At 38.8% G+C, this 288,358-nt stretch overlaps 5 protein-coding genes across 6 annotated transcripts; 2 read left to right on the plus strand and 3 right to left on the minus strand.

The window, feature by feature from the left end:
- Positions 1 to 2,005: 2,005 nt before the first annotated feature.
- Dync2li1 (dynein cytoplasmic 2 light intermediate chain 1) lies at positions 2,006 to 30,873 on the plus strand. Of its 2 annotated transcripts, XM_026385743.2 has the most exons (13): positions 2,006 to 2,096; positions 3,936 to 4,053; positions 8,085 to 8,119; positions 10,959 to 11,028; positions 13,820 to 13,908; positions 17,758 to 17,944; positions 19,032 to 19,100; positions 19,684 to 19,761; positions 22,262 to 22,338; positions 22,902 to 22,972; positions 25,596 to 25,693; positions 26,120 to 26,212; positions 30,639 to 30,873. In XM_026385743.2, exons 1-13 carry the CDS (start codon positions 2,089 to 2,091, stop codon positions 30,699 to 30,701), a joined length of 1,056 nt encoding a protein of 351 aa, XP_026241528.1. In that variant the 5' UTR covers positions 2,006 to 2,088; the 3' UTR covers positions 30,702 to 30,873. The 2 variants fall into 2 exon arrangements, with proteins under 2 accessions (XP_026241528.1, XP_026241529.1); XM_026385744.2 differs by lacking the exon at positions 19,032 to 19,100.
- A 2,875-nt stretch (positions 30,874 to 33,748) lies between these two features.
- Positions 33,749 to 57,728, minus strand: Abcg5 (ATP binding cassette subfamily G member 5). The gene is made up of 13 exons (XM_026385758.2): positions 57,517 to 57,728; positions 56,744 to 56,865; positions 52,002 to 52,138; positions 51,836 to 51,934; positions 49,277 to 49,409; positions 47,690 to 47,829; positions 46,789 to 46,918; positions 46,135 to 46,348; positions 45,829 to 46,034; positions 44,764 to 44,902; positions 39,172 to 39,357; positions 35,007 to 35,119; positions 33,749 to 34,028 (listed from the first exon to the last, which is right to left on the minus strand). Exons 1-13 carry the CDS (start codon positions 57,660 to 57,662, stop codon positions 33,835 to 33,837), a joined length of 1,959 nt encoding a protein of 652 aa, XP_026241543.1. The 5' UTR covers positions 57,663 to 57,728; the 3' UTR covers positions 33,749 to 33,834.
- A 299-nt stretch (positions 57,729 to 58,027) lies between these two features.
- Abcg8 (ATP binding cassette subfamily G member 8) lies at positions 58,028 to 76,880 on the plus strand. Its single transcript, XM_026385749.2, has 13 exons — positions 58,028 to 58,104; positions 63,948 to 64,049; positions 65,981 to 66,137; positions 69,096 to 69,334; positions 69,841 to 69,973; positions 70,072 to 70,341; positions 72,677 to 72,839; positions 72,924 to 73,007; positions 73,962 to 74,161; positions 74,627 to 74,703; positions 75,254 to 75,521; positions 76,458 to 76,585; positions 76,673 to 76,880. The coding sequence occupies exons 1-13, from the start codon at positions 58,042 to 58,044 to the stop codon at positions 76,808 to 76,810; spliced, it is 2,022 nt and encodes a 673-aa protein (XP_026241534.1). The 5' UTR covers positions 58,028 to 58,041; the 3' UTR covers positions 76,811 to 76,880.
- Positions 76,881 to 83,320: 6,440 nt separating this feature from the next.
- On the minus strand, positions 83,321 to 191,500 carry Lrpprc (leucine rich pentatricopeptide repeat containing). Its single transcript, XM_026385701.2, has 38 exons — positions 191,314 to 191,500; positions 178,500 to 178,699; positions 177,391 to 177,513; positions 173,526 to 173,647; positions 173,370 to 173,428; positions 172,595 to 172,681; positions 171,866 to 171,992; positions 171,448 to 171,592; positions 170,853 to 170,998; positions 170,505 to 170,610; positions 170,315 to 170,422; positions 164,234 to 164,352; positions 161,569 to 161,662; positions 158,564 to 158,630; positions 141,129 to 141,156; positions 139,437 to 139,494; positions 138,252 to 138,358; positions 137,964 to 138,041; positions 137,590 to 137,634; positions 137,121 to 137,234; positions 135,760 to 135,890; positions 134,995 to 135,080; positions 133,365 to 133,572; positions 124,544 to 124,668; positions 123,807 to 123,913; positions 114,189 to 114,257; positions 113,331 to 113,421; positions 107,294 to 107,436; positions 107,097 to 107,208; positions 104,046 to 104,172; positions 98,680 to 98,768; positions 94,474 to 94,675; positions 92,416 to 92,555; positions 92,180 to 92,295; positions 89,685 to 89,759; positions 87,269 to 87,353; positions 85,535 to 85,677; positions 83,321 to 84,799 (listed from the first exon to the last, which is right to left on the minus strand). The coding sequence occupies exons 1-38, from the start codon at positions 191,454 to 191,456 to the stop codon at positions 84,743 to 84,745; spliced, it is 4,182 nt and encodes a 1,393-aa protein (XP_026241486.2). The 5' UTR covers positions 191,457 to 191,500; the 3' UTR covers positions 83,321 to 84,742.
- Positions 191,501 to 245,260: 53,760 nt separating this feature from the next.
- LOC144249653 (zinc finger protein 706) lies at positions 245,261 to 246,003 on the minus strand. The gene has a single exon (XM_077791768.1). The coding sequence runs from the start codon at positions 245,810 to 245,812 to the stop codon at positions 245,582 to 245,584; it is 231 nt and encodes a 76-aa protein (XP_077647894.1). The 5' UTR covers positions 245,813 to 246,003; the 3' UTR covers positions 245,261 to 245,581.
- Between the last annotated feature and the right edge of the window lie 42,355 nt (positions 246,004 to 288,358).

Consider the following 288,358-nt stretch of genomic DNA (forward strand, 5'->3'; position numbering starts at 1 on the left):
GGGGTAAGTCAAGAGAATACAAATGGAAGACATGATTTACAGTAGAAGGGGTAGAGAGAGAAAAGGGGAGGGGAGGGGAGGGGAGGGGAGGGGGGATAGTAGACAATAGGACAGACAGCAGAATACATCAGACACTAGAAAGGCAATATGTCAATCAATGGAAGGGTAACTGATGTGATACAGCAATTTGTATACGGGGTAAAAGCGGGAGTTCATAATCCACTTGAATCAAACCGTGTAATATGATGTATTAAGAACTATGTAATGTTATGAACGACCAATAAAAAAATAAATAAATAAATAAATAAATAAATTGATATTATGAAAAACTTGTATATGCAACTATATTGCACTTACAGAAGATATATTTCATCAGAGTATATATCTATTGATGTGATAACAAAATTTTTGTGTAATGTTTCTCTATGATTTTTTTGTTTTATTTACTAAAATAAATATGTGATTCATGTTTACTAGCTATTCTGGGGTAGACTCATTTCTTCCTCTTCATTTTTTCTGTGTGCTATTTTTTCCCCAAAAAAGGATTATACAACTTTGAAAACAAATGGGGAAATGTAAAAACTCTGTTAATTTCCCACCTATCCTTAATAGCCTCCACATGGTCTGCTAAACACCGGAAAACATCCTTCACGCAGCTGCAAAAAAGTTATCTCATTGAAATTAAGGTGGGGGTGAGGGGGCTGGGGTTGTGGCTCAGCAGTAGAACATTCACCTAGCACATGTGAGGCCCTGCGTTCAATCCAGGGCCAGGTATTGTGTCCAAATACAACTAAATATATATATATATATATTTATAAAGAAATTAAGGTCTCAACACGGCACACTCTTTTTTAAAATCTTATTTGCCTTCTCATAACCAACATGGTAAAATCCAGAATGGCAAGATCCTTCACAGTAGCCATGTGATAATGACAAGAACATATATTTATCTTATTTTTTAAAACTCATAATCTTTCCCTGCTTAAAGTATCAGAAATTGAGATTCAGAAAAATCAAGTAATTTTCCCATTATGGCAATATGGTAACTTAGCTAGTATGGCTGAGTCAGGAGTCGAATCTAGGTCCATCTTACTTCAAGCTTATGTTCTTGGACATCACACCTTAGAAACAGCCAAAATATAGAGGGTTGGAGCAAAAGTATCTCCTTCAAATATTTAGGACATCTTGGCAAGACAGCCTGGGTCAAATTCAACATTCAAACAACAGATCAAATACTATCAGGGACATGAACAACAACTCCTTCAGGCATAATTAGCCACTTTTGTTCTCATATAATTTTTCTGTACCTCTAATACAGAGCCTACATCATTTGCTTCCTTGGGTTATAATTATAATGAGCTCTGTATAACTTTCTGGAGGGTCAGGATGTTGTCTTACTCTATTTTCCTTATCTGTAGCACAGGGCCTGCGTGTAGTAACAATCCAATGTTTATTATTGATCTGGAGATTCCTGGAGCTCTATGAAAAGACCACTAAGTTCAAACAAAAATAATCTCCATTTACAAAGTAAATGATATATGTAGGAGAAGCCCATGCTTAACTCATTAAATGCTATTGCATAAAATATGATAGAACATTCTGAAAGTTGGAAAACGTTAAAAATCACACGCCTTTAAGGCTTAAATATTCTTTGTTTCTACTAAATTACTAAAAAAAATAGCTCAAGATATTGTTTCACTCTATTCCCAAATCATGTCTATTGGGGACAGAAAAGTAAAAACTAAGAGCAGAGAACCCTGAGATACAGTCGGCAATCAATAGATACTTAAAAAAAAAAAAAAGCAACATTTCGTGCCCAGAAACCATAGGTTTTAGGTGCTAGATTTGTAACCACTGTCACCGCATCTTCTATCACCCCAGGGATCCATGCCAAAAGTGAGGGTTGAAAATGAGCGCCGAGAACTACATTTCCCATGATGCTTCATTTTCTTATGCAATCGCGGACTCGACGTCGCTCCCATGGCAACTCCGGAGCCTTCACACCCAGACTTGTCGCGAAGCCGGCCACCAACCGAGTTGTAGGTTGGGCCCCAGGAGGAGCGCGCGACTTTTGGCGGCCCAGCCACGATGCCCAGGTATTCCCGTAACCCTGCCTGCGCCCGGCCTGCGATCCCCTCGAGAACCTCTCCTCTTTCCTAGCCCAATCTGGAAGGGGCGGGGAGGGAGAGGCCGCTCAGGGTGTATTTGGGGAGAGTCCACCTGGACCTGCTGGTTGGGGATTGTGGGTCTGTCCTGTTTGCCACCTGGATCTGATGGTTAGGGGCCCATAGGAACTATCCTCGAGCAGACGATTCTGCCGCAAACCGGTAGAATAGAGATGTTGAGTGATCAACTCCATCCATTTGCTGATTCAATTAGTGTCTGTGGGCCAGGTACTGTTCCAGGTGCCGGGTGGGCTGCGGTGAACCAGACCGCCCAGGCTCCTCGCCAGCCCCCTCCCCCTTCTGGTGCCAGGGCTCCCAACCACAGAGCCAATGGGAGACTTGCAAGGCACTGGGGAAAGTGTAACATCGCTTTGGGGTTGGAGGTGGGGGAAAGGTGTGAAAAGTTGATGGCCTGTAAAATGCATTTGAGCCCTTTGTGTCCATTTAATCCACCGATATTCAAGACCTGAACCTCTCTGAACAATTTACAAGGACCTCCGGACAGAGATCGCCCTGAATAAATCTTTTTCATACTTTTTGGATCAGCGGTGGGATCTCTGTTGAGTTTATGAATTTAGGGTGAAAAAAAAAAAGGTCAGTGTTCCATCACTGGTCACAGTTATAAAGCTATGATTACAGCTATATGTTTCTACAGGTGACTATTTCTCTCTCTGCTGGCACCTGGAAAACAGATAATCATGATTTGGAAGAATGGTGTGGGACTGGGGAGCAGACAGGCCGAGACCGACTTCCCGGAGGCTTCATCTGTATATGAATTTTAGAGCAAACATGTAGGGACTCCTGTTTTTGACTTTTTGTATTCTTGTTTTGGCTCCTTCTTTATTCCTGGTTCTAGGTTAGTAATTATTAAAAGCTCTCAAAAAATTTAAATTTTTTTTATAGACCATACCCTAAATGAAATGAATGATCACATTGTAACAATCATGACAACCCTATAATAGTTGGCTATTTTTTTTTTTTTTTTACATTTTAGAAATGAAGAAACATACTTGAGCTTAAGGAAGCTTGCATATATTAGGTGCTTAATAAATATTTGTTTAATTAATAAAGAAATGAAGGATGTAGAGACTAGGGAATATGCCCAAATTCACATACAGAGAAAGCTGCAGATTCAGGAGCCATCAGGTTTTGTCTGTGTTTTTTAGTTCAATATAGTTCTGCATTTTCACTTGGACTTAAAAAGAAAAAAAAAAAAGATACAATCCTATTTAGAGTTTTATATAAAGAGGAATGAAAAAAATGGTTTTCAAAATGTTTACAATTTTAGGTGAATTTTTCCCTTCCATCTTTATACTTTCACATTTAAAAAAAGAAATTTGGGGTCAAAAACATAATTACAAATACAAAAAGAAATGTTTCAGGGAGCAAAGATTATTAAGCACGCTGGTTTTGCGTGCTTCCCATATTCCTAGATGACTTATGTGTTTTGTGATTCCCAAGTTGTATCTTTCCAAAAGTCCTCATACCTTTATGTGTGTCTGAGAAACTTTCACATGACAGCCTTTTACCTTGCTGGGAAGCTCTAAAGTAAGAAAACTTCAAAGCCTGGTGATAAAGGTTCTGCCTATCAATTTCAGTATTAGTTCAAAGGAAAAAAAATTACAAATCTGACTAATCCTCAGATTAGTTACCAAGTTATTCTCTCCAGAAAAAAAAGTTTTTTTCTTTTATAAATCTTACTGAAATAAAATTTCCCTGAGTGGAATAAATAATTAAAATGATCTGTTTGTTTCTCTGCTTCTCATCTAGTGAGACTCTCTGGGAAATTGCAAAAGCTGAAGTAGAAAAAAGAGGAAGTAATGGAAGTGAAGGCGATGGAGTTGAAATTGGAGAAAAATCTGTTTTCTTCATTGGCAGTAAAAATGGGGTAATGCTTTAAATCTTTTTCCAGTCATTGAGATGATTTAACCACTAGTGGCAATATTTATCTTAATTCTTTAATAGAAATGAATATAGTTTCACTGAGTAGCACACCTGTAATCTCAGCAACTCAGGAGACCGAGGCAGGAGGATCACAAGTTTGAGGCCAGCATCAGCAATTTATTGAGACCCTGTCTCACAATAAAAAATAAAAAAAGGTCTGGGGATGTGACTCAGTGGTTAAGGGCCCATGGGTTTAATCCCTTGTAACAAAAAAGGGGGAAAAAAAGTAGAGATTTTTCACCTCCCTAACCAGATGACAAATGTGGTTTAGAAAGCACTTATTACTAGAAAGCACTTATTATTAATCTAGGAAAAGTTATAACAGTAAACAAAACTTTTGAAAGAGATTTTGAACTAATTTTTTTTTTTGTAATTTAAAAATGTTCAGATCTTCTATCTCAATTGAATATAAAGTCCAGGATTCATTTAAATATCTAAGCATATAAATCAATAAGTCATTAATTTCATAATATTCATATTTGGATTCAGTTACAGCTTTTAGAAATCACTTTTCAGGAATAATTTAATTGTAGCAATGATGTTTATCAAAGATTTTTTTTTTTGAAAATCTGGGACAAATAAGGCAGTAATTCTGTTGGACCACTGATTTGTGGGCGAGACCCCCTCCCACTCTCTGTCAAATTTCTTAGCCAAGTATATGGAAACATTTGGAAGTAACCACTTAGAGCGGGAAGAGATGCATCATGTTCTCACACAGCTTTGCTTGACACACAGAATTCCCACCTGGGAGGCAGAATGGCTGGTGACACTGTCCAAAATGGGTCAAGGCTTGCCAGACCCAAGATGCTAAAATTCAAGTATCATCATAGCTGGTGTCTTTTTGGAGTTCACCTTACTGTTCAATTCCTGTGCTTCATGCTTTCAACTTAAGGGCATTGACAAATGGAAAGCTTTCTGAAACTAAACTCTGCAAGGCTCTATGTTCGGTACCTCTCTCATTTCCATCTGTATCTCAGAAGGCCCTCCTTGCACAACCAGATACCCCTCATGTGGGGATATTATCTACACAGATTATATCTGTTGGGGGAAATACTTATATAACCATAAAAGGTATTAGTGCTGGATGCAATGGTGCAAACTTATAATATCAGCTACTCACGAAGGTGGGCAACTTAGTGAGACTCTGTCTCAAAATAAAAAGGGCTAAAGATGTGGCTCAGTGGTAGAGTGCTTACCTAACATGTGTGAGGCCCTGAGTTGAATCTCTAGTACTGAAAAAGAAAAGATAATGTTGCCAGTGATGAAAGAAAATAATATGATCTGAAAAAAGTACGTAAATTTTTTATATGATGATCTCAACTATATGAATATGCAAAGATAGAAATTAGAAATATGGATAGTAAAATTTTAATTGTATTTTCATTTTGGTTTTTTAAATTTGTACTTTCCAAAATTTTCATATTTGGCTCACTTTTTTTTATCAGAACTTAATTCTTTAACATAAAATTATCATAGGAATCATTTGTTTTTAAATTTTAATCCAATGTAGTATATGAGCCACATTTCTAATATATGAGCATTTCATTTCATGAACCTACAATTGATAATATATAACATCATAGAGTGATTTTCATAATGAATATAATAGTTGTAACAACTTCCTACATTTTATCCTGCTCCCATATAAGTATGTGCATACATTAATTTACATAAATGGTAACATAACCAGTACTAGTCTTATGCTTACAAATAAATTTTTATTACAAAGAAAAATGTCTGCATAAAGAAGCTACTTCTCTATCCTTGAAGATGGTACTACTCTAGGATACAAATGCTCACACACAAAATGACCCTTCTCTTGGCCTCTACTAATCACTCTCTCTAATAGTTCTCAACTTCTTTGTGTTGTTTGTGAAGTCACCCTCCTTTTTTTTTTTAACGTACAGTTTGTACAATAGCTATGAACAAAGAAACATGATTTAAAAATTTTTTAATTGTTAATAGATCTTATTTATTTATATGTGGTGCTGAGAATCAAACCCAGTGCCTCACACTTGCCAGGCAAGTGTGCTATTGCTGAGCCCCAGCCCCAGCCCCAGCCCCTGAAACCACATTTCTTTTGATTATTAGAAATACGTGGCATAGACAAGCTGTTTTGTTTCTTTTCGTTAATGTAAATTAAAACTGTTTTGTTTTTGAAGATGTGGGAACTCCCTTGAGATATCTTTAAAAAGTACCTGATTCTGTGTTTTATGCAGAGTATTAATTTATTTTGAAAGATTAAAAAAAAGTAAGAAATTAATGCTTCTTTTGTTTGGCCAATAGTGGTCTCCCATTACCAAAGAAGGCAACAGCCTCGCTGCTGCCTTCTATGGATCCTTCCAATCTTGTATGCATCCATTCAGTAGGGCACTCAGTGAGCACCTTTTATGTGCTAGGTATCTTGCTCGGCACTGTGGATACAGGAGTGAATGAAAGATATTTTCTTTCTTTTTTATTAATATTTATTTTTATAGTTGTAGGTGGACACAATACCTTTATTTCATTTTTATGTGGTACTGAGGATCAAAACCAGTGCCTCACGCATGCTAGGCGAGCGCTCTACCACTGAGCCACAACCCCAGCCCAAAGTACATTTTCTACTGTGAAGGAACTTGGGTACTAAATACTTGCATAGCAATGACAATACCAGGAGACAAATGCTATGGTGAAAAACAAGAAGTACATTACATTTTAGGTAATGTAGTCTTCAATTATTTAAAAATTTAAAAATAAACTACATATGATACATGTTCAGTATAGGAAAATTAGGAAATTCTGATTTTCTTTAAAAAATAAATTACCTGCAAATTCATCAGCTAGGAACAATCATTATTAACACAGTTATGTCCTTCTAAATTTATTTATTTGTGTTTATTTCTCTCAATATGTGTGTGTATATCTCTTCCCACATATTGGGAAAAGATTTTTAACTGAAAACAGGGTCATGTTGATTTATTATGCGTGCCTTACCATGTAGGTATATTTCTACATTGTCATTGCTAATAGCTGCATATTTTCCCAGTATGTGAATTACCATAGTCAATTTAGGCAGTCCCCTATTTTGGGACATCTAAGTTGTCCTAGCTTTATAGTTGAGTATAATACCAGTCAATAAATACCTTTACATACATAAATACCTTTACACACACATATACATATACATATATATATATGTATATGTATATATATAGTGGGTTTTTGGAAATCCATGGTATTCCAGACTATTTTCCTTGGCACCCAGGGTTTCCTCAGCAGAGCTTTCCCTGCTGTACCTTTTTTGTCTGTTTTCTTACAAAGGATCATTTGTTTAAAAAAAAAAAATTCTTACTATACACACACACACACACACATACACACACACACACACAGATTCAAACCACTGAGCTGGTCTCTGGATAAGATTAAGGTTAAGTTTCATGGTTAGTGGCAAAGATTGGCCAGCACTTATATTTCCTGACTCCTAAAAAGAATTTAAAATAAGTACATCCTTTAGAATTAGAACAAACAAAGTGTTCTAACCCAGTGTCTGAATTGCCTACTTAGAACATATTTGCAACATGTCCTTTATTTGTATGTTATCTTTTTTTTAATTTCCACTTCAACAATTGGAATGAAAACATTTTAGAAGACACTAATCATCAGCTTAACCAGTAATTAGCATTGTTGAGTAGAGAGAAAATTTAAGACAGCTGCCAAGTTGACCACTAAAGTGAGGTATGATTTGCTAATATTTGTCATCTGTGGGGCTTTGTAATTATAATAATAGCAGTGTAGTTACACTGTGATGGAAAGTTGACAGTTAACTTTTTCTACTTATCAAACTATAGAACAATTCTGAAAGTTTCTAGTTTCCAGGTAATTTATCATTCAAGTGATTTAAAAAAAAGCTATTTTGAGCTGCAATTATGAATACTAATAAAATTTTACATATGGATGACATTAATACAGTATTCTTTCTTTTTGAATTTCCAGGGGAAGACTACTATTATTCTAAGGTGTCTTGACAGGTAAGTGTTATGTTAACCTTTAGACTACATTTATGCTTATTCTAGTTGTACAAGGCAAGTTCAGTTCTAACTTTATACAGAAGGAGAATGATTTTGAAACCCAAACAAAATATTTTTTTGGGGGGGGTACCAGAGATTAAACTCAAGGGCACTCAATCACTGAACCACCGCAGCCCTATTTTGTATTTTATTTAGAGACAGGGTTCACTGAGTTGCTTAGTGACTTGCTGTTGCTGAGGCTGGCTTTGAACTTGTGATCCTCCTGTCTCAACTTCCTGAGCTGCTGGGATTACAAGCTTGTGCTACCACGCCAGTACAAAATATTTAATTATTAATGCGTTCTCAGTATAACTTATAAGAGCCCCTTTAGGGATACAAATGATGACAAGCCAAAAAATATACTATTGATACTAAATTTTCCTATTTGAGGGAGAAATGTTATCATAATTACCCAGCCTACAATAGTACTTACATTCTTTTTGGCTATGCAGCTTTGGTATTGAAATTATTTTTACTGTACTTAATAAATGATTATTTGAACAATAATTGTAATCTCTGAGTTTCTCAGGGATACTTTTTTAATATTTTTATTGATTATTTTTAGTTATATATGAAAATAGAATCCTTTTTTCCTTTTTTTTGTTCTAATTAGTTGTACATGACAGCAGAATGCATTTTGACACATTGTACACAAATGAGCACAACTTCTGGTTCCATTTGTCATAGTTAGAAAAGCATGGAATATATCTTGTTCTAATTCAGTCCTCAGTACCTCTCCTCCCTTTCCTCTCCTTCCATCTCCTGTTTGCTTCCCTCCATTGATCTTTCTGCCATTTACCAAGAGTTATTTTTTAAGTTAATTACTTGTGGATGTTTATGATAGTGAAATTCACTGTGGTATCTTCATATATATACATAGGAATGTTATGTCAGTTTCATTCCACTGTCTTTCCTTATCCCATCTCTCCTCCTTTCCTTTTATTCCCCTTTGTCTACTTCATAAATTGGGGTGGGTGGTAAAAAAGAAGCTCAGGAATAAATTTTGAAACACAATTTTGGTTCTTAAACTACACATTTTTTCCAATTATTTTATATCCTTCCTAACCTCTTATACTGTAGAAACATGTCATCAGATTGAGATTGGGGATTCAGAGTGGTAGAATTGCAGGAAATTGATATGGAGAACCTCCCTATCAATTTTAGAAGATATTTTTCTATTCCTTTCAATCTAATGTATGTTTTTTCCTAACTCTCAAAAAAAAACATCAAAAGAGATGGGATTTGGTCTTTAGGATCAAGAAACATCATGTGTTTGAAAAATATTATAAATACAAATAGTAGAATCCTGTCTTCAGATAAATCCTTTCACCAGCAAAATTGTTTCTTAGAAGAAGCTGTTCAGACTCACACCTATGTCATCATACAAAGTCCAGGAATCGTGATTCTCCTTAGGTCACATTCCTAGATGTTTTTCATAGTAAATAAATCATCTGATACACATTAGTGAAATATTATAAACTACTACATTGAATTGAAAAACATTAATTTCAATTCCTTGATATAAAAAGGACAATTTTCCAGCTGGGCACTGTGGCACATACCTGTAGTCCCAGTGGCTTAGGAGGATCCGAGAGTTCAAAGCCAGCCTCAGCAACTTATCAAGGCACTTAGCAACTAAGTGAGACCCTGTCTCTAAATAAAATATAAAAAGGGCTGGGGATGTGGCCCAGTGGTTAAGCACCCATGGGTTCAATCCTCAGTACCAAAAAAAGAAAAAAGACAATTTTCCAAATTGTAGGTTGAATATCAGATTTTATAAATTTTGTCTTAAAAGCAGCATTTTTACTTCATGAAAGGAGATTTCTGCCAGGAAATATAACCAAATATAAAGATATAGATGGGTAAAATTAAAATATTTAGTAAATATACAAATCACAAATTTAAAAATTGGATGTTTTTGTTGTTGTTCTCTAAACTAAAAATATATTTTTTATCAATATTGTTCAACCTTGAAAAGGAAAGAAATCCTGCCACATGCTACAACATGGATGAACCTTAAGAACATTTTGCTAAGTGAAATAAGCTAGTCACCTAAACACAAAAACTATCTGATGTTCACTTACATGTGGTATCTAGAGTAGTCAAACTCAGAGAAACAGAAAATAGAATGGTGGTTACCAGGGACTCAGGGAGTGAAAATGAGAATTGTTGATTTCTGGGTACGCAGTTTCAGGTTTGCAAGAGGAGAAGTTCTGGAGATTGGTTGTACAACAATATGAATATAATTTATATTATTGACTCTTCACTTAAAAATGGTAAAGATTATTAATTTTATTTTATACATTTTAACTACAATAAAAACCAAATAAATAAAATAATACCATAAATGGCTTATTAGGCAATATAAACTATAATGTAGTTTATCAAATAATATTTTCCAAATCATTTGTTAATATTCATTAAATTGATAGTGACTAGATCCTTTGTTCCCCACACCAAAGCAGTACTTCCTACTTGGCCTAGACATGAAGAGCTTGTGCCCCAACATGACCATTGACACTGTCAGCCCCATTGCCTACTCCACGTATCTCAACAGGGGCTGCCACACATTCAGATGTCATTTTTCACCTCTGCAGCTGCCACTTAAATCCACTAAGATGATTTTTGAAAGACTTCTTTATTTCTTATATAAATTTGATTAATTTCTACCTCAATGGTGTTATTCAAGGTAACTACTTATGAAGTCTTTTAGGAGGAACCATAAATGAATTGGGTAAGATGATAGCATAAGAAACTAATGCCATCCATTATGGTAATACCATCTGCCTTCATTATGTAGGGATGAGCCAGCAAAACCAACCTTAGCTTTGGAATATACGTATGGAAGAAGAGCAAAAGGACATAACACAGTGAGTATTTTTTAAAGTGACATCACTGTGCCATTGGTGGGGAGGAAGAAATGATGCCAACTTGGTTTTATCTTTTCTATCTACAATAAGTAAACATTCCTATTTGTATGTGTCCTGGCTATGTACTGTTAAACTTCAAATGTACTTCAGCTGCTATGAAGCTGGTCCAAACTGAAAATATTTTAGCCTTCTCATTTGTTATGTGTTAAAATGCTAAAATAAAATTTCTTTGCAACTTTATTGTACAGTTCTTTGGCCTACTTGTATTGATGTGTCAATGTGACTTTTTCTTTCTTTGCCTCTCTTTTTTTCTCTCTCTCTACATATGGGGAATTGAACCCAGGGGTGCTTTACCACTGAGCTACTTTCTGGCCCTTTCTTTTTTTACTCTGAGTCAGAGTCTCAAATTACTGATTCTGGCTTCTAACCTTTGATCCTCCTACCTCAGTCTCCTGGGGAGCTGGGATTACAAATGTGCTCCTCCATGCCTGGCAAGTTTTTCTGTTTTTCAAATGAGAATAATATTTTGAGTATAAAAATATGCCAAATGATGGGTATGACCCATGAATTATTCATGAAATATACTCTTCAAAAATATAAATTATTAGCATTCAAAAACAAATACAGGGTGGGGAATGTAGTTCAATGATAGAGAACTTACCTGGTATGCTGGGTTCAATCCTCAGCACCACAAAAAAAAAAAAAAAAACCAAACAAAAAAACAAAAACAACTTGGCAGTACTATAAGTACTGTATAATACCTAATTAATTGTATTGCTATTTTTCACTTCTTTTAAGTGTCTCTTCAGAGGAATGTTACAAACTTATTCAGGATAGAGGGAGAGCTTATAATAATATGTGTTTTGGGGGGAAATTCCTAAGTAGAATCTCTTTTGGAGTTCTCTCATGAAAAGGGGTCACGACTTAAATAAAGTTTGGTCTATGGAAGAAAAATCTAGAACAGGGTCCCACTATTCCCTTCACAAAACTGGATCTAGTCCAAATATTTGCTCATTAGACAAAGCACAAAGAATCAGAATTGTCTGCTATTGCTTCCTGGATCCACCAACAAAAGTTGACTATTAAAACTGAAATTAAAAAGAAAAGGGAAAGTAATCTATTGAGATGCAGGAAGACTTGGTTTTTGTGATTCATATGAATTCTAACATGAATGATAAGCCTAGAAATATAATTATCCTTTTCATTGGAAACATTGAAACCACTTTCATAAGCTTAACTTTTGAGAAGGGTTCTAAAAACTTCCTTCATCAAAATTGTGCATCCATGGGCTGGGGATGTGGCTCAAGTGGTAGCGCGCTCGCCTGGCATGCGTGCGGCCCGGGTTCAATCCTCAGCACCACATACAAACAAAGATGTTGTGTCAGCTGAAAACTAAAAAATAAATATTAAAAAGTCTCTCTGTCTCTCTCTCTCTTTAAAAAAAATAAATAAATAAAAATAAACAAAATTGTGCATCGAAGGAGATTTTCCAATGATAAATGATTTTCTCCACAAACTTTAATGATTCAAATATCAACACAGTAAGACAACTTTAGAGATTATGAATTGAGAATTTATCAAAATGCAAAATAATATATATTCATCTAAAACTTGCTTTATTGACCATCTACTCTTCATGGTAGCAGATATGTAAAAACCCATAGGATTCTTTTTCACTCCCCCCCCCCTCTAAACTTTGTACCATAGTGTGGGACATTTCTATTTTTATTGTGAAAGCGTCATGTCTTTCTCAGATTTAATATTCCTTAAGAATTCTAAACAGATGCTCTTTGCTCCTTAAACAGTTTTGATGGCCTGAAGACTCCTCAACTTCAAGGCAGAAATGGAGGTACCATTAGCTAGCAGTCTAGGAAGGTGCTTATATAGTGGAAAGTCTTATTTTCAAATTAGTTGGTTGCCCAGCCCTGTCAATCCCCTGCTAGTTTAAGAGTCCTATGAAAAGCAGAAAAGCTAGACCCTCATCTGGTCCTGCCATCTGTAATTGCTGTCATCAATGGCACTTGTCAGATTCCCCGTGGAAATCAGGCCTAGCCTCTGCTGATGCTTTTGCTCAGGTCATCTTCATGGGCAGGCAAAACAGCCATGTGTCTGTCCCTTTTCCTCAAGTCTTATCTGTATGTGTAATTCATTTTGTGAGATTCTGTCTTCCTAATGAGGATATTTCCTATTCAGCTATTTTATTTCTATCTGGAATACCAAATACATTCAACTGGTTAATTTTATTTAAAATTTAAGTGTATGTTACATGTGATATTTGCAAAATTGGAGCAGCAAGTATGTCTTCTATTAGGGTATTACCAGAACTGGCATTTATGTACACATAGACAACTTGTTCTTACTGTTTCACCTTTCTTCTTTGAATTTTTTTTTTTTTTTTTGTACTGGGGATTGAACTCAGGGGCACTTGATCATTGAGCCACATCCCCAGACCTATTTTGTATTTTATTTAGAGATAGGGTCTTACTGAGTGGCTTAGTGCCTTGTTGTTGCTGAGGTTGGCTTTGAATTTCAATCCTCCTGCCCCAGCCTCCTGAGCCACAGGGATTACAGGTGTGTGCCACTTCACCCGCTCATCTTTGTTCTTTAGATAGAAGCTTTGGTGCATTTTGAGGGATGGAATAGAGAAAGGAGAGAGTTTCGATTGCCAAGAAAGGGTTGATTGAGGACTGCAATATTTTCTATTTGTAATTAATACTTGTAGGTGCTAATGAAGTATAAGAAGCACTTAATATTCAAGAAATAAAAAACTTTATTCAAAATTTTTTTTCAGCCAAAAGATATTGCTCACTTTTGGGAACTAGGTGGAGGAACCTCTTTATTGGACTTAATCAGCATACCAATCACAAGTGACACCTTACGGTAAGCAAGCCAGCTCCAAGAAGTGTTGTGAACACACAGTAGTGTCCACAGCATGAATGTGAGTAGGCTTTTGTGAGTCATGATTTTGGGGGACACTTTTATTTTGGTAAAGGTTTATGCCTACTTTCTCTTTATGTACTTGAACTGTAATGCTTCCAAAAAAGGTTTTGAAAGAAACAAGGCCCTGGCCTGCGCTGGAGTGAGATGGCTGGCATCCCCACTGGTGCTGTATTTTGCAAGCCTGTTACCAACAACAACAAAAATATGTCAAATAATACTTGGACAATGCGTTCATTTGCAAAAATAAATTTGAAAAGCTTAATTCTTTTCATTATTCATCTCAAAGTGAGTTAATTCAGCTCTGAGCTTTTTCTTCCACTGGTAGTATAAGTGTATCCACTGGTAGTATAAGTGTATCCTGAATGTAACTTGTAACATTGTTGAGCCTCATCTAAAGGAAGACTATTGCAGGAGAAAGTCTCTCTGCTTGCTGACCTTAAAGAACTAGAATCTAGGGGAAAACCTCAAAACTCTTGGTGGTGTTTTCCTGACAATGACTCCCACATGTTGGCCAAATCAGATGTGGAAAATTGTGACATTGCTCACAATGTTCCTGGGAACTGATCTTAGCCAAGAGAAACACATTTTAAAAAAATCTGAAATATCTTATTCTTGTCAGAGATTAACACAAACCATTACTGCTGCCTGGACCAGATACAAAGGGCTTGGAAAGTATTTGTTCCATTTCAGGCATTAAGAGCCTTAGAGTATGGAATTATTTTTTATTAACAGGACAATTGTTTTTCCAGAGCAGCTGGATACAGATAATGTTGACTTTATTTGCCCAGTGATATTTTTCTTTTAGTGAAATATAATTTACTTTCTGTTGCTTATTACAAAAGGTAATATATACACATATAGAAAACCTAGAGAAATACTGAAAGATACAAAGTAAGAAAACCCAGAATTGCATTGAAAATAACCACTGTTAACATGGTGAGCTATGTCTTCCAGTCTTTTCAGTGTTTGTAAATTTATGTGCGATGCTGAGAATAGAACCCAGTGACTCACACATGCTAGGCAAGCACTCTACCAGGGAGCCACAGCCCCAGCTCCTAACTACATTGTTTTTCATTTGCCTTTCTTTCACAGAGTTAGGCAGAGCTTCCAGGGAATTAGGAAAGTTCCTGGAGGCTAAGAAGATGTGGTGAGGGTGGGAAGGGGCTGAACCAACCCAAGTTGCCATTTTGCCTGGCAGAGGTTGAAAGGATGGAAACAAAGAGGCCTTCCTCTGTGTTGTCAGTTGGCTTGGTTCTGGCCCCAACTTGTTAAATCACCTCCCCTTCTCTAGACCCGAGACCCTTTCCTGATGGGCTTGTGGAAATTCTGGGTTCTACAGGAAATGAAGTCATTCCACAGCTTCTTTATAACCTCACTTTGTGAGATCTCAACCTTCCTTTCCCTGGAACTCTAGGGCAGCTGGAACCCATTTTAGGAGAGAGAAAGGGTCAGGGTTATATTGAATAGAGGGAAAGGGAATCATAGGCCTGGAACCAAAGTGGGTTGCTTAATGGTCAAAGAATTCATAGAAAACATGTCACTCTTAATGTAGTTGCTAATCTCAGAGCATTGTTTGACTGGAATTAGTTTGACACATGATTTCTTTTTATTGGACAGAGCCCAGCAACTTGAGAAAATAATATATTGCCAAATGCTATTAGATACTGTTTATCTTTGAAATAACTGCTCATATAATTATAAATGTATTGAACATTTCCACAGACTTCAGATAATTTATAATAGAACATTTCCTGTGGTCTGATTCCCTTGTTTTTGTTGTTGTTGTTTAAATTTTAGCTGCCATCTGCTATGAAATAGGTTAAAAGTAACATAAGTATTTCCAAAGTAGTGGAAACAAGAATTTTAATCTTGGAAAAAATCGAGCAATCCATTTACCTTTTTTTGTAACAAAGTTATTTTTAATTTAAAAAAAATAGCATATGTTTATGTTATATACATTTTACTATAATAAAAAGTGAACTATAGCCAATATTTTTTTCAAATATAACCATACTAAAACCCTGAAAATAAAATTAGTTTTTTACTACTAAAAACTGTGTTTTTTATAGTATTTTATCATCACACAAAACTGTTTGTGAGCTTATTAAATTGACATAAAAATGATTGGCTGGACAGTATAATAACAGTGATTTTATAGAAAAATTTGATAATTGATGTCTAAGAGACTACTTTCTGAGTTTAGAACAACTGCACAGAATATAGTTATTGTTTTGCACAAATTACATAAAATAACTGGTTTGCTTGACCTAAGCAAAAATAACTAAGTAACATATAATTTCTTGCTATGACTCCTAGAAGAAAGTTAGCCATATTGATCAAGAATATGCCTGCATACTTATTATGAGCATTTTCTAAAATACTCCTAGGTTTATGTATGTTTGGTTTTTAATGTGACAAAATATTCATAACATAAAATTTACATTTTAGTCATTTTAGGTGTATAATTTGGTCATATTATGTTTGTTCACATTGTTGTGCAGCCATCACCACCATCCATCTCTAGACATTTTCATCAACCCAAACTGAAGCTCTCTATCTATTAAACAATAGCTCCCTATTTTCCCCTCCTCCAATCCTTGCAAGCATCATTCTACTTTCTATGATTCATTCATATTGTATAGCCTGTGTCAGAATTCCTTCCTATTAAAGATTGACTATTATACCATTATAGGTATATACTGCATTTTTTTATCTATTTGTTTAACTTGTTCACTGGAAAATTATAGCAATTTAATAAAACCTCAGTAAGAACAAAACAAGGAAGAAGATTTCTTATGTCTTCTTGTTAGACATCTGCTGTGATTGTTATGGCATATTACACCACAGACCTTTGGGTTGTTTCTAGTATGTGACAATTGTGGATGATGTTGCTGTGAACATTGGTATCCAAATATTTGTCCAAATTCTAGCTTCCAGTATTTGGATATATACCCAGATGAAATTGCTGAATCATATGCTAATTCTGTTTAATTTTTTGAGGTGCTGCCATTGCTGTTTTCCACATAAGCTACACCATTATATATTCCCACCAGCAATGCACAAGAGCTCCAGTTTTTCTATATCCTCAGCAATACTTATTATGTTGAGGTTTCTGTATTCTCATTGTGGTTTGGGTTTACATTTTCCTAATAATTAATGATATTGAATATCTTTTCAGGTGCTTATTGGCCCATTTTTTAAGTGTGTGTTTTTTGGTTTATTAGTTTAGATTTATATTTCATGGGCATGATAGAATACAAATGCATGTAGTGATGGTGGTGGTCTATCTTTCAGAGAGGCAGAATGGTATAGCAGGAAGACATGTAATTTTATATCTATGAATTCATGCCTCAGACTTCAGATCCATAAATGGACATAGTAATGTCTTCTAGAAAGGATTGTTGAAAAGATTAAATAAATTGGGTGTTTCCTAGCAAGGCCCATCAATGAATCTATTTCCTTCTTCTTCACCACTCTTAGTCATGTTTTTGCATTCCTTCTTTGGAGCACACAGTAAAATCTGATCTAAACGTGGCATTGTTGGGTTCAATTGCTGGAAGCATCTCTATTTGTACTTCATGCCACTACCAATTTAACACTGAAATATCATTAGAGAAAAGCATTGGAATTCAGAAGACTAAAACTCATATTTTTTTTGTCTTAGAATAATGCTATTTTTTTCTTCAGCTATAGTATTGTTATTCTTATATAATTTTCAGTACACTAGGATTTCAAATGGTCATTATTTTGAGTCTTTTTTTTTTTTTAAGGATGTTTTTCTTTCTTTAGGACATTTTCTATTGTTCTTGTTTTGGATCTTTCAAAGCCAAATGACCTTTGGCCCACTATGGAAAATCTGCTGAAAGCCACAAAAAGCCATGTTGATAAAGTGATAATGAAATTGGGAAAGACAAATTCTAAAGCAGCTTCTGAACTGAGGCAGAAAATGTGGAGTAATATGCCAAAGGACCATCCAGTGAGTTGCTGTGGGTTTATTCCTGGAATCCTAAGTCCCATAACATAGTGAAGATAGCATCACAAACAACTTCTTTAGATTTTTATGCATGACTTGAAATTCATTTGATGTAAATGAACTTGTTCACTGGAAAATTATAGCAATTTAATAAAACCTCAGTTAGAGCAAAACAAGGAAGAAGATTTCTTATGTCTTCTTGTTAGACATCTGCTGTGATTGTTATGGCATATTACACCAGTCAAAAGAAATAGAGTTTTAAAGTAGTAGTTTGATATTGATTTTATAATCTCTGTAAAGTGAAGATAAAAAACAGACTGTGCAAAAGTCACCTGGCAAAGACTAGGTGAAGCTTTCAATTTAAGCAAAAAGTAGAGTTACAACAGTTTTCATCATCACTCTATACATTTACTTAGTGTCTGTCACATATTCAGTATCTTTTGATCATCTGACAACTAATTTAATCACAAAGTTGCTATGATGGTAATACGGATTCTCCAAATACAATTCTAAGTATCATCATCTAGAAAACTAGAAGCAGCATTTTCTATTGCTCAGAGTTTATATGCCTGTTTCTTACACAGACAGTATTGGAACAAAACAAATCCGTGCAGTATAAACGCTATTGCAACAGTCAATACAAAATAGAAAAAAATTCCTAAAGATGATGTGTTGCATAAGAAAACAAAAGGGCAGAACATACAGGGGCTGAGGGTGTTGCTCAGCAGTAGAGTGCTCGCCTAGCATGTGCAAAGCCCTGGGTTCAATCCTCAGCACCACATAAAAATGAATAAATAAAATAAAGGTATTATGTTCAACTACAACTAAAAAATAAAAAATAAAAAATTTTAAAAGTGCAGAACATGCAAAAGAATAAATATCATAGTACTTAAGGAAATTGCTGTTTCTCATTTAATTCTTAAGAAATACAGCTTAGTAAGTGAAGATAATATTGGAACAGATTCTATAGCAAGCAAAATGAACATCTATGAAGAAACTGAAAATGGTATTCTTTTGGAAGTCAATAGAAATTTCTGAGCACATAGCAAGTAATATTTATAATGAATTAATCAAATGCATTTATTAACAGGATCGTGAATTAATTGACCCATTTCCAATACCTCTGGTCATAATTGGAAGTAAATATGATATTTTTCAGGTAATCTCTCCCAATTCCAACTGTTTGTTGTACACTCAGAGCTGTGCTTGCTTAATGGGGGAGAGGGAAAAATAATGATGAAATTTTAAAAAAATAGCTCTGGGAGGGGTAGTTTAAGGAGTCATACATCTTAAAGATTTTGGAAAAGAAAATGTAGTTAGAACAGAGAAAATAAATATAGTGGCTAGAATGGGGACACGAAAGATTTTAAAAAATGAGTCTTCAACCCACTGAGGGATAGGACTACTTTCCAACTTTTAAATTAAAGGAAGTAGAAAATTAGTTTCTTCTTATCTGTGCTTGTCAGAGAATCCTTAGGGTATTCTGCACTATAAAATGTGTGCTTATATCTGAATTCTATTGAGCTAAGTGTTTAAACAAAGAACAGATCTGATAACTGTAGCTCTAGAAGGCTGCAGCTGATAGAAACAAATATGAAGGTGAGGAATCCTACCCCCGAGGGTGGATTTTAAAAAAAAAGAAAGAAAGAATCTACCTCTGATTTAATAATTTGCTCTTCCTGTTACAGATATTTAGTTCTCTCAACTTATTTTTTTTCCTTTTTAATAAATGATTTTTATAGGATTTTGACTCTGAGAAGAGAAAAGTAATATGCAAGACACTTCGATTTGTTGCACATTATTATGGAGCATCATTAATGGTTTGTATATTTCCTACCCTTTGGGCTTGAATGGTGTGTACCCAATTTGGAAAAATTAGCACCTTGATGCACAGCTATGAACAATAAACACTTTGCCTAAGATACTTCGTCCCCTCCCTTCCTGTTTCTACTGCCAAAGACCTCTACATACAGAGTGTTGGGTAGTGTGAGAACACACTCTGCTGTATGGCCTCCCCTCTGTATGAAGCAATAGTTCTAAATTGCTTATAGCCACAAATCTCAATAAGTTTTAAGAGATAAATTGGCTATGTGTTTATTCATTTTTTAGTTTCCATTAAGAATTAGAGTCTCTATGCCCTTTAAAAAAAATTAGCAATGTTATTTTTTGAGTTAAAAAAAAAAGTGCTGTTTGTTGTAGAAGTTAAAAACATGAACTCTGAAATCATCTAATGTTACCTGGGTTCAAATCTCAGGGTGACCGTTTACTAGTCATGTACTTTTAGGTAAGTCACTTAATTTCACTTAAGCCTCACTTTCCTCTGGGGTAAAATGGATAAAAATGTACCTTTTTCATAGAATTCTTGTGAGTATTAACAGAGGGAATACACATGCAATATTTAGCACAAGGCCTGGAACAAAGTATTACTCAATTAAGTATTGGTTGTTGTAATTACTGTTATCATTATCTTCCATGGCACAATCAAATTTTGCTGGAAATCTTTTAAAGAAAAGGTCTAGTTGGGGATGTGGCTTGATGGCAGAGCACTTGCCTAACACATCTCTCTTCCCTTCAAATCAAAGTTTTCAGAGCAACTTAGACTGTTATGACTGAGAATATATATTTTATTATATTTTATATATATATATATATATATATGTACAATAGACTTTAAATTTTAATTTTTCAGAACATTCCAAATATGTTTTATTAGATGTTTTCTTAAAATCACCTAATGTTTGAACAGTATTTATTTGAATTGTATTTATTGTATTTGCTTATTTATTAAGTTGAACAGTATTTGCTTATATCTTAATTGACGGATTAATTTGGAAATGTTTATTACTATTTAGAAAAAAATCAGTATAGACAGTTTACTCAAAATATGATAGAACTTTCTAATACTTCCATTATCTAAAAATGAAATGAATTGCTTTGGGAAATAATGAGGCTGTTTTAGATAAGGTGATTGATTTAGCAGCTGAAGGAGTTGAGTTAAACTTTTAATGTTCTCCAAATCCTAATCTCTATGAAACATATTTATGGTTGAGTTTATTCCTCTCCCATAGAATAAATAATGTAATTAGTATTGTATTGATTATAACATAATAAAAATAAATATATTCCAATTAAAGTTAATGATTCAATTAAAGTTTTCTCTTTATGTATATATTTTAATATTTTTAGTTGTAGATGGACACAATACATTTATTTTATTTATTTTTATGTGGTGGTGAGGATTGAACCCAGTGCCTCACATGTACTAGCACTCCACCACTGAGCTGCAACCCCAGCCCCAATAGTTTTAAACACTTATTAGAAGCATTAAAATTATTCCAGAGCTTTCTTTAAAATAAATATATCAAATCTTATACATTTGTAATACTTTCCTTGGAATCCTTATACTTATTCCAGAATGAAGGTTATCTTATAGAATTACTAGTAAAAACTAGAAAAGTCATGTCTTTGTTTCATAATTATATTTCATTGCAGTTTAAGGTTGTTTCCCCTTTAAGGTTGTTTTCTACTTCTCTGCATCTTAGTCATTCTGGTTTGGCCAGAATGACATTCTGAATGACTTGGTATCTTTTAAAATGAAAAGATTTGTAAGGTAAACATATGTCCTGATTTTCACCCGTGTGAGAGTTTAATTATTAATAGTATCTATCCCCTTTAATCCTCCAAAAATATTTTCGTGTAGTTATCCTGGTTATATACCAGGTTATATACTTACTTGTTCATTTGGGCAATGCTCTCTCTTATCAGTGACTAGATATAAAACTTGACACCAATGAGAATATTTAGTAGTTTATTTTTCAGGCTCCAAAGGCAATTCAGAAGAGAAGTTTAAAAATCATTTTAGTGAGCTTCAGTGTCATTGGACCGGTCTGCAGCTCCCATGGTGACTGTTTTGAAGGTGGCAATATGCCCTTCTATGTGAAAGTTATTTTTTATATATACCTCTTGTTTTCTAACCAACACAAATGCATGTTGGTAATTTTTCTTCTAGACCATAATAAGAATATGTGCACACACAGAGACATACATTTTAAAAAGTCTTTGACAATAATAGTGATCCATTTGAGTAGCTAAAATGATTAGTGAATTAACACAAGTCCTTTCCACACCATGTACTCATGAAGTTCGAAGAATGAGTTAAAGTGATCAAGATTTCTTTATTCAAATTTTGTTTTGCCCAGTCATATATGTTTGTTGGGCCAATAATTATTTCTGTACTTCTTCAAAGGTTTATTTATTTTATCTTTTTTTGTGATTGAAAGGCAGAGCCTATCATTTATTCTTCTGGATTTTTTTTTTAAGTTTACCAGTAAATCAGAAGCTCTGTTACTAAAAATACGTGGAGTTATCAACCAGTTGGCATTTGGCATTGATAAAAGGTACTGTTAAGGTGTTTCTTATATTTCTTGTTTTATTTGGTATTATTGCCATATCTGATTATTATTCTCTCTTTTTTTCCTTGACTGGCAAAGTTCCCTGAATAACAGCTCTTAAAGGGACAATTTCATATCATTTCCTGCTTCTTACATTGATTAACTGTTTCTCAAATTGTACAACTAAATATTTGTTTGAAACTAGAATAAGTTGATACTATTACACTTTTTGTTCTCTTTCCCCCTAATTTAGTAGCCCTCCCTTTGTTATTACTCTTACATTAACTTGAAATAGAATTGAAACTTTTAGTGTGTTTCTTTCTTAGCTTTGCCATTTCTCTTGGTTTTGATTTTGGTGGTAATGGGTCTGTCATTTCTTTCCCTTTAAAAGTTTTATTCATGCTATACTTTAATTTTTGAAATTTATTAATTTGATACTTACTTGTTCATTTGGGCAATGCTCTCTCTCATCAGTGACTAGATATAAAACATGACTCTGATGTTTACAGTAGAGTGTGGCAGTATATTTGATTGCTAAACTAAATTAGAATCTTTTCTTCTCTCTGTAGTAAATCAATATGTGTGGATCAGAATAAACCACTGTTTATCACAGCAGGATTGGATTCTTTATGTCAAATAGGTTGGTGAACTTATTAAGATTATTCAATCTTTTTTTAATTACTTATTGATTTTATCCTACACCATGTGTACTTCATCTCCAATGTACCGCCATGTCTGGTTTCATTATCATTATGGTTATTTTGTATGTGTTTATTCTGTAAATACAATGTTGATGCACCATGTAGCACATTGACATATTTGTGGTAGAAGGAATGTCACTATATAAGAGGCTGATTTCTAATCTTTATTCCATTCAAAAAAAGAAAAGAAAAAGAAACAAAGAAACACACACACACACACACACACACACATACATTTTTTTCCCCTAAGTGATATCCTGATCTTTTACATTTTAGCTTCTTGAGTTTAGAAAAAACCATAAGTATAGGATGGCCAGGAAATTCAAAGCTACATGTTCTAAGTAATGAGCAAATAAGAGATTGAAGGGATTGTACCAATTAGTTGTGTCTTAATTTTTCATCATAAAAATAGGTTGCCTTATCTAAAAGCCATATTTCCTAAACTCAGAGATTCCATAGTCTTTTACAAAAAAAGGAACTTGAAGAGTTTTTATATCAAGCCCCTTATCTTTAAACAAAAGCTGTTTTCTCCGAAAATCTTCGAGCCTTGCAATTCTTTATACTTTGGAGGTGGCATGGTTTGATTTTAACATACTAATGGACACTAGTTCTCTCTTATAATTCCCGTCTTCCATGACCTGTACAAGTGAAGATGAGTTGACTTCAAATGTAGAGATCTTTGTAATGAGATTATAAACTGAATTGGAATGAAAAGAATAAAGGTGGTTTTGCCCTACAAGCAGTCATGGAGACTGATTTTTATAATTATAATTAATGCCAATTTTAGTAGTACTGAGGATCACTGTGTGTATTGACAGTAGATAATGCTGCTATCTAGACAGCTGATGAAATATTTTTGCCCATGTAAACATTGGAGATCTGAAAGGGGTTGATAATTATTGAAGTTTTTAACCAAGGAGCTTAGACCTCATCAGACTAAAAACTCTTACTCAATGAAAGGCCATGGAAGAGATGGAAAGACATGCTACAATCTTGGAGAAAATATTTTTGAACCACTTATCTGCCAAAGGACTACTATTTTGACTATTTTTGATATAGAGAACTCAGTTTTTAAAAATCCAAGTAGAAAATGAGTAAAGAAAACCAGGCATGGTGGCACACAGGAGGATCACAAGTTTGAGACCAGCCTCAGCAACTGTCTCAAAATTTAAAAAATTAGAAAGGGATAGGGATGGGGCTCAGTGGTAAAGCACTTCTGGGTTCAATCCCCAATACCAAAAAAGAACAAAAGAGGGGGTGAGGGGTAAAAGACATGAGCAGACATTTCACTGAAGAGGACATAAAAAGGTGTTTAATATCACTAGTTGGGAAAATGCAAGTTGAAACCACTTACTAAAACTGCTAAAATTAAAAATAGTGATACTACCAAATACTGGTGAGAATACCAAAAACTGATCGCTCACACAAGGCAGGTAGAAATATAAAATAGTAGGCCCTCTGAAAACTTCAAATATATACTATAAGGTTCAGAAATTGCACTAGTGGACATTTTTCCCAGAGTTATGTTCATGAAAAAATGTATGTGTTCCTAGCAGCTCTATCTGTAAAACTAGCCCCAAACTAGAATTAACCCAGAAGTTCTCAGTAAAAGCCTATCAGGGAGGCTTATATACAATGTTACAATTCTACAAAAATTTTGAAATGAAAAAGTTTTAGTGGTTAGATTGGTAGTTGTCCTAGGGTAGAAAAAGGACTGTGGGTGGAGAAGTCAGGGGAGGGCTTGGGAAAGAGTTGAGCATGCCTATAAAATTATGACACAGGGTTCCTTGAGGTAGTAGAAATATTCAGTGTCTGAACTGTGGACCTGATGATAAAATAGTGTAGAATTTAATAAACACACACATACACACAGAGAGAGAAGAGTACAAGTAAAATCTGGAAAAGCTGAATAAGATCAATATATCCTACCAAAGTGGTAAGGAGGTCTTGGAAGATCAACAGTTTGGGTAAACATAATGATGAAGACATAGAATTTTAAAAACTCAGGTTATAGATAGAAAACTGCTAGGACATAGCAGCAAATTTTATAATTTTTCAAATTAAATTATACAAGCAATATATAAATGCATTCTCCTCATAATAAAGCTAAAATAGTATATATAATACATAAGGATCAAGTTTGTTATATATTTCCAGAGTTTCTATGCATTCACATATATGTGGATATGACATGGAAAAAACTGTTTTACAAGAGAGAAAGAAAGAGAGATGGGGAAGAAAGGAAGGAGGAACGAAGGAAGGAAGAAAGGAAGGAAGGAAGGAAGGAAGGAAGGAAGGAAGGAAGGAAGGAAGGAAAGAAGGAAAGAAAGAGAAGAAGGATTTGGTGTATTTGGGTATGGGTATAGGGAGTATAGAAAATGAAAACTGCAGCTTACTCATCACTTCTCGCCTCCTCTTCTTATAGTAGAATCTTCCAGTGGCTTGTTGGACTGGGTAGGAGTAAATTTTATTGATGACTATATTAGAGAGTTGGGAAATGAGTGATCTAAAATTTATATTTTTATGAGATGCAGTCATTTGGAGTAAAGTTTTCAATTTCAGGGTCTCCTCCTGTTTCTGATAATGACATTGGAAAGCTTCATGCCCATTCACCAATGGAACTGTGGGAAAAGGTGTATGAAAAGCTCTTTCCACCAAAGGTATTTATTTATAATTTTTTTAAAGCAAGAATTTTTAGCACTATTCAACAGTTACAGGAAATATTACTATTTCCTATAACTTACTATGATAACTTTGTTTTTATCTCTCATGCTCAAAAATTGAGTGAACATTTATTTTTAAAAATCTATTGTAAATAAGGCTCTGTGGAGGTTGAAATATGAGTCAGACATGGGATCTTCTCTGTTTTCAAACAGAGATCTTTAGCTGTTAGAGCAGAGAACAACAGCATCTGAAAGGGGAAAGAGACAAGACAACCTGGAGGACTTTCAAATGGGCCTCAAATGATGATGAAAACTTGACTTAGAATGGCTTCAATGTCAGGATGAGGGTTGGAGCTTGGTTTGTTAGATGGTAGCCATTAAGGAGTCATGGGTGTGAAATGATTTGGAGAATTGTAATTTCAGAGTATCTACACACTAAAAGATATCAAGGACCCAGCACGAGATCCTCAGTATGCTGAAAGTGAAGTTGATGAGATGAGAATCCAGAAGGATCAGGTATTTATTATCCTAAAGATTTACTTAATTTCCTTTCATTTTTTTTACAGAATCTGGAATGCCTTGGGAATTCCTTATTTTTTTTCAGTGTATTTACCTGTCATCTTTTTTTACTTTCAATATTATTTAAATATTACATCTGCACTGTAGGAAAAAATCCTGATATGCATAAAGAAGTAGTTTAAAAATCACCTGTCATTCCACCACCCAGAGATGACTTAATGTTCATGTATCTTTTTTCAGTTTTCTGATTTTTTTAATGTTAAAGATGGGTAGTGATTCTTACCTGGTTGCTGAGAAACTTTCATAATATTCTTTATCATGTGATTATCTGAAAGGTTTTGTTTTTCATTAGGACATTCAGACATACCTATACTTTGCTAGTACTAGAAAAATTATCTTGTCCAGTTAAGGACTTTAGTCTGAAAGTACATATACATTCCTGACAGAACATAGTATCTATGCTTAAATTTAGAGGCTGCCATTCCATATATGCCTACATAGTCCGTTTTTAAAAAATTTTTTTTTACTTGGTGATGGGCCTTTATTTTATTCATTTATTTATATGTGGTGTTGAGAATTGAACCTAGTGCCTCATACATGCTAGACACGCGCTCTACCACTGAGCCCCAGCCCCAGCCCTTCATAGTCCCATTTTTTTAAATTTTATTTTTGCCTTTATACATGTACTTTGGGGGTTTTTTGCATTACAATTCTTATTACACATATATACCACAATTTTTCATGTCTCTGTTTATATATATAAAGTATGTTGACACCAATTTGAGTCTTCATACATGTACTTTGGATAATGATGTCCATCACATGCACCGCCCTTGCTAATCCCCTGCCCCTTCCCTTTTCCTCCCACCCCTCTGCCCTATCTAGAATTCATCTAATCCTCCATGCTCCCCATCCCTACCCCACTAAGAGTCAGCCTCCTTATATCAGAGAAAACATTCAGCATTTGTTTTTTGGGGATTGGCTAACTTCACTGAGCATCATCTTCTCCAATGCCATCCATTTACATAGTCCCATTGTAATATACAAGTCTGATGTAAGAAAACAAGAGTTGGTAAGTTACCAAGACTAAATAATACATTTAGACTTTTCTCAGATCTCCCCTTAGTTTGATAAAAATCAGACACTGCAGAGTCAGCAAGCACTCTAAATTGAAAGCCCTGACAGCCTGTGTGACTCAGGCAGTGACACTGTTGCAAAGGTAACTTGAAGGCAGCTGTCTGCTGGGAGCTGTGACCTGGGTATTTTTCATAGTACTCTATTTTCACCATAAGGAGTCATAGAAAAGTAAGCAAAAACTTAATTTAAAAGTAGTCTGGAAGACTTTTGAAAATGATGTCATGACTATTTAGAAGGTTTTGTAGCTATAGCAAGGTGAGAAGCATTTGGAGAGACTGTAAAATGACCTCACATAACCCTTGTTATGTATCCTGTTATAACCCTTGTTATTACCCTTATATATGTACCCTGGCTGTAGAGATCTGTTGGACGTCAACCCTGGATTAATATTTAGGAGTCAATGATTAACTTCCATTATTGATGAGTATCTCTTTATATTGCATAGTGACCACATTTATTTTGTTAACCTGCGTAGGTATTATTCAAGGACGAGGTTACTTCTGAGCATTGTGAGTGTTCCCGTTGAAAGCTATCTTCCCTAAGGGAACTGAGAGGCAACCCGGCGGTGCGGGTATCATTCTTCACTTGACTCTGGTACCTCACTGCTATTAGATCAATAATTGCTATAATCTACTTAAAAAATATCCATTAGCTAGATTTTTTAAGCCAACCTGAAAAGTAATAATAATTTTTTGCCTCTTAGCCAATTTCATTCTTGTTTTGGCAGATGAATTGATTTCATCTTGCACACAGGATTTACATTCCTTAATAAATTTATGCATTTGTTTTAAAAATACTGTAGTGATTACTATTTAATGCTTTCATTATTTAATTGATATCTAAAATTTGACATTCTGATGTCCAGAATTTTAAATTTTAATACTATTTCATGTGCTTTCAAAGGACTTACAGGACCATAAGTTGTTTCCAATTGTGTGCTGATATACACAGCTGACTTAAGACAATTCTCTAAAGATTAATTTTGGCAGATTCCTATCGATTTCCCTCTAGACATTTAAATATACACTTTCATTTTTATGTAGGCAGTATGGAGTCACTGCTAGTTTTATTGATACAGCCTATAGAAGAAATCGTCCACATTTGGTGAAAGTCTAGCCAATTGTCTATTGCTCTTTCTTCATATTTCCTTTGGTCTTTTAATATGATTATTGCTACATAAAATTTTTCAGTGAAAGTAGCATTATACTCGTTAGATTTTTTTTGATTTGACATTCAGAGCAATGATATTCATTTAAAAGGAAAAAAATGATTTACCTACTTTTAAATTTTAAATACCCATTGTGTTCCAGAATTACATAAAAGTGTATCCCAGCTTTGAAGATACCTGTTAATCAGTCTAGTCTGTGTATTTTGTGCCTGTGTACCTTTAATCCAAACAGTTGCTTCTGATTCTTTTTCTTCTTGGGATGAGGATGGCGCTGTATTTCATTAAAATATAATGAAATGACCCATGAGTGAGGACTGGCCCTAGCCTGCAGGAGACCAGATATTATCCTCCTCTTGATACTCCCCCATACCTATGCCCTATTATTAATGGTCTAAATAATTATCAGAAATATAATCAAAATTATTTTCATGGCCTCTAAGTTTTTGCAGTGAAATTAGACTATATCATTTCTAGGATGGAGAGGCACACTCATGACTTCCATTCAGTTTCTCCAACACTCAAGCCTCCAAAAAAGCCCCAAGTCCTGTTGAATCATTAGGCAAAAAAGATGTATCCATATCCTACCCCCAAATAATCTGCCAGTGGAGAGGAGATGTCCCGTGGCGGTATTCCTTAATATCTCATTATTGTAAGTCTCTATAATAAAGTATTTCTTTTATGATTGCTGTCCAGAATCTGTCTTGCCCTTGTCCCTACAGATGCATGGAGATCCTCCTGACCTGTGAAACCAGTCCTCACAGGTCAGATTGTAGGAAAACCCCTTTTATCTTTTCTGCAGACCAAGGCTCTCTCTTGATTCTATCTCTGAGGTCTGTCTTTTGCCACTTTTCACATGGGCACAAGAAAACACTTCAGTATTTTTTTAGTTTTTAAAATCCCTCTAGTTTCAAAGCATTCGTGATTTTAGGGGATATGAATATGGAAAGCATTTGCTGAACCTTTCTATCCCTTTTATATATTTTTGTTTAAATTAAAAAAGAGTGGGGGGGGGGCAGGCACAGTGGTGCAGTCTGTAATCCCAGCAACTCAGGAGGCTGAGGCAGGAGGATTGCAAATTTGAGACCAGCCTCAGCAGCTAAGTGAGGCCTTCAGCAACTTAATGAGACCCTATCTCAAAATAAAAAATAAAAAGTGCTAAGGATGAAGCTTAGTTTATGGTATATCACCTCTGGTTCAATTCTCAATACAAAAACAAACAAAATAAATACATACATACATACATACATAGGAGATAGCACATGGAAGTATCCTGCCTTCTCCCTAGCTATTTGCTGTTATCAGGTGACATATGTCCACCATTGTTTTTGCTGGCTGCTTAGGAAGCCATGTGTGAATGAACACTTGAGTGTTTAATCCTTCTTTACTGGGGGAAATCTAAATTGTTTCTATTGGTGTGCTGAGATATATAAGCAATGAGACACACGCTCCCAGCATCTTGGCAGGCTGAGGTAGGAGGATTGTGAGTTCAAAGCCAGCCTCAGAAGCATAGCAAGGCTCTAAGAAACTTAGTGAGACCCTGCCCCTAAATAAAATATAAAAAGGGCTGGGGATATGGCTCAGTGGTTGAGTGCTCCTGGGTTCAACCCCCAGTACCAAAAAAATTTAAATTTAAATTAAAAAAAAATAATCAATGAGCATTCTTCCATTTATATCCTTGTATACCTCTCTATAATTCTGTATGGTAAATTTCTAAAAGTAGAATCACTGGTTCAAAGATTATATACATCTTAAATATTAATATTTTGCTAACTTCAACTTCAGCTTTGAACAGCAAATTAAAATGATATCAATATTTAAAGTATGACAGATGCTACATTTTATTAGTTAAAAGACAATTTGTATGATATATGAAATATATAATTTTGTATGAAACTTTAATAAATTCATTTCTGTTTAGATTAGACAGAAACTCTGAAGACTATTTCTAGAAAATTAATCTTTAGTATAATCACTTATAAAATAATTATCAACAAGCTTTGAGATTGATAATGCTAGAAAGAACACATTGTTATATCTAAAAATGCTAAGGCAACTTTAATATGTCTACTTGAATTTATAAAATTGATTTTTCTTAAAAATAATACATTTTTGTTTTAGGAACTGGAACAATACAAGAGAAGCTCTTCAAAGTCTTGGAAACAAATTGATCTTGATTCTTGACTTAATTCAACTATTGTGTATTTATTTCTTCTTTCCCAAATCCAAGTAAGATTATTAAATATTGTGTCAATATGTGACAAAAGTTAAGTGTGTAATTTGTTAGAAGAAAAGCTGGATTTCTTGTTCTCTTGCAACTCTCTGGATATTCTAAAATATTTTCAAAGGGGAAAAAATTGTGTGACTACATAAAATATATTTTTGAAAAATAAAAGAATCTTTTATTATCTACCTCTAACGTGTAAGTAGTATAGACCTAAGTAAGCATGTATACATATCTGCTTATGTTTTTAGGAAAGCAAAAGTATTTGGTCTTAAAAATAAGTTCAAGTGCCCATGTTGGATACCTGGTATATTCAGCTGTAGCTGGTTTTACCCTCAAGAGTGAAGAACTATTTAAAATGGATACTCCTGGGTCCTCACATCAAGAGATCCTGAATCAATTGTCTGGAATGGAACATTTTAAATCAGCATTCCTCTGTGAGACTGACTCATTTATTTAAATATCACTTTTTGCAGAACAGGCAAATTTAGGGGGGATAACCTATCAATAAGTAAACCAAAACTTCATTTGTTGGGGATAACCAGGATCATGTCCAAGGTAGTATAACCTTTAAGAAGCCTTCCCAGTTCTGTGAATTTGTGTGCTTGCTAGCCAACTTTAATTTTAAGAATATTTGCTATCATTAATCAGGAAGTTATTCTTATTGCTCCATTTCCACATACAAAACACATTGACTCTAATGTGCCCTGCATCCACCTTCAAAAAAGCACATTTACCAGCTCCAAGAACACTCAGACTGACCAGTGGCATCTGAGTAGATATCTGATTACTGCCAACCAATAGGACTTCACAAACTATTTGCAGCACACATAGTTCTGACACTCCTAAGAACAGGATTTTTAGCATGTTTCTAAAGAATCTCAGGTTTTTTTTTAGTTAATACATAACAGTAGAATATATTTTGACATATATTATACATATATGGAGTACAACTTCCCATTCTTCTGGTTGTACATGATGCAGAATTACATTGGTCATGTAATCATATATGAACATAGGAAAGTAATGTCCTATTCAAGGAATCTCAGTCTTTTTTAAATATTTTTTTAGTTGTCAATGGACTTTACTTTGTTTATTAATATGCGGTGCTGAGAATCGGAACCCAGCGCCTCACACGCTTGAGGCAAGCACTCTACCACTGAGCCACAATCCCAGCCCAAAGAATCTCAGTCTTAAGAACAGTTAGATTCCCTGCCTGTTTGCAGTCGAGAAAGAGCTCCCTTTAAATTCACAGTGAACAATATGATCTCAGAAATATCACTGACTTGGTGGGAAGAAAAATCCTATTCCCCAATAGTAATAGGAATTTTTATTATATAATTTGATTATCTTACATATTACTGTCCATTTTTTACTTTAGACACAAACTGTCATATGTTGAAAGCCATTGTGTTTTCCTACGATGCTATCACTAACATTTAATAGCTTGAAGTCACGTGTGATGTCAATTTTCCTAATGTTTCTGAGCAGAATGAAACTCATCTGCATATGAATAGCAGAAAATGTTTCCACTTACCTTGTACACCCATATCTTTAGTAAGTTGAAATCAGTGATTTCAAAAGAGATTCCTGTGGGACTCTCTTTGAACTACTTTAATAGATTATCATCTCCAGAATTGTCTATAACTGATATGACATATATAATCTGTAAGGCATTATGTAACTATTATACCATAATCATTGGTGTCAAAGACCTTTTATAAAAATTGACAATACTATTCTGGTAATTTACCGGTGTCTCCAGATCCTTAAATACCATTCTAAGCAGGAGAATTTTACTGTGGTTTCCTTAATGAAATGATCTTTCCTACTATAACATGAGCCATTTCAAGTGCTATAATTTATCATTCTTTATAAGTTAGGTTACAGTAACTGAACAAGTTCATGTGCTTTCTAGGATATTCTTGCTCCAAGTTTCCATGGTAACATTGAGATAGTTTCAGACTTGTATGTCAATTACTTGAAGATCGATCAGAAAGATGAAAAATCATTTAGTAAAGAATCCATATTTAGGGCTGGTGCTGTAGCTCAGTGATAGAGCGCCTGCCTTGCACGAGTGAGGCACTGGGTTTGATTCTCAGCACCACATAAAAATAAATAAAGATATTGTGTACATCTACAACTAAAAAAATTTTTTAAAGAATCCATATTTAATTGTATCCATAACTTCATCCCTGCTCACATGTAATATAGGTGTCTGTGTTTGTATTCATCAACATTCTTTCTCTTTATCATTCAAGAACATGAATCCCTAATGTATAATCCTGTTCTTCTGGCTGAAAATGTCAGATGAGCATTTTTATACATGGATTTTAAATAATAGCTCATCTCCAACCTTAAAGAGGTCATTTGTCAGTGCCTACACCTATCTAGTAACTTTTAATTTTATAAGTAAACTAGACTGAAAGCAAAAAATAGCAAACTCATATTTTAAAACATCACCAGAGGTTTGTCTGGTATGTGGCATTCACTATTCAGCCCCTTCCTGCAATTTTAAATGTGAAAAAAAATCACTGGGTGCTCTGAATAGTGGTATTCACTGTCCATCTGTCCAACATCCTCTCAATGTGATCTGGGCACCCCAGACCTCTCATGTGGACAAGAGCAAATGACAGCTAAAGCTTCTTACCCAATTCTGCAGGATCTTTTGCTCCAATTAAACCCATAAGTCTTTTTTACCTACTCTTTAGTCAGTGATAATTCAAATGTTTTGTTCTTACTTAATTCTTTATCATATACACATCATTTTTAATTGGCTTTTTTTGTGTGTCTAGAACAAAGGAAGCAAATAGTCACACTAGTCTCCCATAAGTTTATGAATTGTATTTACATTCTTGGACCAGCTCAGTCACTATTTCCAAATACCACATCCCCACAAGTTGGAATAGCAAAGGACTTTGAACCATTTCCATTGCACTCAAGTCCTGTGTGGATCCAAGAGGCACAAATGGAGTCTTCATGGTTAAAAGATTGAAAACGTTCTAGTGAAAAAGAAATACATGGCATTCTTATTCCAGTCAAAGCAGTTGTCACATCTAGACTGAAGTCCCATCTTCCCAGCAACGTTCTTTACTATCTGCTAATGAAATAGTCCCGTATTTTAAAGACAATTATTCCTAGGATGACAAGAACTGGGATAAATGAATATAAAATGACAAAGTTTTTTGTGAATCGGGCTGTTGCACCTGGGCATGTTCTCTCGATGAATTGAATTCCTTGAGTGATGGTACATAGTGGATGATACATCATAGAAGCATTTAAGCTGCCTACCAAGAAAAAGATTGACAATGTCAGATATGGTATATTTCAGGTTATTTAATCAACAAGTGTTTACCTACTACTCACAAAGAGCTTAGCGCTCTGCTGAGTACCCTTCTTCATAAAAGATTCATCTTAGAGAGCCTGGAATGCACAATTAGATGCAGCAAATGTGAAAGTTCTGGGCCTCGGCTTCATTTGAAGATGGAGATGGATTTGTGTCCATTGGGGGTATAGATTCATTACCATATTCCACATAAAAACTATGATCACCCTACACCAAATATCCTAAAGTTACTGACCTTGTCACCTAATTTGAAACAAACCACTAAGTTCTACTATGCTCTTTAGTTGTCTTCAGAGTGACCCTCAGATTTCCAGTGGTCATAAGGACCTTGTTATGTTCCCATTGCTCTCTTGTGGGACTGGGGAATCAACTTTTGCCATAAAAAATGGCTTTACTCAGTTATATACTGTGTACATTTTGGGGAACAAAAAGCCACTTCAGAGCCTATCTAAAATATACTAGTGTTTACTTCAATGTACATAAGATCTGTTGCTTTCTAAAAGCATCAGGTGATTGGCAGGAGACTAACTTGACCACTGCCTTTTTTTTGGTGTGGGAGGGCTACTGGAGATGGAACCCAGGGATGCTTAACCACTAAGCCACATCCCCAACCCTTTTTATTTTTTTTATTTTGGGGTGGGGTCTTGCTAAGTTGCTCAGGGCCTCACTAAGTTGCTGTAGCTGGCCTTGAACTTGTGCTCCTCCTGCCTCAGCCTCCCAAGTCACTGGGATTACAGGATGAGCTACCATGGGTGGCCTATTTTATTTTAAATTTTAAAGAAAATTTTGGACTTTATTTCAAAACCAGGTTTTAAATCAATTTACTATAAAATATAACATTTATTAGAAAATGTTTCCCTCAGAAAATTGCTTCCTCAGAGTAATATGTAAAAATAATATCCCAAAATAGATTACTTACCACAAGTGAAATTCAGGCCATAGAACTCATTTACTACAAGAATCTCAGAGCAAAATTTTTGAAATGTAAAATAACTGAAGATTTTAAAAGGAATAGGCATTTCTTCTGTGTTTCTTAAGAAAAGGAAAAGAGACATATTCAGTAGGCTCTGGTAAATAGTTTTACTAAACAAAAAGAAAGGCAATCCTTATTTTATGCTTTCTTACTTAATTTTCCATCTCTATTATAAAAATTATGCTCACTACAAAAATCTTCAAATACTGCTGAAAATATAAAGAAATATTACCCAGAAATGACCATTGTTAACATTTTGGTGAAAAAATATTATATATATGCATATATAAACATACTTACATACGTATACATATCTATGTATATATAAAATTTTATACTATTTTATAAAATTTTACACAAATGGAATTAGATGCCTCATGCTCTTTTTTGACTTTTCCTCCCAAACATGTGTCTCAGACATCCTTCCAAGTCAGTCAATGGAGCACTTAGTCATTTTCAATCAAGCTGTGTGGTACAGTATTCCTCTTAGGATCAGTGTCTCATTTCTGGGGTAGGCAGCATTGATAGAAACACACTCTAAAACGAGACCCCAAGGGAGAAAGGATGAAGAGAGCAAGCAGACATTCGTTTCGAGAAGGAATTCTGTCTCCTCTCCAGTCTATTTCAGGAAGAACTTCATGCTGATACTGGCTTTCTTGGTCCACTATGTAGTTTCTTATAAGGAACTAGTTCCAAGTGCTTTAGGAATTTAAAAAAAAAAATGTCCTATCTTAAAGAATTCACAAGAGACACAGACCATGCATCCTTCAGACAAAAAGTGCTCAGTAGTGAGCAACTTGTGTCAAGAAAGTCTAAAAACCAGGCACTCCAGGGCCATAGTATTCTTATATTTGGATTTTATGGTTTCACCTAATCTCACATGACCCCCAAACTCCATGACTGAGTTATTGGCAGTTTTCTTAGGCACAAAATGAATGAACCACATTGAGAGGCTTTTCATTGAAAAGGATAGGTGGGAATTTGGGAAGGACTTAGAGGAAGAAAAGGGACATTCACAGAAGACAGAAATGGTCTGGACACAGGCCTGTCAAAGTTGCATTTGGGACTGAATGTCGGATCTGAAAGGCTACACAGAGGATTTCAAGTGGGAGCAGTGAGAGGTGAGTTAGAAAGACAGCTGGAAACAAGTGTGGGAGACCTGAAACGAGTTGACATTGCTTGACCTTAAGAAAGGTCATATTGAAATCATTATTTTGAGGAAAATTAATGTGGCACCAGCAAATGAGATGGACCAGAATAAGAGCAGATTGAGGACAGCAAGAAAGGGAACAGGCTATAGCAGAAGTTCAAGTATCAGACATCTGGAATAGGATGATAGCCACGAGAGGTCGGCTGCCTGACTGGCTGCCCCTTCAAGGCAAGAACCGTGTCCCGCCTCCTCCTCCTGTACTACGTGGGATGAAACACGAATGCTCCACATGCCTGTGACTTGACATCAGAAAAGAAAACCACGTGAGTTGATGATTGATCCAGTGTGCGGACAGTCTGAGAATCATGCATGCAGTCATTCAGTTCAACAAGTAATTTTTGCAAACCTAATGGGTTCAAGGCCAAGGGCTGACACCTGAGAAAGAATGAGACACAGTTGCTGCCCTTAAGTGGTTGACAATCTATTAAAAGAAAGGCTGAGGCACTAGGTGGCATGCAAAGGGCACTGGGAGAAAACTCAAGAGCTGTCAGAGTGCTCCTTTAGTCATGGGAAGGTGGGACTGGCTTTGTGCATGTGGCAGAGACAGATGGGCGGGTGAGAGGCACAGAGGAGAAGCAGGCCGTTACAGAAACCCTTGTGCTTTCAAGAGGGAGGAAGCACAGGTCCAAATTGATTGACATGAGACTATCCACGATATGTAGCTCATAGGAAGGAAGTGTGCATATTTCCCATGTTACAAAAAGTCTGATCTCGTTTTTATTAAAAGATGTTATTATAGTCTAGCAAGATATGCAACAAAATTGAACTCTAGTGGTAGTACTTCGGGGTTCTTATTCCTTCCTCATGCAGTTCTAGAGTGTATGTGTTTTTTGCCCTAAAGAATTCACATTATATAAGTAGAAGGAAGAACAAAGCTATTTCCATTCGTGTTTGAGGGAAGAGGGAGCCAGAAGTACAAATGCTACAGGCAGTTTAGTCAGGAAAGATGCACACCTGAGGGACAGACAGAAATGTAGTGACTGGAGCTTAAAGTGGCCTCTAGGAGTGGAGTTTTAATTCTGTGATGGAAGTGGAATCTGCTTGAACCCTTGGGATGTGAAGATTTTGGAAAGAACCCCAAAGCATCTAGTAATGTTGGTCACTGCCTTCCTCTCAGGAGCAATTGATCCCTTTTTCCTAAAACCACACAAATGAAACACTGCTAGATGGGCACTCTAATGATCCACATAATATAAAAGAGCTTAGGTCTGCACCTTGCCAGCTTGATTCTATAACCTTGTGGTGATTTGATTTGTGCATTTTTCACAGAAGCTATCAATCCATTTAAACAACAGAGACAAATACAATGAATTGTAAATTTTTAAAAAAAAATCCTTTCTGATTGAATTCAGGGGCACTCAACCAGTGAGCCACATGCCCAGCCCTATTTTGTATTTTATTTAGAGACAGGGTCTCACTGAGTTGCTTAGTGCCTCGCCCTTGCTGAGGCTGGCTTTGAACTCGTGATCTTCCTGCTTCCGCCTCTTGGGCCACTGGGATTATAGGTGTGCATCACTGCACCCAGCCTCATTTTGCTTTATAGTATCTCTCTTTTTCTATAACTTGGAATAGCTCACAATGTGTTCTCGTGTTGATAAACTTATTTACTCCTTGTGATCTCTTAAGGTGGGCAGGGCCCAGATAAGTATCTCCATTTTATAAATAAGGAAACTAATTTAGATAGGAAAGTGACTTGTTCATAGTCATGGGACAGCTAAAGCATTAGAAGAAGTTTCAGAGTCCTAGGGCAGCACTCTCTCCAGGGGCCACGGGCATCATGGGTGTCTTCAAGGTGGTAGGACTTGAACTAAGTCAAGCTTGAACTTAGTTTCCTTACCCAAATTTCTCTTGAGAATTAAACAACTACATAAAGAAAGGAAATTATGTATAATAGATGCTCAGTAGGTTTTTTGTTATTTGATTTTTAAAAATTTTTTTTGGTTGTTGATGGACTGTTATTTATTCATTTATTTATATGTGATGCTGAGAAATGAACCCAGTGCCTCACACATGGGAGGCAAGTGCACTACTACTGAGCCACAACCCAGCCCTTGTTATTTGATTTTTAAGCCAAAAGAAACAAAGCCCTCTTTACATTTCCTGGGAGCCCACAGTTTACTTCCTAGATCCCACTCATCACCTGCCTGGAATCATTTTTACCCTTTTAAAATGTTCTATCCTTTCCTCTGATTCTTTTTAAAACTTTCTCTCTCTCTCTCTCTCTCTCTCTCTCTCTCTCTCTCTCTCTGTCTCTCTCTCTCTCTGTAGGTGTGTGTGTGTATGTCTGTGTGTGTGTGCACACGCACATGTAGTCTTGGTTATAAAATGATGCTTGTCCATTATAGAATATTTTAAAAATATGAAGAAGAATTTAAATACCACCCAGACATAATAACTATAAACATTTGGTGTACATCTTTTAAGTCTTAATTCTTTGGGGGGCTATCTTTTATCCTGTAGGCTCTTTTCTTATCTGACTATTCTTAATTCCCCCCAAAAAACTAGGATTTGGAAACTGGACTAGAGACCCAGCAGGACCAGGTCAGAAGTGAACTAATACACACACCATTTAGCCTATTGTATGGGCTGTGAGTTTTTCTGGAACATCCAGGTGGGTTTTCTTCTCTCATTTTCATGGCTTATTATATATGAATCATATCAATAGAACACTTATCTTGTCATTTCCTGATTCCCAATAAAAAGACATTTCATTGAACACCTGGTGAAAAGCTCAAGGTCTAAGGCAATAACGATAAGCAAGCAATATAAATAACACCACACTATAAAGTAATATCTTTAGCAAGTATCCATAGCTCTTCTCTGGGGTTCCTACACAACAATCATTATCAAGTGCTCATTAGTAACATACCAAGCTAAGTCCTTTGAATCATTATATCTTACCTGAGGAATCCAGATCCAACTAGCACCCCGGCAATGCTGAGCAGAGCTACTACACTGTTGGCGATATTGGGGTTTTGGATCATACCAAGTACAACCAGAGTCAGAAATTCACCAATTAAATGGGGAGCCAAGAGAGCAGCAGAGAAATATCCAAATCTGGCAACCTCAGGGTATAAGCCCAGCGTCCTAGAAAACACAAGTTCTTTAGTTTCCTCTCCAAGCACTCTCATTTAAGAAAAATACCATGTTTGCCTTCTATGAATAATCCTGGGTGGGAGGAATCAGCAGGGCAAGCCCAGCTCCCCTCTCTAAGGCCTTTGGGAAGAACCAATATTTGAGACCGTTTATTACCAAGTGGGTTCTGTTCAACTCAAAGTCAGTCGGCCTCAGCTCTCATGGGAAAATATTAAACTACTTAGACCCGTTAGCTGTCATAAGTAGGGCTGGTGAACTCCCAGGTCTATTCATAAATAACTGTGTTACTACCTATACTACAAGCGACCCTATATCCATACCCTTTTCTCTTATGTTCCTTTTACCAAATTATATCTTACAGGGAGACAGCATGCTTTAATGACCATAGACTTAGTTGCTCTTTATTGCATTTGTACAGTGGAGAAAGAAATTGGCATTTCTGATCCCCACCCACCCTCAAGACCATCCACTCTGCCTCTTGTACAAATCATTGTCTATGCTATCGATTCCCTTCCCCAGTGTAGTCTTTCTTGCATCTGTTTTTTTCTTTTATAATTTTGCCATAGTGTCTCACTAAGTGGTCACCCAGGCTGGCTCGAACTCTGAATCCTCCTGCTTTAGCCTCCGGAGTAGCTGGGATTAGGGTCATGTGCCACTACACCTGGCTTGTCTTGTGACTTTTAAAACATTCACCTTTGGTGATTTGTCGCATCTGGACAAGGGTCGTTCTTTCCCTTCCTATTGCTTTAATTTTCCTCAAGGTCTTTAATCTCCTCGATGAGTCATCAGCATAACCAGGTTGTCTCCTAATTAGCTGATCTCCTTTCAGACGGAACTGGGTCATTTGGCATGTCTTAGACTTAGCTACTACTCAAAACTGTCTCACTTCCAAGATTTAGATTCCAAAACACCCTCTCTTATCATGGCCTCTGCCTCCCATTTCCCCAGCCCTCACTCCCTCGGGGCCTTGCTGCCTTCTATCATCCTTTGAAGGATTAATCCTCACCTCTGGGAACCCTGCTTGTCATTTAAGCTACTAAAGTGTGTGGAACACAGTATATTGCTGTACTAATTGAAGCCACTCTGCCCTTTTGCTTCAACTGGCTCCTGAACCCGTAAGTTCCTCCTAGCATCTTGGATTCCAATGGCATGTCACATCATGCTGACATGAACCCCTACTTTAGCCCCCTCCTCTATTTCTTTTCCAGTGCTCACCTCCCATTTTATGAATTTCTTATTTTCTCTCTCTCTCTCTCTCTCTCTCTCTCTCTCTCTCTCTCTCTCTCTCTCTCTCTTTCTCTCTCTCTCCCCCCCCCCTCCTCTATCCATCTCCATCTCTTTCAAGTGTGGCCCTATCTCCTGGTATCATGATTCCATGTTATTTGGTTCTCCTGCCCTACCTTGGTCTACTCTGAAAACTTGATCTATAGCTTAGCAAATTTTATCTGTATTTAAATCCACTTACAATCTGATTTTTGTTGTGTGTTTGTTTGCAGTGCTGGGGGCCGAGGTCAGGGCCTTGGGCATGCGGGGAAATGCTCTATCACTGAACTTCACCTCCAGCCCCCTTGTTTTCTATGATCCTATTTGCCACATCCTAAGCAACCATTCTTTGAGTCTGATAATCATTTAGCAGCTCCCTGTTCCCCTTCACCAAGCTCCCCCAGACAACATCTGCCTCCTCCGTCTTGCCCCTTCTTCCCCTGTAAACCTGACTTGCATCCCCGCTGCTCTACTGAGGCTCTCTTCTGGAAGATTGCAGTGAACTCCTCCTCTTATGCTTCACCTCACATAACTTCTGTCACACCAGAAGGGTTGGCCACACCCCCTAGAAGTCCTCTTCCCCCTCTGCTCCCCAGTGCTGCTTCTCCCTCTGCCTCCCTGACCACCCCTTCGCCTCCTTCGTCGACTTGCTCTTCTCTTCCCAGTCTGCCCCTGTTTTAAGGTTTTACACTCAGACTGCTTCCTCCCTTCTCTCTGTACTGTCACGGGTCTTTACTCTTGTTTCTCCTACTTTTTCTCAGTACTTCATCTTAACCCAGACCAATGTGTTCAAAAAACCAAAACCATTCTCTCTCCTGGAAACTTTAGTAAGGATGCTTCATCCTCCCATCCTCTCCTGACCCAAGCATCATCTATGATTTTTCTTTATTCCAAAAAATTCATTCCATATCTGAATCCATTTGATTCTACTTTCCCAGAATCTCAAAGTGATTTCCCCTTGCAGGGCATGGTGACGCACGCCTGTGATCCCAGCAGCTCAGGAGGCTGAGGCAGGAGGATCGGGAGTTCAAAGCCAGCCAGCCTCAGCAACTTAGCAAGGCCCTAAGCAACTTAGTGAGACCCTATCTCTGAATAAAAAATAAAAAAGGCTGGGGATATTGCTCAGTGGTTAAGCACCCCTGGGTTCAATCCCCAATCCCCTCACCCAAAAAAAGGTTTTCCCTTTCTCTTGCCACAATTACTCCTCATTTTGGGGCTTGTCTTTCCCATAGACATTTGCAAAGGCTCCTTACTGGGCCATCCAACAACTCTGTCCTAACTCCAGTCTGCTGTCAAAGTGACTCACTGTCCAGAACCCAACACAGAGGGGACACTTCCTGATGCAAAATCCTCTTCCATGTCCCATTATCAACTATGTGCCAGCCCTTAGTCTCGCAGTCAGTGCCTCTCCTAGCAGCCACCAGGGTTTTGTCTCAGTTTCTTCTACTCCTCCAATTCTTCATTTCCCACTGCACTTTGAACCATTTCTCTGAAAAGATCTTATCTGTGTTGCTTCTGAACCTGTGTACTTGCTTTCTCCACCTGGAACGCCCTTGCTCCCTCTCAGGTTCTCCCCCCAAACCCTCTGAGTTCTTCTCCAAAACTTTCAAGAATTCCTCTCCCCTGGATCCCTTCTTCCCACCCAGAAGATGGACTCCTATTGTCCTCTAATATTAACTGTGGATGTGAGATGGGGAACACATCCCATCAGTGTCTCAATTTCCTCGTCTACAAACAGGGACAAGTCCAGGACCACCTCACAGGACAGCTGCAAGGATTACGTGAATTAATGCATTTAAAGCTCACAGCGTCTCACATAAAGTAAAGTGCTCAATATGTATTAGCTGCTGTCGTTGTTATATCTCAGTGAAGCATTTGTGGTCTTTTATAAGACTAATTTTCATTTCCTTGAATCAAAGTCATCTAGAGATTTGTTCATGTCCACAGTTCATTATCTGAAATGCTTTAAGGCCAGATTGTGGGATTTTTTTTTCTTTCAGCACTGAGAATTGAACCCAGGGGCATTTTGTCACTGAGTTACATCCCACTTCTTTTTATTATTTATTTTGAGACAGGGTTTTGCTAAATTTCTGAGGCTGGCCTCAAATTTTCAATCCTCCTGCCTCAGCCTCCTGAATGGCTGGGAATGTACTTATGTACCACCACATATGACCAGATGTGTTTTTGAATGTGGAAATTTACTAATTCTAGAAAGATAGACCATACTTGCTGCAATGGAATCTGAAAACACATCTGTAATAAAGCCCATGAATATTTCTGCTAAGCAGAAATTGGAACGAGTCTCAAGAGCCCCTTGCTGGTTTCATTCAGTGAGTTCAGGTCATATCATGCTGCTAAAGAGTTACAAAAACACTCTTGGCTCCCAGAGATGTTTTGATTATAGAATCTTTGCAAACTTGATGTTTACTCCTCTTTGAATCTCCTCTAGCACCAACCCTGTGCCTGCAATTGGTAGGCATTCAATAAATATCCCTGTCATTTAAATGAAGTATTTGCTACATGGCTACCTATACTAGAAATGATTCTGCATTTTAATGTCTGACCAATATAGTCGTGAACTAGCTGATTGCACAGAACCTGGTTTTAAATTATCCTGTTTTCTCAAGTCCTACAGTATAAATTATTTCTCAGGGTCAGGATCACAAATACTGTATGGTTTTCAAAATCAATGCTTGGTAAATTTTAAAGTTCACATGAATTACTTGGAAGTTCTCATAAATACAGAATCCAATTCAGTAATTCTGGGCCTATGATTAAGCATTTGAAACAATCACATAACAGTGACACTGGTCCATGAACCATTATGAGTAATAAAATTCTAAATTAACAAATCTTCAGTTTTCACTTAGCCTTGTTTTACTAAAAATTTGTCAACTTTAAATACTTTGCCTTGGAGGGGCTGGGGTTGTAGCTCAGTGGTAGAGAGCTTGCCTAAACATGTGTTAGGCACTGGGTTCAATTCTCAGTACCACATATAAATCAATATAATAAAGGTACATCAACAACTAAAAATATATATTTAAAAAAAAACACAAAACTTTGCCTTAGAGCTGGGCATGGTAGCATGTGCCTATAATCCCAGAGGCTTGGGAGGCTGAGGCAGGAGGATCAAGAGTTCAAAGCCGACCTCAGCAATGGTGAGGCTCTTAGCAACTCAGTGAGATGCTGTCTCTAAATAAAATACAAAACAGGACTGGGGAGGAGGCTCAGTGGTTGAGTGCCCCTGAGTTCAATCCCTGGTAAGAAACAAAACAAAACCCTAGCCGTGGGCTGGGGTTGTGGCTCACTGGTGGAGCAGTTGCCTAGCATGTGTGAGGCTCTGGGTTCAATTCTCAGCACCACATATAAATAAATACATAAATAAATAAAATAGAGACTTTGCCTTGAGAGAACATGGAACATGCACTTTTCTGAATTCATGGACCCTGAACAGATGGGACTGTGGTTTGCATCATAAGCCAGAGATTCAGCGTGTTCTGTGTGTCGGAATGTGGAGGTCTCATCAGGGCCAGCAAGGTTCCTGCCATTGCTCTGGGTGGATTGTCCACTCTCGTCTTGACAGAGGGCAAGTGGCCTTGCCTCTGTCATTCTCCAGAGTAAAACCAACTTCTAAGAGCCATCCATCGAAACCCAACAGCATCGATGCCTCATGGTTTCCGATGCTGTCACTCCTACTCCTCCAGCCCTCTCAGCCCACCCAGAGTGTGACACCAGGGCCATGAGCGAAGTCTCAGGCAGAGCTGCCCAGACTTAGTTGCTGGTGAACAGTAGCCACCGTGGCTATTCCTGAGCCTCATCTGGGTCCCAGCTCCTTGAAAGCCCTCTTCCTAGCTCAAGTCCTGCAGGGCACATGGGGCATACTCTTCTGGAACATGTGGTCTTCGTGATTTGCTTTCTGGTCCCATGCAGCCTGTGGCTCTGTGATTTCATTTACAATGAAATAAATATCCTGAAGGACAGGGCCTTGCTCTGGGCACTGAGGGGCAAAGTGCCGCTCTTCCGCAGCTGAGAACATGGGGTCAGGCACCCGGAGCTCTCTCACCCACTGGCCCTCTGTGACTCCTTGGCAGGCCTGGCCCAGATGAACTGAATGTCTCCCAAAAACCTTCTTACCAGTAGCTCACGCTGGAGAACAGCAAGGTGGCCATGATGCTGAAGGGAAGGACATGTAGCACATAGGCCAGTAGCATCTGCCATTTCTGGTATAGGCCGTCTTGGCTCTCCTGGTCACTGACGGTTCGAAGCACGGGAACTGGCATGCAAGGCAGGGTCCAGAACAGTCAGTCACACAGAGCTGAGGGAGGGAGGGCTAGCCCAAGGCTAGCTTGAGATCTGTCAAGGCTGGTTGGTGAGGACCAGCTGGGAACACTCCCCAGTCATAGAAGGAAGGGACCTGCCATCCACAGAACAATAAATACTCCCCACCCCAAAAGTCCACACTCAACCTAAACTGCGATATGGTTGCACAAGAAAATGTAATTATTTTTCTTTAAAGCAGAAGGTTGTCACCAATTCAGAAAAGCACATGTAAAAGGGGCATGAATGAATGATTTGAGGCACATTGTCCTTTTCTTGTGTAGGATGTTGGTCCCCATAGCAGCCTCCATCCTACATTAACTCTCAGAGGACCTGAAAACTCTGGTAAATGCAGAAACTTCTCATTGCCCCTCATGCCCATCTCTAGGACCCACTCTGCAAAAGCAATATCCTTCCTTCTTATTCTCTGAACATAGAGTTATGTTCTGGAACTCCCTCTAACATCCATTTTCCTGCATAAACTATAACATCAGGCAGCTAGAAGTTGCTTCTGGATTCCCACTGAGCTTGAAAATTAGGTGAGGGCTATTCCAAATTAGGTCCCAAATTAGCTAAAATGAGCTGTGCATCCTAAAAGACCAAGATGAGATACCAGGAATGATCCCAAACTCTACACCACCAACACCTCATAACTTCATGTTTCCCTGGATCCTTAGAAACTCACAGAGATCAACCTGGTGAGTTAATACACACTGAGGTGTTAGTAACTCAATAGCGATCTTTCCTCAGAGAGAAATCCTGGAAAGAGCCAGGTTTAGCTCAAAGAAGTCCCCTTATAACGGTGAACTTGGGCAAGGTGACTGATGGAGCAGGGAGACGTTTAGACATTTAGACGTTTACCTCCTGGTCACTAGCACTTACACAGAGTCACAGCATTGAGCATGCCAGTGTATGGGGTGGCACCCAGAAACTGGTAAAGGAGACCCACGCGGTCCTGGACAGCACCCTTGAGCATTTCATTCTGAACCCGCAGAAGGAAGAAAATGAGGAACAAGCCCATGATCAGATTCTGAACGAGACGCATAATCACTGCTTGCTTATTTCTCAGTAAGTTTCTCGTCACTCTCCTGAAAACCAAACAACCCCATTTTAATACCTTTTCTTTCATTATTGGTGAATGTCCAAACACCTAAAATGGGTCTTGCTTACATTCCCAAAATTCCTTACCTCAAGAGAACCCACAGTTTAGAGAGAGCTCCAGGAGGATCTTTGGTTTTGAAAGGAATCATTGGTAAAGTTTTCAGGTGTTTTGTTCTTTCAATATTCTCCAAAGTTTTGTGGTAGATGTCCGATTCTTTGTAGGCAGATTCAAGCATCTGGACTCTCTTGTAGGTTTCTATTTCCCGTTCCTTGCTTTGGGTATCCACTGATGTCAGGTCCACTACATTTTTCCCCCAAAGATAGAACTCATGTCTTTTTAAATGCATATACAATGGATGATAATAATATCTTCTCATTGATTTGGATATTATTCATCCCATCAGAATCAAACCTGTCATTAATGACCACTTATAAAATCAGAATATTTTAAAGCTCATAAAAATCCCACTGAGACTTCCTAGGAGAATTCAGAAGAATAGAGATTCATTTTTCTCTTGACAAAGTAGGAGTATAGCAACTTATTTGGGAAAGATTTCCCCATATCATTCTGATAGGTCCATGATGATTAATGGACCCTCTGAATTAATTCTTTGAAAAGTGAAAATCACCAACAAAAAAGTAAAACCAAACCCCTCTAGAGCTTGTGTCATCCTGGCAGAAATCTGAGATGAGAAAGTTCAGAAAATAATTCACTATGGGGAATGTGAAAGAAAAACTTACTATAGAAGTCAAAGGGGTTAGAATGTTCAGGACAAGGGTAACCACAGCCATTGAAGAAATCAAGCATTTCCACCGGTGTACCACAGAAAACCAACTCTCCGTAGGTCAGGATGGCAATTTTGTCGAAGTGCTGATCAGACAACAGATGATGTTAGTGTGTGGTCAGGTCCATGTCCTTATGGGAAATATATTTCCAAGCAGTTAGTCAGTCCTTTGATTACCTTAATCAGTATCCTTAATGGGTCCATTGGAGACACTTGGAGTGCATCCCTAAACTTGCCAGCTGGGTTACCTCTGTGGATCATGCTGTATCCCATCCTGAGCCCCAGCATCACATCTGGGGTAGAGAAGAGCTACCAGGCCTGGGTTTAAGTTCCAGCCATGCCACTGAGAGTGACCTTGGGCAACCTGGGATGTTTTATTTGTTTGTTGTTTGTGTTTGAAATATCGGATCCTCATCTATACAAAGCAAATAATAGCTAACTAAATCGATACTGGGAGGATCGAGTGAAACTTTTCTTTAAAGGAAATCTGTGAGATTCAATGGAAAAAACACAGTCTTTGAAACCGTCTCAACCATGAACGCCAATCCCAGCTTTTTACTGTGTAACATTGCTCAATTTTGAGTCATTGCTAAGTTTTGCTCTTTTCCTCTGTATGGTGGGTGGATATCCTGATGCGGACCTCAGAGGATTATTTTACTAAATAAACAAGCCAGTGTGCAGAAAGTATCTGGAATGTGGCAGATGCCAAAAAAAGCAAGTTCCCATCCTTTGCTCTTCCCAAATCAGGATTTGGCTCCAGTTGCTCAAATACACATCATAACCTGCCCCTCCATTCCCAACTCAACACACCATGCACCCACCCTTGAGTTGAGAGAACAAGAGACATGACCCTTTACCTGGAAGAGCTCAGAGCGGGGCTGGTGGATGGTGAGGATCACGATGCGGTCCCTGCGTGCCAGCTCTGCTAGGAGGATGACAATCTGATTTGCAGTCAGGCAGTCCAGGCCTGTGGTTGGCTCATCAAACATCATGATCTCTGCCAGCAAAGAAGGACAGACATCTGAGCCTCTGCCTAGGCCAGGTTCTGGGCTTAAATCTCAGAATTTGGACCAGTCCTTTACTGAAACGTTGTACCCCATCTAAACAGTGCTCGCTGAGAAGTGGCTGCATGCAAACTGGCTTTTAGCCCAAGCCCAGGAGAAAGACCTGACCTAGGAGAGCCCAGCTCCCAGCTCTGGAGCATATTTGGGGTTAAGAGAACCACATCAGGCCTCTTACTTGGTGCCATGTTCTCTTTGAGCTCCATCCAGGGGACTCTGACAAGAAACAAGGCTGGCAGGCAAGTGTCAAGATGTTTTGAAAAAGTTGAGAGGAGACTGGCCAAAAAGACACAATCCCACTTCATGTCTGAAGCTTCTTCCAGCACTAACAGGGTCTTTGCACAGCAAAGAAATCTGACTTATGGAACGAGGTCTGAGGTGGGCCAGATATTTGGTTTCTGAAGAGGGTTTAACCATAGGTTATTTCTGCCCCCAAAGTGACAAGGGCTCTTAAGAGCATCTCTCTTCTTTGCCTTCTAGTGACCAAATACCACCAGAAGAACAGGCAGACTTGATCTACCACGGTGTAAAGAAAGTACCTAGATGCCATGTGTCCACTTGCAGGTACACATGAGTGGGAAAGTTTGCCCAAGTGGGGAAAGTGACCAAACCAGGCAGGGGGAAGCACTTCCCTGTGGCATGCACAGTTTTCAGCACATCACTTAAATTCCTACTTTGGTTCCTGACATTTCATAAACTCCACTACTACTACCAGAACTCATTGGCCTTCCCCAGTAGACACTGTGTTAGAAAGAAATAAGGATGGACCAGGAGGGCTCTACTCATGGAAGGTACTAACGGAACACTAAAACGCACATGCAATGCTTCTGAGTCTAAGAGATGTTTTGTTCAGATGTTCCTCGATTTATGATGGGTTACATTCCAAAACCCATGGTAAAGTGAAAATCATAAGTCAAAAGTGCATCAAATACACCTAACCTACAGAACAAAACAGCACACTTAGCGCCACTGTAGAGTGTCAGTCATTTCTTCTTGTGACCGCGTGGCTGAATGGGAGTCATGGCTCACTGCCTCAGTCCAGCATCATGAGAGAATATGGTACCATGTATCACAAGCCCAGGAAAAGATCAAGATTCAAAAACTGAAGTGTGGTTTCCACTGAGTGTGTATTGCTTCCACACCAGCCCAAAGTTGAAAAATCATAACTTAAACCTTCATAAGTTGGGAACTGTCTATAGTTGGATGGTGGAATAGCATCTGGAAATGAACTACATATAGTAATTCCAAAAACGTTTGGAAACTGTCAGTGATTTCAGTTCTACACAAACCCCTCCCTAAATGAGGAATGGGAAGAAAGGGTCTCATGTGTCTGCAGACACATGGGGAGGCCCAGGCACTCCTGCTGGCCCACGTTGCACTTACTGGGGTCCTGGAGAAGCTGGGCTGCAATGGAGACCCGACGGCGCTCACCACTGGAAATACCCCCAAAATTATAGTTGCCGATCAGTCGGTCTGCGACATGACTCAGGCTCAACTCTGCCATGACTGCCTCCACCTGCAGGAGACACAAAGCCCAGGGTGTTGCCTGTGACTTCGACTTCAGTTCATGGGCTAGAAAAGGCTCAAGAGAGGCAACAGCCCTCTAGATTCCATGGGCTGCTTTCAAATTCACCACTGGGGAAATCAAACCAGTTATAGTAAAATCCAATTTGGCTTAAATCACAACATTATACATGTGTCAGATTTAAATAAATAATCTGAATATATTTTTAAAGTCCCTAAAGCAATGAAAAATGTTTATATTGCTTTAGGGAAATTGACCATGAAACAACAGATATTTCACCAAACTCCTCTTCAAATGTCAGTCAGTTTAGCCCTTTCAGAAAAATCTCTCCACGGTATAGTTAAAATATAGTTTGTTTTTGTGTTTGAATTTTGAAACTTTATCATAATAAATGTTATATATATATATATATATATATATATATATATATATATTTAGAGAGAGAGTGAGAGAGGAGAGAGAGAGAGAGAGAGAATTTTTTAATATTTTTATTTTTTAGTTTTCGGCGGACACAACATCTTTGTTTGTATGTGGTGCTGAGGATCGAACCCGAGCCGCACGCATGCCAGGCGAGCGCGCTACCGCTTGAGCCACATCCCCAGCCCCTTTTATATATTTTAAACAATCAAATTTGATTTGAACTGAACCCAGTTTCCCCTGTGTAACCCAAATAAATCCTAGAGTCTCGAGTGGTCCAATCTCAGTGTGATTTTGCATCAAAAGAATATAATCTAGCTACCAAAAGTAATTAAAAATAATTCCAATCTTTACTTGAATCTCTTTAAGGACTTTAAAGGGGAACCAATTTATAATCTACAGCCATACTTCTTAAAAACTCCCTCTCTTCAATCTGCTTAAACTCAGCAGCTCCCTGAACCCCCCTTGCCTTTCTCCACATTCTCAACTCCCCAAAAATTGCTACTTCTATTCCTCCCTTTACTGATTGCCCCCTTTTGCATGAGGCCCTGAGAAACCATATAAGAGGCTGAGAATATATATATGTTTATGAGTTTGTTGTCTTTGGTCCTTAATGAGATTGTATCATTTATATGATGCAAAAAGAAACAAACACATGGAGTTGAAAAACAACCAAAATATACTAGATTGAAGTGAAAAGATGATTTATGGAATAAAATTCCAGAGGAATTTGCACCAGACGTGCACGGGCTAAATTTGGTGTCATCTTCTGAGACCACAAAGGGACTCAAGGAACATGCTGGAGCTAGAGGGCCTGGGTTCCAGTCCCAAATCTGCCATCCCCTGTTGTCTGATCTTAACTTGTTGGTGTCACTTTGTGGTTCTGCAAGAGGGAGATAATACCTCCCACAGAGGTTGATATCAGAAGGGAAAGAGATATTGTATGTGAACATACAAGCCCTGCTGAATGCTTGCCAGAAACGAGAGTCAAGTATAATCTGGTAAAACAGCAAGAGCCTTGCAATGCTTCAGAGCACACTAAGGCAACCTAAAGTCCAGGCAGGAGACAGGGTCAGGCATTGCTCTGTGAGGTCCTTCTTGCAGGCCAAGCCCCTCTCTAAGGCGCCTCTAGAGTGAAAGCTATGCCCCAGAGTTCTCTAGGAGTTTCAAATGGAAGTATGCTGTTTACTCACCAATGGCCTGGTAACAAAAAGTCCATTTCCAGGGAGCTGTGCCTCTTTGAAGGTGGCACATCAACCTGTCATTGTTCCCTGCATTCTCCCAGGCCTTACAGTCCAGACAGAACTCAACAATGCTTCCAGGTAAGGTCCTGGTGCACTTACCTGCAGCTACTTCCAAAATGGGTGCATTTAAGAACCAGATTGGAATCTAAAAGAGTTAGCAATTCAATAGTTTCATTCTTCATTAACTTAATCCAGTTTGGATGAAGCCTATTCAAGCAAGGTCCCTTAAAAAGCAAGTTGAAAAATCTTGGTGGGGAAATAACACATCCATTCAAACACAGACCTAGCAGAACAGCATGGTCCAACAGAAAAGCCAAAGCAAACCACATACAGAGTGGGAATATTTTAAAAGCCAAATTAAAAAAAAATCACCAGGTGAAATGAATTTTAATAATAATATTCTTTACAGCCAAAACAGTAATTCACTCTCTCATAATTATTTCTTAAAATTCTGAATGAGAGCATTCACATTCTGTTTTTTTTTTTTTCAGACGGAGGGTCTGAAATCCAGCGGTTTATTTTACACTTAGAGCAGGTCTAGGTTTGGATCGATCGAATTTCAGGTGTTCAAAAGGGACACGTGCCTGTCACCTTGATGGCGCAGGTGAGGCACAGAATCAGGGGCGAAAGCAAAGGGAAGGAAGGGACAAGCAAAGAGGCCGAGGGAAGAAGGTTGCCCAGCCCCGGGGGCTTGATGGTCTTTCGGGAGTGTGGCCCCGGGAGCAGCTGTAGCCAGCGCCACAAGGCTCCACGCACCTTCCTGTGGAAGAAGTCTCCAGAGCCGCTCCGGATGGCCAGCATCGCTGTGTAGTGCAGCGTCTCTCGCACCGTGAGGCTGCTCAGAAAAGTGTCGCTCTGCAGGAGAGAGGGACGTCAGCGATGCGCAAGCCCGTGGCACCGGGCGGGGTTGGGGCGCGCCCACCTGCTGCACGTAGGAGAAGCAGTCCTGGAACTGGTCCTGACGCAGCGAGCGGCCGTTCACACACACGTCCCCAAGGAGGGTCCCCGTGAGCCGCAGCCTCCCGGATATGGCATCCAGCAGCGTGGTTTTCCCCGAACCTGGAGGCGACAAGAGAAGACCCCCCGTGACGGTAACCGCAGGAGAGGAACTTCCTGAGACCCCCCAGTGGAGGCGTGGCCCCTCCATAGGGACCTGGGTCACACTCTCACCATCCAGATGAGTCTGGGTTTTCCCCCAGGGGACTCTCACCCGGTTCAGATCTGGAGGTGCTTTGTCTACAAATTTGCTTTTCAAGCTGTTTTGGTTGAAAAGGAAAATACAGGCAATGTTTGGCTCCTAGGACATCTGGATTTTTTTTTGTGGTCCCCTGGGATCTTCTGGTTACACCTGAGTGGAGGTGGCATTGCCTTGCTGACAAAGTATGGTCTGAGGACCAGCACCCTGCACATCCCCTGGGAGCTTGATAGAAAGGCAGAATTTCAGGCCCCACCCTAGACTTGCTGAACTTAATTCTGCTTTGTAACAAGATCTCTGGATGAATTAGAGTTTGAGAAACACCAGGTTAGCTAGTGCTTTGGTGAAACCCAGTTGACCTCAGGCTGCACCCAAAGCCTTGAGCATAGCTAGCTATTGCCAGTAAGAACATTCTTGCAGAGTTGTTAGGAACTAACTGCCTGGGTTAGAGGCACCTGAAGGAGGGTTTATCTGGTGGTTGATTGGTTTTTTCTAGGTTAGAGATTAGGAGACACCTTAGGATAAGAAACCTGCTGGCCCCTCGCAGTCATTCTAGATACTAGCTTAGCATGCGCACACAGAGTTCCTAGAGTCAGAACAGGTTTCACCAGGCCTTGCCTACCCAAGGCTGCAAAGAAGTTAAACTTAATTATGGAGTACATAGGCAGGAGGTTCTGAACTGTGAGAAGACAGAAGAGAATCCTCCTGAGGAAGTTCAAAGCTCAACAAGCTCCTGCAGAGCCCTCTTCTTTCCTAACTCATGACTGACAAGGCTCAGAATCAGCCCCATCAACCATGCTGGTCCTCAGACCACACCTTGTCAGCAAGGCTCTAGGCAATGCCACCTACATTCAGGCATAACCGGAAGATCCCAGGGGACCACAAAAAGAAATCCAGATGTCTTAGGAGCCAAAGATTTCCTGTATTTTCCTTTTCAACCCCAAACAGTTTGAGCTGCAGCCCCAGCTTAGGAGAAGAGCCCCTGCATTGTCTGGACTGATCCTTGACCTCTTCTAACCAGAACCTCCATGGCCTTACATTTCTAGGATTTAATCTCAACTCTCACAGAACCACTCTATTAAGACTGGCCTCCCCCAGGACAGGAGGGCTACTTTCTTATTGCTGAATCCTACAGATACTTCGCTCTGTGTGTTATTTGGCATTTGCTACTGTTGCTTGCCTTTCCTTCAAGACCTGCCCCATAACCTCTTCCATCCCACCAGCCGCATCAATGTCTATAGCAGACAATTCACAATAGCTGAACTGTGGAACCAACCTAGATGCCCTTCAGTAGATGAATGGATAAAGAAACTGTGGTACATACACACAGTGGAACATTACTCAACATTAAAAGAGAATAAAATCATGGCATTTGCAGGTCTGTGGATGGAGCTGGAGAATATCATGCTAAGTGAAGTTAGCCAATTCCCAAAAACCGAATGCTTAATGTTTTCTCTGATATAAGGAGGCTGACTCATAATGGGGATTAGGGGGAGCATGGGAGGAATAGATGAACTCTAGATAGGGCAAAGGGGAGGGAGAACAAGGGAGGGGGAATGGGGCTAGAAAAGGCAGTGGAATGAGATGGACATCATTACTCTAAGTACATGTATGAAGACACAGATGGTGTGACTCTATGTTGTATACAACCAGAGATATGAAAAATTGTGCTATATAGAGTATTATGAATTGAAATGCATTGTGCTGTCATATATAACAAATTAGAATAAATTTTTAAAAATTTAAAACAGAATAAATAAATAAAAATTTGATAGTATTGCTTGGGATAAGATAGCGATGAAATCGTCATTTTATTAAACACTATAAGTACTTTATAGACTTAATTTATATATTTGTTTGTTTAACAAATATTTATTAAGCCCCTATTATGTGACTGACCCTGTTCCAGGCCTTAAGGACACAGCAGGAAAAAGACACAAAGTCCCTGCATTAGTGGAATTTGCATTCTACTTTGCATTCATGTTCACGATTAGGGATAGGTAGTCATAAAACCATGATTAGGTATAACATCAGAAATCAGTTCCCATCACCTATCAAGAGCCCCATCCTTTATCCTGCTGAGGTGTGTCCAGAGCTTGACACTGGCCTGTGGGACATGCTTCTGAGAAGGGCACTGTGTACCGCTCTTAATAATTCCACACAAGGAATGCAACAAGTCACAAATTATTATAAAGATAACCCAATTTTTTTTTCTTTTTAAAATAGCACATTACATTTATCAAAAGGAATTTTAGAATGAGCTTGAAATGGTTTAAGAAATGGAAATTAGAGTTGATAGGAAATCTCAGAAAAGCATAATAGCTTTAATTAGGGCTATGGTCTAATTGTTTCAAGTGTTGAAGTCTTTACCCCCAAAGTGATGGTATTAGAAAGTGAGTTGTATTAGGAGGTGGTATTGGGAGAGTAGGTTGGGAGAAGAAGTTCTAATGATTGGGACTTATGCCCTTACAAAAAGAGGCTCAGGACAGAACCCTCCCTCCTTCCACCTTGAGAGGTTAGGGTGAGAAGATGGTTGGTTTCAGCCCTCACCAGGTATCACATCAGTCAGCCTTTTGATCCTAGATTTCCCAGCATTTAGGACTGTGAAAAAATAAAATCCTGTTGCTTATAAGCCACCCAGTATATGGTATTTTGTTACAATAGCCCAAATGAACTAAGTCAGTGAATTCTTTTTCATTTTGTCTTAACATACTACTATTGCCATTCAGCTGAACACCTGCTTTGGCCGTGAATGGTCATGGATTTAACTCCCTGGATGTAAAGCTATCTTAGTCCATTTTCTGTTGTTATAGCAAAATGCCTGAGGCTGAATAGTTGGTAAAGAAAAGAAGTTTATTTAACACATAGTTTTGCTGACTTAAACTTCAAAATTGAGTGACTCCCTGCTTGGCTCTGGTGATAGACTTCTGGCTACATCACAACATGATAAATGGCACCATAGCAGGATAACATATAAGAGGGAGAGATTGCATGGTGAGACAGGAAGCCAGAGGAATTCAGGGACCAAGCTTGCTCTTTTTATAACAACTTGTTCTGACAGGAACAGGCGAAGTCTTACAAGAACTACATTCCTCGCTTCTGAGGGCCATGCCTCCATCTTCCACTAGGCCCCACTGCTTAGGGGTTCCGGCACCTCCCAGCAGTATGAACCTTCAGGAGGACACACTCAAACCAAAATCAACAGTACTACGCCTGGTTTTCACCATAGACTTACATTTCCTTTCTCTATTATAGTGTTATGCAAATGGAGAAGTGTAATAAATGGCAATGATTTGCAAGCAGTTTCTTCTGTGAAGTCAATTTGTCAGATCCTAAACCTTAAGATATGTGACAAGCACGGGGTGAGGGGGTGCAGTGGCACATGCCTGTAATCCAGCTGTTCTGGAGGCTGAGGCAGGAGGATCACGAGTTCAAGGCCAGTGAGACCCTATCTCTAAATAAAATACACAATAGGGCTGGGGATGTGGCTTAGTGGTTGAGTGCCCCTGAGTTCAATCCTCTATTACCCCCCACCAAAAAAAAAAGATAGGTAACAGCCCAGCCCAGCCCAGGGGACACTGTGCTGTCTATAGGACCAATACTCCCATCCCAGCTGTGGGAAGATGATCCTGAGGATTCACAGCTGTGACCCTCATAGGGAATCACCTGAGCCACAAGGAGCTGCCTATCAAAGGTTATACCCTCCCAGGACAGTCACTGCAGGACTCAAAAGCAAACCTAGAATTCAGGCTCCAGTGTAGTTGCCCCATGGGGAATGGGCATGCAATCTGTCATGTTTAATTCCTTATAAAAGATCAGAAGCAAATATGTATTATGGTAAGATTTACCGAGGCCTGGTTTCAATTCCTGAACATTTATATTCTTCTCTATTCCTGACTGCATGTCTAAAGTACATCATAATGAAATAGGGCTTTTGAGATCGGGGATGGAGGTTAAATGGGCATTTTTGTGCCTATTTAATTCCTTTTCTATCTCCAGGCAGGATCTAGAAAGAGGAAATTGTGTTTACTGAGCATCCCCATATGCCAGCTACTGTGATGGGGACTTTGTATACTTGGAAATATGAATTCACTTAAAGGGCTAGGGATGTGAATCAGTGGTAGAGCACTTGCCTGGCTGGCATGAGGCCCTGGGTTTGATCCCTAGCCCTGCCCTGCCCCCCCCCCCGCGCAAAAAAAAAAAAAAATGAAAGAGAAGGAAAAAAAAAACAGGATTCAGATTCACTTACATGTTAGGCAGAACTTTATAACTCTTTCAAGAGCTTTTTCAAAATTTGACATTGGTACCAAGTTCCATTCACAGTGAGACATGTCATTAGGTTTCATTCTGATAACAAACTTGTGACCTTCTTGCTGTAACTTACTCACTTCTTCAGTGTGGTACTTAAATCAAACCAAAGCCTTGGCAGAGTCCCTCTTGAGAATCAGGACACTCTTTCCCGTGCTTACCTGAGGCCCCTAGGATGCACATGATCTGCCCACTCTCAATGTACAAGGAGACATCTTTGAGGATCTGCCTGTTCCACCGCTGCCAGCCAGATGTGAAGTTCCACCAGGGCCCCACTCGATTGCTTTAAAGAAAACCCCACAGGGGCAAAGGCAGCATGGGTCCTAGAAGGAGCCAGACCAGATCCCCGGGCACTGATCCCAGCTCTGCCCCACCCCACTTGTCTCTGAGCAAGCTCCTGTTTTATCCTCTGGGTCCTCCTCTGCAAACCCTGGAGGGATCCTGACTGCAAGCTGGCTACCACCCTGGAAGGCACCCGCCCAGCAGCTGCTCTGAGTGACAGTTCTCTCTGGCTGCTTGCGAGGTGGTGAACAGGACAGTGTTCATTCCTTAAGCTGACCCTGTCTTCCTTCTCCAGGCTTCATTCCGCCTGGTGCTCCCGGCACCCCGACTCCTCACACCCTCTGTGTCCACACAGGGCAGGCGGTAGCCAGGATGGGGAAGGGGTGTGGGCGATGAGAATGGGTAAAGGGCAGTGGCAAGAGACAGAGCACTTTTTTTTTTTTTTTTTTTATGTCCAGGCCTTGCCCTGGACAGGAGAAGGGACCATTCACTTTTGTTCCTCATCTTCCAGTGGCACTGCTACCGGCTCTCTTCCAACCCGATCTACTGAAGAGGCAGCCCATAGCCCCCAGGTACACCCCCAGCCTGTTAGTCAGGACAGGCAACAGAGCAGGTGAAAGACCAGGCCACCTGCCTGCAGGTGCTGCCTTACCTGATGCTATAGGAGACGTGGAGGACGCCCAGGCTGTTCCGAGGCTCCGAGGCAGCAGCAGCACCCTCCTCGAGGGAGCCCTGGGAACCTCTGTTTACTTGGGGTCCTGAGTCCCCCTCTGGGGTCAGAAAGGGGAACTCACTCATGGCCAACCGGCAGCAAAAACAGTTGAATTTTCTGGTGGCCTGACCCTTCCTGAAGTGGTTTCAGCTGAGGAGCCAGTGGCAGAGTGCCCTGCCTGCTCTTTGCCCGGTCCTAGAGTCCCTCATGAAGCAGCAGGACAGGAACTTGGCGACGGATGCCATTATCTGATGTACCTTTAGCCACAGCGTTCTTATCTTGACAGTGGGCAGAACACACCGTGTTGGTGGGAGGGTTTTCCAGAGGAACGCTGGGAGAGAGACTGGCCCAGAGGAGGACCGAGTGGCCCTGCTCTAGGAAACAAAGACAGAAAGCTCTGGCCCAGCAGGCAGCGGCCAAGACCCAAAGGAGTTGCACTGAAGGGGCACAGACCTCGCGGGCCCCATGGCTGAGAAGGCCACAGAGGAGACAGGGCTGTGGAAAGAGGCCTCTCCCCAGGATGCCTCGGTGAGTGACCGGCATCACCTCTGTCGGTGGGAGGGGAGGAACTGGACCTTTCTTTGCTCCTTCAGGAGCTTGGAACAAGCCGAATGAGAATGTAGCAGCAGGACTCTGTTTCTGGATGTCAGAGGGTGGTGGGGAGCAGATCTGTAGGCCTGGAGGCCTCTGAGATCACTTCTGGCCCTAAGGCATGCTCCTAGAGGAAAATGAGGTCCTTATGTGGGACTTGGGCTGATTTCGCCTTTTCCAAAATCAAGACTCCACTGCAGAAATGTGCTCATACATACCAGGAACTCTCCGGGTGTCTGCTTTGTTCACGCAGCTGTCAGGTCAAGAATCTCAATGGCAATAAAGTGACAGATGACAGGTGACTTTTGTGGGAACATCAGGTTTATGCTCAAATCATGCAGGCAAATGTAAGATCTGGGAATGAATTGGAAGGACCAGACATCGTCCAAGGGACCTTCCTCTCTCCTTTTAACAGAGAAATGTTTACTTGGTAAATGGCCTTTGAGTGGAGAGAGTAGGCGGGATTTGTAGCAGGAGGCTACATTGGAAGAAAGAAGGGAAGCTGGTCCCACCTCTGCTTGACCCTGCCCCACATTTCTGTCAGTCCGGGTGCCCAGAGGAGGACTGAGGTGGCCCCGCTCTCAGAAACAGAAAGCTCTGGCCCAGCACCCAGCAGCTAAGACCCAAAGGATTTGCATTGAAGGGGCAGGAAGCCACGGGCACCTGGACTGCCCAGCCAAGCCGACGGAGCCCACTTTTCCTACCAGTTTTTCAACCACAGCATTGACCAGTTCTGCTCTCTGAGTTCCTTTGGGGCCAGCCCCTGTGGGGAAATGACCCCTACCAGCCAGGGCAGCAATAGTTACCTCCTGAACAGGACATAAATTCAGGGGTGGTTTTAAGGATATCTTCTACCCTAAAGGTCACCACCACAGATTGAGAGGCAGAACTCCACATGCAAAAAAAATGCATACAGGCCCTTCCGCTGACAATTTCCTTTTCTTCAATTCTGTTACTCTAGGTACCATGCCAAGGTCTGCCCCGCCCACCCCTCCTTTTTTTTGTGTGTGTGTGTGTGTGTGTGCAGTGCAGGGGATAGAATCCAGGGGCTCCAGCATGCCGGTAAAATGCTGCATCACTGAGCTATAACCCCAACCCCTACCCCTAACATTTGTGGGGCCTGGAACAAAAGGATGGGGACCACATATTCTATGTCTAGGAAAAGCTATCAGTCAAGCCGGGCACAGAGTCGCACACCTGTAATCCCAGCAGCTTTGGAGGCTGAGGCAGGAGAATGGCAAACTCAAGGCTAGCCTCAGCAATTTAGAGAGGACCTAAGCAACTTAACAAGACCCTGTGTCAAATTAGAATATAAAAAGGGCTGGGGGCGGGGCTGGGATTGTGGCTCAGCTGTAGAGCACTCGCCTAGCATGGACAGGGCCTGGGTTCGATCCTCAATACCACATAAAAAATAAAGGTATCGTGTTGTGTCCATCTACACCTAAAAAAAATAGATTAAAAAAATACTTAAAAAAGGGGGGGCTGGGGATGTGGCTTAGTTGTTAAGCATCCCTGGGTTCAATCCCTGGCTTAAAAAAAAAAAAAAAAAGCTATCCATCAAGCTAAGTACTATTAAATAAAATAGTTTGATCCCCTTACTTTGACATACCTTCCTTACAACCTGAAAGGTCAGGGTGTTACCAAAAGTTTGGTGCTTGTCTCCAGTGCCAATCCAATAACAAGGACACATTTTGACAAAAAGGAAAAAAAGAAGGTTTATTGCTAGCAAAGGAGAAACACAGGGGACTCCTGTCACAGAAGCTGTGATTCTGCCCATCAGCAGAAACAGGGGGCTTTTAAAGAGAGAGTCAAAAGCTACATCCCACATGTTCTCTGTTGGAGAACAGACAGTCATTTCTGAGATCTTCTGGTGCCATCCCCAAAGTCTGGATTACTTCCTTCCTATGGGGGTGTGTACTCAGGGAAAGAAAACTCTGCTTACGTGGGGAAGAAAGGTAATCTTGTTTCCCCTGAGATTAGGGAGGAGCAGGGAGAGAGGAAGAGAAAGAAACATGTCCATTTTAAAGATCAGATGCAGTGGCAGAGAAGCAAGGGCTACATTCAAAGCACAAAGTGGGCCACTGTTACAAGGGTTTCTCAGAGGAGCGGCTAGGATGTGGTGGCATAGGGAGCTGGCTTTTAGCCCAAGCCACGATCTGTCTTCTTCTCTGCCCACCCCTAGCTCCATCCCACTCTATCACCAACTCCTCCAGCCCTGTGATCACCCCAGCCTCACATTCCATCCATGTCCCCCACAGACAGATGTCCCTCTGGCTTGGGGGGATCACTTGGTGCTACTGTCATTGTTCCTGAAGAAGGACCTCGGAACCAGTGAATGCAGGCCCTGGGGATGGGACTGAGGCAGGTTGCACAGGGACATCTGGTGTCAAGTACCTGGAATGACAGGTGCCCATGGCACACCCAGTCCCCACGTCAGGAGCAAGAGCAGGGCCAGGGAAGGACAAGAGAGGCCTGGGCTCCAGGCACAGCTGTGCGAGATCTGGTCTTAATGTTTCAATAAAGGCCTAGGACTGTCCCCGCAGCCAGGAACAAACCCTGCATGTCCCCATCAGCCACAAGTAAGCCCTCACTCAGCGTGTCACCCCTGCAGACGCCACTCCTGAACCAGAACTGTGCTCCGCGCTGAGCTTCCTTCCTGTCTCTGCTTCTGACTCAGGAATTTGATCAGAATTTGATACAAGGAGAAATTACAATGTAGCCCAGCAGGTGCTGAGCTGGTTACCTACAAATAAACCTGCTTTTGCTTTTTTGGGTGTCACCTGTCAGAAATTCAAGTGATGTTCTGACAGTCGTACTGATTAAGATGTCAGCTGAATAGATATTTAAGTATTTGAAAAATACAGAGAGTTTGTCAAAACCTCAGGAATAGTCTAACAAATCCTTCCTGGGAGCCAAGGAAAATATTTTAAAAGAGAACAGAAGACATCTTCAACCCAGGCGCCAATTTTCTTCCAAAAGCAGAGCTGCCTACGTGGCTCCGGGCAGGCACAGTCCCTCCATGACCTCAGGGCTGGGGGCCACTGGCACCTTTGACTTCATCTGTCCTCCCTCTTGCTTCCTCTTTCCCTGGGCCCCAGGGCCCTCTCCTCAAATCATAGCATGCTGGACTTGAGGTCACCTCCCACCCATTGCTCCAGACTCCAAAAGTCTGGCTTTGTGTCATCAGCAGCTCCTCTGTCCCTAAATCCAACCTGGGGAGCTTTGGGCCTGCAGAAGCAATTTCTGAGTTAATTTATATCTGATGCCAATTAACTAATAACCCTCCTGTTTGAAAAAAAAAAGATAATAGGGTGCACATTAGCCCAGATGAGTCCTTCAGCAGTTGATACATGTTCTGATAGTTAACACAAGAAACTGGAGCAACTGGGCAGGGTGGTGACAGTGGGAGTGGCCAGAGAAGGCAAGCACAGAGTCAATTGGCCAGGAGTCCAGCTGTTTCCTGAACCTCCTTTCTTCTTTCCTCCCACTCCCCTCACCCCTACATATGTGTGTGTGTATTTTTTTGTGGGGGGAGGCACTGGGGATTGAACCCCGGGTGTGCTTTACCACTGAGCTATATCCCCAGAACTTTTCACTTTTTATTTTGAGACAGTATCTTCCTTAATTTGCTAAGGATTTCACTAAATTGCTGAGGCTGGCCTTCAACTTGTGATCCTCCTGTCTCAGCCCCCAGAGGAGCTGGGATCATAGGCTTATGCCACAGCACTCCCCCTCCCTCCTGCTTTGAAGCATGGGCTGCAGGGGGGGAAGGTGGGGGTTCTACTCCTAGCCTTGGTCTCTCCATTTGAAAACATATTGTGAAATATTTCAAACATCCGTTTACTCAGGGAACTCCTACTCACCCACCGCTGATTTCCAAGCTAAACCCCACTCCATTACCCTTCTCCCCTATATCTGTCCTGGTTCCTCAAATATAACCCCTCTCCTGAGTGAGGTGTCTTATATTTCCCATGTTTTTACTGGGTAATTTTTTGTGCGTGGGGGGGGTACCAGGGATTGAACTCAGGGCACTCAACTACCGAGCCACATCCCCAGCTCTATTTTATATTTTAGTTAGAGACAGGGTCTCACTGAGTTGCTTAGCACCTCAATTTTCCTGAGGCTGGCTTTGAACTTGCCCTCTCCTGCTTCAACCTTCTGAGTTGCTGCGATCACAGGTATGTGCCACTGTGCCCAGCTTTACTGGGTGATTTTTTAAAAAATATTTTTTAGTTGTCGATGGATCTTTTATTTGTTTGTTTATATTCGGTGTTGGAGGAGGAATCCAGGGCCTCACATATGCCCAAGCAAGTGCTCTACCGCTGAGCCACAACTCCAGCCCTTTACAGGGTAATTTTGATCATAGTTCAACCCTTAAGCCATGTAAGTAGCTTTGGTCCGCTGTTTTAATACTCTCATGGGACTCTGAGGGCTGCTCATAGGACACCTGCCACCTGTACTAATCCCCCCACTTCCATTGGTCTGGAGTGTCCTTTTCCAGGACCTCCTACCTCCACTAGAGTAATTTGACAAAGTCATTGTCATATTTTTTGGGCCTGAGGCACGTGTGGATGTTGTGTTCGAGGTGAAGACGCACCTAGACCAGAAACTTGAGGTCAGCCTGCCTCTAGGTCTGACCGTCTTTCTCCATCCTAACACTTGACTTACTAAGCTTACTAAAATCTAAGCTTCTCAGAGATGCTCTTTTCACTGTCACTTCCCAAGTTCCAAGCCTGAAGTGGATTGGGGACTCCCAGGTGAGGATCTATCGTGTGTTTTGTTGAAGGAACGTGTCAGTGAGAGAAGGGCAGCTCTGAGGGCCAAAGCTCGCGGGAGCTTGTTAATGAGTCCACACTTAATCCTGCTCCAGTGAAGCAGAAGGAGAGCGCAGGGCACTAGGAGATGCCCCGCCAGACCCAGGGTTCCCCAGCTCCCAGCTCAGGTCGTGCTACTCGGCTGTCTCCAGTTGGGAGTCTGGGCGTCATTCATCAGGCGCTGCATGGATTTGAGCCCACATAGGCCTGAAGTTGAGGTTCTGTTAGACCAGGACGCAAGAAAAGGCCACTGACTCCAATTAAAATCAAATTAAAGCAAGCTTATTATTTCGACGGGCCGGGCTGCCTCTCCCTCCCAAAACGGCGGGAACAAGACAGCAGCCCCAGCTTTCCTGCAGCCCAGCTTTATAGCCCAGAAAGTTACACAAAAGGGGTGTTACAGATAACAGAACTCTGACGAGCATAAACTGATGGTAGTTTACATTTTTTGCTGGCCCCAACATCAGAATTTATGAGGACCATTAGAGCCTCAGAGAGGGTCGTTGTCTGGCCAGGGAAGGCCAAGATTTGTGAGGCGTCACTAAAGTTTCAGAGAGGGCTGCTATCTGGTCAGAGAGCCAGGCATGGGTGAGTTCAAGGCACGGGCAGGCATTCCAAGCAGGTTCAGAATTTGCAGTAATTTATAGTAAAGCCGAAATTATCTTTTCATGGCTTTGTGGCAAGATGGCTCCCAATTTTAAGAAAAGATCAGGTTGGGTCTATCAGTTCTTTGGTGGTAAAGGCCATCCTGGGAGAACCCCAAGCTCCTCCTGAAGGAAGAAGATGTGCAAGACTTCATCAAGACTCCTGTTCTCTGGGGTTCCACCTGCACAAACCCATCTCCTGCCAATGTGGACCCTCAACCTCATTGACAGCCGCTGCTGTCACCTCTCAGGTCACCTTCTGTCTTCTCCTACATCCTCTGCAGTCTCTGAAGGAGTCCCTCCCCTTCATGTCTCCCAGCAGGGCCTCCAGGACAGCTTGTTCTCCTCTGAAAGTGACAATAGCCTGTACTTTACCTACAGTGGCCAGTCCAACACCCTGGAAGTCAGAGACCTCACCTACCAGGTATGGGCACAGTGTGCCTGGGTTGGAGGGAGGAGGAGTGACAGGGAAGCCACAGAATTCCCCAAGTGGAAGGGAAGGGTGAGCCGGTCCTGCAGGCTCTCTTCTCCCAAGGACAGAGTCCAGTCTATGCTGATGCCTCACCTGTGGGGTGTGAGCACCAGGGAGACTTCTCATTCATCACCTACACATGGAACTGGAAATGAGGGGCATGAAGAAGGTTGGAGCCTGTTGTAAAAAAAAAAAAAAAAAAAAAAAAAGTATATGCATGGGGGCGGGGGGAGGGCTGGGATTGTGGTAGAGCGCTTGCCTAGCATGTGTGAGGCCCTGAGTTTGATCCTTAGCACTACATAAAAATAAATAAAAATTAAGGCATTGTGTCCATCCTTAGAATATATATATATATTTTAAAAAATGCATCTGGGGCTCTATACCACTGGGCCGCACTCCAGCCCTTCTTATTATTTACTTAGAGACAGAGTCTCAATAAGTTACCCAGATTGGCCTCAAATTTACCAATCCTTCTGCCTCAGCCTCCTGAGTATCTGGGATTACAGGCATACATCACCATGCCTGGCTCTGGATGGCTCTCTCTCTCACTCCCTCTCTCTCATTAAATTGTGTGTGTGTGTGTGTGTGTGTGTGTGTGTGTGTGTGTGTATCTTACTTTACCACAGAGCTACATCTCAGTCCTTTTTATTTTTAATTTTTTATATTTCGAGATAGGGTTTCACTAAGTTGCTGAGGGTATTGCTAATTAGTGATCCTCTTGTCTCAGCTTCCTGAATTGCTGGGATTACAGGCATAAGCCACCATGTCTGGCTGCAAGTCTTTTTTAACTTTAAATTTTGAAATAAATTTAGACTTTTGAAAAAGTTACAAAAATAATTTGGCATTCCCATGTTCCTTTTGTCCAGCTTCTCTAATGTTAAACTCTTGCATATGTCAGTGTAATTATCAAAACTAAGAAATTCAGCTGGGTGCAGTGGCACACGTCTGTAATCCTGTGACTCAGGAAGCGGAGGTAGGAGGATCATAAGTTCCAGGCAAGCCCCAGCAAATTCGGGAGGCAAGATGCTGTCTCAAAAAATTAAAAAGTTTGGGGATGTAGTTCAGTGATAGAGTTCAATCCCCATTACCAGAAAATTAAAAATTTAAAAACAAGAAATTCACAATGTGCAATGCTATTTAGTATATTATATATTTATTCAGATTTCATCTATCTATCTATCATCCCTATATATCTATTTATGTATACTTTTTGGTAAAATATACGGTCCCAAGAGCTAATAAAATAACCAGAATAACCAGAATGCAAAGAGGTTCTAAGGAATGTCTTGGTCAGAATCAAGGGCCCCTTTTCCCCCACTTCCCCAGGACAGACCACATGTTTCCCAGATGGAACATGGTGAATCTCAGAGATGGGAGTCTGGCTTCTTGTGAGCATGAATTGAGACAAGTTAATGAACCACACCATAACCTTTCTCTGCTCTGCCACTTATTAACTGTGTTACCTTGAGCAAGTTACTTAACTGCTCTGAGACTCATCTGTAAAACAGAGATTATTATAGAACATATGCTATAGGTTTTCAATGAAGATTGAAATAAATCATGGATATAAAATGGTTAACAAATGTCCTGAACACAGTATCATTTTGTTGTTGTTGTTGTTCTGTTCTGCTATTGCACATGCTTTCCTGTCTCCTTATCCTTGGACTTGGAAGTAGCTGTTTGGGTTCTCAGTATGGTGGGTTCTGCCTCTATTTTTGGCAGACCCTGGGTCAGGGGGTACCTCAGGTCTGTTGTGTATCAGCAGGGGGGAAGGGGGTGCCCTGGGAACAGGGGCAAAAGAAGGGACAGGGGAGCTGAACAGAGTCTACTGAAGCCCTCTAAGCTATTTGGCTTTTTGAGGAACCTTCTGATGTCTCCCACAGGTGGACATGGCCTCCCAGGTGCCTTGGTTCAAGCAGTTGGCTCAGTTCAAAATACCTTGGTTGTCTCACGGCAGCCAAGACTCCCGTGAGCTGGGCATCCAGAACCTGAGCTTCAAAGTCAGAAGTGGGCAGATGCTGGCCATCATAGGGAGCTCAGGTACCACGGAAAGCAAACTGTTGGGCAGTGGTTTCTCTCTCCTGGGACGCAGAATGGACCTTCAGACAGAGAGATGCTTCTCATAAAACCCTTTGCTAGTACCTCCTCTTATTAGCTCTTATTAGATGGTTGCTACTACTATGAATGACGAATGTGCCTCTGGTCTACCTGGAGCTGCAGCCATAGCGTCAGTCTTTAGTTAGCACCTGCATTGAAAGAGGATGATCAGGAAGCTTCAGAACATCAAGTTCTCTTCAGAGACTCCTCCAGCCACAGGACACTCGCTCGGGTCATTAACCCCATAGTCCGACTCAGGTCATGGTCAGACCATGACTAGGCAGAGTCCTGCCAAACTCTCCCCCTCCAAAGTCATAGCCAACTGCAACCTTTTGCAGAGAACTGGACTCTTGGATGGCTTCAAATAGACACCTCTCAAGGCTAAATTAGTAAATTATATATTTTATATTATAGAGCATCAGAGCGGCAAGGGGACTTGGACTCTCCTCCTTACCAGCTTTGAAGCATTTTGAGAGAAAGATTTTCAAATTATCTAGTATTCAATACTTCTAGGGTACTTTCTCTCTCTCTCTCTCTCTCTCTCTCTCTCTCTCTCTCTCTCTCTCTCTCACACACACACACACACACACACACACACACACACCCATTTCCCTTAATTTGATTGATGTGGACACTAAATCCAAAGGACACACAAACTAGAACTTAAACTTGGTCCCCTGATTCTCAGATCCAGGTGTTTCTTCCAGGGACACCTTACACAGTATAGAGAGAACACTTTATACCTTTTAATTAATCATTTCCAGAGGTAGAGATTACTCAACGTTTTGAACATCTACCCCAAACTTTTACACTTCTCTGATAGAGAAGTTCTGTTTATTGTCTAACCAAAGATCAAATGAGTTACTATGTGCAAATGTACTTTGTAACTAAAACAACATGCACAATCATTAAGCCCCTCCTCCTCTGGCTCTGTCCCTACAATTCAGACCTAACCAAGAAAAAAAGCACTATTTTGATTTTTAACTTCCGATAGTTTTTCTTGTTGTTATCTGCTTTTTCTTCTTAAACTGAGCATGTAGGGGGCTCTCAGGCCCTTCTGTGGAATCATCCTGGTGAATACATGGCACATACGACTCTAGCTCAGAGTCTACCTGATTTGTGATTGAGAAAAGGGAAGTTCAGAGAGGCGGAGCAGGAATTACATTGAGTAATATCTAGGTCTTTTGACTGCAGGTTCAACATTGTTTGGCTTCAGGTTTACTTGGCGGAAATTATTAAAATGATTTCTTAGAAAGGTTTATCCATTGTATTACCTGTGACTTTTAAGATACACGCATACATACAAATGCCGGCCATAATTTTTAAAAAATTATATATCAGCTCCAGGCATTTAGCTTCTATAGAATCAGCAATGCCAAAAGTCTTCCGATTCATAAATTTGCTGGTGGGGAGATGCCAGCCATTTTACAAGGGTCTTGAGGGCCCATGAATGTTTTCTCTGGGTTCAGAGAGGGCCTCCCCAATGTACCAGGCACCCTCCTTTGAAAAAACTGCCTACGCCTCCAACAAAGTTCTGCATAGGAAATGTGGTCGCCCTGTTCTCTTGCTGGGAATCCATGGTCCCTGTCCTCACTGGCAAAGTCCCCTGCTCTCCCAGAGCCAGCAGCTGATGTCTGAGGCTGAGCAGGGAGCAGGACTGAGGCCCCTCTCTTTGCTTCCTCCTCTGGCTATTTTGCTCCACCCAAATTCTCAGGGATCCTGAATGAGGTGCACACAGGGGGTAGGGTGCAGGACCCTTCCACTCAAAGTGCCTGGACAGTAAGCAGGAAGATGACATGGGGAAGCCTCCTAGTTTATAAATTTTTCATTGAGTGTCTTGGGGCTGCCTGCAGACAACCCATGGCACATGGCAAGGAAAACTTGTCACATGTTTTCTATTGCCACTTTCCTTGTTTGAAAACAACTTGGAAAACTTGCTCTCCAGGAGGGATGTACTTAAGGAAACCAAAACCCACCTGGGGCAGACTGGACAGAGCTCTCTCCCAGTTGGGGCTAAACAGCATTCAGTATAAACAGCTGTTAAAGAAAGAGCCACATCAAATGTTTTTGGAAATTAGATCCAACCTGATGCTCACTTCCCTAAACCAATGGTAGTCTTCTTTTCTTTCTTTTTAGTTGTAGATGGACACAATACCTTTATCTTATTTATTTATTTTTATGTGGCACTGAGGATGGAACCCAGGGCCTCACACATGCCAGGCGTGAGCCACAACCCCAGCCCCCAATAGTAGTTTTTTGTCATTCAGATGTGGATGGTGTTAACTTGAGCTCAGGGGTCTTTTTTTTTCTTTTTCTTTTTAGGAGTAAAATACACCACTGATAGAAATAAGAGAGAAGGGTATAGATATATTCAGAAGGGTAGAGATACACTATGCTTTAAAATTATTTCCACCTCTATTACTTTTCCACTTTCTTCCTTATGTTTCAAAATAAGTTCTGATTTTGCATTTTTAAAAGATGCCCTATGAATATTCCAAGTTAGTTCTTCCCACAAAGCCAGCTTCTGACCTAAATGACAATGAATGGTGAAATCTTGCTGGCATGTTTGTCAGCCAGGAGTGGTTCCGCTTCACAGTGCAATTAACCCCAGCCTTGCTTGGGTTGGAAGAGCATTGATTGGCAGTGGAAAGTGACAAACATTCCAGGCATGAGCAGGACTCCAGCCTTCTCCTGTCATGCAGCCCCTGGCTGACCTGGCCAAACCCCTGGGATAAATGTGTCTTGACCTCAAGGGTGCCCCAAGTTGACTGCAGAAAACAGGTCCAACCCAGGTCTAGGAGCAGTGCCACCTTCCCTGGAATTTGGCTACTTCTGTGAGAACAGAGCTGCCAATGGCCCCTGTAGAAGCTCTGTCCTCGGGGATGTCTGGTTGCTTTGCAGGCTGTGGAAGAGTCTCATTGCTGGATGTGATTACCGGCCGTCACCACGGTGGCAAGATGAAGTCAGGCAGTATCTGGATCAACAGGCAGCCCAGCACCCCTCAGGTCGTGAGGAAGTGCGTGGCCCACGTGCGCCAGCATGACCAGCTGCTGCCCAACCTGACGGTCCGAGAGACCCTGGCCTTCGTTGCCCAGATGCGCCTGCCTAGAAGCTTCTCGCAGGCTCAGCGTGACAAAAGGGTAACTAACTGACCCCAGTAGTGACCTCTGGGGTCAGAAAAGACACATATTCTGCCCCTTCCCCACCCTCCTGGGCCTGCCTCGGGACCCAGCCCAGGTGGAGTTTGAGCAGTACAGCTCACCTTCCACCTGCAGGAAAGAGGCCATATGGTCACTCCCCCGCCCCCATCATTCAGTAGTTCTTTAGGACCTCCAGAAGCCATCTCAGCCCCAGTGAGTCCCCTTCACACTCATCCAACGGATGATTTGTGTATGTTTTCTGGTCCTCTGTGGGCAGTCAGCCCAACTGTCAGTCCCTATGTTCCCAACACAGGGCGATGCTCCCTCTGGGTGAGCCTCCGAGGACAGGGGACAGGACGGGGGCAGGGACACAGCAACAGAGAAATGAAGAGCTGCAAATGAAGGGCTCCCTCACTTTAACACCTGGGCGGAGGAGCAAGTGTCTCTACACTTTGGGTCCTAACGGGTGCAGCCCTTGGGGGGCTCAGGCTGCGCTCCGCCTGCAGGTGGAGGACGTGATCGCGGAGCTGCGGCTGCGCCAGTGCGCCAACACCCGCGTGGGCAACGCGTACGTGCGCGGGGTGTCGGGGGGCGAGCGGAGGCGAGTCAGCATCGGGGTGCAGCTGCTGTGGAACCCAGGTAAGGGCCGGGCACGGGGGGGAGGGGGGGCTGAGTCGGCTGCTCGGCCTGGCTCGGGCCAGCGCGGTCACCAGGCTCCTTGCTCTGTCATTGGGAAGGAATCCTCATCCTGGACGAACCCACCTCCGGGCTCGACAGCTTCACCGCCCACAACCTGGTGAAAACCTTGTCCCGTCTGGCCAAGGGCAACAGGCTGGTGCTCATCTCCCTCCACCAGCCTCGCTCGGACATCTTCAAGCTGTTTGACCTGGTCCTCCTGATGACGTCGGGCACCACCATCTACCTCGGAGCCGCCCAGCACATGGTCCAGTATTTCACGGCCATCGGCTACCCCTGTCCCCGCTACAGCAACCCTGCCGACTTCTATGGTGAGGTAGCAATGCCAGTGAATCCTGACCTGGTGCACAGGACCCTCCCCACCCAGACTCTTCATCTCTTATTGAAAAGATGCAAGAAAAAATTCTCAAACATCAGGAAAGGACGAAGGAGTGGGTGGTGGGCAGAGCCAGGTGGAAGATTTTGGTCAGTTTGCCAAGGATCAGATGCTAGAAAGAGGACGTGAAAAAAGGGATCCTCTCACAAATAGCCACCCTTCTGTGCAGGACAGATTGGGATGTACAGAACCTCTGCTGGCCAGAGGGGATAGAATCCAAAGGGTTTGGATGATTTCTACAGTTGTGGTCTTTATTCAGACTCTGTTAAGGAAACAGGCTATTTAAGATCCACAAGCCACCAGGGAATCTTAAGAGTGTGCCCTCATGTCCCCACAGAAGCAGGGAGCCTGCAGGTTAAGTGGGGTGGAGGGGTCCAGGGAAGAGCTAGCTCAGGGCCTCGCTGTTGGCCTTGGCCACTGAACCTCTAGTTTTGAAAATGGCTCTTTCAGCCTCAGACTGCTGTTCTCCGGGGTCCTGAGCACACAATATTACACATTTGTCAAATATGTGATGAGTTTATGTATTCCTGGGGACCAGTGGCTTTTTCAGGTGCCTGACCTGAAAGCACCCCTCAAGAGCACTGAGAACTGGCATGGCTGCTGGACAGGAGGCATAGTTATGCCAGGGTCAGGGGATGCAGCAGCTGTGGCTGGTCTCCGAGGTCACCTGGAGCTTCAGGTTCTTCCCGGGATGGCAAAGTGTAGAAAGGAGTTCACCAATAAGTCTGACCACCTGACGGACCATATCTTCAAAGGCATACACAAAAGGGCCCAGATTGCCAAGCTCCAGAGGGTCTCCTGTTTGGCCTTCACATCCCTGCCAGGCCAAGGTCATCTCCATCTTTGCAGATGGGAAGACTGGAGCAGAAAGAGCTCAGCCCCTTTTCTGCTAGGGCACAGCTGTAAGGTCCAGAACACTGATGTGCCCAGTCCCAGGCCTGGACTCTAGTCCTGCTACCCAGGTTCTCCTCCCAGCATCCTGGCTACCTTCCATCCTTCCCCCAGGAAGACAGGCCACTCTTCCTGGCCCCTACTCCTTGCCTCTGCATTTGTGGCCTTGATGACCTCACACAGAGGTCACCCTCCCTTCCAGTGCTCAGGTGCCATTCTGACTTCCTGCCAGTGTATCATCCTCTAGCCAGCCATCCTCAGATAAGAGGGCAGAGGGCACCTGCCAACCTGGTCACTGGGGGTAATTTGATGTAACCTTGGTCACAGGTTACCGGAAGTTAAATGCCCATAGCAGATTGGAAAACTCTTTTGTATCATGATTTGGGAGAAGTAGGAGTGGGGGCCCTCACCAGTATGGAGTATGGGAGCCACGTAGGGTGGGAGGGTGCCCAGTGTTTTGAGCTATCGCCCTGTGCTAAGGGAACAAACAGATGGTGTTTATAAGGCCCCTCTTAGACGTGGTCCTGTCTCAGATGTGTAATGTACACAGGAGGAGGGAAAAGAGAGAGGTGACAGAGACTTCCAGCCACACGAAGGCTCTGAAGACAGAATGGTAGGGGAGCAAGGGTGTGCTTGGGTCTGGAACCAGGAGGGTGTTGAAGGCCCTGCTATGACGGGTGGGGTTTCCTTTCCTGGCATTGCAGGGGCACTGGAGGTTAAGGCAGAGCACTGTGAGAGGAGGGCGGTGGCATGGGACTGCCAGGCCTGGTTCAGGGCAGCAACCCTTGGGACCTAGAGGTGGCTGTCCTCTTGGCCTCTCTCCAGCTGGTGGGCGGACTCCTTTCCCTGGGGTCAAAGGAGATGACCAAAGGCAGTGCTCTCTGTAGCAAGGGCTGGTCCCTTGCACCCTCCTAGCAAACACGTTCCTCCCTTGGGCAAGCTGCTTGGGAAGCCAAATGATTGATTAACAGGGAGAGAGTGACCTTCCAGGAGCCTGAGTACCCAGCTAGCTCATGACCAGCCCTCCTTCTCCCAGTGGGCTCAGGCATACCTTGAAGGCTGAGCCCTCATTACCAGTTTCCTGGCAGCTGGATTGGGAGCCAGGGCATAACTGTGGTGCAGACTTTGGCTCCTGGGATGTCCCCAGAATGAGCCTGGGTGGTGGGACTGGGGCCAGTGCCGCTGTTGTTGACCACTTCCTGGTCCATGTGTTTCCCCGGAGGCCTTTGCAAAGGTGGTTAGGCCTTGCAGGAGGAGAGACCAGCCATGGGGATCTTTCTGACTTCCTCTGCTCTGACCATCACTTTGTGGTTCCCACTCAGATAGTGGAGAACTTGTCTTGGAGCCTCTATCCATGGCCCTGTGTCCTCTGCTTACAGTGGACTTGACCAGCATCAACAGATGCAGCAGAGAGCAGGAAATGGCCACCCGGGAGAAGGCTCAGTCACTTGCAGCCCTGTTTCTAGAAAAAGTGCGTGGCTTTGATGGCTTCCTGTGGAAAGCAGAGACAAAGGAGCTGGATGTGGGCACCTGTGCAGCCAGGTACAGTGGGCCAGCATCTTGGAGTGGTAAGTTCCCTGTGGCGGGTCCCAGTCCCTGACCCAGCCACATACTGTCTTCCAACAGCCAGACCCTCCTGCAAGACTCTGGCTACCTCTCAATTCCCACTGAGCAGCCTGGGGCAGTGCAGCAGTTTGCTACCCTGATCCGGTAACTCTCTTTCATTTGTCGCCAAAGTCTCTGAGTAGCAAATTAAGCCTTTTCTACCTAATGTGAATTTGGGGCTTCGGGTGGAGCTCAGTGGTAGAGCACTTGCCTAGCACGTACAGAGTCCTGGATTTGATCCCATTCCCGCCCAAGAAAGGGAATTTGAAGGAGGAAGCAAGAGGTAGAACTCTTTGAAAAACAGCCTCCTCAGGCCCAGAACCAGCCCTCGGGCCATGAGAGACATCTGTTAAAATTCCTTCAAAAAAATTAAAATTTGTTAAACAAAATTAAAATAATCTTACTGGCCTGGTAATGCTAGAAATAGCATAGTGGTCATTTGGGGAAAATTCAAACACTACCAGAAAATCTGTACTGGAAATAGAAGAGTCCCTGTCACATCAGCCCAGGCTCACGTACTCTGCATGTGTCATGCTAATCGTTTCCATATACACAAACATTTCAATACACAAGTCAGATCTGCATATTGCTCCGTGGCCAGCTGTTTTTCTCACTTAGCACTTCTGACCCTCACCTCCGTAGCCTCTCTACCATGTTCAACGTAGCCATTCTTCATTTATTTGTCCAGTCCCTACTGATGGTCAGATTATTTTTTTTTTCTGCAACGCTCTCTACAATTAATGCTATGGCAGACTTGCCAACTAAGACTTGCCCATCTATTTTTATGGACCTAATTGATTTTCCCCTCCACAAATTATTTATAAGTAAAATTGTCAGACTGCTAATAAAAGCCACGATCATTTACTTAGTACTTACAATGGGGACATATACTCTCATCATTTTTTCTGATTTAGTCCTCATAGGAACTCTGTAAGGTGGGTGTCACTATCCCCATTTTACAGATGACAAAAAATGAGGCTTCCAGAGGTTATAGAACATTCCCAAGGTCACCCCACAACTATGTTTTCCCCTTGATACCATTTCTTTTGTTTTCTTAAGTCGTCAGATTTCCAATGACTTCCGCGACCTGCCGACCCTCTTCATTCATGGGGTGGAGGCCTGTCTGATGTCCCTAATTATAGGGTTCCTCTACTACGGCCATGGGGACATCAAGCTCTCCTTTATGGACACGGCAGCCCTCTTGTTCATGATCGGAGCACTCATCCCTTTCAACGTCATTCTGGATGTCATCTCTAAATGTGAGTGTCACCTGCTGTCCTGAGCAGACCAGGAAGCAGGCAGACATGGGCATCAGCCACTCTCTGAGCTAGTCCAAGACTGAACTCTGTGCTCTTCCGAGCTCCTGGAGACAACGGGCTTTGCAGAATAATCGCATCATGATTGTGGAATAAAAGAGAATTGCTTTAAAAGTATGCAAATTAATATGAGTGTGCAAACGAAAGCAAACTACCAGTGTCTTAGCCGTGGCGATCCTAACAGGATTTATACTTGAGAGTGGCTTGCAAGCCACAGAACCACAACCCCTAAAGAGCCTCCCCAAACCCGTGAATCAGGGCGGCTTTACTGTGTCTGTTTTTTAAAAACAAACAAACAGAAAAGGTAGGAGCTACAACTACTTTTAGTGGTATTAACAGAGATGCAAAATCACACACACTGTCGGTTGCCTTCACCATTTCAATCTTTTCTTCCCTGCCCCCCTTTAGGTCACTCAGAGAGGGCAATGCTGTACCATGAACTGGACGACGGACTGTACACAGCTGGTCCATATTTCTTTGCCAAGGTAACTGCAGGGGGAGGGAACAGCGTGCACTGTGCAGTCATTGCTGGGAGGTTTTGCTGAGCCCAGGAGGGTGTGTTGTCTATGATGGTAGATACCACATCCCCCATGTGAATTTCAGAGCCGTGCGTGTGTGTGTGTGTGTGTGTGTGTTTGGTAGTACTGGGAATTGAACTCAGGGACACTCTTGAACTTGTGATCCTCCTGCCTCAGCCTCCTGAGCTGCTGGGATTACAGGCATGAACCTCCAAGTCCCATGACTTGATAATTTTTAAATATTCACTAGAAGGTCAGGATCAGGAATAAGACTTTTCTGGTCAGCATGAACCCTAAAAGGGAAGAAGTGGGAAACACCTAGCACGTTTGAGCTCTCCAGAACCTCAGATTAGGTCACGGAGGTGTTTCCAGGAAGAGGAGGTTCAGAGAGATTATGTGACTCTACCAAGGCCACACAGCTGCTAGATCTGGGAAGGGAAGGATGGGGGACTTGAAACCAGGTCTTAGGAGAACAGAGGCATTGTCCCCATGTCCTTGCAAGGGCTGTCCTTTGCAGGTCCTGGGGGAGCTACCAGAGCACTGTGCCTACGTCATCATCTATGGGATGCCCATCTACTGGCTGGCCAACCTGCGGCCCGGCCTGGAGCGCTTCCTGCTGTACTTCCTGCTGGTGTGGCTGGTGGTCTTCTGCTGCAGGGCCATGGCCCTGGCCGCTGCTGCCATGCTGCCTACTTTTCACATGTCCTCCTTCTTCTGCAACGCTCTCTACAACTCCTTCTACCTCACCGGGGGCTTCATGATCAACCTGGACAACCTGTGGATAGGTGAGGCCTGCTCCCCGTGCCTGGTCCAGCACCCGCAGGCCCCGTGTGGCCTGCCTTCATGTGGAGATGGAAAACCATCGCTCAGGTCCCACCGAGGCTGGCCCTCTGGAAGCAGATGCCTTTGCCAGCAGCCTGCAGGCCATGAGAATGATTAGAGGACACAGGAGACACTTCCTCATAGCCCCCAGCAGACATCCAGAAGTCACCCCAGTCCCCTCCCTCTCCACATTTGCAGTGAGCCAGCTCACATCCACCCTCCTAAATCTTTCTGAAATGTCCCCTTGGCTCTCTCCCCAGCCCTAGCCCCCATCATTGGACCCTGGGTCACTGCAACAGTCCAGTCTCTGTGACGTGGGTCCTTCTCAGTGCTCACCCATGTAGAGGGCTTTCTAGGGGACACATTCACGACCCTACTTTCCTTAAAGCGTCGCAGGCTACTGGCTCCCAGCTACCTCTCCAGCTCTTGACAGCACACGCACCCTCCCACCTCTGAACCTGTCCTGCCCCTGAGTGGGGGCCATCCCTACCTTCCGTGGTCTCCTGAAGCCCAGTAGGGATCAGTGTCCTCCCTCCCATAGCGTGACACTCCACAGGGTCAGAGCCACGCAGCCATCTCTACTGTAGAGGTGCCAAGTGCTCTGTGAACTGAGTATGTACAGGACACCTCGTTCAGTGACTCTCTAGAATTGTTATGAACCCAACCCATGGGTGACCCTGCAGCCTCTCAGGACCCTCAGCCCCCATCCAGGTTCCCCACTGCCTCCTGCCCCTTGGCCTTCATGTCCCCTCTCACCTCCTTGCTCCTCAGAGTGTTGACTTCCCCTGGGCCAGACCCGGCCCAGCCCTGCCTTAGACAGGAACACGGTGCAGAGAGCAGGTGGCACCTGGAACAGGGGGCTGGGACCGTGTGAATAACCTGGCTCTTGCTGTTCTCAGCACCCTCGTGGATCGCCAAGGTGTCCTTCCTCCGGTGGTGTTTCGCAGGGCTGATGCAGGTTCAGTTTAATGGATTCCCTTATACCGCACAGATAGGCAACGTCACCTTCTCGGTCCCAGGAGAGACGGTAAGTGACAAAGGCCGTGGATTCTAAATGAACGGACAACCAACTAGACATCTTCTTAATGAGCTTCCCGAATGTCTGTGTGTCCAGATCGTCAGTGCCATGGACCTGAACTCACACCCGCTCTACGCCATCTACCTCATCCTCGTCGGCATCAGCGGGGGCTTCCTGTTCCTGTACTACCTTTCCTTAAGGTTCATCAAACAGAAGTCAAGCCAAGACTGGTGATTCATAGCGGGGCACAGGGTGCACACCTGTAATCCCAGCGACAAGGGAGTCTTCAGCTGGAGATGAAAGGTTTGAGGCCAGCCTTAACAATTTAGCAAGATGCCCAGCAACTGAGTAAGATCCTGGCTCAAAATTAAAAAAAAAAAAAAAAAAAAAAAAAAAAAAGGAAAAGAAAAAGGAACAGAGATGCAGCTCAGTGGTAAAATGCCCCTGAGTTCAATTCCCAGTACCAACCCCCACCCTGAAAAAATTGGTAATTCATACCTAGAAGCCTGCCTGCTGATGGGAAATCTTTGACAACACTCCCTCCAAAGGAGCCCCTTCCCAGCTAATAATGATGGACATGCTCAGCTACATCCAGCCCATGGCTGCAGTGGCACAGGTCAGCCACAGGATGGCAGTAGAATAAAGACAGTTGAAAGGAATTTCTGATCACTGGCCAGAGTTTGTGATAGTTGGGAGCGAGAAAACCAGGAGTTGGTGGCACCCACAATGTTGCTAATTTATTTCTTTTGGATAAGTCTTTACATAGACAACTCACTTTGGATTGAGAGCAAATTAGGCAAGAATTGGGTAGCTGGGCTATGCAGGAATTGCTAGAACCCAAAGGGTACAGTAACATAATATTTTGCAAAATGTCTTGGTGCATCTTCCAGTGTCTCCATAGCTCTATGTTCAGTAACTCTCAATATGGGAAGTGAGCTAGAACTTTCCATAGAAATGCCATTTCTTTCTGTGTGGAGTCATGGACTCCAAAGCCAAAATGAACAATTGAAGATGTATTGAGCATCTACTCGGTAGCAGAGGTATGGTACAAAATGCTTTATGTTGATGCCACCATTCACTCTCAGAACAACTCTCTGAGGTAAGTGGTATCCCATTTTATAGGTGAGGACATTGAGATACAGACACCCTCAGTTTGCCAGGGTTACATAACTTTAATGCAGCAGAGGCCTGTGGGAGTCAGAAAAGCCTTTGAGGCTTTTAAGAGTTAGCAGAAGGTGAGGCCGGAGCCACTGTAAGGCTTGGAAGTCCGGGAAACTTCCAGAAGAGGTTAACAGAGATTGTATCGGCTCAGCGGTGCCTCAGACTTACATCTCGCCGGTCTTGGCTCATCTCAGGAGCATCCTTGAACCTTTCACAGTGACCAGACCCAGGTCATATGTTGCATGCCTGAGTACTGAGGACTGTCTGGTCCAAAACAGGTACACAGGAGTGATTGTTCCCGATGGAAAAGTGATTGGAACCAAAATAAACAGTAAGGTGAGTGTTTGGGAGGCAAAGAGCAAATGTCCACAGATGCCCTAGGTTCTTGCTACTTCAAGTGTGGTCCATGGCACCTCCTGGGAGCTGGTTGGACAGGCAGAACCTCAGGCCCCCCAGACACCCTGCGACAGATGCCACATTTTCAGAAGATTGCCTTGGGGATTCGAACGCATATTCAAGTTTGAGAAGCAGTACCTTAACACTGTCGTTTTAGAATCTGCCCCCACACTCAGGGAATTTACACAGTTACACTGCTACCAGCCAACCCCACTCAAAAGTCACTAAATGTTGACAGTGTCCTTGCTTCATGGCAAACGGTGTCCTTCATCCAGATCAAGTTTGAATCCAGAGATGTCTCTTTTGCTCCCTTCAGATGCTGAACAGTCCCTCAACTTGCCTGACCTTGACACTCAATGATTTTAGAGGATCTCTCTCAACTTGGGTTCACCTGATGTGTTTTCATGACTAAATCCAGGCTCTACCTACATTTTGGGCAGGAATGTCACAGAAAGTGGCACGTGGTTTCCATTTGTCCCACCTTGATAGTGCGCACTTGGATCACTTGATTGAAGGGGTGTTTGCCAGGTTTCTCCACAGTCAAGCGACTATTTTCTCTCCTTTTGGAATTAGTAACCGTTTTGTAGGGAGATACTAGAAAGCTGTGTAAATTGCCTGTTCTGCAACAACTTTCCATTTATTTATTTATATTGCTACTCATGTAGACTTGTGGTTTTCTATTTTATTCAATGAATTGTGACACTTTACCATCACTAATTTTTTTTTTTTTTTTTGTACTGGGGATTGACCAGAGGCACTTAACTGCTGACCCACATCCCCAGCCCTTTTTTGTATTTTATTTTGAAACAGGGTTTCACTAAGTTGCTTAGGGCCTTCCTAAGTTGCTGAGGCTGGTTTTGAACTTTCGATCCTCCTGCCTCAGCCTCCTGAGCCCCTGGAATTACAGCGTGTACCACTGCGCCCAGCTACTATCACTAATTTGGATGCTCTAATTGTCCCTGATTTGACTAGTAAAAGCCCCTTCAAGTTGGCTTCAGCATCCTTCTGACATGTCCCCGTCATTCTCTGACAACTTTGTGACACCAGAGAGTGTTTCAGGCTCATCTTGTGTTTCCCACCCAAGCCCTGAAATAGAATATTTCCTAAAGAATCTTGATCCTTTTACTGGACAGTGGTAGTTAGAAGCCAAGATCTGAGAAGTCTGCTCACTGCTCTTGGGTATCGATGCTCCCAAGCCTCTCAATGGACATTTAGGGAATCAGTGTGTGCGTGCTCACCTGTACACACAGACTCACTGTGTATATGACTTTATGTCAATCACATCCGGTTCCAGCCCAGCACCAGCCGGTTCCAGTTTCCTCCCTTTTCCTGTTCGTAACACTCTCCTCCAGTTGTGAGGAGGCTGGCTTCCTTCTCATGACTCCATCACTTACTAATCCCCTGTATGTCACCAATCTCCCGTCAACACCTTCCCTTGTGTGGATGTCCTCCTTACCCTGCTGAGGGTGACAGGCTGTCCCTGAATCTGCACAGCTGCCCTCTTCCACCTGCTCTGGCCCACCGAGGTTCCCCTGCTTCTCATTGTGGTCACCTCAGGAGGAAGAGGACGTCAGTAGCTTTATAGTTCCCTGGTGATTCTAGCATGCAGTGAGGGTTGGCAGCTGCTGAGGTATACCATGTTGAATTGCCACTCAGCTTGCAAATGGCTTTAACCACTTGGTGGGCTTTGCTCTGCTGGGATACAGGGGATAACAGCAAAGGGGCAAAGGCAGGAGAAATGCCCAAAACAGTGCCATTTCTTTGGGTTCCTTCTAGAGTTTCTTCCACCGTGGCTGCCCAGGCTGAGGCTTTAACAAAGTCCAGCATTGACTACATCCACCCTGTTCTGATGCCTCGGGTCTGTTTCCTTTGAAACGCACAAGGGCATGTGAGGCCCAGGAAAAGGAAAACCAGGGTTCAGTGAACCCCTTCCTGCTTTGCAAGGGGTAGTATTGACTTATCTGTTATTCTCAAAAGCCTGGGTCCCAGGCTTCCCTGACAAGAGTCAGATGATAAATATTTTAGGCTTTGAGGGTCAGATAGCCTGTGTCATGATTGTATTATTCTGCTGTTACGGTTAGAAAGCAGCCCCAGACAATAGTAAATATGGCTGGTGTGGCTGTGTTCCAATAAAATACTACTTATAAAGACGGCAGCTTGCTGGATTTGGCCTGAGGCTGTGGTTTGCAGACCCTTGATCAAAAGGTAAAGGTTTTGAAATTTGCATTTTAAGCTCTCCAATTTCAAGTTATGCTATTGACAGGGGAATTTTAATTAAACCAAAAATAATTACCTGTGTTGACTCAAATATTTCTTGATGTGATTTTTAAAGAACTGCTCTTGTTCCTGAAAGATTATTTAAGGCATAATCTTGCCCAGGGTTAAGCCAGTGATAAATCTTGCATTTGCTTTTTTTTCCCCCTCTCCTATTTTTCAACTCTTTTTTGATCTCAGATTAAACAGCTCACAGCAATGTCGTCGAAATCTATGTCAAATCCAAGTGTACCAAGACTCAAATTGGTCACTTAGCAGAGGAGCTTGGCACAGCCTCAGGTGCCATTTTCCTCTGGGCAGACTTGCCATGAGGCCCAGAGCATCCAAGGGACTCTGAAGAAGTGAGGGAGGTGCCGGGAAATAGATGGAGCTTTTCCCTGATGACATGTGCTTATTTGGAAAGTACATCCAGTGCTTAATGCCCTCATATTGCAAGTAGGCTCAACTAGATAATTCGAATCTTAAGTCACCAGTCATTTATATTTGATTGGCTCTTCAATTAAAGTGGCCTGGATAGAGGCTGAAGGCAGCTTAGAATGTGTAGGCCTATCCCTGGCACCGCGGGGTGAGCCTGGGTGTGGAGCAGTAGCCTGTGTCTGTGTCACCTGGTCCCTGCCTGAGGCAGTTCGAACAGGGGAGGCAGGCAGGTAGATGGAGCACAGCCCGTTTTCTGCTGGGAGCTGGAAACAGCAGCAGTGTGGTGTTAGCAGCTAATAATTAAAACAATAATGTTAGCAGCAGGTTGAGATTTTTAAACACTAACTCAATAACACTTCTCTGCTTGCTAGGTAACGGTGCTCACATTTATATTTGTCTTTCTGTAAAAAAGTATTCTTGCTTTCCCAAGCTGCTAAAAAGCTTTACTGCTCCTTGCTAACAGGAAGGCTCTATTTCTGTTAATTCCACCATTGCAGAATCCTTGCACTGTGCTTGGGCTCAGAATGAGGTGCTTTGACTTTGGTCACACAGTTGAGAGGCCCCCTCCTCTCAAAAGGAGGGGGGCCAAGATGATTAATCAGCTTATAAAAGGTTTATTTTGGTTGTTTCACATGATTATTTGGCCCTGTTGAAAATGTCAACATGTAGTTGACGAAAGGTGAGATCTGAGTCCTTTGCGGAGACAGGCACGAGGGAAGAAGCCCTGTGATACACACAAACCAGGTCTCCAGAAGCATGTGACTTGGCAAAGAGAAACACGTGGCTTTGGGCACACTGATGTATTCATCAGCGCCAGGCTCTGTGGAAACTGGTAGGTCTGCAGAGCTCATGTTCTGGGAGAGAAAAATAGAACGAAGAGAATTTCAGCAAGTGCATGCCCAGAGGCCAGGTCAGGGAAGAAACTCCTGCAGAGAACTAAGGATGGATCCATCCCAGCAGTCAGCCATTGTCCAAACAAACGTGTGGGGGTAGTAGGAAGTCTGGAGTTGGTTAAACGCTTTCACTTTATGTGGATCTGATATTTCCTTTCTTTATGCAAAAAAGGAAAAGATAAGTGCCTATTTTGGATTTGCTAATGCAGCCATTTCCTTTATTTGTACTAAGGCTGCATAATGTGGGCTTTGTAAAGTCTTTGGGACTGAAAGCAGGATACATTTCTAATGGAAACACTCCTGTGCGTGATTGTACAACAGCAAAGCAATAAATTACCGTGATTTTGTACCCCCTGCTGCTATTAGGTCCACCAGATTTGAGGAATGTGGCTTTCCCTCACAGAAATTCTGCAAATATTGTTTTTTTCAGAAAGACAAATATTAAAACTGTGCTCAAAGACATGAGAAAAAGTGTGCAGAGTACACTCATTCAGACAAGAAATAAATGGAACCAGAAAGAATAATTTGCAATATAAAAAAGCATAATAATTGACTGGAATCGTAAAGTTGACAATTATGCCAGGCACTGAGTATTGGGTTAAATGGAAGAAAACATCCTTACAGTGCAAGATATCCAGAAACTGGGCACACTTGTATTTATGCAATAGACGTTTTTTTATGGAATATTCTTACACTTTAGATTCCAATTTGACTGTTAACTGGATTTTTAACTGAATTTAAATGGCAAGCCTTCAGTTTCTCATAGAAAGTAAATAATTTTTTAATTTTCACACTGGGTCTCACTATTGCCCAGGCTGGTCTCAAACTTGTGGGCTCATGTGATCTTTCCACCTCTGCCTCTGGAGTAGCAGGGACCCATAGGCTTGTGTCACCATGCCTGGCTAGTAAATGTAAAAAGTACCTAGCCATGAAATTTCCTGCTGAGAGTCTGCAAATTCACTTCTTTAAGCCCATTTTCTCACCATGAAAATCAGGCAAGAGGGGCTAGGTGCTCAGTGTCATCCACATAGAGGCCACAAGTCAGTCTGTGCAAAGTCTGAGCATACACAGAGCATGGGATGAAGAACCAGTTCTCAGAGAGTTCACAATCTAGAAGGGGACCTGTGTGATACATGTTCTGCTCAAATGGCCATCAGAGCCCCAGAGAGGGAACAGTTAAAATGCTAGCTAAGGACAAGGGGCTGGAGAAGGCAGCAGAGGTGATCTTGCTAGAGACCCCGGTGGGCATTCCTGAAAAGGCTGAAGGTGCTGAAGACCCTCGGTGTGGAGTGGATCTCCACCATCTATGAAAATGTGAGATGCTCTACACTTTGCACAAGACTATCTCCTAAGTCTTGCCATTTTTGTTTCTCAGAGATCTCAAATGTCTGCAAGCCCTTAAAAGAGACAGGCAGTGACTTTGCTGATTCTGCACAGAGCAACTACAAGCCACTCATCTAGGAAATTCTGGCCATAACAAGTCACCATACAACTTTTAATTTCAAATTTTAAGGCTGAAGTCCTCTGAAATGGTTAAACAGTTATGCAGCTATTGATAACATAAAAATAAAGCAGTTCACAGATAGTTGGAATACCCTTTATTCAAAGCAATTCACATTTAAATTATATTAGTTTCCAATAGTTGAACATATAATTATATACAAAATACTATACTTCCTAAAAATTTACAATGACATGTTTACTTTTCAGAATTAGCTGTTTTCTTATAATTTGAGAGAAAATTGTGCTGCTATAATTGGCCTATTTATTTCAATGTAGCTATGAGATATTTAGAAAGCACTCATAAGACCAGGAGGACATATAATTACTACACTTACATCATATCTGAATTTTACTCACTTCATACAAATGAGATTATAGTTCACATCCCCAAAGACAACTCTGAAGTCCCAAGGTTATGTCTTACTTGGAGACACAGTTTAATGCATATCAGTAACACTTAGCTCAAATACTTTGGGGGTAGCATGACTGCAAAAAGTAACACCTGTTTTAGTGGAGTCATCCTAGGGACAAGTGCTCAGAGTGAGGCTCTGGCCAAATCAAACAATTCCATGTGCAGAGGAAACCCCAGGCTGGGACCTAGCACTGACCAAGACTTCTACTTAGGTCTCACTTATGTTAGTACTGCTAAACTTTCTTGACACTGCCTATCTTAAGTGTTTTTTTTTTTTTTTTTTAAAGTAACTACTCACAATGTAGTTCTCATGTCCTCACAAGGAAGAGACCTGACATGGGGATAAATTTGATTAGACCAAGATTTTACTTTTTCACATTATTTACAGCACATGAGCTAAATAATGAGCCTGGTGAAGGGTTCAGCTTGTACTGACAAAGTCCTGAAACCAAAACAAAAACAAATGCATAGCTCTACTTCATGAAAAATCATGTGCAAGACCCAATATTAGGGGCTTTTATGAATAGAAGCTCATAGAAATCACTGTGGGACATGGCAAGAAAGTATGACAAGTAGCCACCAGGCACTGGCAGACAGAATCCTGACCAAGAACAATCGAGGGTCTCTGCTTCTCACTGAGCAATGGCAAATTCAAGATTTGATGACTCGACTTAACATATAAATAAGCTATTGTTATATACTAGAATTTTAAGCATTAAGAGGCTCACTGAGCATTTTATTCAAATCTTTCAGATAAATACTAATAAACAAGACTTCAATAAAAGAATAATATTTTTATGAAAATAATAAATTTAATAGAGCGGAGTAACTGGAGTCAAATGAGAAAAGATCCCTGAAAAATTATGACTTCATACCCAAGAAGCCTTAAAAGAAAATAGATTTATATTGTACACCGAAAATTAAAAAGGACTAGCAACAAAGTGTACTCAGTTATTGTCAATAAGGTGCTGACCATCATACATTACAATAAAAGATACATAAACAAAGTAATTTTTCATTTATTTATTTTTTCCTGTCAAGTACATCTTAAAAATAACATTTAGACACAGGATCACAAATACACACAAAACAAAGCAGTGACTGTTCATTTCATGAAGGGGTTTCCTTTGATTCCTTTAGCTGCTTTATATAAAATTCAAAGCTTTCCTGTTACGGAGAAAAAAAGGGAGAAGAATTACTGACAAAGTTAACAGCAAGAACTGATGGTACTGAACTTGAGAGTCACAAGCACTGCCTTTGTGGTGGCCAAGACTGCCCAGCCCATGGTCATCAGGCCTATGGCCAACTGGTCTCTGAAGCTTTGGTGCATCTTCCTTTTTTATTAAAAGATAAGTTCAGAGTTAAAGTCAGCACCAGGAGCCTCTGCATGCACAGGCCTATGTCTGCAGGTATTTATTTATACCTGGGCAGGGAGGGTTAAAGTGTTTAAAATAAATATAGTGAGGTGACTTTCAGTTCAATGATCTCACAAAATGGAATTCTGTATATGTAGAAATAGAGAAAACCAAATTTACTAAATAAAAAAAATAAAAAACTTAAAAGAAACTTATAACAGTGGCAATAACAGGCCTGGCTAATGAAATACTAGCCATTAAATTCTACTTTAAATACAAATGATGAGAGAACTGCCCAGGAACATATGATAAGCCCAGGCCACAGGGAAGGTCTGGGCAGATCTCTACCTAAACCTCAGAGCCAGAGGGCTTTGCACCGACCCCCACCAAAGCCATTGCTCATTCCCTGGAGCCCTCCCTCAGGGGTTCTTCACAGAGAACTAATCCTCATGTAAAGTATTCAACATTTTTTTTTTTTAAACACATTCTTATGAGGCATACATAAATCTGTAGAGGTATTTTCTCCCCTTAATTAAGAAATACTCACAGGGGGCTCAGTGAAAGGGACAGGTTCTCCAGCATGCTTCAGCAAAACCGCATAACGTTTTAGAAACAGATCATTCAACTTTATGTTCTTTGCAGTCAAACGTTCATAGAGTGCTTTAGCTGATGCAACATCTTTGTCCAAGACTAACCAAGTTAAAGGAAAAAAAAAAAGTTGTTAGTCATAGGTAAAAAGTGTTCCCTTTGCACCAGAACACTCTGCCACTGGGGATTCTGGGATCCCTCTATCAAATGAACACCTTCAGCAGGTTGCCACCTGCTATTCCCACCAACTCCGAGCTTCCTCACTGCTCTTCCCCTACTCTGCCAGCAATGCTCACTGTGAAGAAGGAAAAGGACAAACGTGAACTTATTTAAAGGCCTTTAGAATAACATTAATGGTATCAGGTGCTTTGGTTATTACACTATTCTGAAGACCCGAGATAATTAAAATGGCCACAGATTGTAAGTTCTCAATTATAAATAGGATGTGAAAAGTGTTTTGATCAATCCATGGCTCTCCCAAAAGAGAATGAGGATAAACGGCTCCCCAGCACTCAATTGGACCAGATCCTCTAAGTTTGGATGAAGTCAATTTCCTCCATGTAAATCCCTCCTGTGTAAATCCCCTGTTTCCTCTCCAAAGGCCCATGTCCTTTCCCTACTGCTGACAGAGCTCCAGCTCCTCTCTAGGAAGCTGCTTAAAGAAAACTAGTGTTTTCCTTTCCTTTGCCTGTTTAGATGTGTCCATCTACAACTAAAAAAATATATAGATTAATTTAGTAGTAACAAATAAAACTGTTTCATACATTTGACACTATTTCATGTTAATTTCTGGAAATTCAAGGTTTGTGATTATAGCTCTATTTTGAAACATAGCATGTTCCCTCATAAGGATGGAAAAACAAGAGAACCCAGTTTACTAATTCAGCTTGTTGGTTCGGTTGCCCTGACAAAAAGAAAGTCAACAAAGCAATTCTTTCTTTATTCCAAGTCTCCAATGAACAAACCAGTAGGTGGCAGATGAAAAGGTAATCATGATTTAGAAATGCTAACATTTATCTTCATTAGCGAGGGAACCTTAGACTGGTTCCCGTTCACATGATTATCTGGCAACAAGGGAACAATCTGGTTAAAAGACTGAAATTTCAACCAGGACTTCAGGTAAACCTCGGGCTGCTGTTTAGCTAAGGGGTCTGTTACTTCAAAAGAACAGGTAGGCAGGTGGAGGGGTACTAAAGGAGCAAGAAGACAATGCAAGAGACTGTCTCAAATTTAGACCTCCTCATGCTCCCTTTCCAGGTGTAGGGATCAGGGGAGACTGACCTGTTTCTAATATGTAAGTACAAGTGAATTTCCAGGTCTCTCCAGGAACCTGGGATCTAACTCAATATATGTGGGCTGCTCTGAACATGCTGATACTCTGTTAAAGTTATATGAATAGTTTCATATTCTTACAGTTTAAAAACATAGGGGCTGGGTTGTGGCTCAGTGGTAGAGCACATGCCTATCATGTGCGAGGCGCTGGATTCAATCCTCAGCACCACATAAAAATAAATAAAAATGAAGGTATAGTGTCCATCTACAACTAAAAAATATATATATATTAAAAAAATTCCAGAGCTAGCAAATGACTTATATCATCAGTAATTACCTGATTTCTAGGAGTACTGCCTTTGAGCTGAAGACTTATTTACTATGCTACAAATATTAAAATTATATGATTAGATTTTATTACCATAGCTTTTCATGGTAGAAGAGTATGCTTCCTCCTTTTCACTTAATTCAGGAATCAATTCTAATAAAGACGTCAGAACTGGTGCCTATGAAATTAAATACAGGTAACATTATCACAAATTCAAAAGAACAGTGTAATCAGTAGGACCACTGATATATCAATACTGTATCAGAAAATCTATACAATAATTACAACAAAACTTCTGACTCAATTTAATGGACTATTTCCCCTTCTATCTCAACATTTGATGTTGATTTGATAATTTACAGCCAAAACAAACCATCATTTTTCAAAAGTTAATGGAATTCCACTTACACTTTTATATTTTCTAAAATATCTAAATATAATATTATCTATCTCAATGTAATATTTTTAACATCTGAAGACTGTTTATTAACTGTATCAAAAAGTTATAAGATCTCAAGTGTGGAAGAGATAACAGCTGTAACTTTGATGAAATGTGAAGAATTTAGTCAAATCTTCTGAAGTTTTCTCCACTGCTACATGAAGAGAACACTACTGGGGTCTCACTGGAATTTTTATTTGATCCGATGGAGGAGAATGTAGCCTCAACTAAATATTATTTATTTCCTGTAGAAAATCCAGACCTGCCCCACCCCAAAGAAAAGCCAACTACTAGCACTTCTAGATGCACTCCAATGCTGCTGACTTTACATAAGTTTATGCCCTGTTTCCACCTTACCAGAGGTTAAATTGGATTAACCATTCTACTTCAAACAGATGGACAGTGTAACTGGTTGGCATTTAGATTTTCTGATACAGTATTCCTTTTGCATGTTTTTTTAGTCAATCCACACCTAGACCTGCATTTCTTCTGGGCTTCTTAATTTGGCCCAGTCCCACATGTGGACTAACAAGTGCTTTTTAGATTCTTACACTTTTTCTTATTGCTGTTTTGTGGTGCTGGGGATTAAACCCAGGGCCTTGTGTGCGCCAAGTATGTGCTCTACTACTGAGACACACCCTCAGCCCAGATTTTTATACTTTTTTAATAACAAATTTTAAAAGTTTGAAAGGAATTTCTTTAAAAGGAAAAGAGGGGCATAACTAAATATTTTCTATAATTTGTTTATGGTATATAAATACATGAGCCAGAGTTAAAAAGTGAAATTAAATGAAGTTTTTAAAAAGTGTGTGTACTTGGGGAAAGTGTGTAGAAAAGAAGGAAAACTAGGGGGCTGGGGCTGTAGCTCAGGGGCAGAGCACTTGCCTAGCATGTGAGTGGTACTGGGTTCGATCCTCAGCACCACATAAGAATGAAACAAATAAAATAAAGGCATTAGTCCATCTACAAAATAAATAAATAAATAAATAAATAATTTAAAAACAGAAGGAAAACTAGACCTCCTCGTCTAGCTTTGAAACACCAACAAATACCAAAATAAACTAAGAATGGGGCTCGTGGTACTCAACACATTTTTAGATGCAAATTTTAAAAACTAGACTTTTATTTTATTTTCCCTTTAACATTAAAAATATAATTGAGGGGCTGGGGTTGTGGCTCAGTAGTAGAGTATTTGCCTAGCACATGTGAGGCACTAGGTTCTACCCTCAGCATCACATAAAAATAAATTAAAATAAAGGTATTGTGTCCATTTTTTTTTTTTAAATAAATTTTGAGGGCTGAAGTTGTGGCTCAGTAGTAGAGTGTTTGCCTAGCATGTGTGAGGCCCCGGGTTCAATCCTCAGCACCACATAAAAATAAATAAAAATAAAGGCATTGTGGCCAACTACATACATACATAAACAAATAAATAAATAAATTTTGAGCCAGGTGTGGTGGTGATCACCTCTAATCCCAGGGGCTCAGAGGCTGAGGTTTGTGTTAAGCACCCCTGGGTTCAATCCCTGGTACCCTCCCTGCCCCCGCAAAAAAAGTATTTTGATTCTGTAACACTTACACACACCCCTTTCACAGTGTAAATAAGGTAACTACCAAAGGGAACATTAATTTGGGAGACCACATGAATTTTAAAGCCAATGGCACATGGACCTGGTAGTTTATACCTGATAAATGGTCAGGAGAGCCACCTGATACAGGCACTGCTGACGTCAGCCTCACTTGGCAGTGCTTCTGCATTATTAAATGTACCAAGGAGACCTAAGCAATACAATTTTTATCTTCCATTCCTAACAGTCCTTTCTTGAGCTCTCCATGCACAACTACAAGAACAAAGAATTCACTGCATGAACTTGTTTTTCATTTCCAGCACAACTAAGGAGTCAGGACCAACTCTGTATCGACATCCTAAAGAATTAGTAAATACAGGCAGGGAAAGTCTTCAGTCTTGAAGATATTTTTAGGTAAGATCCTGAACCAACAAGCTTTTATGTTAAACTATGAGGAAGACTGTCTTACAGCATCACTGATTTGTTAACAAGTAAATCACAGTACCTTTCCTGGTTTCTGAGAACTCCTGATACAGAATAGTGACAAAATTGAGGTTTGTTCAGCAATTGCTCCACATCTCTGAAAATTAAAACATTATTCAGTAAGTGCAGGTTTTTGATAAACAAGCAGATCAAGGTGAATATTTCCAATTAAGAAAGTTCACAATAATACAGTAGTATATCATTACCACGAGGAAGGCCTCATAGTTGACCATTTTTTTTTTAAGGTGAGAAAAAAGAAAACAAGTGCAAGTTATGCCAAGCTTTGGCGAAAGCTGTCCTTGGCACTGGAAGTATAAAGTTTGTTTAAAAAGAAAAGGGAAAAATTAAACTAATGCTTCAACAACCACAGAACAAGGTTTAGGACTGCAAAGAAAGAGGAAAAAAAGAAACACTATTCCTCTCCAATTATACTGCCAAGCATTCACAAGTGAGCTAGGGATCATAAGGTTAATTATACATTTAATAAGGTGTCAGGGAGATAACTGCTCGTTTCTTTATAAAAATTAAAATGTACAAAGCAAGTTCTCTTTAAAGTATAATTACCTACACTTACGCATACAAAAGGACTGATTTCAATCTCTCTATTTTATAAAAGGCTTTCATTGCAATAGACAGCCAGTGCTTGAAAAAGAGACAAAAGTTAAACTCAAAAAAAAAGTTTATATGACAGACCAGATAAATCAAGTGTCTATCCAATCTTAGATGCTATAGTCAAATCAAATATGGCAAGACAATATTTTAGTTTACACTCATCATAGATGTCATTCTTTTAAGTTTCTCAAAGCACATTGCTCTTCCAAAGCTTTAAAACACTGTCAATATTAAAACGAATAGTATAAAAAGAACTTTTGGGGACACATGGAACATTTACATTATACACCAATGTTTTCGACATCTGTGAATAAAGTGTTCTTCGCTAAAGCACGAATACTCTTTTATTGTTTGACAAGCAGGTAAAGGAAGGGTAAGGGCTTATCATCTGGAACCTCAGTCTATTGAGGGGATGCCAATGAAGACGCTGCTGCCACATCAACACTCAGCCATTTCAGGAGCCCCTGCCAGGTGAGGCTGCCGAGGGTAAAGGGAACTCTGAGGGCAGCAGGCCACAGCCTGGCTGTCTCTAGCCCTGTCGACTGTGGCCTCTGTAAAGGGACATGAAGGTTATAGCTCAGAATAAGATGGCAGAGGAGGTACCAAGTGCCATTTTCTAACACAATCACAAGAATGTGTTAAGTTGAAGGAATACCATCACTTTGATTAGATATTTATGAAGTAGGTGTTTAGATACATAAACATGAAGACAAAGCATAGAGTATATTCCTTTCAAGATAGACCTTTAAACACTAATTGCAGCACGCTAAAATAATGAGAAGATTCTTTATAAAATCCCTACCTATCATAAATTGCCTTTTCAAAAAAAAGGGGGGCGAGAGTAAAAGAGCCAAACCAAGCTAATCAGAATTCCTCTCTGTTCAGAAACAAAAGCAAAAGCCCTAGAGGCAGCACCAATTTCATTTTTTTATTCAACTGTTAAACTGGAGAAAAATTTTTGCAGGCATTTCTTTTCAAAATGGCTTGGCTGTACTGTCAGGCTAGATGGACTTTAAAGATCAAAACTGGAGCTTCAAGCAAATGGGTACAGTTTTTACCTTCTCTATCTCCGACTTAAGATATCTTGCAGCTGGTAACAATGTAAGTGAATATAATACTATTTACTATCAGAAATTGGTTCCAGGCCTCAATCTGACACAGGGAGTCTACACAAACACAGCCGCTGGCGGGATCACGGTGGCTGTTTGACTGCCACCTGCTGGGAAGGGCTCCCCAGCGGTGCCTGTTTGTGTACACTGCCAGTGGCAGCTCTGATCACCCACAGTTCTGTCGCACTTGGCGCAGCTTTATATTTAGTGCAGTTAAAGTGGCATGAATGCAGTTGTCTCCTTCCCTGAAGATTGCTAATTTAACTGAGAGTGTGGGCCACAGAGACCTGCATTTGTCATTTAATGTGTCTGTGACACACAAGTGAATAGAAAGCAAATTCAACTCTTAATAAACCTTGAATAAGGCACTAAGAATGTTTGAGTATTCAAGTGAGAAGCTGTACTTGAAAAGCAAACATTTCCTACTTTTTGTTTGCAAACTGTGTTGCCATGGTGATGCACAGTATTTAGAGCATTAGAGAAATTAAAATGAGAGATCAAAGGAATGGACGTTTTGCATCACCTATCTGCACAGAAACATTTGTCTTTAAATAATTTCAGCAAAACCCATCTTTCCCATCCCAAACCTTCTTTTAATTATACGGATATTCCTAGTTTTCAAATCAGCAACCTACAACCTACGATCCACCTCCTTGTCATGCAACCTTGATTCACAATGAATTCAAATGTTTTAGCAGCACCACAGTTTGTTTCCAGTATTCCTCCATACACACATCTAGTGACTTCAGTTCACTTCTCACAAGCTGCAAGCCTCACCGGCTCCATGAGTCATTACCTGTAGGAGAGCTCTGGCGTCATCCACCTTGCCCGAACCCATGAGCTGAAGGAAAAGATCGGTGACAGGTTTATAAACTGCAAACTGATTGGCCAATCTCTCTGCCATGATGCTTACTGGAAAACAGGTAAGAAAAATCTTGTTAAAACAGGGGTATGACTCATCCAAAGATATTTGGTCCAGTTTTACTGGAGAAAAAGTGCTTCTGAATTCGTTCACAAAAACAACCAACTTACACTTTTCAACTGCTGGTTCTATCTGCTCCTCTATTACCTTTCTGAATAAATATGCCAAGCCAAAGTACTGAGGTTCTATGGTTTGATTCCCTGAAGTAAGCATATTTTCAATGTTTTCTATGGCAACATCTATGTTATTGCTGTAAAAGGAAGCAAAACAAATTGAAAAGAAACATTTGCTTTTGTATTAATATTGCAGTCAGTATCAGCACAAGAACTTACTTTTAGATCAGCTCATGCAAACACTTTAGGAAACAAAAGGAAATACATTTACAATTAAACAGATTTCATAAACCACATGCAAGTTAAATTCAATCATGATTTGATACCAAAGGCAATCACCGAGAGGTTCATGCTGTAGTAGTTACATATTTTACTTCACAGTAGTTAAAAAATAGTCGCTTATTTTAAAATTCTGCTCTAGAGACAAGATCAACTATAGAAGAATTAATTAGGATAACTTTCTTAAATATTTGATTTTATAGCTCTTTGGCTGTATAATGAAAATTTAAGTTTAACTGCTCTAATTTTCACTTTATAACCCACAACTGGTCACTACTATATGAGGTAAAGACAATATATGGCATCTCAAGATTTTTAAAGATGCTGACCATGTCTTCAAAAGGTATATTTTCATATCTATAAATTTCCTATTCTTGAGCACTATACATTTGGAAAATACTAAAATTCTTAGAAAAAAAATTAACTATATGGTCTTATTAAGCAAATTATGAGAAAATATACGCTATTTTTGTGGTTAAGGTGGTCTACATTTGATAATTTTATGATAAGGCACTTCAAATAATCAATCTTATGTTGAAATTAATACTTTAAAAAATAGAACTTGGGGGCTGGGGTTGTAGCTCAGTGGCAGAGCATTTGCCTTGCATGTGTGAGGCACTGGATTTGATCCTAAGCACCATATAAAAATAAACAAAGACATTCTGTTCACCTACAACTACAAAAATTAAAAATATATATATATATAACTTGGGTTGGGGTATAGCTCAGTTGGTAGGGTGCTTGCCTTGTGTGCACAAGGACCCAGCACCACAAACAAACAAAAAAACACCTCACTGACTAAAAACAAATATCCTGTTACAATATATTTGTCTCATAGGTTCCAGTTAATAGTGTCTAAAAATATAATCTCTGTATTTTATAAAACTGTTTATATGGTAACTTTAAAAAAATTCATCCAACTGTTCCTTGAATAATTTCCTTGATCTTCTAACTTAATAAAATACAACTGTTTTTGCTCAAAGAAATGGGGAAGGAAAAACTCCAGCAAAAACATATATTTTAACATCACATGTTATGAAATGTACATAAGGTTAACTACTAAAGAACATTTTCCCCAAAAGGCAGTAAGAATGTCAATTCCATAATTATCCCTATGAATCTTTAATTTGAACAAAGTACTTTGCTAGTTAGGTCAATTAAAAAAAAAGTCCTTACATAATTCTATAGTGGTAATTCTCATCAAGGACTCTCGAGATGGTGGTAAGAGAATCATATCTAAGTACTTCCCCTTCTTGTGGGTGTGTGTCTTGAAGGGGTGGATAGGTGAAGAGTATAGAAATGATTTTTTTTTCTCTTTTTAGTGTTGGAGATGGAACACAAGGCCTTGTGCACACTAAGCGCCTAGTCCACCCCTGAGGTGCACCTCCAGCTCTAGAAATATATATTTCTAACAAGCTTGCTGGGTCTTGTTTCACAATATGCTAGCAGAGTATCACTCTCAAGCATTGTTGACAAATGAATGAAGTCATTTTCACTTGTGTAAAGAAGTGTTTTGACAACAAGAGGCCTGGCATGCACATCTATATAAAATTAGAAAAGTTAGCAGCTGTAGAGTAAATTTTATGAATCTGATAACTGTTGTTTATTCTTAGTTTTAATTTAAAGATAAAACACTTTTTTTCAATATATGATTATTTATAATAGGAAATAATCAGCAACAATAATCAGCACTGAAATTTCCAATATGGTTTCCAAAGGTCTAAAAAAGTTCTTAAAGGCAGTAGAGATAATTCAAGAAAGTTTGAAAGTACTTACTTCTTTATTTGTGCCAGAGCAATGTTATTGATGAAAACCATGTTGGAGAGTCCAATTGAGTCAAGTCCATTTACCATCTTCTGAATTGCTTCTATGCTTTGTATGTCACCCTTCAAGGCAAATGCCTGGATAAGGCGGGTCACTGACAATCTAGAAGGAATCTGCTTCAAATCCAAGGCTGTTTTCAGAGTTGTTAGAGCAGCTAAAATATAAGGGCAGAGGATGCAATTTTCTTATATGATCCATATTGACTTAAATGTACTTTGAAAATATGAGCACCAAATGGCTATATACAAAAAGCTATGAATAATTTATTCTAGATTACAGAAAGTATTAATACTTCATGAGAAATCTTAAATAAAAAAAAAAAAACTAATTTGACTATCCGTAAAGTAGTAGAGACCAGAGAAATTTCTTCTTTATGTCATGGAACACAATTGTTATTGACAATGTGAATTTTATCCATTCAGGGATAAAATTTTACATCTCATTCCAAGGAAATTGACAAGTTTAGAAAAGTACAAATAAGGAAAATTTTTAAAAATTAAAGAGTTTCCAAAAATATGTAATTTCTACCTAAATTCATATATTTCAGATTTTATTAACTCAAAGATTACATTATTATCAAAAACATTTAATATCCCAAAGATGCTTCCTTGAAAATGAGTTTTTCTGTTTCAAACAAGATCAACCTCATAGGAACAGTCAAACTTTCACATTAATAGATTTCTTTTATATGATTAGACACCTGTGGATATTTTCTTACATTCAGTTTTCAAATAAAACAAAGCTCATTCAAGTCTTATGGCTACAACCAATGGTTTTTTTTTTTTAATACAGAGAATCACAATTACAAGTACTTGATGATGAATAAATATGAAAAATCCTTCTAATTTACTGACTCATGTGCAAGTGTTGTGAAGTTCAGGTATTAAATAAAGTGATAACTGAAAGGAGATGCAATAGCAGCATAACAACCACCCTACCAAAGAAAACTTCACGGCTTTATAGCAATTACAGCAATGCAACCTAGACAAAACCAAGCTCTCAAAGCAGCTCTCTGAATAAGAACAGCTTATCTTTCACAGAGGAATGGGAAAGGGTAATAATTAAACAGTCTATTAAAAAAATACAGTAAAAGACATGATGAGTTTAGTATTTATTACTGAATATACTATTATACCAAATTTAGAAATAATTTTAATCAGTGACTCTGAAATAGGGAAAGGGGAAAATAGGTAATTTAAAAATCATATGCAATATAGGAAACAAAAATGTTTTTATATTATTAAAAATATAAATTACAGAAAATAAGCTTAATGTTACCTTGTTAACTGGTGGTCTACAGATAATCAAGTTCAAGTATTCTTTTTTTTAAAAAAAAAAAATTTATTTATTTCTTGTAGTTGTACACAATCACTTTATTTTATTTATTTATTTTTACGTGGTGGCTGAGGATCAAACCAGGGACTGAACCCGGGACCTTGCATGTGCAAGGCAAGCGCTCTACCACTGAGCCACATCCCCAGCCCCTCTTTTTTTCCTTTAGTACTGGAGATTGAACCCAAGACCTCATGCACTCTAGGCAAGCACTCTTACCACTGAGCGACATTTCCAGCCCAAGTATTCTTAGTACCTAAGTATATTGTAAGTTAGGGAGGTTCTTAACACCAGTGGATCAAAATAAAAACAATAATAAGATTAATGATAGTGACTATGGTAACTCAAAATTATTGAGCATTTATTATGATAGCTGAGCATTTACTGCATACTAGGCACAATACTAAGAAACTACACTCACAACTACCTTTATGAGGCAAGTACCAACTTTACATATGAGCTGCTGAAGCAGAAAATTGAAACACTTTCCCAAGGTCAAAGTGATTTCACTTGATACCAACTTGAGTCTAACCACCCCAGATGCTGAACCTATGGATACATGAGTAGAGAGGTGAGCAGAATAGATCATTTTGTGTTTATTCAAAGGGAGCATGAGACCTCATGACCTAAATCTCATTCCCACATAGAACTGTAGAGCAAATGACTTAAAAAAGACACCAAAAATGATATCCACCCACATTCCTACCCCCAAGACTTTTCTCACTATTATTCAATTCCATCATTTACTCACTCACTAGTAATACTCAATAAATTGTAAAGATGCCATGATATCAGTTTTTAATATTCTACAAGCATTATTAGCTTATAAAATTATAGTAGGATTTGTCTTTTTTATTATTATTATTTTTTTTATTACTGCCTTAGATTGGGTTTATTTAAAAAAAACCTGAAAGAGAGAAAGGCAGAAGAACAGAAGGGGTCTTTAAAACTTGGGGGCTTTCACTGATAATGGAGCAAAATGTAGAGATAGAAACAAGGCCAACATGATTCCCCATCCTTGCCAATGATCATTTTACTCCAACAAGTGGTTAGTGTATGGTCAGGCTGGGAGTCAGGGCTGGGGGTGGGGGTTGCATTGGGTGGAGGATGTTCTCTTCTCAGATATCCTCCATTTGAGTTGAACAGCTGGGAAGAATATATGAGAAATTATACCATGCACTTTCCATAGTTTTCATGGGGCACCTAACATATTAATAAAAGATAGCAGTCAAGTTAGGGGCTGTGGTTGTGGCTCAGTGGTAGAGCGCTTGCCTTGCATGTGCGAGACCCTGGGTTCGATCCTCAGCACCACATAAGAATAAATAAGTGAAATAAAGGTATTGTTTCCAACTACAACTAAAAAATAAATATTTAAAACAACAACAACAACAAAAGGATAGCAATCAAGTTAAACTTGGGTCAGATTCAACCCCCAAATGAATCTCTGAAATTAAAATTAATAGGTGGTTTGTTTAAGGTTTGGGATGCAGCTCAGTTATAGAGCACTTGCCTACAATATTACGTGTGAGGCCCTGTGTTTAATCCTTAGTACTGTAATACAAACACACAAAAAAAGTTTTATCCTTCATTCCTATAGAAAAGTAGCTATTTACAACAATGAGCTTATTTATATGGGGAACAATTTTCATTTTTCAATGTATTTAAGTTGTTAATCCAAAATTTTAACAATAAGCCCTACTCTACTCAATTACAATTTAAGGCTGTCCAAAAAGACTATGTTGATGGGGGCCCTGCCTGTGGAATGCTAGGGTGGAAATTCTGCAAAGGGAGAAATCACCACTTACATATTCAGTGCTAATCAACTAGGGAAATGGCTAAAGACCAGCATGTTTGTGTATTACAAGCAATGCCAACTTTCAGAGATGCAAAATATTTTATAAACATGCAAGCCAGGAAGAACACTGCTATTACAGACTAGGGAAGAAACCTGTAACATTTAATAAGAACTTTTTACCCCAATCTTAAAAGATCTCCTATGTGAGTTTTGTTCTATTAGTAAAATTGTAATATTACTGTATTGACTAAAATTCAAATGTGAAACTTAATGTGAAAAGCTACTTACCTAAATTTAAGAGAGTCATCACTGTCCCACTTGGAAGCTCATTCATAAGCCCTCCACATCCAAATCCAGCTCAATGCAAACCATCTACCAAACCACCAGCCCCCAAGCCAACCCTCCCCAAAATCATCTCCACGTCTCTCGTGTTACCCTTTTAATATTCATTTATAAATTCTAAACTTCAAACAAATACCATATTTTATTGCTGTTGATATTATGAACTATTAAAAAAGTGTTAGATTAAGTTTTAAAAATCAATATTATAATCATTTAGTGCACAATCCCACAAATTTAACACTCAATTTAACTCATTTGCTATCTCACACACAACCAACACAATACGCAAGAAACAACTGCTGGGAATTGTTTCAGACACCCGAAAGTATGTTAATTTCCAAAGCAAAATGACTTGTGCTGTGAATTTTAACGCACTTGAAAGCCTGTACTTTCTCTCGTTCTGGAACACAAATTTTGCATGTCTGAAGAGCTGTGATTCATCTTAAGAAAACCCATCTTGTGTTAAATGGAATGGAAACTGGACTAAGTGGTCAAATGACAAGTACATTCATATTCAAGCTGTATTATAAATGCATGTACAGTAATTTACGTCTCTCAGCTACCACAAAAGGCTCTTGATAAGCAGGTAATTTGCTAAATGGACTCCTTTATCCAAGTATTCGAAGGGCGTTACAAGAAAAATCTGCAGAGGCATTAATGTGACGTAAAGGTCAAGCATTGTGACATACCTTTCAAATAATCCCGCCTAACTTGCGTTATGATGAGGAGGCTGTTGGCAGCATCGTTCAGTGCGAAGCCCTTGATGTGGGTCTCAGCGCTAAAAGAAGCAGACATTTAGAAAGGAATTACTGACATGCTTCTGATACGATAATAAATGGTTGAGCACCAAGGTGAAATTATAAAAACTACTGTTCGTATGTTAAAAATATTGCTGCAAAATATCGACCTGGAGACAGCTTTTGTGTTATCCTGTCAATGGTTATAGAAGGATAATTTTTTTTTGCATTCTGACAGATGACAAAGTTGGAAATGAGCAACAAAAGAAACAAAGTACAAGATTTTTTTTAAACAATCGGTTCAGATTCTTGAATGCTGACATATTAGATGACTAAAATAACTGCATGCCCTGCATTGTTCCGCTGTATTCTAAGCTGGATACTTTTTCCTACATTCACCATAATTATAAAATGTAAAACTATTCTTCCTGCAACAAAAATGAACATTTATTTTCAGCACTGTATATTTTAAACATAAACTACAGCATATTACTAACCAACACCATATCATTTGGTTGATTAATTTTCAAATTTCTGTCATCTAGATACATAGAGTTCTTAAAGCTTTTAAACATACTGCAGAACCAAAACCGTATAAATTTAAATTAAAATTTTCACACAACAACCCAGTTTTAGACTTCAAGCAGAACCCTAACTTTTTAAAACTCAAGAGTTAAAAACTCAATGAAGCATACAGGATTAAAAAAACAAAAAGACAAACCCCCCAAAAAACATAAATGACATCTATCTCTGGGTGTCTTTAATGCCTGGGGTTCATCACAGAATTAGGAAATCACCACAGGTCAAGGGGGCAAAAGCAATTGCTGCCATTTGCCTTACCAAGCTCAATGGTGACCTCGCTCCCAGCCCTGCACAGAAGCCTTGAGCTGAGCAGACTGTGAGGAAAGCGGGGTCACTGCTAAATTATTCTCACCAATCTTAATAAAATCCTCCCCAAACACCAAAATGCACCCATCCCCTCAGTCCCCTGTAGCCTCTGAGGTTCACCCTTGAGGTCCCTGGATGCAGGATTTTCTTATCCCCCAACCAATCCTCTTAAATCCCGCCAAAGCACCCATTGCTCAGTTTGACTTTTTCCCTTTGTCCCATCTGTCAAAGCTCCTAAATCAACAACTCATGCATGAGACTATAAATTATGTGAAATAAAGGATTTACTTCCTCAATCTGTGGCATGATTAAATAAAAATTAGCTCACTCCTTATGCCAATATTATTACATATATTATACCATATTTCCTTAAGAATATTCCCTAAGGTTCTAAAACCATGAGGTAACAAAACTTCTTTTAACTGATGGATGTGAAATACACTTTGAGGGTGTGAAAACCTCAAAACATGTAACATTCTTTTTTAATAATCTCTTCCTATCTTGGGAAGCTGCCTTTTCATTATAAATATGAAAGTAGAGCTAAGGATTAGAAAGAAAAATTCCCATGAGAGGAACTGACCAATTTCAACCAAAATATGTTCCAAACTGGTAAAAGGAGAAAAACTACAAAAAGTTACTGATAGAGATCTCTGCACTGTACTCTTCCATACAATAAAAGAAATTTGATCATAATTCTGATTTTTTCCCCTAGAAACCAAATTTTCTGTGATGATGGGAAATATTCCTCATCTGTGCTACACAATACAGTTCGCCACTCACATGTGGCTGTACAGGACACTATGACAGAGGAACAGAAATAATAAAACCTAATTAACTTTAAATAACTTAAATTTAAACACCACTCTATATGGCTAGTGGCTACTGAACTGGACTGCACAGAATCACAGACTTTTTTTTTTTTTTAAGAACTACCACAATAAAGAGGGAGAAACTGCAGAGGGAAGGGTATCAAGTTATAATCAACTGCAAAAATTAATCTATCACAGAAAGTATTTCACATTAGATATTTCAAAGCAATGAAAATGGATTGTGCTTATATATAGGACATTACTCAGTGATTGTAATTTATATTACTCTGGATAACGAAAACTGGCTAATCCAGTAAAAATCATCAGTGATAAAATAGCATTATTTCCAGAAAGAATGAAATAGGAAGCTAGCAGGGACAAGAGAAAATTAAGAGCAATTCTCAAAAGATAAAGCAGGGCTGTTGTTACATGATTCTCAAATTCCCTAAGATTACCATTTAGTATTATCAGAGATTTAAAATAATTTATATCCCTTACAGCTCTCTGAATAAGCAGTTTTCCTTCCTTCCTTGAAACAATTCACTCTCATAAAATTTTTGAAACATGAGAAACTAAATAGAAGAAAGCTGGTTTTTAAAAAAATTTTCAAGGCAGCTATTACTGTTACTTTTGAGATGTTCCATTACTTGTTGGGAAGGTTAAATGACCTTGCCAATAAAACTGAAGAAATCTCATTAGAAGTCAAGTGCATCTGTAACACATTAAGAGTCAGCGAAGGAATTATCAAAACAAAGATGGCAGGAAAACTATTGCTCTTGAGATTGAACAAGTAGCATTATGTAGATAATTATCATGGATTGCTGTTCAGGGATTGAGAGCAAGACTGGCAGAATAATACTAGGGGGCACTGCCCCTTGCTACAGTAGCTCATATTGTTGCCAATATTACAATATAGTTGCCTATAAAAAAACAATTCCTTTTTACTCTGACTATTGATACTGAGCTGGAAGGGAAAGAGATGGTCCTAGTCTAGCATTGGCAATGAACTAGGACATGACTCCAGAGATGTTATATGACAGACTCTAGTAACATAATTAGCTGGAACTTGAACTTTTGCTTCTGAATCCCCAGTCCAAGGTTATTTTCAAAAGTTCCAAATGTATTCAAATGAAGTTATAATTCAACATCAATATAACACTTTATTGGTTTAAGGTCCAAGTTGATCTGAAGCTTTAGATCTTGGACTCAGAGCTACATGGAGAAGGAAGCTATAAATAATGGTGGTGTGAAGACAGCTAAAATAAAAGTGTTTTCAATTGTACAGAAAGTCTCACTTCTATGTGGAATCTAAATAGTCAAACTCAAAGAGCAAAGAATAGAATGGCAGTTGGTAGGGGCTGGAAGGAGGGGAAATGGAGAGAAGATGGTTAAAGGGTACAAAAGCTGGTCACGTGAGGTAAGTTCTGGAACTCTACACACATTGCCTACAGCTAACAATACTGTATGATAAACTTTAAATTGTTAACAGGGTAGATTTTATACACAACACCCCCCCAATAACAATAACAACAAAGGAGGGAGGAGATGAATATACTTATGGCCTTGATGGTGATGAGGTTTTATGAGAATATACTTATTCCCAAACACACTCAGGTATATACATTAAACATATACATCTTTTTATATGTCAGTTATATTCTAATATCTTTATGAAAACTTAGAAAGAAAGAGAAGGAAAGAAGATAAGCCTGTATTTTATAGATTGTGAATATAAAGGTTATACTTATAACTATCTTATAAAAGTCAGTGTCTTTCAAACTTATTATGTCAAGATTCATAGTAGGACTATAGAAAGAAATGATGTTTTATACTACATTGCAGTACACTGCTATACAGCATGCTATATACATGCCCATAAAACTGAAATCAACATTTCACAAAATTCTATCTTCGCTAAATGAAGTGCTTTGATATTTTCCAGTCTATTTCATTTAAAAAAAAAAAATGCTGATTCTGTCCCACTAGATTTCATGAGCCACTAACTGATTGCAATTGCAGTCTGGAAAATATTCTAGGATCCTGAATGAGCACCCACCCTAAGAGGCAAGAATACGTTTAAATCTCTGTTTTCCAATCTCATCTTATGAATATGTTTTAAGTATATTCTATAATATACTTACATGTGATATGTTACTACAACTATTAAGGGTGTGTAACCAAAATGTTAGAGACACATGATTCCTGAATCACCCAGGGAGCTTAGTAAAATGCACATTCCTATGCCTTAACACCCTAACAGTTGCCCACCTTTGTGGTGGGATGTGGGTAATCTTTTTATGCTGCCAGAGTAAGGGCCACTGTTCCAGAACAAATCCAAAAAGAACGAAAAAAAAATTTTTTTTAGTTGTATTTTTAGGACCATTCTCAGCACTAAACGGTTTTGTTTTATCTCCTCACTTTAATACCTAATTCTCAACACAAAAAGCTCCTTTCTTTTTTCTATCTTTCCAAATCACCACTGTTTCAGAACACCTTTTATTATGGGATAGTTTTATAGTAATTTTTTGAGAAAAGTAACTTTAAAAGATAGTCCTCCCAACCCCTTGCTTTCAGTGGTTATAGATGACAGGATACATTTTTTGAAATGTACCAAAACACAAACCCTAGGAATAGACCTACCAAGCTTAACTTTAACAACACTGAAATTAACACTAGGTTTCCTAGTGACTCGAAAGAATGGCAAGCATCAATTTTCTATTCAGAATTCTATATTCCAAAAGTGCTATGACTTAAAAAATTTTGTAGGTAAAAATTGGTTGAGAGTTTACTTCAGAATCTCTAAATGGTATATTAGGGAAAAGTTCTCTTTTCCATTGAAAATAAACTACTGACCCATCAACATGCTTATGTTTCAAGGCAGGTGATTTTCAATTCCTCCCTTCTAGACTGTTTTTTTATTTATTAATCAAAGTTTTCAAGATAGTAACTTGGGGATAAGATAACATCCATTAGTTACCAGATACACCAGTAAGAAACCTTTCTTCTTATTTTGATTAGCAGAGTATTTTCATCTAGGGGATTAGCCCAAGAGACAAAACCACTGCTAGCACCAAAGAGATTTTTCTTTCAAAAATCCAAAACCAAACCAAAAAACCCATTACTGGTAATGGCATAGAAAATGTTTTGAGAACCTATATTTTCTTTCAGTTTCTCTAAGTTATTTAATGTAAAACTTATTGTTTGGAAGAAAACCAAGGCTCAAAGATGGCTCAAAGTTTCCCCCAAATCAAGGTGCTTTCAAGTAACATTCAAACCCTCATCTTTCAAGCCCTTTGTATCTTCATTACAACAGGCTGCTCTTATTACAGAAAAAAAAAAAAATCTATGCAATTAGTTGCTGAACAAGAAAAAAAATTACTTTTATGTACATGGATGTCTAAAATGAGCTGTGGGCATACAAAGAAAATAAAATGTACTATGTGTGGGTAATAATGGTTACATTTTTTATGGGATAAAAAAAACATACAATGGAGTTAGCATTTCTTACGATCTTTATGGGTAACTAAGGCTAAATAAGCAATTGCTACTAAACCATGTAAAAACAATCTTAATTGTAGCCAATATTTTTTAAAGCAAAAGGTTTAACAGAGTGATACTTACAAATCTTTAACTTGCATTGCTTGTGGAAAACTATCCTTTGACAACAGTAATTGTATTAGTTTGTTGTAAGTTTCACTGCTAAATACAATGTTTTGCCTTTGTGCTTTCAGGAAGATATTATATGCATCTATGAGAGAAAAAAAATAAGATGACATTATTCTGAATTGGCAAAAAGGAAGAGGAAAACCAAAGTCCTAAGCCCATATATTTCTTTTAAAATACTTATCTACCATTATAATTCTATAGAGATACATGCTGATGGCACAAGCAGATATCATCATTCTTCAAATCTTTTAAAGCCAAATTTCAATTTTGGAAACACATATTGGTTTTCTTTTAAAACTAGTTTTTCATACTAGCTTTCTTCAGTCAATAAATTATGTTCTTGCCAATAAAAATGAGAAATAGCTCTCCTGAATTTGCCAAAAGATGATACGAGTTTCAAAATAAACTGCAAAATGTGTATTAAAGTCCAAATAAACCAGAGGTATAATTTAGATTGAGGGGAGCAAAAGATTCATTTTAAAGCAATCTTTAATCTATAAGTGGGTGGTTACAATGGTTAACATTTCAGCACAATAGCATTAAAGTGAATATAGCCTATAATTCTAAAATTAGGAGATCAAATTATTTGGCTACGACAGGACTTATACAAAAACATACAATTTTCAAATATACAGATATCTAACGAGTAAACTAGGCAACATTTGTTTGACTGATTAACAGTTTTATTTCACTTGTTCACAATAACTGTCAGTGAATGAAAAGATGTTACCAAAAGAGAAGTAACTACACTTTTCAGTCACTTACTTTTCTGAAATAAAATTGCCTGGCTATAAACAGCCAACTGAAACTACAATCCATTCCCTTGTGTATATAAACATATCACAATAGAGGGAGAGCATAACTCAACTATCAGGTACGGCCTTCTATGCACATAAGGCTCAACATAAAGACACAGAGAACATGGAATCGAGGAATGGATAAGATGCTAATGCTCAGAAGAACATTCTATGCTATCTGAGGTTTCTAAACAGGCAAAAACTATAATGCTTTTATGTACAAGCCGGGAGCATGTGCATTATTTCCTTAACTAAACTGAAGTGGCAGTGTCAAAAACTTACTTCTCTCTTCATGCTAAACTGGAAGGAAAAAAAGGGAAACCAGGGATGACAATATTTCTATGTGCATCTTAACTAAGGAGAACAATTTGGGTGAGTGAAAGTAACTGTGGTACAAGTTAATAAAATTTTAAGCAAGCCTTCCAAAGAATAACCCTTGTTGCCATTCAATTACCAACTGCTTTATACTTGTATGTGCTAGGGCACTGGCAAAAGTAGAAAGCAAAAACGCACAGATAAGCAAGAAGGAATTCTACCATTATCACAACTTTGCTACTGGTAATGACAATCACAATATACCCTTAAGAACTTTCAGAAAAATACTAATATGAATATTCCACTTTCAAAGCATTTATATCTTGCTAAGCATTCAAACCCTGATACTTTAAAAAAGTATTTAGAACCTCTGAATTAATAGAATAAAATTAGTTGATGAATAACTGCATTATGTTAACTAGTTTTATGTATTCACTTAAAAACATTTTTTTAAAGGCTATATATGAACGTTTCAGACTCTCATTTTAGTCAGATCAAAATTTCACCAGAATATTTACATAGTACTGACTGACAATTTTATATTTAGCTTTAATAGACACATGGTATAACAGTCAAGAATGCATAGACTGAGTAAGAAGCAAAGGAAAAAAATTCAAGGAATAAAAATGTTTTACTTTGGATAACAGATATTCTCTAGATGATTAGTTTATTCTTACTTCAGAAAGTTTATGCCAGTGTCACTAAATTTCTAGTTAAGGAAACTAAGTAGGGCTATGAATTTCTAAATTGAGTGTTTTCTACTGAATAGAGTCCCAAGCTGTCAATACTAAAATGAAACAAACAAACCCCAAATCTGCTATATTTATTTTCTTGAGTACCACAAAACATACTTGAATTCTACCCCAAAATTGACGAAATTAAAACATTCCATGGGAAGAAATTAATAAAAATAAGAATATTATATAATTTGGAAAGGATATAAAGAAGTCTAAATGAATAGAGATGTCTTCAGGAAAGTTTACTAATAGAAAAAGGGGGGAAATAACAAGTAAAAGGACTTTAACCTTCAGAGATTGCTTGATCACTTCAACACATGCTAATATGGAAGTTAAGGCTTTAGTTATGTTTTCGTTTTCACATAAAAATCATATTTGTCCTCCCAAATTGTGACCATGTTATTTTCAAAGTGTAGTCAGGTACCACATGACAACATTTTTGTCGACAACACTGCACAGCCTAGGAACACTGACGACATCTTTAGTTTGGGTGAGTACACTCATGATGTCTGCACAAGGATGAAACCAACCAAGACCACATTTCTCAAAACATGTCCATGTTAGGGACACATGATTATAATCATTGATAAAAATGTACATTGACAACAGTTTTTATTAAGAAAAAGTCAAACCTATAGAAAAGTATAAAGAACGGAATCATGAACTGCATTACCTACATTTAATAATTATTAATGTTTGGCCAGATTTGCTTTCTTTGTTCTTTAAGGCTTAAAAACGATTACAGAATTCTTTGTTTTTTTTTAAATCCCTCAATACTTCATGTGAATCTCAAGAACACTGCCTAAAAAGTATAATAACATTATCATATCTAATAAAAATAAGAGCAATTCGTGAGTATTACCCACTACTCAATCAATACTTAAATTCTCCTAGGGCTGGGGTGTGGCTCAGTGACAGAGCTCCTGCTTACCTTGAGCAAGACCCTGGATTTGACCCTCAGCAATACGGAAAAAAAAGCAAAACAAAAAATACTCCATAAAAAAACAAAAACAAAAACAAACCTTAAGTTCTCCCAATTGTGTCCAAATGAGAAAAATAATATATAAAAGTTCTATCCCTGTCCTAGACTACCTCTAGCTCACTGGGCTTAGATGCCATGCTGTTAGTAGAAACAAGATTGCAGTGGTTATGTTTACCTCTGTTCCTCTTCAATCGGCAGGAGTTCAACAAATCTTTCTCTATATTAGTTTCCACAGGTGAGGGTGATGAAGAATTAGTCAGGGAATGTTTATCATCTTCATACCACATCTTTAAAACAAAATTATTCGGTAAAACAAAAACCGTAACTACAGTTATCTTTTTGGTATAAAAGCTGATGCTAAAAGCAAATTACCTCAGGAACATCAAATGGAACTTCCTGGTTACTGTTTTTAAGGATTTCTGCTAATAATCTTAATGTCTTCTCACGAGGAATAATGTTTTCTTCTTGCATTTTATTCCAGGCAGCATCAGCTCTTTGCCAGTCACCATTTGCTTCTGTAGAATTTGATTAAACAGAAAATAATAAAGATCTTAAACAGAATTCATGAAAATCTTCAGAACTTGTTCTGAATTTATTCCAAATACTGCCTTTACGGAGACGAACCAAAAGTGATTGTGGACCAAAAGCAAGGACTTTTTTCTGTAAACATTTCTGAACCTTTTGAATTACAAATCACTAAAACAATCTTACCTGTTGAAAAATAAAAAGATCCCTTGTTTTTATTAAAGACTGAAAATTATGTTGATAAAAAGTTTGTTTTTAAAGTAATTGAGGAATTGACCATTGCCAAAATCCATATCAGAAACAAGTAATAATTCAACCATGCCCTTTGGTGTTTATAAATATAGTAAACACATGTTCAATATCTAGTTCACAATTGTGGATCTGAAATGACTGAAAGCATTCAAATGAATGACTTTGCTTTACAAATGACAAATCTATAAACCCTTTTTACTTAGCTGAGACAAACTGTCGCCTCTTCTGTTGCCATGAAGGATCTCTGATAGCGTGTGATGTTTTCTTAGATATCTTATCTCAATAGGTAATGCAATCAAGACTAGATATTTTTAAAAATAATTTTATTTTATTTATTTATTTTTATGTGGTGCTGAGGATCGAACCCAGGGCCTCACAAGTGCTAGGCGAGCACTCTACCACTGAGCCACAACCCCAGCCCCAAGACTAGACAAGAAGTCTGTTGGAAAGGACATACACAAATTCTTTCACACTGAAAAACATGGTTCCTCTTAGGTGGTGACCCAGTTTTCACAAACAGCAAAATCAAAAGAAATATAGATGTTTTAGATGTCATTTTAAAAAGCTTTTCTGACAGGGACCAGCTTGATAAAGGGGTTTGCTCTGGAACACAAACACTTCAGAAAACATGAATATATGTGATCCATAGTCTATTAGAGGAATTATTAAAAAATACCAAAACAAATAAAAATTTCCTAGGACCCCCCCACCTTCGGGATAAAAAACAGAAAAATCCTAAGCTTTTTGATAACTAATGACTCCTAGAAATAAAAAATTCTGAGAAAAAGCAAAATATACTTAGATTACATTAGAAATCAGAAATCAGCAATAAAGAAAAGGTAAAAATATGAGTAGGAAAATTTCCCTGGGTCATACGTAAACTGCAAACTACATTTTTCTAAGTATCATTCCCCATAAAATAAAGATTCCAGGTCTGGAGATGGGAATTATGAAACAAAAGCCTGGACAGTGAAAGAACTATCAAAGACTAATACGGTATGCATCAGACAACATAGGAACCAGTGGAAGGGGTTCCCACTGTCCAAAAACGACATAATTTGAAGACTAAAAAGAATAATGACTATACTGGGTGTGATGGAGCACACTTTAATTCTAGTAACTCTGGAGGTTAAGACAGGAAGATCACAAGTTTAAGGCTAGTCTGGGCAACTTAGGGTTGAGTGCCCCTGGGATCATTCCCCAGTACATTCGAGGCGAGAGGGAGGTAATGACAAAAACACAGATGTATATATTTTAAAAATCCATGAATTCATTAAAAAAAAAATCACTTGTCAACTTTGGTTGTTTTAAGGACATCTGTACATAAGTTAGTAATTAATAGAAGAATAAGCAAGTATTTGTCCATTCTTATGAATTTATTTCATATCATTAAGTAAAAGAAGTCAATGTTGGATATAAAAAATGTAAAATGCAAAACAATCTCAATGTAAAATAATTAACATAATAGATGCATATGTAAGTAAATATATGAATATAAATTAAATGTAGAGAGAGGGAACTGGAAGGATGGACAATTGACAAAAGTTACCTCTGAGGCAGGGAGTTTGGAGCTGCAAGTGAACACAATGGCATTTTCACTGTTAGCTAATATATTATTATATTGTTTCAATCTTTAATACTTATGAACACATTCATTTTACTAGTGTAATAATAGAGGGGGAAAAAGACTGCCCAGTGTGAAAATAAATGTCAATGGCTATACATATTTGAAGAAATAACATAAAAATAACTCTGAGGTAGAATAAATGCTGAGGTCATACATTTTCAAAAAATAGATTTAAAGATATTTTGGGGGGTGGTGGGGGAGTGTGGTACCAGGGATTGAACTCAGGACACTCAACCCAGCCCCATTTTGTATTTTATTTAGAGATAGGGTCTCACTGAGTTGCTTAGCACCTCACAATTGCTGAGGCTGGCTTTGAACTTGCAATCTTCTTGCCTTAGCCTCCAGAAACAGTGGAATTACAGGTATGCACCACTGCACCCAGCAGATTTAAAGAATTCTTAAAGCAAAGTGTTAAGGCAGCTGTATTTTTGAATGGAGTACTTTATGTATACAAAGAATAAACTCATATTTATTTTGTATATGCAAAGAATAAATTAAAGAACTTAGATCATAAGAAAATGTTAAAGACTGACATAGTTTCGTGAGTTGTTAGCTGTGTAAATGACTGAGCTCTATCTTGTTTTGTGCATGTTTCTGTAATAGGTAGTAGTTCACAACAAAATCGAGTGTGTATACAAAAATAGTACAAAAGGCACTATTTAAAATAGTACATGGCTGGGGATATAGCTTAGTTGGTAGAGTGCTTGCCTCACATGCATAAGGCCCTGAGTTCAATCCCCAGCACCCACTGCAAAAAAAAAAAAAAAAAAAAAAAAAAAAGGTACAAAAGGCACTATTTTAAAATAAAGGAAAGTGGCTTTTCAACAAATACTCCCAAGTCCCAAGGACAGGGGAAGAAGCTCAGTGGACAGTGCTTGCCTAGCATGCATGAGGCCCTGGATTTGATCTTCAATATCAGAAAAGAAAAAGAAAAACAAATACTTCAAGTAATTGACACAACCCCTTTCAGAGGCTAAAATCATAACATGAAAAAGAACAGCCTATAAAAAATTTTTGTAGGTCAAACAAATTATTTTTTTAGGAAAATATTAATTTTTCAAGTATAATAATATATTTCATATATTATTCCATACCATGTATAGCTTTTCTAATATACTGTGTCCACGTAACAATATTTAGGTTGTAATCCAAGTCAGAGGGCGAAACAAATAAGGGGCTACAAAAGAGGAGTTTGCTTTTTCTTCAGAAAGAAAAGGATAAGGGCTATTACAACCAGATAATCTATTTATGGCAATACAGAAAGTGGGAAGCATAAAAACAGAGTTGAAAAGTATACTTCCCAGTAAGGTTTCCTAAAACAGATTCCCGATGAGCTCCTTTAACCACTGGCTCGTATTCAGAGCAAGAAAAAACTGGAGGCACGTATCTAACAGAACAGATAGGAGGAATCAAGGAGAAGAAAATGATTTGATAACTCAGAGACTGCCTATTCCTCGAGGGAATTTTCTTTTTTCTTTGTTTTGTTTGTTTTAGCAACAATTAAAGCTCAACTGAGTAAAAAATTTGTATGTGTGGTCTGCCGCCCCTGGGCCTGCCCAGGACTCCTGCCTCACCTCACATTCTCACACCCCACTTTCCCAGGGGAGCACTAACTTTATATCTTCAGGGTTGTTACATCTGAATATAAAAATCAGTATATTGGATTTTTTAAAAAAGTTTGCATAAATTACAAATTTAAGCATAAGATAATTCTTTAAAATGAAACAGAAATGGGTGGAAAAGTGAATTAGCATCCTAAGAGTCTAAAAAAAAAGCTTTTTATTTTGCACATTCACCTATGTTACTTATATCATCATTGAAGCCAAAGTTTTAAGAATTACAATGTAAAGTGTGTGCTTCGAATCAACCAAAAATTGTAATGTTCATTTTAAAGTAAGTCATATTTTATTTAAATCATCAAGAAGTAAGATAAAGCTTCCAATGATAAAAAGGGACGGTAAAACTCCCAAATGTGTATAGTGGTATTATATGAGGGCAATATTTGGTAAAAGAAGTCAAAATTTTCAGAAATCACATTCACTTCTTACCCTTAAGTGTATATACTAAGAATTTAGCCATACAGAAACAATTAAGGGTATAAACAATGATATAAACACATAGATGAATAATGTGCAACATGGAAAACTGAAATTTATTCACATGCCAAGCAAAAGGGGACTGATTGACTAAGTTCTAGCATATCTATTCAGTATATTAGTCGTTTGTAGATGATTAATAAAAATGCTTATAAAATATAACTGAGTAAAAAATATCATTTTAGGGGCTGGAGATATGGCTCAAGTAGTAGCACACTCGCCTGGCATGTGTGAGGCACTAGGTTCGATCCTCAGCACCACATAAGAATAAAATATTGAGTCTACCTAAAAAGCTAAAAAATAAATATTTAAAAAAATATCATTTTAAAGAAACCATTTTGGCAGCTGGGCATGGTGGTGCATGCTTGTAATCTCAGTGGCTCAGGAGGCTCAGACAGGAAGATCGTGAGTTCAAAGCCAGCCTTGGCAAAAGTAGGGCGCTATGCAACTCAGTATCTGCAAAATACGCCTGGGGATGTGGCTCAGGGGCCAAGTGCCCCTGAATTCAATCCCTGGTATCCTCCCTGCCGCAAAAAAAAAAAAAAAAAAAAAAAAAAATTACACATTAAGTGTGTAAATAGATATGCATCTTTCTGCAAAAGGATCTACACACATGAATATGTTGATGAGTACTAAAGTGAGTGACTGATACATCTACTTCAGGATTTAAATGAAAAGAAGGATTAGTTTCACCTCAAAATGTCCCATTAAGCCAGGTATGGTGGTATATACTTGTAACCCCAGGGATTCAGAAGGCCTAGGCCAGAGAATTGCAAGTTTGAGACCAGCCTCAGCAACTTGGCAAGATCCTGTCTCAAAATAAAAAAATTAATATAAAAAGGGCTGGGGATATAGCTCAGTGGTAAAGCACCCTGGGTTTAATTCCTGGTACCAAAAACCAAAATTCTATGGTTCTGATGAAGATTTTATTTTCTCTTCTATTTCAATTTAAAGATCTTACTTGGCTTTTATCTCCCATGATAAAACCGGGCAAACCCTCATCGTATAAAATAGAATAAGTATTAGGCTGAGCAGAGGAGTTTAACTTTATAGACAAAAGAGGGCTGAAGGAAAAAATAAAAAGTAGAATGGTTGTTTCAAAACTTCTTTTCTTGTAAATCTGAAGTAGAGGGGACCTTCTTATCATATGTCAGCTAAAACTGGCCTGTTTGGGGATTTGGCTATCATCTTTTTCTCAGGTCTCCTGAGTTCTGGAAAGGTTGGATTTGGTTGTGTAGACCTCCAGCACGAGTAACTACATTTTGATTTGGTCTGTTGGGCCTGGTGCAAAAGCAGCTCAGTCCAAACCAATGGTCTCCTATAAATTCTATTTAAAAGGTGAAAAACACTAAAAAAGAAGTAGTATCAGTTTAAAAATCAACATTGAAGGTACCATTTAACCCTGATCACACATTCCTAGTGGTATCTTGGCTACATCATGTTTCTTGGTTCCTTTTTGTGAGGACACTCTCATTTTAAAGAATGAAAAAAATACCAAAAGAAGCCCTCTTCTTTTTTATACCTTAACTTCAGTCTCCCATTACATAAAGAGAGAAGGTTGGGTGGGAAGGGAATTAGGCCAGTTGGGCATGGGTGAGTTTGGTAAGTCCTTAACAGCATGGAACATGAGTCACCCACAGTTCTGGGCTCTAGGAACACAAGAAAAGAACAACTGAGGATGAAGATTTTACCTTTTCATTAGTCCAGTATCAATGTCAGAAATTATAGAGATTACACAATATCCAATAATACAATGTGACATACTATGAAAAAGCTCAACATAGCCTCTGTTGAAAACTCCATATTTGTCAATCCCTGGAGTTTCCTCAAAGCTTGATACTTCCCCTTCCTGCCAATGCCTTCAACATACTAAATAACTGAAAACACGAGAAACAGTGAAATCACTTACTGTATAGTTTTAGCAGATTGAAGTACATCTGGTCTCTATCGCACTCAAATAGCTTTTGTGTCAGCTCCACTAATTTTTCCAGAGCTTCAACCTTAAAAATAAGATTAACAGGTAGATTTATATTGGGCAAAAGATGTATTTTACAGTTGACAGAGAGCAGTTAAATAATCCAAATTAGCTTTACGCATGGGGCAGATTAACTTCACTTAAAAAACTAAAGGGTTGAGTACAACCACAAGAATGTATTTAATGTCACTGAATTGTACAGTTAAAAATGGTTAAAACAATGTTGTTATATTTATATTTTACCACAATTTAAAAAAAATTTTTTTCTTTAAAGTTAAAGGGCTATTGGACCCTCTGGAGTCAAGAACACAAAATAAGAGAATTTTCATCAAGGTACATTTTAGAGAATTAAAGATGTCTGGGGCAGAGAACAGGGTATAGAGAATTCAAGCATATTGTGAGTTAATGAAAATATTCCTCTATCCACACATTACACTCCTGTGGCTTTTACTTGGTACAATGTGAACAGATACTTGCACTGCGGGGGTAAGGAAAGCAGAAATCCCATTGCGTTCTATTAGGTAACTTCTCCAATCACTAAGGACTAAAGCAGGTTAAATTGCCAGGTAAAGTCAGCCTGCTCAAAGCAACTGAGACAAAGCAAATTAAAATCTTCAAGGCCCAGGTTAACTGCAGAAACAAATGAGCTATCACTTATTTGAAGAATAACCAAGTTAATAACACTTCCACAACGCTCTATTGCTGGAAATCCCCAAACGGTCATATGACATGTAATACATATGCTTTCTTCTCAGTTTTAAGTAGTTCAGATATCAGAAATTAAAGACAAACCTGATTACTAGTGATACATCTATCACAAAACCACTGAAGTCTTGTAGGTCGAGCTCTAATGCCTGGTGTCTGAAAAATAAAATAATCATATCACACAGGTAAGCTTTAGTTAAATATTATATTTTTCCTCAAAGAGAGTATACTAAAATAAACCTATAAATGTAATTCCACAGTTATTAAAGACCTACAATAAGGATTAAAACAGAGCATAAAATGTGACCTATATTTAACTTGTATCTAAAAGATTCAGGTTATTTGAAAATGCTGGTTTGCTGGTCAATATTCATTCCATAAATCTTTAATAAAGAAAATGGTTATACTTTTCTTTAGTTCAAAAAGAATTGATGGCCAGGTGCAGTGGTGCAGGCTTGTAATCCCAGTGGCTCAGGAGGCTGAGACAGGAGAACCCCAAGTTCAAAGCCAGCCTCAGCAAAAGTGAGGTGCTAAGCAACTCAGTGAGACCCTGACTCTAAATAAAATACAAAACAGGGCTGGGGATGTGGCTCAGTAGTTGAGTGTCCCAGTATCTCCACCCAAAAAAAGAAGTGATGAAATAATTTACCCCGATATATATCAAATTAAACATAAATGTGCATCATGTTCTTGGTTGTCCTCTCTCCCTCTCTCTGACTCTCCCTCTCTCCCCTCAGCACACACTTCAAAAGAGAACTCAACAAATTCAGGAGACAAAAATTATTAACCCATTGCATGGACTTATTAACAATTGTCACAGTAACAAACCAATAGCTTTCAGTTTTAAAAGAAACATTCTTATGAAGTTATGAAGTTTACAGTGGTAAAAAAGTACTCTAACAATTACAAAAAAAAAAAAAAGCTACCTAACATGTAAAACTAAATGTTTAAGGAGCAAAGTACTTAAAATTAGTTTGCAGTCTTAATTTGCTTCAAAAATTTAAACATGTGTTATATCCTCAATTACAAATTATTTAGTCAATAACTCTTGGCTTCAGGAATTTATTTCACAATGTTGTATTATGGATAAAAAGAAAAACTATGTCAACATAATTCCCAGGATTTGTCCTTCTGCCTCTAGTATTTTCAGCATCTCTTAGAAGGTTTCACCATTAAACACTGCATTTCCATCACAACGCTATGATAAGACAACCACAAACTCATCAGCATTGGCTGCTCTACTCTAGAGGAGGGACCTTTCTTGCTTTCTCTACTTGGCTTTGTTGCTGTAACCAGGTATCCCTGATCTCTTACTCATAAGTCTTCATAATTCTATTATTATTTAAAGAGAGAGATCTCGCCATGTTACCTAGGCTGCCCTTGAACTCCTAAGCTCAAGTGATTCTCCTATCTCAACCTCCTGAGTAGCTGGGACTTCACACATGTGCCAACATGACTGGCTTCCCATTATTTTTTGAAATTTTTTAGTTGTAGATGAACACTATTTATTTATTTATTTACTTACTTGCTTATTTATTTATTAATATGTGGTGCTGAGGATTGAACCCAGGGCCTCACATATGCTAGGCAAGCACTCTACCACTGAGCCACAACACTAACCTGTTTCCCATTATTTTTAATTTTACAAAATAACATTATACAATGTTAAATTAAAAACTGAGGCAGAACTAACATCTTACAGCTTTGGCAGAAAGATGGGAAAATGAATACAGTATAAGTTGGGTTAAGTGTTCTCATTCTATTGGTGCAAATATCCACATTCTGGGATATAAAAAAAAATGATAAATTAACCATTGAAATATATTCTTAAATATCATTAATATCATATTCAGACACAATTTCTATTCAAGACTTTCCTCACATCTGTTTTGCTTCACATGCATTACAAAATGAAAATGAAACCAACATCAATGTATACAAAAAGCCCTTGAAAAACTAGCAAATAATCCTCTTTAGAACACGGCAAAATGCAAGGGCTACATTCACTTACAACTTTCAATATCAGTTCTGATCCAAATGCCAAAGATCTAAATAGCACAACTTGTCAAGGTAAACTTTTCCTGTTTGTGGCTGATTAATCTGCCTGTCACCAGCAGGACAGCTGACTTATACAGCAGATCTTCCTATGTTTCATTTTGAAATTGAGAACTGTTTTCACATATAAATCTCAATCCTCAAAAGAACATCTAGGTCAGATTAACTAAATCTCCTAGGCTGCTGTAATAGTCAACATTTCTGGCTTATCTCTTTATTTTTTTTATTATTATTTTTTTTATTGGTTGTTCAAAACATTACAAAGCTCATGACTCTGGCTTATCTCTTAACATCTTATTGAATTTTAAACACTCCAAGTTGAAAGCAGAAATAGAAAATGTAATAAAAACATGGAGAAGAGAAGAACAGAATTCTAATTGGGATGTGAAATATAACATCAAAAGCCAGTCAATGTTAATTAAAACAATGAACTCACTTATATAATTCTGTCTGTATTTTGCTACATAAAATTTATTTAATACATAGAGAAGATAAATAATTATTATAATAGAAAAAACTGGCATGTTTGTTTGTACCGGAGTTACTGTGCTTCAAACCACATCTCTGCATTTACTGATCAGCACAAAAAAGTAACCTATTATACTAGTTTCATTACATTATTCTGATTTAAATCTGCTGGTATCATAACAAGCTTCTATGTAGATCAGTAAAAACAGATTATCAAACAATTATTACTTTTAAAGTAAAAAGAAATGAAGAATTTTTTTCCCACTGTACTTCAATCTATCTCAAGAAAGATCATCTTAAATGTGACTGAAAATTTTCACCTACTTTGAGTTTTCTTGATCATATAATTTAAGTGAAAAATGGAAAACAATAACAAAATTCCCACTCTAGCCTCATGTCCTGCAGAGTAAGAAGAAAAAATCATGCACAGGTTTTCCAAGAGCAAACACAAGAATCCAGCTCAACTATTTGCCAAGATAGGTAAGAAAGAGCAAAGAAAGAGAGGTATCATAGCACTTACTATGCATTTTAGCAATTATACCTCTCTCTAAAATCTTCAGTACAGATTTGAACATCATGTCTAATAAGGAGGAAAATATGGCTGATGGAGTCAAGGAAACAGTGCATCATAAACTAAACATGATTCGTTTCCCTGGGTATTACAGAGGAGACAGTAAACTAACTCATGGGATAGGGATTTGAATTCCCATGAGAAATGACACAACTTGAAATTCTGAAAGTCAGGGTAGGAAAAACTAGCTCTAATCTCTACTCTGTACTCTCTACATATGGGATCCATCCTGGCCTATTAAGGAAGGCAAATTGGGATAAAAGCCCTGAATTTGGTAGAGTGAAGAACAAAGAGGAGAGTAACAAAGATTGGGAAACCATTAGAATACCACCTTTTGGTCTTTTTTTTTTTTTAATTTTTTTTTGTTGTTGATTGACCTTTATTTATTTACTTATATGTGGTACTGAAAATCGAACCCACTGCCTCACACATGCTAGGCAAGCACTCTACCAACTGAGCCACAACCTCAGCCCCCAACTTTTGGTCTTAACCCAAAAGCCATGAACAGAGAGTATTTCCTCCACTGAGAAGACTGCAAATTTACTCTGGCTACAGGGTGGAAGTGGGGAGAAAATTAGATGAGACAGAAAGTTTAACATGAAAAAGAAGAAAGGTAAGTTGTTTTGATAGTTCAGATACTGAAATATTGGGAGGTCATGGAGGTAGGGATGAAACAGGAGAAATGACAGAAAATGGGAAATCAGGGCCTGATTTCAAACTCCACAGCACTACTAATAAAGAAGCTCCACAGCCCATATTTGGTCCTTAAAGCTTTGCCCTAGTTACTTCTGAAAGTAGTTCTGTGAGGCTAATATAAAGATGTACATTAAAACTATTTGTGAAGCATAAAAGAATTACCATTATTAGTTATACTGTTCACCTGGTAATTTAGGTTTGAGCCCCAGGGGAAGAGTTTGCATTAAGAAATGCTGGTTACATTTAAAGCAGGATCTTTCTCATCTCTGGACTACACTGATAACTAGCAGTGCCTGGCATATGACAGGCATTCAGTAAGAGATAAATTAAGTGACATATTTCCTTAAAGATGCCTTTGATACAGTTATTTAACATTTCATACTATTATTTAACTTTGTATCTTATGTACATCATAAGATACAAAAAAATTTAATGTCCAGTCTTTAATACAAACTGAAATACTCAATAAGTGTTACTTTATCTTAAATAGTCAGCAACATTCCCTTCCTGGGAGGTGACTAAAGTACTTTAAAATACAATTAAAGTACTGAAGTTATTTTTGTTTGTTTACAGAGAAATGTAATTTTATTTTACCAGAGTTTCTAGCAAAAGGAGAGTTTGACTAACAACTCAAATTTTTTCTCCTGTGAACCACAAAGGAGGCCTCACATCCAAAGACATTAGTATTTCTGTCTTTATCTATCAGGCACTTTGAAAATGGTAGGGGCAGCTGACCCAGTCCTGAGAAATGATCTAAAGTAAATAATCTGAAAACCAAGTATAACTGTAGTTAATAAAGATATGAATCATGATTATTTCTAATTACAATGAAAATTTTCCTCAAAGAAGAAAGGGACAAATAAACATTATTTCATTTATAGTGGATGATGTGACCATTAAAAATAATGATTAGTCAGGTGCGGTGGCACACGCCTATTAATACCAGCTGCTCCGGAGACTTAGGAAGGAGGATCACAAGTTCAAAGCCAGCCTCAGCAAAAGCGAGGTGCTAAGCAACTCAGTGAGACTCTGTGTCTAAATAAAATACAAAATAGGACTAGGATGTGGCTCAGTGGTTGAGAGTGCGGAGTTCAATCCCCATACCGTCCTCCCACCCCCCAAAAATGAGAGGAGTTATGACATTAGAGGAGTTCACTGGAGGGGAATTGAGAAGCAGTGTTGACAAGTGAAGAAAGTATTAGGTAAGATACATGATTCAACTCATTTCAACTATATATAAACTGTGGTGCTGGGGATTGAAACTAGGGCCTCAATCATATTAGCCAAGTGAATTATGCATTGAATAAAAGAATAGAAAAACCACAAAAAACACTAAATGAGCAATGGCATTAACAATCAGTCTTTATACTTGACATATTTTAAATAATAAGATGTATAATTCTACTTGTTTCCATGGGGGTGGTGTGTGTGTAAAAAATGATCATAATTGGAGAGCTATAGAATATATTTAATAAACTGTATCTGATATACTCATATAAGTTTATAAAACTCATTTGTAAACATTTCCTCAATGGCATACATAATGAATTCCAGAATGTGCCATAAGAATGCTGGAAAGAACTAGATAGTTCCCAGAAGATGAGTCTGCAGAAGAGACAAAAGGGTTGACTTCGGGGCTGGGGCCATAGTTCAGTGGCAAAGCATTTGCCTAACATGTGTGAGGCACTGGGTTCGATCCTCAGCATCACACAAAAATAAACCAACAAAATAAAGGTATTCTGTCCATCTACAACTACCAAAAAAAAAAAAAAAAAGGAAACAATGTTATATATGCCATATAGAGCTGGGTGTGGTTGTGCATGCCTGTAATCCAGGCAACTCAGGAGATTGAGGCAGGAAGATCATGTTTGAGGTCAGACTCAGCAACCTAAGCGGAACTGTAAAAGTAATAATAATAAAATTTAAAAAGAAAAATGAAGGGAATCAAACTTACATTTGTTAAATGTTTAATAATGTACTAGACAATTCCACTAAGTGACATCCCCATCCCTTTTTTTTTTTATTCTCAGACAGGATCTAATTAAGTTGCTTAGACTCTTTACTAATTTGATGAGGCTGGCCTTGAATCTGAGATCCTCCTGCCTTAGCCTCCCACATTACTAGGATTTAAGGTATGTGCCACTGTACCTAGCCCAATTAATCTTGTAGTTCTCCTTCCAAAGAGCATTACCTTGGAAAAACATAGACTGAAATAGATCTTTTCTACAACACTTTATTTTATAGCAACTATTGCTTTGTGTGTGTGGTACTGGGGATTGAACCTAGGGCCTCAATCATCCTAGCCAAGTGCTCTGCCACTGAGCTCTATTCCTAGCATACAACTACTGCCTTTTGGTCAAAAGGGAGGAGGGTTTACTGGGGATTGAACCCAGGTGTACTTAATCACTGATTAAGTACCAACCCTTTATTAAATAAATATTTTATTTTGAATCAGAGTCTCCCTAGTTGGCTTGGGGCCTTGCTAAATTGCTAAGGCTGGCTTTGAACCCGTGATCCTCCTGCCTTAGCCTCGAGACCCACTGAGATTACAGATGTGTGCCACCACACCTGGCATACACTGAATTTTATAATTTATTTTTTAAGGATGGTCTTTTAAGTAGCCAATATGACATGATCAATAATTATGTGTTAAAGTAAGGGAGGGCGAAAGAGAGGAATGAACAGAAAGAGGGAAGGAAAAAAAGAGGGAGAGAGGAAATGGTCAAACTGGGAAGCAGCTCAAATGCTAAACTGCCTTATTGTTAAAGAATTGCATTCAGGAAGTTTCAAGTGAAATCTGCCAATGCCTCATCTCAATCTTCATGATAGAAGAGGCTATACTGGATCTGAATCAGAGCTTAGTTTGTCTTATGCCTCTATTAATTCACCCCACCTTCTGTTCACTAAGGTGACTGTACTTCAATTACTACATATCATTTGGGATGACTAAGTAAAGAATCTTAATGAGAAGTTGTACTCCATTTGTGTAAAATATATCAAAATGCATTCCACTGTAAAAAACAAACACACAAGAATCTTAAAACCTTCTACAACCACTGTCCTAACTCAGATCTTTATTAATCTCATTGCCAAAAGCCCCCATTAATCTAGATGATAACGTTCTGATGGTATAAAAAAATTTAACACTGCTTAGAGTCCACTGTTTTCTGAATTAACTCTAATTTCCTTATTCTAATATTGAAGAGTCTCTAAAATCTTCAAACTATCTTTCCAAGATATTTCTCAACAAATCTTATACCCAGAATGAGTGAACTGGAGACCCCCCTTTTCTACTTCTTCTCTTTAACTCTAACATGCTTCTCATCCCCATTAAAAGCATGAATGTTAAAGAACTAACCATATCCACCAAAACCCATTTCCTATAGAAGTCTTCCCTACTTCCTACACAGGGAATAAGTTCCTTTCATGAACTCTCAGAACTATATATACTTCTCAGTCCTACATGGCAGTTATCTTTATATACTAAAGGAGTTTATACAAGGAGTTACATATTAGCTACTTGAGAGTTGATCTGGGTTTAACCCGATTTGTTTTCTTCTCTTACTTTTTCCTTTTGGAAGAAAATAATAATTTTTCTAAATGTAAAAGTAAATATGCCCATTGTGGAAAACTCAGAAAATACAGAATACGTATTTTAAAATTAGCTATTTCCACTCTTCTATAATAATCTATGTGTAGAAACAAAATGTTAAATTTATTATCTATAATACATGATATGTAAATATATATGTGTATATATGTATACACACACACACAAACTCATTCTGAAAACAAAACAGGTCCTATGAATCTAAACACAGAAATCATTTAATGTATGCATTTTTAGGTCTGGCTTATCTCATTACCCATAGTGCTTCAAATACAAAAAAGCTTTGGAAAATTCAACTGCACAGAAATCTACCCATTGATAAGACCCTATTACTTTTGGAGGAATGATAAGAATGTTACTCAATACTTACAGAATTCTTTCGTATTGCTTCTACAGTCTGAGGTCATTAATTTTCATTACATTTTATATTTTCAATAATCCTTAGACAACTTTATATCTTGAATTTTAATGGCAAAAAAGCAAATTCCCACCTTAATTCATCCTCAATGAATCATTATTTAAAATCCCAGAAAAAACCTTTCAGGATATTCTAATATATTACACATCTTGCTATATTATCTTTGGTTATTACAGTGGGTCTGTACAGTTATTCTTCATCCTTTAAACAATTTTGTACAATCCACTATGAAAATTCTGTTGTCAGTAGACAGTTATTCCAAAATGATGCATACTAGCAAAGCTCTAAAGTAATTAAGAGACAGTCTTCTGACGATTTGTGTGAAAGCACGTACTTTAGGCTAAGGAAAATTATGTGGGGAAAAGAAGACAACACAATCCCCACCTTCAAGGGGCAAAGAGAATTAATATTATTGATCACTTACCATAATCCAGGAAACATGCATGCTGCTTTACATACATTATGTGATTGAATCTTAAAGACATATATATATATACCCTTTTACAGATGAGGAAGCTTAGAAAGGTTTAGTAACTTGTCCATTATCATGCAAGCAAGTAGATGGTAAAAGGAGGACTACTCCAATGCCTGTGGCTTTTTCTATTATATCTTGCTTATTACACTGAGAAAGGAACATACTTTCCTCCTGCAGAAATCTTTCATTGCTATTATCTGAAAACCCAAGCTCCATTTCTACTCTGATCAGTGACCTACTAATACTAAGACCACGCATACAGTGCGGTAAATCAACAAGCAGACAACTACTCTCATTTTTAGATTCACTGCATACTTGCAATGGAAGAATTTATGCCATTTTCTAGAAAACACAAATGAACTACTAAAGAAGCACTAAGACACTGACAGATGGGCAGATCTGAATCATAAGACAGAGAAAGAGAAGTTCTGAATTAATTTTACAGTCTTCTTTTTCCACATTAGACTTTTCTCTTCTTCGAAAAACATTAAGAGAAACATTAAGAGAAAACTGGATTGTAAGCCTATACTCCGAGTTTCAGGATAAGGAGTCATTCATATACACAAGGAGGCCAAATACCACCTTTGTGTCCTGCCTACCATGGACATTTCTGGAAAAGGACATGGAGTAAAAGCAAAGTATGATTTCAAAGAAATGTGATTACTTTTGTAGTTGTAAGTGAACAGTTTTAATATCATAAAGTTAATTTTTCTTAAAGCAATGGGTCTACCTTCTGTAGAATGCTTTATTTTCTTACTGGACAAAGACTTGTTTAATGGTGAAATTAATCACAATTTGGATGGACTTTATGGTTGCCCTTTGCCTTATCAATTCCAGTAACAAAAATTTCAGTAAAGCCTAGATAAAATATACTAATCCTAAATAGGCCAGGTTTGTCACCTACCATTTCCCATAAGCTGCTTACCATAGCGAGGAAAGAAAAAGAAAATTTAAATTAAATGCCAAACAGTTGCAGACAGCACTTGTTTGGCTGATTAACTTGTAGACAAGCATTACAAATAAATCTGAGCATGGTCTGCAGCAAATTAAATTCTACTGCTTTTAAGAACAAAGAATTCTTTGGCAAAGAGGATTAGCAACTTTACACCCAGGAATGCCAGTTTAATTTAATTGTTCCACAATCCAAGATTTAATATGCAAATATCATTTTGATATATAATAGTGAATTTAACAAAGTGAGGAAACAAATTCAATATACAACCAGACTGCCTTTTCTGAACTGTAATTATATACAATAAGGAAGCTGGCCGATTCCCCCCCACCCCATTATTGGCACTGAATTCTATTAACATGAATCAGAACAAGTGTAATTAAAGGTTAAAAATTTTAAATGTATTCTAATTAAGAGTCTAAATAGCTGTACAATTAGAATACTGTAGTTAAAATCACACCTCAATGATCTTCTTGGCCTCTTTGTAATTTCCTGTTTGTAGGAATGCAAAGAAGAGATCATAGAGCATCGTCATTTCACCTTGTTCTTGGCTCACAAAGTCCATTGCTAGATAGGAGGAAAGAAAAAAAAATGTATTAGAAGAAAAAAATTAAAACACAATATCATATGAAGATCTGGATAAATTTTTAAAAACCTTTATCTTAAAAACAAGTATAAGGGGCTGGGCTGTAGCTCAGTGGAAGACTGCTTGCCTCTCATGTGGAAGGCACTGGGTTCGATCCTCAGCACCACATAAAAATAAAATAAAGGTACTGTGTCCATCTACAACTTAGGAAAAAAAAAAGAATATCAAGAATAACTTCAAGAACATAGCTTTACCAACCAATTTTCTGTCATATTCCTTATCTAAAAGTATTCATATATAACATCAAGTACCTAAGACTAACTTCAAAGAGAAATGGTGAGGATAAGGTTAAAGAAAAATCTTCATAAAGGCAGACTGCCAAGAAGTCGAGCACAATAAATAATAGGGGATAATTTTTCTAAAAGAAACATTTATCGAAAATCAAGGGACATTTACAATATTTAAAATCTACCTGATACATTTCTTTTCAATTCTGAAATGCCACAAAGCATCTCTGAATGTGCTTGTCTTCTGTTAAATTTTCTCTTCACGTTCAAATTAAGCAAGCAAGAAAAAAAATCCAACTACACTAATATGTTTAGGAAACTTACCTTTCTGGATTAGATCTGTCTCGCCTTTCTCTATGAGTTTACATAAGACATCATGAATCCTTGGTAATATTTTATACTTTTCATAGCAGTCAATGGTAGCCTGAAGAGCAGCATTCAAGTCATCCCTTGGGGGGGGGGGGATTAAAATAAATAAATAAGGTATATTGAAATTCAGTTTAGCTCTCAATAAGTTTAGAGATGCACAGAGATCAATCAAAATGTAAACTACACTATTTTCCTTACTTTACCTTTTATTACTTTTATTATTTATTTCCTTGCTTTACCTTTTATTATTATGCTTAAAGGTACTTAGGAAGAAAGAAAGGTCAAAATAGACGGAAGGCATTCTCTGATTTTAATATAAATAAAATTTGACTATATGTAATAAGTTGTCATAAGAATATATTATTTCTCAAAACAAGGACAACTGTCAAATATTTTTCTCAACTACTACTTAAAGGCTTTTATGGCCTTTGATAAACTGCAGATTTAGAAAACTTTATTAAGTGCCCATAGGTACCAAGGAATTTTTAAGCACTTTTCAACTTTATCATAATATTTTTCATACTGCCACATTATCAGACGAGTAGGAAATAGCCTCAGATTCATGTATACAGGAACTTATTGCTAAAACTAGAATACAGTTGTGAATCAGTGAATTCTAGAAGAATTCTAAATATTTTTTCCTTAGAGATTAAACCTTTAAAAATTATTTCCAGGGCTGGGGATGTGGCTCAAGCGGTAGCGCGCTTGCCTGGGTTCGATCCTCAGCACCACATACAAACAAAGATGTTGTGTCCGCCGAAAACTAAAAAATAAATATTAAAAAATCTCTCTCTCTCTCAAAAAAAATTATTTCCAGTTATAAAGTCAAAGTATTTGTTTTACATGGCAATAAATTAAAATAAAGTTATTTTCATTTCAGTCAGTTTCTTATCAAGAATGTAGAAATATATTTTGTGGGTGCTTAAAAAGTATCGTCTTTCCTTTCAAAGAAAAATGGCAGCTTGAGAAATATGTGAGACCTTAGACGAGCTATAGATATTATAGAATCCAATTCTACTTGCCACCTTCTTTATTTTTAAAGAGATGAAGAAACTAAGGCAGTTAGAGGTTGACTTATTTGCCTAAAGCAACTAAGTAAACAGAGGAAAGTATTGGTGGCAGGTCTTTGGACTTCTACTTTCAGTTCAAAGCATCTCATTGCACATGAAAAGCACTGCTGTCTGCATAATCTACTAAGGTGTTACAATCTGGTATAAGAAATTAAAGATTTTTTTAAAAATAGAGTATGTAATAGATTTAAAAAGAAGCATGGTCAGAAAGAGAGAGACAAAGTATAACTAGTGAAATTAACAGTATCTTTGTAGAGAATATAAATTTCTCTTACATTCACATCAGTTTTCACAAAAAAGTCTTTCCAAATTTCCTATTATAGCCTGTCCATTATGCAAATGTTACGTTGCCCTAGATCAGATTACTATTTTATCTAGATTAAGATTTTAAGCTGTACTAAAAAAGTAAAATAGAATGAAGAAGTGTTAATTTCAGTACAATAATACTGACACAGTGAAAATGAGCCAATCCTGATGGAACTCTACCTTATCCCCTTCCTAAGCCCTGTTTACAGTGCATCTTCTGGCACCCCACAGAGTCATTTGAATTTTTGTCATTTGGGGTGAAGACTAAATTACAGGTTAATTTCAAAACTGAAAGTAGATGCTGCAGGCTAGATTACTGTCATACAAGAGAAATGCTATAGTAGCTACCACATATGATATAAAGCTTTATATAATCAGTATTTTCCCTTGTTCAGACACAGGTTCAGTTATTGCCTTTCTACAATTCCACTGAGTGGAAAACTACTAAAGCATTTTTAAGAGTACAACTAATACATATTGATGTTTGTTTTGTTTTAAACTGGCAAGATTTGCTTTTTCAGATCAATCCCCAAACTAGAATGGTATTGTCTCACTTTTATTTGCCCTACATTAGGTCAAACCTATCAATAAATGAATGAATAATTGTTCTGTCAATCAAAGCGACATGTTAATGTCTCTGGTCTCCAAATATATCCTTCAGAAGATTACACATTCTCTGAACAATAACAGACAAAAATAGCAAAATGGAAATAATCCATACATTTGTTAGTAATTTTAAGTACCAATGTTACTGCTCTTAAGATTGCCAATAAAATCAATTAGACATCTATAGTGGACACTTCATACAAAGTGTACTGAAGACAGAAATGAAATAAATGACTAATTGGTTCTTTTCTGTCTCCATTAAACTGCATTCTGACTTGTGGGTGGATCATGCCACTTTAAAAAGATAAAAATGTATATTTCTTCCATACTTTGTCATCATTTGCCTTGCCTATAAAAGCTTGAAAACTCGGTGCTGGAAATAAAAAATGTGAAAAACGCGGGGCTGGAGCTGCAGTTCAGTGGTAAAGTGCTTGCCTCACATGTGTGAGGCACTGGGTTTGATCCTCAGCACTACGTAAAAATAAATAAATACAGATATTGTGTCCATTTATAACTAAAAAAAGTATTTTAAAAAAAATGTGAAAAGCATCTAAAATTAGCATTGCCATGAACAGAGTTGTATATTCATAGGACTTTGGATGTGGATCTCAACCCATAAGTATTACATATGGCTCAGACTCCTAGAAGTGGTGATAAAAAACAGGTTATCACAAAAATGGCCGGGTTCCCCTCCCAAGGGTCTGTGGATCTGTGTTGATTAGGATCATCTATTCACATGTTTCACACCAGCAGATAAAATCATGTGAAAATACAACTTTTATAATACAGAATGAAATCATAAAGAGTTGCAACATAGCAAAAGGAAAATGTAGAAACTGCTTCTCGGCCAAAATGTGGGACAACACATTTCCAATCGATATACTTCTAACTTCTGCGACTCAATGTGATTTATGATTTTCTTTGTACACTTTGTATAACAGAAATGATTTTAAATTCTTCTCAAAAATAACAATAATCCTTGAAAACATCCTGTCGATATATTAATTCTACATTCAAAATTTGATTCTGTGCTTATTTCAATATAAACACATAATTTCTAAGTTTTATATCCAGGTTTTTAAAAGTCCATTCCTGAAAAAAATTTTAGTCACTGTTTTTCACAAACCTCAAAGAATACAAAAAGAAAATCAATTCTATAACATACTGCTATCTCTAAAATAAAAATCTATATCATTTTTAAATACCACCCCCCCCAAATTTCAATGAACTACACAATTTTCATGAATAAAACTATATATGCAAATAAAAAACAATTATTTAGGGGCTGGGGTTGTGGCTCAGCGATAGAGCGCTCACCTAGTACGTGTGAGGCCCTGGGCTCGATCCTCAGCACCACATAAAAATAAAGATATTGTGTTCAACTACAACTAAAAAATAAATATTAAAAAAAATTAAAACAACAAAAACCCCAATCATTTAAAAAGTAATTCATATGTATATATATGTATGCATTTGTATTACTAGAGATTAAACCCAGAGCCTTGCACATGTTAGGCAAGCATTCTACCACTAAGCTATGTCTACAGCCCCTTTATCAATTTTATTTTGAGATTCGGTCTCGCCAAGTTGTCCAGGCTGGCATCAAATTTATAATCTTCCTGCCACAGCCTTTGTCTACAGGCCTACACCACCACACCTGGCTTTTAAAAAAGCAGTATTTTTATTGATGCAAATTAAAAATGTAAGCTTTGTCAAAATTTTGTGAGCCTATAAAATAAAGGCAAACTTGGGGGAAAAGATAATTTTGTAATTCTAAATTTTTAAAAAATACACATATTTATGGGAAAGCGGCAGACCACTAAGTAATTGGAAAACTTAAAAGAGAGTTACATTATGGGGCTGAGGTTGTGGCTCAGTGGTAGAGCATTTGCCTAGCATGAGTGATGCCCTGGATTCAAACTTCAGCACCACATAAAAATAAATAATAAATACAAATTTAAAAAATATTCTGTTTCTATTAAAAAAAAAAAGAGTTACATTTATTATCTTGAATGGGTTTACTTGGACCATATCAAAATTCATTCTAGAACCAATCGTTCATTTAAAAAAATATGACTGTATACAAAACTCATTTTTATATTATTACATAAAAGAAAATACAAAAGGCAAGTTCAAAGTTTATATGTCAAATCTAATATTACTTCTTGTTTTAATCTTTAAAATGAAATTAAAATATGCTATAATTATCAACAACAGAAAAGCAAATACAAGGCAGGATGCAGGCATCTAATGATTATAAAAATAGTTTCTTCAAGAGAGTAGAATGAATTTGACATTATTACTTTATGTGTATATATAATGACATGACAAGTGAAATTCTATATCATGTATAACCAAAAAACAAAAGAGAAGTTATACTCCATTTATGTATGATGTATCCAAATGCATTCTACGATCATGCTTAACTAATTAGAACAAATAAAAAATAATAAATATTTCCTTCAAGGTAGCAAAAAAAAAGCCCTCCTAACTCAAATAAATTCTTTAATAGATACAACTGTAAAATCATCCATGTGTTCTATACGATCTTGAATTATTAAAAGCAGAATGACCTGTGACAACTGTTTATATTCACCTATCGATAGTTCTCAACTTAGTTTCTTTACTTACACATGGGAAGTAACTTTTCAATCCAGAGCACATATTTAATTTAAACAACAAAAAAAGATGACAAATATTATTTTTAATTGGAACAAAGTGCTTCAACATTACACATAAAGTGTTATCGAAGTGGCAATTGACCTAAAGGCCTTACTGACTGAAAAGCTCTCAAATCTGAAATCAATAGAGAAAAGTGGAGCCGGGGGTGGGAAAGTTTTTAAGAAGAAATGAAAAACAAACTCATCATCCTAAAAACAAACTATTCTATAAATCTTCAGCAGATTTTAATATGGGGAGAAATCAACTCAAGAGAAACCATCATCTTCATAAAAATTATTCTGTTAAGAGAATCTGTCCTTAAATAGCTAAATGTTTTTTCTGTTCATCATCTATAAATGAGGAATCTTCAAGGAGACTGGTGTTGCAATTACAACTAATCCTCCCCAAAAAATTAACTGTGTTGAAGGCTTTGTAATTTCCCTAGGTACAATTTAGCTGTCACTTACTTTAAAATTTACTCAAACATGCGTTCCGAACAGCACTAACTTCACATGTCAAGTGCTTTCCAGCCAATTGAGTCTAAACTGGAAGTCGGTGTTAAACAACTGAATGATTAGACAAGATAGCTCATTTCCCTGCTCTTTTGTTCAGAATAAAATGCCACATTTACATTATCAGGCTCAACAGGATTTTCTGACAGAGGGAGAAAAAACCCCACTGCACACTGTCCGTACTAAGCACATGAAGCCTGTCATTTACCAATCATCCTTCAAAAAGCAATAGCCATGAATGTAACTTAATTACGACCCAATGATCCTTGACGAAAAATCATCTTATCACTGTCCTGTCCCCCCAGGGCAAATGAAACACTTTTTGTCCTTTGGCACTGATGATGCTAAATTCTTAATTGCAATAATGGAGTAAAAGAGTCAAACCTCCTTAATTTCCTTCAGCACATAAAGAGTTTTACTCTAGAAGACAAGCATTCCCATAAATAATAAAAGTATCCAGTACAAATGAAGATACTAAAATTGAAGGGGAGTGTGTATGACAGAATAACTAGCATTTTAAAAAGTGCATTTCCCATTTATGTAACATATCAAAGTGTTACAATGACTTTCGAAACTTATATTGTTACAGGTTCATTTTAGTGAAAATTGTGACATTTATGAAAAACTCAAGATTAATTCGCCAAGAGGTCTGGAAGGATTAGGTATACAAAATCCATGATGCACTTAAATTAAATGCATATGTGCAGATGTAGACTATAGCACAAATCAGCACATACACAAAAAAGTCCTTAATGGAAAGCAGAAATTAAAGCTGCTTTGATCATCTGCGCTAATATAATCCAGTTAAACAGCTTCAGATATTTTTCATATTCAACGAAACCAAAATGGATCAGCTATAAAACAAGTGAATCTGAAACAGCATCATACAAATTTCTCTGCTTAAAAATCTAATGGACCAGATTTTATTAATTGTTTTTCCTTTACCGTAACATGAAGACTAATCAAAAGCTCTTTTAACCTATTATAAAGCATTTCTTTTTACTGCATATGGATGATCCCTGTCATCTCCCTGAATCAGGCATGATTTTAATAAAAGAAATAAATTTTAAAATAAAATAGTTACAAAAGAAAATTTTAAAATCATATTCATTTGGACTACATATAGACAATGGCCTACAGATTGTAGTGTAATATAATAGAAGCACACAAACATTTGTTTAAAAAATTTATTTTCTGTTTAATACAAACTTTTCTATCATGTTATAAAAGTGTTATTGTTTTAGATTTCCCTTGCCAAATGAATAAAAACTAAATGCATTATTTCCAAGTCCACAAAGCATTATCCAAGGACACAAACTGATATGGTATCATTTCCTCTGTGTTTTACCCAGTGTTGGAAGTCGGTTCAAAATTAAGATCCACGGAGTCTGAATTATTATCTAAGGAACTCAATCTCAGATTTCCTTCAGAATCATAATATGACACTGATATCCTCTTTAGAGTCTTCTGCAATGACATGCCAAAAAGATGCTTGATTTTGAATGAAATCATGAAGGTTTTTAAATGATATTCTGAAATGTTTTTCATAATTTTATCACAAGTTTGAATAAATAAGGCTCACTACCCAGATGAGCTCATACCTGCTGGGGTCAATTACATGGTATTACTAAAGACTGAACATATTTAATCAAATCAAATACATGGGGCCTTTTTGGCAGGTTGGTGTAGTTAATCCTAGTACTTGTCATGATTCTGAATTAATTAGCTATCTTCCATCAGTTAGACAAAACAGAATTGAACAAAAGTTTCAAAGTCAGTGTTTCATTCTAGCATTTTCCCTGACAATAGTGCTACTACTCCTTTCTGAAATTTTATAAATATTAAATTTCCTTTATATCCTTTTTATTCTCATGACTCTAAAACAGCTGACATAATCTTTTTATTATGATAGATGAAACTGAAAGAACATGTCGGGGAGACTGCTTCTGCAAAGTAAAGATAGCAAAAGAAAAAAGTAAAAACTCAGTGTAAATAAAAATAGAAGATAATAATTTCTACAAGTTTCTGAAAGTATTAAGACACCATGAAGGAAAAGATAAAAATTTAGATTGTTGGTCCAATTAACAAAGACAGCCAAATTTGACTGAGACATACAAACACCTAACTGTTCTAAATGATCAGAAGCACAGAGCATGCTCCAGGTTACCATCTGAATTCTATGCTGTTTTCATTTTCCCTTGGGTAAGCTCTTCTTGGTTCATGAGCCCCATCTGCAGACCTCTTTTGGAAAACTTTCACATCTCTACTGTCTTCAAAGTATTTCTATTTGTAAGATACTTTCCTAACATGGACTCGTTTTCTTTGTTAATTATTATATTTTTACCCAGTAGTGTAGGAGGGCCTAATTCTTCTGGGCACTGGGCCCATTTCGTTCAAATCCCTGTGCAGAGTTCCACACGCAATTTGCAGAGATGGGTCTTTTAAACAATTGAAAAAAATTCCAGTAGGAAGCATATTAATTATAGGATTTCTATATAAAGTTGGCTGTGAATATGAGAACTCAATAATGCAGTAATTATTTGAATCACTATTTCTTTAAAAGAATGTAATGCTGAGATTGTGGAGGTTAAGATTTGGCCAATCACCCAACTTGATAACTGTTTATGACTAGCTGGCAAAAGAATTAGTTTGGATGTGTGTGCACATGCATGGGTTCAAGCTTATCAATATTCACATTTCCTAACGAGCTATTTAAAATAATTTTTTATTCTTTATTTAAAATTCAATACCAAATTATTCACATCCAGTTAATTATACCCCATTTTAAATAAATAAAAACTACCAGATATTTTGGGGGAAGATGAGAAATGTTAAAATATAAATTTCATTTTTTTCCTGGCATTGATAAGACATCATCCATACTAAAATCAGAAAATCCTAATCACAGAATAAGCAGATTACTAACTGCAATAAGCCATGCAAAAGATGACAAAGAGGTAAGATTTAAGAAATTAAAAAGCAAAAGTAAAAGAAGGTAATGAGGTATGCTTAAGCATCTTATTAAAATGTTTCACTCATTATAAAAGAGTAGAATTGATTTTACGATTTGCATTGAAGATAATATTTTAAACTGGGTACAAACAAGAATATTTCAAATGTAAAATTTTCAAACTCAGTAAATCTTTCCCTATCAACAAAATTCATCTTCCCACAAGGCAGAAACATCTCCAACATTTATCAAAACTAGAATAACTGTATGTGATTAAAATACTATATGGAGACCAGGAGTACTGCATAGGTATTTCTATGTTTATTACCTGAAGGAGAGTTATGATACATGATTAAAAACCTCAGAGGACCTTTCTTTCTTATATCTATTGATAATCAGTATTTATTAGACTCAAAAATTTGATTCAATTTCATGTAATATTATCACATGCTCCTAGGGAAAAAAAATACCAGATACCACTTCATTGAGAAGCCACAGAGCCACAGGGCTGCTGCTGATTTTAAAGGTCATCTAAACCATCTTAGTACCCTTATTCTTTGGCAAATGACCCAGAAGGCTTCCACATCAACGTACTTACAAAGTATAATCCCAAAATGATTAGATTCATTCTTTTAATGCCAACATTAAAATTCAAAATTCAATTAACTTACTTTTCCAGGTGTACAGTGACCAATGGGAAACTTATGTTGGTAGATGGTTTTGCTAACCCTAGAGTGACGATGGCTTCATGCAGCTGTTTTACTGTTTCAATTTCACCTCTTAAAGCAGCACCATTTAGGATGTGGAAAAAGGACAAGACTGTTGCATCTTTGATAAGAACATCCTTCTCTTTCATCTCCTTTAGAATGTTAATAGCATCTACAATGAAGTAACACAAAAGACCCTTAGGTAATTTCATGTAGGGAAAACAAACTGCTATTAAAACAGCATTTCAAGCCCAGCAGGAATGTAAATTCTAGTGTATAATGCCGATTTCAAGTTAATTACTACTTGCATTTCTAAACGAGACTACAATTATAAATCCACAATAGCATGGTTTTATCATTTCCCTGCAACTTTGACTACAAATTATAGATAGGGACTGTGTGCCCACTCGGCACCACATAACCCTGTACAGTCTGCCCTATAGCTGTAAGATCCTCCTAAATGGATGCTTTTATCGTTCAGAGCTAACATCTGCTAAATCACACCATTGTTTCTTCAGCAGATGGCTTGTCAGGAGGCCAGATAATAAAGATGTGTTTACACTGTATATACAGCCAGACTAATGGTCTGATACCGATAGGGCCTGTTTGCTATGTCGATACTAATTAGCCAAGCAGAGCCAATGAAAGCTTTCCAAAAGACTGCATGTTAATACATTAGATTCATTAAGCTTCATTAGAAAGGCAGAAACAAACATTTTAGGATATGGAATAAGTGCATTTTCATAACGTTGTTCTTAATTATTACACAGACAAATGTTTTGACCACTTTACAAAAAGTGATTTCAAAAAAGCAGGCTAATCTTTATAAAGAGTTTTCTGTGTGAGAAAGGATTCCCAGGAAAAATTTCAATGTTCAAATCATATTTTCTCCGTACACTGTTTCCTATGACAAAATCAAAACAATCATTTCTAAAAATAAAAGGAAGTGAGGAAGGCTAAAAAAGAAGTTTCAAAATAAAGCCAAATTCAGAAAGTTAAGAAACAAGTAAATAGTAAGAACATATTACCAAGTGTCATTTAATTATATTAGATTTAGCATTACCTCAACAATGAGAAAATTAGGAGTATGCAAATCAACAATATAATTAGCTACACCTTTCTCTTGAAATTCTAAATAGAAACTTCAACTGAAATAAACATTTTGCTAATATGATTAAAAGTTCAGCTAAAAACAAGTGCAAAATTCAGTGTTTTATATATCATATTATGTTTATAGGTTTTATGTTCAGCCTTCAGATCTTCTTAAGCAAAAACAAAGCCATTAGTGCAGGCATATAAGCAAATTGTGCCATAAGTCATGATCTTCAAACTCAATCCAAACAGCAATGCTAATAAAAACTAGCTGCAGAAATGCAAAAAGCACTGAGCTGTGCAAATGTAAATGACAAGCTTGCCAATCCATTAAAACTAATGGCCTACACTGTCCATGTGGCTCTGGTTGGATTCACATGCAAATTTGTATGCAAAGTGTTCCAGCACTTTGCAGGACATGATATACCATTAATATCAATTCACATGTTATGCCACAGGCAAATACTTGCATCCCATCTTTCCTTTATGTGGGGAGACTTACCTTGGAGCTTGCCATGCTTTCCCAATACTTTTACAAGGCCTACATACTTGTTGGTGTCAAGGACAGCAGATGGATCTAAACGGTCACTATGAAATAAAACCAGTTATATTATGTTAGAAGACAACTAATGACAAAAAGGACTGAAATTCCTATGACTTCCAAAAGCCCATCAGGTCTAAATTCTTATTAACATTGGTGCCTATACTTCAGTTAGGATTTATTTTTGAAGCCATATATCAATTAATATGTAAATTATAGTCAGTGACTTCAGAAGTAAAAATCGTAACACTACACATACATATAGCATCACTCCACCTGCAAATGATACTACTGAAGACACTTTTGCTTTATGGTACTTCCCATAATTCTAACCTTCACTGTGAACACTGAAATACCTCAAATGACAAATTTTTATTTGCTAAATCTATCAGGATGGGGATTAAAAAATATCCCTGAGAAATGGACAGAATTTTGTTTATAGTGCAGTATAGAAAGGGAAATGTTATCAAGCCTCACAAAACAGTTACTATCACCAATAGTATATCCAATGGGAAAAAACCTTGGCTTTAAAGACTAGGCTGTTTTATTGTTGTACTTAAGACACCTTGCTGAAACAAGAGCCTTATGCTATGAAATTTCAAAAATACTGACAACAAAAGAATTTCTTTGAACTACTTAAGGCAGTAATATTCAATCTAGGTGACTCATCAAGGGTGGTATATCGGCATAAACGCTGATGAGTTGTTTCATTGCCAGGGTACTCACAATTCTTGCTTCAAGTTCAGTGCATCTTCTGCATTATCATGTCTACAGCACAAATTTATTAAAGCTGCATAGCCACCAACAGCCATGTCTGATTCATATTTTGCTTTCAATTCAAGGGCTTTTTGCATATTCTAAAATAAAGAATTGAAGTTAAAAAAAAGAAGAAATTAATATAAAAATAAAAAGTCACATTTTTAGTTACAGTTTTTAGAAAAAGTTTACAGTACTTTAAAAATAAACTGTTTCGGGGGGAATAGGGAGGACAGCAGAATACAACTGACACTAGGATTGCTGTATGTATACACATGGATGTATAACCAATGTGATCCTGCAATCTGTACATGTAGAAAAGTGAGAATTCATACCCTATTTGAATCAAATGTATGATATGTCAAGATCATTGTATTGTCTTGAGCAACTAATAAAATTTTTAAAAAAATAGGATTTCAAAAAAAAATTAAAAATAAATAAATAAATAAAAATAAACTGTTTCATGTTATCAACTTGGCCCTGCCCCCTTGGTATTTTTATTCACCTTTTAAAAGGCAGGCAGGCCAGATGTATATGTAGGGTAATTCCAACAAATGCAAATTTGGATTTTTTATTGTAAAATAGCCCACTATTAATGCCAAATTTGATGTTTTAGCTTTTGTACTGTACTATTTAGAGAAGACTTCCAGATTAAATACTTCCTAAATCAGCCCCTAATCATAGTCCAATTTCTAGATGCAGAAATATGTACCAATAAAAAGTTTCTCACTCTAGTTTAGTACCAAAGAAATAACAGTACCATGTTATAATCTCAGTTATGATATTTTTTTCTAAAACCATAGGCTTGCTAAACTAGAACCTGAAAAAAGTCTAGTGATATCCCTCAAATTGCAGACACACACTAAAATGAACACGAAGTACAGCTGGACGCCCACTGAAAAAAAGGCAAGAGACCCTTTATCTCGGAGAGAGCTTTTTTCCAGCAGGAAAATGGAATTTCAATCCCTGCATTAACAACCTAGTAATATTTGACTTGCAAATGACTACTGCATGTATCAGTTGCTTGACAATCTAGATATAAGAGACCGGAGCCATGGCTTGAAAGGACATTTGGCATGTATGATAAACCTATCACGGCTGTTACTATCATTCACTTTGTAGATTATTGTAAACAAACTACAGCAACCTGAAAACATGCCATTCAAGGTGTAGCTGAAATTAGTTAACCTTTCATTTAATTGCATTGTTCACAAGCATGACATATAATAATCAATTGTAAAAATCATAAATATTATGTTCAGTTTTGCTTATTATGAACAATAATTTTTTTTACCCTAATAGCATATTTGAAATGTTTAAACAAATGTTACCTCTTCTGAACAAAGCATTAATATCAGTTGCTTTAGGACATCTCCTATAGGTTGATTTTTAGCTTTTAGATTTTCAAGTGTAGACTCCAAATCAGATGGTGTAAGTTGCTGAGACTACAGGAAAAAAAAAAAAAAAAGAAAGAAGGAAGAAAAATTTACTACAAAAAGAAAATTTGACCCTTGTCACCCTACCCTTTAAATTGACTTTCCTTTATGTTATAAATGCTCATAGTGATATTTACCTGGGGATCAATGGATGGACTCTAGGGGTAATGAATCTTGCAAGACTATTTGCAAATTTCCTAGGTCTGTTGATTTTTCAGAGATGACAAATAGGTTTTGCCAAATTCTTACACATATACAAAATGATGAAAATATTAAGAAACATTGGTTTTATAAGGGTGCAGTCTAGAATGCTTGTTAAATGCAGTTATTATAACACGTAGAACCCGCTCAAAAACCTACTTACTTTACGAGAGTCTATCTTCTTTCTTTCAACCATCATATTAACATCCTAAATTGGGATTTAAGTTAGCACAAAATTAGAAGACACAAGTAAAATTAAATTAGCAAATGTCCAAAGAAAAATCTGAAAGTCCCACTTCATTTTAATGCTACCTGTCTACCTTTCCAACATTTTACAGCAATTCTGTTCATACTATACTGACCATTACAATTAAGGTTTTAAATGTATTCTTCAATATATAAATAGTTTTTACCAACAATCAATGAAAAAGCTTTGTTTTAATGACTGCCAATGAAACTTTTCTTTTTTGTCAAAAGCATCGTATTTTTAAAAAAAATTTAACAGGTTTTTATATATAAATTAAGCATTTCACACACCTTAATCAATTCAGGAACATGGTAGCTATCCAGTAGATTTCGAATGCCTCTGTAGATACTTTCAGGAATTTTTATATTCTGTGCAAAGGAAAGGGAGGGGGGGAAACCTGAGTTTTAGACAACTAAACTGAAATTTGTCTAACAGAAATTATCTCAGACATAATTTAAGTCTCCAACTCTTGCATGTCATTGAGAAGTGGTCTGGTTGTACTTAAAAGCAGCAATTTCAAATCTAATAGATACATGTCAGGCAGGACAGGCATTATATAGCAAAAAATGAAATGGTACCATCTCCTTCAGCTGATGGAAGTATTGTCTCAAACGCTCCTCCTTGGCCTGTACCTCTGAGTCACTCATGCTGTCAATCAAGTTATAAAGAAAATAGCCAACAGCTTCTGTGGAAAAAAACAAGAGAAAGCATTCCACTAAAATTACCGAGACTGTCATGTTATCAAGATTAATTTATAAGAAATCATTTTGGTGTGAGATGTCACCCTGATGAGAGGCTCTGAAATGGCAACAATGATCACTGAGGCATAGAGATTATGTGGTTTGGGAGCACATATCTAACTGGTGAGTGAAAGGAATATTAATTATTTTCAGACCGAGTGACAGCTTTTCAGTACTGAATCTTACTTCAATCTATTTTTTTCCACTATTCTGTGACAGAAGTGGTCCTGCCCAAGGCCTTACCCCTCTCTTGTCCAAATCACAAGTAGTAAAAATAAATAAATGTCTTCACACTTTTCTACACTAATTTTTTTGTGGATAATATTTAGGGAAACACATAAAATTACAAAGGATTATACATGTTGAGTATAGAAAGTTAAATAATTTTAATAAGCAGATATAGTAATCCTGTGGAGAGCTGCCTATTAGCCAATGAAAAACCAAGATTAACAAAGATGTTTTGTAACAACAGTAATTTTCCTATGCATTCAAGCATAAAATGTACAGGGCCATGTGCTAATGCCTAGAATAGGAAATTTGAACTTTTAAGAAAGGTAGCTTCTTATAGAAAAGTATATATTATAAGCTTCCTTAAATGACAAATGAAAATCATTAAATGACAAAATAATCTTTTATATAATAAATTATATTTAAGTGGAAAAAATCCACAAGACCTTTTTCCTACTTTGTTTAAAATTAGCCATACCTGCAAAACATTAAAGTCACATAAATATTAAGAATCTCTGATTTTTTTAAGCTTATGCCGCAGACACTGTAAGAAGCATTTCCTTGTTGCATGAAAAGAAAGTATCCCAAGCCTGCCTTCTAAAAATAATTATTATAAAACCAAACACCTCACAGATCTCAAAATGCTGTGGTTATCAATATAAAGATGTGTAACCAAATGTTTTCAAATTTCACTTTGCAAAAGAAAAGTGTTCCCTGCTATAATCCTTCTAGTCCATTATTACACAGAAGAATGAATTTGTGGATAAGTTACAATCATCGAAATTGAAACGCTACCCGTTGGTCCTGGAGGCTCCTGGCAATAACGTCCATCCTTGTACAACAATTCTGTTATCTGGTAAGACAGAAAATTCGTGCATTGCAGCAAGAGACGCAAACAAGAACAAATACAATTTGAAATTGAATTCTTGAAATAATACAACCTCTCCCCAGTAAGGTATTATTCTATATTGTAGTAATCCAACACTACCCCCACCCACCAAGGAGATTGTTTTGTTTTTAAATAATAGGTTTGTCTTCTAAAAATAAAAATAAACCCATGATGAAGGAAAGCAGCAATGTTTTATGAAATGTCACAAGGAGAGGCTACAAAGTGATTTGTCTATATATCATTTTAAATTGTTATAAACAGTAATTTATAGGAATTATGAACCAATATTCTCATCATTTTGATTTTGATGAGGACACTAACTGGGATTAGTGTCCTCCTTTTAAGTTTTATAGAAATAAAAAGTAACATATGCTGGACCAGTAACTAACTTAAATTTTTAATTGTTCCATGACATTTTCTCATTCATTTTAATGGCACTAAAACAAAAGAGGTCAAAAGTTTTAACTTGTTTGTTCTTAAGTATTCTTATCAATTAATTCACATATACTAAAAGACACACACACTTATTTTTCAACATTAAATCTACCAACCAAAAGAAATTTCTAATTTCAAAATTCCAAATAACATATTTTATAATCAAAATTATTACACAACCTATGATGCCAACTTATAACTTTGAAAAGGGTATTTAACCTATGATGCCAACTTATAACTTTGAAAAGGGTATTGAGGCTGAAGACAGAAAAGAACTATATACTAGTTGTCCAAATGACATGTGTGAAGAATTCTAATGTATTTTATGCATATTCAACAGCTGAGCTTATATGCTATTAAAGCACATGTATTTTAAGTGTTTACAGGCCCAAACTGTACTGCTACTATTGTTTACTTATTAATCTGAAAAAATCAGGCAAAATGATCACACGCCTCTATACAAACCATGCTATAGTTAATGTTAATTCAAAAGGTAGTTAATGTAGGAATAAGAATTGTGCAAAAGAAAAACAAAATAATCTTCACCTACCAACTGTCCTTTAATCAACACACATACACAGAAAATAATAAATTCTACCAGAAACTTTTGCCATACTTACAGTAACATTTAATGCCAATTTGAACAAAAACACACTTAATGAATACACCAATGAAAATATCTCTAGTCAAAACAGTATCATTTCTAATTTGACAATTCAAGTAATACCAGAAATAGAATTGGGAATTTCAATTAATAACATGCCTTCTGATTTTATTAAGCTGAAAATCTTTTATGCAATTCACTATAATTATGCTTCCTGCATAAAATCAGTTAATTTCTTAAAAAGGCTGATGTTGGTTTGCATACCATTCGTATACAGAAACATACACAAATATACATACTTACATACAGAAAGAAAATTAATTATTAAACCTATAAGGTCAAATACTTTTGGAAAGGTTGAAAATCTTAAGGACTCTTAGGACTAAGTCAAAGACTACTTCCATAAAAAGCTTCCTGCTGTTTTAAAACTAACATTTTCAAGATTTTAAATCCATTAATTTTAACAGTATAACAGAAATGTGTGAAGCAATTAAAATTTTTGCTCTTACTGGCTATTTATATATATCACCTTGTGATTTGAATGATTAGGCATACTTACCTTGCTCCAAAGATCTATATTCATAGACCTGCAGAGGGCAGCAAAGGATTAAAAATAAACCCAGAGGTTTAAAAAACATTTTAAGTTAAAATGCATTGCCAATTATATTATGTAATATGTAAAATCAAAACTTTATATAAACAAGTAAATAAATGTTTGCAAAATCAAGTTGAATCATTAGAACAAGCAATTTGGAAAGGATGACCCTCACCCACTTTGAATCCTCAAAATAAAAAAATTGGTTTGGGTAAGAATCATTAAAAGAACCACCCCTAAATCTGGGGTGCAAGTTTAATGAAGCAGCATATTTGTATGACCTCAAAGGGTCTGCCCAGAGACTGTCTGTAACTTATAATGAGAAAAATAGCTAACTACATAATGGAGAAATGAAACACCTTGAATGAGTGATCAATTAAAACTAACATAACTAATGAGATACTGATGGACACTGTGTGCCTTTAGATGTAATTCCCTAAAAGACAGAATATCACTACAGTTGGGAGTTACAGAATCTGAAGATAATCAAGGGGGAACACGAGGAACATTCTATAAAATAATTGGCCTAAATTCTCAAAAAATGTTAATGTCATAAAAGACAAAGGATGAACTGCTACAGATTAGAGAAAATTAAAAAGAAATGACAACTAATATCCATCCTTGAACTGAATTCTGTATAGAAAAGAAGGAAATTCTAAAAAAGACATAATGATAAAATTGAAGGGCTGGAGTTATGGCTCAGTGGTAGAGTGCTTGCCTAGCATGCATGAGGTACTGAGTTTGATCCTCAGCACCATATTAAAACTAAAAAATAAATTAAAAAAAAAACTGAACATGAACAACATTAGCTAAAAAATATCTCAGTAATGTTAAGGTTCCTGAATTTATTAACTATTGAGGTTGTGTAAGAGAATAGCCTTGCTCTGTAGGATTATGTACTGATATATTGAAAAGGTAAAGGGCCATGATATATATAATTTAAGCTCAAATAATTCAGGAAAAATACATTTTCCCCCCTGCAAACTGGTACCCAGATGGAGGCAGTAAATAATGATAATGTGTCAAAATACTAGAAGTTGGTGAATGTAGTATAGATGAGATCCCTGTACTATGCCTGAAAATTTCAAATTATTTCAAAGAAAGTTATAAAAAATGGTTGACACAAATTTTGTCTACTTAAATGAAAAAAACATTATAAAACAACTTAACAAACACTAGTCTTACATCATTTCTAAGCTTTGTACCCTTGATGTCTGGAGTCCTTTTCATGTTTAATGAAAACTTTAAGAAAACTAATTACATATTCATGGCAATTTTATAATATAAACACACACAACAAAAAAGCATAGGCCTTTTTAGACTTAAAGTTAGGTGCAGTTTGGGGTGGATCTAATTTTGATATAGTGAGTTAACAGAATATTTATTTATTTATTATTTTGATATAGTGAGTTAACAGAATATTTATTTATTTATTTATTTATGGTGCCGGAGACTGAACTTGGGGCACTTGATCACTGAGCCACATCCCAGCCTTATTTTGTATTTTATTTAGATACAGAGTGAGTTGTTTAGTGCCTACTAAGTTGCTGTGACTGGCTTTTAACTCAATCCTCCTGCCTCAGTCTCCAGAGCCACTGGGATTACAGGCATGTGCCACTGCACCTAGCAGAACACTTATTTTTATTCTAAAAAGATATTCAGAATGAACTACTGTACGTGCAACAACTTAGATAGATTTAGGGTCACTATGCTGAGTGAAAAGACAAAGGACATACTAGAAATCCATTTAAGAGAACAAATCAGTGGTTGCTACAGGTTAAGGATGGGGGAGGATAAATGATTATTAAGGGGCAGCACCAGGGGGATATATGTGGTGATGGAATAATTCTGTATTTTACAGTGATGGTTACATAAATATACATGTGAAAAAATGCCTAACTATGTACACAAGTTGTATCAATGTCAAATTCCTAGTTTTGATGATGTTCTAGTTTTGTGGGACATAAACACTGGGGGGAAAGGAGGTCGAGGGTACACAGGCATTCTAATTCCTGTCTTTGCAAGTTCCTATAATCTATATTTCAAAATATAAAATTACTTATTAACTAAACAGCTTAACAGCACCTCTGGAATCTGCTTCCTATAATCATCTCTTCTGAAACACATTAGAAAAACTTTGAAAAAGAAAATCTAGAAGTGAAAAAAAAGAGCTTATGAAGTAAAAAATATCAGCAGAGTTTAACATAGTATTTATTTTGATTTGGGGAACAAAAATCTCTTGAGAAATCTGTTAAGAGAAGGAATGATAAATTAACCTAAAAATCATATCTTTAGGTTGTATTGGAAAATAATCTCTCAACTGTTACAAAAGAGTTTTCATCTAAGCCACCCATCAATTACAGAGCAGAATCCTCTTACTACTTATCATTTCTGTATCCAAAAAGAGTAAGTTGGTTTTTTTCCAAACAAGTGAGAAAAAAAAGTGAGGCTTCAAGATATTATGAAGATAAAATATTGTACAGTAAAGGGTAAGATATAGTAAAGGCTACAAATAGCTTGAATTCTAAGGAATTCCCTGCCCCACATGCTAAGCAAGCACAGTACCATTGAATTATATCTCCAGCCCAAAGAATCTTAACCTAAGGATGCTTACTACAATTAACAAATAGGGGGAAAGTAGGGAAAAATCAAAGAGTTTGCTAGAGTGAGAAGCTGATGCCCCCCAAATGCACAGTATTTGTTGCAAGACTTCACCTCTGCTGTATCTTGAGCCCCTTTGGGAATCTGATGAATTCTCACATACTGTTAATTTTGTCATGAGTGATGATAATATGAAGTTAAAATATTTAATTTAAAATAAATTGTGAGATATATTCTGGATGTATGGGTGGAATGACCAGAGTTCCAATAATTATTTTTTAAAGTCCAAGGGAAATAAAGGCAGGGAAGAAGGAAATAAATAGATAAAAGAGATTGCCAAAATCTTAACTGTTAAAGCTGAGTGATAGGTACAGAGATATATATATAGTGTGTATATATATATATATATATATATATATATATATATATATATATACATACCATATCTAAATTTTGCACTTCTGTTCCAACTCTCAACTCTCATAAGCTGGTCTTCCTTAATCAATTATTTCATCAAAATACCAACTTATTATCAAATTTTAATTTAAAAGATAATTACTCTCAAATCTGGATGAAGTACCTACAGAAAGCTCAGACAAACTTTCAAAATTATACACATATCTACCAGTTTCATGGTGAATAATACATTTAAAACAAAAACCAAAAACAAAAATATCCAGAATCATTCAAAATCAAGCTTTTTTAAAAGAATAATTAATCAATCTACCTAAGAATAGTAAAAACTTCCCCAATTCAACGCAATCTCACTTTTGAGCCCACGATCCACTGAAACTACTCATGCTAAAATTACCAGTAATCTCAATTCAAAATTCAAAACTTTTTAGTCTTCTTTGACTTTTAAGTATGGAGACTTGTTGTTGACCACTATTTGCTAGTGCTCCTCGTTCCCCCTAGTACTACTTAATCTCATTTAGAAATTATCCTTTCTTACCTCCTTAAAAGCAAGCCTTGATTTACCTATTATCCAGCATTCCTGGGGCTGTAGCTCAGTGGCAGAGCATTTGCCTAGAGTGTGTTAGGCACTGGTTTCTATCCTCAGCACCACATAAAAATAAAAAAATAAAATAAAGGAATTCTGTCCATCTACAACTACAAAAAAAATTTAAAAAATTTAAAACAGCAAGCCTCTATACCAGATTCTACATGTATTACATTTTTTCATTTTTAAGATAATCTTGCATGTAGTTATTTAAACTCCTGTATAACAGAAAATGAAACAGAAAAATATTTTCACTTGGAAGTTCAATAGGCACCTCAATCAATCTCACATATAGTTAATTATCTCTGAATATTGCCTGTTCCCCCATTTACCCATACTTGCACCTTTCTCCCCTTCTGAATACATGTCAATCTTATCTTCATCATGTAAGCCTTTCAATGGCTTAAAGCCATGAATCAGGCTCCAAACCTTCTAATTTAGAAGGAGGTCCTTTTGAGGAATCCTAAAGCTACCATCCTAACTTTACTTCTTGTCATTATTTCATGGCTTCCTAAGTTGAGAACAGATGCACTATTCTCTCAGTCTTAATGCCTGTGCCTGAAATGCCCTTCCTATCCACTGTACAAATTCTTATTTATCTTTCAGTACTCATCTCAGGAACTTCTCGGTACATCTTGCTCTGGCCCATCCATTCCCCAACCTTCACAGAAAGAGATAGTACCTTTTCCTCTAAACAGTCATTAATAACCATGACTAGTTTGTAGTTGCTTTCTTTCTGGTCTCCAACTGTGAACAATCTGGGGGAAAGTGCCAGGGATTAGCATTTAGTACATACTGATACTTAATTCTATTTGTCCTTGATTTACCTATTATCCAGCATTCCTAGTCCATGGTCCACGTTTATAAGCACTAATTTTTTTCAGCATATACAAACTCATTAAGAACTCTTTTAAGAACTTTCTGTTTAAACTTATTTACTGTTCACAACATCTCTGTTTTAAGGGCAATTATCAGAACCCCTATAAAGATGAAGGAACTGAGGTACAAAGTACTTAGTTTTAAAATGTATCCAGGGGTTTTCTGAATTAACTGGGGATACCAGATTGGCAGTTTGCATTTAAATTTCTCCTTCCCTATGCCCCTATGCCCTACTTAGATAAAAAGAGCTTTTTTTTTTCTTTCAATGACACATAAAATAAATGGGAGATACAGATGACTAGAAATAAATATTATATACATTAAAAGTAGTAACCAATTTAGCAGTAAAGAGAATGTTAATTCCCAAGACAGCAGTAAGAAAATCTGGATCGAAACCAATTTATACTATGGAATCTTCAAAAGGGTCAGGTTCTGCATTCCTAAGGCAAAAGGAAAGGATTAAAGCAAGACAACTCCTAGGTCATCTCCCTGAACTCCACATTGGGATACTGCTCCTCTCTGACCACAGCAGAAATCTAAGGATTCTTCTTCAGAGCATAAAACAAAGACCCTGGAAAATTCCAAGTTCAGAAACAATATGCATTAAAAGCTAATCCTTGGCTCTCCCTCATACAACATCCTGAAGACATTTCATTACAATGCCCAAACCTAAGAGGAAAGATAACATGAACACTAAAATCTCAACAGTCACTCAGCTAATCCTGGAGGGAAGTCATCAAGCCCCATTAACACACTCAGAGCTTCTCATCACTTTTTAAATTTCCTACTCAAATATACTAAAGACATTTGGGGAAAAAAATACAAATAAGAACTTGGAGAACAGAAAATAAGCATGGTGAGGAAAGGCATCCAAAAAACTATCACCAATATCCTGTGAGAAAGAAAAGCTTATTATCTATGAAACAGTAAGATGCTATTTTAGGAAAGGACTTCAAGAGATTTCAGAAATAAAAAATGAGAGCAGAAATGAAAAATTCAATGAAAGAAGTAAAAGAAAGAATCACAGAAAGTTGAAACATAGAAACCAAAGCAAACAAATCCAAACCACACCAAACCAATATTAAAACCAACACAAGCTGAGCACAGTGGTGTACACCTGTAATCCCAGTGGCTCAGGAGGCTGAGATAGGAGGATCATGAATTCAAAGCCAGCCTCAGAAAAAGCGAGGTGCTAAGCAACTCAGAGAGACCCTGTCATTAAATTTAAAAAATACAACATAGGGCTGGGGATATGGCTCAGTAGTCAAGTACCCCTGAGTTCAATCCCTGGTATAAAGAGAAAAAAGGCAAGAAAAAGCCCCAGTCCAATAGTTCCAGAAAGAGAAGATTTTAAAAAACAAAACAAAGCAAACAAACAAAAACAACTGAGAACTGAAGAATACAAATGTCTGGATTAAAAGCACCCACTGGGTATATCCAGCACAACAGATAATAATAAATAAGCACAAAATATATAAGATCACTTTATAGTGAAATATCAGAAGATGAATGGTAGAGGGAAAAAAAGCCTTCTATAAGAGTTTAGAGGGCTGGGGATGTGGCTCAAGCGGTAGCGCGCTCGCCTGGAATGCGTGCGGCCCGGGTTGGATCCTCAGTTGGATACCAACAAAGATGTGTCCGCCGGGAACTAAAAAATAAACATTAAAAATTTTAAAAAAAAAATGTTTAAAAAAAAAAAAAGAGTTTAGAGAATTCAAGAGATGATTCTAGAAATTTCTAAACAACTAATTACAAAGTGAAGAGTCCTCAAGTTTCCAGAGATAAAAATTAAAATGGATATAAATTCCTTAATTGTCAAATGTAAAAATACTAGTACTAAGGGAAAGATTCTACAAACTTCCAGAGGAAATTCTACAAAAATAAATTTCAATACTGTAAAGACAGATGATAGTGGACCAATGCCTAAAAAACTCTAAAAGCAAATTATTTCCAACCTAGAATTCTATACACAGGCAAATTATCAACCATGTCTGAGGCTACAATACAGACATTAACGATCTCAAAACACTTACCCTACATATGCTTTTCTCAAGGGGCTCCCAAAAGATGTCCTCCACTCAAAGGAGAGTAACCCACACCCTGTTCCTCACAAAAGACAAGTCTAAAATACGGAAAGTAAAGATTCAACCTGCACCAAAACAAAGAGAATCTCCTGGGTCAAAGTGAAGGAAGCACCCAGGTAAAAAGATAACTAGATGTACAGATTGTGGACCACTGCCCCTGTCACTGCATCTTCCTTTTAACATAAGATAACCACATTTCTTTTTAAGCCTGAGACAATGTTTTGACTATGTACTGATAAAATACTTCCTTTCCCCTTTTTGCTTTGTTGTGTAGATCAGCTAAAGGCATTCATTTCTCCCAGGGAAGTGTTTTACTCTAACCTACTTCTAAAAGTCAAAAAAAGGCCACAATGAGCTTAGATATAGCACACACTTGAGGAATAAATATTTCTGCTAGATATCTAGTATGGCCACAAACTTCCTGAACACAAGGAATCCCACGCTTCTCAAGACTCACCCATACCTTCCCCACTGTCTTCCCTGAAAGGGGCTTTTGTAAACTTTTAGAAATATTGAAGTCAGATCCTAATCCAGAGATTCTGTTCAGATTACATTCTGGAAGACTTTCTAATAATAGCAGTGTTACTTCTTATTGCCAGGTTTCTCTTTACTTCTTGGTTTCTCACAATTAATCAAATCACAATTAATCATATATTATTTGGGGATATATAATAGTGGCACAATTATACTGAAAAGCAAGAGAATGATCCTGTTATGGGCCAGGCTATATGGGCAATGACCAAACAGACTTCATTTTACTCTGAGATTCCATGTCATATAAAAAATCCTCTCCCATGGGAACACCTGGCCTCTGTACCTATTAATAGTTGCTTAGCATAACACGTTTGGCCACACAAAATGGCAAATCTTATACAATGTAAAATTGTTCTCTCTTTGGTTCCCATTTTTCTTGGACAATGTACCCTATCAGAGATTGTCTACCATTCTTTAACTCGTACCCAACAAGGATCATTTGGACCTATTTCCATTCTTCTTTTGATTATGGAAAGTCCCGTGGGAAACACCGAATGTAACCAGAATGAAAATATGTTTCTGGGTATTGTATTGTCTTTCTAACTGCTCAATTCAGCTTCTGTACCCATTTGCCTGCAGCTACGTCAACCTGGATGTGTTTTTTGCCTTTAAATACCTTGAAATGCTCAGGCTAGGGTCTGTTACTTGCAGAGACAGTTTGGGTCCTACAGGGAGCAATCACCAGCTGGCTAATAAAAAAGACTCTCCAATTTGGACAAAGCTGGGATTTGATGTGTTTTCTGAGTGGTCTGCCTCATAACAATTCCACCCAAGACAGGGCAGCAGGGATCACCAGGGAAAGCATCATGGGACTGAGGAGTGGCACACTGAGGCTTTTAAAGTACCACTGACATTCTATTTCCTAATCTCAGTGGTGAGTAACAGGCATTTGCGTTCTTTTCCCTAATGTACATTTCAGCTTTACATACTCCTCTGAATGTACAATATAATTCACAATAAAAAATTAAAAAGTAAGATTTCCAAGGTCTTACAACTAATAAAACAGTAGAGATGTCCTAAGCTCAGGTAATTTGGCTATGAACCTTGGCATTTGTTTTGTGATAAATTAACAAATTAGATTTTGCTAGCCCCTCTGCCCACAACAAGAAGTTTATATAAAGTTGACACATAAAGAGACACATAAAGGAACTACTAATTTAAAAAATGCATCAACAAAACATCATATAAACTATTTTTCTTTCCACTGTACATATAGAAAACAGAGACTAGGGCTGTGGGTTTGGCTCAGCCCTCTTCCTTTGGGGCTAGAACTAGCTCTCCCTGTCTCATTTCTTTGTAAAGAGAGAACATGTCAACTTATTGATTTTCTCCAAGAAACTCAGGGAATAGACTTCTCTCACCTCAGAGTGGGCCTTCGGATGCTATGAAAGGAAGAAATTTTTGTATCAGAAATGATTATTAGAAAATCTTTAATCTGAGCTAGTGTAACACATTATGTAAGAAGTACCATTCATTAAAACTTGCTGGAGGATTTAAAAAAAAAAAAAAAAAGAGTACCTTAAAATCTGGCAGTAAAGTTTGAACTCAGGGGCACCCAACCACTAAGCCACATCCCTAGCCAAATTTTGTATTTTACTTAGAGAAAGGGTCTCACTGAGTTGCTTAGTGCCTCCCCATTGTTGAAGCTGGCTTTGAACTCTCGATCCTCCTGTGCCGCTGGGATTGTAGGCATGTGCCACAAGCACCTAGCTGCCAGGAAACTTGAGCACTTCAGTGGAGCTAATGTCTGATCCTACAAATTTTAGAATCAGAAACCTGGTTTTCAATCAATATATGGAAGGCAGCAGTACTTGGTACTGTCCCCCACTTAGCAAGTTCAGGCTATTGCCTTCGGGTCAGAAAATTTCTACCACATGACTCTTCATATATCCCCAGGTTAATTCTGAAATACTTGTCTTTTAGATATGTTATCTTCCCAACCAAGTTTTAAACTAGCCTCAGAGTCAATTTGTCTCTTAGAAGAGACTTAATACTTTAGCTGTTGAAAGTGCACACTTTTCCATTTGAACTTTGTTAAACTAGTGCGATTGTTAGGAGGAACGAAAAATTGTATTTATTTTAAAATTTCAAGTTCTAGCATTTGACATGAGAATTCACTAACTTATCAGTCAGATCTAAATACTCTTTAAAATGCCCTAATATATAGACTGATTTTTTTGAAAAAAAGGTTTAAAAGAAAAAAATTCCCTAGTAATCTTGAATAACCTCACTCTAAGCAGTATTAAATTTGAATAGTTTTGACTGATGACTTTGCCTATGTATGCTAAAAGATAACTTATAAAATGGAAAACTCCAGAAAGGTATTACACTTGACTGATCTTTAATTACCATTTCCTGAGCTTATCAATACACAGAAATACCAGCTTTCCACTTAAACTACTCTCAAAAGATATAAAGAAAAGCATGTTTCCATAAATATTATGGGATAGCCTAAAAAATAAACCTGAAGCAAATCAGGCTGCAGATTGCTAGACACTACTGTCCTCATGGCACTGAACTACTAGGCAGGTCTTATTAAAAGACAGATAATACTCTAAACATTGCATTCCAATTCTAATTACATCCATGTAAATTATGGGTAACTTTTGATTAACTTATTTTTGGCAGGGAATCACTTTTGGTGAATTAATCTACCTCTCTTTTTTTAATATTTATTTTTACTTGGTGCTGAGGACTGAACCCAGTGCCTCACATATGCTAGGCAAGAGCTCTACCACTGAGCCACAACCCCAGCCCCTCTTTTGTTCAATCTCTTATGTGCTCATGAGCCTAAGAGTTACAGGTAACTTAACATGGACTCTATTGGCAATGACACAGTTGACCTGGGATTCACTGCCACTCTGTGCTCAGTTTTTTCCCAGTCACCTAGGCAATTCTTAAGTGTTACGAGTATAATGGGACCCTGACAAACACAACAGGTGACTGTAACAATGACTGCACTGAATGTACTGGTGAAGGGATTTATAAAAATATATAACATTTGATTTGACATCACATGAAAGAATGGCTTGGCTACATTAATTCTAAGATAAAGGATTCTAATTACATCAGTTATGTTTTGAATTTTTTGTAGTTTTGGGGTTGGGAGGGAAAGAAAGAAATCACCTCATGTCTTAAATGCTTCCAATTATGTACATATTATTATGAATAATGCCAAGTCACCATAACCTAAAATTTTACTATAAGAAAAACTGCTTAACAAAATAAAGTTTTAGAGCGTACATATTTATTTCTAGAAGGGATTAATTAAACTTATTTTCACTAAGATTATGGCAAGAACAAAGAAGGATTTGCAACTGCCCAAACACTAAGCAGGCCTTTTGTTAAATATATTTAAATTTTTATTAATATGTGGCTATTTGCCAAGAATCAAGTAAGCATTTAAGATGCTAACAAATAGGGAAATAACCAAAAGAGGATTTAAATGAGGATAGAAGCAAAGCACTTAGCTTGGTGCGGTTTACAAATAAAGTAATCTATTTTCCAGTATTTTCAACATATCTATTCAAATAAAAATAATCTCAAAGAACACATAAATTCAGCAATGTAGTATTTAATTCAATGACTTTAAAACACCAAGATTCTCACAGCTTCCAGTCTCCCCTTCTCCCCTATAATGCTATTAAAAACTCTTTTCTTGAAGATAATCAGATAAAAATCTTTTATAAAAAGATAATAATCTTTTCAAAATTCTAAAGTGAACACCCTCTTTCTTTAGCCCTCTCCTACATCTCTGTAGTTTACAACACTAACTACAATTTCCTTTTGTAAAATTTCTGTAATTAAAATTTCCTTTCTTCACTGGCTCCTTCCAGTTACCCTGGATTTTATCATAGCTTTCCTTCCCAACTCTCTACAACACGATTTAAAAAAAAACAAAAAAAACCCACAGAAACAAACATACAAACAAAAAACTCAAAATCACCTATTTCACCCACGATACAGGATAAACATCCCTAATACACAGTATCTTACAAACTGGTAAGAAAAAGCATATGATCTAGTAGAAAATTTAGACAAAGGATTTTTATAGTATTTCAAGAAGAGGAAATCCACATGGCCAGTAAGCAGATAACATGTTTCAACTCTGCTTAACAGTTAAGACAATACAAAGTATCTTATACAATAAGATATCATTTCTCATACATCAGTTAGGTCAAAATTAAAAAGCACTATAATGTTCAGTACCTCCAAGGATGCAGGGAAATGGATACTCTCATATTCTGCAGTGAAATTGCTAATATAATCTAATACAATTTCTTTTTAAAGTAATATGTCAGTAACTAATAAAGACTATGTATACCCTTTGAAATAGAAAGTCAGTTTCTCTCTCTCTCTTTCTCTCTCTCTTTGGGGAGTACTGGGGATTTATCCTACTAATGTTTTACCACTGAGTGACATACTCAGGTCTTTTTATTTTTTTTTTGTTTTGAAACACAGTTTCAATAAGTTGCTGAGGCTGGCTTCGAACTCTCAATCCTCCAGCCTCAGTCTCCCAAGTTGCTGGGATTACAGTCATACACCATCATACCCAATGAAAGTTTCTTTTTAAAATTCTAGCCATTAAGCGGGGGAAAAAATATGTGCATATAGAAACACATACACAAACACAAACAGATATGTGCACTTAATATCTACTGCAGCACTTTGGGTTTTTTTGGCAATGGTAAACATTAAAAACAGTATGAGTCCATCAATAGGGAAATTATTGAAAAACAACAGTATAATTTTACTGGGGTATACTATGTATCTTCTGCAGGCATTAAATGAAGATTGAAGAGTAGTATATAAAGTGTAATACCACTTTTATTTTTATAAAAAACATAAAACCTCAAATATTTTCTCTAGATGCCTGTTTACAGAGACAAACATGGAAGAATACTTAATTTTTCTTTGTTTGTTTTACTTTGGTTTCTACAACAAAGGCTTTTATAGGGGCAAGGGAATACTTCAAGAACCCTTTTGGATTTAAGAATCACTGTTCCTTGGGCTGGGGATGTGGCTCAAGCAGTAGCACGCTCGCCTGGCATGCGTGCGATCCTCAGTACCCATACAAACAAAGATGTTGTGTCCACCAAAAACTAAAAAATAAATATTAAAAATTCTCTCTCTCTAAAAAAAAAAAAAAAGAATCACTGTTCCACCCTGTTTCCCTCAATACCTTCAATCACTCCCTCACTGGTGATACCCAAATCCAATTCTCATCTCCACCAAATAGCATTATATAGAAAACATAAGGTTATCCCAAAACTGATACAGTCAAAGTAAGCTACTCCTCCTTCTCCATCCTGGTTAATGTTCTCCTTATCACCAACTTCTAATATCATCATGGCCTGTAAACTTAACTTCCACAGTTTCTTATACATCCCCTTATTATTTCCACTGCCAAAGTCCTAGTTGAGTTCTAACATCTGTGCAGAAATGACTAAATATTACAGGTTCAAGAGTGCTCTCCGTAGAAAGGTCTATTTGCAAGACTGGCCTTTGGCTGGCATATGGGAACTTAGATTCCAGGAGACTTCCCCACCATTCACTAAGTATTAAAGAGTGGCTACTGTGCCTGACTTGTTTAGACTGAACACCTACTTTCCTTCCAGAAATCTGGAATTTTGGTATATGCTAAGTGGAGGTACTTAATGACTGACCCAATAAAAACCTGGGATTTCTAGGCTCCAATAAGCTTCCCTCATAGACATTTCATATATGTTAAAACAACTTATTCCTGGAAGAATTAAGCATGTCCTAAGTGACTCCACTGGGAGAGGAATCTTGGAAACTTGTATCTGGTTTCTTTTTAGTCTTTGCCCCATGTGTCTTTTCCCTTGTTGATTCTGCTTTGTGTCCTATAATAAATCTCAAAAATGAGTATGACTATAAGCCGAATATTTGGTGAATCCTGTGGGCACACCTACCCTACGGAATCACTATACATGATGGTGATCTTGGAGATTTCTGTCATGTCATCTCCACTTCTCTGCAATGATGCAATACAGCAGGGAATACATTTGTCTCCTACCTCAAACAAGTACAAAGCCAGAAACAATGGTTTCAGACATTGGACAACAGGCAGAGGAAAAAGTGACATCTGAAGGAAGAGAAACATGCATGGTAAATGCCAAAACTACCCCAGCTCTTTGTCTGGGAAGTTTCTAGGCCCCAATTCAATAAGAAAAAACACAGAATCCAATGGGTTTCCTGAGATGAGAATCCAGAAGTCAAGACAGTCAGAATTCATGGGTTAGAGAACCTCAGAGAGGTCAACCTGAACAGAGCATCCTCTGGAAATCTGGAAAAAGCTGACTTATTCTTTAGCTGAGAACTTATATGCACATTTGTGGGAGGAAACACTCAAGCCTAGTGAACTACCTCTGACGCACTCACACACTCCCAATGAGAGCGCCAGAATGATTTCCAGAATTCACACAAAGCTCTCAGAATAGTTCATACTCCCAAAAACCTCAACATAAATAGCCCATCAGGAAGAATACCCAGGATATTGCCTCACACCAGTTTAATGGAAATAATCCTAGACCAAAAAGGCTGCTCTGGTCCTGCCTAACAAAGTATAAAAGCAAGCAACAGAGAACTGTTTCCAAGCAACTTAACTAAGAACAAAGCTCAAAAATTTTTAAAGGGATATAAGAAAATCCAGCATCCACCAGTGTGAAATTAACAATGCCTGGCATCCAATAAAAAATACAAAACAGAAAAGTATGACCTGCAATCAATAATGAGGGAAAATTAATCAAATGAAATAGATCCAGAAAAGACTCAGGTAACAGAATTCATAGACAAAGACATCAAAACATTTATCATTAATATTATTAGTATATTCAAGAAGAAAAAGCCTAAACATGTTAGAGTCATGAAAGACATTAAAAAATCCAAAATGAATGTCTAGAGATGAAAAAGACAGTGTCTGAGGTTGAAATGTCTTCTCTAAGTAGGCTCCACACCACACATTAGCCTACTTTCTTCAGCATAAAGTGTAATCCAAATAGATGCCACAAAAATCTGTCATAAAATCTAAAAAAAAAAAAAAGATATTTATGTTCTATTCAGAACCTTTAATTACTCCACCTTACAATGTCTTAGGTTGCCTAATTCTCAGCATACAATGAGAAGCAGCAAAATTTTAAGTGTGCGCAGGCTACTGAAGGTTAAGTATACTTCAGGTTATCAAGGGCACACACAGACACCCACAATTACAAGACAGACATGATACTGTTAAACAGTAGAATAAGGGAAGATACAGCAACCAAAAATATTTACTACAGGAGCAGGTAGGTGTATGGATTTTAATGAGCAGGCCACTAAAACCTCAATGACTGATCTAGGTAAACAACAAAATATACCCTTCAGGTTTTGGCTTTTTGTCCATCACACTGGGTCAACTTATAATATAAGTACTTTGAGAAGTCTAAGATCTGTGAATTAAAATAAATGCCATTCAAACTGACTTAAAAGTATAAGGTTAATAAAGTTAAAAGAAATACCCACCCAGGACATAGAAGTGAAAAACTCTTTCAAGTCTTCAAGGAAAGTTGTATGAAATTTTTATTACATCTTATTTCATAATACATTATGAACTTTTATTTTAAAGAAATATTGCTCTGCTAGCATTTTTATTCACTTGATTATAATTCTATACTTTTCAAAATTTAATTTTAAAGGCACAGACCTTATCCTTTTTATAAACATAAGACTATCACTGAAAAGAGTAGAACTGCATTGACTAAAGAAAGAGCAGCAACACAGAATCTCAACTACTTGTTTGACCTCTTGACTACTATGGAGGTCAAAAGTCATTAACATTATAAATACAGAATGAAAGGCAAAATTAGAAATTCATCCTTTCAGCAGCCACCAAAGTTGACAACTGATTCAATGAAGATACACTGTCCCCAAGTAATACCCCACAGATTTCTTAGTAATTACAAAGGAGATGATGTTCCTTTATGAGGGGCGGATGTGGCGATTATCAAATTAACCAAGTGCTACAACCCTGAGTGCACCCCAAAGGCCATATGTTAAAGGTACCACTGATCCCCAGAGTGGTGCTTCTGGGAGGTGGTAGAATCTTTTTTTAAGAGAGAGGAAGGGGGGGGGAAAGAGAGAGAGAGAGAGAGAATGAATTTATTTATTTATTTATTTTAGTTCTCGGCGGACACAACATCTTTGTTTGTATGTGGTGCTGAGGATTGAACCCGGGCCACAGGCATGCCAGGCCAGCGCGCTACCGCTTGAGCCACATCCCCAGCCCATGGGAGGTGGTAGAATCTTTAGAAGGAGGAGCTTGGTGAGAAGTCCTGAGGTCACTGGAGGAATGCCCTTAATGGAGCATGCCCTCAAAGTGCACTATGGGATTTCAGCCCCTTCCTCTTTCCCTTTTGCTTTCTGGTCATGAGGTGAGTGGTTTTGCTCTACCGCACACTCCCATCATGATGTACTGCTTTTGCCATATGCCCAAAGCAATGGGGACAATCAATTATGGACTGCAACCTCCACAACCATAAGCCAAAATAAACCTTTTTCTTTTTGAGTTAATTATCTCAGATATTTTGATATAGGGATAATAAAAACTGACAAACACACCAAAATGATCCAACTTAGTTGATGGCATCAATGGATACCTGATATTAATTCCCTGAGGTGATACAATGAGAAGTACCCATAACCTATGCAATCTTGATAAAAATATTTAATCTGAGACTCATCATGAGAAGAAAAAAATATCAAACAACACAAATAGAAAATATAAGAGAGGGTAGCTAGCCTAGGCTCTTCAAAAATAGGTTAGTGTCATTAAAAGGGTGGGAGGGGAACAAGGGAATTATTCTGAATTTAGAGAATAAAAAGAAACTGCAATCAAATAAAATGCATGAATGTAACTGAATCCTCAGTCTAAAAGTAAAATACCTATAAAAGCAATTTTTAAAACGGGGAAAATCCAAACATGGACCATGTATATTAGATGATGATATAGAAATGCTAATATTTTAGGATACTGATATTATTGTATAGATTATACCTTATTGTTAAGGGATGTTTGCTGAGAGATCCATTAACATTGTAGTCTGGCAAAAAAGAAAAATTTTTTTTGTGTGTGTGTGTGTATGTGTGTAGAATAAGACCATCTGAGAGAGAAAGCAAGTAAATGTGGCATAAGATCAATAATCTGTGAATATAGATAAAAGGCATGTAGGTGATTCATTTACTGTTCTTTACAAACAACAAAATTGGAAGATGCTATAGTTTGGATAAGGTTTGTATTTAGCCCCCAAAGGTTCATGTGTTGGAGCTTGGTCAATAGTGTGGCAATATTAAGAGGTAAGGTTAATGAGAGGTCCTTATGTAACTAGGGACATGCCCTCTGAAGAGATTATAGCTCTCTCTTTAGAGCTCTTGCCAGAGCAAGTTAAATGAGGGAAGCCAATAGCAGAATTGCTGTCTTCCTGTTGTGTGAAGTGCCTTCCCTCCTATACTCACTCCCATGATGACATAATCTTCCATGATGTTCAAAGCCAAGAGAAGCCTCACCAAAGAGCTGAACCAAATCTAGCATTATTATGCCTTTGAGTCTCCAGAACTATGAGCTAAATAAACTTTCCTTTATAAAGTTAGCCTGCTTCAGATATCTCATTGTAATAATAGAAAACAAACCAATATGGAAGGGAAAGATCATTAACATTATTTGAATACATAGACCACACTTAATAAAAGTCACCTTGTAATTAAATAATAAACCGAATATCCATGCAAATTCGCTATAACTTCAACTTGCTTTTTCCAACTAGCATTTTCTGGAAACAGGATTTTTCACCAAAGCTCTATTTCTTGAAAAATATGATATAAGAGGATGATGTTCCTTTATGAGGGGCAAATGTGGCGATTATCACATTAACCAAGTGCTACAACCTTGAGTGCACCCCAAAGGCCATATGTCAAAGGTACCACTGATCCCCAGAGTGGTGCTTCTGGGAGGTGGTATGGCTCAGCGGTAGAGCACTTGCCTCAAAATCCTCAGCACCACATAAAAAATAAATAAGAAAAGATATTGTGTCCATCAAAAAAAAAAAAAAAAAAACATGATATAAGAGACTGCATAAATTCAATTCAACTACTTGAATAATAGAACAGATAGGTTGTTTCAGATAGTAAGATCTGTTGTTTCTTGAATCTTACTATCTGTTGTTTCAGATAGTAAGATTCAATAGATCAAAAGAACAAGAGACATAAGTACATACTCAGACAAAGAACATTTAAGTTGATCATCTTACCTCCTAAAGCCTAGAATCAGGCTACCTCTCAAAGAATTAAATGAAAAAGGCTCTGTATTTGATTCCACTGCAAAAGAAAATAATCATCAATAAATCTCAGGTCAAAAAACAATAAAAAAATCATGAGTTACCAACTTATGCACACGCGTGTGTGAGAGATACTGGGGATTGATCCCAGGGATGTTCTACTATTGAAATCCCCAGTCCTTTTTATTTTTTATTTTGAGACGGATTCTTGCTAAGTTTCCAGGGCTGTCTTTGAACTTGCAATCTACTTGCCTTAGCCTCCTGAGTAGCTGGGATTACAATACTTTTACTTTCAACTGGGAAATTTTATTTAAAAAATTTTTAAGTGTTTTTATATCAAATTATTTAGATAATATGGTAACAAATATGTACAATATAAACTATTTTTTAAAGCATCTTATTTCATTTTCATAAGTATGTACAATTAATGAATTTATAACTATTCCTTTGCATAAATGGTAATTACTAATGTATAAGCATTCTCAAATCACTCTGACACACATCTGAGGCTGAATGTTACTGGATACTGTCACACTATGGAAAGAGACTGAAATGACTTTTGTCCTTTAAACAGAAAAAGGTCAAGTTCTTTTCAGAGTAATGTTGGGTTCTCTTGAACCATTCATACTTCTCATTCCATTTTCTTCCATGATTAATAACTGCACTGACACAAGAGTCATAAAAAAATAGGTCTTTACCTCTATTATGTAATTGATTTATACTGATTTTCACCTTTCTGAGCATTTATTTGCTTATTCCATTTGGCATTTAACAGTCAATAATTCATCTCAATGCTGACATCATAAGCCTGATTTGCTTAGAATCAGGCCCTGTACTAATTCTTCATACGAGTTTTGCCATAACTAGCAAGAAATCACTATTGGCTCTCCTGAATTATTTTTCCCAGCAATTATACTATCATGTTTTAAGTAACTGATTTAATAATTTTCTATAAATGTAATGTGGCTTCTAAATAATTCAAGGTTAGTGGAATGAAAGAAGAATTCAAAGTAAAGACAAATTCTGGAGATAATAAATATTGTTTATGTGACTCTTAGTATTATCTGATTTAATTTTTTTAAAAACTCATGGGAAGAAACAGTAATTTTAAAAATTTATTTTGGCTCACTTACATATAAATAAAACCATCCCAGATCAACTATTATATCCCTTGAACAAAAACCCTATGGCTATGGTTTCATAGCATTTGAAAATCTAAAAATCTTTAAAATGAGCTGTACTTAGGTACTCAAGGAATTTTAAAGTGGATACAATCACAGGCCTCTCAGTAACCTTTAATTTTGCTTGATCAAGTTAATTTGCCATTCCTATATTCCTATAGATATGAAAGGGAAGATATATCCTAGTCTCCCACAAACTTGATCAAGAAAATCCATCTATCCTATCTAATATCTGATATTCCTTGTGATGTAGTAGCTAATAGTTCATATCATAGAGCAGCCAATGAAAATAAATCCAAGGTGAAGGGAGGGTACTTAAAAAGTTAACTCATATATTATATCTTTAGCCTTCTAGTGGCTGGCATTGTTCTTTTTCAAATTTAATAAACAACCTCTTAAAAATGTTTTTCAGACTATTCAAAATAGTATTTCATACAGTATTGTGAAGTTTTTTGCCTTATAAAGGTGGTCAGAAACATCTCAGAAAGCTGGAAGGCTGCTGACACAAGGTATCTAGTTTCATTAGCAACAAAGAAAGTCTGAAAAATCAGGAGGCTGACAATAAAGTGGAAACGATGGTATGACAAAAGGAAAAGGCAGCTCTCAAGTATGCACCTTATGAGCTAGATTCCTCCACTAATGTTTCTCTGTTTTTATCTTGTCAGCATAGAAAAATCTATATATTATATAGAGTGGAAGGCAAAATCAATATGCTCACATAGCAGCAAGTATTACACAACCTTTGACTCAAATAACTATTACTTTAACTATCTGATATAAAGAAATAGGCTTGTACTATTTGAAGATAATTGTAACTTTGGAAAATGAAAATATGACAACTGGACATGTTGCCTTTCCCTTATACTATTAACTACTGTTCATTAATGAACTTTTTATTTTATTTTATTTTAGCAGTAATGAACTATTTTAAATGATACATACGCAGCACATACACACCTAATAATCTGGTTTCTAAAAAGCTTCCACCTATACAATTTGAATATACATTAATCAAATCTAGCTAGTGGGAGCTAGAAATTATTGTTTGTGTGTTGGTTTTAAATGATGTTATTTTCCACAAGTTCTGAAATATGTCTAGTAACATCATGGATATGTTTAAAAATGAAGAAATTAAGATAAGTTTTTTTTTAATTAATAAAAATAAAATATGGTATGGGGAAAAAATAGTTAAAGTCAGAAAATCTTGCTTTTGACTCAAAGCACTACTACTACCTTGGGCAATTCATGTAACCTCACTGTGCCTTTTTCCATCTATCATTTGAGGCAATTTTATTAAGAAGTGACGGGCAGTAAAGCATCCTAGCAGTTTTAAATGTACAGTAAACATTTGCAGTGTTTTTGTTAAGAAAACCTAGGACATATCTTCACATAACTTAAAGATCATGATAGATGCAAATGTGAAAAATACTTTCAGAAACTGTCTCAACTGATTTTCACAACAGCCCCCATAGAGTAGATAAGTAGTACCATTCCAATTTAAGGAAAGTAAAGCAAAGACAGGTTGACATCTTCTAGGTCACATACCAGCTGCTGAATTAAAAGTAGGACCTGAGTCTTAAGGGTTCCCAGTCTAACCTCCACTCTAATACCATCTCCAAGCTCCTTCCAACTTTAAAAATTAATTCCAAATTATTCACAAGTTCAATCACAAACTGATTTATCAGTCTGACTTTAATATAAAAGCTTTCTTGCTTGCACTGCATGAGCTACCTGCATGCCCTCAACTGTAACTGAAATTGATACCTGTCAAATTTACTGCTAAAGCTGCATACTTACAAAATGATAAAATGTAGTCCAAGTTCCCATTTACAGCTTCACTTTTCAATTCAGCTTGAGAAAACGTACTACTTTCAGGTAGACATTCATTTTTCTAGGGATAAAGCATGTATCAGCAATAATATGCCTCAGTTAACAATATTTTAAACACATCATTCAAATTTCCTACATTCTGAATATTGCTTTTTATCACCATATTCTGATAATATAGCTTTTAAAAATGATCTTGTAGAACAATATAGAGATCAAATGAATTTTAGCAAAAGTTCTGTAGTAGAGTTCCAACATTTTAAGTTGAATGCTTAACTTAAATATCAGTTACACATAGAGTTTTCTTTCTAGGAAGACTTTACTATTGAAAACTAATATTCTCTCACTCAGGACAAAACAAAAATTCAATGCATAGAACTAAATGATATTTTGGGACATATCATGACATAAAGATTAAACATATTTAGCTGGGCATGGTGGCATGCACCTGTAAACCTAGCAGCCTGGGAGGCTGAGAAAGGAGCATCATCAAGTTCAACGCCAGCCTCAGCAATTTTGCAAGGCCCTAAACAACTTAGCAAGATACTGTCTCAAAATAAAAATTAAAAAGGGCTGAGGGTGTGGTTTAGCACTCCTGGGTTCAATCCCCAGTACCAAAAGGGGGAAAAAAAAATTAAACATATTTAACTCCAAGTAGTTCTTCACTTGGTGCAATATTATTTATTTAACAATTTAAGTATAGGAACAAAATCGAGCTCAAATAAACTTATAGAATCATTTTACAATAGCACAAGATCAAAAACCATCTGAATAATAAATAATAGACAATGAATAAAAATAAATTGATATATCCATACAGGAAAATAGTATATAGGCATAAAAAAAATTGTGAAATTACGGTATGAAATGGAAAAAAATAGTTTGCTGGATAATATGAATAATATAATCTAATTTTTGCTAAGAGATTTCTAAAGCATACTCATATGTAAAAGAATACATATGTCGACTGCATGACCAATATGATTCTGCAACATGTACACTCAGAAAAATGAGAAATTATATCCCATCTGATTCAAATGTATGATATTTCAAGGTCATTGTACCGTCATGTGTAACTAATTAAAAAAAAAAAAAAGGATACATATATCAAGCAAAAGGAACAGTGGATGAGTCGTGTAGTTTTATCAATTAATAGCATTTTATATTTTAATCAATGACTGTGTATTATATAATTTTTTAAAAATGATATATATATTTGTTAATGATTAACTAATGATACAATACCATCAGCAATAGCAATACCATCAGCCCTACTAACCATTTAACAGAACTTATTTCTGAGCCAAAAATACTTAACACTGAAATTTCAGTAAGGAAGGAAAAAGAGTTAAAATGAGAATAAATATAAGCAAATTTAGGAGAAACTTCAAAATCATACCTCCCTAAAATACCAACAAAGCACAGGCACAGTGGTACATGCCTGTAAACTTGAGAGGCTAAAGTGGAAGGGCTGCTTAAGCTCAGAAGTTCTAGACCAGCTTGGGTAACATAGCAAGACCTCATCTCAAAAAAAAAAAAAAAAAAAAAGAAAGAAAGAAAAAGAAAATGGAATCTTGGGTTATATTTCTTTCCTTCTTTCTTTTTGGTACCAGGGATCAAAATCAGGGTGCTTAACCACTGAGCCACATCCCCAGCCCCTTTTTATTTTTTAATTTTGAGACAGAATCTCACTAAGTAACTGAAGGCCTCACTAAGTTGCTAAAGCTGGCTTTGACTTGTAATCCTCCTGCTTCAGCCTCTTGAGTCACTGGGATTACAGCCATGCACTACCATGCCAGGCTTGGGTTATATGTCTGCAAAGAAAGAAAACATTTAGGGAAATGTTTTAAAATTATTTTAACAGTAAAATACCTATGGCATAGGCTAAAAATACTCTGCTAAGAAATTAGGAGGAAAGGTAAAGACACTCAAGATATAAACACTAACATTTAGAGGACTGTAATTATGTAATTATTTCTAGGAAAGGAAGGAACACTGCAACATTATTAGAAAAATCAAGGCATTATGTGAATAACTGCCTAGGTTACAGATTTTTTGAACAAAATACTTTCTATTAAGTACTTGCTGCTCTGCCATGCTGTTCCTAATTGTATAGCACTTTGTTTTCAAAGTGAAAAATGCAATCCTTGCACTGTCCAAGTCAATTTCTTCAAGCGCCCCTTTATCAATGCCTTGCCTATTCTGGTGGAGATAAGAAGTACACAGCAGAAAAATAATGTTTTGAAGTCAAACAAAGATTATTACAAGAAAAAAACACAAGACTGATAAATATATTATGGATGCATTTATGAAAATTCATATAGAAATGAAGAAAGATTCAAAAACTGAAAATTATAATTGCATTTTAGGCTGGGACTGAGGAGTGAATATTGTTTTATTTTAACTTTTGCTGATAATGGCATATTGTCTTTACCAAAAAAACAAAAATGCTGCTTTGCCTTTCTAAGTTAAACCACTATATATACTAGCTAATATTTTTAGAAAGCTTTAAAAAATTATTCACATGACCACTTTTAGTTCCTAGCTCAATTATGTCTTCTTTTGGTGACTATCAAATATTAAGGTGGAAAGACATTCTTCTCAATTACCCAATTAAAACTACACTTGTACTCACCTGTAAAACAGCACGTACTGACTTTATACTATCAAAGGCTGGAAACACATAATTTACATATGTCTCCTGATCAGGATTTATTCCCATTTCATGCATTCCTTTGAGGACATCAATTATACCTGAAAGATAAAATACAGAAGCACAGAGATGAACCTGGAAGAAATTAACAAAATGTCAGAAAGTTCAGTTCAATTATTTTCTGAATCATAATGCAGGGAAATTACTTAGCATTTTGTTTGTCTAAAAGAGAAAGCTGAAAAGCTAGGAAACTGGGAGGTATATGATGATAAATTTTAAAAATTCTTTTTTCATCTCACTCTATTAAGTTAGTAGCGAGTGCTAAGAAAATATCCTTAAAATTATGAGTATTAGAAAACTTAAAACCATTAAACAACATGCCTAACATTTCTAGCACCCCAACAGAATGGATCATAAAACATCATTGCTATCATGCAGGATGATGGACTCACACAATAAAACATTTGCAATGGGAAGGGCTTGGGGAATGGAATAAGGGGACCTGTCAAACAGAAAACCAGTTTCAAAAAGTGTTTTTGATTAAGCATTTAAGTAAAAAGTACTCTAATTGTTACCATCCCCTGACTTCATATTTTATAATATAAAAATAAAAAATGAATAGAGAACAAATGATCTAATGAATTATTGTCTTACCATATTTAAAACCTATTCAAAGCACTGGTTATGTAGCTTAGTGGAAGAGTACGTTCATCACATGCGCAAGCCCCTGGGTTTGATGCCCAGCGCCACAAAAACAAAACAAAACAAGGACTAATTTAAAAATCTAGTGAAATATTCCTTTCCATTCCCCACTCACAAAAATATGTTTTAATAACTTCTTAAAAGATCATTCCATATTTTCCAAGCTACAGTTAGCTTCAAATAGTACAAACTGATTTCTTTATATCAGATTCAATTAATTCTATAAAACTAATAACAGTTTAATAAAAAGGACATATTTGTTTACCTTTTTAAAACTTACTACTTTAGTTGCATTACTTTCATATTATTAAAACTTCTCCTAAAAGTTTTTGTTTCTGAAATACAATGTCCCCTACAGAAAAATTACATATCTAAAAAATTTTATTATATAATGTGCTCTAGTACAAATGATTATAAGTTCCCACTGAGTACAGAAAGATACAGGTAAGTTTAACTACATTATGAAACATCTTCACATTTGTTTAGATAAGATTCAGATTACAGATCAGAGTATTTTAACTTTTGAAGAGTTTTATACTCATATAAAAAGTAGAAACAGCCCAATGAAACAGAATAGAGAGCCCAAATATAAGCTTACACATACACAGTCAACTAATTTTTGACAAAGACACCAAGAATGCACAATGAGGAAAGAATAGTTTTAGAATAGTGCTGGAAAAATTGGATATCTACAGGCAAAAGGATGAAACTGGACATTTACCTGATGGTATACACAAAAATCAATTCAAAATGGATGAAGGAATGTTAGTAACAATTACCAAACCATCAATAATGACCAATAATCAAAGATTAAAACTGTAAAACTCTTAGAAGAAAACTCTGGTCTTGGCAATGATTTTTTCTCTGGATTTGACACCAAAGCACAGGTAACAAAGGTAAAACTCAATAAGTGAGACTGCAACAAACTAAAAAATTTCAGGATGCCAAAGAAAGCAATCGACAAAATGAAAAGATAGCTACAGAATGAGAGAAAATATTTGCAAACCACTTATCTGTATATATGTCAATATCTATAGCCATATCTATGTGTATCGCTATCTATCTATCTACGTTTCTACATATTCAGGTCCTTTGCCCATTTTTCAACTGGGTTGTCTCTTTTTTTGCCATTTAGTAATATGAGATATATACATAGACATATATATTTACTACTATATATATAGAGAGATACTACTATACATATATATGTATACTATAAGTAGATCTCGTACTACTGAATGGCAAAACCCAGACAACCCAATTAAAAAATGGGCAAAGGACCTGAATATAGATTTTTTTCGAAAGAAAGCATAAAATGGCCAACAGGTTTATGAAAAAATGTTCAACATCACTGAATATCAGGAAAATACAAATCTAAACTATGATATCACCTCACACCTATGAGAATGACTATTACCAGGCTGGGGTACAGCTCAGTGATAAAGTGTCTGCCTAGCGTGTGCGAAGCCCTGGGTTTCATTCCCTATACTGAAAAAACAAAACCAAATAAAAAAACCCAGAATGACCATAAAAGGTAAAAGATAACAAACGCTAGTAAGGATGTGCAGGAAAGGGAACCTTAGTACACTGATGGTAGGGATATAAGCTGATTTGGACATTATGGAAATCAGAATGGAAGTTCCCCAAAAGCTCAATAATAGAAGTACCACATGTCCCAGCAATCCTGCTTCTACATAAATTTACAAAGGAAATAAAAACAGTATCTTGAAGAGATGTCTGCATGCCATGTTCACTGCAGCAATACTCACAGTAGCCAAGATGTGGGAACAATATTCTGTTGACAAATGAATGGATAAAGTACAAATAAGTACACGACCAAAGGAACTCCATATCATATACAACCACGTAATGGGATCCTAACTGGAACAAGTTACACTTTATTCTACTTATATATAGTATGTCAAAATATATATCTAGAAAGAACAAGTAAAAAAGAAAGAAAGAAAATGTGGTGTAATAATCTGGCTGGGGTTGTGGCTCAGTAGTAGAACACTCACCTAGCACTTGCAAAGCCCTGGGTTCAATCCTTAGCACACATAAAAATAAATAAAATAAAGGTATTGTGTCTAACTACAACTAAAAAAAAAAATTTTTTTAAATGACTAGGGATGAAGCTCAGTAGCAAAGTACCCCAGTTCAATCCACAGTACAAAAATAATGTAATAAAAGATGATTGAGCTGAGCTGATATATCTATACAAAGAATGTAACTCCCTCCTTAAAACAAAGAAAGATAAAAATAATCTAACATTAAGTCAGAGGATTTCTCAGAGGCTGAGGCAGAAGGATTATGAATTCAAACCCAGCTTAGCAACTTAGCAAGACCCTAAGCAATTCAGCAAGACCCTGTCACTAACAAAATATAAAAAGGGGTGGGGATGTGGCTCAGTGGTTAAGCACCCCTGCATTCAATCCCTGGTACCAATAAATAAACAAGAGGATTCCAAACCTCTAGGAACTTAGTAATTTAACCTAAGATAAATAATCTAAGAAAATTATTGCAATGTACCATGAGTAAAGTTTCCATTCAAGAAGTCTAATAAGAATTAAAATAGTTGAACCATTCTGGGAAAGAGAGGGTTCACTTGAACAACTTCTAGTGACTACAACTGCCTGCTTCGTGGGATTTTTACCTCTTCCCAATGCACTCACTTTATTAGGAGGTAAAGTCTTACTTTTTTGAAAATAAGTTACCTGCATTCTGACACTTCATTCAACTGGCTTTAGGTTTTCTGATCACCCCTTCCTTATATATTTTCCCCTCTTCATGTTCTTATTTTTATGTTTTTCAACTATCCCAAAGGCTGTACATCCCTATTCATTCTGGGCATTTCCTCTCACATAGGCAAGATGCTGAAAATGTTATCACTCTAAGTGGTGACTTTTCCATTTATGTCACAATGAAAAATACTAGTAAGATGAGCCATGAGGAAGTCATTTTAAGAATCTTTCTTATGGCACATTCCTGCAATCCCAGTTACTGAGGAGGCTGAGGCAGTAAGATCACAAATTCAAGTTTAAGGCTACATTTAACTTAGCAAGACCCTGTCTTAAAATAAAAACCCCCAGTATAACACACACACACACACACACACACACACACAAAGAATCTTATGGTGATTGCTACATTCGCAACCAGAATATTTGATCAGAAATTTGATCATCCTACTATTGAAAATGCTTTCTTTGATTTCTTGAAGGGTTTTTATTTATTCATTATAAAAGACTCCCACATATTCTCCATCACTAAAGCCATTATCTTCTTCTTTTATTTCTATGAGTACATATGTATATGACTTTCACTAGACAAAGATCAAGTTCCTTACATCAATAAGAATGTTACTTTTTTCTACAGAAACCATATCAAATACATATAGCCATTTCCCTGTTAAATGAAAGAAATGAAAGAAAACTATAGAATAGAAAACTATAGAATAGAATGATCTTCCAGGACTTCCTACAAAGAAGAAAAAAATGGAACTATAAAACAATTAACAACCTCTTATATTCTTAATTCATTATCTATCAATGAAGCATAAGCATCAGTATATTTCCACATAAAATTTTTATTGAGTAAAATATGCCACCTCTTTTTAAAATGTCCTTAATAAGGGCTGAGGGTACATCTCAGTGGTGGAGTGCTTGCCTAACATGCACAAGGCCCTGGGTTCAATCCATAACATCACACACACACAAAAGTCCTTAATGTAAAAATTGGTACCCAATTTCTAAAAGATGACTAAGAATTTTTATAAAAGAAATACATTATAATATTTACAAATGTCTAAAACAGAGGCATTATTATATAAAAAGAATACTTGAATAAGACAGAAATCCTCCATTCTAATCCCCATATTATTGACAGCTAGATGGAAAACCTAAGGTCAGTCACTGAATCCCCTCTGTGGCTCTCAGTTCCTTCCTTAATACAATATGAGCTTTCAAAAAGGCACCTTTGAAATCTAAATTCTGCAATTCTATGAAAAGATGGATTCAAGATAAAGCCCATTTTCTACTAGTTCAACTCACTATAACTGTAGAAATAAATTACCTAAATTCTTTTATGTTTACTAAGTAGCTATAATGTCATAACCAATTCAAATCTAGATACCCTGTTATGATTAGAAAAGCAAATTTACCTGATAAACACACTTCAACGGGGTATCAAAATTATTTTCATACCTGTGTAAAGGTAAATAATACATGCCTAAAGAGTCTGATGCAATGATGTAAACTTTCTGTGGTTTAAAGATACTGGGTTAAAGGTTACCTCTTGTAACTTTCAAAACTGAAGAATAGACAAAGAGTTAATCAACTAGCATATTGTTTTCACAAAGATTTTTCTGAAAAGGATTTAGAGACTTTTATAGCCAGAAACAATTAGGGAATACTTGTTTCACTATTTCCTTTAAACCAGAAGACGGCTATATATTTAAAATAAAATTGCAATATGAAAGTCTGCTAAAAGCACTTTTTTTGTTGTTTGTGCATTTTGTTTGTCACCCAATGTCACACTAACAACTCTGCATCTCATTCCAAAGCACATTATACTGTGAGATAAAATGAAAAAGACCATTTTTTGTTTCCCCAAGGGGGAAGTACTTCTGTTAAAAGCATCTTTTTATAAGACTACTCTTTCTGAATTACCAATAATGCAAACCAAAGAATTAGATACTGTACTCTAAAATTTAATATTTGTTCAATTCTTATTCATATCCTATAGACATCCCATGTGTGCAAGGGAAAAGTATGCTAAATGCTTAAACGTACTTAAGTACCTGAAAGATTGAACATTTCTGTCCTTCAATCAGCAGGCTGTCAGGTCACAAGTACTCATTTTGCAATGAAAGTTTTCTTGCCTTTTCTATTATTGTAATCAAGCTCAGCTGAGAAGAAAAAGACTGGTCCACAAAGAAAATGGTGCACTTCTTGTTTTCATAAACCTGATTATGTATAACTTTATAAAAGGATAGACAAACTACTTTCAAACACTAAAGATTTAAAAAAAAAAAAACTTAATGAAATGTTAAAAATCAAAATGAGATGAACTAAAAAATGAAATTAAGATGAAAGAAATCTTATGTTTGTTTTTTAGTTTGTTTGTTTGTTTTTATGGTGCTGGGAATTGAACTCAGAGTCTTATGCATGTGAGGCAAGCACTCTACCAACTGAGCTATATCCCCAGCCCTATGTTTGTTTATTTTAATGCTCAGAGACAGTCACTATGATTTAACATAATTCTATTTCCTCCACAAGATCTAACATTGAGGAATATTCAAGTATGCTTTCCCAAAGAACTGAATTAGATGTGGGTACAAATCAGTAAAAGACAAAATTTAACCTTGAACATTTTTCTTCTTCTGATGTCCAGCTAGCAATGGCCAGAAATAGTGAGCTCTGACAGGAAAACCTTCTTCTTTCATGGCCTTCATTAAAGCTTTTACCAAATCTGAAAGACATACCATAAAACATCACCAATCTACCTCAGCAAAACCTGCTGGTGTTGGTTTTAACTAAAAATAGTAGAATACCTGTTTTATTGGCTAGTAAAGCACAATGGAGTGTGAACTGCAAAGGAGACATATGCATCCTGGCTTCCTTTAACTTCTTGCAGTAGTTGGTTAGCTTCTCTGCTGGCTAGAAAAAAGTAAGTCACCACATCACTAGGTTGGCAAATAACCCACCTCTGGACATTCTGCAAATATTCTACCACTTTGAGGATGAAAAATTTGAACCTCTCATCCTCTTTCTACCCCAAAATCTTGCAAGACAAAAACAAGGTTTTTATTACATTTACAATTAGTCTAATTTCATAAACCTTCTATTTTAAAGAATATTACTACCAGTAATACCATCTACAAAGTAAAAAGACAAGATACCGTATCCATAGTCACACAGTGACGTAAAAAGAAACTGCCAAAGTCATTTGGGCTTTCTTCTCTTGATATAGGGCATGCTAATAAAATCTGAAATGCTGTATCTTCCAGCTTTTCAGTGACTAAAAGCAAAATGATGTTCATTGCATCTGGGAAGAAAACAAAGATATCTTTTGTTACTAAACTGAATGATATTTTCACCCTACAACAAGTACTAAAGACAAAATTAGGAATTCCAAACATCAAAAGGATATGTCTGCCTAATAAATAAACATTTCCAAATAAAAACATCTCCATGTAGTCATTAACTCGTGTTTATTAACTTATTAAGCTTTTTAAAAAGTCCTATGATCACTTACCACAATCTATTGTTAGAGAATGCCCTTTCCAACATGTAAGAAATAGCAATTCAGGTTTATATAAAAATAATGTAGGGGGTGGGGTTGTGGTCAGTGGTAAAGTGCATGCCTACCATGTGTGAGGCACTGGGATCCATCCTCAGCACCACATACCAATAAATAAAAATAAATAAATACAGGTACATCAACAACTAAAAAGTATTTTAAAAAAACAATGTAAATAAAAATGTTTATATTACCTGGAATATATCTTCTTTCATAGGTAATTTTTTCCAAAATTTCTGAGACATACTGAGGATATCCAGCTTTACTGAAGCTCAAGATAATTTGCAATAAATCACGGTCCATAAGGTAAACTTCAGACTTATCCACCTTCTCCAGAGTCTACAAACAGTTCCAGAAATTAGAACAAGTTAGAAATCAGAGTTTTAAATTTAAGTAAATTAAAATACCAAGATTCAATAAATTAGGAACAAAGTTTTGGGACTTCTTTAATAAAGCAGGAAATACTCTATTTGAACAATTGTTATATATATAATCAAGATATCAAACTAAGAATTTTTCTTAAATACTGCTCTCTTCAAGGAGACATCTTTAAAAATAGTGCTACAACCTCCTTGCACACATGATGTTCATGTTTATTTACGTGAGTCATACCTGCTTAACATGGTCAATGTCACCCTTCTCAGCATATGCATTCAGTAATGCTAAGAATGTGTCTGGACCAGGTTCAATTCCAGCATCTTTCATCACAGTGAGAATATTTTCTGCATTCTCCATATCTCTAAAAGTTAATTTAAAGAAAATAAAACAGATTACTATAATATTTCCAAATACAATTATTCAATCTAAAATATATTACCTATGATTATTACAATAAGTTTAAATACTATTTGAAATTGTGATATTGAAAAAGAACAAATGCATGTTAAACTAGTTCTACATTTCTAAAATAACAAAGATCATAAACATTAAGAAATTTTTTCAGGTAATTCCTCCCTCTCAAAAACCAAATTATGTAATAATTACATAAACATTAAATAATGTAGCCTCTCACAGTTAGTATGACTTGCATTCAATTTACCTCTTAATAATAACATTTAATAAATTACTCATAAAAATAAAAAAAATTTTTTCCAGGAGAAAAAAAAAAAATTCTCCAGAGCAACTACTAAACTTTACAAATTTAATTACTCCAGAGTTTTAAAACTGAATATTTTCAAATAATGTTTAAAACAAATTATAAGAGCAATTTTTAAAAATGTAATAAGCACTAATTCTACAGATTTTTTCTGAAGATATAAACATGTTCTATGAATTTTCTACAGTTTTTTTTTTAATAATTTAAACACTGAATAAGAATGAAAATCTTGAGATGAACATTACCCGGCTCTTGCATGCCCTGTAACAAGAGCACTGAACACTGCCTCTGTGACTGGAAGATCCTTAGTTTTCATAAATCCAAGAATCTTGCTGCAATAAGAGAAATGAAGACACTCCTTGATTGCCAAAAACCACTTTTTACATGTATAAATTAGGCGTTCAGTTATTTTCAATATAACACCACATGTTTACTTATAAAGTGAAATCTGACCCCCTTTCATGAAATTCTAATCCCTAAAGTATCAATAATCTTGAAGTACTCGTGTTGTAATTTTCTGAAAATCTGATTGTTTGTTCTACATTATTAATTAACCTTTAAAATTTAATAAGACATTTAGTTAAAAATAAAATTGTATTTCAAATTCCCTTTATTTCCCAAGCCTTCAATACAAAAGTGGCAAAATTTTACCTAAGCAGTAATATTTTACAACTGATTTTATAAGAATCAGTGGGATTCCTAGTTTTATAAGTGAACACTGTTAAAAACTAAGAACATTTCTCTAAGAAAAAAAAAGTAAAGACACCTTTATATCTCAATAATTTTATACTTGTGCTCTAAAACAACATATTTGTAATTAAAACAGATTATTCATCTTGTCCTCTTATACAATTTTACATTTTATCTAAGTCATATTACCAAAATGTGTAATATTAAAATATTTCTGAAATAACTATCCTTATTAAGAAAAGATTGTAAGAGAAAATAAAATGAACATACTCCAGGTTTACAAAATTTATAAATTGGTTTGCATAAACCTACATTTATAGAGATCCATACCTGGCACCTTCAATATCTCCTACATTACAATAAGCAGCAATCAGCCTCTGGTATGTCACCTGTCAATGAAATGGGCTGGTGAATTTTTTTCCCCTGGGCAAAAGAAATCAAAAAAGTTGGTATGGCCAATCAATATTTACCATAATAACTACCTACTCGATTTGGCTGAATGTTTGCTTCCTCCATTTTTGCCAAGAAATCAGTAGGTGAGAATTTATATTCATTTTGAAGATAAACTTTAAGTAAAGCATTGTAGTGACTCACATCATACACAGTGCCTACAAAGAAAATTTAAATGAAATTTTTAATTATGACTTAACAATTTAGAAAAGCATTTAAAATCACATCCTTGTCACAATGGAAATCATGTGTACCCAAATTTAACAATTAAAAAAAAAGGTAAAATTAACACTGGCATTTCACTCAGATAATATTAACACTTAACCCATCTATACAGATATCTTGTGAGAACATAGCAAGGTAAGCCAATAAGACATAATTACTGAATTGCTATACAGTTATAAGTAACTGCCTATTCAGATATTAAAAGGTCTATTACTTATGAAGCACAGTATCATCTTCCTGTTAGAAAATGCTAACAATACCTATTTATTTATTTATTTAGATATAAGAGATTGAACCCAGGTTTACTTCTACCACTGAACCATATACCCAGCCCTTTTTATTGAGAGACAGGGTCTCCCTAAGCTAACTAGCCTGGCAGTGAACTTACAATCCTTCTGCCTCAGTCTCCCAAGTTGCTCGACTACACATGGGCACCATCACACTTGGCCAACAATACCTCTATATTTAAAAATAACTTGAAGGGCTGGGGTTGTGGATCAGCAGTACAGCGCTTGCCTAGCACGTGAGAGGCACTGGGTTCAATCTTCAGCACCACATAAAAATAAATAAAAATAAAGGCATAAAATAAATAAATAAATAAAAGTAACTTGAAACCTTTTCTATATAAAGCAGTTATTGATAGACTACAACTGTAATTCTTTTATACAGATAAATGTACTGGCAATTTTTCTTATTTCTTTACTAGGCCACTAAAAGCCTTTGTTTGAAGGAACTACTCCATCCCTTATTGCTGAATATCATTTTTAGTCAACTTGCCTTATTTACCTGTATTCCAATGCCCTTCTTTGGCTTCTCTCTTTGTCTGTACTGCCTAGGACCATGTCAATTAGGGCTACCATTCAGCCTTACCCTCTCCATTCATGACTTCATAGTCATCCCATCGATTTAGGCTAACATGTTTCACTAAATTTTCATGAATTAAATTCCATACCCTTATTCAACTGCTAGTGGTCTCAGTCTGTGGTCATTATCTGATGTCAGTTCATGAGATTCTAGGCAGCTGAGAGCTGAGACCTATTACTTTCAGGAGGAAAGGGAGGGTGTTGAACCTAAGGACTTTCTACCACTGAAGTACATGCTCAGCCCTTTTTGTTATTTTGAGACAGGGTCTCAGTATCTACCAAGGGAATCTAGAAATACCTAAAATTTACTAAAATCTCAAAATTTAGGGATATAAGCCTGAAATATCCTACCTTAGCAACCAAAGGTTATATATAACAGCATTGCTTCCAATATTTTACCTCACATCCTTGTACCTTAAATAATATCTCACAACTTTGGCTCTGCTGTCCATTAAGATGTTAATGACTATCATGTAAGGGACCTTTTATATTCTAGAATATTAATCTTCAGAAATTTTAGAATAATAATAATAATAATCTTTTTGGCAAATATTTCGCACTTCAGCCCATTTTTAATTACATGACTTACTGACAAACAGAAAAAAAGAAAATTTCAGTATGTTGCTCAAACCTAAGGCTTGATTTATACTAGGCAAGCAATCTATCACTGAGCTATATACCCATCCCTAGAAATTTCCAATATTTATAGCCAATTCTTTCTTTTTAGTTGTAGTTGGACACAATACCTTTATTTTATTTGTTTATTTTTTTATGTGGTGCCAGGATCAAACCCAGTGCTTTATACATGCTAGGCAAGCGCTCTACCACTGAACCACAACCCTGGCCCAAAACTGGGGCAAGTCAAAACTGTAATAAGATTTTATCTCACACCAGTCAGAATGGCAATTATTAAGAACACAAATAATTATAAATGTTGGTGTGGATCTGAGGAAAAAGGTACACTCATACATGGGTTAATGGGACTGCAAATTAGTACAACTCCTCTGGAAAGCAGTATAGAGATTCCTTGAAAGGCAAGAAATGGAATCACCATACTAGCAAACCAGCTATCCCACTCCCATTTATCTAACAGAACTAAAATCAGCGGACTATCGTGATACAGGTACATCAATATTTTTAGCAGCATAATTCGCAATCACCAAGTTGTGGAATCAGTCCAGATGCCCATCAGTAGATGAGTGGATTAAGAAAATGTGATATATATACACGATGAAATTGTGAAATCTGATGGTAAATGGATGGATATGGAGAACGACATATTAGGTGAAATAAGCCAGATTGAGAAAATTTATCACTTTTCTGCTGTTTTTTTGTTTTTGTTTTGAGTACTAGGGTTTCAACCCAGGACCTTTTTCAACTTTGGGTGCTTCTGGGATTACAGATGTGTGCCACCATGCCTAGTTATTCTGTTGCTTTTATACTGACAAAAATCCTTTTCCATACTGAAATCCAACATTTATACATACTCTTTAGACTTTTAAAAAATGAACTTGTCACCAATCTGAATTCAAGAGGAAGCCAAAACTGTGATGTAAGGATCTGTCTTTATTCTACAGTTTTTTTCTACATTTTGAAGACTAGTCCCAGTATTTTACATATTTGTGGTACCACTTAATTGGATCCTCTATCAATCTTATTTTGAAACTAGAAAAGTTACAGATTCTCAAACATTTACTATGTCAAATTAATTATTTTAAGGATTCCACAAAGAATCATACCATGTAAAAAATAATCATTTCTAGTAGTATTGCACATTCTATTGTATTATGCATAACAGCTGATGGTTTTAGATTCTAATATGCTTAAGAAGCATCCTTCTAGATTTAAAATTTTTTTAAAAACAGAAATGTATATTAAATTTTAAAAGCCAGTCTTTTAAATTTGGTCTTATAAGTTATTCTTTGAATATATGCTATATTCATATGGCTTAAAATTGAAAGGATATAAGAAAGGACAGAGTAAAAATTGTATCTAGGGCTGGGGATGTGGCTTAGTGGTTAAGCACCCCTGAGTGCAATCCTCAGTACCAAAAAAAAAAAAAAAAAAATTGTATCTAATGTTTATCATCCTTCCAGAAATATTTTAATATTGTATGCATATTCATGTAAGGAAAAAACACTATTTCAAAGTAGTATTTTATACTATATATTGTTCTGAATCTTAATTTTTATTTATAATCTAGAGAACACATCCCTCATTAGTATTCAAACACAACCTTCATTTTTTAAAGATTTGCACAGTATTCTATCATAGACTTTCCATAATTTATTCATTCAATCCCCAGTGAACAGTATTAGCATTAATTCCAATTTCCTGCTATTACAAACTAAAATGAATACTCTTTTATACATGTAAGTACATCTGCACCAAAATTCTAACAAATGTAACTGCTTGATCAAATTGTATGTCCAGTTATAACTTTGATAGGCTAAATTCCTTTTTTTGTTTTGTTTTGTTTTAGTTCTCGGCGGACACAACATCTTTGTTGGTATGCGGTGCTGAGGATCGAACCCAGGCCTCATGCATGCCAGGCGGGCGCGCTACCGCTTGAGCCACATCCCCAGCCCCAAATTCCTATTTTATTCTTACCAAAGTTGAAATATTTGTTATGAAAAATCACTATATTCTTAATGCCCCTAGATGTCACTATAACTCACCAAATAAAACATTACCAAAAAATCATGAATCAAGTAGGCCTTCCATAAAATTATAGCATTTATATAAAGAAACACATTCTTATTGGGGGGGGGGGGGGACCTGTAACACACATCCTGTTATTCAACTAATCATACCCAGTGTCTGAAGTTTGTCCCATATCCTATGAGCAAATTCTGTTCTCTCTGCAAGATTCAATTCAGGCAAGAGAGAACCACAGCTGCGCAACAGAAGCAAGGCTTGATTACCACCTGGGCTACCTATGGAAGAAAAATTGACAATGTTTAATAGTGCCAACATAATGTAGATAAATATCAAAATTTAAACTGAAATTTATAAATGTTTGGCTCAAAGATAATATTGTAGTACCCAAATATTAGAAAAAGCATATCCTAATCCACAATGCTACTAAAAATCACAAGTTAAAATTTTTTAATATTAGTCCACTTTAAGAAATGTAAAAAACTTATACATTTAAGAAATCTATAAAATCTATGTAATGTGTGACTCTAAAAACACAGAACCTAAGGTTACATTTCTCAGTATCTTATGATAATGTTACAACGCTCAAGAATATTAGAATATTGAACCCAATTAAAACTCAAGAATATCCAATAGTTTTATAATTGGTTAACAATAATATAAATTTCCTCCTCCCTATGTATAGAACCTTTATCTACATGTACCTGAATGCTGACTTTAAGACAAAAGACAAAAATAAACCACCTATTTTATAATTCCATTTATATGAAATATCCAGAAGAGACAAAACTACAGGGACAGAAAATAGATTAATGGTTAACTAGAGTTGGAAGGGATTGTGGGGTGGGTGGGGACTGATGGTAAGGATTGTAGGGGTTTCTTTTAAGGGTGACAAAAATGTTCTAAAAATGACTGTAGTGGCAGTTGAACAATTCTGAATAATTTAGAAGTAACAATGATGGTTTTTTAATACAGATGAATGTAGTTATAATTGATACTTCTCATCATAAGAGTTTATAGTTAAACTTTTTTTTTAATTTAATTTTATTTATTTTTGTATGTGGTGCTGAGGATCGAACCCAGTGCCTCACACATGCGAGGCAAGCGCTCGGCCTCTGAGCCACAATCCCAGCCCTATTCATTTATTTTTATGTGGTGCTGAGTATTGAACCCAGGGTCTCATACATGCTAGACAAGTGCTTTACCCTGAGTCACAACCCTGCCCCAAAGGCTCAACTTTCTAAGCAGAAAAAATCTGAAATACCTGAATGACATGTGCTATCAAAGACTTTTTGCAGAAGTCCCTTTGGAATGCGGCCAGTTCTTCGGACAGAATTATCCAGTCTCATTAGAGCCCAATCAAATTGATTAGCATTCCTTCTAGAAGAAGAAGTAGGCTCCTCTTGAAGATCATTCTTTTTTTCAGCAACAATGGCATAAAGCCTCACTTGGCTTAGTAGTTTTCTATAAAATGAAACATAATTAGGAATAAACTAAGTCAACTGCTATCTATATAGATCATCTTTCTGAGCAAAACTTACATAAAGTTACTAATTAGTTAATAAATACCTTAAATCACATAATAATATTCAGAGAAGTATGCATCGATAGGAAAGTTTAAGTTTTGTTTTAGATAAAATCTCTCTCTCTCACACACACACACATACACAGACACACAAATTATATACACAGTGTATCTTCTGAGCAATGGAGAGTACCTTGATAACATTCAACATAAAATCATTTTGGCCAGGCACGGTAGCCCACTCCTGTAACCCCAGGGGCTCAGGAGGCTGAGGCAGGACAATCACAAGTTCAAAGCCAGCCTCAGCAAAAGTGAGACTCTAAGCAACTCAGTGTGAGATCCTGTCTCTAAATAAAATACAGAATAAGACTGGGGATATGGCTCAGTGGTCGAGTCCCCTGAGTTCAATACCTGATACTCCCCCCAAAATAATAATAATAATTTCAAATAGTTTTAAAAGGTAATAATATGGTGTGTTTTAAATCGTGGTTAAAAAAAGGAAAATGAATTATACTACAAAGTTCTTCTTGCCTCTATAAGTGAGACAATATATCTAAAATATATCCAAATTCTTAAAACTACTTTCAAATGTTTTTGGGGTTATGTATTTAAAATGTAAATAGCAAGCTTATTTTATTTGGAATAAAAAGTTAATTTCTAGGCAGTTTCTTTATAGGATTATTCAGGTCAAAATCCTTTCTCAGCAGTCTAAAGAAATTTGAAACATCAATTTTTATCTGTCAAAAAGTTAGTTGTGTAGTTCCCTAATTATTTGAAACAACTAACCATTAAAAAATAAACAAAAACTATGCAGGCTGGGGTTGTAGCTCAGTGGTAGAACATTTGCCTCACATGTGTGGGGCCCTGGGTTTGATCCTCAGCACCACATAAATAAATAAAAAGAAAGATATTGTGTCCATTTACAACTAAAATAAATAAATAAATAAATGATTTTTTAAAACTATGCTTCCCATTTTAAACTTCAATAATTTTAGAAAAGTCAGAAGAGAAAGAAAAATGCTTAAAAATTAGCTAAGGTCATAGTAATACACAGGTATTTATAAAAAGGAAGCAATCTTTAAACAGTTCAGTATTTTAATAATACAGAGACTAACATGTAACCAAATGATCTAAAATATGAGATCAGAGGTATTTCACTCCATGGCAATATAGTCTGCACTTGATCCACAAATATCAGACTTAAGAAAATAATCCTTATGTATCCCAAAGTCCTGATGTAAACACTTGAATTTAAAGGCTTTCTCTGCATTCAAATATCTACCATTTTAAACTAACAACACCTGTAATTCTTGAAAATGTATACACTTACTCCACAAATATCTTAATTATAGCAGTCAATAAGTATAACCAAGTATTACATACTAAGTATATAATTAATAAGCAAAATGTAAAAAATATTTATTAATTCAGAAAATGCCTCCAGGATGATAATCACATTTTTCTAGCATGTGCACATTTCTACCATAGTCAGTGGTAAGTTTAAAAGTAAACTGCAGGGCTGGGGTTGTGGCTCAGTGCAGAGTGCTTGCCTTGCACATGTGAGAAACTGGGTTCGATCCTCAGCACCACATAAAAATAAAGATATAAAAAAAAAAAAAAACTGCAGGGGTTAGGGGTATAACTCAGTGGTATAGTACATCTGCTTTGCATACATGAGGCCCTGGGTTTGATCACCAGCACCCAAGAAAAATAAAGCTATTGCTTTCCTACCTTATGCTATTAACCTAGAAAACCAGTCCCAAATGGAACGATTATGTAGGTGAAGTTACACTAAAGAAAACTATACCAGAGGTTCCATCGTAAGATGATATAATTCCACTTATATAAATAAATAAATCGGAAATCAATGGGAAAAACTGGGACATCAACCAAAAAGACTACCTTTTCTTTTCCTTTATTCTTCCTCTTTTTTCCTAGCAGTTCTGGGAGTTGCCCATGCTAGGCAAGCACTCCAGCAAGTTACATCCCCAGCTCACAATGTCTTATCTTTATAAACTTAATGATCAGCACATTGTAGATAATTAATAGATGAATGTCTATTAAATGAGCTGAATTAACTAAGTGTGGCACTACCAACATACCGTATAACATATTTATTTGTCCCTTACTTCCCAAAGGTTGCCTTAGCCACTTATTTGTTCCTGTATCAAGTGTTACTGAACTATGCCCTTATTGGTGTCAAGCAAACAGTAACAATTATTTTAAATCCCCCATAACAATGTGTCAAGTTCAGGCAAGAGTGAAAAGCTAATTAACACAGAAATTTCAAAATGGCAGTGAAGTACTCTTGCCAGTTTTTCACACAACTCAATCTGATAACTGGTAAAGGCACAAACAAGATTCAGGGATAAAACAGATGTGTAGAAACCAGTAAATCATTATGAACACTCTCAAGCTCATTTTCCTTACTAAAAAGTCAAGAGAATTATACATTTAAACAAATAATTCTCCAGTGCTTTCTACATTAATTATACAGCCCAGAATTCATTGACTCAGTCATTTAGTAGCACTGGGGATTGAACCCAGGCCATTGAGCATACTAAGCAAGTGCTTGACCTTTGTAATACAACTTGAGGGAAATGAGAACTTCACTGACCTGAGCAAGGGGTATATTGTAATGGAAGGAAAGAAACAGGGGTTAATAAAAGTGGCTCCACACTAAGGGCATGCTTAAATTGGAGCACACTGTCTCCAGATTCTAACAACCAAAACTGATGTAACTACATAAGAGAAAATTATTTTATCATCTCAACCAACTATCATAGTAGTTCATTCACATTTTTTAGTTAAACACCTCAGGTTCCCTCCTGAAACTCTGGCACTCACCACTAATATTCAGGTTACACATGATTTCCTCTGGTAACATCTGGCATTTTAAATGGCTATTTTTCTGGGGGCCTGTTTGTTTTACGAAAATGATAGTGGTGGTAATGGTTTTATTTTTTGCAGTATGGTGATTAATTAAACCCATGGCCTTGCACATTCTAGGCAAGCATTCTACCACTGAGGTACATTATCAACCCAGTGGTTTTTACTTTTACTCTTTAATACCAACTTTATATGCAAGTGTCCATATTTCAAATATATATTTCATATATATTTATATGTACGTATGGACCAGATTATTATAGAGACTTCCACAGAATTCCCATTTTAAGCTTATACCATTTCTTAAAAGCAATATATGGTTTACATGAAAACTGTGCAAAAAGTACAGTTCCCATATTCCTTCTTTCCTTACCAGTTTCCCCTCTAATGTCTAATGTTAGTGTCCTATATTTGTTACAAACAACCAAGTAATATTGGTACATTATTATTAACCAAGGTCCATAGCTTACACTAGGGTTCATTGTGTACAAATCCATAGGGTGAAAAATACATGTATCCATCATTATGCCATACACGATATTTCACTGCCCTAATGACCTGTGCTCCACCTAGTCTTGCCTTCCACCTTCCTTCTGAACCCATGGCAAGAACTGATTTTCTCATGTGTCTGTAGCTTTGTCTTTTCCAGGCTGTCATACAGTTACAAAATAAAGTACACAGCCTTTTCTAGTAGTGTTCACTTACTGTTCCTACATATCTTTTCATGGTATCAAAGCTCATTTCTTTTTATTGTTGCCTCATATTACACTATGTGGATATATACAATTTGTACCTCCAACTACTGAAAGACCTCTTGGTTGCTTCCAACTTTTGGCAATTACAAATAAAGCTAAATAAACATTTGTGTGCTGTTTTCTGTGAGGACATAAATTTTTAACTCATTTGGATAAACTAATCTGGATAAACCTATGTTTCTAAGTTTGTAAGAAACTGCCAGACTATCTGCCCTAATAGCTGTGCCACTCTGCATTCCTATCAGCAATGTACAAAAAGAGTTCCTGTTTTTCTATATCCTCACCAGCATTTGATATTTTCAGAATTTTGGATTTTAATCATAATAGGTATAGCATCTCTATCTCATCGTCATTTTGATTTACAACTCTCTATGACACATGGTGTTGAGCATTTTCAGATGATTATTTGATACCTCTGTGTCTTCTCTAATGATGCATCTATTCAGATTTTCTGGCTTTTTTGTCTGTTTCCCTTGTGGTGCGAGGATTCAAACCTAGGGTCTCACATATGCTAGGCAAGCACTCTACCACTGAGCCATATCTCCAGTTCCTCTGCCCATTTTTTTTAATTGGGTCATAAATTTTCTTATTGAATTTTTAGATTTCTTTGTATGTTTTTATACTGTTTATTTATTAAATAAAATTTTTAGTAAAGCATTAGCATTTCTTCAATATATACCAAATTAACCATACCAGTTCATAAGACACTGCTCTCCTTGTTTTTCTCTTCTTCACTGACATTATGAGCCATTTTAGTGTCACTCAGGAGTTTAAAAGAAATACAGATATGTTTTTCATGTGTTTAATACATGCTAGATACTAGAAAATTTTTACTATAACCCTCATTTTACAGATGAGAAAACTGAAGCAACTTGCCCAAAAAGTCACAGTAATATCTCACTAATAACAGGATGACAGGGCCAGGATCTGTACTTGGGCAGTCTTCATTCTGAAATGAGCCCAATGTGGTAGAGCATTAAGGAAACTAATCTGGCTGCAAAGAAGAGTTCACACTGGAGAGTAATAAAACTTAAACCTACTCAGGGAAGGTAAGAATAGATCATGGAAAGCCTACAATGGCCGACAAGTAAGAATTTGGATTTTATGGCATGTTTGTAAAATATAAGACTTATTTCCATAGAGCAATTCTCTTGGTTTATTTTGTTGCACCATTCTATAGACAATGGAGATCTCAAATGCACATCTTATGTTCTGACCAATCCCTAATTTAACTATTCCCCTCGAGTTTTCTTTAACCTATTAATATGGTGAATTATACCAACTGATGTTGAACCAGCCTGCATACCTGACCACTTGGTCCTAGCAGATACTTCTTTTATACACTGCTGGATACACCTGAGTTTTAACATGTCAAAAGTTCAAAAAGATGATGACTCCTCCTAAAAGTGGTTGATACTCCTTTGAATTCCTCCACTGCTACCAACTATACCACTACTCTGCTATTCCCTCAAATTCAAAATCTAAGGGTATGCCCTGTAATCCCAGAGTCTCAGGAGGATGAGGCTGGAGGATCAACCTTAGCAATTTAGGGAGGCCTTAAGCAACTCAGTGAGACCCTATCTCTTAACTAAAAAATATAAAGGGGGCTAGGGATGTGGCTCAGTGGTTAAGCACCCCTGGGTTTAATCCCTGGTATGAAAAAAAATAATAATCTAAGGATAATTATCTAACTGCTCAATCTCTCTCACCTTCTTCACATACCATTTGCTGAGTCCCTGAATATTTCTTTCTTAGGCCTTTGATGAAACCAGAACACACAGATTTTTTGCAATAAAACCTTCATTAGTTTCTCAGGCTTCAGCTTCTCTCCACAAAATTGCCAAATCAGTATTCCCAAAGCCGTCTTTCTTCACGTCATCCTTCCTTTAAGATCCTATAATTGTTGATTCCTTTAATCACAATGGACCTAAGTTCCTTCATTTATTAAACAAAATATTGAGCACCTTTCTCTGTAGAAGGCACTATGCTAGGATTTCTGTTTAGCTAGTGAATATATCTGATAATAATTAAGCTTTTTATAAATATACCAATCGTGGAAAGAGCTATGAAGAAAATTAATAAGTAATAAAAGACTAACAGTGAGGCTCTACTTTAGATAAATGTTTAAGGATGGTGATATTTAAAGGTCTGGGCTCAGGATGAAAAGGAATGGCTACCCATCTAGAAGGGGATGAGTGTTCTAGATAGAGGTAGAGTAGTCAATAGGCCAAGTAAGCAAACAACAGATGGCATCAGAGATGAGGCAGGACAGAAAAGACAGGGCTGGATCATGGATTTTTGAAGGTAAGCAATTGGGTTTTTTTTATCCTAGGTAGATCTTATTCAAAGAAGTGAATCCTAGCCGATTCTGTTGAAGGTTTATAAACGGGAGTTATGATATGATCCAGTTCTGTTTTGAGGGAAAAACATTAAACTGTCTACCTGCTGGGAGGAACCACCAGAATGATTAAATAGACACCATTTAGGGAAAAAAATGAGGCTGTTGTTCCAATCCACCAAGCAATTCCAAATCCTTATGTTCTACTGGGAAAAACTGCCCCAGACACCCAATGGTATACAGTCCTTTGATAAAACAGATACTATTGCAGTAGTCTAGGTGGGAAAACAACTGAAGCTTAACCCAGAGTGGGCAGTGCAGAAGGGAAAGAAACATATTCCCAAGGCCCCTACCTGACTTAAATACAAACTCCAGACAACAGTCTCACCAATACAACTTATTAATTCTCAATTCCCACACAATGGAAGAAAATTTCATGTAAAAGTGCCCTAAGTACTTAACCCTCTGTATACATCCCACTGGATTATGTACCATTTTTTATGAATACTTAATAAGTATAATCTTACAAACAAGAGGCTTCAAGGCATAGTGAAAACACCACAGCTTTAGGAACACAGGCTTAAGCCCCATGTTGTGGCCTGCCTTTAGGCTCTGCTAACTGTAAAATGTGTGACTTTGACCAAGTTACTGCAATTTTCTCCACTTTGGTTTGAATGAAGGTTTACTCCTCCAAAACAGTTGATGAAATTTAATCGCCAGTGTAACAGTATTAAGAAGTGGGGGGCTGGGATTGTGGCTTAGCAGTAGAGCGCTCATCTAGAACGGGCGGGACCCGGGTTGCATCCGCACCACAAAAAAATAAAGGCATTGTGTTGTGTCCATCTACAATGAGAGAGAGAGAGAGAGAGAGAGAGAGAGAGAGAGAGAGAGAAGGAAGGGAGGCAGGGAGGGTGGGAGGGAGGGTCTTTAAGAGGTCATTCATGGGTGGTTCAATGCCTTTTGAAAGGGGATTTCAGAAATGGATCCTCTTTCTTTTTTGCCTCCCACCATGAGATGATGCAGTCCTGGTCTTCTCAGCCTCCAGAACTGAGAAACAAAATTCTCTTCATTGTAAATTACCCAGTATTTTGTTACAACAGTATTTTGTTAAGCCTATAATCTAGGGGATAAAAACAGTATTTACTTTACAAGGCTATTACTTGTGAAGATTAAATGAGATGATGCCATGCTTCCCAATATAAACATTTCTGCTAGGTAAGATGACTTACCATAGCATTGAGACTAAGTTGTTCATTGGTTTAATTATCTTTAAACATAATTTTTTAAAAATCCCTATTACATCAAGTCTTTATTTTACTATCATTTTTGCTTGAGATATAATTAAATTTAAAAAATGTTAGTTTAAACCTACCTAAGGCCAACAGAAAAAACATTAAGTATAAGTAACAGTTCAAAAGTACTCAGATTTGGCAAAAAATCTAAAGGCAGTATACAAATGCCTGAAGTTTGAGCAACACTAAGAAAGTGTAAACAAAGGACCTAGCAAAGTACAAATAACAAATATTAACTAAGTGTTTATGAAAGCATTTTCTTCTTTTTTAAATGAATTAGCAGAGATCACAAGACTTATTTTAAAAGGCTTGTTCAAATCCAAGCTGTGCTATGTGACTCTGGGAAATATACTAGGTCTTTCTAAGCTCTGATTCTTCATTTGAATAAAAATGTCTACCTTAAGGGTGGGGATTTAGCTTAATGGTGTAGTGCTCGCCTAGCATGTGTGAGACCATGAGCTTAATACCCAGCATCACAAAGCAACAAAGTCTACCTTGTGAAGATCACATTAGGAAAAAAAAATAGATGTTTAAATTAACAAAGCAGTGCTCAATAAATAATAGCTCTTATTATAACAGAAGGTACTCAATAGATTTCTATTGTCTGGGTTTTTGTTTTGCTTTTTTTTTTTTTTTAATCTTATAAAGCTTAGTCACAATGAACTTTCTCCCTGCAGTACCAACATTGTTCCTAACTGTCCACTCCCAACATCTAGCTATCCTGTAATCTACGTAAACTTTATCAAGACCTGTATCAAAATCCTCCAATGGGTTTTAATCCTCCAATGGTTCTAACCATCAACCAGTCAACCAACCTGTTTGGGCTTCAAGGAATCAACCGGTCTTTGTCCTATCAGCCTCCTCCATGCTGCACAGAATAAAAGTACAGCTCAATATTTTCATGGGCTTCTCTACCCTTGGAATACTGCACATCCTTAATCATGTGACCCTAAAACTCAAGTAGTCCCCTACCACAAAACAAATGTGATTACTCTTTTCTTTGAAATACCACAGCACTATATTCCCCTCTTGGGGACAGCATACATCTAATAGGTATAAATGTGTTTGTCATAGTCTTCTGTAATTCACAGACATTGAGCGGAGGTGAATCTGTCAGACTTCACAAGACCAAAGGATTCAGATAGACTCTTAATACATTAAAATTTTTCCAAACCGAGAGGTAAACAAAGGAAAGTTTCTTTTTTTTCCAACTTTATAAGTAGAAATCACACCATTCTATCACAAAGTCATATGTAATTTTCACCTCTGGGTCAATCATCAGTCTAAATCCACTCCAAACAGATTTAGCTCACACTATATCTTTCCTGTGAAGTACACAAGCATTATTCTAAAATTTCTCACAAGAAAAATGTGAGAAAACAAGAGTATTTACTCCCCCCCCCTTCTCACAGAGAATAAGGTAAGAGCTGGAAGAAAGCATTTGTTAAAAAAAAAAGAAAAGGGCATCAGGTACAGTTAACCTGTAATCCCAGCAACTCAGGAGGATAAGGCAGGAGGTTCCCAAATTAGAGGTCAGCCTCAGCAACTCAAGAGAGGTCGTAGTAACTTAGCAAGACTGTCTCAAATAAAAAATAAAAAAAGGACTGAGGCACCCTAGGTTCAATCCACAGTACAAAAAAAAAAGTGCTAAAGTACTAAAATAAGGAATGAAGAGCAAGACCAAAGCAAAAACAGAGGTACACTCTTTCTGGTTTGAAAATAGATTAATAAATTTTAATAATTTCACTTTTTTTTTTTTCATTTTTCTCTGTCCTTCTGAGACAGGACATACCTAAAAATCAAGATTAGTATGAATTTGTGCAAGCACATGTAATAATATGAATGGGTTAAGAACCCTTTAATCTTCTTTGTATCTCACAATATTCCTTTACCAACATCTAAGATGTTCATTGTTTACTCAACAAATACTTGACACCTACTACAAGCCACAAAGTTAGACAGAGACAAAAGGAATCAGACCCTGCCTTTGAGGAATAAGAGCCAGATCTGAAATATTGGTAGTTACACATACAATAATGTTAATGAATGTTCTGGTTATACTTTGAAAACAGAAGTCTTCCCATATTCTAGGGACACATAAGTGGTGAGGCTCCCAGAGGCATCTCTAGCTTAGAAATACCTATGCTAGCTTCTGGATCTGATACTGAAACCATAAGATGACACAACAGGGCTTAATTATAAATAGGAAAATGACATGATCAAGTTACCTGGGACAGGGGCTGGGGTTGTGGCTCAGTGGTGGAGCACTTGCCTTGCACGCTTGAGGCACTGAGTTCAATACTCAGCACCACATAAAAATAAATAAACAAACAAAATAAAGGTAAAGTTACCAGGAACACTAGGGAATGATAATGGGGTTGGAGGAAGTAGTGATTTGTTCCAAAGTAGATCTCAGAATTTAATCATTCATGCAATAAATAAACGAAGGGGAATTAGATGGGAAGGAGAAGTCAAGAACAAAGATATCCAGGTTCTTTCGGGAAAGAGAAAAGACAACATTCACAAAAACAGGGAACACAGGAGGAAGTGATTTGGGAGGAAAGGTGAGTCCAGATTCAGATGTTTTAGATTTGAAGGACTTGTCATCCAACCAGGCAGAGGTACCTAGCAGACAGTTCACATCCAAGAGGAGAAACAAGGCTACCACCAGAAAGGTAGGCAAGAGCTAATAATAATAATACTTTTACCCTAAAAATAAAAAAAGGTCACCCCCAGAGAAGGAAAAAGTGACAGAACATAAAGGACCAAAGGTAAAACCCTTAAGGACACAAGCATTCAATGAACATAGAAAGAAAGCAATAAGAAAAAAATCCCACAGAAAAGAAAATCAAAAGTGACATCAATGCCAGGGTAAGGCTCTCATGAAGAGAAAACTAGAAAACAGAATAGTAAGTCAGAGATTAAAGACTAAAAAGTGGATTTGGTAATTAAGATGCCCTTTGCAAAGATTAAAAATAAAATGAACATACATTTTACACATACTTAATAAAGGATATGTACTATATCAATGGCTCTCTTTGGATGACAGAAGTAAGGGTGATTTTTGATTTATTCTCCCACCACACACCTTACAACTGTTCCTCAAAAAACATGAGTTTTACAATTTAAAGAAGTTTCAACAAAAAAATTACTAACAACACAATGATGTCCTATGCCAGTGACTACAGTGGGTAGAAGACTGAGAAGCGAGAAAAGGAAGGAGACTAGAGAATGGACAGGAAAGAGACTGGAAAGCTTCTAGAGTAATAATCCTGTGAAACGTTTTGTTTCCAATTGGAAACAATCTGGTCTTGCTGACAAGCTCTGGAGTGCCAGACTGTATAGAAAGAATGTTCAGAATCCAGGAAACAGCAAATACTTCTCTGTTGCCTGCTCTGATCTGAACATATCGGCCAAAGACAAAATCCTGCTCTCAGGCAGCTTGCCTTCTACGAAGGAAACAGAGAACAATAAATACTAACATCAGATAAGTGAAATATGCCAGGGATAAAACTAAAATAGGATAATGTAGATTTTTTAGGTTGATGTCAAAGTAGACCTTCTCTGAGAAAACATTTAAGTGAATCCAAAACAAGAAAGTAGCATTGCCAGTAGTGGGGAAAGGCCTAGTTACCTCTACAGAAAAAAAAAAAAAAAAAAAAAAAACTTAGGCTCAGACATTTTAGGTAGGACATCTAAGATTATACAGCAAGGAAACAGCCCAGGTCTGATGAGCACCCTGACCAAAAACCTTTCTACTACATTACCTTTTTAGTCAGCTTCCCTCAAATGCAAGGGTCAAGGTGAAAAATGACAATGACACTCCTCTGGCCTCACAGGGATGGAAAGACTAGAGAAAAATAAGAGTAATTGGCACAAGTTTCCCAAAAGAAACTCTGAAAACGAAGAGATGTCATTCTATGAAGGCAAGGCATGATTTCTGAAGGTTAACTGTTCAAGCCCAATACAAAAAGCACTAGTTTCCAAAGATTTATGAGTAAGTCACATGATCATAAAACAGGCCTGGGAGTATAGCTCAGTTGGTAAAGTGCTTGCCTCAGATGCATAAGGCCCAAAGTTCAATCCCCAACACCACAAAAATAAATAAATAAATAAGCAAGGATTTCCTTCTTTTAGTTTTATGTAGAGATCAGCTGGCTGGTGCAAAAAGGTCCACATAATCATTGTCATTATATAACACTTACTATATGTCAGGCCCTTTATTAAATGCTTTATATAATCCCATGCAATACTCTAACAACACTCTTACCGCTTCCATCTTACAGCTAACAAAACTGAGGTCTGGAGATGGTAAGTGATTTGTCCAATGGCATAATGCAAATAAACTGAGGAGCCTGCAGTCCAGACTTCCTCCTCCACACCCTCCCATTCCATATCATTAGCTCTCAGTCTTTATGCGAACTCTCAAAGTACCTTTATGAACTCTTCCACCATCATTTCTCTCCAATGTTAAACTTAAACCTCCTTTCCAGGTAACTAGACTATTACTCAATTTAACACGTTCATCAATCTCCCTTATCCCCTCCTGGCAAATTGATACCAAACTTTTCTCCCTAAAATCTCAATCTAGGAGGGCATTTAATCACACATGTATCACCCACCCAATTTTCAACGTGCCTTTATTTCGCCGGATCCTAATAGAGTACTTTGCATGTGTTCACTCACTCATTCAATGTCAGATTCCACTGTGACAATTCCCAACCCACCTTCCTAAATATGGAAGAAAAATTCCATTTAAGAAAACGCAGGCAAAAGCCCAAAAGGATCATAATCAGATATCCAGCTCTAAACTATCCCTGAGTCATCCAAAACTCCCAACCCATCTCCCCCGCCAAAAAAAAAAGACTAAAGTTTTCGGGTCCTAAATACTACACGGTTACTAATCACCAACACTGAACCCACGTGGGACAGCACCCAAGCATGCCAATCCTAAAGAGGGAAACACCACCCGACCCCCACAACAGCCTTCAAAGGCCCCCTCAGCTTCACCGGCCCTGAGCAGCCAAAGGGGAGAAGAGACCCAGTCCCGAAGCAGAGAGGGCAGCAACAAGCCGGAAGCTAGCCTTGCCCATGGCCATGACCTTCTGGAGACGTACGACCCCGTCACTAGAAAACCCTGGAGGAGCGAGTGGTCCAAAAGCCCCAGGAAGCTAGGTCGTGGGGCAGCTAGGAGCCTGGACAGGTTAAAGTCGGGCCCAGCTCCGGCAAGCGCAGACGACCCCGCGGAGCCTGGCTGGAGGCAGAACCCGCGCACTCACCCCTCAAAAAGCCGGGCGCGAGCGGCGGGCAGACAGGGGGCGGCGTGCGGCCGACCGGGGCCTCCCGCGAGGAGACGCAGGGAGAGCGGGAGGGACGACCCGGCACCCAAAAGCCAGCGGGCAGGTCTCAAAAGGGCTGCCATGGGTCGGCAGTTCTCTCTGCAGGATGCACGTTCAGCCAGAAGGACAGGAGGAGCACGTGATGGCGGGGTCACCCGGCGCGGGAGAGACCAAAGGCCAGGCGCGCCAAGTGTAGGGGAATGAAGGGGTTGTTTTAGATTGAAAGATAGAAAAACCTATTTCTCAGAGGTCCAGGGAGTTTCGTCCAATAGTTTGTTAAACAAAATTGCTTGATTTATTATTTAAGGCATTTTCGTTTCCATCCTACTCCACTTATCTCAGCACATTCAGTCACTCCACCCCTGCGCTTCTCAGTTGGTAGAGTCCGCAGGAGGTCGACTCCTCCCAGGTCAGCGCAGGGAATTGCGGGGGGCCAACTGGAAAGTACCCGGAGACTCTTGAGAAGAGCCGACTATGAAGATCCCGGAGTGTGGGACAATTCTGTTTCTCCAATGGGGACGTTGTGAGTGACGCTCAGCGATTCTGCCTTCACGCCGCGGTTGCTGCCGCTCTGATAGGACCTGCCTTAGCTTCAAAAACGCGGAACAGAGAAAGCGTTGAGGACCTTTGCCCTGTGCTGTGGGCCCCGAAGGTTAAATATAATGTGAATTGTATTATCGAGCCCTGGGGACAAAGTAAAGGAATGTGCAGATCTAACCCTAAGTGTTCTACACAGTGCCGTCTTTTATGAAATGAATGGGTTCTAACAAATATCATCTAGTTTTAAAGCTGGAGTTGAACTCATTTTCTTTCCCTCCTCTTCACTCTTACCCCACCTCACCTTTCCATAAATGCACCTGTGTAGGAGGTGTCTGCAAGGAGGAGTCTGAGCCCCAAGCCTGGAGCAAGTTAAATATGTAACTTCCTTCACAGGGCTTGTAGATTGGAAGGGTTCCCTGTGCACATCCGGGAAGCTGGAAACAGGCTTCCACTCCCTCTTCATCTACTTGCCTCCTGACCATCCACCCAGTGAAAGCTCATATACTTCCTCCGGAATTCCCACTGTAATTTTCCATTTGACTCTCTGTCCCAACTCCTTGAGAAAAGGGACTGTGATCTCTTACTGTAGTCAAAGTACCTGCCCAATGCAAGGTCTTGCACAGTAGGTTGCATTCAATATTTATTGAATTGATGGGTACTTGGAAATTACAGACCCTTTGAAAAATGAGGGAGCTGATATCTACCCCCAGAAAAAAGTTAAGTAGTTAATACTTCTGAGCATCAGAATATAATTTACTTATTCTCTCATTCCGCAATTATTTAGTGAACACATATTCTGTGACAGGCACTGTTTGAGATCCTGGGGATACAACACAAAACAAAACAGACCAAGTCTTGATTCTAATGAAACTCATCCCAAAGTTGAGTTTGAGAAGGCACATAAGAACTGTGATTTAAAATAAATAAGAGTGGAAGGATTGAGGGTGCATTAGATGGGAAAGATCAGGCCAAAAACCTCTTTAAAGAGTTACCATCTGAACAAAGTCCTGAAGGAAGATAGGGAGGAAGCCAAAAGGATTTTCTGGAGCACAGAATTAAGAATTCTCTAGTGTTAGAGAACAGCAAAAAATCAAGTCCTGATGCAAAACAAGTGTAGTCTGTTTGAAGAGCGGAAAGGAGAACTGTGTGGATGAAAGAAAGGAATGAGTAGGGGGGAAACATGGAGGTCAGAGAGGTAGTTGGGAGCCAGATCATGCTGGACTTTAAAGACAGACTTCAGAACTTATGTTCAGAATGAAATGAACATTGTGAAGTTTGGTGTTTTCTGTGGTATGAATCCATTTGCGTTTTTTAAAGGGTTGCTCTGTTTGAGGAGGAGATTTAGGGCGGAAAGGGAAAATAAAAGAAGATCAGAGAGGAAGTTCTTTCGATAATTCAGACTAAGGATGATAGTGACTTGGATTAGGGAATGACAGTTGAGATGAGAGACCAGGTCAGAACCAAAAGAATCTACTTATGGATTGGCTATGATGTATAAATCAAGAATGACTCCAAAAGTTTTGTCCTAACAATAAAAGGATGGAAACTGCACTGATTTAAGTGGGGAAGACTCAGGGAGAAGCAGATTTAAAAGATGACATCCAGGGGGCTGGGGTTGTGACTCAGGGGCAAGAGTGCTTGCCTAGCATGTGTAAGGCACTGGGTTCAATTCTCAATACCACATATAAATAAATAAAACAAATGTCTATTGACAACTCAAAAAATAAAAAAATAAAAAAAACATGAAGTCCAGATGTGAAATTCGAGTAGGGTGTTGTCTAGAGGACATACAAGTCTGGCATTAAGGGGGAAAGTCAGAGCTAGAGATCCATTGAGTACTATATCCTGTCTCTAAGATTTGTAGCTACAGAATTGGATGAAAGCATCTAGGAAGAAAATGTAGTCAAGAGATGAGGTTCAAGGACTGAGGTTTGTGATGTTTCGATATTAGAGGATGTGTAGATGAAAATCTTACAAAGAAAACATAAAGAACAGCTAGAGGAAGAAGAGAACAAAGGGCCCCCAATAACTAAGAGAAGGAAGTACTTCAACCAACTAGGGAATTAACCATGTAAAATGTTGCTATTATCCCCAGGCTTGGTGGTGCGCACCTATAATCTTGGTGGCTCTGGAGGCTGAGGCAGGAGGATCGCAAATTCAAAGCCAGCCTCAGCAACTTAGCAAGACCCTGTCTCTAAATAAAATTTTTAAAAAGGGCTAGGAGTGTGGCTCAGTGATTCAATTTGCCCCTTGTTTCAGTCTCTGGTACCAAAAAGTAAAAAATAAAAAATAAAATGCTGCTGTTAGGTCTGGGTAAAATGAACACTCAACATTGACACAGGGTTTGGCAACTCTGAGGTTTCCTAGTGATCATAAAAAGAACCATTTTCATGACTTGTTGAGTCAAAAGATTGTTTGAAGTGAATTTAAAAATATGTAGAAGAAGGGAAAGTGGAGACTGAATATAGACAAAACTTTTGTAGACTGTATTTTGAAGGAAGGCACACAGAAATGGGATATTATCTAAAAGGAGGACGACAACATGAGTGACTTATTTATGTTTGGTGTAAATGGGAATCATCTGCGTGTGACTATTTCATTTAAATTTTAAAAAATTAAAGAAGTTCTAGAATTCAGTCCCTTAGATTAGCTACATTTTGAGAACTCAATAGTCACACTGGCTAGTAGCGACCATATTGGACTGCACCAATAGAGAACATTATCATAGAAAATTCCACTAACAGGAAGTGAAAAATTGATAATGCATGAAAGACAAAAGTAGAATACATTGAGCAGACAATGGGATGAAACTCAGTACAAAAATGAAAGGGTTGGCTTTAGAAAAGAATGTGCAATCCAGGCATTGTCGGAGGAGGAAATACAGATGCAATAAGGTACTGATGCAATAAAGTTGGTAGAAGTAGTGATGAGAATGAATGGATGTTCTCTTCTAGGTGTTTCTAGCCCTGAGAACCTTACCCCCCAGCCAACATTCTTATTTTATTTTCCATGCTGGGGATTGAACCTGGGGTCTCACACATGCTGGGCAAGCACTCTACCACTGAAACTACACCACAAGCCCCAGGCTTCCTCTCAAAGTATGAAATAACTGCTAATCAAATTTGTCTGGGCATTCATTTATTTATGATGAATTTATTTACTATCTATTGAACACCTGCAATCTGACAAGAAAAATATGTGGGTAAAGGCAGAAGTGATCTTTACAGTTGTGGGACTTAACATTACAAAGGGCAAAGGAGATATTAATCAAATAATCACACTAAATGAGTTACACAGGGAAATACAGATTCTAAATAAAAGAGACAGGTTTCCATGAGGTACTGTACCTCACCTCAAATACAGGGATCATGACATTGAGGGTCTTCTCAGATTTCCTTAGACATATTCCAGAAGCTACATAGAGTTGAAGAGAAGAACAAGGAGATTGTCCTTAGTTTCTCTTTTAAGTTATCCTCAACTATACAATGGACTTAAATATTGATTTTAAAAGGTAGGATCCTGTTTCTGGTGAATAAAATAGCCTCAGAGCAGAATTATATTAGGAAGAACATCTTAGAAGCCAGACAGCCAAAATACTGAACTCCTTGGTTTCCTTCCTTGTAACATTACCTTTCCTCTCAGGCTTTTGGGGGAACACTAGATAAAATAAGTGCTTACTGTGACAGGCACATAAAAAAAATCTCTGAAAAAATATTGCGGCTCTTGTCAGTTGAACATCCAAAAATCCAAAATCAGAAATGCTTCAAAAACTGAAGCTTTTTGAAAACTGTCATGACTGTTTTAAATTTTGGAGTGTTTTAGAATTGGAGTTTAGGATTTTCAAGGGATGTTCAACTGATAAAGTGTATTCACATATTCTGAAAATTTTTTAAAACTCCAACATCTGGCTGGGTGCAGTGGCGCACAAATATAATCACCGCAGTCTAGGAGGCTGAAGCAGGAGGATCACGAGTTCAAAGCCAGCCTCAGCAAAAGTGAGGCACTAAGCAACTTAGTGAGACCCTGTCTCTAAATAAAATACAAAATAGGGCTGGGGATTGGCAGTGGTTGAGTGTCCCTGAGTTCAATCCCCAGTATCCACTCCCCCGTACCTCCAAAAAAGAAAAAGAAAAACCTTCAAAATCTGAACATTTTGGATAATGAATCCTCAACCTGTATTTTTATGTTCAGGATCAGTCTAAACCTCATGAATTTGGTTTTTTTCCAGTCTTCCCTTGTCCAATTTTTGACACAAACATCCTCATGGCCTAATAACTATCGATAGCATCTTAACTCCTAATCCAGGTATTCAGTTAAGTGGTTATTTATGCAAAGTACATGACAAGTTACATTTCAGGGGAAAGAAGCTCACTTATGAACTTAGTTTATGGGAAAAGATAAAACATATAAAGCACATAAGGCAGTGTAATTCAAACCAAGGGACAGCTGGTTGGGACAATAGAAAGTCTCAGAATGAGAATGGCATTTCATCTCTAAGGCTGGGGAAGATGGGAAACAGTAGAGATGGTGGTGAGAGAAGTTCTAGGCAGAGCAAACAGCAAGAACAAAGATTCAGAGCTCTCTTCCCTGCACTACTTAAACAGAAGGAAGTGTTTTTGAACTCAGAACTCCCAGAGGTGTCTACCTTATCAAGGAAAGGAGAGAATCATTAACCAAGTGACTTTCAAGATTCTGTGTACACAGAGACCAACCCACGTATTTACAGTTATCTCATACTAGACAAAGGCACCAAAAACATACATTGGAGAAAGGATAGCCTCTTTAACAGGTCATGCTAGGAAAACTGGAAATCCAGATGTAGAAAAATGAAATTAAACCTCTCTCTCTCACCATGTACAAAACTCAACTCAAAGTGGATCAAGGACCTAGAAATTAGACCGAGACCTTACACCTAACAGAAGAAAAAGTAGACCTGAATCTTCATCGTGTGGGATTAGGCCCCGACTTCCTTAAAGTCATGAAATAAAATCAAGAATCAATAAATGGGATGGATTCAAACTAAAAAGCTTCTTCTCAGCAAAAGAGATAATCATTGAGGTGAAAAGAAAGCCTACAGCATGGGAGCAAATTTTTACCACATGTACATCAGATAGAGCACTAATCTCCAGGATATATAAAAATCTCAAGAAATTTAATACCAAAAAAACAAACAACCCAATCAATAAATGGGCTAAAGAACCAAACAGACACTTCTCAGAAGAAGATAAACAAGCAATCAACAAATATATGAAAAAGTGTTCAACATCTTTAGTAATTAGAGAAATGCAAATCAAAACTACTCTAAGATTTCATCTCACCCCATTCAGAATGGCAGTTATCAAGAATACAAGCAATATCATGTGTAGCTAATAAAAAAAAAAGAATACAAGCAATAATAAGTTTGGAGGGGATGTGGGGGGAAAGGTACACTCATACATTGCTAGTGGGACTGCAAATTGGTGCAACCACTTTGGAAAGCAGTGTGGAGATTCCTCAGAAAACTTGGAATGGAACCACCATTTGACCCAGCTATCCCACTCCTTGATCTATACCCAAAGGACTTAAAATCAGCATACTATAGTGACATAGCCACACCAATGTTTATGGCAGCTGAATTCACAATATCGAAACTGTGGTATTTATACACAATGGAATATTACTCAACATTAAAAGAGAATGAAATTATGGCATTTGCAGGCAAATGGATGGAGTTGGAGAATATTATGCTAAGCAAAGTAAGCCAATCCCAAAAAACTAAAGGCTGAATGTTTTCTCTGATTAGTGGATGCTGATCTATTGTGGGGGGCAGGGGGGGAGAAGGGAGGAACTTTGGATTGGGTAAAGGAGAGAGTGGGGAGGGATTATGAGAATAGGAAAGACGGTGGAATGAGATGGACATCATTACCCCAGGTACAAGTATGATTGCACTGTGTACAACCAGAAAATTGAATGTTGCACTCCATTTGTGTTTGATGAATTGAAATGCATTCTGCTATCACGTACAATTAAGCAGAACAAATGAAAATTTAAAATAAAAGACTCTGACTATGACCAATATTAAAACCTACATGTTATAGAGGATATAAATGTACACTTGAAAAAGGAAATTTCCTGAAGCAATAATTAACCCTACCATATGTGATGCTCTTGGATATTAACTATTTTTTTCTATTTCATTGTTTAATCTTGAGTGATCCTAATATGAACAAACCAGCTATCAGGAGACATTTTTGAGGCCCTCAAGAAAATTTGATGATGGACAGGTATTACACAATACCAAGAATTACTGCCAATTTTTAAAAGGTCTGATAATGCCTTAGTAGTTACGTAAAAAATATGTATTTGTAGAGAAACATATTGGCATATGTATTAGTAAATTAACATGATGTCTGAAATTGCCTTTAAGATACTTCCCCAATAAATAAGAGAAGAAAACCATAGAATAGAAGAAAGAATGTGAAAATATCTTAACAATTGAATCCAGGTGATGGATATTTGGGAGGTCATTTTACGATTCTAACCTGTGTGTTTTTAAAATGTTCATGAAGAAAAAGAATTTAAAATGCTGGTTGCATTTTTATTTCACTGCTCATTAATACAGCATGATTTGAAGTTTGAAAAACATTATATTCAATCATGTTGATATAAATGAAAAAATAGATAAAAGCATCAGATAGACAAATAAATATACCAGGCTTTACTCCTGGCAGTTGGTAACCTGTCCTTAGGAACAATGTGGTTGATTAATTTCTCCAAAGAATAGTTGCTTAAATATCAAAAAACTTTCGGTTGTTTTATAAGTCATTTTACATAAAGTTTTAAGTGTCTGAGAGGATATCCTTTCTTATCTAAGACAAAGATTTTCAGGGGCTGGGGATGTGGCTCAAGCGGTAGCGGGCTCGCCTTGCTACCTCGTGCGGCCCGGGTTCGATCCTCAGTCCCACATACAAACAAAGATGTTGTGTCCACCAATAACTAATAAATAAATAAATATTAAAAAAAAAGATTTTCATTTAAGGCCAAAATTTAAAAAGAAAGTAAAACTTTCATCTTCAAAATTCTGAGCTGAGAGTATGGTACTCATCACCTAGTGGCAAATTTACCAAGTAGTAGACATTAATCTTGTTTCTCTTTGGTCAATGATTTATTTTTTGCCTTATAATTTATGAGAATACAAAGAATCAGAAAATAAAACTGATCACTCATAACTGTTTCTGTTTGTGTTTTTTGGAGTCCCCTCCAATTTTCACATGAACACATTCAAAATAGTGTGAGCAAAGAACCAAGTGATTGCCTTGAGTGTAAATGCCTATTTTGCTTAAAAGCCTTAACATATTTTAAGCAGCAGATTTAATGTTTAGCTGTGGTTGTGTTTTCTCTTAAGGCAACTTAACTGATAAATCAAGGGCTTCTCCCATCTGTGACCACATTTTTCATATCCAAATTTATTCATGTATGTAATTTCTAATTATTCAAAAAATATTCTGCTCAGACCCTTGTTTGCATATCGCTCTGAGATTCTCATTATAAGTGGAGATCCAATTGGTCATTGTTATACCCTTCAGCAACAGTTCTGTCAAAGGATGATTCTTTCACAAGCACACAAACCAGGAAGACAGATGCAGGGTCATTTACTATAAGAAAGTAACCCATGCTGGCAACAAGGCTTTGTTGCTGATATTTTCCCAGTGTTACCATGTGTGAACGCTGGAAAGTTTATGTGTTTCCCATAGGGCAGATAGTGTCTGGATAAATCAATATAGAATGGTAGTCAAACATAATGGGCATTTCAACGTACACACAACTGAGTCCCTTTAAGACAGAAAATGGTTGTAATCCTTATGATAGCCAAAAACTAAACTTTATCAAGACTTTATTAAACAGTCATTGTTAATTATTAAAATGTGGCATGGGTTTCTCATATCTGCCGTTTAGTTGATGTTTTTTGTATGTTGTTTTTTTTCAAGGAAATAGAAAGTGTATTTAATGTTCTTTAAACATATATAATGAGGAACTTCTGTTTTAGCATGTGTCCTTCTAAGGGTTAAAAAATCATTTCCCTTGGACACTTTTATGCAACTTGCCTTCTGATAATTTCATTTTAACTGGGAGAAGAAAGACTAAAAGAATTTACGTAGGCTTACTACAATTATGTATAAACATATGAAGAGATGAGGAGGTAGCTCAGTGGTAGAGCAATTGCTTCACATGTATGAGGCCTTGGGTTCCACCCTCTACCATACACACACACACACACACACACACACTTTCCATCACATTAAATCATAAGACACTAGTATGATTATTATTTTTGGCTTCTCACCTTGCTTTCTTTTCTTCTTCTAATAGATCCTGACCCATGAACCCGAGATGGGCACTTTACTAGACCAGGTCAAAGTGGTGATTGTGCAATAAACCCAGCTATAAGACCCAATTTGGCCTAAAAAGAGTTTTCCTCTAAAGGAGATTGTAGGGGGAGTCTTTACTTTTAAGGTCTTGGAACTTGAAAGATATGAAGACCTGCCTGCTGACAGTCTCTTCTCTACCATGTGAAGAGCATCCATTTTCAATGGGAGATAATAAGATCAACATTCTGATAGCTTACTGGATTCTCCAGTAAAATGAATTAATACATTTCTGTTGATTCTGTTACCCACCTTGAGTAGGATTTTTGTTATTTACACCTGAAAGAATCCTAACAATGGAGAATTTGATATGAAGAACTGTACTTAGGGTATATATATATATATATATATATATATATATATATACACACACACACACACGCACACACAACATATTTATTCATTTTTATTTTTATTTATTTTCTACTTACTTTGTGGTGCTGAAGCTATAACCCAAGGTCTTGCACATGCTCGGTACATGCTCTGACACTGAGCTATATCCCCAACCCTGTTTATGGTCTCCACTAGCATTCTGGAAGAAAGAAAAAACTTCCCTCCATACTTAGTCATCTGAAAGCAGAAGAAGGATGGCATCCAGCTTTTCTGAGTAACTTCCCTCCAGTCACCCTCCCTCTCATATGTAGGCCTTGGAGAATCGCCAAGGCTGCATTCTCTACCTTTAATTTTAGTTGCTGGAAGCAAAGTCAAGGAAGTGGACATCATAAGAGGAAATAACTCTGATCAAGAGAAGTCAGAAAAAATAGAAGCCTCAAGATTCAAGTTGTCCTCAACCCTTCTTTTCCTGTACTTCTCCCCCTGATAAAAGCAACATTCCCGCCTCTGTCAAGTGATTATCTAGGATTCATATTAGAATCTTGTGACAGGTCCTTTATGCCCCCCTCCCTGATCAGTCATTGACTATAGACTCCTCAGGGGGGAAGCAAGGGCCTGGACCTGGTGAGGCTGAAGGCAATTCCCAAAGAACTAACAAGAGTCATGGGCTTCCAACACTCTAAGCAGCTGAGGAAATCAGTGCCTTGGTCATGGAGGGAGATATCTTGGTAGCGATCTACAGCATCCACCATGCCAGTCTGTGCTGTTACTTCACCCAGAGAGAGAAGTTGTATGAAAGCTGTCGAAATATGACCAAGGGATAGAAATGGCAACAGAGGGTTCAGACTCAGGGACCATAACTTGATGAGATTTTGGCATTGGTTATAGCCAATGTAACCATAAAAATCGATCAGTTGACTAGTGTTTCAAGGAAAATGTGCTATATGAGAAATCTATGGCCCTCATAAATAGGGACTTGTAATTACACAAAGCCTAAGGCTGTCCTCACGCCCTCTGAACACATGAATAAGAGTTTTTTCCAATATTGATTTCAGATATGGACATGGAGGATAAGGGACAAGAAAGTCCTTCCATCAGGTCGAACTGTTACAGCCAGATTGCAGACTAAGAAAATCACTCCACTACTAGTGAAAGTTGTCTTTATAACCCCTGCCAACAGGAAATGGTTTGTGTTCTAGGGTGACAGTGACCACTTTTGTTTATTTACCCCCCTTTCCTTTCCTAAGTGTGAATTTATATTGGAAATCTGATTTTCTTTCCACTACAGTGTATTGAGTGCGATGGGGGTAGGTAAATTTGTAATTCAGCCATAGGTTATTAGATCATAATGAGCCATATCGGGGTGAACGCAAATCACTCAAACATGGCTCACAGAGCAGGATGTAGAGATGAGAGTGAGTGGTATTTTTTTCAATTGAATGTGGTTCTATCGAATTTTACTAAATTAAAGCACTTTGAAAATTAATTGTGGAAAGAATGTCATATGTTTATCCCTGCATGTTTGAAGTCAAGGAATAGATTATGTCAGCATTTTACTGTTGTTCTATAATGATTCTCTATAGACATATTTCTGATTTTCAATGTCAACCCCCTGGTCACAGAGATCAGCATGTGACACAGGCCTAACCTATGAGAGAATCTTATCCTTTTGACTGGAGTGATTATTTGGGGAACTCAAACCTAATCAATTGGAATAATTAATTAGGATTCCACTATTTGCAATTAAGAAAAAGGATGTCTAATCTTTGAGTCCTGAGGCATGAAAATGGAAATCAGTAAGTGCTGGTAGCCACTCTCCCTACCTCTCTCCCTCCAAGAAACCTGTGTGTGGTAGGAGAAGAGGACAACACAAGAGAATAAGAGCCAAAGAATGGAGACAGGCCTGATGACATCATCAGTATTTCCATATCCAGATGTAGACTTCCCAGTTACATGAGCTAATAAATCACCTTTGTACTTCAGCTAGTTTGAGAGGGGTTTTTGTTGCTTGTACTAGGAAAAGATCTGACTTAATACAATGTTGAGTTTGTAATAGGATCATTATTCTCTCTAGTGTTAGACTGCTTGCTTCTATACTCTGCTTCTAAACACAAATAAATGTTCATCTTTATTAGTATTAATTAAATGTCCTAACTAATCTTCTGTGTTCCCATGAATTTTCTCATTTTGTTGAACATGACTTCATTACATTTTTAAAAAATGATACACTGAATATAGTGAAAGATTAAAATAAAACTGGCTTTATCCTAACTTCTTTAAAAAATATTTTTCGGTTGTGGATGGACACACAATATCTTTATTTATTTTTATGTGGTGCTGAGAATCGAACCCAGTGCCTTACATGTATGAGGCAAGCACTCTACCACTGAGCCCCAGCCCCAGCCATATTCCAACCTTTTAGGAAATAGAACAAGTCAAAAATAAGCAAATTTTTATTTTTTTAAGAAAGTGAATTTTTTTAAAAAATCAGTTACTCTTTAAGTAAAAACTAACATACCAAAAATAATCCACAGCAAAATAGTGCAAAATGTTAAAGAAAGACAACCTAAAGCCAAGGTGAAATGGTCTGTGATGAAATGGCCTAGAAATGAGACTTTCAAAGATGAAAATCTCAATTAAATTCTATACTATGCACTACCTCCATCTTCCCAAATATAATCACATACTCTAGAGAGCTTAGTGTCTTCAGTTTCTACAGATCCCATGACATAAACTCCCCCAGTGATTCTGTTGCACACCAAATTATAAATGTATTAGATGTCTTCCATAAATTAACTCATTTAACTTTTTTAAAAAATATATTTTTAGTTGTAGATGGCACAATGCTTTTATCTTATTTGTTTATGCGGTGCTGACATTCTAACCCAGTGCCTCACACATGCTAGGAAAGTGCTCAACCACTGAGCCATAGCCCCAACCTCTCATTTAATTTTTATAAAAGTTCCAAAAAGTAAATTCTGTAAAAACAAACAAAAAAAACCCCACTATTTTATAAATGAGGAAACTGAGGCTTAGAAAGAATTGGTTGCCCAAGTTCCATAGCTAGTAAGTGGTGGAACCAGGGTTGAAATCCAGGAAGATTGGTTCTCAAGCCAATTTTTTTTTTTTTTTTGTAGTTGTAGATGGACAGAATGCCTTTATTTTATTTGTTAATTTTTATGTGGTGCTGAAGATCAAACCCAGAGCCTTACGCATGCTAGGCAAGCATTAGCATGCTAGGCAAGCCCCAGCCCCCTCAAGCCAGTTTTTAACCACTGCTGGTAAACAGTTTCAAAAAACAGCCTTAGTATAAAGACACAGCACTAATGATAACAATGCAGCCAGGCCAGTAGCAGACATATTTAGGTGCATTTGATGTCTTTTGCTATTCTTTTTCCCGGGAATTCTTTCATTCCAGCCAATCCTGGTTTCTCTCATTTCCAAACTTCTTGTACTTAGTAAATATAGCACTATTTAACATTTAATTGTTTCTGCTTCTGTTAGTTTTGCCTTCTCAACTATATAAGGACTTACTGAAAACTCAGGTCCAGTCTCCATTTGCTTAGGGCACCTGGAGCAGTATCCTGTTATTCCTTCCAGATTTGGAAGTGCTAACTTAGCTTTAGAAACCTATTACTGGGTGTGTGGTACACACCTATAATCCCAGAAATATGGGAGGCTGAGGCAGGAGGGTTGCAAGTTCAAAGCCAGCCCTCAGCAACTTGGTGAGGCCTGATATCAAAATAAGAATTTTTAAAAGGGGGCTGGGGATTTAGCTCCAGGGTAATGTGTCCCTGGATTCAATCCCCCAGGAACCAAATAAATAAACCTAAAAAAAAAAATCCCTGTTATGAAATTCAGATTCATTTACACTGAATGTAAATGAATTTACATTCAATGTAAATGAATTTACAATGAAATCCTGAGATTTACATTGCACTTGAATTTTAGATGTTTAACCAGATTCTTCCATTAGTCATATCAGCTATCCTTTTGCCGATCTGTATTACTCGAAATCCACATTTGTTCTGCTGATCAAATCAGTGTGGCAATGGTCCCTTCCTGCAATTTAGAGCAGTTCTTGAAAGATTTTCCTTTTGAGAAAGCCTCCAGCAAGCTCTTTCCTGTTCGACTTTTGTTTGCTTCCCAGAAATGTCCATGCTGGGACAAAATTACTTTACCCAGATGCCAGTGATTGAAAAACATTCGAATTATCTGTCGATGGTAAATCATAAAACTTGTTTGGAAACCCATTTATTGAGCTTGTGAGGAAAGAGTAGTTTACCTCGGACTACTAAAATAATTCTGGTATTTGGAAATGCTGAAGGCTTGATTGCATTGAATTATAAATTGAGTCATTACTAACTTAACCTCTGGGAGGTTTTCAGTGATTGTTTTATTCAGCTTTACTGACTTTGCTGCCCATGGCAACTCTGGCAATGATTCCCCTAGCGGCAGGAAGGGGCTGCCCAGCCTCGCTGCAGAAATTCATGGGCCTCCATTTGCCTGCAGAGTTTGGAAAGATCTAAAGTCTTTGGAGACTAGAAATGTGTTTTTTCCTTGTCGTAACTGGCAGTATGAGCCTCTGGCATTTCAAAGTGCAAGTCATTAGTGTCCACCAGGGTGACGTTAATCTGTCTGTGTTTCAGTCTCAGGACATTTTCCAGTTGCTTCTGCCACAACAATCTCTGCCATCTCAGTGCCTCCGATGTCCCACGTGAATTCAGGAAGCTGTGCGGTTGCCGGCAGGACTTCACAAAAACCGATTGCAGACCGATCTTCTTTCTCTTTCATCTTTCAAAGTCATCCTTAATGAAGCCCTGAAGCTTGTTTAAAAGGTGGAGATTTTGTTCGGCATTTTCACATCTGAAGATAAGAAAACCCGTTGTTGTTTAAAAACAAATTTCACCCCCAGTGGAAAGGAGACTCTCTTTTATTTTGAATTTAGGGTTTGTGTTCTAGGGTCTGGGGAACTTAAGCTGATATTGATCACATTCAGAAACAAGAGATAGCAGAAGAGGGAGAGGTGAGATTGTCAGAAAGCAAACAAAAATAAGACACGTGAATGGTTGGAAGGAGCTCAGGAGGATCCAGATGACACTGGAAATGGGTGGGAGGGGTGGGAATTGTCAAGACATCCTATCCTCCCTCCATTTTCCTGGAAGCTGAACCTCCCGCAGCCTGAGCTATACTTTGGTGGAGAGAGAGGGGACAGAAAGGGAGGGGAGGAGTGAGTGTTCTTTCATCAGATCTTTCCAGGTTCCCCCATGTGAGAATATGACATGAAGCCAAACCTAACCCAAGAGCTAGTGGGCGATTGTTAAGAGCCTTGGCCTTTTATTTAATCATCAGAAAAACCGAGGCTGGTAGATGCTGGTAAAGTGCCAGACTAATTATTCAGATACAAGTGCCTGAGATTGGACCAAGTATCGTCTCATTAGCATGCAGTGTCCATGCTGGAGTCTGGTTAAAAAAGCCACAGAGACTATAGGAAAGATCGATGGGAAGGGAACCAGAAGAAAAATAAAATCAGCTTTCCCTATACTGTGCAGTGAAGTCTCACATTAATAGAATGTCCTGCCTCTCCATATAGGGGACTCTCCAGTACTGTGCCCTGGCCCAGGCCCTGTTCTGCAATATGCAACACAATTCTTTTACCAGCCTTTTGCATCTGTGCTCATAAACTTGGCCTTCTTTCCTGTTATAATCCATTGTGTCTAAGAGCAACCCTTCCATTTACATTCAGATCTTACCTCCTTCTCTTACCTACTCAAGGATTTATTTGCTCCTGAAATTCTCTCTTCTTTCTCTTGCACATTAAGTTCCCCTTCTCTGCCGAATGATCTCCATCAGCTTGTATTGCCACATTATTTTCTATCTTAAAAACCTCTCTGGACTCTACTTTTCCTCCTAGCAAGGCCCCATCCTCCAACTGCTTTACAATGAAATTCCTGAGAAATTTTTTCTAAGTTTCCATTCACTGTGTGTATATGTGTGTGTGTGTGTGTTGCCAGGAATTGAACCCAGAGGCACTTTACCATTGAGCCACATCCCCAGCCCTTTCTTTAGTTAGGTTTTTTTTTTTTTTTTTTTTTGACATAGGGCCTTACCAAGTTACTTAGGGCCTCACTTAGTTTCTGAGGCTGGCCTCAAACTTGCAATCCTCCTGCCTTAGCCTCCCAAATTGCTGGGATTACAGGTGTGTGCCATGATGCCTGGCTTCTATTCACTTTTGAATTTATTCTAACCAGGATTTTTTCCTCATCTTCCACTTACCAATAACTTTAATGTAGCCAAATCCAGGAGTGAATATTCCTCCTAAATCTATTTTACTGGGTTTCCTACTTTTTCCAATCTTTAAACATTTCAGCTCTCCAGGCCTCGATCCTTGGGTTTCTTCTCTCTCTACATTTCCTCCCTTGCCAATCTCCTCCAGCCTTGTGGCTTCATACACCATCTCTGTGATGGTGACATTGGAATCTCAGCATACTTTGCCTTTGAGGTCCAGCCTCCAGTCCCCGCCTGGATGACTACTAAACCTCACAGGTCTAAGCAGGGTTCTTCATTCCCTACTCTCCTAACTTGTGGCTCTTCCATTCTCAAAAACTGCTCCAAGCAAAAGCCTAAATCCATCATTTTTTTCCTCCATCAACACGATGCATCCAATCCATCCATCCATCCGCTCTGTCTCAGAGAGGCATTGCAATTCCAAACACTTCTCGCTACCCCCATCATCACCTCCACCACCGTCACCTCTCACCTGGACTACAGGAAAAACTCTTCTCATTGTTCAACTGCAGTCTCTATTCTTCATATTTTTAAAACATAAATCTTGCCATTTTATTCCCCCCGCCCCATACTCCTTATGGCTTTTCCATCACACTTAAACAAAACTCTGTGGCTGCTGTGATTGTGGGAGATCCTGTATGATGTGTCCCCTGTTCATTTCTCCATCCCCACTCAACTACCAGATATCAGTGCTTTCCTCCCTGTAACCCTCCTGTGGTGTCTCAAGTTTGGTCTCTCAGGTGACATAGTCCCAGTACATAAGGTACTTACATTTAAAAAAAATTTTTTTTGTACCAGGAATTCAACCTAGGGGCACTTTACCACTGAGTCACATTCCAAGACCTTTTAAAATTATTGAGAGAGGGCCTCCCTAAACTACTTAGGACCTTGCCAAGTTGCTGAGGCTGGCCTCAAACTTATGATCCTCCTGCTTTAGCCTCTGAATTTCTGGGATTATAGGAGGAGTTTACCACCACAAGGGGCTATATATAATTTTAGCATTAAACATGACCCCTTAAGGTAGATAGTACTCTCTCCTCTTTACAAATGAGGTAACTGAGGTTCTTAGAGGTTAAGTAATTTCTCTAAAGTAACAGAGGTAGACAGTGGTAGAACTGGGTTTCACATCCAGGTGTTTGTAATTTTACTTTACTTTTTACTTATTTTTGCAGTACTGGGGATTGAGCCCAGGGCCTCACACATGCTAAGCAAGTGCTCTACAACTTAGGTACATCCCTGATCCATTGTCAAATTTAAAAATTTTTATTTTGAGGCAGGGTTTTTTTCAGAATTGAAATTCAACATGTTTATTTTGAATTTTAAAGGGTTTGGGGCACTGATTATGCAGGAATTGAGTTTCCATGTCTATAATTGACCAGGCAGGCTTTGAACTTGTAGACCTACCTACTCAGCCTCTGGAGTAGCGAGGATCACAGGTGTACACAACCAGACGTTGTTGTGATTTTAAAGCTAAATTCTTTCCATTGCATTTTAACCAGAATAACCCAGCACTGACTTAATACTTTCAGTAAAAATTTGCTTTTCATGGGTGGGTGGTTACTGGATTGAGGTCCTGGTGCAGATCCCGTGTGGAACTCCCTGGCTCTCCAGAAGAGGAGTGTGGAAGGCATCCAGCTTTTCCCACCTGGGTGTTAGAGGCTGCAGGACTGAGGAAAACAAACCCCAGGCAGCAGCGAAGGCTCTCTTTTGTCTCCAAATGCTAATAGTTCTGGATTCAAAATCTTTTCTCTCTTTGACTGGACCCAGATATAATAAAACAAGAAACTTACAGCATATAATTTGGCATTTTACTGGTATGGTAGGCTCACAAAAATTTTGTTCTCCCTGACAAGGCTCAGCTAATTCTATCAAAATAAATCTCTGAAGGAAAAAAAAAAAGCTTTCTTCTAAAGACTATGAGAAGCCTTTTCAAGAATAAAAATAACACTTAAAACTGATATTCTGTGTATCTTCTTTTTCTTCTCTTTTTCAGAAGAAATTCTGCCCTTTCTGATAATAGAAAATAAAGAATGTCAAGGAAGAAGTGTCAAAATTTGGCATGCAATGAAGAGTGGGAATTTCCTCTAACAGTGCACTTTGAATTTTTAAGGGTTTGGAGCACTGATTGTGCAGGCATCAGGTTTCCATGTCTACGTGTGTCCTTTGCCAGTGCCCAGGTCCATGAATGGCTTCACAGTGTTTTGCACTCATTCATTAGCCTTGGACTAGGTACAAAATGACTATGAGAGCCAAGTATTTCAACATCTCCAACCAGTCTCCATTATATTTGCTCTATGAGTCTTTATGGACACTTCTCATCGTAAATTGCTTGATCAGAGATGTTTTTCTTTCAGATGGATCACACAGCAAGGTTGAGTAGACAACTTTGAATCTTATGTGCATTTCACTAAAGCCACATTTACTATGTGCTCAACATTGTGCTGGATGATGTGACGTCTACAGTGGTGAAGAGAAAGAGAGCAAAACACATTTATTGAGAGCCTTTTGTGTGCCAGATAATTTATACTGCATCCATAATTTCACAATATAGACAGAAAACATTGTTCTTCATGGTTAGTAAAGAAATAAGGCTTTGGAAGTTAAGGTAACTCTCTCATAGGCAAGTTAGGAGTAGCTAGAATTGAAATTCAGGGGTATCGGGTGTTAAAACACTTTATCATTTGTACTACATTGGCACAAAGTTAAAGTTGAAATTCCCTTCCAAATGTGCTGTGATCCAAGAAACTGCCAAATTTGCCAAATGTGATTGATAGATTCTGAAAGAATCTATTTGGAGGAGAGGAAGAACTAGAAGTGTTTGGATGACCAAGGGAAGTTTCATGAAGGAGGCAGGGTAGGATCCACATCTCAGAACCTGTCTAGGGAAATCACTGTATGTGAGGGCAAGTACAGACTGGGAAGGAGAATGCGCTAAGAAATAGGGGAGGAGGACCGTGGCAGATGAGGGTGAAGAGGCCCCATGCTCTCACTGCTGCTGGACATGTGTGTGCTGAAAGCAGTAGAGGACAAGGCTATCCTGGCATTAGGACCAGTTTGTTGAGCACTTTCAAAGCCAGGCAGGGTTATAAGTAAAGACATGTGGTGGCAGGTAATGCAGCAGAGTGACTATTTTTGTCCTCCTGTCCAGATTCAAGCATTAAAATTTAATTCTCATTGTGATGCATTTGGAAGCAGGGTTTTTGGGAGATGATTCCACCTTGAAGGTGGAGCCCCCAAAATGAGATTAGTGCCCTCATAAGAAAAGGCTGGAGAGTTAGTGTGCCTCATTCTTAATATCCACATGTGAGGATATTATGAGAAGCCAGCAGTCTGTGGCCCAGAAAATGTTCCTCATCAGAGTGTGACTGAGATGGCATCTTGATCTCAGACTTCTAGCTACCAGGCCTATCAGAAATACATTTCTGTTGTTTATAAACTACCCAATCTATGATATTTTGTTATAGCATCTCAACTGGACTAAGGTGGATAGGACATATGTGTTCCCAAGGAGAAAATTTTGCAATTAACTGAAACATGATAGAATTATCAGTGTGTGAATCCTCTGCACCTAATGGGATATATCAATTAAAATATTTTTTTTTGTTCTGAAATATAATAAAACATAGACTTCAGATAGAAAATAAGATACATACAACTAACTATGATCATTTTAATGCAAGTGCTGGAGCGAGCCTTCAGTGCATCCACACCAGCATCCCAGGCTGGAGGCAGTCATGTCTAGAAAGCGGACAGTGGGCTGTCAGCACCTTGGACAGCGGTGCAGGGCTGCCAAGCTAAGTCTGCAGGCAGAGCCGGTTATATTTGATGTGGGTCTGTAACTCCAAATCAGTAGAATGGACTCATTCAGTGAATTCAAAGGCTAATTTTCCTTCAACTTTCTCTTTTTTTTGTAGTTTCACTATGGAGGAGACTCCCTACCTGTGTTCTCTCCGGGGACTTGGTGTACAAATGCACACATGTGCACACACGTGCACGTACGTACACACACACACACACACACACACACACACAACTCAAAACTTTCAGAAAAATAAAACTAATTTTTTTTTTACACAAAGATTAAGGATGCTGAGGAAGGAAATGGGGAAGATTTTCAAGTGGCGCTTTTGCCCTTCTGAACTTGACCTTCCCTGAGTAAGAATCAAGACATGGAACCAAATTGGCAATAGTGTTGAGCATCTTAAGAGCAGCCAGTTCTCCCTGTCTGAGGCCCCAAGAATACTTCTTGCCAAGCTCAAAGATGTAAAAGAAAAGAAAAAAAAATTCAAAAAACAGGTGGCCTCATTTTAAGAGCATATTCTGAGGTTTTGGGGAGTTTGGGGGTTTTGTTTGCTTTTCTTTCTTATTTCTCTTTCTCCTTTGCAAACTTTATGAAAAGGCTTAGCTTAAGTTGAAGCTAAAGAACATCTCTGCAGGGCTGGTGCTGTACTCAGTGGTGGAGTGCTTGCCTGGTGTGCATGAGACCCTGGATTCAAATCCCAGCACTACAGGGAGAAAAAAAAAAATTCAGAAAAAAAATTAAAAATCTCAGGGCTAGAGCCTTTGTAGAGTATGTAGTATTCTTTGCTGAAGGGGTTGAAAATATGGGGAAAAAGTGACAATGAACTTAGGATCTATATTTTTAAAAAAAGACCTGTAGTACATCTCTTTCTTAAAAGGGGAGTCATGACAATTTTGTCACTGAGGGCATTACAGTTTTACTGTCATCGGCGACATTAACACATCTCTAATAGGCTACTTTCTGATAAACAACTTTCTATGGATGAGGGAGTCCTTGATTTTTCTAAGTCTCTTGCATGGCATTCTTGGGACATTTTCCCGGTCATTCTCTCCAGGCTGACCTCTTGCCCTTCAGAAGTTTCCACTTCTTTCTTCTACCACTTTGTCCCAATCAAAATGTGTGGGCTTCCATGCCATAGTTTTCACTGTCCCCTCTGCCCACCATGCTCCAAACACAATACACATATGTCTCTTCCTGATTTTACCCACCTTTGAAGCTTTTTGTTTCATAGACTTTTCCTAATCCTTGCACGGAATAAGGGACTTCAAGGTGCCTCCAAAGTGTAGCTTTGTATAGTTATCCTCTGTGTTTGGATTCTTTTTTTTTTTTTTTTTTTTTTGGTACCAGGGATTCAACTCAGGGGCACTCAACCACTGAGCCACATCCCCAGTCCTATTTTGTATTTTGTTTAGAGACAGGGTCTCACTGAGTTGCTTAGCGCCTCGCTGTTGCTGAGATTGGCTTTGAACACACTATCCTCTTACCTCAGCCTCTGGAGATTACAGGCGTGAGCCACTGCGCCTGACTTGTGTTTGGATTCTTTCTCTTGCACCAGAGTATAAACTCCATAATAGCAGTAATTGTGACATCCGTTGCATGTTGGGAAAATCCTGGGTATCAGGCTACATCTGCCTACCAGTTCTCCAATGAGACCTTCAACATAGACTGTGGAAGCTGAGAACTTCTCAGACGTAAAAGAAAAATGAACAGAACCTGAATGGATGGCTACCAGTCCCCCTCTTCCCTCTGCCTCTCATGAATTCCTTTGTAGACTCTCACTATAGTGCTGGCTTCCTCATTTAATCCTCACTGTGGCTTTTGAGGTTCTTAAAATTAACTTTACTCTAATGCTTTTCTAAAATGCCACTTGACAACAGTGCACAGGTATTTTACATAACTACTGTATACCGGCGTTGTCTTCAATAGAATGTAGTGATCAAACTCCAGATCATAATTATATCCCGTCAGTGTTTCCATTAAAAGCTCCTCTCTGGAAAGATTTGTTACTCGTTTGTTTAATTTGTATCAGACTTCAGTCTGACATGAAAGTTCTTAGTCCCACTATAATGGAGAGAACCTTTTCTGCCTCAAAACATACATTTTAATCAGTATAGCAATTCTGCGTGTGGAATACCGTTTCCCTGCTGGGGAAGTCAACTCAACTCAGACTGAACACTCATATTTTATCCTTTTACCTTCTAGGAGCAACTCATGGTCAAGGCTGGGGCACTCCTTGGGAAGCCATTGTAAGAATTAGGTATTATCCCTGAGCACAGAGGATCCAAGGGCTCTCAGCAACAGGAGCCGCTGTGACTGTTTCTCACCCTGAATCCTTATGTTAAAGTGCTAAGCACAAGAAACCCTCTAGACATTTCCTAAGCAGGACACCTGGCCTCTCCTATTTATTACCTGCTCACCTGGGCTCCCAGATTTTCCTTCCTGTGAGAAGAAAAATAAAACTGATTTTTTTTTCCAAAATTAGTTTTGTAATTTTGAAAGACTGACTTCTAGTGAGAGGATCAGAGTCTTCAGGAAAACTAACCCTAACCCTAACCCTAACCCTAACCCTAACTCCTAATCTTGTTAGGAAGGCGGAGAGGGGAGAAGAGAGAAGAAAACATTTTTTAAAAAGATAAACTTAGAGCAACAAGGGCTATATTCAGAAGATGAAGGGGTTACACCAGCCTAAAGAGAGAGAGAGAGAGAGAGAGAGAGAGAGAGAGAGAGAGAGAGAGAGAGAATCTAAAGGGAAATAAAATAAGGACACACCAGCTAAGGTGATTTCTCAGAAAAAAAATATTATCTTTGCTAAGACCAGAGGATGAGTAGGGGTTACTTGGCAAGAACTGGGAAAGAATCCAGGCTGAGTTCCTGAGGCTGAACTTGGTCCTTGACGGTATACTTGGTGTATTGCACACTCAGTGTGAATTCTTTTGAAATACCTCTTTTTTCAGTCAAGGGTTATATGTTTTCTCTCTTATGTGGATGCTAGAGAGTTACAAGGAAAAGAAAGGTGAGGGGTCTCATGAAAACTGAAGAGAGATCAGTAGAATAGAGGAAAGGAAGCTGTGGAAGGAGGAGGAGAGGGAAAGGGGAAATAATGGGGAATGATATGGGCCAAATTATATTGTGTGCAACAAATCCAACCATTGTGTACAATTTCAATGTACCAATGAAAAAATGTGAAAAAATCCCCTCTCTCTTCAACAAAATTATTTAGTAATAATCATAAGATAAAATGAAACAATGGCCCTAAAATGCAGATAATGAAAATTTGCTTTTATTTATCATATATATATCATTGTGTGTGTTTGTGTGTGTGTGTGTGTGTGTATGTGTGTGTACGGTGTCATGGGAGAACTTTCATTTTTTCTCCCATGAACCTTCAATTTTTTTAGTTTTATAGAAAACTGTAAATAAATATGATTTGGAGTGCAGCTTAGTGATAAGAGTACGTGCTTAGCATGAGCAAGGCCCTGGTTTAAATTCCTAGCATTATGTACACACACACAAAATGTAAATTAAAATATATATTACAATAACACAGAAAAGTAATCAAATGACAATTTAAGTTCATAAATGTATTTTCTAAAAAAATGGTAAAAACTTGCACCTACTTATATAGGTCTGTGACTGAATGCATAATTACATGACAGTTTCTCTTTTTGAGATTTAAGCTCTCCATATTCATCAATGACCAGATCAAAACTGGTTTTTCTTTGAACTCCCATTCAACACTCAGTGTAGCCAGGTTTGTCAATACATCTTCACTCAGAGGTGATCAAAGTATATTTTTATTTTGTTTAAAATTGTGTTTCTTTGGCTAAAATGCCATTGGTATTTTAAACCTACTGGCAAGAGAAGTTGGTATTTGGATGCTCTCTCCTCACACTAGACTATAGAATATAACATATATCCACAGATTACACTGTGGCAGGAGTCAAAAACTAGAGAGCAAGAATGACTCTAAACTGTCACAAGATTACTCTTCTTTTTTGTACTGGGGATTGAACCCAGGCACTCTTAACCACTGAGTCCCATCCTCAGCCCTTCTTATTTTTTAATTTGAGACAAGGTGTTTTAGTCAGCTTTTCTGCTGCTGGTATTAAAGGACCCAACCAGAATAATTGAAGAGGAGGAAAAGTTTATTTGGAGGGCTCACAGTTTCAGAGGGCTCAGTCCATAGAGGCTGTCTCCATTCCCCGGGGCTTGAGATGAGGCTGAACATCATGGCAGAGTGTGTGGCAGAAGATAGCAGCTCACATTATGGCAATCAAGGAGCACAGAGAGAGACTCCACTTGCCAGATACAAATATATACAAAAGCCATGCCCCAATTCCCAGTCCTCCAGCCACACCCTACCACCTCAGTTACCACGCAGTTAATTTCTATCAGGGGATTAAATCACTGATTGGGTTAAGACTCTTACAACCCATTCATTTCTCCTCTGAACCTTCCTGCATTGTCTCACCAGAAAGCTTTTGGGGGACACCTCACATCCAAACCATAACACAGTTTCTTGCTAAATTGCTAAATTGACAGGCTGGCCACTAAATTGCAGTCCTCCTGCTTCAGCCTCCCAAATTGCTGGGATTACAGGTGTGAGCCACTTGACTCAGCCAAAATTAATTTTGACATGCAGAGTAATATACAGATATTCTTCTCCTCAAATACAAGCTTTGTGTCCTTAAGCCACTTATTAAATTTCTCATTTAATATCAAGCTGTCCTCTTAAAGAAAACGAAGAGATCAATGTTTCCCACATTTCCCTAATAACAGGAATCCCATATGGCATATAATAAATTATAAATTCCAGGCCCCTCCCTAGGAGACCATGATTAGATGGGTCCAGGGTGGGTGCACTCTACTATACTGAGCTACACCCACAGCCCCTCTCCTGCTTTTTTTTCAGACAAGTTCTAAGTGCTGAGGCTGACCTCAAATTTGCAATCCTCCTGCTCAGCCTCCAGAATAGCTGGGATTACATTCATGCATCACTATGCCCACCCAAACAATTCTTCTGGTCTGGAAGTTTGGCAAACATTGGAGTAGATTCTTCTCTGGATGTAAATAGAGCCATGCCACTAGAGACTGGGTCTTAACATTTCTTGAGGGGCCTGAGAATTTGCATTTCTCACAAATTCCTTGAGTTAAGGAACTCCATCTAAGCTTAACTCTCAGAGTTACAGCCTACTGATTATATCCTTACTCTCTGCTTTATTTTTATACCACTCTCTGATATAATATTTGCATCTTTGTCAATACAGATAAAAATTATTTTTTTGTTCATTGCTGTATTACCATTAAGACCCTGGGTGCTATATAGTATAACAAATGCAGAAATAAAGTTGTTGAATCAATGAATGTTTCCCCAGTGAGGCAATATCTTCTGAGATTGACTGTTTCCCACTGTCTAGTAGATATTTCTACTTGAATGCCTCACGGGAACTTTAAACTTAATAAACCCCGGATTGAGCTCACCATGTCCCCCATGTTAGCCCAAACCCTGTCATCAGCCAGCTCTCTAACTTCTTCTAAGACACTAATCCCCTTCTTGAGGGTGTCACTCAAATGACCTAATTGCTTCCCTTAAGCTCCACTTGCTAATACCATCACAATGAGATTAGAGTTTCAACCTATGAATTTTGGGTAAATGTAAACATTCAGTCCACTGCAATTAGTATGCAGTTCTAGAAGAGGACAGTGAAAAGAAAATGAAGCATCTCCTAACATCTGGAAATAGATCTGACACTGCAGGCCCCATGTTAAGACAAAGGGGTTGGAAAACTGGATACCTAGAATTAAGCCATCGTATCCCCTCCTTCTTTTTTTTTTGGGGGGGGGTAGTAGGGATTGAACCCAGAGTCACTTTACCATTGAACCACATCCCCATTTTTTTTTCTCCATTTTGAGACAGGGTCTCACTAAGTTGCTGAGGCTGGCCTCAAACTTGTGATCCTCCTGCCTCAGCCTCCAGCATATCTGGAATCACAGATGTGCACCCCTGAGATGGACAGTCCCCCTCTTTTAAATGATCTTTGCTACCTATGGCCTCTGTTAGCAGAAGTACACTTGCTGTGGGAGTGACATGGGGCTAGGAGGTAGCAGCAGCAGCAGTTTCTCCCCCATCTGGGTTGACCTATTTTCCCTTCTGGTCTTCAGAGACCTCCTTCTTAGAACGAGACCTCTCCTGTCATGGATGGAGGCCTCTTGGAAACAGATTCTGAAATGAAGTTTAGCAGGTCAGTTGATCTATCAGGGAGTGTTCTCATGGTCATTAACTAAGGAAGGGAGAAGAGGTCCGTGGGTGGAGGGAGAAGCTGAGCTGTAGTACCTTCCCAACAAAGGCCTCTGCGACACCACAGAGAACTCTGGCGCCAGGATGACCCCTCCGAGTTATCCCAAGTCTCCAAGTCAGGCCAGTGTTAATGCTCTGGGTCCATCAACACTAGGACGCCACCCACCACTGAAGGAAGTGTGGCCTTGGGGAGGCAGTTTCCCTCACTGAGGCAACCCCCTGGGGGCTAACAGCTGAGGGAGGGCCGATCCCAGCAGCTGGGGGAATAACCAACCAGTACAGCTCCCAAAGTTGTGAATGTCCAGCTGAACTTAAAACTTCAGTCCAAACGACTGGTGTCCCTTTCCATCCACTTCCCATGGTTACTAGTTCCTATTTGTGCATCTCATTTATCTTTCTCTCTCTCTCTCTCTTTTTTTTTTTTTTTGTAGTTATAGATGGACAGCACACCTTTATGTCATTTGTTTATTTTTACATAGTGCTGAGGATTGAACCCAGTGCCTCACACATGCTAGACAAGCACTCTACCACTGAGCCACAGTCCCAGCCCCCCAATACTTTTTTAATGATTTATTTTGAGATGGTCTCGCTAAGCTTAGGGCCTTGGTAAATTGCTGAGGCTGGCTTTGAACTTGCAATCCTCCTGCCTCAGCTTCTTGAGCTGCTGGGGTCACAGCCACTGCGCCTGGCTGTTGCTCCTTTGATTTCAGAATAACCAGACTCTCTTCCACAATGATTGAAATGCAAAGAGGAGAGGTATTGTCTGGAAAGATGAGCCATCCTACTGGAGAGAAGGGTAAAAATAAGGGGACATTCTGCAAGATTGGTCCCATCGTTATGCTGGTTGGTCTGCAGTAGGGAAGACGTCCATCCAGTGGATCCAGCAGGGTTAGGAAGGGGGGTAAGAGGGAGCCATATTTGTTCCGGGTCAGATTTAAAGGTCATGCTTGCACAGTTTCTCATCCAGCTACTACATGACTCTCTTAGACACGTTGAGATATTATTGGGGGAAGGCAAAAAAAGTGCCCTTACACTTTGACCAGTCCATTGTTCCAGATGGTTCTCAGAGTCCCACTGTTCTAACCACAAGGCCTCTGGTACAAGCTCAGAGATGAGAAAGAGAAAGAAAATATCTTTTTAACATGATGATAATATCCCCAGTCTCTGCTCACCCTAGAGGCTTATTTTGAAAATCATAGTGATTTAACTTGTTAGCAGTTTAATTCACTTTTAAAAGATTAACCAGACTAATTATTCATCAGATTTCACCATCTTTGTCAGCCTCAATAAGGATCTTTTGTTACAATGATTAATGTGTTTTAATTGCAGCTTCTCTCAGAGCAATAATTCGATCGCACAGTATTTGCCGAATCTGTGGAAATCTTGGAAATGCTTTGACAGTTGAGCTATTCTTGGGAAATGAAAGTAAAGGAATATATGTAACTAACAAAAAGTGTTTTATAGCATATCATTAATATGGATTTTTCGCTCTCTGACAGATCTTGCTCTACTCCAGTCCACGAAGCTGCTTGCTGGGTAGTCAATTTCCCATCCAGAAGCATCAGGAGGTAGAGATCAATTAACCCAGGTGACCAGACTTTCTCCAGTTGGTGTCCTCAGATGCACACTAGTCATAGTAATAATCATAGCAACTATACACAAGTCACAGGGAAAGCTAATCAATTAGCCAGGGTCCATAAATAATCATTCAATTAAGGGGCTGGATTTTGTGTTGTCCACTCTATTTTCTATATCCTTGTTTAAATCGGTGGCTGCTGTCCAATTTGAGGATTTTTACATCAAACGGATATTTATAAAATACCCGTTTGATGTAAAAATAGATAGAGAGATAAAGTACATGTGGCCAACGCTGATTTCAATTTTATATTTGTTTTTATATGGTGCTGAGGATCGAACCCAATGTCTCACACATGCTATGAAAGTGCTCTACTACTGAGCCACAACCCCAGCCCACTGATTTCAATTTAAAATGTATTTTAATATTACTTTTTAAAGCACAGAGGTTCTAAGAGCTTTGGAGTTAGACCAATCTGAAGTTGATTCTTGGCTTTACCGTTTATTAGTTATTAGACCTTGGGGGAAATTAGCAGACCATCACCTTCCTGAGCCTCATTTCCTCATCTGTAAAGTAGACATAATAAAAGCCACCTCACAGTCAGTGTGAATATGAGCCATTTCATGTAAGCCCTAGTACACTGCTTGGACTGTAGTAAGCATATATACATATATTTTTAAAGCCTTAGGCCTTTATAAGAAAGTTATATGTACATGAGCAATATTTGATCTTCACAATAACCCCACAAACTGGTCAGGAAGGGGCACTGCCATTGGTTTGTTGTTCATTTTCAGAAAAGAAAACAAGGCACAGAAAGGTGTGGTAACTTTCTGAGTATGTCCTATATGCTCATCAACCAACTACTCAGGTGCCAATTTCCAGTCCAGTGCTTTTTCTAATGCAGATTTAGAGGCCTCACAGTTCTGAATGAGTAGAGGGATTGAGAACAGAATAACTAACTTATTATTTGTTGAGAGACATTAGTGCTGCTGTTGGAATATATGCATCAAATATAGCTAACAAAGCCAGGCATAACCTCATTTAATGCCCAAAGCAAACCCAGGAGGTAAATATTACTGTTGCCCCATTTTAAAACCAAAGACACCGAGGCTCACAGATCTTAAATAAGTTGCTTTGTTTGACAGATTCAAACCCAGGTCTGCTTGACTCTAATTATCTGTGTTTTGGGTTTTTTTTTTTCTTTTTTTTCTCATACCAGGGGTTAAACCCAGGGGAGCTTAACCACTGAGCCACATTCCCCGCCTGTTTTTATATTTTATTTAGAGAAAGGGTCTCGCTGAGTTGCTTAGGACCTCATTAAGTTGCTAAGGCTGGCTGTGAACTCGTGATCCTCCTGCCTCAGCCTCTCGAGCTTCTGGGATTATAGACGTGTGCCACTGCACCTGGCTTAATTTTAACCATGTTTTAACCACATAGTATTCTGCTTCCTGACAGTTCCATGTAACAAAATTCTGTTTTTAAAAAGGAGATATTATAAGACCTATAAGTGCTATACAGTAACTAATGACCATGCTTTAAATTGCTTTCCTTATGGCTCTGAGACCATGACTCAAAAACTTCTCTAAGTTCCAAGCCAAAGGTTGAGGCTCCTGTTGGTCCTTCACTTGGGCATAAGCACTGACTGATAAAAGATTTCTGTGATCAAATATCAGAATATCAACTCTTCCTTGGATATTCACATTGCATATTTGCACAGTGAAGGAACAGATAAATACTACGTTCAAACAAATTGTTTGTGTTAAACCTAATTCCTCAACTTGACCACACAACCCTTCTTTTTAGTTACGATCATTGAGATCCTACGGGACCAGGTGTGGTGGATCCCACCTATAATCCCAACCACTCAGGAGCCTGAGGCAGGAAGATCACAAGTTCAAGTACAGCCTCAACAAGAGACCCTACTTTAAAATAACATAAAAATATGTCGAAGGGGGCTGGGGATGTGGCTCAAGCGGTAGCGTGCTCGCCTGGCATGCGTGCAGCCCGGGTTCGATCCTCAGCACCACATACCAACAAAGATGTTGTGTCCGCCGAGAACTAAAAAATAAATATTAAAATTTAAAAAAAATATGTCGAAGGACTGGGGATGTAACTTAGCAGTAGAGAGCCTCCCTAGCATGTACAAGGTCCTGGATTCCATCTCCACTACTGCAAAAAAAGAAAAAAGAAAAGATGTTATTTTCTCTACTAAGACGGCGAAGGGCATGAAAATTTTCTTTTGTTCTTTTCATTACTTACCCTTTTCTTTTTTTCTATTCAGTTTCAGGTGGAGTGGAGATTTGTGAAAAGACAAAGTCCAGGGACTCATTCATTGAACTAAACTTACCCCAACCTAAAAGAAGAAGCTGGAGAAAAAGCAATACCCCAAAAGGTGTAGAAGGCCCCGAACAAACTTTCAAGTAAGACCAGTGCCTTCTTTTTCTTTTGATCATCTCTCCCCATAGAGTGCCTTTTTTTTTTTTAAAAAGCATACTTTTCCAAGTTGTTACATTAACAAATTTGCACTGGTTTCTTTATCCTTGTCATCTAAAGACTACCTTGTCAGTGGATGGTGAACTTTTCCTTCTTGCCAGGCCTGCTGCTCTGTCTAATGTCACAAGTGTCTGCTCACATTAGCTCCCAGAGACTGGAGAAGGTTCCACACGGGGCCTTTCCAGCAAGTTGATTTGACAGAATGAGTCCCCATGCTAGCTCATGGCACTTATCAGTTAGTCAGCCTTCCTCAGGGACGGGAATTTAGAGTGCACCATATTCAGTTTCCAAATCAACTGCTGTCCCCTCAGGAAGCCGCATGTTGCATTATTAAAAGAGATGCCTTCAACCACAGCACCATACTTAAACATTCATCCACATTAAAAAAAAAAAAAAAAAAAGACGGAAGGGTTGGAGAGAAACAACACAACAGTGCCCCAAACCCTTCACTGTGTTAACTCTTTCCCCCCCAGATTTCTAGCTGGGGTTGTCCTGAAGTTTTCCTGATATCTATGAACATATGAACACTTAAAAAAAAAAAAAAAAAAAAAAACTTACCTTTATTCAAAAAATGAGTGCTTTTGCATGACTTTGGATGGCTATGATACATTCTCCTAAATTGTCAGATCTTTTCACTGAGCTCCCATTGCAAAGTTAAATTCAAATATGTAGTGCCAAAAAAATGGCCCTAACTTTGATTTGATGAGAGATGTTACCCATCTCTCCCATGAGTTCAAACAAAGCGAAAGAATGACTTCTTCAGCGAACATGAACAGATTGGAAGTTCACACTTTCATAACTTCAGATATTCCTAATTTTTAAAAAGTAAAACATGTCCAATTTATCTTTATCCTCCCAAACGAGAAATTGACAAGATTGCTGGAGAAAAGGAGATATCCTTTTTAAAGCTGCATGTTGATATAAATATGAAAATGGATTAAACTCTGCTTCCAATTTCCGAACATGTGTACTTCAATGAATATTAAATGGTGGCCCCTATCACCATCATATGACTTATTTACTCACCAGAGTTTTTATCAAAAAGGGCCTGGAGTCGCCTGTGGAGCGTGAAAGTCTCCTGTAATTGAGTTTAGAGTGGTAAATCCACTAAACAGGCCACGGCCCCAGAGACACCCCCGAAACCCACCTGTCAGCTGGTGTTAGATCACAGCTCAAGCAAGGCATGGCTCCCTGCTCCTGCTAAACACTGCTGTGGTCAGAAACAAAAAAAAAGAGAAGTCGTTCCCTAGGGGGTCAGGGAGGACTGGGGGGCAAATCGTGGGGGTTGGGAGGGCAGGCGAAAACCTCTCCTCTAACAGCTGCCCAATGTCAGCTGGAATCATGATCTGAAACTCAGCTTGGGAGGGGAACCGGCCAGGGCCTCCATCGGTAAGGTGTCACTTGTTTAGTTCAGCACACGCTATGTAGGAGCGTAATGGAGTGGACAAGCAGCATTTCATCACGGTTGAGACATGGAAATCAAAGCCCGGAATTTCAGCCAGGATAAAGATGTAGCAGGCTTAAGATAGGTACCGAAACATCCACATCTGGAAATGAAGGGAAGCTTTCAGGCAGGGCTGGATCAACCAGGGGCAGGAGGAGGAACATTTTAAACCAAAGAACCATTATTCATCCAATGAACTTCATTGTTTGCTCTCCTTGATGACTCTATCCATTTCTGGTTGTATAAAGATAAACAAAACCTAGTTATTGCCCTGAGGAACTTAAAATGTAACTGGAAAAAACTTGTAGGTGAATCAATTTGACAATACAGTGCTGAGGGTCATGGGAACAAAGATACAGGCTTAAGATGATCAATTAGGAAGGCTTCTCAGTTTAAGCTGGATTTGCAGAATGAGTGGGATTTTTGCCAGGCAAAGGAACAAATAGGGTTTGGGGTGGGGATAATGGTAGCAATGAGGAACTCTTGCCATATGGAAGACAAACCATCAAAAGGAATAGAGACCTGAATGTGGTGGCCCTGGTCTGTAATCCCAGCGACTCAGGAGGCTGAGGGAGGAGAATCACAAGTCTGAGGCAAGTCTGGGCAAGTCCCTGTCTCAAAATAAAATGTGTAAAAGGACTGGGAGTGTAGCTCAGTAGTAGAGTACTTGTAAAGTATATGTGAGACCCTGGGTTCAAGCCCCAGTACCACCCCGCCACACACATACAAAGCATTGAGTATGGCGTGCACACAAGGTTCACAGAGAGCTTGATATGGTAGGGGCATGGGTGATGGGCATGTCTTAGAGCCTGAGGCAGAGGGGCTAGAGACACAGAGAGAAATAAAAGCCAAATGGCCAAAGCCTTTTTCATCCTAGTAATGAGTTTGGTTTATCCTGGCAGGGGTGGGGAAGGCAATGGAAGGATTTTAAGTAGGCAAGGGATGTGGTCAGATTTACTTTTTCGGAAGACCAGTTTACCTGCTGTGTGTGGTTTAAATTAGAAGATGTAAGGCTAGATACAGGAAGGCCAGCAGGGAGGCAGTTCCAGAAGTCTTTGAGAGACAAGAGGATGGCCTGAACCAGGGTAGGCATACTGGAGATAGGACCGATTGAGAAATAGTACAGAGAAGGATCAGCAGAACTTGGGAGGCAATTGAAAATGGGAAAAGGGAGAGGAATTCAGGGTTGCTCTAAGGTCTCTGGCTAGGGTGTAGGGTTGTTACATCTAGCAAATAAAAATAAATACAATGTATGGAACATACAAGTATTCCTTGTTTGTTTGAAATTCAGATTTAATGGGTGATCCTTTCTTTAAACTGGCAAACATTCATGGGTGACTGTGTAGCTGGAGGGCCATCTGTAAACTGGGGATTAGGAAGTACGCTTGTGAGAGAAGGAGCCAAGAAGAGGTTTTTACTTTTGTTTATATCGAAATTGAGGTGTCCAAGGGACATAGCAGACTTCTGATTATGATCCAAAACCTTTTTGCCCTTTTTGTTCTGCAATTACAGTTTTATCTAGCATGTGTCCACTCAGCAAAAGATTTTATTTCCCAGCCTCCCTTGCAGAAGGAGTGGCCAAGTGACCAAACTCTGGCCAATAGGATGTGAGAGGAAGTGATATGTGTTTTGCTCTGAGAAGCACTGAGCACAAATGCTCTTAAGTTTTCTTCTTTCCACTGGCTGAGTGAAGAGTCAGAACTAAAGCAACCACCTTGATTTCAAAGATGAAGGTGAGGATGGCAGCACCATCTAACTTGTCTTGGCCAACCTGCTGCCAGATAGTTATATGAGAGGGAAGTAAGGTTAGCCATGTGCCCTAACTACAATAAAACAGCCAACAGGAGATCTCCAGTTGGATATGGAGATATCCATGGAGATATGGAGATATCCTGGCAGTTGGATATGCCAGTCTTCAGCTTAGAAGGGGTGGGCAAACTAGAGAGAGATTAGTATAAAATATAGGCACCAAGTGAGGCTTTGAGATGATAATTCCTGGAGGGAACATGTGGTATAAGAAGAATTAAGAGTGGGGTTGTTGTGGCGCATGCCTGTAATTCCATCAGCTAAGGAGGCTGAGGCAGGAGGATCACAAGTCCAAAGCCAGTCTCAGCAATTTAGAGAGGCCCTAAGCAACTTAACAATACCTTGTCTCTCTATAAAATATAAAAAGGCTGTGTGTCCGTGGTTAAGAACTCCTGGTTTCAATTTCTGGTATCAAGAAAGAAAGTGAAATGCTATCTTTCTGCTTTTTGACATTTTTTTATTTAATTTTTGAGACTCAACCTTAAACTTTACCCTCAAGTTAATACAGATTTTCCAGGGGTGCTAGTATAATGTATGAGAGTTTTGTTTTCTTTTCCAAAGTCTTTCTCCCCTATATAGTCATGCTTTAATATTCAATGTTACTAAATTCATTTGTTTTTATTTGGATTTTTATTTCAGTAAGATCTGGGATGTGGGTGTGTTCCATTTGGATATTTGCACGTGTCCTAGTGGCTATGCTAGAGTCTGTGCAAGGGTCAGTCATATGTGTGTGCCTCTGCGGGTGTGTCACCACACAGGTACAATTGTTCCTCCGTGTTCTGGCTTGCTGGTGTGTGACCTGAAGGTGTCTTTGCATATGTATCTGTGAGGGATGCTGTTTTTCTGGCTTAGTTAGTCACCAGTCCAGCACCACCTTTGTGATGCCTCTCACAGAAGTTTCCTGGGTCATTTTGGAGACAATAAAGTAATTTTTAAAGATCATTTCAACTGTCTCTTCAAATTCAAAATGTTTTAAGGAGGAGAACCTCTCAAACCTCTCCAGGGGCATTGCTGCCCTCTTCTATGTAGTCTATCTGTTTTCTACAGGCACCAAAGTGAGGCTGAATTGCATTTGATACAATATGAACTATGAACTGTGATCTGTGCAAGGATCAAGGGCACCACGGAGTGGGAGTGTGTGTGTGTGTGTGTGTGTATGTGTGTGTGTGTGTGTGTGTGTGTGTGTGTGTGTGTTTATTGTGGACATTTATGAACATACTCAACATTAAAATAAAAATCTCCATATATCCATCAATAATGATCAACATCATTTTGCCAGTCGTGTATATTTTTCCTGCTTGTATATTTGAAAATAAATATTAACCATTTCAGATCAGTTCTTATCCCTAATAGATAATATTTTAACTTTCTACAATATTGGCATTTACTTAACAAAAATAACAAGTCCTCAAAATTATGTAAACCCAATCCATATTCAAATTACCTAATTATCTCATACAACTTTTTTAGTTTTTTTTTTTCTTCCCCAAAATCCACATATCCCATATGGTTTCTTCAGCCTCTTTTATTCTGAAGCAGTCCAACCTTCACTGATTTAAGGAAGATCCAGGTACTTTATTCTTTATCCATTCCTTGTGGTGGAATTATTATTATTATTACTTGATATCAGGGATTGAACTAAGGGGCACTGAGCCAAATCCCCAGCACTATTCTATATTTTGTTTAGAGACAGGGTCTTACTGAGTTGCTTTGCACCTTGCTTTTGCTGAGCCTATCTTTGAAATCACGATCCTCCTGCCTCAGCCTCCCAAGCCACTGGGATTATAGGTGTGTATCACTGCACCTAGTGCCTTATGGTATTATTAATAAATTCTTCTATCCTCCATATTTCCTGTAAACTGGTAGTTGTATCTATAACACCGGTTTTATTCAAGGTCAATATATTTAGGCACCCATATTTCCTAGGGGGTGTTACTATGAGGCATGTAATATCTGGTTGTTTCACTTTTAATGATTCTAAGATTGATGGTGGACTTAGTGATGTCAGCTCATGAAGCTCCCCATGGAACTTCGACTTTATCAGTCATTACTAACTGTTACCTAGGTCCATTATTTCATTTGGAGCATTACTGCTTTTTAAAAAATCCTTTTATTCCTTCTGCACTGTGGAGCTGGGATTCTTCCAGCTCCAGAAGTTGACTGATCAAAGGAAATAGCAGAGTTGCCAGGTACTCAGGGCCAAGTGAAGATCCTGTTTTCCTGGCCTCCCTCCATATTAAAAAAGATGAATCCACCTTCCTCAAAGGGGCCAGGCCCCAATCCCAGGCTTGTTCCAATCCAAGTAACTTTTTGGGCTCAGATAATGTTGAAGTTGGCAAGTATGCGAAGAGAAGGGGTCTGCCTTAGGATCCAAGGAAAGGGACTCATGAGTAGGGGCCCCACGGGGGGTCTTTTTCCAGAACACCAGGAACTCAGAGCTGCTTAGGAACCGAGGTGCGACCTCTAGGGACTGACCCTGCTGGCTGAGGGAAGGCTCTCTTGGTCTCTTCTATCCCACCCCAAAGTCAGACTCAGTCTGGGGTCCTGGCTCTCCTGCTGCCTCTGGTCACCACAAAGGTCTGAGTCTCCGTCCTTTCACTTTCTGGTGCCTCTCTCTGTCTTCACACAGGCTGCGCACACTGTGCCACGCCTGGCCTGGGCACTGGGCCACTCACCCCCTGTAGGTGTTTTTCTTGGAGGAATAAGGACAAAGTCGACCTCCTGCCCAGGGCCTTCCATTAGCCCTTTCTCAGATCTGAAGTCTGCTGACGGAAAGCCCCATGACAAACCATCCTGAAGCAGGGTCCAATTTCTGGGTTTAATGCTCAGAACTGAGGGCCCGGGACCTTGGAGGACGCTGTGCTTTGTGGACAAGTCTGCACTCAGCTCACGAATCCAGCAGGCCGCTCTTTCTCACACAGGGTCAGCCCATATGGAAAAGGCAACACCAAAAATTCATTTCTAAGTGGAAGATGTATTTAAATTCTGTGTAAGCATGTATTTTAGTAGTGTTCCACAGTACATGGTGTTGACATGAAAACAAAACTTTTAATCCCTCCAAGAGACTCCGTTAACTCTCCTTCTTTAAAACCGTGACCTGCCTTGAAGGCTGGGGATATAGCTCAGTTGGTAGAGTGCTTGCCTCAAAAGCCCAGCACCACACACACACACACACACACACACACACACACACATACACACACAACTGTGTCCTGCCTTTAGATGGTTACAAGACACAAGAGAAAATATGTAGCTATCTCTGAATCATTCTTTGTGTCCCCACCAATAGCTATTTAGCCTGAAATGAGCTTTAGCTTTTTCTAAAAATCAAACTTACCCTGAAAGTAGGTGGTCCTCTTGGCCAGCAGAGGAATACATTTCAGGCTGCAAGCCCAGTGTGGCTGGGCGTAGCTGACAGGGTGTAAGGAATACTGGCTTGCACCTGTGTGACCCAGGCTTGGGCACTAGATGGCAGGCTTACCTTCTAGATGAAAATGCTGGTCCCTTCTAGATGGCAGCACCTGGCACTGGCAGCCCCGCTCTGCATCTAGTGTCCAAACACTCCCAGCAGATCCCAGGGCCATCTAAGGGTGTAACCACGCCTCAGTGGCAGGCCCACACAGGTGTCTGGTTTTGGACAGGTTTCCCGTCTTGCCACTGCAGTAGGATCAAGGTTAGGACCCATAGCAGCCCCAGCCTCATGGTTTGTGGCTAAGGTGACCAAAAAGCTGCTAGCCACACCTTCCTACCTGGGGCTTAGAAATGTCTCCAGTTAGGTGTGGTGGTACAGTTCAGGAGGATGAGGCAGGAGGATGGCAAATCTGAGGCCAGCCTCAGCAACTCAGCGAGGTTCTAAGCAATATGCAGAGACCCTATCTCAAAATTTTAAAAAATAAATAATAAAATGAGCTGGAGCTCAATAGTTAAGCACTACTGGATTCAATCCCCAGTATCTGAGAGAGAGAGAGAGAGAGAGAGAGAGAGAGAGAGAGAGAATTCACCATCTTCCTTTGGGCTGGCTCAAGTTAGAAGATCCTTCAGGATTTCCAAATCTGAAGAGATTATACTTTAGGCAAGAATCTATGGAATAGAGTTCTGTCCTGGGGAGGTGTGTGCTTTCATTGACATTTAAACCTCATGACGTTCTTGCCCCTTTTTCTTTTGGCTGCACCTGTTCTCATCCCACTCAGGGTTTTGTTTTGTTTTGTTGGTTGGTTGGTTTGTTGGTACCAGGGATTGAACCCAGGGACTTGTAACCACTGAACCACATCCCCAGGCCTACTTATTTTTTATATTGAGACAGTGTCTCGCTAAGCTGCTTAGGACTCTGCTAAATTGCTGAGATTGGTTTAACTTATGATCCTCCTGCCTCAGCCTCCGAAGCCACTAGGATTATAAGTGTGCACCACCACACCCCACTGATCCAGGGTTTAGGTATCATTATGTGCAAGTTCTCCTTGGGAGCAAGAGCCCTTTACTGCTTTGTACATGATGGAAATTCAGTACTAAGCAATCACATAAATTAACATTGAGACCAAAAAATTATTTGGTTTTTGTCTCCTAATTATAGAAAGGGTCCCAAATGGATTGAAAGTGTTATATTTTTTAGGAAGCCTTCTTTCCTCTCTACCCTCGTTCCTCAGTTCCAGTGGAGACTCAACCCCGAGATCTCAATTTAGAAGCACTGAGTCCTTCCTACATTCAGCTGAAAGCCAGCACACTGCTGTATGAGACAGCTTTCTTTTGCTTTGACTTCCATGTCAATCAGTGGTGAAATCGCGAAATGTATTGTTATGGGCTGAACTTCTCCCCTCCACATTTCTTTTTTTTTTTTTTTAAGAGAGAGAGAGAGAGAATTTCAATATTTATTTTTCAGTTTTCGGCGGACACAACATCTTTGTTGGTATGTGGTGCTGAGGATGGAACCCGGGCCGCACGCATGCCAGGCGAGCGCGCTGCCGCTTGAGCCACATCCCCAGCTGCCCCCCCTCCACATTTCATACTGGGAAATTCAAGGTACTCCCAGAACCTCAGAATGTGACTGTATTTGAAGATAGTACTTATAGTTAAAGCCAGGTGCGGTAGTGCATGCCTGTAATCCCAGTGGCTCAGGAGGCTGAGGCAGGAGGATCACAAGTTCAAAAACTCTCAGCAAAAGGGAGGCACTAATTTAGACCCAGTCTCTAAATAAAATACAAAATAGGGCTGAGGATGTAGCTTAGTGGTTGAGTGGAGTTCTACTTCTGGTATCAAAAACAAACAAACGAAACTTAAAGAGCAGCCATTGGGGTAGGTCCCAATCCATCTGACTGGTGTCTTTGCAGAAAGAGGACATTTGGGTGCACAAAAAGACGTCAGGGATGCACACACAGACCACATGAAGACATAAAAGAAGACAGCTAGGTGCAAGAGAAGGAACTCGACCTGCCAACACTTGATCTTAGACTTGGATGTGAAGAAATACATTTCTGTTGTTTGAGCCATCTAGTCTGTGGGTATTCTGTTATGGCAGCCCTGGTAAGCCAATGTAAATATGACATGACACAGTTATAGCATAATGAACATGTTATGACATGGACGGACATTTTGCACATTTTGTCAGCATTCCAGTGCCTAGGACTATTCTCTAACTGAAATGATATTAATAGAGGTTCCCACCCTCACCTCTGGCCCCTGATCTTGCCAGAAGGGCGAGAGGAGCAAGAAGAAAGGAGAGATGTTTACACCTGGAGTCAACGGTGTGGGCTGCCCTTCCAGGTCCCTTTTAGAAAACCAGGTTCAACTGTGATGGAGAGATGGTTGATACAGCCCCCAGGAGAAGAGGCTACAGAGCAGGAAAAAAAGCCAGGCTCCCCAAAGAGGTCATCAGGGCCTCAGCGGCCCAAAGGTCAACACATCGAGATAAATCAGGTTTGTCAGAGAGACAAAGCCACAGAAGGAACTGCTTGTTGGAGATTAGATTAGACCAGGGACGACTGTAACAGATCTGCGACCTGGGGATTGCGGACATGGAATGAAAAGAGGGAGGGCATGGGGCTGGCTGAGGAGGCAACAGAGAAGCTGAAATCGTGGCAAAAATAAGCTTCAGTGAACACACATCACCGCAGGGCCAGGGACTACTGAGGGACAGGCTGTGAAAAGCAAGGCCATTTCTCTCTCCTTCCAGAGTCACATGAAGTAGTACGAGGTGGTCTTCTGAGAACTGACTAAAAGAAAGGCACTCTCTACCAGTGGACATTCAGGCTCACACCCAGGTGGAGGGAGCAAGACCCAGGGAGGAAGCAAACACAGAGTCAGCTCTCCACAGGGCATTTCTGGGGCAGCCAGAGATGCTAGAGACCTTCTCTCTGTTTCCATAATGCCATTGTAAGGCGATACCACTGAAAAGAAGAGAGAATTTCAACAACAGGAATGAATGCAGGAGGGAGAGCCTCATCCACCAAGAATGTCTCCCTTCTTGGCACAAACACACAGGAAGGGAAGTGGGGGAAAGGGGGTACGATTTAGAATTCCTCCCCTGTTCATTCTTTCTGCTCTGTTCCTGATTTCAAATTTGATGTTTCAGAATGGTCCTTGGTCCTGCCTGTATTGGAGCCCTCAGTCTCTTGACCCAGGACTCATAGGATTTGTCTCCTTCTCCCCTGCCCTTCCCCTACCATCCTGCCGCATCCCCCCCCCTCCCCTTGGGTAGAAGGGAAGGAGATCCTGGTCTTGCAGCTCTAGCCTTGTGTTTGTGGAGCTTGGAGGTTACACCTTAGTATTGGGTAACAAGAGACTTTTTGTAAGGAAGAGAAAGGTGTGGGGGAAAGAATCTCATGAAAAGCTTGGAGGTCATCAAATTACACTTCCATTTTCCTGAAAAGGTTGTTAGGATCTAAAATGGGGAAAGGACCCACCAAAAGTCACAAAGAACTAAACAAAATTTGTAATAAGACTTAAATAGGGATTAAGTGTATAACTCAGTGGTAGAGCACTTGCCTCACGTGCGAGATCCCAGTACAACAAGGGAAAAAAAAAAAAGGGAAATATATCAAAGTCATTTAGGTTATTTAAACATACCTCACACAGAAATAGCTCAAATATTGTCTGTTTTTAAGAAGCCAATCCTTGAAGCACTTTATAGTCCCCACCACTACTTTATGTAAAAAGAATTTTAACATGCATATGAAAGTAGATGGAAGCTGGAGGTTTTTCAACATGGCAGATTAGAGGAGGTCCCTTTCCTGGCCGCCCCATAGCATGAAACCAAGAAATCAGTTAGGCAGCTTCTCAACAAGGTGGGTGAAAGGAGATGAAGGCTAATCCCATGCAACCACATCTGGGTGAACACTCAAATCTGGGCTCTGGGTTTTACAAGGGACATCAGCATGGTGACTGAGAGACAGGCTGATGCTGGTGGTGAGGAGAAACAACCCCACAGGAGGAACCTGGGAAATTCAGCCTGTAGAAGAAAACACTGAAGCAAGTCAGGACCAAGAGCACTTGCAGGTGTAGGCTAAAGGTGGGAAAGGTGTGGATCATGCCCATATCACTCCTCAGGACAAAATTAAGACCCAAACCTGCCAGAAGTCTGATTTAGATCAGAAAAAGAAAGCACATTTCAGGTTAGACTGTGATGGAAGGGAGTTTTCTTTCTTCCTCACCCCCATTGGGTAAGGAGAGAGGAAACTGGTGAGATGTTACCATATTAACAGGAGAAAGTCTTGTACATCTTTTCCTCTGAAGAACCTCAAGAACCTGAGTGCTTTCCAGGGTTAGGCTGGTGCTCTGTGTGGGGGGTAAAGAAGGAGGTGGTGGAAGAGGAAAGGAGAGGAGAAAGAAGGGGCTCTTGTGTGCATGGATGTTGTGGTGCTGCTTAAACAGAGGGAGCCAGCCATTCAGCCTGGGCTGGGGATGTACAGGAAGTGAGTTTTCTGGATACAATGAACTTCTGGTGCTTCCTCTGTGGGGATGTGGGAGCCATTTTGCTGGGCACATAGGAGAAGGGCCCACAGTTGTATTATGGTTTTCTTTGTGCACCACAAACTGCAAACACAGCAGTGGATATCATACATTTTTGAACAGGTTGATGGAGTAGAATGAAGAGGGACTCAGTGGCAGTAAAGTCAGGGCCACTGTGGAAGAAAGACCAAGTATTTGTACCCTTCCATTCTTCTAACCGTGTAGGGTACATCCCCCAAAGCAGGTTGCAGCACACAGTTGTGTAAATTGTACACTCCCAGGAGCATCATTCACAACCTATGCAACTCCAACTAGCAGTTCTACATAAAGATATAAACCATGAGGAACTCAGGATCCAATCACAAATCTGAAAAAAACTCAGTGCTTTGAGAAGGGCAAGTGATCTTTTTGCAAACTTTGGTATGAGATTGCCACAGTTCCAATTCTACAGCTGATGAAAGTGGAGTGGCCAGTTATTTTCCAGTTATTTCCCCATTGGAGATGAACTTCAGGAAAAAAACTATTAGTTGTTCTCAAGTTCTCATGCTTGATATTTTCCTTGTATTTTTCTTTTACATCTCTCGGAAGCAACTTAACCAATACAGTATGCTGATGGAAAATGTTGTATATTTGCATCCCAAAGTATAAGCTATAGGCCTAATTTTAGTCCTAATGTGATTTGAAATGGGAAACCATAGTTGCAAATAGCCCTGAGTGTGATTAAACCCCAATGGGGGTTGGGAATAATGGAGACATGACAGACCCCCTCACAATAGCTCAGTCTGCACAATAGGCTAATGAAAGTATGTACCTGACACACAGCATATTTTCTGAAAACTGAAAATGCACTTAACATCTCTGCAGTTGATATGCCAGGTATTTTTCCCCCTGTGGAGAACATTAAATTTTTAAAAATTATTTGTTATATCTTTTTAACTTGCTAGGAAAAACTCTGTGATTTGCCAGTACTACCTACCAGAGAATATATGGTTCTCCTGAAAAATATCTTCCTTCACAGATTCACAGGAGGATTTTGGAAGGAAGAATGATAAATCAGCCATGACACTGGAAAGGAGAAAGATTGATGTGGTCAGAGCTTAAAGTAAGGAGAAACTGGCCTGGTTTTCTGGGAAACTTGGGAGGGAGATTGTCCCAACCCTTGAGAGCGCAACAATAGACTTTATTTGGTTCATTTCTGACATACTTTATCTCTGGGTGAGAGAAATACAAAGAAATTCTTTTTTCATTCCATGACTCCATCTCATTGGTCTGCTTCCATTTATTGCAAAACTTTCCCCAATCCAGGGCTGGGATTGTGGTTCAGCGGTAGAGCGCTCGCCTAGCACCGCGGGACCCGGGTTCGATCCTCAGCACCACATAAAAATAAAGGCATTGTGTTGTGTCCATCTACACCAAATAAATAAAAGAAACCACTATAAAGCTTTTACTTCCACTACACTCCACAAAAATCTTGCCTGCCAAGGTCACCAAAGGCCCATTCGTAATGAAATTTGCTTGTCAGTTTTAGTCTTTAATTAAGTAGACCTACCTGTATTGGATTCAGTGGGTCGTGTTTCCTCCTTAAAATACCTTCTTCCACCGTCTCCTAATTTTCTCTATCTTGCTTCTTGTCCTCAGTACTGACATTTCTGCTAGATGCCCAACAGGCACACTAAATGGGTCCTAAACTAGATCCTTGATATCCACCATCCAAAATTGATCTTTTTTGGGCTGGGATTACGGCTCAGTGGTAGAGCACTTGCCAAGCATGTGTTGGATTCTCAGCACCACATATAAATAAATAAAATAAAGGCATTGTGTCCATCTTATAGCCAATAAAATATTTTTTTAAAAATTGGTCTTTCTGCACATCAGCTAATGCACAAGCCAAAAAAAAAATCTCATGGTCATCTTTAATTTTCTCTCACACTCTATTATTAATTCTTGGGCAATTTCTTTTAGATCTGCCTTTGAAATATATCAGAATCTAATCTTTGCTCCCCACTCCACGGCTATCCCCTTCACATCCTCCACGTCCTTCCCCTGGATGATTGCAACAGCATCCAAACTGCCATCCGCTTCCACTCCTGATCCTCACCCTGAAGCTGACTGTTCTCAACACCCAGCCAGAATGGGTGTGCACAGCTTAAGCCAGATCATCAGATCTAGACTTGGACTCTCTAAAATCCTGCCAGCTCCCACCTTCTAAGGAGGGCATGGTCATCTCCAAGTGGGAGAACAAGGAAAGCATTGTTAAAATGAGGAATGGAGCCAAGCCTTGAGTAACAGGTAGGATTTGATGGACAAGGGAGAACACTGCATCCTGGGAAATGCACACACCCCCCCCCCATACCGCACAAGGTCCCCAAAGCAGCAAGTTTCATGATCTGTGGGGTCCAGTGGGTGGGGAACCTTCATATTTAGGGAGTGCTTGGGAAGACAGATTAGGCTAGATGGTGGAAGGCCTTGCATGCCATGCTCAGAACTTTGGCTTTCATCCGGCATTTTCCAATAGGCTTGGGCATCCGGGGAGTGGGAGCAAGCCTGAAATTCACTTAGCATAGTTATCTCAGCTGCCTGCCAAGTAGTCTATTTAGTCCAATTCACAGGCAGAGCTTTGTTGAGCATTGAGAAGTCACTTGCTCCGTGTGAATCCAATCACCACGGCAGGTACTCCTCAAAGAGGGAACACACAGCCGCCTCTGAAAAGCCTGCCCCACACTCCGGCAGCTCAATTCATGAATATGCTTTTCCAACGTCTGACGCTGCTGCTTAGCAAAGATATTATGGGACAAATCCTTGATTTGACCTTTTGTATCTCTATCCATCCCACTGTGCTAAAAGCAATTATGTGCATCTTGTGTGTGGCTGTCGGAATAGGGAGTCACTTAGCGACTGGTCCTTTTCACACTCCAACTGTCCTCTCGTTCCTTCCTTTTCCTCTCTCACAACGGCCAGCACAGCAGGCCTCCGCCGCTGCTTGGCAGAGTCTAAAATGGCATTAGGAGGAGGCGAGCGGGGATGTAAACAGGTGGAAACAGTTCCTGTCATGGCGATTAGCATTCCCCTTGGGCAGGCACAGCTACGGATGAAAGAATGGGGGCTTCAAGGGGACAGCTAGGAGAAAGCTGGCTGGGGAGCAGGAGGCAGAAGAGGGATGAACTCGTTGTCAAAGCCAAGCAACTTTCGAGAAAAACTTCCTACAAATCAAAGCTATCTCAGGGGTGTCAAGGTGGGTGGTAGTGGTCTCTGATGGGGATAGATGACCTGTTAGTGGTCTTCTCTGCCTGTAGTGAGACTTATGTGTGTCAGGAATGTGTGACTCTGTGTGCAGGTATCAATGTCTGCATGTGTGGGAATGAGCGGTTGTGTATGTGAGACTGTATGTTGACAACAATGTACAAGTGCCTGTATGGTTGCCTGTGTGTTTCCTATGTGTATGTATTCATGCTTCGAAGAACTCACATTGGTGTGTGTCTACATGTGTGTTAGGACCTGCGTCTGGAGCATGCATGCTTGCATACGTGACTGTGTGCATGCCATTTCTGGATGTGATGTGTTCCTCTGGTGGTATTCGTATACATGTGTGGGTGTACACAGTGGCATGTGTGAGGAAGGGCTGAGTAGAAAGCAATGCACCTATTCTTCATTTAATGGAGAAGCTCAGCCTGACTATGGGAGCCACTCCAATCCTGGCCACAGAGAGGAGCCCTGATCTTGCTAAAAAGCCCAAACATCTGGTTCTTCAGAACATGGTACCCTTTGCTCAGTTCTCTACCTCCTCCAAACCTCAGGCCCAAGTGGAGTGGAAAGACCCCGAAGCTAGAGAAGCTGTCCAGAAAGACTACAGAGGGAGAACATCAGAATGCTGGGGCAGGACCCTGGAGGAATTGGGAGGAGAAGATGGAGCATTTTTTCTAAGTTTTTGAATATAAATAATTTACAGTAGAAAAATAAGCTGGACTCTTGGGCAAGAGGTAAATGTAGACAATGAAATAACAGTGAGTAAAATGATCTGCTTTCAGCCCAGGCTCACCCCTGATTGAGCTGAGACTTGGCTGGAGGAGGAGAGGAAGGTGGGGTGGATTATCAGAGCTGATGGACCATCTCTGTCTGAGGAGCTGAGGACAGAACAACCGGTCCCAGTCAACCCATCATCAGTTCTGGAAACTTGGGCATAAAGGAGAAAATTAGCCATACTGCAGTCAGAACTGTACCTTGTTTACCATAAAACCTCACAAAGAGCAGATTTTACTCCAACTGGCGGCCTCCTGCCACTCCAACTTCCAATCAGCCACCTGTGACCTAGCATCATCTTATCACCCATTTCAGATGAACTTTGGGTCTCTCAGGTTATTCTCAAATTAGAGCGTGGGGGGGTAATGAAACCTAAGGTCAGGCCATTTGCTTTTAAAATCATCCAAGAGATTCACTCAGACCTTTTATGATTACTCCTTGATTGCTCATTGTATGTAAATTAATAGAAATAGAAAATAAAAATTATCCACGAGGTTACAACCTAGAAATAACCAACATTTAACATTCAATGTATATCTTCCCAGGATTTTTTCTTTCTTTTCTTTCTGTATAAACACACACACACACACACACACACACACACACACACACACACACCCTATAACTATAAGCTATTTAATAACTTATTTTTATTATTAATAAAAATCTACATTGTCATGTGTAGACTACCAAATATTGCATGGGCTTCTCATAATTTATTTAACTAGGTTTCATTTATTAGATATTTAGGTGTTTTTTGTGGGGGGCGTTATTTGTTTGTTTTGCTCTGGATCTTGAATTTGAGGGCTAGGGATGTAGCTCAGTGGTAGAGCATTTGCCTGGTACACATGAGACCACTGATTCAATTTCTAGCACTGAAAAAAAAATTGGGAATAAAGACAAAAAAAAAATTTTTTAAGATGTTTTATGTGGCTGGGGATGTGGCTCAAGTGGTAGTGCGCTCGCCTGGCAAGCGTGCGGCCCGGGTTCGATCCTCAGCACCACATACAAACAAAGATGTTGTGTCCGCCGAAAACTAAAAAAAAAGATGTTTTATAGTCCCTTGGGTGGTGTTAATGGCAAACGTAACATTAAAAGCTGAGATCTTGTCCCTGGGGTTTCATCACCTTCTCTCCTACCTTAAGAATAATCTAAGGAGGTCAGAAGGGGATCTGGAGTGACTGATAAGATTGTGCACATACCACAAGCATGATCTCTATCCCTGGACTTATTAAACTGACTCCAAACATGGACTCCTACATTGACTCCAAAGTGACCTTTATTACCCCCAGGACCCTGGAAACCCTGCTCATACTATTAGGGTGTTGGTAGCCTGTAGTGACATCCAGAACTTCAGAGGTGGGCACATAGACTCAATGGTACATTGGCTCCCATCACAAGAAAAGGACATGTGCTCCAATTTGAACATCTAGGTTTGGGTATAGGCTTCATATAATTGTTCATATTGAGTCCTTTGTGATCTCTAGCAAACTTTTTAGAGAGAGAATTTTTTTTAATATTTACTTTTTTTTTAGTTTTCGGCGGACACAACATCTTTGTTTGTATGTGGTGCTGAGGATCGAACCCAGGCTGCACGCATGCCAGGCGAGCGCGCTACCGCTTGAGCCATATCCCCAGCCCTCTACCAAACTTTTTAGAAGGAATACATCTGGAGTTAGGAAAAATGTGGATTTTGGATGAACTGATTCCTTAGCAGCATACCAAGGAAGTGAAATCTGTCCTCAAGACCTTAGTTTGTCCATTCAGACCGATGTCTATTGTCCTGTTTACTGATTCATTCAATATTTGTTAAGTGACTACTGTATGCCTGGTAGTGTCCGGTGCAGGGATAGTGAAAAGTCAAATATGGAACCTGTGCCCTTGGGCTCACAACCAACTGGAGAATACAGGTAAATAAACAGATCATGCATTATGTTCTACAATGAAGGAAATAAAAACCTATAGGGATACATGGCAGGGCATCAAACACATATTGAGATGAAGCAACGTCTGAGCTGAAATTTGAAGGATAATTAGGAGTTAGGCAGCTAAAAGGGTGGACACACGTGTGTGAAGGCCAGAGGCAGAGGCGATCAGAGGATGATGAAGAGCATGAAAAATGTTGGGTATGACAGGATTATGGTGTTGCTAAGGGTAAGGAGAGATAAAACTGGGAAGACTGGCAGGGGCCACATCATGATGAGCATGATGAAACACAGAAGAGTTAGATAGTATTCTCTTACCCCATTGTCCTGTGTCCTGGTTCCCAGTTTGCTGATAAGGCCCTGTACTCACAGGGAATGTGGGGAGGAGCCTAAATTTTAGAAGGAGGAATAGAAAATTTTGCCTAAGACAATCAAGCTATAATGGTGTAAAGATAGGCAGTGGGATAGGCTTTTTTTTCCCCCCCAGTACTCAGTGTAAAGCCCAGGGCCTCATGCATGCTAGGCAAGTGTTTTGCAATTGAGCTATACCACCAGACCTTTTAAAGTTTTATTTTGAGACAGGGTCTTGAACATGTGATCCTCTTGTCTCAGCCTGCCAAACAGCTGAGATTACAGAATGTGCCACCACAGTTGGCTGCAATAGGCATTTAATTTATTTTTAATCTTAATATTTTTACTGCACTGGGGATCAAAACCAAGGTCTTATGCAAGCTAGGCAAGTGCTCTACCACTGAGCTACAACCCCCAGCCCAGACTGGGCATTCTAGATGTGGAGAATTCTGCCTATAACCTCCCCTTCAAGCAGCCACTTGAAAGTAGCTGCTTGCTGCTGAAACTTGGGAAACATGTTATTTTTATTTTTGCTTTTCTTAAGAATCTAGTGAACTGACTTTTGCCCCATGAGGACACAGAAGTCATAATCATGTGCCTTGCCTCCAGAGAGTAGCCAGTGAGTACTAAGGAGGAACTTCAATGGACTTAAATGAGGGACATATATGAAAGGGCCTCATATAGCAGACCCCATGTAGAACTTGCTGAACTTGATACAATTTCAACTAACAATGCTCAGATGCTCTCCTGAGTGACCTTCTACCAGGCATAGTGTGCAATGATGATGTAAAGGAATTCAAGACCCAGAGCATGTGGTCTAGCTCACGAGTCCAGACCTCCATTGATTGCACAGTGATACTGAGGCCTAATCCATGGATGACCCAGACAAGTACAGCTTTAGGAACCATCTTCTATAGTGTTTCCTAAAGAGACAGGATTTGAGAAGGTTGGAAGGAGAGTATTCAACTAGGCAAAGAAGATGGGAGTCAATGATGACAAGAACTAGGAGAACTAGAGAGCAGGAATAGTAACAGAAGGCATGGGCAGAAATGTAGTCCCAAAGCACAGCTAGGTTCTGCAGTCAGCTGGGTCAGACTTCAAACTCTAGCATCACCCTGACCAATTGGATGAACCTCCATAAGTTACTTTACCTTTTCTGGGTCTCAGTTTTCCTCATCTTTAGACTAATAAGATCCCAAGTAACATGGAGAGCAGTATAGCATAGACCATATGCTACAAAGGTGAAGTGCAAGAGTGTGGGGGTCAGGCAACACTGGTTCCAGCTCACACTCAGCCAGCACTTGTGGATTAGGGTAATCCAATAAATCTTAGTAAACCTCACTTTCTTGTTGGTAATGGGATTGTTGTAGTAGTATCTGTTCTGATAAACGAATGAAATGAGGCAAAGGACACTTTGTGGTTGCTAAGGAGGGAGAAATGCATCTGAAGGAAGAGGGAGGGTGCAGTCAGTATACAGTGACCTCTCAGGTCACCTTCTCAAGGCTGCAGGACCAAGTCCAGAGACCAAGTGCCCCTAGGACAGCCAGAAGGAGGCATCACAGTGGGAGACAGGCCCCAGTTGACATCTGAATGCTACTATCTGGTAAACCAGAAAGGGGCTGATGTACATGCCTATGTGTGGGCATGGCTGGGCAGTGCCAAGTAAAGGAGTAGAGAAAGAAGAGGTCACATCCAGATTCATAAATGTATGCTGACCCGGACGTGAGATGCAGTCAGTATTGGTTTCTAGTGGACAATTTTATTGTGGATCAAAATCCGAAGTGCTGGCTGGTGCCTCCCATCGTAAGACAGCTCGCTGATGCACAGGCTCAGCTCTAATTTTGTTTTGCCTCCTGGGGCACAGATTATAACAAGGAAATTTGAAAGCAGAAACATGTTCTGTTTCCTAGGGGGTTGCATTAGATCTGGCCAAGTTAGAGAGGGGTTGCTGCACAGGAAATGGAAAACACAGACAACCAGGGCCTGGGCAGCCTCAGCCTCAGCCTCCCCGTGGCTCAGCACTGCTCCCAGGGCTCCCCATTCTGGCTCCTGTATTTCTCTAGCTGCCAGTTTCTACCTCCTACCTTGAAAGAATCTCTTTCATTAACATATTTGTTTATGTTTGTTTTCACCCTAAATGGTTGTGTGCCTTCTAATGTGCAGCGTTGGATTAAGTTTTCACACTCTGCCAGATGCATACATGGAACATTTACTACAAGTGACAACTGTTTTAGTAGAGGAATGAGCATAGAGCAAGCAATAGGGAGAGAAGAGCCACAAGGAATATTCCCAAGGCACACCAACACTCACTGCCTCTGTGTCCTGAGGCCCACGCTGGGGCCAAAGCAAGAGTCAGTACAGAGAAACACCTCCTCCAAAAGGATATGGGGGTATCAGTACCACCAGCATTGGTGACAAGCTGGGATCAAATGTTTCAATCAACAGGTTTAATCCATGAATCCTGGCTGTGAACCTGAAGTATGCATGGCCAGGTGTTTCCATGTCAGAAACAAAAAAAATAAGGTGTGGGGGGGGACATATGGGAAGGACATGTGGGCTGCCCTCAAGGAGTTTACAGTCTTACCAAGAGGTGGAAATCAAGGCAGCAAGCATAGGTGGTAGAAAAGGTTTTATTCTCCTTCCCCTATCTTCTAGGAGTTGGGGTCCTGCCAGGTGGGATGACAGAGGGAGACAGACACTCTTCCAGCGTGACTCAGTACAGGGATGCTAGATAGATGGGCAGACTATGCACTGCAGTGTGACGGGACACTATTCACACTGATAGACAGTGGGTGACAGTGCAGGAGTCGTCTCAGGTAGTGCAGAAGGTCAAATAATTGGAGAAATGTCATACTCTGAAGGTAACAATTATGAAGTTGTCTTTTCCTAACTCCATTCTTCATTTCTTACTTATCAGCTGGGGCTAACCTTGTCTGTTTTCTGTCTCCCAAGAATCACTGTCCTAGGCTATTGGACATCTAGTGTCTTGGAAAATATTGTTTAAAACACACTCACAAAAGCTGGCTGCACTGGCATATGCCTGTAATCCCAGTGACTCAGGAGGCCAAGGCAGGAGAACTGCAAGTTCAAGGCCAGCCTAGGCAACTCTGTGAGATCCTGTCTCAAAATAAAAAATAAAAAGAGGCTGGGAATGTAGCTTAGTGGTAGAACATCCCTGGGTTCAATCCACAGTGCTTCAAAAGAATAAAAATAATAAAACACACAAATCTACTTTTGTTCTTTGTTACTCCGTCTTGGTCTGAAACTGACCTAAAAGATTCTAGGAAAGCCTTTCCAATATTAAAGTATTTTAATAGGGCTGGGGATGTGGCTCAAGCGGTAGCGCGCTCGCCTGGCATGCGTGTGACCAGGGTTCGATCCTCAGCACCACATACAAACAAAGATGTTGTGTCCGCCGAAAACTAAAAAATAAATATTAAAATTCTCTCTCTCTCTCTCTCTCTCTCTCTCTCTCTCTCTTTAAAAAAAAAGAAAAAAAGTATTTTAATAAATACTTAATGAATACCTTATTAAAAATCCATAGAGACCCGGGTGCAGTGGCATACACTTGTCATCCCAGTGGCTCTGGAGGCTGAGGCAGGAAAATTGCAAGTTCAAAGCCAGTCTCAGCAACTCAGCGAGGCCCTAAGCAACTTAGCGAGACACTATCTCAAAATAAAATATTTAAAAGGCTGGGGATGTGATTCAGTGGTTAAGTGCCCCTGGGTTAAAAAAAAAAAAATCCAGAGAGAAAACCCATTCTTTGAATTAGGCATTATGCTCCTTGACCTCCTTGCTTTAAAAATCATGACTGGTTAGAGGTATAGCTCCGTGATAAGGTGGAGGCTTATCATGGATGAAGCTCTGAGTTCAATCCCCAGCATCAAAAACAAAAAAGGGGTAACAATTTAGTTGATTTAGACCTCTCAGGGAGGTCTCACCTGGGAAACTTGGTGAGATTCTGTCTCAAAATAAAAATAAATAAATAAGTAAAAATAAATAAATAAATCTGAAGTCTACAATGTTCAGAGAGGAAATCAGATCAGGTTTCCTAGCATAGCTCTTTGCTCCTCATCTGATTGTGACCATCAGCTGAACAAAGTTTCCTGAGCAGGGATCTACAGGAAGAGCCTTCCTGGTGGATGAGAGAAGCAAGCCAAGACACGTTGGCTTTCAACTGTGGATCTGCCCCACACTCGTGTCTGGTCAGTCACTCTTCTTTGTGACTTTTACCTTCTAAATATCTCTTTGAGTGTGTCCCTTACTCTCCATGGATGTTGCTATTACCCTAGTCTTAATCCTATCTCAAGTATTTCAGTGGCTTCATAGTGAGAGCAACAGGAGTACTATGTGTTTGTGTGTGTGTGTGTGTGTGTGTGTGTGTGTGTGTAAAAGGGTGTTTCTTTTCTGAGTTTTCCTACGTATATCCTTTGCTCCATTTAGTCAGGAGCAAGCACAGAATTGTTAAAACAGTAAAATCATGAAAAACAAAGTCTATGATTGACTTTGAGCTTCCTTAATCAAATTTTTTGGAGGGTATCATACTGGGGATTGAACCCAGGGATGCTCTACAGCCCCAGCCCGTTTTATTTATTTATTTTTATTTTGAGACAGAATCTCACCAAATTTCCCAGGCTGGCCTGGCACTTGGGATGCTCCTGCTTTCACCTCCTGCATTGCTGGAATGATAGGTGTGCACCACCACGCCCAAGTCTTTTTTTTTTTTTTTTTTTTTTTTTTTTTTTTTTTTTTTTTGTTTTTTTTAGTTTTCTTTAATATCTTCTTTAATAAGACATTACAGCACACAACTGAGGCCCCAGTGTGTCAATTAAACATGGGGATATCCATTTGAAGAGAATGGAAACAAGTTTAATCTTAACCCCGTTTCTTTTGGCAACTAATGTAAATACAGAATGGCAATTCTCTCAGTGTATTTTATCAAGTCTTTGAAGACACCATAACAGTTTTTAAATAAACTTTGCTGTTATCTGTTAAAGAATCTTCAAATTAAATAAACAAAGATATTTAAGACTTGGAATTTTTTTTCTTATAGCAGATTTAACTCAAAACACAAAAAGGGGATTGTACTAATAATCCCCATATTGAGAATTAATGTCTTATAAGATCAATCAGACTATTTCCCTATCACTGAGATACAGAGTTAAATATGGTGTCTTCAGCTGCTTATAAAAAAAGGGTTAAATACAAGAACAAAAAATTTTATTCTGAATTACAGTCAGTAAAACAAATGAAAAAAAATTTAAACCAAAATTTGTGAATGGGTTTTAAATGATTTGTTACTAAAAATAAACACACATATGCTCAAAGCACTTTCAAAAACTTATAAACTGAAATTTAACCAGAACTTCTACAATAACCACCACAAGAAATTAGGTAGAACTAATGTTCTGGCAATTGACATATTAGGAAACAACATTAAGTCTGAAACTTAGGGAATTAAATACATGAAACAAAAGAACTGATTTTAAAAATAAGGGTCTAAGAATAGGAGTTGCTAAGAAACTATCAGCACTGAAGCTTTTCCTTGCAAACATCTTATTTTAAACTTACAATGAAGACAAACAAGGTGGGCAGAGTATGTGGAGCTACAAAACAAATGCAGCAATGAGTTACAGCAGAAGGAGGGAATGCATTTTGTAATCCACAGGATCAGATATGTGGCTCTAAGCAGTTAGCAGTAAATATTTTAGTGTTCTTCCTATTATGTTAATTTTAAAATTTAAACTGAGTTACAGCAGTTTCATTTGTACAAGTTAATAGTTGACAAAAGCAAATCAAAAGAACACTAAAGTTGAGTTTTCCTTAACTGGGTAGCATTTACTTTATCCAACTGAACAAAAGCACCTCCCATCCTTAGTCCCCAAAGATTGAGCATACTGGTTGATTTTAATACTTTTATAGTTTGAATGGAAGTCATACTATAATATATGGTCTGATTTTAGGAACCACCAGAATGCCAATTCCTAAATTCAACGTTTCAACAGAGAAGATTCTGGGAATTAACCAATCACAAATAATTCCAATTGCTGTTAATGCAAAAATTCATTCATAAAATTGGCCAAATAATTAATAACTTCCTAAAACTCCTTCAAAAATTATGCTTCAATTTTAAAATTAAAGAGCTAGAACAATCTGCAAATAAATCCACTATAATTTATAAAAAATCTTTTTACCAGTTCACATTTGTTCCATCATATTTTCTATTAAACAATAGGACTAATGATTATTTTTGTTTTGACATATACTTCAGAAACTTTTTTTTTTTAGAAGGGCTCACTGATAATCCAATTGTTTTTACAAATGTGTTAGTTTTCTACAGGGTACCCCTGACTGGTAGCTACACCCAATCAATTCATACAGGAAATTTAAATTTGTCAATTCTAAACATGTGAAATGATCATCGGGGACATGATACTTAACTGCAATATTCTAAGGCAGCAGATAAAGTCATTCTTCACCTAAATCATCAGCTGCCAATAAAATTACATGCACAATTTAAATGAATGAGTCTGCTTTAGTTTAAGGAACCTGCACTGAGCTGAGAAAGGGAGATAAAAGTTGCGTTTGTAATTCTAGCTGCTGAATTCATTAGATTTTTATAAGGCAAATAAGGAAAGTTAGAACAGAATCTGTAGAACCATTTATCCTGTGATGTTGTAAAATCAAAGTACTACTTTATTAAATGAGTTATTTTACACAATATGAACATCAATATAATTACAATTGTAAAAAAATTTTTATAACAAGGATGGACTGATTTTCAGATTTCCAAATCAGAGTCAACTGTACATTTACACAGAATTGTCTTTGCATGAAGCCCAAAAGGGAACAGCATAAAAATGAGTGTTTCTGTAGCCCCTTTATTTTTGCTGATCAACAGTTTGTTAGAAAAGCAGCTGCAGGTTTGTTACCTAAGGTCTGAGACAGTAGAAGAGTCAAAGGTGTCATGAATTCACCTGTAAACAACTTTATGCCTGAACATCAGCTAATTCTGGAGGAAGTGGAGTCTTGGGATGCTTGCTTTCAAAGTGCTGCTTGAAGGTCTTAGGGTCTGGCATTTGTGTCCTACAGACAGTGCAGGTATATATTAAGGCAGCTTTGGCAGCAGCCTTTTGGTCATGTCCTTGTTTCTTCTTTTGTCCAGCCTGCTTTTTGGCATTTTTTTGCTGAGACTGAATCTTCTGCTGTCCGCGAGCCATATCCGGGCCGGGACAGTCTTGCGTCGGAGAGACCGCGCAGCGCGAGAGGGCCAGGGAAAGTCGCGGAGGGAAGGAAGGGGGAGCGCGCCCAGCACCGCTTCGGCCTCCTCCACCCGCCAAAGAGGGGAAAGAGGAGAGCCGGGAACACAACAGCCCGCGCCTCGCACACCCGCCGCCGCGCGCGCCCGAAGCCGCCTCACGCCCAAGTCTTAATGAGATTTTATTTTATTTTTTTTTTTAAGTACACAGCTGACTATAGTCTGGCAAATCAGTTTATGTTGCAAAAGATTTTCAGGTCCTCTCTTTACATGTTAGTACTCTTATCAGTCGAATCCAGTCTGGCACACAGAAGTCACACAGTATTCCTATGAATGGAATTTCACCTGAAGAATTGTTCCCAGCATTCAGGAGGACCAAACAGAATACAGAAGCAACTGAGATAATAACCCTAGGTAGCAGCTGTGCCCCTGGAGCTGGGGAAACAAAGGAGTACATTCATGTTCTTAGAACTAGAAGCTCAAAGAAGGAGCCTGTGGAGCTCTTAGGAATGGATGTCACTAGTGGCTGCTGGTAGCTCTGAGGGGCGCTGAGAGGTTGGTACTGAGAGCGTTGAAAGGACTTAAGAGTGGGAACCAAGTGCTACCAAAACGCCATGTCGGGGAAATTCTTGCAGGAACAGCAATCACACAGGAAGCTCTTTTTTCTTTCTCCAGTTTTCTAATCACTTCCTAGTGTTCCCATGGACAAAATCTAATAATAATAATAATAATAATTATTATTATTATTATTATTATTATTATTATTATTATTATTTGCAGGATCCCAGGCCCAGCTTCACGAAACAGGAGAGCAGGCTTGGAGGCTTGGAATGGAGATGGTCAGGAACTAGCCATCACCTAGAGCTGGGACTTGGCTGAGTTGGATCACAGGAGTCTGCTGTAAGCCATTGGTTAAAGGAAGTCCCCACCAGGGAGATGAGGAGGTAGAAGCCTGCTGCGGTGAGAGAAGCCAAGGAGACTGTACTAGAGCAAAAGGTTGTTTTGGACCCTTAGAGACCAGGATCTCCATGCACCTGGTTTAGCCCTGGAATAAACTAACTGAGCATTGAGAGGGAAGAGGTATTATGAGGTACTTATACCTGCTTTCCATTTTGTTCTTGGAGGAGACAGGCAGCATCACCCCTACTGGGTCATCAGACATGTGCTCCATCGGAAGTACACCAACATATCAACCCTCTGAACCTCTCCAGCTCCCCAGCAGCATGGAAGGGATTCAGAAGCCCACTGGGAGCAGATGAGGGGATGAAGGCTCTAGGTGGTAATTTCTCCCAGGAGGTTTATAGAGGGCTGCTGTCAGAAACAACACCTTTAAAGGATCAAGGGGAAACACGGGGAGGGAGAGGTTGAACTGTGGTACCACTCTGATCCCACAGGGAGCTCTGATGCTGGGCTGGTCCTTCAGTTTGGTTTTGTTTTGTGGGGCTGGGATTGAACCCAGGGCCTCAGGTATGCTAGGCAAACATTCTACCACTGAGCTACTTCCCCTTCAGAGTCCTTCAGAATTCTGAATAGAGGCCAGGGGGCTGAACATTATACCCTTGCTTTGAAAACTCATTAATTACAGACCTATGCCCTACCTCCCCTCCAATAACCTCAAACCAGGTAACTCTCTTCGGTCAAGAGCTCTGCCTAACAAAAAACTCAGCTGCATGCCATGAGCACCCAAGAGTCCTGGCAGAACGAAGAGGGAGATCTAGATGGTATACTACAGTGTCTACTATGAGGGTCACCATGGAAGAGGTACAGGGTAACCGGAAGAGAACTCCAAGCTGGGGATCAGCCAGGAGTTGCAGCCTGACCTTAGAAGATCTGCGGAACCAGTGAGAGTGGAGGTGGAGCCAAGTCTCTAGGAAGGAGGAGGCGGTGCTCCTGGGGGAACAAGGGCATGCATTTTCCAAGCCTCAGGAACAGTGTGTTTTATACCAGCCACAATGTGTCAGCAGCAGAGGCAGAGAACAGAGGGCAGAGGACAAGACCCAAAGCAAGCAGTATGAGAAGCTCAGAGGGAGGAAGTCACGAACAGCAGGGCCCCTCCCCCAATGCCAGGAGGCTCTGTCCATCCTTATAATACCCAGCTGCCATCTCAGGAGGGAGGGAAGGTACCCCTCTCAAGAGAGAAGAAATTCAGTATTTGGAAGACTGAAAAATTTGCATTTGAAGACTAATTTCTCAACAGAATCTGGGTTAACAACTCCCCACCCTGCTCACCCTGCCAATTTTTCAAAACCAGATGGGACCTAATTACCTTTAATGGGGAAGTTTAAATTGTCACTTTACCCTGGCTGTGAAAGGAACGGAGTCTTGAGAGAAAGATAAAGTAAGTCATAGAAAAAAAGAATGAAGACATTAGAATTTATTCCCATCTGAATTCTGCTATGTAAATTTCATCACCTTCCAGTTCCCTCTCTCTCCCAATCCTTATCCCAAATATTACTTCCAAAGTTATCTTTAGGGTAACACAGGTTTGATGGTGGAAAGCACCGTTGGCATTCCCCATTGCCTACTGAATCAAGTTAAAACTGCCAAACAATCTGGCTCAGCTTCACCCACCAGCTTCACAGACATCAACAGTATTCTCTGGAATATTCTCTAGACATCCCAACTGGTGCTTCCGTTCTTCAGACATGCTGTCAGTCTGCTTAGAAGGTGTGTGTGTGTGTGTGTGTGTGTGTGTGTGTGGTGTGTGTGGTGATTGAACCCAGGGCCTTATGCATGCGAGGCAAGCACTCTACCAACTGAGCTATAGCCCCAGCCCAAGAAGGCCTTTCTGTTCTCCTGCTTCAAGACCCAGCACAGTTCTCTTATCCTTTTCTATTTTAATTCCCCCTAAATTTTCTATAGGTTTTGCTTGTCCTTCCACTGTTGTACATAACACTGTGAAGATCGATCACAAACCTGACGTACTGTATTATAATTTGCTGTGAAGATATCTATCTAGAGTCATCCTTGTTCCTCTTGCAAGTCCCACCTCCTCTTTGAGTTTCTGCTGCTGTTGGTTTCTCTGTCTCTCAGACCACTCTGTGTTCCTTTTTGTGCTCCTCGTACCTGCCTTACCTCTCATGGCTCTTACCACATATATCAGCCCGGGGAGCTGAGCCACTCTCAATGTTATGAGATGAGGGATTTAGTGTAAGAGTTAGAATTTACACAAGGACTGGGGGAATGAAGATCCATAAAGGGAAATCAGAGGGTCAGAGAGTCACCAACCTGTCCCTCCAAGGAGCCAAGTGTGTCCAGTCATGGAGGCATCCATGGGAAGCCGATGCTTCTAGACAGTTATGCCTTGTCAGTCTACAACCATGAGTTCAGTGGTGGGCAGCAGGCAGCCATGCTGGTAAGAAGAGCTGAACACAGAGGGGAAGAGTAAGAACAAGGCAGGGACTGCTGGCCACCTCTGGGTCTGTGGCATCTATTCTGACCTTTGAAAGACTCTCAGAGAGGAGTGACTTCTCTTCCATATCTCATGCAAATTCTTCTTTTGCCTAACTCTAACTCAGAACCATGCATAGAAAGGAATTCTGGGAACACCAGTTTAACCAAGCTGACATCCCATGAACCACCATGACAGGGTACGGTAGCCATCATTTATCTCCGTCTCTCCACTCCTCTGTAAGGCTGAGAACTCCTAGTTGTGAGCAAGAGCTGTCTCCTTTTTATTTTTTAACTTTTTTTTTTGTACTGCCAGAGGCAAGGACATTATTGGCAGCCTTACAAACTAGATACTCAATGAATGTTTTTTGAATAAAATTCAAAATGAAATGAATAGTCAGTGACTAAGTCTGATCCTTGGGTCTATGGCTTAGAGCACTGTGCCTGGGGTTTACACTTCTCAATGGTAAATGTCAAATGGATATTTAACGTGGAATTGCCAAGAAAGATAATTATTGAGGGGAGATGGTATATTTTGAATACAGGGTGGATCTGGTTGTTTCTATGAGGATTTTCCTCACCTACAAATCAACAGAAAACACTGTAGGTGGGGGGAAGAGAAATAATTGTGTTCTTCTCCTTGGAAAACAGAATGTAGAGAATGGTGTCCTGTGCAGAACAGAGCTCGGGGAAGGAGGTGCCAGGCCTAGCAGAGGAAAACAATGGCTGCCACCAAGACAGGTAATTGCTACACCTGGCGATGCCAAGCCATCTTCTAAGGATTTTCTCCCTTTGTGAAAGCCCATGTTTAATTTCCTCTTGGTTGTGTTGCAGGGTCTCTGCTTCTGAAAGCACAGTAGTTTGTCCACTTGTATATATCTATGTAAAATCAGCATTGCCTTATTGCTCCAAAAAATTCATTTTATCTGACCCAACGAAAATTCAGATTTTCATGAATTCCATCTTGAGTTGATGGTGCAAGCTGCTCTCTGTAGAGATGAAGAATCATAATTATGTGTTTGTCCCAACAGTTAAGACGTTCTCCTGCCATAAAAAGATCAAAAAGTTGTGGTGACTTCAAGCTGACCCTAAAGACTCCTCATCTAGGCTCACGCTGTGCTTCCCCTGGCCAGCTATGCAGCATTCTTCTTCATGGGCAGCAAGATTTGTCAGTCAAAGATGGAGAGATAGTCCTCACCCTTCATTTTTCCTGAAATCAGACCTCCTCCTCATGGGGCAACTCCTGCTAAGCCTAGGAGACAAAATTATCTCAAAATTTATCTGCAAAAGGGGAAGACAAAGAGCAAGAGCAAGAGTTAAGTCCAAGTCCACTCACCCTGGAAAAATGCTAGTCAGCACCAAACAACCGAAGCTCTGCCTGTGTTAGGAGTGCAAAACTAGATGCTTCTGCTGGACCACTGAAATCCCTTTAGTCTAATCTCTTAGTGTTTCCCTCCTTCCCTTTCTCCCTCTCTCCACGTATAAGGGCATGTTGTCCATATTATAAGAACCAGTTGTACTTCTTTTTAAAAAAATATATATTATATTATATATATTAAATTATATATATTTAATAAATATATATATAATATTTTAATATATATATTATATATATATATTTATGTGGACACAACATTTTTATTTTTATGTGGTGCTGAGGATTGAACCCAGTGCCTCATGCATGCTAGGTGAGCACTCTACCACTGAGCCACAACCCCAGCCATACTTCTTAAAAAAAGCTTCGTTTGGGGCTGGAATTGTGGCTCAGGAGTAGAGCGCTCGCCTAGCATGCTATGAGGCACTGGGTTGGATTCTCAGCACCACATAAAAATAAATAATTTTTTTTTAAAAAAAGGCTTCATTTATTAGCTTTTCACAAACATTCTCTTGATTCATCATCACATGAGATAGCCAAGGGTCAGAGAATAGCTCATTAAGCATCACACGTTTTGATTCCAAATCCTATGCTATTTTTTCACATCAAATGTTCTTCTCTCTGTCTTTCTCTCTGTCTCTCTCTCTCACCCACACACCCACACACACACACAGCCAAGACCACTTGAAAGTTGTACAATTTCAATAAGAAAAAAAGTAAAATTAAAAATTGTGTTTAGAATATCACCTTCACCTGTTCGAAAATATATTTATATGTGTATACGCACATGCACAGAAAACAGGAAGGATTATACATTGAAATAAATGGGGAAGGGGTTGGGAGGTAGCTTGGTGGCAGAGCTTAGAGGCAGTACTTAGCATGTGTAAGGCCCTGGATTCAATCCCTGTACCCCTAACAGCTCTCCACCCACAGAAAAATAAATAAATAAATAAATAAGAAATTTATTAGTGGTTTTCCTTTTCTTTCTTTCTTTTTTTTTTTTTCCTAACCTTCCGATACTGAGAATTGAAGCCAGAAGCACTCCACCACTGAGTTACATCCTCAGCCCTTTTTAAAAATTTGAGATAAGATCCCACTAAGCTGCTTAGGGCCTCAGTAAATTGCTGAAGCTGGCTGGAACTTGTAATTCTCCTGCCTCAGTCTCCCAAGTTGCTGGGATCACAGGTGTGTACCACTGTGCCTGGATTTTTTTTTTTTCTTTTTGACTATCAGCATAACCTAGAGTAGCCCTGTCCAGCAGAATCATCTCCATGATGAACATGTCACATCTGTGCTGCTCATGGTGCCCACTAACTCCACAGGCCTATGAGGGCACTTTAAATCTTACCAGCCCTAATTGAGTGTGCTCTAAGCATAAAAAACACACTAGGCTTGGAAGACTTAGTATGAAAACAGGCATGTAAAATATCTTGGTTGTTTTTTGTATCACTTAAATGTTGAAATGATAATATTTTGGATATTGAAGATTTAAATGAAACATTTTCAAAATGAATTTCACTTGTTTCTTTTCACTTAAAGTGGCCACTAGAAATTTTTTAAGTTATATTAAAATTTTAAGCTGAGTATGTGACTTAAAATATATTTCTATTGAACTGCTCTGGTCTAGAGTGAAAAGCATGAAATTTGATATCAAACAAAAGAATGTTACTTCCAGTCTTCACTTTTCATCTGTGAAATAATCAGCAAATTATTTAACCCCTCCCTTGCTCGTTTTCAGTTGTAAAACAGGGGTAATGACTATACCTCACTCAGATTGTTATTGAGAGAATTAAATGGGTTGATAAAGGAAAGGCTATACATCTGGGAATGCTGGCCCACACATTAACTGCTTAAGAAGCATTAATAATCATACTGATTTCTAAATTTTCTAAGGTGAATGTGAATTGATTCTGGAAGAAAGATTAAAGAGAAAACGGAAACAACTCGATTAAAAAATAAAAGCACTTTATTTTTCACCGTGGTCAGAAACTGAATATTGTATTCAAGCTGTGTAATAATGTTTGCTTTGTCATGGTGTGTGTGTGTGTGTGTGTGTGTGTGTGTGTGTGTGTATACAAACTCTGGATGAGAGTGGAGTGGGGGACCATTACAAGTGACCATTTATTAGGTAATCCCATTCTTGTCTTCTGACCCTGGTCCTCCTCCTGCCATCCAGGGGAGGGGATGATTGCATCATGCATGGTTCTCACTGGCATGCACAACACACCAAGTGTTTGCCTATATTTAGCCAACATGAAGTCACTGAAACTCTATGCCTGATGGGTGCAATTAGTGCTTTGTTATTTGTTGCTCACATGGTTGATATTCTGACTGCTTTGCGTAGTTTATGTCCTTAGCTGAATTTTAAAGGACTGAAAATCTTTTGTTACTGGGAAAACTATGTTTGGAGAGTAGGAACTGAAATCCCCAAACCCTGGAAAGAACCCTGAAGGGAATACTTGATGTCTCCTGCAAGCCTGGGAGAACTCAGTTATCTTCTTTGCTGAAAAGGGGAAGACCAGGATGGGCAGGCTAGGGAGGGTTGGATCATCTGTATTCTACTTAGTTGGTAAAAGCACACTGTCTGATCAGTGGCTCCTCATTATGGTCTCAACTCCAATCTCCTTCCAGCAAGTGACACATGGTTGCAGAAACGCAGAGTAGCTGGGCGGCAAGGGGGTGAAGGGGTTGCCCCACAAGTGTGGTTTCCCTGGTTAAACCTGTTGGCTATTGCCTGAACTTTGGAGTCTCCTTTGTCTAGCTTAAGGCTTGTGGGTTTAGGCATTGGAAGCCCCAGCTTAGAATCTTTTTTTTTTTTTTTTTTTTAGAGAGAGAGAGAGAGAGAGAGAGAGAATTTTTAATATTTATTTTTTTTTAGTTCTTGGCGGACACAACATCTTTGTTGGTATGTGGTGCTGAGGATTGAACCTGGGCCGCACGCATGCCAGGCGAGCGCGCTACCGCTTGAGCCACATCCCCAGGCCCCCAGCTTAGAATCTTGATTTGCAATTTTTGGTTTCTCACTTTGGATAACAATCACAGGAGAGATTTATCAGAGAGTTCAGCTTTGTTGAACAAACAAATTAACATCAAGGGTGTGGCAAAGAAATAAAACAAACACGATTGAAAATAATTAAAGTAGGTATGTACTCATAACAGCATTTTACATGGTAAAATTCCTGAAGTCAGAGATTCTATGCATGATTTAGAGACCAGTTGCCACAATTTTCTGCCCTTCAAACACCATTATTATCTTGTTCTCTATACCTGATTCTGTCACTTAGTTCTGCTCCTAAATATAATTTTATGATAAAAAATAAAAAATAGCTGGCTGGGGGGGGGAGGCTTCTTGGAAGACTGAGGCAGGAGGACCTCAAGTTCAAGGCCAGTCTGGGCAAGTTGGTGAGACCCAGGGCCTCATATACTCTTATTGCTGAGCTACATCACCAATCCTTTTTAAAGTTTTTATTTTGAGACAGGGTCTCACTAAGTCTTTCAGGCTGGCCTTAAACTAGAGAACCTCCTGTCTCAAGCTTCTCCAGTCACTGGCTAAAGCCTCTACCATACCTGACTAAGGGTAATTTTTAAAAGATTATTAAATTTTATTTTGAAAAATATTTTTAAACTATTATTTTGGCACCAAGAGTATATAAAAAGTGAGTAAACACTTCTGAAAAGCATAAAAACCTCTATTTCATTTATTAATTACATAAAGACCAATTTTAATAAGCTTTAAATATTGATTTATTCATTCATTCAATAAACATTTATTGCATACCCAAGTATATCTATTACTAGTTTACATTTCATTTGTGCCACCTCTTTTACCTTTCATTAAGTAATCATAATATTTATTTATGTATTTTTATTTTATTATAAATGTATATTAAAATGTATCATTTTATATATATATATATGGTATGAAGTGATGTTATGATTTATGTACACAATGTAGAATAATTAAGCAAGCTCTTTAACATATCTATCACCTCAAACACATTTTTTGTGGTGAGGACATTTGAAATTCACCCTCAGAAATTTTTAATTAACCACAATTTTTGTATTTTTTACTAAAAAACATGCTTCTAGTATTCTTCTTCTTCCATTGCAACATAGATTTGGTGAACTTATTAAAAATTTATCCTTGGGCAACATTAAAATAAAAGCAACCATGTGAGCTCAACGAGCAAGCTAATTTCAATTGGCCTTGTCTTTAATGGCACATCACAATATGCTGGAAGGCTATGACCTAGAGGTTACAGACAATTACCATCACACCTTTTGTCCCTGCACAAAAGAAGCACACAAATAAGGACAATTAATTTCAAGAGAAACATTGAGTTAACTCAGATTTACTAAAAAGTAAATTACTTCAAACTTCATCATTTTATTATTAGTAACAAGTTAATTTCCACATATCTCACGGTCTAATGAGAATGATTGTGTTGGCTGGTATCCAGTCATCAACCCCTCAGTGTGAACAAAGATCTGAGAGGAGATTCTAAGAGACAAGTGAGGTGGAGGGGAGATGGAGCAGGGTGTGTGGATCACCTAGGGAGAAAATGTCTCTAGCTTTCTAATTTTGTACATGGCAGTAGTCTAAAAAAAAAAAAAAAATTTCCCCAGGTCCTAGTCTTACTTGCCACAAAAATTACCAAAAAAAAAAAAAAAACCCTGTGATTCATGGTCAGACACAAAAGTACACACCTGTTCCCACTTGCTCTATTGCTCTAGAGTCTGAGGCAGGAGGATCCACAAGCTGGAGGCCAGCCTGGGCAATTTAGGAGAATCTTGTCTCAAAAGAAAAAAATAAAATAATAAGGATTGAGGATGTGACTCAGTAGTAGAGAGCCCCTGGGTAAAATCCCTAGTACCACAAAGTTAAATAAATAAATAAAGCTGTGTTTCAGATTTCACTTCAACTAAATGCTATGATTGCCATGATAGAAAAGGGAAGTCTGCTCTTTTTGATGTTTTTATTGTGTTATTTGTCACTATAGTGACCATTTATGAACATTGAAATTGTGGTTGTAAGATTGGGAATAAATATTGTTGCTATGGTTTTAAAATATAAATACAGGGCTTCGAGTGTAGCTCAGCGGTACAGCCCTTGCCTGTCATGCATGAGGTTCTGGGTTAATCCCAAAACCTCAAAAATAAAATATAAATGCATAAAAATGATAATTCCATTAGTACAACAATTAAAATACACAGTTTTTAGCACTATCAATATGTAACACAGTAACTTTTTTAAAGCTCATAAAATTAATATATTTCAAATCTGTGTGAAAAAGATAATTATTCATTAGATGGGAGACTCATTTGAAAAAAAGTAAACCTTTATCTCACCCCTGATGTAAAATGCATTTCAAATGATCTTAATTTAAAAATAAAACAAACGAACCCATTAAAGTTCTAGAAGATAAACTAAGTATCTTTATAATCTTGGCATAAAGAAGTTCTTTTGAAGCAGAAATCCTCAAGGAACAGATTTTCAGTTGGTCCTTTTTATTTTTCTTTTATCTATTTATTTATTTATTACCAACTATAATGTCTCCTTAGCAAAAGGCATAAGAAAGAAAGTTTTCACAATACTGGGAAAATCTTTGCAATACTTACTATAAAGGGATATAACACAGTATACACAGAATATTTACATAAAATAACCACAATAACGTTCCACATGTAAGAACAAACAACCCTTAAAAAAAAAAAAAAAGCAAGGGATTTGAATAAGGAGTCCAAGAAGAAGAAATACAAAGATCCCCCAACTTTTCGGCACAGTAGGATGTCAGAGCTGGCAACACTTTTGAGATCAGCAGTCTAAGTTCCCCATTTTACACAGGAGGAAACTGCCTCAAATATGCTCAGAGATGTGCCTCATGTCATCCAACCAGTTAATGCAGAATCAATTCCACTCTTTCCTGAAATCAGTCAGTAGAGACAATTTTGACACATTGTATATGAACAAAAGAAGAAGTGTTCATGGCCCTCCACATTCGGACCTGCATGCCTGCACCTGGGGAGACTTTGGGGAGAACACCAGAGAAGATAATGAAGATTCCCAAGGCCCCAGTCACCCTCCTGGCCACAGAATAAAGAGACATGAGCTATTTTGGCCTGAGCTGCTCCTGCAGTGGCTTCACAGGCTGTGAGACAAGACAATGAGTTAAGAAGACATTCTAGGTCAGCCCCCATTTGTTTGGGTGACAACCACCAGCCCTGCTCTGCTAAAGGTCACTATCTGCAGGGCAAGGCTTTGCTGATGATAGACATGGAGACCTGGCAGCCACCAGAGCTGGAACCTGATCCTGTCGGAATGGAAACCAAGAGAGGCAGGCAAAAAGCAAAATATGTCTAATTCTAATAGCTTTAACTACTTGTCAGGTCAGGGGTTCCTTAAGTCTTCCCAGCACACCACAGAGAACCTGGGAAATAACCATTTGAGGTAGCGCCCTCATTTCAAATTTCTTTAGCCTTGCATTTATCTCAATATGTGTGAAAACACAACTGGCACATTTCACAGTCACGATTTCACATACACATCTGCCTTTTTTTTAGGATGAGCCTGCTGTAAGCATTTAGGTCCAAAGTGACTTCATTTGAAAAGCAATCCCAAGTAATTAGTGGTGCAGGTGTTAATTGAATATGACAAAATTTGTGAATTAAATTTTTTTCAGTTTGGGAAATAATGATAGAGTCCTTTTTTTTTTTTTTTTTAAACCAAAGAAACTTTTTTTGGTATTGGGGCTTGAACCCAGAGGCATTCTTTACCACTGAGCTACATCCCCAGTTCTTTTTATATTTTTATCATGAGGCAGGGTCTTGCTAAGTTGGTGAGGTTGGCCTTAAACTTGTGATCCTCCTGCCTCAGCCTCTGGAGTTGCTGGGATTTCAGGTATGCACTGCTACACGGGGCAAGAAAGACATGTATAATGCCTGCCAACCCATACACACACAATTTACAGTTATAACAAAGCATCATTAGTAGTAGTAATAGTACTGGGGACTTAACTTAGAGGTGCTTTACCACTGAGCTAGGTCCCTAGCCCTTTTTTTTTTTTTTTTTTTTTTTTTGAGATAGGGCCTCATTAAGTTGCTTAAATCCTCACTAAATTGCTTAAGGCTTTGCTAAATTGCTGAAGCTGGCCTTGAACTTGTGATCCTGCTATCTCAACCTCCCCTCCCACTGGGATTACAGGAATTTGCTACCGTACCCAGCAACAAAGATTGTTTACTTTTTTTTTTTTTTTGTACTGGGGATTGAACCCAGGAGCGCTTAACCATTGAGCCACACCTCCAGCTCTATTTTTATATTTTATCTAGAGATAGGGTCTCAATTAATTGCTCAGTACCTTACTAAATTGCTGAGGCTGGCTTTGAATTCACAATCCTGCTTCAGCCTCCCAAACTGCTGGGATTATAGGCATGTGCCCCTGTACCTGACTGCATTATTTACTCTTGTTTGTGAGATGCACTCTGGACCCTCGACTTCTCTTTGACTCTCCCTTTTCCCTTTCTTTCTCTTTCTCCTTCTCCTCATATTTAATTGTTTCGAAGTCCTTTCTGTCAGTTCTGCTTGTGAAAGTTCTTTATTCATTCTCGTTTCCCATTTCTAAGGTTTCCATTCTGGCCTATGCCTCTGTCACCTTTCCCCTGGACTAGATCCTAATTCATTTTCTCACTTCCAATCTAACTTTTCTCCTTCAATCCACCCTCACACTATTGCCAAAAACTCTTGATCTGACCCTGTCATGCCTCAGTGCATAGAATAAAGTCCAAATTACTTAGTAAGACTTGAAAGGCATTCGATTGCTGGTCCCTGCTGACCTCTCCAAACTCAAATACTGGCAGACCCAGAACTAAAAATACAGGTTTCTTGATTCTCATTCTCAGGTCTTGATTCTTTTTTGAGGGGGGTGGGGGACTAGAGATTGAACTCAGAGGCATTCAGCCACTGAGCCCATCACCAGCCTTATTTTGCATTTTATTTAAAGACAGGGTCTCACTCAGTTGCTTAGTGCTTTGCTTTTGCTGAAGCTGGCTTTGAACTCTCAATCCTCCTGCCTCAGCCTCCCAAGCTGCTGGGATTACAGGCCCGAGTCACAGGTGCCCAGCCTCAGGTCTTGATTCTTGAGTGTGCTTCTTAATGCATCTTTCTGGCTCCTCCGAGTCTCCCACCATTGTTATTGCACAGGTGGTACCTGCACAGCCCATTCCTGCCTCTCTGGAGCATTTTGAGTAAACCCTCTTATGAGATAGGCAGAATGTTCATAAAGTAGACCAGACTGGGACAAGGATGTTGAAGATATCCTTGAACCTACAATGTAATCGTATCATAGAATGAACAAGTGATAGAAGTGAATAAAGAGGAAATTAAAGTGTTCATTAAGCAATACTACATTCACAATGGGAACACAGGTACTGCACAACCATGTCTAGGCCATCCTCCCTTTGAAATTATCCCACAAGAGGCAGGTGTCTCCAGTGGGAAGACAATGACACATCAGTTAAATCCCAAGCCAGATCAATTGACAGCTGAGCTAGTCTTCTATGGGATTCGATATGCCCCCCCTCACCAAGGAGAGTCCAGAGATAGAAGAGAAAGGGATGATTCTTGACAACAGTCACTACCCTGAACTACGCTGGAGGCACCTGTCTTTGGCATTTTGTTGTGTAAGATAATCATAACCTTATTTTTAAGTCACTTCTAATTAGATATTCTATTACTTGTAACTAGCAAAATGTCCTCACCAATTCTACCCTTCAATGGCTTCCAGTTATTTTTAATAATGAAGACCAAATTCTTCTGTGGCCCACAAAGCCCTAGAAGATTCATTCATTTCTCTCTCTCTCTCTCTCTCTCTCTCTCTCTCTCTCTCTCTCTCTCTCTCTCTTTCTCTCTCTTGTACTATGGCTGGAACCCAGGGCCTTGAACACAAGCTATATCCCTAGCCCCCTAAGAGATGCATTTTGAGCTGTGCTCTTTTCTGCTTGTCAGCATTTGTCTTCTTTCAACTCTTCCTCCCACATGACAAGGGTTTGTTTGGGCCCAGGGAATTGAACCCAGAGGCACTCTCCCACTGAGCTACATCCCCAACCCTTTTCTGAGTCAAGATCATGTTAAGTTGCACAGGCTGGCCTCCAACTGGTGATCTTTCTGCCTCAGGCTCCAGAATCACTGGGCTTACAGGACAGTGCCACCCGGATACAATAAGGCTTTTGTACCTCCTGCCTGGAATCAACTTTCCTTTCTTCTCCCCCTCATTCACCTCTCCTTCAGACCTTGAGCTCAGCTGTTCCTCCCTCAGAGCTCACTGTCTACCCACAGTGTTTTTGTTTGTTTGTTTTTTTGTTTTGGTTTTGGGGATTGAACCCAGGGGTGCTTAACCACTCAGCCAAATTCCCAGCATCCCCCCTCCCTTTTTTAATATTTTATTTAGAGACAGGTTCTTGCTTAGGGCCTCACTAAGTTGCTGTGACTGACTTTGAACTTGAGAGCCTCCTGCCTCAGCCTCCCTAAACACTGGGAATACAGGTGTGCGCCACGGTGCCTGGCTAGCTGCAGCATTTTAAAGCGAATTACAGGATGATAACACAAGGATGGAACAGAGCACTTTGGTCACAATTGGTATGGTGATAAAGTGCTGAGGAAGTCTCCCTGAGGGAGCTGGTCAACATGATCATGGGTACAAGAGACAGTAAGGCCCAGGAGTCACCAAAATAAAATTTCTAGAGTTGTCATGGAAGCTGGATTCAAGTGGGATTTTTCAATAATGAGCTATGTCTTAGAAATTCAGATGAATGGATTAAAATGAACACCTTCTGCATAATTTCACACTGATTTGTTGGATTCCTTGGTGCATGTTTCTTCTCCCATCTGAACTCCCAGACACTCTACTTCAGGAGGCAGAGACAGGGGGAGGTGGTTTTGCTCACCACCGCCTGTTCAGTGGGAGGGAATGAATGCATGAACAATGGAGTCTAAATTTAAATCTGGCTTAATCTGAGGAAGAGGAGCCCCGGCTTTGAGAGAGGCTGGAGAGGTAATCCTTACTAAAGAGGCTAAACAGTCTCAGGACAATAAGAAGTCATTCAAAAGTTTTAAGAGGGAAATGTCCATTTGGAGACAAGTAACTGCCTCATTTTAGATTTATACTTTAAAAGCTGGACCTCCCTTGTCAGTACTGGCCCCATGACCCACACTTGACCATCAGCTCCTCCAACCTCCACCCATGACCCTGAGACTGCCCACAAAAAAGGAGAGAAAAAGGTAAACACCCCAGCAGGGTACTACCAACTATCAACATGTTTCCACTAACATGGAAATCCAAATCCTCCCTGAATTTTTTAGCATCCTGGCAGTGAGGTGGGCCCATCTGACTAGTTTTGAAAGGGGACCTGTGAGAAAAGGTGGCATATGTCACTTCTGAGTTGTTCAATCCACAGTTTACTCCTCCCCAGCTATAGCTGCATGCTCCTAATGGAGCAGCCACAAAGATGGTGGTGTCTGTGTCAACCGTGGCCCCCTGAGTGATGGAGAGAATCAGGAGTCCCCTGTCTACCTATGTTGGGCATTCAGTGTGAACGGAAGTTAATCTCTGCTGTTTTAAGCCACTGAGATTTGGGAGGACATGACCTAACTGCCAACAAACACGTACAGCGAGACAGAACAAAGTTTTATTATGTATTCTCTGAAAACAATGATGTAACTATATAATCATATAGACCACTCAAGCCTGGAAGGGAAAATGGAGATCATTTTAGAGTAATGAGATTATAAGTAAAGTTTCTTCTTTAACAAAAGAGGGGAGGGGGTTTCTTCATATTGTTATATTGTTATTTTAATAAGTTAAAGTTGCCCCCTGCCTTTTACTCCCTGTTAATAGAGTCATACATCCAGACTGTTTGACATGGAAGTTTGCAAAAGCTTCCAACAAGTAGACACAGTATATCCCATTTCTTCCACCCCCGTGATGTTGGACTTGGCCGTGTGACCTGCCTTAGCCAATAAGGAATACTAACTGAGATGACACAAGCTGAATCTTCAATTGTGTTGGCCTGAACTGAGTGGGCTTCCTGAACATTCCACCCTCTGCTGTGGGAGGAGCACGCCCCAGGTATCCACTGTTCCTTTGGCTCCTTTCCGGTGGTGGAACCTCCTGGAATAGAACTGTATGAGGTCCCAAAGCTGCAGTCCAGCTACCTCAGACAAACCAAAGGAGCCCTGTTGAGGTCAGACTAGGGCTGACCTGCAGGCCCAGTACTAGGAAAAAAAAAAAAGTTTGTTGTCCTCAGCCATTGGAGATTTAGAGGTGGTTTCTAATGCAGCAAAACCCGACTAATCCAAAAGTAAAATGGGTTTAGTCTTTGTTTTCATTAAGTTAAAAAACAACTCTCTGTTTTCCTTTTGTGGATCATCTACAGGGAGGGAAGTATAACCGTTGACCTTCTCCTCCCCAGCACATTTCTGGGGCATCTCCCAGCATGCTGGTTGTGTAATGCAGAAGGTTGGGCAGCCTCATTCTTACATTAGCCTGACAGGAAAGTAAATGAGGACTATCAGGCGCCTGCACTCCCTCCCCACTAAAGTCACAGTGAAACCCAAAAGCTACACTGAAAACCCGGTGGGCCACTGCTTCTCCCTCCAGAGACTGGGAATTGTTTTTAACAAGGGTGCCTAGCCTTGAGGATCCTGTCCTCACACAGTTTTAGACAAACTGTTTTCTAGCGAGAGTTCACAACTCCTTTATAAATAAAAAGAATGTTCCCAGAAGGAAGCCAGCAGGGACAACGCCATTTGTCCAGTGACCTGGATTACTCAGACCACGTCTTCCTCTAGCTGAGGACATGGAGGAGCTTCTTCTCTCTTTCCTCTGCAAGTGTCTACCCCTCCTGGAGTCCTCCCAGCACCAGCCAGTTTTTTCCCAGTTCCCTTCCAGGAGCCAAAATCCGCTTCCCCGTAGTTCGGAGCCGCCACGCCATGGCGGACCCTGTCCTCGAGGTGGCAGCAGAGAGCCGCTCCCTGCCCAGCACGCTGACGTCACCTTGTTTACCCGGCTCGGGTCATTTTTAGATCTAAGATCACAGGATGTTAATTGGGCCAATGATTTCCCATTCGTTTGGCCCCAGGCCCTCCTAGTGGGCGTCCGGACAAGTATGATGTCCTTTTTGACAAAGAAATTTTGCTGCGGGGGAGTGTTCGTAAACACTTGGCATTTCATCTTTAGGAGATGGGAAAGCTGTGCTTTGCTCGGTGCTGTGGGCTTTTGGGGTCACTTTAGTTTTGGAGCCTTAGAGCGGAATCAACTGGAGAGAGAAGGCAGGCTAAATATTACCATGGTGTCTGGGGGGGCATCGCCAGAGCAAGTGAGAGTCCTCAGAAGGACTCTGCTATCTTACTTCCTCTTCTCCCTTATTTATAAAGTAACAACTCAGCAGGAAAGCATTTGGACTTTGGAACTTGGAAGGGGAGGGGAAGCAGCTGATTTGGTCTAGTTGTGCCCTGGTTGACTGTGGGGAGACACCTTGAAGTTTAGGGCCTTAGGAAGCCCCTGCCTTACTTGTCCTCACCCAGGAATTGGATCTGAATGTTTCAGAGCCATAAATCACTTTCTCCTCCACTGGAACTTTTCATGGCAGAAGCAACAAAAACCTTATTTGTTACTAATATGGTACTCAGTTACTGAGGAGGAAAAGTGAAGAAGAGCTAAATGATCTATCTGGAGGTCTCATCTGCCAGCCTTCCCTAGCTTTAGCAAAAGCAAAAATATCAAAAGCACTATGTTTTTTGCTCTTTTAGGGCCATCTGGGGCAGGGGAGACAAAAGGGGCTGAGAGCTTATCTATGGCCATATACGATGCAAAATAAATAAAATTCCTCAGCTACGCAACCCTTTACAAGAGTAGAAACATGCTAAAAAGGAGGAGAATAATCTAATATTAAGAGGTTAATGTTATAAACAGGGCATGGTGGCGCATGCCTGTAATCCCAGGGACTCCGGAAGATTGCCAGTTGAAGACCACTTAGCAAGATCCTGTCTCAAAATAAAAATTTAAAAAAAGGACTGGGGATACAGCTCACTGGTAGAGCATCACTGGGTTCAATCTCCAGTACCAAAAGAAAGAAAGAAGGAAGGAAGGAAGGAAGGAAGGAAGGAAGGAAGGAAGGAAGGAAGGAAGGAAGGAAGGAAGGAAGGAGTTAAAAATAAATGAGCCTTAACTTTTTTCAAGTGTTTGTCCTCCCTCTTCACCCCTCAGCTCATCCTTTCACCTGCTATTGCTGATGCCACCACCACATAAAAACCAGCTCCCAGAGAGGGCAGAGTCCTTTCCCTCAAGGAGGTTTGCTATTCACTGGAGTGATCACACTAGCCTAAAGAGATGGATGGCTTTCATGAAGGCAGGAGAGGAAGGAAAATTCAATTTGATTCAATTCACGGGCCATTTCTTGAGCTCCTAATCTAAGTCACCTACTCAGATAGGTAATGTGGCTTATAGAAACGTGAAAAGATGTGGTTCCTGCCACTCTGGAACTTCAGGCCTACTGGGGTTTTTAGGCATGGGGAGATTTTTTTGTTGCTTTTGTAAGCACAGAATGAAATAAGGATAGAAAGAGATTATAATAGAGAGAGAGAGAATGTGGGGTAAATGGCTTGGAAAAGTGTCCCTCCACTTTGATGTCTGCTTGGGAGTGGTGTTGGGGACAGGCCCTGGAAACAATGGCAAAGCTGTTTGGCAGGGAACAGGAGCCCCACACTCCAGACTCTCAGGAACTCCAAGGAGGCTAAGAGAGTCTGAAAGAGGAGAGAAGAAACCGCTTATTCAAAGGTCTAATTGTCCAGTGAAGAACAGGGATTTGGAGCCAGTCAATAACAACCACAGAACTCCACAGAGAAAATACGGAAGTATAGAGAATCTCCAGGTGTCATTCAGGAAAAGCATTGAGAGCAGCCTGAGTTTCTTGCATCTGTGAGTAGGAGGAAATATGTTAATTGGAAGAAATAAGTAGGCTCCTGTCTGCTTATCACCCGTAAAATCACCTTTTCAAATGCCTGTTGTCAGAACTTGGCAATAATTCATTCCATCCTAAGCACAGGGAAGACCAATTGGAGAAAAAGCAAACAGTAAAAAGTTTTTATTTTTTATGGCTATATGAATTTTAAAAAATATTTATTAAAAATATGTTTAATTGCTGGGCATGGTGGCAAATGCCTGTAATTCCAGCTACTTAGGAGGCTGAGGAAGGAGGATTTCAAGTTCAAAGCCAGTCTCAGCAACTCAGTGAGACCCTGTCTCTAAATAAAATACAAAATAGGACTGGTGTTGTGGTTCAGTGGTCAAGTGCCCATGAGAACTGAGGGGTCACCTCCAGGCTGGCTTAGGGTCACACCCCACAAAAAAAAAAAAAAAAAAAATCTTTTTAATTGGACTTAGTGAGATCCTGTCTCAAAAGACAATAAAAAGGGATAGGGTTGTAGCTCAGTGGTAGAGCAGTTGCCTAGCTAGCTAGCATGCATTCGGCCCTAGGTTCAATCCCTAGTAGTAGCACAGAAAAAAAAAAAAATTAAATTGGGGTTGGGGATCTAGATTAATGGTAGTGTGTGTGTGTGTGTGTGTGTGTGTGTGTGCTTAGCATGCATAAGGCCCTGGGCTTGATTATCAGCCCTGCGAAAAGGAAAGAAAAAAATTTTGAATTGTTAAATGCAAAACAAATATAAACCACAACATAAAACAAATGTATAGCATAACAATGTATAAGACAGGACTGGGGACATAGCTCAGTCAGTGATAGAGTGCTCACTGAGCATGCACGAATTCCTGATTTTAATCCCCTGCACCCGAAGAAAAAAGAAGTTAGAAAATAAAATATAAGACAAATGTCCTAGTAACCTTGCATGCACCCGTGAAGGAAGAACCATGCCAACAACTCCAGCAAGACCTTTTTAAACCACAGTAACTGTCACAGACTCCAAGGATAGACTGGGTGGGTCACTTACAGGATGTTCTGAGACCTCTAAGGAAGGAAAGGGCCCTTTAGCCATCAATCAGGCAATATTTATGGAGTGCATATGATAGTGTCCCATCTAGCCTGTATTGAGTACCTACTGTATGTTAAATATTTTATCTATACTATTTATAAATTCAATAAATTAACATCAACCCTCACTACAACTCTGAGCTTAGTGTAATTATCTCCACTTCACAGATGAGGAAATGAATGCAGAGACAAGTTAAGTAACTCACCCAGGGTCACATGGGAAGTAAGAGGCAGAATTGACACTTGAACCCAGGCAACCCAGCCTGGCTCCAGAGCCCCAGTCTTTCCCACCATTATAAGCAGTAAGTTGGCTAGAATGCTTGATCCTTCTGTTGGCTCTTCTAGATCCATTCTCCATTTTTACCCTAATCTAGACCACAAACTATATCAACAGACTGTGTTACTCTGACATCTGTTCGGAGTCTAGGCTATAGGAATCCTAGATAAAAGATCAGAAGGAGGCATATGAGGGAGAATTGAGGGGTCACCTCCAGGCTGGCTTAGGCCACACCTCTGTCAGGTGGCCCAAACCTTGCATGGCACACCCTGCAGATGCTGGTGACTGGACTGCCCCTCACCCCTAAGGCCTGGGGTGGTCAAGTAGCTGTTAGTTATTGCATTGTCCCTGTGGTTTTCCCACATCCTGCCCACACCTTTGTAAATGGCCCCTTTATTCAACTCTCCTCAAATTACCCAATTTGAGTGTGCCATCTGTTTCCTGCTCAGGTCCGGCTTGATATAAATAGGAAGTCAGGAAAGCAGGAGCTCAGAGAGCTGGCTGCATGTGTGGGCAGCATTCCTCATGGGTGCAGGACTAGTCACAGGTGAATCCAGATGACCTCTCACTTGAAGGGCTCCAGGACTTTTGTGGGGAGGGGTTGTGGTACTGCAGAATAAGGTTGCCCCTCAAACCCAGGGAATTCTGAATTAAGCCAGGCTACGAGTGCTTCTATGGGCTTTAAAGGCTCTGAGGCCTTCTCTGAGAAAAGCTAAAGGGAGGAAGCAGCATACGGAGGAAGCTAAATGATGGGCTTCAGGGCCACAGAGCCAAGATTCAAATCCTACTCCTCATTAACCATGTATATATGACCTGTTCTAGGCCAGTTAACATTTTCATGATTCAATTTTCTCATCTATAAGGTGGGTTGATGTCGATCAATGCAATGCCTAGCCCACACTCAGTGCTCTATTGAGGGAACCCAGACCTTTTTTTTTTTCTTTCCCATTCTTGTAATTAGAAGAACACATGAATCTTCGGGAATCTGGGAGCCCTTGGGAAATCAGGAAACATACCCTGGAGTAGATTGCCACAATTGGGATCAGCGGCAAAATTGGGATCAAAATTGGGATCAGCGGCAAAAGTTAAGGGAGAATCAGAACATGGAATCCTTCCAATACTTCTTGGCCCATCCTGGATTAGGCAGCCACTTGGGGGCACATAGAACAGATGTCTGTCATAAGACAAGAGCAAAGAAAGTTGTGTAAAGAGTGAAATATTCCTCACCTCTCCCCTTACCAACGGTTTCCTTTTTGCAAATTTTACTTCTCTCTCTGGCCTTGTTGATTTCTCCCTGTCTGTGGGAATATTCTTGTCAGCATCTAAAGATACTCTAACATCTCTTTTCTTAAACTCTCCTTTGATTGTTCATCCACTTCCATCTCTTTGATCCCCATAATAGCTAAATTTGTTTTCTTTCTTTTGTGTGTGTGTGTGTGTGTGTGTGTGTGTGTGTGAGAGAGAGAGAAAGAGAGAGAGAGAGAGAGAGAGAGAGAGACACTGGGGGTGGAACCCAGGAACTCTCTACCACTGAGCTACATCCCCAGCCCTACCACCCACCTTTTTTTGGAAACAGGGTCTCACTAAATTGCTTAGGCTGGCCTTGTTACTGAAAATTCAGTCCTAGTTCCCAACACAATTCAATAACGATGACAGTATAAGGTCCTTGCTTAGCATCTGGATGGCCATATTAAGTGACAGCTGCCATTTTAAGGAAAAGTTTCACTTTCCCGCCCAAGGGCATTTCAGAGCAAGGCTCACCACTCCCTCATACCAACCCAGCCCCTAACCACCTACATTAGGACCTGCCCGGCTCTGATTCCTGAGCCTGCCCCATAAAAGTCCCAGAATTCAAGCCTGTGTTGCCGCTCTCTCCTATAGAGAGATGGCCTTTATTTGTCAGCTCTGACAAATGAACTCTCATATATATCTCTGCTGGTCTCCATCTTTCATTTCTTGCTTACCCGTCTCTTGATCCTCACTTTCCCTTCAGTGTTTTGAAAAAAGGAAAAAAGAAGGTTTATTGCTTTGCTGGCCAAAAAGAAATACAGGGGACTCCTGTTCCAGAGGCTGTGATTCTGCCCATCAAGGGGAGCAGGGAGCTTTTAAAGGGGTGATTCAAAGGCTCTATTCCACATGTTCTGTCCCGAGTTGTAATTCACTTGTTAATTTGGGAGACGGTCATTTCTGAGATCTGCTGGTGCCATCCCCAAAGTCTGAATTACTTTGTTCCTGTGGTGGGTGTGTACTCAAGGATGGATAATTCTGCCTAGGATGCGGAAGAAAGGTAATCCTGTTTCCCCTGAGATTAGGCAGGGGAGAGATTAGGGAGGAGCAGGGAGAGAGGAAGAGAAAGAAACATGTTCACTTTAAAAGATAAGTCACAGTGGCAGAGCAGCAAGGGCTATATTCAAAGCATAAAGTGGATCATTGTTACAGCCTCAAACTTGTATTCCCCCCAGCCTCAGCCTCCCTAGTAGCTGGGATTACAAATACATGCCACTGTGCCCGGCAGAACTTCTTAAAGAACTTCTGTAGAGCCAGGCACAATGGAGCACGCCTGTAATCCCAGCAGCTCAGGAGGCTAAGACAGGAGGATCATGAGTTCAAAGCCAGCCTCAGCAATGGCAAGGCGCTGAGCCACTCAGTGAGACCCTGTCTCTAAATAAAATACAAAATAGGCCTGGGGATGTAGCTCAATAGTCGGGTGCCCCTGAGTTCAATCCCCAGTACCCAAAAAAAGGGAACTTCTATAGACACTTCTTTCCTCCTATTATCTCCTTAATTCCTTATCTTTTCACTACCACTTCCCCCCAAACAGTTCTTCTCACCATCTCTGATAAGCCCCACATTGCTTCATCTAATGGCTGCCTTTCAGCCTCTCGGCGGCCCCCTTTGGAGGGCAGGAGACTTCATGTTGACATATCTTCCTTCTTTGGTTTCTGCGGATCTCATGAACCCAGAATTTTGTGGATTCTCTTGGATCTCAATTCCTAGGTCTCCTCCCACCGTCCCCCATTCTCATGGCAGTGAGCTCTTGGGGTATACACTAGGCAGAGATAAGTTCAATTATCGGTTTTCACAGTGTCTCAGGAAATGTGAAGAAACTTGTGTCTGGGTGACCAGTAGATGGGTGAGGCTGGTGGGAGCTGGAGAAAGAGTGGGCGGGTGGTGCAAGGGGGAACCCTGGAGCTGGTGTTGATGGTTCTCTACTCCATCTTGCCCAGCGGCCCTGGGAGCTCACCACAGCCAGAATCTGATGTTCATCTCTGGGCTTTCATGGCTCCTTATTATTATTGTATTTTACAAGGGAAGAAAATAAGAGCAGGGAGCGTATGGGATTTATTAATTTACTTGCTCAGGGTCACATAAGGAGAGGCAGTGTCTCTCCAAGGTTGGCACCCCCACCTACCTCACCTGCGTCTTGTAAATGCTGCAGAAAATAAAACTTGGTCTATAACACCTTCCAGCTCTAACCAGAATCAGTCCTCTCTTGAGTAAACCAGGATCAGAACAGGATCAGAATTCAGTCCCAAGAGGTTCTCTCTATTATTATTCTCTCTCTTTTTACTGGATACTATTTTTTTTTTTTTTTTTGTATTTCAGGGAAAAGCGTCTGGAACAGGGAGAGAACTGAGAAGAGACAGGCAAACAAAGGAAACAGATCTCTTTTTGATCTTGTCTACAGAGACTGTTATGAATATGAAAGTCAGGATTTCCCCCAGAATTGTTTGAGAGAAGACAGTGATGGTCTATGACCTTTAAAAATACTAAATGCCATGGTAAGATTTTTAGGAGCCCCACAGCCAAAATGTCTAAAGGTGCTTCCTGTTTCTTCTCCTTAATGCAACATCCATGACCTATTTTAATTTTTTTGGGGGGGGGGTGTTACTGGGGATTGAACCCAGAGGTTGCTTGACCACTGAAAAGCATTTCCAGTTATGAACTTGGCTCAGGGATTTAGCACCGCCCTTTGGTTTCTTATTTCTTAGGACATTTTAGGTACATTGTCTCTGTGAGGCTCTATGAGTGAAGACCTCCAAAATTTAAGCTCTAAATTTGTAGAGGTTGACATTAAACTATGATGTCAGTACCTCCAAAGCTTGAATGCAGGCTTTTCTATGTCTTTCTATGTCTGCTTTTTTAAGTAAGAAATTTTTTTCTGAGACTCCCCCAGCAGACTTCCCCTTTGATCTCATTAACCAGGATTTTATCTCATGCTTATATATGACCCAGAAGAAAAAGAAAACTGATGCAAATAATAAAGTTCCCTGCATGGAGTTATTTTGAGGATTAAAGTCAATATTTATATTTACACATGATAGGTGCTTAGTAAGCAGTACCTGTTATAACCCAGTTTCCACTAGGCTGGCCCTTCACCTGAATCACTCCTGTGTAAAAGGAACTCATTAATCACTTTTATCAGTTAGAATGCTTTCAGGCTATAGGAAACAGAAAATCCAGCTGAGAATGGCTAAACAATAAGAAGCATGTATCACCGATTTAGCAAGAAATCCAGGGGTAGCTTCAGGGTAACTTAACAATGCAATGCAGTGGAGGCCACATATTTTTCTCTCCCTCTCTTCTACTTCTCTACTTTGTCCTCAGAGAGTCTCCTCATAGTTTCAAGAGAGTGGTCACAGCTTTTTTATTTTGTCCCAGGGATTGAACATAGGGACACTTAATCACTGAGCCACATGGCTCAGTGTGGCTTTTTAAATTTTTATATTTTCATTTTGAGACAGGGTCTCCTAAATTGCTTAGAGATTCGATAAGTTGCTGAGGCTGGCTTTGAACTTGACATCCTTCTGCCTTAGCCTCCTGAGCCACTGATATTATTGAAAATCTTCTGAGAACCCCCCAGCAGGCTTTCCATATGACCTCATTAATCAGGATTATCTCATGTACTTATGTTTGACCAAGATGTATATAATCACTAATTTTTTTGTGTTTGTGTGTGTACCAGGGATTTAACCCAGGGCATTTAACCACTGAATCAAATTGCCAGCCCTTTATATTTTTTATTTTGAGACAGCTAAGTTGCTGAGGCTGGTCTTGAACTCTCAATCCTCCTCTCTCAGCTATCTCAGTCACTGGGATTATAGGCGTATGCCACTGTACCTGGATTTCTAAAAATTATTTTTTAGAAAACCAGTTTAATTTCTGTATCAGAAAGGACAGCAATGGATAGACAATCAACCAACGATCTGTTTCAAGGTTTAGGGACATCCAAAAAAACATTTAATGAGCAACTATTCTGTGCTCAGGCTTTGGAGGTACTGACATCATAATTTAATGTCCACTGCACATTTAGAACTAAATATTGGAGATATTGACTCACAGAGAAAAGATTTGCAAAATATCATCTGAAGCAAGAAGCTAAAGGGCAAGGTCAAGATGCCTGGGTCAGGTTCATAAGCATTTATGGCCAGGAAGCAGCAGTCTTGCAAGCAGGGCTTGCCAAAGAGGTGAGGAGCTCCCCATGTTTCAAGCTGGCACTCAGCTCCCAATTATGATTCCGGAATTATTAGCTTTGATTCTGTGAGAAAGGAACACATCAAAGCCAGAATCCTATGAATTAAAACGTTGACTAATCGAGCTAATTATAGTTCAGTCATCTGAATTTTCACACAATGAACAGAGTTCTCATGCAGGTCCTCTCTTGGACAGGAGGCTTTGATGATGAAGCAGCTATTTGTGTCCCAGGCCCAGTCCTCCTTGCTGTGGCCAGAGGATCTGCTCTGGAGTACCTTTTGCCCACTCAAACCCCCTGTGGATTGGGCCTGCGGTTTTTTTTTTTTTTTTTTTTTTGAAAGCTAACATATCTCAGTTAAGGTGAAGATTCTCAAGATATTGGGAGCAAGATCCCCTTCCCTGGAGAAATCTCTAACACACATGTCAGGATGTCAGGATGGGATTCTTCTCATTTCAATTTTATTCCAGATTTTCAAATACTTCGGTAATTTACATAGCCTAATTATACTTTAGGGAGAACCTTCTCAACTTAACATATCTCAGTTATCAGATGTAGAGTAGTATAATAAATTTTAATCACTGTGTAGATGTTCTTTGCTGCCGAGCTAGTAATATAACTAAGCCTAAATCTTGATGAGCTAGAATAGGTAAATTCTAGGTGGAAGGTAATACTTTCCAGAGAGAATTCATTTATTTTGAGTACCAGTTGGACACGAGGAAAAACGACTGGTTAATGAGTAGTTCCTGGCTGGGGGAAATTTTTGCGCCCTTCCCCCATCCTTCCAGGATGAGTGTCTGAGATATTAAAAAAAAAAAAAAAGTTGTTAATGGACCTTTATTTTATTTATTTTTATGCAGTGCTGAAACTTGAACCCAGTGTCTCACGCATGCTAGGCAAGCATTCTACCACTGGGCTACAACCCCAGCCCTGAAGATATTTTGCTTTTCCCAACTGGGAGTGGGGACAGGTACTACTGGCATCTAGTATATAGAGGATAGAGATGCTGCTAAACACCTTGCAATGTATAGTTCAGATCCCTACACATAGAGTTATCTAAACTAAAATGTTGACAGTGCCAAAGTTGTAGGGGAACTTCCCCTGTGTTAAAGAAGTTTTTTTTTTCACTCAGCACTAGCATTTAAGAAGACATCACTGGCTGGAGACCTAGCTCCAAGCAGAGTACTTGCTTCATGTGCATGTGGCCCTGGGTTCAATCTCCAGTACCATAAAAAAAAAAAAAATGAATAAAACCAACTTTATATAAGATGGGAGCACCTACCTGCTACCCAAACTACATATTTGTATGACTCCTTTACATTTAGTATTTGTAAAAGAGAGCTAGGAATAAAGAAATAGATTGAATATATGACAAATCATAGTCTCAAATCATGGAAGATAATGAATTCTGCTTACTCAATATGCTTGCTTTTTAGGTAACTTGTACTCATTGGATGACAATGATATTTGTTTATAGATGACCAGGTTCATCTCAAGCATTCTTCCTGTGTGGACGATTAAAGGAGTAGGTATGTAGAATACCATCTACTCAGAATGTGTCTGTCCCCAAATTACCTCTTCAGTGAAGATGTTTTCATTTCTGTTATAAAAATTCTATAAGGGCTGGAGTTGTGGCTCACTGGTAGACCACTTGCCTAGCATGTATGAGGCACTGGGTTTGATTCTCAGCACTGCATATAAATAAATGAATAAAATGAAAGTTCATCAATGTCTAAAAATATATATATATTTTTTTAATTCTATAAGCAACAAGAAGTTTTAAAATCATGCCAGACCTAGGTATGAATTAAGACATTTTTAAATTAAATTTAATTCATCAAACTGTGCTCAAATCAACTAAAAAAACCTTAGGCTGTATTCTTGGTTCTAATTCCTTCCCTTACTATGCCATGTATTTGGAAATTACAATTAATTTTGCTTTTTCTACACATTTTTTTTTTTTTTGGTACCAGGGATTGAACTCAGGGGTACTTGACCACTGAGCCACATCCCTAGCCCTTTTTTATATTTTATTTAGTGACAGGGCTTGCTAAGTTGCGTAGGGCCTCACTAAGTTGCTGAAGCTGGCTTTGAATTTGCCATCTTCCTGTCTCCCAAACCTTTAGGTGTAGGTAATCACACTCAGCTTCAACACATTTTAAGCTGTAAAGACTCTCTGTTCTATCTTATCCATTTGGAGATAGATCATTTTAAAAATATTTTAATGAATATATGCACAGAATTTTTTAATAATATGCATGCACTATTTCTCTCTCTCTCTCTCTTTCTCTCTCTCTCTCTAGAGATCAAACTCAGGGCCTCATGCTAGGCAAATGAGTCCCCATCCTGTACTATTCTCTTCTGATCCAACAATTTAACATTACTTTTTTTTTTTTCCTTTTCTTTTTGTGGTGCTGGGGATTGAACCTAGGTCCTTGTGCATGCGAGGCAAGCACTCTACCAACTGAGCTATATCCCCAGCCCCTTAACTATATTACTTTCTTATTATAGAAAATGAGACTTGAGCACTGTTTTCAGCTGCCCTCCCTTTTTTCTCTCTCTAATCCTTTCTACATAATTTATAACTTTGGGTTAAATCAATATTAGGTGTTTACATGTGAACAAAATAGAGCATTGTAGTGTACTATGATTAAGTTTGTTACTTTTTGTTTGTTCTGAAGTTAATAATTGCTTTGTCTGTCATTAGTAACTGCTTTAAATTTCTTCCTTTGCAGTCACCTTTGATCAAAAATATTGTACTTGTGACCTGATTTCTCTTTGCAGGGGCCAAATTTAGCTGACATTCTGAGATTTTAGCCCTTGAATGTCATCTACCTTTCGATTCACCAAGAGACTCCAGCCTAGAGGCATACAGCACATTTCCTACAATCGGTTTTATTTTCCCCAAATGGGTCATTCTTCAGTCAGAAGCTTCATCTCCATTGAAGCTCTACTCGGGTGAGCTGGTACACACTTGTAGTGGTGACTACTTAGGAAACTAAAGGAGAAGGATCATTGGAGCTCAGGAGTTAGGGGCCAGCCTGGGGCAACATAGCAAGACCCTGTTGCTTATAAATCTGTAAATAAATAAATCATATGAATAAAAAAACCTGCATGTCTAGCAGAGCATCTTCCCACAAAAGAGCTTCTCTCCTGAAGAGTGCTGTCCTCTCAAAGTGTGAATGGCAGTGTCCTAACTTCTCTGGTTTAGTTCTGGTCTGCCTGCTTTCAGAGGGTGTCTGAACACATCAGCGTACAGGTGATAACTGGTTTTAGCCTGCCAAGTGTATGTCTATTCCGGTACCTTTTCTTTTTGGTACTGGGGATTGAACCCACTGGGCATATATCCCCAGCCTTTTTTTTTTTTTTTTTTTGTATTTTATTTAGAGACAGGGTCTTGATGAGTTGTGTAAGGCCTCACTAAATTGCTGAGGCTGGCTTTGAACTTGCAATCCTCCTGCCTCAGCCTTCCAAACTGCTGGGATTATCGGCATGTGCCACCATACCTGGCTATTCCTTTACTTTTTTTTTAAATATATTTTTTAGTTGTAGATGAACACAATTTCTTTATTTTGTTTATTTATTTACTTTTATGTGGTGATGAGGATCAAACCCAGTGCTTCACAAGTGCAAAGCAAGTACTCTACCACTGAGCCCCAAACCCAGCCCTGCATACCTTTACTTTTTATTACAGAATTTTTTTCCCATCCACACTGAGCCGCAGAGGAAGCAATCTACCCTATAGAGTCCTGAAGCATCCAGATCCCCCACCCAAATCGGTAGTTTCTACTTCTCACAAAAAGACAGAGGCACCTCCTGCAGGTGTTGAAACATGGCCATAGTACCTTTTTCTCAAGTTCAACCCTAACTTTCTGCCTCTGTATCTCTGCGTACTTCTCAACACAGAACAATGAGGGTTTTATATGGACACACCACCCCATACTCCTAGTTTATAGAATTTATTTTTAGCCAGAACTACATTTAGTAATATATGATCAACTATGCCAGTAATAATAGGAAGAAGAAGAGAAGGTATGCGTGTGGATTCCTCTTCCTAGGGTCGTGTGGTTCAAGTTAATATTTAAAATGGTCTCCAATCCTCTGAGCCCACAGTGACTGTCTGATGGGGGAGGTGGTAAGAAAAGGGACAGGTGGCACTGGGAAAACTGACCTAGGATTAAAAATTAATTGTGCTCGATTTTCAAATTAGATCATTGTAAGCAGATGGCTATGAATTTTAATGTGATTTCATATTTAACATTTTTTTTTGAGGAGACTTAAACTCTATTATTCACCAACTAGGCAATTTATGAACTCACATTTCAGCTTTAATTCTACCTCATCACAGTAGAATTACAGGGCTGGAAAAACTCCACCACTCATCTTCTGTTGGAAAGAACCACACCCAAAGCCAACCAAAGCAACAGGGATCCCTAACACATTTTTTAAAGACTTCTAATTTAAGGTATTCCACAGCCAGCCTCCCTTGGGAGCAAATTCTGGTGATCCACTTTTCCATTTGGTCAGCCTCCGCCCTATTTCCTCTCCCCCTGCTCCATGCAGCTGGATAGATGGAGATACCTTCCACTTTCCATCCCAGTGCTTCATCAGCTTCAGCTTAGTTCAGACACCAGCACAGGACCTGCCATGCCCATGCTCCATGAGCTGTGGAGTCAGGCAGGGTAGATAGGGCCAAAGAGGAGGGAGGGTAAACAGGGAGGGCCCTGCCTACCTAGGGTATATAATTTGGGCTGGAAGGAACTAACCCGGTTCCAGATGCTGGCCCCACAGGGGTGCTGGGTCTTGAATCCTAGTAGTGATGCAAGGTGCTCTATTTGGATGGTGGTGTGCAGCAGGGAGTGATTCTAGGCAGCAGCAATACTGCAGGAATGAGATCCAGCAGAATTGTGGTTCAGGAAGAGCTGAACATGCACAAAATGTATCTGCAAGTGGATGAGGGCATGGAAAAGAGTATTTTTTTTTTTTTTTAAAGAGAAGAAACTGGCAAGAGCAAGACAAAGTATCAGGGCCCTGAATTAGTAAGCTGGGAGCTGGAATAGCCCTTGAGTTGGGCAGGGAAAATGGGCCCCCTCCTAGAGGTGTCATGACCCTGCTTGTCCCTTCCTACCTCCTCCATGTCACGGTCCAGTCATATCAACCTTCTTGCAGCTCCCATCCTGCGACCCACTCCTTTGAAAACGTCTCACATCTTGGAAGTCAGTGGCTACCTTGATGACTTCCGTTTCTGGATCTCTAGATGTCCAGATGCCTACCAGCCTCCTCCATTCATATGTCCAAAGAAACTCGCTAGTTCTCCTAACCTGGCCCCTGCCTTCTTTTCCTCTCCTACGTTTTCTCCTTCTCCTTTCCTTTTCAGTACTGGGGTTTGGACAGAGGGAGGCTCTACCACTGAGTTCCATCCCCTGCCCTTTTTTAAAATATTTTTTTTATATATTTTGAGATAGGGGTCTCACTAAGTGGCTGAAGCTGACCTCGAACTTGTGAACCACCTGCCTCAACCTCCCAACTAGCTGAGATTATATGGGTGTACCACTATACCTGGCTTATTCCTATGTTTTGTTTGCTTTTGTTTTTAATCTCAAAGAAGGGAGTCATTCCTGGCTCTTCCTTCTATTTGTTCTTCCATCAGCCTGCTATTGCCCTGAATATTCTGCCTTCCTTAAAAAAATTGATAAAAAAATGAAAGAAAATTTAAAAATGGAGCAAAAAGAGATAAAATACTACATCAAAATCACTTTCTAATTTAGAATGCATTTTGGTATGGTTTTTTCATTGTTTGCATTTGACACTGATGAAACTGTGTCTAATGGGTTGAAAATGTACCTGTATGTGGAAAAAAACAAACTTTATAAATCATAATGAAGTAAAAAAAAAAAAAAAAAACATTCTGCCTTCTTTGCCTTTTCATTACTAGTGTCTTAGTTTGGGTCCCCATTACCTCTTACCAGAATTTGTGTTCTTAACTCTGCTCCCTCCCTCCAAGCATGTGTATCCTTTGCCAATCACTCCTCCTCCATACACCTTTGACTTGATCTCTCTTCTGCTTAACTCTTTACTGGTGCCCATAATCCCCAGCAAAAAGTATAAAGCTTATTAGTATGACCTAAAAGCTCCCAATCTGTCCCTCCTGCCTAGTCACCTTCACCTCTTGCCCCTTCCCATTCCTCCAGTTCACTGTGCAGCCATATTAAATTTCATGCAGGACCCTGAAGATGAATGAAGTCTTACTTTCTTTGCACAGGGGGTTCTCATCTACATCTGAGTAACTTCTACTTACCTTGTGGGACACAGTTGAAAGTTACTTTCTTCCAGGACTCCTTCCCTGGATAGGGTCCCCTCCTAGCTGCTTCCCAGCCTCTGAGCCTAGCTTTGACCTCATGCTTGTCTCCTGTGTGTGTCTTCCTGCCTAGAATGTCAACAATTTGAGCCAGAGACCACATCTTTTTACTGAGGAACAGCTCTGGGAGATCATGGGATTTGGAAATGTGTGTTTGGAAATCAAACTTCAAGTAAAATACCTGGGCAAGATTCTCATCTCAGGATGTCTGTCTCATAACCTGTCAAATAGTAATGCTTCCTTCTTAAGCTATTAAGATAATAACACAAAGCACTTACACTGAACCTGACACTTTCTAGATGCCCAATATCACTGGATAAAGAAAATGCAGGAAGAGAAGCTCCAAATAGGCTTATGGCTTGTCGTGGTCAGTCATGAGAGAGGCCTAAGTGGGTCACCACTGCCTCAGCCGGCAAGGGAGGGAGCCAGCAGAGCTGGGTGGAGTGAAGTTCAGATTCTTGGTCTAGAGAAAAAATGCTGACTCTGAGCAGGAACTATGCAGCCACCAGGGCTAATGAAGGGCAAGAGGGGAAGACTGAACATGAATGCAGGAGGTCTCAGTAAGACTGCATGGCAGCACTGGCTGTGACAGGCCCTTCCTGAAGGCTCCCTCCCTGGGACAGGGCAGGCTTGCCAAGTACTGTAAGGGGGTATTGGGCATCAGGAGCTTGGGAAACACCCTTGCCTGGTACCCATCTGCAGAGACTTGGTTCCAGGGATTCTGATGTAGACCCTGGACTGGGCATTTTGACAAACTCCTCAGAGAATTCTGATTCAGCGAATGTGGAGACTTACTGTCACCACTCCAAAGTGAAGGCAGACAGGTACAGATGTGGAGAGGAGGTACGACACCTGGCAGGTCACATGGGTATAAGGTGAGAACACCTAGGTTCTAAAACCTGAAATGCTCCAAAATCTGGAACATGTTGAATGTTGACGTTGACACCACAGTGGAAAATTCCACACCTGACCTCATGTGACAGGTCACAGTCAGAACACAAGTTCACTAAAAATATTTAAACTACCTATGTGTATCAGGTATATGTGAAGCACCAGTTAATTGTGTGTTTAGACTTGGATTCTATCCCCAAGATATCTCATTGTGTATGTGCAAATATTACAAAATCTAGAAAAAAAAAAAAAAAAAGATCTGGAACTTGAAACACTTCCTGTCCAAGAATTGTTGATTAGGGATACGCACTCTGTACTGGGCATGGCCTCAGGCCCTCAGTCTGTTCTGGCTGAGCATAATTGAGGGGATGGTTGGTGGGGAGTGGTTGTACTCGCTTTCGTGCTCTAGTAAGGACTTGCTTAGCATGGGGCAGGCCAATCCACAGATCTAGTGGCAGGGACCAAGGAAAGATGGGAGAAAAAAATGAGGCTGCAGTGGACACATATACTTCCTGATCTCAAATTCCCAGCCCCTTCCTGGAGGAGACCAGCTACTTCTTAGGAGGTGGTGGGGGTAGAAGGACATTTTTCCTTTCTTCACATCCACTCCAATGGCAGAGGGGAACACAAGAGAGGAGATGCTTTTCTGTTCCTGGGAGCAAATCAGAAATAGCAATTTAGAGCCCCAGACCATTCTAAGTATTTAAGGAATTTTTTTGGTAAGAAATTAATCCCCAGTCGACTACAACAGATTCTTAATTTGAAGGGATCATAAAATAAGGATGAGAGAAAAGAATGAAATCTTAATTTTATAATTAGATGACTGGCTGAGTGCAGTGGTGTACACCTGTAATCCCACCAATTTAAGAGGCTGAGGGAGGAGGATCCTGACTTTTGAGGCCAGCCTTGGCAATTTAGCAAGATCCTCTCTCAAAAAATAAAAAGGCCTGGGGATATAGTTCAGTGGTAAGGTGCCTTTGAGTTCAATGTTGAATCCCCAGAACCAAAAAAGAAAGAAAGAAACAAAGAAAAGAAAGAAGGTGTTAACAAAACAAAAAATAATAAAATTAGAGGACTATAGCTATAGCTCAGTGGTATAGTACTTGCCTAGAATTTATGAGGCCCTGGGTTCGATCCCCAAAACCATGAAAGTAATTAAATAACAAATAAAAATTAAAAATTAGAATCAGGGGCTGGGGTTGTAGCTCAGTGGTAGAGTTCTTGCCTAGATGCACAAGGTCCTGGGTTTGATACCCAGCATCAAAAAAAAAAAAAAAAATCAGCTGACACTTATTTGCACACTGCCTAGTTCTACTCTGTGGATTTCTACCATCTGTATATCTGTATATCAGAATGGTGACATATATTGTCATTCACAAGTAGATCCTCCAAGAAAAGGCATCATGAAGTGGCTTTTAGTAAAACCTGTCCTTTGTTTATCATCAGATCTGGCAAATGTTGGATGATCGAAAGTCATTGATTGTGAATTTTTGCAAAGCAAGCAGCCTCTTTCTCAGTCCCAGCCCAGAAGGGTATTTTTAAAAAGTCAGTAAGAAATACAAATGGCATCTCCTCCTATCAATGGTCAGTAGAGAGGCAAGAAGTCTATGCATTCCTGACCTTTAGGTGTCTCCTGTACACACCTCTTACCACCTTACACTAAAAACAGTTCTTTACAAAAACTAAAGCCTTGTGTCAACAGAGCATTTTCCTCCCCCCTGAAACTAGTAAATTTTGGAAAGTGGTTCATGATCTTCCTGGAACTTACCTAATTGTAAAAAGACCCGAAACTAAAGGGACTTCCGTTCCCTCTGGGCAGAAGAGTGACAGAGACTATTTTAGTTCAATCATCTCTTCCTTTTTGGAAATTAACAGTTCAAGTCTCTATTGATTTAACATGCTGTCCCTGTGATACTGCCGGGTTTTCACACAAGTAATGAGGACAAGCTATTCTCTGCTTCTTTAACCCTGCTAGTTCTTTGTTTTTGTAATTTTCTCTAGATGATAGCAACTCCAATACATGGAAGAATCTGCTAGAGAGAAGGAGATCAAGATCTGCGTTTCCTCTGGGGCTTCAAATGCATATTGAGATACACATAGAAATATGGGAATTTCCTCTGTGTCATTATCTTGTGCTTTTGAACAGCAGGTATTCTTATAAAAGAGCAGGCTCTACAATACATTAGGACAATAAACAAGCCACCAGGCAGGGAATAGAGGGAGGGATGAATATGTTGCTTCATTTTCTCGACTCTTTGTCTTAAAGTAGCCTGGAGCTCTGTGATGATATCAGCTTGCTGTGGGTAGAAATTATGACAGTGGCCTAAATTGGGTACCCTGACTTCAGTGTTGGGATAGGGAGGAGGAAGGGAAAAGGAAGGCCGGAGCTGCTGTATCTTTACAGTAAATGGAGTAGCTGTCAGGACCCATCAATTACATTATATAAAATTCAATTGTCAGGGAGCATCTTCCCCACATTTAGCGGAAGGAAGATGCAAAGTTCTTTACCCCTCGTGATTTCAAGAACAAGAAGTCTTCCAAATTATGGGGGGAGGGGAGAGAAACTATAAAGGAAACCTTATTACCCAGGTCACTTATCATGTGTTCAGCAAATAACTACTACGTGCAGAAAACTGAACTAGCAAAGCATAAGAAGCCTGTCCCAGCTGTGAACCTGCGAGTGGCATGGGTAGAAAGGGCACAGGGCATCTTAACTTGTGCCCTGCTTAGACAGTGTTTCAGTCTCACTCACTGTTACAGGTCAGGGGAGTTTTTCCCTGGCAGCCTCCTCCCCACTTCTACGTTGTTTAGTGGCTCATCCCTCTGTGGTCTTTAGGTTTAGCCTCACTACCTCTCAACCCTGACCCTTCCCTTTCATTTTCTCTTCCCCACGTTGACGTGGGTTCCTTCTCTCACTTAGACTCTGGGTGGCTGGAAGAGCACTAGTCTGCCCTCACTAGCTAAAATTCAGCAGGTCATTTCACTTCTTTGAATCTCAATAATATCTCTAGTGTGAGGATTCGATGAAATAATGAATGCAAAACTCACGATGACTAATTTTTCTTTCTTTCTTTCTTTTCTTTTCTTTTCTTTTTTCTTTTCTTTTCTTTTCTTTTTTTTTTTTTTTTTGTACCAGGGATTGAACTCAGAGGCACTTAACTGCTGAGCCACATCCCCAGTCCTTTTTATTTTTTATTTGGAAACAGGGGCTCGCTAAGTTGCTTAGAGACTTGTTAAATTGCTACGACTGGCTTTGAACTTGTGATCCTCCTGCCTCAGTCCCCCAAGCAGCTGGGGTTACAGGCATGCGTCTCTGTGCCCGGCATGACAGCTGATTCTGATTGACAATGTAGCACATGTAGACATCACCATGGATGGTTCCATCCTCCTTTCATCCCTCCAGCCCCATAATACAGGCATTCTCCTGCCCATTGACAGAGAGGAAACAAAGGCTAAGAGAGGCTCGCTTGCTCCAGTCACACGCACAGTTCACAGGAAGTATCAGGACTTGGATTGGGTTCTTCACAATCCTCGCTGACAATCCCCATACCACATCGCCTCTACAAATGACCCTGTAAAATGTTATGTCAACAGAAGAGAATTTTATTAGACCCACAGTTCAGGCACAGAACCATTCATTATTAAACTGATTTCAGTGTGCCAAAGATCATGTCATTTACTGATTTAAAAAAAAAAAAGGACAATTAATTCTCACAGAACCATAGGTCATTACAGGTGAAAGGGACCTTTGAAATGATCTTGGCTTGAAAACTCTGCTCCCAGAGGCCCCACACCAACCTCTGCTTTGATGTGTTTTAATTGTTATTATTTTTAGGTACTTTATTGTCTGAAGAATGGCTCTGAAGCTTTCTCTTTTCTAATGCATTCACTATCTTGATAAAGTGTGCTTCTTTGGTGACATTTTACTGATGTTTTCAGACAAAGAGACTCAAGATTTCCTGACTTCTGATCCAGGGCTCTCTCTGCCTCTTAGTCCTATCTCTTGGCACAATGTATCCAATATAATAAAGGATGAATCTTAAAAACTAATAACCAAGTTGAGTGCAGCTCCACGTGTCTGTAATTCTTACCACTCAGGAGGCTGATGCCAGAGGATTGCAAGTTTGAGGCCAGCAATTTAGTGGGATCTTGTCTCAGAACAAAAATCAAAAAGAACCAGAATTTCATATCCTTTTTCTTATCTTTTTTTCTTTTTCTTTTCTTTTCTGATGAAGCAAAGATGAGCCATCCAGAAAGACTCCTTCACCATAAGCCACAAACTGGTTAAAACCCCTGCCACCTTGACTTGGGGCTGCTGTTAACTACAAGTTCTGCTTTCAGTGACTATAAATAATTTCTTAAGGTCATTTCTTCTCCTAGAGATAAAAACGGCTATTCCTCAGAATCAAAGCTCAGTGGCATTTTCACTTAGGTGTGCCAGCCTCTGGATGACTTCTAAATAAGTGTCTGCTAGAGTAGCCACACGACGTATGTATTGGATGTTTGAAAGAATATGAAAAATGAACTGTCCTGATATCAGAGACTAAGTTGCTGAAATTGGTGGACTCTAAAGTACAATCATTCAAACCCAATAAAAATTTATTGCTCACGAAACAGGGCGAATATTCCAAATCAGCAGCAGTGCTTCCCCTGTGGAGAATCAGGGCCCCCAAGCTCCTGAATCTGAGATATTGCTTCCCTCGGCTTTGATGTCACTCTGAATCCAGTTAGAGGAAGGAGGGACAAGAAGTTTAGGACACTTTTCTTTTTTCTTTTTTTGGTATTTGGGATTGAACCCAGGGGCACTTAACCCCTGAGACACATCCCTAGCCCATTTTTTTGTTTTTCATTTTGGGACAAGTTCTCGCTAAGTTGCTATAGCTGGTTTTGAACTTGCAATCCTCTTACTTCAGCCTCCAATGTTGCTGGGATTATAGGCATGGACCACCACCACGTGGGGAAGTTTGGACACTTTCTCTCAGTTATAACTCAGGATTGGCTCACACTATTTCCCCTTATATTTTGTTGTCAAAAATTAGTCACCTGGCCACATATGATTCAGGGAATGATGGGAAGTTGTTCCAGGCTGGGCAACTGCTTCTAGGCACAAGAAGATTTTAGTGAGCAACTACTATCTTTATCATATAAAGTGAAAGAGAGAAAATGGATAAAATGGATATTTCACAGTTTTAAAAGTTGCTCATAAAAATTCCTTGAAGCTCCAAAACCTTCTATAATTATTTTCTTGGTAATATCAATACTTTCCCAGATAGATCCTTCTTTCAATCTTCAGATAGAAACCTACATAAATGGGCCTCAAGCAGGTAGTTATATACTGCTTGTTTATTAAAACTCTGATTAATTTTTTTAAATAAAGGAATCTGACAACAAGATAGATGGCATTGATAGCAGTAAATCGGGGAAGGAGTCAGATTTTTCCAATCAGAGCAATTTAATTACATAAATATTTTTCAATGTCTTTCCTGTTCTAAATATATTTGAAGCATATATTCTTGGAGCATATATTCTCATTTAAACACACACACATACACACACACACACACACACACAGAATGAAGACTGAACAAAGCCAAGAGCAGTGGCACTTGCCCATAATCCCAGCTACTCAGGAGGCTGAGGCAGGACCATCTCAAGTTTGAGGCTAGCCTGGACAATTAAGTAAAACTCCATCTCAAAACAAACAATAAAAAGTCTGGGGAGTCTGGGGACATAGCTCAGTGATAGAGCACTCTGGGGTTCAATTTCCAGTAACACACACATGTAAACACAAAGACTGAAATAGAAGTAATACAGCCCGAAGGTACTATTGATTGCCAAATGGATTCCAAAGGAAAAAAATCCAAGAATGGTCAGAAGGCATGGAGAAAAAAAGATCTGAGCAAAGTCCTGAAATGTGGATGAAATGTCACTAGGTATAATGTATGGGAAGACACCCCATGTATGAAAGTTCCAGAAGCAGAAGAGAACAAAGTGTGTATGAGAGACAAAGGAGAGCTCACCAGGGATAACAGTTACCTATTCCAGCAAGATTCTCTATGGAGGGGACGAGAGTTGGGGGAATGGATATTAGCCTTCTGTTCTCCAGGTGGGAATGAGGCAAAAAGCAGTGTGGATAGATTTTTTAAAAAGCTCATGAGTAAATTCCATTACATGTCTTTATTGAAACTTTTTGAAACAGCAATTTAAATATGCTATATTTAATCATTTATTGAAAGTACTTATTTTTTAAGCCTGGGATAGACTTTAAGTTTTTAATTAATTTATTTTTTTATTGGTGCATTTTTAATTTTACATAATAGTGGGAATCAACAGCTGCCTGTGGTGACACATGCCTGGAATCCCAGTGCTGGGGAGGCCGAGCAGGAGGATCTCACATTCAAAGCCAGCCTCAGCAATTTAACAAGGCCCTAAGCATCTCAGTGAGACCCTGTCTCTAAATAAAATAAAATAAAAAAGAACTGGGGATGTGGCTCGGTGGTTAAGTGCTCCTAGGTTCAATCCCCGGTAACCCTCCCCCTCAAAAAAAGAGTGGGAATCATTATGCCATATTTGCACATGCAGATAACATAATCAATCTCATTCCCCTGACCTTTGCTCTCCCTCCTCTCCTCCCTCCCCCAATCAGTTTGTTCTACTCTATTAAACCTTCAGACTTTGAGGGTTTTTGTTTGTTTGTTTTTGTACCAGGGATTGAACCCAGGGGCGCTTAACCACTGGGCCACATTCGCAGCCCTTTTTATATTTTATTTAAAGACAGGGCCTCGCTAAATTGCTTAGGGCCTCGCTAAAGTGCTAAGGCTGGCTTTGGACTCCAGATCCTCTTGCCTCAGCCTCCCAAGCAGCTGGGATTACAGGCATGGGCTACCATGCCTCTCCAGACTTTAAATTTTGAGCCCCCTGAAACATCTTTCAGACTAAGAATAAGATTCCATTTAGCATGACTATGGCTGGTAGGATGTACCCAGTAAATGCCCAAGAGATAATTATTATTTAATTGATAAACTGCTTGACAAAAACAGTAAGTCCGGTTCACAGAACAACAATATGGTAGGCAGAATTCTCAAGAGAACCACCAAGATTCCTGTTTTCAATCTAACATGAATCCAGGCAATGCCATGAAGAGATCCTGCAGATGTGATTATAGTTCCAAATCAGATTAAGATGTGGACTGCCTTTGAAAAGCAGGGAGTCTTCTCTGGCTTGCAGCCAAGGAGGATGACAGATCTGAAGTGTGAGGAAACCTCAGTGCACTATAGCCAGCGTTGAAGAGGAGACTGCGTGATAGAGAATGTAGGTAGCTTCTCGGAACAGAGAGGCTCCCATCCAGCCAATGGGACATCAGCTTCAAGAAACCAGATTCTTCCAAAAACCTGAATAAAGCGGGAAGCACGTTCTTTTGGAGAGCTTCCAAATTCATACCCAGTCTGGCCCACATATTGATTTAGACCTGAAACTCTGAGCAGAGAATCCAGGTGGAGCCTGCCCTACAGAACTATGAGCCATAAGCGGGCCTGGGTTGTGGCTTAGTGGCAGAGTGCTTGCCTAGCATGTATGGGGTGCTGGGTTCTATCCTCAGCACCACACAAAATAAAAATGCTGTGTCCACCTAAAACTAAAAAAAAAAAAAAAGTTAATTAAAAAGAAACAGAATCGAGCCATAAATGTTGTTCTGAGCTATAAAATTTATGAAAATTTGTTCAATGGTAGTTGAAAATAGATATAAACAGATACCTGAATTCAGTTTAAGCAGAGGTTGTACAATTAAAGGTCTAGTTCTGGTTTTCCATGAAGACTTTTCTGATCTCCCCACTCAGTGATCCCTTCCTGCTCTCTACAAGACTTAGTTTTTTAAAATTCTGGAGTCATGAGAGGTAGAGCACTTGCCTAGCATGTGAGAAGCCCTGGGTCTAATCCCCAGAACTGCCAAAAAAATCTTTAAAATAAATAAAATAAAATTCTGAAGTCAGACGGGACGTCACATATAGCCACACTTCTCATATATAACTTGTTTTCTGGATTGGTAAGCTCCTGACGGCAAGAATCAAGTCTGAATAGTTTCTGCTTCTAAGAGTGTGAGAGTTTAAGAGGAGGCTGTGTGACATCTGATTTTCAAGAATTTTCTATCAACAAACACCAATAAATGTTCTTGAGGAAGAGCAAATGGCTGTCATTTCCCCTCCATAAATGAAAATCTGGGCTAACATTCAGTTGCAAAGATCAAAGTTAAAGATCTGTGAGTGCCAGGCCGAGCAGGGTACATTCACTGCACATGAGCAAACCAGAATGACTAGTCTGACTCACAAAGGTATAATTGAGACCCTTCCAGTTATAAGTCTGTTTTATTCTTAGTGCCAGTTCTTACTCCATAACTCTCCTTTCTCCCTATCCCTGTTTGCTGTTGAGGTTGTGACCTTGGCAGGGTGTGAAGGTCTAGTTTACAAATTCAGTGTTTCTTTCTCAGATTATCATTAGAAAACAGTCTTACCACCCTCCAGATGCAATATCCTTTATTCCTGAGAAATTCCTTAATATACTTTGGTGGGGCAGGGGTGGGGTGGGATGGGCATTGGGGCACTTAACCCCTGAGCTGCATCCCTAGCCCTTTTTGATTTTATATTTTGAGACAGGGTCCCATTAAGTTGTTTAGGACCTTGCTAAATTGCTGAGGCTGGCTTCAAACTTGCAATCCTCCTGCCTCGGTCTCCTGAGCCACTGGGATTATAGGCATGCTCCATCACGCCTGGCTTTCTATTTCTTTCTTTTTTTTTTTTTTTTAAAGAGAGAGTGAGAGAGGAGAGGGAGGGAGAGAGAGAGAGAGAGAGAGAGAGAGAGAGAGAGAGAGAGAGAGGGAGAGAATTTTTAATATTTTTTTATTTTTTAGTTCTCGGCGGACACAACATCTTTGTTGGTATGTGGTGCTGAGGATCAAACCCGGGCCGCACGCATGCCAGGCGAGCGCGCTACCGCCTGAGCCACATCCCCAGCCCTTCTATTTCTAATATAATTAAATTGTATCCATTTATCTTTATGTGCTGGGTGTAGTGGCACACACCTATCATCCCAATGGCTTGGGAGGTTGAGGCAGGAGGATCACAAGTTTGAGATCAGTCTAGCCACTTAGTGAGCCCCTTAGCATTTTAGTAAGATCCTATCTCAAAATAAAAAAATAAAAAGGGTGGGAGGTGTGGCTCAGTGGTAAAGCACCCCAAGTTAAATTTCCAGTACCTCCCTCCCAAAAGCTCAAAACAAAACAAACAAAAACCATTTACCTTAATGTATGAATCACTGATGCAAATAAATTGAATGTTAAAAGTGATCAGTACATGTTATAAATTTGTAGACTGATTCTGTAGTGTACTGGCAAAACTCCCTTATAGTTCTGGAAGGAGTCTGAGGACCTTCAGGACAAAGAAGTCATTTCTTTCTTCCCCCAGGTGTAGCAAAGAAAGATTTTTTCCCTTTTTGTTGCAACCTGATCAGACAATCGCTGAAAACAAAGGAGTTTTGCTGGGGACCGATGTTTTACCAGAGATTAAAAAGCCTGGTTTTAGGTAATTGTTGTGACATTCAGCAGTGACATGACTTACTAAGTTTCAAAAGCTAAATCAAATGTGTTTCTTTTCTTTTTTGGGGGGGTGGAGTCTGTTTTAAAATACTTAAAATTTGAGCCTGGCATGGTAGTGC

This window comes from Urocitellus parryii, chromosome 12, assembly GCF_045843805.1.
Source record: "Urocitellus parryii isolate mUroPar1 chromosome 12, mUroPar1.hap1, whole genome shotgun sequence".
NCBI classification, from domain to species: Eukaryota; Metazoa; Chordata; class Mammalia; order Rodentia; family Sciuridae; genus Urocitellus; species Urocitellus parryii.

What these genes read in the sequence shown, in the direction of transcription:
- LOC144249653 (XM_077791768.1), bottom strand. Translation starts at nt 245,812, where the DNA reads ATGGCTCGCGGACAGCAGAAGATTCAGTCTCAGCAAAAAAATGCCAAA.
- Lrpprc (XM_026385701.2), bottom strand. Translation starts at nt 191,456, where the DNA reads ATGGCAGCCCTTTTGAGACCTGCCCGCTGGCTTTTGGGTGCCGGGTCG. An exon ending in TTCCATTTGATGTTCCTGAG is followed by an intron (nt 107,209 to 107,293) that starts GTAATTTGCTTT and finishes TTTGTTTTAAAG; the next exon opens with ATGTGGTATGAAGATGATAA. An exon ending in GCTCTGGCACAAATAAAGAA is followed by an intron (nt 92,556 to 94,473) that starts GTAAGTACTTTC and finishes TTCCTTTTACAG; the next exon opens with CAATAACATAGATGTTGCCA.
- Abcg5 (XM_026385758.2), bottom strand. Translation starts at nt 57,662, where the DNA reads ATGAGTGAGTTCCCCTTTCTGACCCCAGAGGGGGACTCAGGACCCCAA. An exon ending in GTGCATCCTAGGGGCCTCAG is followed by an intron (nt 52,139 to 56,743) that starts GTAAGCACGGGA and finishes TGTCGCCTCCAG; the next exon opens with GTTCGGGGAAAACCACGCTG. An exon ending in TAACCCCTTTGACTTCTATA is followed by an intron (nt 46,349 to 46,788) that starts GTAAGTTTTTCT and finishes GGAAAAATGTAG; the next exon opens with TGGACCTGACATCAGTGGAT.
- Abcg8 (XM_026385749.2), top strand. Translation starts at nt 58,042, where the DNA reads ATGGCTGAGAAGGCCACAGAGGAGACAGGGCTGTGGAAAGAGGCCTCT. An exon ending in CCTCTCCCCAGGATGCCTCG is followed by an intron (nt 58,105 to 63,947) that starts GTGAGTGACCGG and finishes GTCTCCCAGCAG; the next exon opens with GGCCTCCAGGACAGCTTGTT. An exon ending in TCTCGGTCCCAGGAGAGACG is followed by an intron (nt 76,586 to 76,672) that starts GTAAGTGACAAA and finishes CTGTGTGTCCAG; the next exon opens with ATCGTCAGTGCCATGGACCT.
- Dync2li1 (XM_026385743.2), top strand. An exon ending in TCATTGGCAGTAAAAATGGG is followed by an intron (nt 4,054 to 8,084) that starts GTAATGCTTTAA and finishes TTGAATTTCCAG; the next exon opens with GGGAAGACTACTATTATTCT. An exon ending in GCATTTGGCATTGATAAAAG is followed by an intron (nt 22,339 to 22,901) that starts GTACTGTTAAGG and finishes TTCTCTCTGTAG; the next exon opens with TAAATCAATATGTGTGGATC.